This window comes from Aythya marila (assembly GCF_965140915.1).
Source record: "Aythya marila genome assembly, chromosome: 2".
Lineage (NCBI taxonomy): Eukaryota > Metazoa > Chordata > Aves > Anseriformes > Anatidae > Aythya > Aythya marila.
The window spans coordinates 65580978-65863512 of NC_139043.1; the positions used below are offsets into that span (position 1 = coordinate 65580978).

The 282535-nt window shown below is 40.3% G+C and overlaps 3 protein-coding genes across 8 annotated transcripts; all 3 read left to right on the forward strand.

Annotated features, from left to right (window-relative positions):
* The first annotated feature begins 8735 nt into the window (after positions 1–8735).
* MYRIP (myosin VIIA and Rab interacting protein) lies at positions 8736–230358 on the forward strand. 6 transcript variants are annotated; one of them, XM_082754950.1, is made up of 17 exons: positions 8736–8882; positions 19367–19516; positions 110765–110986; positions 169699–169835; positions 171548–171628; positions 172249–172346; positions 172664–172744; positions 174242–174391; positions 186479–186656; positions 189781–190427; positions 198739–198978; positions 219033–219227; positions 223241–223402; positions 225113–225217; positions 225313–225373; positions 226197–226315; positions 226976–230358. In XM_082754950.1, the coding sequence occupies exons 2-17, from the start codon at positions 19407–19409 to the stop codon at positions 227006–227008; spliced, it is 2619 nt and encodes an 872-aa protein (XP_082611076.1). In that variant the 5' UTR covers positions 8736–8882; positions 19367–19406; the 3' UTR covers positions 227009–230358. The 6 variants fall into 6 exon arrangements, with proteins under 6 accessions (XP_082611076.1, XP_082611079.1, XP_082611080.1 ...); XM_082754951.1 differs by lacking the exon at positions 8736–8882 and adding an exon at positions 9183–9229; XM_082754952.1 differs by lacking the exon at positions 8736–8882 and adding an exon at positions 83565–83679 and having other exon boundaries at positions 19425–19516.
* Positions 230359–247860: 17502 nt separating this feature from the next.
* On the forward strand, positions 247861–254404 carry EIF1B (eukaryotic translation initiation factor 1B). Its single transcript, XM_082754974.1, has 4 exons — positions 247861–247994; positions 249714–249877; positions 250564–250665; positions 251262–254404. Exons 1-4 carry the CDS (start codon positions 247964–247966, stop codon positions 251304–251306), a joined length of 342 nt encoding a protein of 113 aa, XP_082611100.1. The 5' UTR covers positions 247861–247963; the 3' UTR covers positions 251307–254404.
* A 14965-nt stretch (positions 254405–269369) lies between these two features.
* CCR4 (C-C motif chemokine receptor 4) lies at positions 269370–279536 on the forward strand. The gene is made up of 2 exons (XM_082754973.1): positions 269370–269605; positions 270811–279536. Exon 2 carries the CDS (start codon positions 270828–270830, stop codon positions 271902–271904), a length of 1077 nt encoding a protein of 358 aa, XP_082611099.1. The 5' UTR covers positions 269370–269605; positions 270811–270827; the 3' UTR covers positions 271905–279536.
* The last annotated feature ends 2999 nt before the right edge of the window (positions 279537–282535 follow it).

A 282535-nucleotide genomic window follows, 5' to 3' on the forward strand; every position in this document is an offset into this window, starting at 1 on the left:
CATTTGCAACAGGCTGCCATTTATGGCCATACTACTGCCCATGTGTGTTTAAAGTAATCAGCACTGTTGTTTTTTGTTTGTTCATTTGTTTTGGGGTGGATTTTGTTTTTGTTTTTATTTTCTACACTGTCACGGTCCATGCTCTTTCTCCTAGGACAACCAGCTGTCAGTCCTGCTGTGCCCTGCTATGAGGAGTCACAGGCATCTTTCTGGTCCTTGAGTTGTCTCCTCAGCCAACAGCAAAGACATCTGAGTAATCCTTCATAAGGATGACCACAAGAAATCAGCTGAGGTCCTCCAAAGTAGAAGTCAGGAAAGAAAGGACGATTTTATCAGAAAGACCATTGGATTAAGACTTGGCTGCAGAGCCTTCTAGTCCTGACAGCATCACATGTGAAAAATGAGACAAACATTCTCCATTCTAGACCCTACCTCAGTACACATCATTTTGTATAATTTTTATTGAATTTATTAATACTGCACAGATATCTTATTTGTACTCTTTACTCAGTTTTCTTCATTACCCCATGGCATACAGTAGAGATGTCACTGAGGAGAACGGTGATTGGCACCCATAGGAAATTAAACTATTTGAGCTTTACAATTAGAGACCAGTCTCTCCCCTTAAATTCCTAATTAATTAATAGATGTGGGTATTTCAGATTTTAAAATCTCAGTGACTGTATTTGTATATATTCACCAGGAACTTGAACAAGGAAATGAAGTTCAGTATATAAATATTTGTCTAGAATGACACACCCTGTTAGCTTTAGAGCTGATCAGGGAAAGAGGGTATATTTGATTTGTTCCTGGGTGTACGGAAGTGTTCATATACTTGTTTCCAAACTGGAAAGGTGGTTCTTATATGAATTATAAAAAATGAGAAACTCTTGAAATCTGTTTTGCAGTAAGATACTGTTAATTTTGGCAAAGTTAAAGGAGGAACAAACCTCGCAGAGAGATTTGTAGCCTTGCACAAGGATGTATTTGTGCCATGTCTGTAGCCCTCAATAAGGACTTAGCTAAGATGAAAAAAACTGGCATTGTCTTGTCAGACGCAATAACTAAAACAAGATGGGAAAGCATAACAGCTAATGTGAGGTCCCAAGGCAGGCAGAAAAACAGAAGAACCTCCTGTGGATCTAGGACAGTCCCAGGATGATCTGATTTGCATAAAACCACACAGTCATTTCAGCAGCTTGCAACAAATATAATCCTGCTCCAGTATGTCCCATGCTATTCTGGGGTTAAGTTAAGTAAGAAGAATTTTTTTTGTGTGAGAAAACACCAAGGAACAAACTGATTATACATAATCCAGCGAGGGGTATTAGAGCATTCATGGGGTAAGCTCTTTGAAACAAAAACAATGTATTTTCTATGGGTTTGTAAAGAGCACAGCACAAAGCATACTGAGAGCATAATCGGGGTATATGAGCAGTTGTGCAAGGGTATGTCAAACAATAGGCTTCACCGATGGGCTGCACCGATGGGCTGAGGTCAACTGCATGAAGTTTAACAAGGCCAAGTGCCGGGTCCTGCACCTGGGGCGCAATAACCCCAAGCAGAGCTACAGGCTGGGAGAGGAATGGTTGGAAAGCTGCCAGGCAGAGAAGGACCTGGGAGTGATGGTTGATAGTCGGCTGAATATGAGCCAGCAGTGTGCTCAGGTGGCCAAGAAGGCCAACGGCATCCTGGCTTGTATCAGGAACAGCGTGACCAGCAGGGCTAGGGAGGTGATAGTCCCCCTGTACTCAGCTCTGGTGAGGCCGCACCTCGAGTACTGTGTTCAGTTTTGGGCCCCTCGGTACAAGAAGGACATCGAGGTGCTTGAGCGGGTGCAGAGAAGGGCGACGAAGCTGGTGAGGGGCCTGGAGAACAAGTCCTATGAGGAGCGGCTGAGGGAGCTGGGCTTGTTCAGCCTGGAGAAGAGGAGGCTCAGGGGTGACCTTATCGCTCTTTTTAGGTACCTCAAGGGAGGCTGTAGCGAGGTGGGGGTTGGTCTGTTCTCCCACATGCCTGGTGACAGGACGAGGGGGAATGGGCTTAAGTTGAGCCAGGGGAGTTTTAGGTTAGATGTTAGGAAGAACTTCTTCACTGAAAGGGTTGTGAGGCATTGGAACAGGCTGCCCAGGGAAGTGGTGGAGTCACCATCCCTGGAAGTCTTCAAAAGACGCTTAGATGTACAGCTTAGAGATATGGTTTAGTGGAGGGCTGTTAGCGTTAGGTTGGAGGTTGGACTCGATGACCTTGAGGTCTCTTCCAACCTAGAAAATTCTGTGATTCTGTGATTCTGTGACAATAATGTCATTACATTACATGTGCTAGCACGTGACACATTTACTTTCATAATACTTTGACTCAATTCTTTTCTGCAAAGGGATTATGGCATGCAACCATCTTTTAATTGACATAACTATTGCTGCTATGTATTTGTCTCTAAACTTTGGGTTTGGTGACAAAGAAGCTAACTAAATGTAAAAGTAATCACAGAAATCATTTTTTCTTGATCATTTTTGTTTTAATAACTCTCTCTGATAGATGCTCTGTGAAGACAAGTTTCTCCGTAGCTGTTGTTAGTACAGCTGGGTAAATCTTACCTCTCAGTGCATCTAATTAATATAGTCTGTGTTCCTAGCTCAGCAACGTTCATAAACTAGACTGTGTTGTTCGAAAAAAGCTTGCCCCACTGTCACCAGGCATTTTTACTGTTTACCAAATCCATTTTCACCAACTACGTGGTAATAATTCTGAAAAGATGAATATCACAGAACACATATATAAGATAGGTACATAAAAGTTTTATAATTGTATAAATACTTGTGTGCATGAAAATGTACCTAATTTCATACAATGGCCTAATGGGAAAGAAAAAAATGAGCAAGGTCACCTTTTCTCTGCATCTGAGAAGTAGTTACATTCTATATAGCCCAAATAAAAGGTTGGAAAACTCTGCTCAGCTGGTTTTATTGACTCTATTCCCACACAGAATTTACTGTCAGGATTAGGCTTTATTTCACACAAGAATTTCTGAAAATTACTCAGCATGTACTAAAATCTAATAAATTAATATATTTTAATTTTCACTAATCTTGCTTAACAGAATTCACTGGTTTTGTACTGTTTAGGATTTTAAGACTGTTGATATGGATTTGGTACATTGCTGCATTGATTTTGCTTGTTAAATATAAAGAGGGGATTATACAGTGTATAATCTTTGCATCTGTAGATAGATTGTATGGAGTTACTATATGGGGGAAGAAAATCCTCTAACACCACCACCTACATTTAGCAGCTTTAGCCAAAGGCTGTTGGGATCATGACAGCTTCTAGAATTTCAAATAATTTCAAATAATGAAAAAGCTCCACTTATTTGAATATGAAGAGCATTTAGTATGTCTTTCTATGAAAAATAACCTACTTGACTGTAGTCTGGCTTTGGGCATCAAAGGTGGAAAAAAAAATCTACACTTAAATCAAATGAGCAGTTTGACACTGCTAGAGAATTGAACCAGTAGTCTAGGCAGTCAGGCAAAGAGTTTTTAAATGTTTTTGTTTTGACCCAAAATGTTACAGCCACCTGTTGATTCTGCTACAAAGAAACAAAACAAAATGAAACAAACAAACAAAAAAGGTAGAAAGAAAATACCTATAAGCACAGGAGGAACAATGAGGAGGAACTAATACTGGCTCCCATTTAGTTATTGTTTGACTCTGTGAAGTCAAAGCTGATTTAAGACTTAAGATAAATACAAATATTTTACAAATATTCTCCTGGCTAGCTGAAGACTTTTTTTTTTTTCCTTATTCTTCTCCTGGCCACCATGCAGCTTTTTCTCTCTCTCTTTTAAATTGTAAACAAAACAACGCTGAATTGTACAAAAGATTCTACCACACCCTCAGCGCCACTTTGCACAGGCTATAAATTAAGCTCCAAAGAAAAACTTCAGTGGCCCTCTTCCCCTGTGCTGCTGCTTGTCCCTGCATTGATGAGCAAGAGGGAGTTACTGCAGGAAAGGTGGGACTAACTGGAGATAAGGATGAGTATAACAAACCCCTGTGGATGTAGGACACTTGCCTTGTGTATTTCAGCCACCATCACAAAATGAAGTACATTCTTCAGGGAAATTAGAGAACCCAGCACAACTTTCTAAGAAATTTCTTTTTCAGTTGCAGAAATGTAAGAGCTGAATCTTGTCATCTCCCTTACGCTGGCAGACATAAGGGAAGAGCATTAATGGAGCCTTCATTTCACTGCATGCAACATGTTCCCTCAAGACACCTTCAAGATTTCATTTATACACTCCATATGAATGAGGAAATCTACTGTAACAGAGGTACCATCAGCATTCTGTTCTCTTCCAAAACCTTTTTTCCCATTCTGATTCTTCTTTCCTATAATCATGGGTAGCTCTTACCACCATTTTTGTTGCTCTGCCATCTCTCTTGCTAACTCCTATTCTTATTGTTAAGTCTTAGCTGACCACAGAGAAAAAACAAAATGACACCATCAAAACCACTCACCTCTTTACACCACTGCTGATCACAACAAATCATTTTGCTCTGTCAGTTACAGCTTGTCTCTTTCTGTTCTCATCCCAGTTTTGAGACTCTGGTATACTTGTTTCTTTTCAAAGTGTTACCTTGCCTAAGTTCTGCTGCTGGTTCAATAGGAAAACTTCTTCAAGCTGTCTTCTTTACTAAAATATATAATTTTAATTCTGTCTTCTCTCATCTTTTCTTTTTCTCTGTTCACACTCACACTGTGAGACTCATAGGGCAGGGAACATGACTGTGGGCATCTCTGAAGAAAAGCCATGGCAAAGTGCCCTATGAAAGTGTATGCTGTATGTATTATGTATTTTTAAAAATTTGTCTATTATTCTAAGCTCTTTCACTTTTTTCCCTATTTGCCCATGGCTTTACTTAAGCCCATGGAATTACTTAACTGGTTTAATTGAATTATCCTAGTACACTGTGTTGCATACTTTATAAAATTATTTGTATTTATGCAGTTCTTAGATACCATAAAGTAAAAGGTTACAATGGTATCCAAGTTATTACTATCAAATTATTGCTCACTATGTTTTACGGAAATACTTTGAGGTCTTAACAGACCTGTTGTAAGCAAGAGTGGCTTAATTACTTATTATTTTATTTATATTCTGCCCTGAGATAGCAATGGGCTATCAAAAATTCATAATTGGTCCCTGTGGCTGACACAGTGACTTGTCCCTGTCTAACAGGTACTGTCCCAATTCCAGTTTCCTTACCCTGTTTGCATAAGAAAGTCTACCTTTGTCACAAAGGCTGGGGACACTCAGAAAGCAAACTTTGCAAGTTTGGGACCCTTTTTCTTATTAGAGATATGAACAATGCCAGGAAGGCCAAAAACCTGGCCCCTGTCTCACTGAAATAAATGCAAATCAGAAAGTTCCTCTGAGGTCAGTGGTCACATGCTGGGCCACAGGTCAGGGCCAGATGCCAATACAGTTCCCTTTCAGTCCCTGAGTTTTTTCATACAGGGGACACACAGGAAGAAGACTTTGCTCTGCTCCCAGCTCTTCTCTTCGTGTGGGATGGGGCAAGCTCCTCTTCCTGAATCCAGGAACTGAAGTGCCTTTCCCCTCCAGTTTAGACACAGCCTTTTGGTTTTCAGAACTCTTTGTATGCAATTATTTTATTTTTTTTTTAATAATATTATTTTTTTTTTTCAGAAAAGATACCTTCCTACATGCCTGGAGTATTCTGTGATTGTCAACAAAGTCCTTTATATAATGCAGCGTGAATGCATTTGCTAACACCGTCTTTTTGCATCCCACTGTATATCCTCTGAGTGATACCAGTGCAAATTTTATTCCCCCCTAACCCCATTTATTTGCAGGTTTTGTTATAATCGTATGCTGTTCAACAAAAGATGGACAGCCTGTTGCTCAGGCAGTGCAGCTTGGGGATAGGCTCAGGAATAGTGTGTTGGTCACTGTGGCCCCATGTCCATGTGTAGCTTATGCCAACACCAAACATAGTTCAGAGCTTTCCAAGGAAAAAACAACAGTTTATTTCAATCTACATTTGGATTCCTTTTTTTTTTTCCTTATAAAAAAAGTGTCTGACAGGAGAAACTCACCACCAATAAAATACTTATTTTCTTGTGCTGCACCCCATTATTACTAGATAAACTATTTTTTACAAGATTTTTCCATGCTACAGCTTATACAGATAGCACTGTTGTACTACAACAGTGGTTGTTGTACTACAGATGCATACTGGGGGCTTTGACCACTTCTTCAGTCCTCTCCTTATGGAGGTTATTGCCACTCAAAAGATTGCATGACCTGCAACATAACTCAGTTGTGAAGGTAAGGAGAACTGGGAATTTCAGAGCTATAGAAAGTGATATAAACATACAGTGCATTCCCCTTTCCCTGATGACCACCTCATTGTTTCTGGTATCCCTTGTACCCTTCTATGCCCTGCTCCTCTTTACAGAATTCCCTCTCCTTATCTTCATGTTCCTTCAGTCAGTCATTCTGGGTGCAAAGGGGTGAAACACATTTTGCTCACAGGGCAAAATTCCCCTACTATCACTTGGACCTCATCTTTGGTTTCAGAGATTCTCTTCCTTAGAATTCTGTTTATTTTGTGTCCTTATTTAGATACATATTCTAATTAGTTAATGGCTGCATCTTATATGACTCTAGCAAAAGTCTGGTTTGCTCAGTTTCACTCATCAAACCCTTATAAATTTTTTGTATAAAGGTGAAAAGGTAATTTTATTCAGCAGGTGTTTTTCTTTTTTAACATGACTGACATCTATCAGAAAATACTTGCTACCAATGCAGAGAAGTTGCTTTCTTTTGAAGTGTGAGACATCAAAACCAGTTTATGAAGACAAACAGGACATCCAACAGGCAGACAAAGAGAGAGGTCCAGCATACCAACCTAAGACTATTACAGTATTCCTTCACTTATGCTTTGCTTTTCTCTTCCCCTTCTCTTAGCTGCATTCTGTCAGTTAACGACTGGTTAAGTGTGGTGTAAGTTAATAACTTCCCAATGGATTAATGTATGGAGTGCATAGAAAAAACCTACTGGTTACTATGCTAGTAGGGAATATATGATCCTCTATTCTAACACTTTGCCTCCAGTGCAGTAGAACATGAAATAGTACAAGTTATAAACTTGCATGTATCTAATTGTACAATACTGAGGCGAGGGTGAAACATTATTCTTGAACTCAACATTAATATTGGCTTACTAGCATGAGTGTGAGGAGTAGTCACAGAGTTTCTCCTGTTTGATCTAATGGTTATATAGTCATGGGCATTATATTTAATTGATGTTAATGGCTGTTTTTAAAACATAGCTATTTCAGTGATTCAGCTAGAAGTATAAGATTGTAGATGGATTTCTAACCAGATATTTTTTCAATTATTAAAAAATGCTTGGTGCATGTTATTGATTACTATTCTGAAAAAGGCAATGACTGACCTTTAGTTTTAGTCAGTTCCTGATTTGTTCCCATGTCATATTGCTCCTGAAAAATGTTATTGTTGAAGATGATTGTTTCCTTTTCTATCTTTTATTCAAAGAAGTAACATTTTTCGTTGTTGTTTTTCTGCTTGGGAAATACCCAAATATGTACTTATTACATTTATGTTTGTGAAATACAAAACACTATTTGATGCAGAACAATTCCTGACATATTTTTACAAGCACTTTTGAAAATGAACGTGGTGTCAGTCTCACAGAGTGGCACTCACTTTACTAACATAGAAGTGTAAGTTAACATAGAAATAAATGTTTGATAAAACAGTCTGTTTATAATACAATGAAATTAATATAAACAAAAATATTCTCCTAGAAAATATTTTCCTTGAAAAACTGCCAAGATTAATTGAATACGTCTTGACAAAGCACTTCAACTGAGATCAAATAAAAATGTACCTCGCAGTGAACAGCTGCAGCTATTTTAAAATGAAGTTAAGCAAGCATGAAGAACAGGGGTGAAAAATAACACCACAGGAAAAGCAATCAGCCCAATGCAGTGCAATCTGCAGTGATACCAGATGTGTAAAACGCACGGTCGCACTACAGCAGTGACGCACTGATCACTTGAATGGATGACGATGGCATGTCTTCATTAGGATTCTCCAGAGCACCGAATCCCTACGGCAGTGCCTCTGGTTTGTACCTCTGGCCTCATTTTCAGAAGATACCTCCACGCACGGCCTGCGTGCGGTACTCACAGAAAGGCTCAAACAAGAACCACCTGGCAGCATCTGCTTGCCTTCCCCTGCTTTATTTGGCGAAGGAGCTCTCTCGCTGCGGGCAAGCCGCCAAGATGACCCTCTGCGGTCATCTCGAACGCCTGTTTGTGGCAGGACAGGGCAAGGGTTGAGAGACCACGCTACGGCACGGCCAGGATCGCTGCTGATCCCTGGGCACACGCTGGAGCTAGAGGGAAGGAACCTTGAGCAACCTGGAAGGTGGGCGCGGTGCGCGGATCCCCCAGCGATGCGGCTCACCGACCCCAGCAGTGCTGCGGAACTTGCGGGGACCCTCCCTGCCCCTCACTCGCGGCCTCCATCCCTGAACCCGGCACCCAGCCCCTCCCTGCGGCGCCCGCTCCCCCCCCTTAGCCCGGTCCCCCCGCCTCCACCCCGCCTCCCGCCCGGCCCCCGCCCGGCCATTGGCGGCGGCGGCGGCCGGGCAGGTGTCGGTGAGCCGCGCGGCCGCACAGCAGCAGCGGCTGCGGCTTCTCCCCGGAGTGCCCGTGCCCGTGCCCGTGCCCGTGCCCGGCGATTCCCCATACCCCCCTACAGGGGTCCGCAGCCCCACCGACGTGGCACTGTGCCCGTGTTCCATCTTGCTGCAGCCCCCGGGTGAGTACCGCGGGGCCGGACGCCCCCCCAGGGGTCTTTGCCACCGCCCTCCCTTCCTGCGGGCACCGGCGCTCGGGGATGCGCGTACAGGGAAGGAGCCGGCTCGATTGCATCGCCAGCCGGCTGTCCGCGGCGCTCTGCCGGCGGAACGGCTGCTGGAGCGCGGCGTTGTTGTTTTTGTTAACGGGGGATTTTACTCTTCGTTAACTTCTCCGGGAGCACCGAGGGTGTGGGTGCGGCGCGGCGGGGGCGCTGTCCCTGCCTTCCCTCCCTGCCGGAGCATCGCGGGACTCCGCGCTGGTAATGTATGCCTCGGGGTGAAGAGCATGCGTTTTCCTAGTATCAAGGTCAGTTTATCGTAACTCCCGAGGAAAATACCATATGGCTTAGGCTGACTGTTTGTGGGGAATCTAATTAAGTAGGGCTACGTGGTATGCTGTGGTTTGTGTTGGGTTTCAGTTTAATGTAACCATGTTCGATCATAAAATGCCTTGGAATGCGCGTGCATCCCTCCTGAAGCATGTTCCCGGGAATGTTAGCCATGTCTGGCGATATATATGTTGACAGATGGTGGGTTTTAGCCTTATATGTACCGTTCCACTGTTTCCTGCTTTTCTGAAGATGTGGGTAGCTGTCATGCTCTGGAGCCTGGAGTTCTTTAGAATAGGCACAGCGAGGATTTGGGAATAAAGGGTTTTACTCATTCCTCTGATAACCCTTTTCTGGAAGGCTAGAGAGAGAAAGGAGGGAAAGATTGCTTGTTTCTTGTATTACCAGACGTTTCTCTGACTTTGAGGGAGCAGTCATCAGGCTAGACAGGTGTTTTGTTTTTTTCCACTCGCTTATTAATGGTGGTAGCGGTTCACTGTGAGTTGCATTGAAACCACTGACTCTGTCCCTGTGGCTAACTGTCAAACCATAGTGCTTGCTGGTCCCTTCTAGCTCTTCACGTAGCTCTGTTACAGCATCATCTGCTTGAGAAGGTTATCTTCTACCGGGTCTTTCAGCCTCCTGCTTTACCCATCATCACTCAGGTACCAGATTGAACACTCAGGCTTAAGGCATCAGTACATGTGTGCTGATACAAAAATGTATGCAGCAATTCCATAGCCTTCCTGTGGAATTTGTTAGATAGCTTGGCACAATGCATGCAGCAGACACAAACAGTAGAGTATCATTTTCAACAGCTGCAATACATGAATTGCCTGTGAGAACTCTCAGAAGTTGATTCCACCCCAGTTGCCCCCATGACGAGAGATGCTTCATGAAGAGCTCTGCCTCTGTTACAGGACTTGCATCTTGAAGCTGCTTCCGATTCATGTGACACAATACCACTCTAGAGCAAGACAAAAGCAAAACTAAAACTTCTATTTATTTTCCTGAGTTCGTTTCCTGCTTCCAGCCTAACCTGAAGAATATAGCTGAGTGTATTGACAGTTGATTACTCAACCAGGCTTTTTGGTTTTATAGGGTGTACCCAACTTTATGAGCATGGTAAGAATTCATCTTTCTGACTTCATAGTCGCAGTAAACAGAACACTTGAAGAACTTGTACTTAAACAAATAAAAAAGTCCCGAACAATGCTTGGCTGATGCTGAAGAAAGGCTGTATATACCAAAAGGGCTATTGTTCATAAACAGCACAACTGTATGACAATGTGACTCCTTTGTGTTGCTGCCAACATTAGCATGACCTATTGTTATCAGATTAGAAACTGCAATTTGGCAGTATAAACTGCCTTAACTTGCCCTCAGAGAGTTGGATAAGTAGAAAGAAACAAGTCAAGCAGAGATCCATTAAAACCATAGGGACAATTTTTCTCTTCAGGAAAACCCACTGATTGAGTGAACGAACTCAACTTCATGTAGAGTGCTGTATTTGCTTTTGTTTTGGGTCCACGTAGGTTAATTACTAAATAAATATGTAGAGATGATAAAGGCTTCCGGCTTACTACTGAACCGCTGAGACAGAAAATAAACCACCCTCAGCCTCAAGCTTTTTATATTTATAGATTTGGAACAGTGTACTTTCAGAAGAAGCTTATTGGACTTGAGGAGGATGGTAACTGCTGCATTGCAATGTGGAGGGAAGCACACTGCATTGTTGCTCAAATTATCAAGGAAATTTGACCTATATATAGTATAAACAGGAAATTTTGTAGAAGGGCTAAAGAAGATTTCAAGCCATGGTCTCATTTTATGCATATCTTTGTGAGATTGGGCAAAGATACATATCTCCAAACTTTATTGAGAGGAGACCTCAATTTGACACCTTGTATGTGACACCCACGCTATTAGGATCTGTCATTCATGTGGTGTAAACTGGTGATTATGACCTGTTTGCTAGTTAACTTTCAGTAGAAATTTGTGTTACCATGTTTCTTTGTTTTTTAAGAATGCTTAAAAAAAAAAAAAAAAAAAAAAAAAAAAAAAAAGACAGCATAGTATTTTTCTGTAACTTTATTTTCAGTAAATAAAGTTCTTCAAATTTCTATGTCCTGAAAACAAATGAATAAACACTGTAGTGGAAAGCAGCAATGAATCACCTAACAGCATTAGTGTAGTATTAGTAGAGTATAAGGACCATAATGTCTTGACTGGTCATAGCCTAACTTCAGCATTATTGTAAGCACAGGCTTTTAAATTCTTATAAATATTATTCTAGGAACACATTAATTTTCTGGGCCAATATGCATTACATTTCAACAGCAGGGCAATTCTGATTTCTTTATTTCTTATTTTTAAAATTTATTTCTGAAGAATGTTATGCTAACAAAAACCTTTGTTGTGCAAATTTGTACTGACCCACTAGCTCCTGAGCAAGTTCAAGGAAACAAGACTTCCTTTTACTTCCTATTACCTGTGTGCTTTTTTTTTTTTTTTTTAACCTATTGATGGTCATAAAAGAAAAACTAAAATTGATGTTTGGTGTTCAGATTATTGCAGTTATCTCCTGGTTGTTTTAAGATAAAATATTACTGCAAGAAATTAATTTTGGATTGTCCAATGCAAAGTACACCTTGAAATAAAATATTGCCTACTGAAGTGGATGAAAAAAACACTGTGGAGATTAATCTTTCAAATGAGATGTTTTCATTGGCGTTGTCTGAAGTTGACTCATGGTAATCAATTAAGTAGTCTTTTTGACTTCTGCTGATGTTGGCTGGCAGGCAGGGAGGCTCTAGCTTGCCCTACCTGCTGAAGACCCAAGCTCAAGTTGTGCTGCACAGAACTTTTAGAACAGCAGTTCCAAAAAAATCTTCTGTTGCAGGGTAGCATCCAGAAACAAATATTGCTTGTTGATGGAGACAAATAAGCAGGTAACTGACTCGATCCAGAAACTGGCTGCATTAAGTCTGTTCAAAGGGTGCTGAGGTAGTTTACTGTAGGAAATGAGACATGAGTCTCTTGTTGTTGCAGTCTGAAATGTAGAGCCTTGTGCAAAGGTTGTTGAAGTCCATTACGTTCCTACTGGTTTGAATAAGTCCTGAAGCCAGGAAAACACCTGAAATCGTTGTATGCTTTTCTTCTTTAATAACAAAACACTCCCTTACCAACACTGTCAGCCCTCTTGCATGCAGAATATGTAGATCTGCTGTTGTAATCTAACTTTCTGTTCCTGGAGAAGACAGGACATAATCTGTTGTTTTTCTTCTGGAAGGAAAAGAAAGCAAAACATGTTTACAGCTTGAGGAGTAAATTATCTGTTCTGCTCTTGCAATGAGGTGTTTTATCATCTCTGAAACTAATACAAGAAGAACTTCTTTGCTTATTAGGCATTACCTCTGATACAGAAGGTCACTTTAACACAATTTTCTTCTCTCCCTTTTTGGGCTGTGTGAACAGGATGCTGTGGCACAATGCAGTTCAAATAGAAAAGTGCTGGTGGGTTGTGCCATTATTGCTAATTGCTGTGGTATGGATGCTCAGCATATGATTTAAGTGCTGTTGACAGACATATAGGTAATACTGTCCTGGAATACCTCAAGTTGCACAGCATGTGTTCTTTTCTAACCATTGTAAATCTTGCAAGAGGTTTATTCCATGCCCCTCTGCCAAGAGAACCGATCCCTCCCCCCTTCACTGGTCATCCCCAAGACTGCTTAGCGTGCCATTCTTTCAACACTGACAACTAGCAGTCCTAAGTGCTTTGACATCTGTATGACAGACCACAAGTAGGCTTTAAGTTAAAAACTCTTGTGGATGAATTGGAACAACACCAGATTTTAAAAGCAATTGAAAGAGCTTTCAGGAGGATTCTAAAAGATATACTTTGGCTTCTACAATCTATTTCAGGTTTGATCTAAAAGTCAGTGCCAAAACTTGTCTGTATGTTGATTAACAAAAGAATAAAAGTAATAGATTGAGTCCCAAATCATGAAGAAACCAATTCAGCTCTAGAGGAAGGTCAGGCTGATTATCCTTCCACCTTCCCCTTTCTATTCTAACATTTAATGATGAGGCTTTAGATTCCTCTTCCAAGTTAGTAGTTAATATCACAGTTCAAAAAGAGGGCAATCAATGGAGGAAATACTGTGGGCTTGGATTTTATGTGTGATTAAGTGGTCTGCACCTCTTTTGTAGAAATATGCTATGTAGTTGTGGTAGCTGAAAAATACCTAAGAATATGCTTTCAATTGGAAAACTGGTGTCAATGTTTTATCAAGGTCCATAAGACCCATGAAGGATACTGGATAACCTAAAAATTTGGAGAAGCTAACATAGGGGACTAGAAACTGTAATTTTCTAGGTATTTGAAAAGCTGGTGCTCATGTAGAAGTATGCTTTTTCAGTGTACTGGTAATGCTGCTTACAATTTTGAGAGTAGACCTTGATAAAGGGAAAAATAAAAAAAAAAAAGGGAGGGGTGGGGGGAGTAAAAGAGAAAAAAAGCAATTTAATTGGGTATAGAGGTATCCCAGCTTGCCCCTAAAGGTGGTGGCTTAATAATGTGATTGTTAAGTTGACCAGATAATAGTCACTGTGACACCCAAGAAGGATGGAATAAAGGTGTCTATGTGCTGTCTGGTTGATTCTCTAAGCATGTAAGAGGATGAACACTTTTGGTTCCCTAATCTAAAGAAACAGCATGGCTACTCCAGTTTGGAGTCAAATATGAGTGAGCCAGAAGTCAAAACATGACTGTGAAGTTGGTCTTTGACTCCAGCAAATGCCTGACTGGGTCTTATACTTGAATGTAAATGTTCTTTGTTTGTATAAACTTGAGAAGTTCGGGCTTGTACTTTCTGGCCAGACAACAGGGTAATTCCACATTGTGCCATGTTAATGTGTAAGAGTAGCCAAGCTCACGTCCAAAGCCAATGTCTCTTCTACTCCACGCTGTGCTTAGGTCCCAGTGTCAAATCTGTGGTGACAAACTAAACCATTAATGCTCCCACCTGAAAGATTAACCCAGCCTCCAGTTCAGTTTTCAGAGGCTCTTTACAGCTCTGGTTTTATTTTACTCTTGTTTTATATCTCTTAACAAATGTTTATCTAAAAAATTCAAAGACAGCCTGCTTCTGAAAACCTTTTTTCCACGTGTGGTGCATAAGTTATGTGTCGACCAACTGCAGCTCATCACCAAGTCTCAGTGAACTGGGACATGTGGCTTTACAGATGTCACTCTTTGCTCTGCCATAACTCTTAGCATTCTTGTTTGCTCTAGCATAAATCAGGGCTAGAAGCACTTTGCAGGTGTCAGGGTGAATGCAGAAGGCACAGCCTTATGATGTGTTTTTTTGTTGTTGTTATTTTTTTACTTTGTTCATTTACTTGCTAATCTGTAAAATGCAGTAATTTGCAGTGGGTTTTCCTGTTAGTGGTTTGAATTAGTCATGATTTACTGTATTAAATTTGTTTTCACATCTGGCACTATTAGAAAACACCGTATTACTGTGGCAGCTGCTGCTGGAAGTATTTTCTTACCCCTGAAAACCCAAATTTCTGATTCCAGTCCTACAAAAAGATTCTCTCAGTCAAAGATCAGTTCTTGGTTAAAATTTAAGGATATTCAAATGAATGATATTTAGTAAGAGGGGTGTAAGGTGTCAGTTAAAATAACATATGGTGTGGGGGCAAAATCCATTTTATCATGTAGGATATTCATAGTATACCTGTGGTGTGTTTATTGGTTGGTCTAGATATTTTGGTAGTGAACAATACACTTAATTGTTTACTTTTGTAACTTATATAGGTTTCAAGTTATGATGAGATTCATAATTTATTATAATGATGTTCCTGTTTTATTAAAATGCAAAATTAAATTCCTATGCAGATATGAAATGTGTGGTGCTTCCAGAGCTGTTTGAGGTCTTACAAAAGCTTCACTTTTCCTTTCAGTGTTTCCTTCCCTAGATTAAAGTTATGAATAAATCAGATCAGAGATCTTACCACTGCCTTATATAGTAACGATGGTTTGGTATCTTGAACTTACAAGAATTGCCTTCATGGATCTATGCTTTCTTGGCTAGCTTATTGATTTTTTTTTCTGTAGGTTGCTCGTCTGTATCTGTTTTTTGAAATAGTGATTTCTGTGGTACTAGAGAAAGTGTTTAACTTTAAATTATGTTTTTCACGTGCCACTCTCCAGCTTATATGGTATTGGACCTTCTTTATCATTCAGTTTCCTTAGGCCTTCCAGAAGATGGGATGTTAGCATCTGAAACACGAATCTGCACGGGGATATTCTGACTTGTGTTCTCTCATATGCCTTTCTTCATGAATGAATTTTATATTACTTTTTGCAGAGTTAAAAGCATACAAGGTGGCAAATGCTTCTGTTTAACCTCTCAAGATTAGATATTTATTTCCCTCCCTGTGGAAGAGTATCTATTTGAACATTCCTTGGCTCAATGTGGCATTGAACCTGAGCCTTTTTCCACGTATTACTGTCACACAGATAAGGCAAATTCTCGCATCTTCTCTGTCTGTCTTTTAAAACAAGATACAAACTGCCATCAGTTCTCTGAAGGAACAAAGGAGGATCTACTCTTTCTTTCATCTCCCTGCGATCTCTGTAGCTCACTGCATGGCCATTGATTGTGTGATGCTGAGACTGACAGGTGTCATGGGAGGAGGTTGTGGCATGCATGGTGCAACCCAGGTGGGTAAGTGCATTTCTGCAGTCCTCACTCTAATGCTAATGCTCAGGAGAGAGACAGGAATGTAAATGAGCTGTTTGTTTAGTATTTTTCTCTTGTTAGGTCAAGCTTAGAAAGTGCAGTGTGAAGAGCTGTGTGCTGGTTGTGTTTGTGTGTGCGTGCCCTCATGTGGGTTTTGGTGGGAGGGTAGAAGAAAGGAAACAGCCCCGTTGAGCAGCCTGCTGTTCTCTGTGCAGGGAGCTTAGGGTCCCACTGTGTGGGTCAGGCACCCAGCAGGAAGCTCTTGCTGTCTCCTGCGTAGAGCTGTACAAACATCTAAATGTGTTGGGCTCTTTGAGACCAGTTGCATGCCCTACCTAACTCCGCATGCTGGCTTTCTCCCAGACCTGTGGTTATTCACCTGGGGCTTGTTGACAGTCCGTTAGGGTAATGAGCTGCATTCCATGCTTTGCATGGAAGGCATGAGGAAGAGAGGCCAATCATCTAAGGAACAATTGTGTCTCAGCGCATTACTGCTCCAATTTTGTCTTTCTTGCTAAGCTGTCTTCCTCGTTTTGGGAAAAGTAACAATCTGTCTCTCACAGTCAGAATGCTGACAGACTGATCATCAGTACTACACACTCTTTCATAAGACAGTTGCTGCTAACTAGAGAAAATAAGGCTGAATGTTGTTTGCCTAAATTTAACATAAACAGTGGAAGATGAGACTGAAGTGAAATGAGAGTATACAGGAACTAGAAAGCAAATGACAGTGAAATACATGCTAAAAATATATGCCAGGAGAGCTGTGTCTTTCTCAAGTGTAGGGCCACATCTTGGATCAGTCTCTCCTTTAGAAGTTGAAACAAGTTGCAAGTAGCTGGGTTGAATGAGTTTATGAGATTGGCTCCTCCAGTATCACATTTTATTAATGCATAGGAACAACATCTCAAATCAAAAAGGATACTGCATTGTCAAATTGCTTGAAATCTCAATGCAAATTTGCTCGTAAGTGGAATATGTAGGGCATTCTTGTCTGCAGTGCCAGGGTATTGGAGGGATGTCTTCCAGATGCACACTGTAAGCCCCCTTGAAACATCTCTTCTCCAGGCTGAACAGTCCTGGCACTCCAACCTCTCCTCTCATGTAGGGTGCTTCAGCCCTTCACCGTCTCTGCGGCTATGTGCTGAGTTTGTGCCAATAAGTCCCTATCTTGCTTGTGCTTGGAATCCCAGAAGTGAACACAGTGTCCAGCTGCAGCCTTGCTAGTGTGGATTTCTTCACTGCAGCATTAAAGTAAAATAGGTATCTCTGTTCTACAATAATCACTATGGCCATTTGTATAATTAACTTTGTAATTTGTCTCTCTGCCATACATAGGACCTGTTTAAAAAAAAAAAAGGGGGGGGGGGGGGGGGGGGAGGTGGTTTGTGGGTTTTTCCTCCCACCCTCATGTAATGCTAATCTTCTGCTGACTGCAACCCCAAGCAATTTAGCTCTCATATAAGTGACTAGGAAATGTGTTACTTGTCTTCATTTCTTGTGTTGATGCCCTTGTCTGTCTTAAAATGCAGAAATGTTATTTGCACTTCTTAAAAACATTTTATTTTTATTTTATTGTTTGTTTAGAAGGGGCTAATTTCAAGAAATGTTTTCAATGTGGAAGTTTTAATTAGATTTAAACCAGACTGTAAGTAGTATTGAGTTTAGAGTATAATACAAACAATACACAATCAAGTATTGTAAGCCTAGGCTTTTTTGTTACAATGTGTTAATTTGTTGAGAAGAAGTTTTCTAGGGAATTATATTATTCACTGTAATTTCTCTGAGTTTTGAACTTTTGAATTCAAACTGATATTTAGTAAAGAAGTACTAGTAATGAAGGCAAACATCTGAACAGCCTCATTCAAGTAATTTCAATTAAGACTAGAAGTTATTTTAGGCTGAGAAACTATTTGGTGGGACTTGTTTTCCTGGTAACTCTTTCTATAGAGAGTTTGCCATTGTATATTTCCATTGCATAATCTGGATCTACTGAAAAAGATATTTGAGCATTGTTTATAAATATTTATATACTCCTGTGATACTCCTAGATTAGAGGTGATTTGACAATGTGAAGAAAAATAATTTCCTGGAGGAAACAAAACAAAGCAAAAAACAAGTTCTTTAGAGGTTAATGGCATATTGGGATGCAGACTGAGTCTTCTATTTACATACTGATTTTCATGTGTTTTATTTATAGTATCTGATAATTCTAAATAGACTTGAGATCAAGTCCTCGCCAACCCATAGAAATCAGAGGTAGAGGGGCTGCACATGTATCGCAGAACTTAGGTGTAAATTTTCCCCATCTAATATATGTTGGCAGTCAGCAGTGACAGGTAAATCAAAGACTGCTAGTCTGTACCAGTAGACTATATTTTGTATATATCACTTTATTATTTGGAACACTTACTTGATGCTAAGTAATATTTACCTCTTTGGTACAGTATAAGAACTTTTATATTTAATTATTATATATATTATATTGTGAGGAACTCATAAAAGAACTATGAAAACTGTGCTGTTTCTGAAACTGTAACTTAATGTGGAGATGGATACCTTTATGATTACTCAAATAACTCTATAAATCAAATTGTAGAAATTAATTCTTAGAGCTGAATTTACTAATTTTCAACACAATTAGATCATGAGAAAATAAATTAGAACAAATTGATGATAATTCATTAATTCATAAATGGACTAAAGCTCTAATTAAAATTTCGTAATACCTTCTATTCACACATAACATTGACCACTATTTTATCCAGTTGCCTTTCACAGGAAGGGGAAATAATGATACTATGGTGCTAGGTACATCTAAATCTTTCCAGTAGCTCTGGGAAAAGTGTTTGAAATATCTACGCTTACTCTTTTTTTTTTTTTTTTTTTTTTTTTTATGGTGTTTTAAAATAATTCCTGATCCTTAGTTGGTAGTACAAAACACTTGTGATTGCTATAGAATAATTTGTTCTTGGTTCACGCGCAGCTTCAGGGGTTGCATTTTGCAAACAGTTTTGCAAACTGCTGACATAAAATCTTAAGAAATTTCTAAACCTAATTTCAGTTCAGTCATTTTAATGTATTTCTCATTGAGGGCAATATTACAGTCTTCTTTCAATATTTAATATCACAAATAATAGATCTCTTGCATTTCATTTTAAAGTTGAGGGTGATTACTTTCAACACATGGGATGTTAAAAAAAAAAAAAAAAAACAGTTCTGCAGTGAATCATTTTCTTCTCTAATATTTATGGCAGAAACTTTGTGTTGCACAAAGTCGTACCTGTGATTTTAACACACTCGGGAAAAATATCAGTACTTTCAATTTATGTTGTGTTTTGTTGCTGGTTTTGTTTTCAGATATTCCTCATAGTTGTTCACATCCAGTGCAGAGTATATAATGGGGAGAAAACTGGATCTTTCTGGCTTGACTGATGAAGAAGCTGAGCATGTGCTGCAGGTGGTTCAGCGAGATTTTAGCCTTCGTAAGAAAGAAGAAGAAAGGCTGAGGTAAGATTTAAAACATGGTTAGAATTATTAGTTGTTCTGGACCATTACAACCTGTTCTGTGGAGAAGCTGGAGAACATAGCTGTTTTGGCATGCTTTTCTTCTATTCAGATACTTTGTCTATATGCAAACATCTGAAGGTGAAGAAACTCAACCCATCTCTTTCCCCAGAAATAAACAGTAGGGTGCTATCCATTATACTGATAACTTAACTTTGCTTTCAGTAAACACAAAAGGATTGCAAGCAGAAACAACCCAAAAGAAAGTAAATGAAACTTATTGCAAGGTAGCTTTTTAGGCCCTGGAACTTCAGTGCGTGACAAAGGGGGCTACTGGCGGAGACAGGAATTGGATGCATTACTTTTCCTGTAGTTTCAACAATATATTCCTGAATTCTCTTTTTTGTTTAATACCTTCTTTGAACACATCGTGGTATTCTATATTTTAGTTAGCAAATACACATTCTCTAATACTACTAATCACAGATACCTGCTTCTTTATTATATACCACCATTCTGAAGTCAGCAGAGCAGGAAGATGACTGAAATTAATGTGAAACTAGGTGAATATGTTATGTGCAATGGTGAATTGAGGGAAATCCTCTCTTTGTCACGTATTTTCTATTATTTTCTGAAACTACTTGGTACATCAGTAACAAGAGAAGACTTGCATCATAGGCCTGATTAATTTTCAGTGTGCTGTAAGACTTCTTGCTTGGATTGGTAGTGCAAGCTTGCTGCTGGGAAGAAAGACTGGATGAAGAAGGCATTCAGAAGGGTTTTCTTGTCTGTTTTGTCATGGGTTGTACTTATTTATTTATTTATTTAAATTTTATTTATTTATTTTTTAGTCCTTCACAATAAAGCAGAGAGATATTATAGAGACAGGTTAAGGAGAGTGAGTACAGGGGCTTTCTCTTGCCTCATTTGTGTGACTTTTTTATCTTACCGGGAGCAAGCATACAGCAGCTAGCAAGCACTGGGCATCTTTCCTATTTTATACAACTAGATCCTCTAGTGAGAGAAGGACAGGGGAGGATGTAAGGCATGCCCACAGAAAGTTGATCAGAAAGCCTTGATAGATGGTCTTGCTTTGCTAGCAGGAGCTGAAGAGTCAAATAACATGCCACAGGAACTGAAGTTTATCTTTACTCCCAGCAGGTGCTTTTAAGGCAGCTGTTTCAGAGCTAGACACCAACGTCTTCTACAGCATTGCAATTGGTTACATGTTCATTTATTTTTATGTATTCTATAAACAAAATGATATAATGAATGTGTGGAGACAATTGCATATTTCTGTCTGAGTACTTTCATAGATGTGCTGCTAATCAAATTTGTGATCTTCCTAAAGCATAGGTAGTAGTTCAGAGCCTGGGGAAGTTTGACTTTATACATCTTTTGAGAAGAACTGAAGCAACACTGCAACTTCATGAGAGTTGAGTTTGAGGGGAGTCAAAGGCCTTTCTTGATTGTTTTTTTGTTTGTTTGTTTGTTTGTTTTGGTCTTGTTTTTATATTTTTATGAATAAAACCTGTGCACACTGAAGTTCTCCTCCCGGTAATACAGTAATATAAATTTTGTCATCCTTCACATGGGTGCTATGTAAATACTGAAATGAAATAGAACATGCAAGAAGACACACTCATCATTTGCATTTTCTGCTGCAAAGCTGAGTTGTCTCTACAGTGAGAAATTTTAGTAGTGGTTCTCTAATTTAAATATTTCTCCTCACTTTGTGTTGGTGTTACCAGACTGGCTCCTGTATATTTTGTGGAGTAAAAAAAGTAAAAATAGTAAGATAACAATAAGATAACTGCATATAGTTAGTGATTAGTGTGGTTGATTTGTTATGCCTTGCTGTTTTCTGTCAGTGCAAGGTGGTTTTTTTTTGTTTGTTTGTTTTTTCTTTTGTTTTGTTTGTTTTGTTTTGTTTTATCCCCTGTGGCTCTCAGCCTGATATCAGATCAATAATATTTACTATTCTTTGTTGCTTGTTCACCCATAATCTTTCTATTTCAATTGTGATGGTTCTGTTCTTTGGCAGTAGTGCTATGTTTTTATTTACTTCAGTGTTGGTGTAATCATCCACAGTCACTGAGGCTAAAATTATAACACAGTCTTGTAAATAGATGGTCCTGGTTTTCTGTGAATCAGAAATAGGCAAACCAGGCAGATCTGGCAAAATTAGGTGGGTGATCAGTTGGAGTTGCTTGGCATACATGCTCTTTACTGGGTTGTGGTAGTACAGCTTTGTGTACTTCACCTCTACCGTAGAAGCTCTACAGGCTACTACAGTTGGCTACTGGGATACTAATTATTATAATTTGCTTTTAGAGTAAATTTGCTGCACATGCTAGTGGTTTGTTTTCTCATGGACAATCTATTTTTAATCTTGTATTTCAGACTTCATGTATCTGAGTGAGCAAAGAGGAAGATTGGACTGTTATGAGGGTTGAACCTTTAATGTTTTGCTCTGTATGATTTCTGTGTCATGTCTGCAGTTTGCTTTTTGAAAAGAAACAGCACAGGAGAGCTTATTAGAGCTTAGAAAGCCAAATGTTTGTTTGTGAGATAGGCCTCTTTACACAAACAGTTGTGTAAATGAGATTGAATGCACTAGCAGTAAATGGAAACAAAAAGCAACAATCTTCCAGATCATCCAGGTGCACTATGGTCTCCTCCACTGTGGGCAAAATATATTCCCACATTGGTTTTGTTTTTACAGTACTGTTATATTTATCAATGTGCTAGCCCATTTGTTCCAGGTCAGGACTGCTGTGAAGTAAGAATGTTTTTAAAAGTAAAATAATAATTTACAAGAAAAAAGTGATGGATTTTCTTACTGCTTGGAGCAGTTCCTAACTTGTTATGTTTTGTCCATGTGGACAGATTGAAGGATAGGTGCTGCGCTGATACTGAATTTACTATTCAGAAGAACTGTAAAGGGGGAAAAAAGAAGGGTGGGAAAGCGGGCAGGGGTTGAAAGGGTTCAGTGAGGCAGGAAACTCAGTGCTGATACTCTACCTACTTTGCTTCAGAAGGCCATGGGCTAAGCCACATAAGCAGTATTTCTATAAACATTTAATGACAGAAGTTCCCATCCCCATATTGAATACTAAATCAGCTATGTGTGGGGTGGTATTTTCATGGTAAACTATGGAAACTTGCATGGGGCAGGGGTGGAAAATGTTTCTGTGGGGATGAGGGCATGGGTCTGCCTGGTTTAAACAACTGGTCTTAATCATCTGGGAAAACAGAATTACAAGGAAAAATTACTGACCTTCTGGTACCACATGGACATGTCGTCATAAGCATGTTAAGCAACTAGTACGTTACGTGGGGTCACCAGGACAGCATGAGAGGAGTGTTGTCAGTTGAATGTCACTCACAGGCAGAACACAGTGCCATGTTGTGCCTGATACTGTATGTCATAGCTAGCTGGTGAAAATCAGCTTTGCTGTTACAATGCAGTTACATTTTCAGCTGTGGTAAAGATGAATTTCACTAATCCATGATCAAATCTCCAGTATTGCTTTATTTGCAGAAAACATTACACATATGTGCTTACTGGAAGGCCTTCTATATTCTGGTTGTTCTGATCTCCTTTTACCCATAATTGGTAAGGGCCTAGAATAGAGCCTTGTGTGGAAGAAGATGAAACCTTTTAAATCAGGTGTTGCTTTTTTTTACATACTTTTTCCTCTCTGTCCCTTTCACACTGTAGCTCATTGGAGCATGAGTAGGACTGTGAAGAGGCTTCTTAGGGTACAGATTCTCATACCTGACAAAACTGAGAAACCAGTTCGATGCTTTTTCTTGTGAGACTACAGTAGGCTTCAGTGTATGCACAGTATGTGTCATGGGTCTTGTAGTGGATAAAATATTATACTCCTCCTAACCTCTGTTAATAGAAATATTGTCCATATGAGTCATATCAAACAGGCGAAATACCAAGTTTGACATTTGGGTAGCTATCTGTTGATTCGGCTTATCAGTTCTTGTTCCTTCTTCCTGTGGCAGATCATCAAATACCTGAATAAAAACAAAACAAAGCTATCCTTCTTCCCTCCTCCCCTCCAGTCCAAACAAAGCCATTTTAAAGCTGTTTTCCTGGGGAGAGGGGAGTAGGAGATTGGTCTCGTCTTCTCCACAGGCTTCAGAGTTCCAGCAAGTGGACTGCTGATCAATACCTGTTGTCAGAAGGGATTTTCTAAGGTCAGTCTGCCTGCCCTTTGCCCCAGTGAACAGCATGGGCAGACCACAAAAAGCATTCCTGTCCAGAATTCTGATATTTTGTAGCAGGTAGTCACAGTTCTGCTTCCTGTGCCTGCTCATTAACTCCTCAAGGGATCTGGTGAAGGAGGCTGTAACATACCACTTCATATCTGTTTCTTCCCATTAGCTCCAAGAGCAAGGCCCCATGCAGTGCTAAGGAAAATGGTTAGCACTTATTTGTGGGCTGTCCTGACAAATGTGTTCTCTACTTATGGTTAAAAAAAAAAAGCTTGGAACAATTTAGTCCTTTGAGGAAGGATGATGATCTTTGCTATTCTCAAGTTAACACAGCTGCACACTTCTCCAATGCAAGGCTGTACTGAGCTGTCACAAGCTTAGCACTCATCTATCTAAATTTATTTTTGAGCACAATGAATGATTCATCAGAATTGTAGCTGCAACTTAATATGTTATTTTGCTACTGCTTTGGCTTTTAAGACAAAATTAAATATATCTAGGGTAGTACCACTGTTTCATGGACGTAAAGGTTCAGTAACGAGATTAAGAGCAAGACATTTTTATTTATAGATTATCACTAAATTTGCTACATAATGTTCCAAAATGCAAAGAAACCTTTTTTCTGAGGTAATGCAGGTTGACAGAGTCATCATTGACTTCATCTGTTTACTAGATGCTATATACTGTTATTTTGTAGCCCTCTCTAAACAGTGATACTTCATGTTTTAACAGAAATCCCTTAACAGTATTCTTGGGTCAGGATAAGTTGCTTATCAAGAAATAGTTAATGACCTGGATGAATTCTGAATAAAAGACAGATAATGGATAATGGTTGCGTTGGCTGCAATGTCAGTAAGGACTTTAAAATGCATTTAGAAACTGGCACTTGTCATTAATTTCAAGAAACATTGATCCCATGTGCTGCTTGCAGTCAAATTATGCTGTATTTGGAATTACGCAAGGAAGTAGGTATCTCAGCAGTGATACAACATGGCTGTTAATGTGCAGTGCAGCGGTGTTGAGTTGGGATTCTGCAGCTCTTCTTTCTGTGGCTTGCTCTAACAAAGCTCTAGCAGCTCCCTGCTCTAACAGCTGATGGTCCTAGTTCAAAGAGCAGATTGGTTCCGCTGGCTCAGCAATGGTACCTGCTCCACCTACAATCAGAGAATGTGACTGCAGCTGACTGCAGGGTAGGATCTAGCCTGTGCTTTACTGAAGAGAAATCAGGGCTCTGGAAAGAGTCTAGAATTAGTAGCAAAGAGCTTTTAGTTGCTGAAGTTACAGATTTAGGCCCATATTTATGTAGCCTAATTAAGAATTAAATACCACTGTGTTTCTAAAAAGAGCAGCTTATGCATAAGTATCTCTAAAAGCAGCTTTGTACCACTCACTTGGACATGCTCACTTGTGCTCTCCATTGCTCTTGACTGTAGTGGTAGCCCACAATGTCTGTTGTTGTTATTTGAATGCCATTTGGTTGCTCTAGGGAATGTGTGGCCAGAACTGCTCAACAAGCTGGCAAATACAGGACCTCATTCCCCAAGCTGTCTTTCTTGAATTTTGTGCCAAGTGTTTTAATACAGACAATTCCAAATGGGAATTTTGTATTCTGTTTTAATTGTGTTTACAAATGCAACTTTGTCTGAGAGGAAATGCTAGTGAACAAAGGGTGAATAAATATGAGATGATCTTTATGAAATGGTGCAAAAAGGAAGAAGCCTAATTTTAGTGAATTTTAGAGATGCTTGTTCGATCTGTGCCAAATTTGAATGGTCTGTTGGCATGCATTTAATAAAAAGAGAGTTTTTGCCAAGAGTTTATAAAATTTATTGCAAGCTTTTTGTGGTAATTTGGTCATTGTCACAGGTGATGACTAGTCAAATTAACAGCCATAGTTTAGCTAAAAGGAGTGAGCATGCCTAGTGGTAATGAATGGCAATAATGTAAAACCAATATTTAATCTTCAGTATCTTCTGTATGAGGAGTCTAAGGTGTTAAATGTAACTTAACATTAGGATTAATCTCTCACCTGAGCAGCCCTGCACTGGCAGGCAGGGATGTTCTCTTGAGTATGGAGTATTGTCTATATAATTTCTATACAATCTAATCATGGTGAAAATAGTTGTTGAAAATATTATATATTGTCTTTTGCAGAGAAAGTGTTTCAGGTTTTTTTTCTTAAGAAACAAGATTATTAATCTTTTTTATATGCTACTCAGCTTTTATTTATTGGAAACTTATTTATTAGAGCTCATTGTTAGTTCATGGGATAAATGCACAAATGTTCATGAGATAGTATATGGAATCTGATGAGGGAAGAGGTTGTTGAAGAAGTCACATAATCAGTGTTAAAGGTTTTAAGGATGGGTTATTCAAGGCTCTATCTGAATACCATCAGTTTCTAGATCCCGCTTTGGGCATGAAGATGAACCTTCTGGACCTCTTGAGTTCTGTCTCCCATTGTCCCCTGAACTCCAACCTTTTGATCCCATGGAGGTCTTTAAAAGATGTTTAGATGTAGATCTTAGTGATATGTTTTAGTGGAAGACCGGTTAGTGTTAGGTCAGAGGTTGGACTCGGTGATCTGGGAGGTCTCTTCCAACCTAGATGATTTGGTGATTCTGTGATCCTTTAGAGGTTACCTGGATCTGGGCAAACATTGTGTTGAAAGTTGAGCTTGTCTGCTGTGGGTTTGTCATCTGTTTATCTCTATACTGGAACAAAATGCTAATATGTGAACCAAAAATTATAATTTTCTAGTCTCCACTCAGCACTGCTGGGTGGATAATTTTCCTAAGAGAGGGAAAAACCCATCTTCTAGCATGTAATCACTGGGAACATTCAGCCTTTTGGTAAAGGAAACTTGTTTTCTTAGTAGAAAGATGGAAAGGTTGTCTGACCTCATGGACACTAAATGAAGCAGACTGCTGGAGAATAATTCTTCCAGTGAGATGCCTAATTTTTTTTGAGCAACCAGGGAGGTTATTAGAGAGATGCACCAAATAGCTTGATTAGTGTATGTGTTGGGCTATCTAAAGTAGTAAATAAGGTTTTATGAAAGGGAAATAAGTCACTTATACAGAATCTGATGTTCCTGAAGATGAAAACTGAAAACGATAGTACTTGCAAAGATGACCTTCTGGGAAATCAGTTGTTACAGTGCTGGGGAGAATGTTGAAGAGCACATGTGTCAGGTCCCAGACAGCTGAATTTCAGGGCTTTTTTCCAGAGGAGGAAGTTCTGGACAAGGCATCTGCACTTTGGAAGGGTGATTAGATCCAAAGCTGGAAAAGCCAAATAAATACTGTGGAGTGGGGATCCAGCTACTGGATCCTCGTAACTTCATGGGCTTGTTTTTTATGATGTCTAATAACTGTTACTGTAGTGCATGAAATAAAATAGAGATTGCTGCTGCAATTACAGAAGTGATTAAAAGGCCTATATCTGGTGTAATGCATCAAGGTTCAGTGGATACATTGTATGAAACCTATGGTTTTTTTGAAGGAGTGTTTTTATCTAGTTCGGGGATAAAACCTGGATTTAAAAAAAAAAAAAAAAAGCTTTATGGGTCAAAGTCTTGTTCAACTTACAGTACTTATTTACACGGGACCTAAGTCTACTTTATTTCTTGGTTTCTCTATTCAGGTGTTACTATAGTAATAAAACTTTCAATATTTACTTAAGTTACAGTAAAATATAAATAAACATGAAAACAAGTGACACATATTGTAACTGATTACTTAATCTCCTTACTAGAATTCTTGATACATAAATGCTCAAAATCCATTTCCATGAAATGTTCACCAACTGGAAGCAGCAAGTACCAAGTTTAGTTGTGGAAGAAGTGGTATATTTAAAATGCATTTTTTTTGATGCTAGATGGGACTTTTTTTTTTTTTATGAGTTTCTATAGCAACATGTTGTAGACCTGTCCTGTGGCACATTAATCTGTTTATGGATCTGTCTGAAGCTGTATGGCTTCCTATCTTAAATATACTTGCCTTTGGTTTTCAAGAAAATCAGAAAGTGCTCATCATTATGAAGTTTGTCAATTTGAAATATTTATGAAACCATCATATCTGGAAAAGTAAAAGACTTCCCTCTACCTACAAAACAGTAACCATTCTTAAAAAGTACTTCCATATTTTAGAGATAATATATTTAAGGAAAGTAATATTGTCCTTAAAATGTATTCACTGATGTTTCAGTTCAGAGCAACTACTGTGGTGAATCAAGGGACAATCATTGCCTTTGTTAACTTTTATTTTTTGCAACAATTTGAACTTTTATTATTTTGTGATAAGACTCAAAGAATCTCCATTCTGTTGTTCATAGAAAAGCCCTGGTCTTTTCTTGTGGCCCATTCTTCTGCCTTTGGTTGACAGCAGAACCAAGAACACATGTAAGTAGTTGCCCAGGGAGATGTCAGAGTGGAAGAGACATGATGTTGAGTTGCTTTCATGCACTCAAATCAGAGTAGGGCTGTCTCCTCTTGACAGTGGTCTTAGCTGTGAAAAGATGAATTTTGAATATTTCTTAACATATCCTTTCCAAAGCCTATGAGTAACTGAAAGCCTGTCAGAATGTGCATGGCAAATAAATGAGTAGGGTGTAGAAGAAACACCTAAAGAAGGTAAAAACAGTGTATTAGAATGAGCGAAACAAGTGATTTATATCACTGTTCACTATGCTGAAGATTAGGGAGAGTGTGACAGGATCTTCCCCAAGGTATTGATCAGTGGAGGTGAAAGTGAATTTTAACAAATTTGACATGGTGACTTTGTTTTTGCCTAACACTTCATCCTTCAAGTTCTTTACAACTTTTAGTTGTCACATGCAGCTTCTTACTTAATGCTCTGTGTTAGAAATGAGCTTTGGAATGAATGGAACACCAGTTCTTAGAAACCTGTCCTGATTCTAGGAACCTATGTCATGAGAAGTTCATGGAAAGACAGCTGCTTTGGAAGTTAAAGTTTGAAAGAACTGATCGATTCTTCACCATTCTACCACATTTCAAAATGAACTGTTACAAGCTGTGATCTGCTTGCTTTCCAGAAATCTCACAACATTTAGTTATGGGGAAGCTCAATTTTTATTGTTTGTAAACATGTTCTGTGTTTATGTGAGTTTGAAGGACTGCTAGACAACTTTGGGAACAGTACAGAGCTGACCAGAGTAAGGGGTATATTAAAGGGAGATTATCTTTTTTTTTTTTTTTTTTTTTTTTTTTACAAATGGCAAAATTCTCAGCATTTTCTTTCTAAACAAAATTGGTGAATATTTTTGCCTAAATGAAAAATGTGGCATACATGTTTTGACATTTGTGATTTTCCCACACACTTCAACGCTTTCAAAATGTTGTTTCAGAAATGTCTTCAGAGATGCTTTGTTACTGTAGGTACATTTGTTGGTTGAACACATGAAATAAAATGTATTGGCTTTTGATACCTTTGTGAAAATTATTTTTTTTAAATAGCATAAACTAACACTTTGATCTACACACTTGTAGTATTTTAGACATGCAAACATCAGCTGTTGTATCAGCTGAGGATGGTATGAAAATTAATGTATCACAAAACATTGTTGTAATGGGTACTACCTGAGTATATGTTTCTACCCCATGATAAATGTAAGGTAATTGTAATTTACCCATGAGGGATAAGGTATGGAGCTTCATGTTTACTTTGGGGTAGGAGTATGCATATGGACAGTTACTATAGATTAATACTTCTCATTGTAATTGAACTTAGAGTAATTTGTTAATATACTATTAATCATATTTGCAGATGGTGTGGAACCACAGATGTGGTAACCTCTGTGTCTGAGGCTACAAAAAGTCTTCGAACTGCATATCAAATAAGATTGTGAAACGGCCTGTTCCTTTATATTTGACTGGAATTAATTATTACTGGTCAATATATTTGCTTATGTTTCTGTCTTTATTACTTTCATTCTTTGATTCTCCTGTTAGTTATGACTTATCTGCTTTCAGGAAAACTTTGTGAACTCAAATGGGCTTTATTTTTCTGTTTCCTTTATGGTACTTACTAAAATTTAAAATACTAAAATAATCTTACTATTTTTACTCTTGACTACTATCCAAATTCAATGAAGAAAAATACATAAATCTCTATACAAATAAAAGCAAAAAAATGTATAAAGTCAAAAAGAACATAGCAGAGAAGCTTGTTAGAGGTGGCAGAGATTTAAGCAAACTTTCTGCTGTTCAGAAACACTTTGAGTGAGATGAAACAACAATCTCTATCACTTGGCTTCTGTAACATTGTCAATGATGTTTGCTGATGACATGCCAATGGCATGTTCTCTTCTCCCCCTACACCCGTTATTTTTCATGAATGCATCAAGACTTTTGGGTTTTGCTCTGAGCATAACACTAGAAAGTATGGAACCATTGCATATCAATAGAATGCCTGTTCATTAACAGGAGGGTGGTTCTGTACTATTGCCACTATCATAGTTTTTACGGTTTTGAATCTGCACGAAGTGATGAGTTTCTGATCTCCCTCTTTTTTTCTTACTTCTCTTTATAACTATAATTAAAAAAAAAAAAAGTGTGCTTTGAGAAGGAATTTTGAAAATATGTTTAATTTTAAGGTCTTTGTAACTGCATCTAGGCTGTAAAGCATCCTGGAAGGAAACCTGTGGCTATCTTTCTTGGTCACACAGAAGAATGAAACTGTCTTTGGAATTAATGTTGCTTCATTTGATGGGAAGATGTTAACTGTGATTATACATCTTGAAAACTTCATTTTAATGGGTTATGAACTAATAGGAAAACAGACAAATACTTCTATGACAGACGCATAGTATCTCATTAGATAGGAGGCTGTAATCTAAATGATACTGTCACTAGTGAAGAAATCTATTTCAAGCTGTAAGATATCATTTGAAGTTTCTATATGCCTCATAAATATTTAATGTTGCTTTTTGACTATTCTGCTATTACAGGTAGAGGCACTTAGTCGGAGTAGAATGTAAGTTTACATTTCAAGTATAGTTAATTAGACATCTAGATGAAGACAAATTTCATTTTACCATTAATTAAAATTACTGTGAATTTATCATAGTTTCCCCTTTCATATTTTACCCATTCCTGCTCTTGAAAACATTTCTTTAATGATAACATAAAACCTAGTTACCCAGTGAACAGCTTTGTTCTGTGATAGACAGTTAAGTCTGTGTGAAAGCAAGAGTGGATTTAAGTTCAAAACAGAACTCTTAAGCAGTTTATATATCAGTCTAGAGCTAGTGGATTGTCTGTGCTTTACCAGGCACAGTACAGTAGCCTAATGGTTGGTTTTCCTTCTGCTATCTGGACTTTCATTTCTTTTGCCATTTAAAATTTCATTGCTAGTTTTATATCTAACTTTGTATAATCAGCACAACAACACTGTCAAAGTGCCTTCACAACAACACTGTCAGCTAGGGCCTTCAGAGTGCTACAACAGGTAAGAAAATGGAAGAGGACAGACAGCCTTGGGAATAAGAGATTTATAGCAAGTCAAACGTGCACCTTGTTTTGTGTAAACATAGGCTTGACTTTGCATCTTTGGAGAGCTAAAACTTGAAATTTGAAAAACTACTTCAGAGTCTCTCAAGCAGCTCACTTTCAGACAGACATTTAGATTGAGTTAATGTTAGTACACTTAGAATAGTGTAAAATAGTCTTTTGGATGGCACATCGGTGAGCCAGCTATAACAGGTTTTCCTGGCTTAGAGTAATCTAGTAGTCTGTAAGTAACTTCTGGAAAATGTACTTCTAATGTTTTGTATTGGGTTTAAGCAGGAACAATCTTTAAATTCTTCACATTTTCAGTACACTTAATTCAGTTGCAGACTGTTAGTTTTATTTTGTTGTGTTCAGAATATAAATAAGTATGGAAAAGGTGAAAATTGGGTGAGAATTAAGGGCTGGGCTGGAATGGGGGACACTGTTGGGGGGGTGTATTACGGGTCACCAGATCAGGAGGAGGAGGTCGATGAGGCCTTCTACAAGCAGCTGGTAGTAGCCTCACGATCACGAGCACTGGTTCTCACGAGGGACTTCAATTTTCCAGATGTTTGTTGGGTTAGCAACTTGGCCAGGCATGCGCAGTCCAAACAGTTCCTACAATTCATTGAAGATGATTTTCTGACACAGGTGGTGGAGGAGCCAACGAGGCAGGGCGTGCTCCTGGACCTTGTCCTTACTAACAGGGATGGGCTTGTTAGGGATGTGAAGGTTGGGGGCAGCTTGGGATGCAGCAACCATGAGATGGTGGAGTTCAAGATAGAACTTGGTGGAAGAAGTAAGGCTAAAAGCAGGATTGCAACCCTGGACTTTTGGAGAGCCAACTTTGACCTCTTCCAGAACCTGCTTGGGAGTTGCAGGTTCTGGAAGGTTCTTGGGAGAACCTGCATGGGTTAGGTTGCTAGAAAGCAAGGGTGCATGTGAGAGCTGGGCTACATTTAAGCAGCACTTCTTCCAAGCCCAGGATAGGTGCATCCCTAAGAGTAGGAAGTTGGGGAAGGGGGGCAGGAAACCTGCATGGATGAGCAAGGAGCTCATTGATAAGATCAAAAGAAGAGGAAGGTCTATGAAATGTGGAAAAAGGGACTGTCCTCTTGGGAGGAGTATAGAAATGTTGTCAGGGCCTGCAGGGACACGACAAGGAAAGCTAAAGAGCCCACCTAGAGATGTGGCTTGCAAAAGAGATAAAAGATGATAAGAAGGTTTTTTTAAAGTATGTAAACAGTAAAAGGAAGACTAGGGATAATGTGGGTCCCTTGCTGAACGAGGTGGGTGTCCTGGTAATGGGAGATGCTGAGAAGGCGGAAATGCTGAATGCTTTCTTTGCTTCAGTCTTTGGTTCAAGGACTTCCCCCCGGGACTTCTCGACCCTGGAGGGAGGAGAAAGACTCTGGGAAGTGGAGATATCCCCCCTTGTTGACAAGGGAGTGGTTTGGGAGCATCTGAGTGGGCACAATGCACACAAATGGGTCCCGATGGGATGCATCCACGTGTGCTAAGGGAGTTGGCAGAGGTGATCACTCAACCGCTCTCTATCATCTTTGAAAGGTCCTGGAGAACAGGAGAGGTGCCTGAAGATTGGAGGAGAGCCAAGATTGAAGATTGGAGGAGAGCCAAAAAGTCTTCAAGAAGGGCAAGAAGGAGGATCCGAGAAACTACAGAACAGTCAGTCTCACCTCTGTCCCTGGAAAGGTATTGGAACAGCTTGTTCTGGATGCCATCTCCAAGCAATTGGAAGAGAAGAAGGTTATGAGGAGTAGTCAGCATGGATTTACCAAGGGGAAGTCGTGCTCAACCAACCTCGTTGCCTTCTATGATGGCATCTCCAGCTGTGTAGATGGGGGGAGAGTGGTAGATGTCATCTACCTTGACTTTAGCAAGGCTTTTGATACTGTCTCCCATGACATCCTGCTAGCAAAGCTGAGAAAGTGTGGGATAGACAAGTGGACAGCAAGGTGGGTTGAGAACTGGCTGACTAGCCGAGCTCAGAGGGTGGTGATCAGCGGCTCAGAGTCCGGCTGGAGACTTGTGACTAGCGGTATTCCCCAGGGGTTGGTGCTGGGTCCAGTCTTGTTCAACATCTTCATCGACGACCTTGATGAGGGAATAGTGTCTGCCCTCAGCAAGTATACGCCGACGACACAAAACTGGGAGGAGTGGCTGACATGCCAGAAGGCTGTGCTGCCATTCAGCGAGACCTGGACCGGCTGGAGAGATGGGCAGGAAGAAACCAAATGAGATTTAATATGAGCAAGTATAGAGTCCTGCATCTGGGAAGGAACAACCACATGTATCAGTACAGGCTGGGGGACGACCTGCTGGAGAGGAGCTCTGCGGAGAAGGACCTGGGGGTCCTGGTGGACAACAGGTTGACCATGAGCCAGCAGTGTGCCCTGGTGGCCAAGAGGGCTAATGGGATCCTGGCGTGCATTAGGAGGAGTGTGGCCAGCAGGTCAAGGGAAGTGATCCTCCCCCTCTACTCTGCCCTGGTCAGGCCTCACCTGGAGTACTGTGTCCAATTCTGGGCTCCCTGGTACAAGAAAGACTGGCTTCTCCTGGAAAGAGTCCAGCGGAGGGCCACAAAGATGATATGGGGCCTCGAGCATCTTTCTTATGAGGAAATGCTGAGAGACCTGGATCTGTTCAGCCTGGAGAAAAGAAGACTGAGATGGGATCTCAACGTGTATAAATACCTGAGGTGTGGGAGACAGAGGGATTTGGCCAACCTCTTTTCAGTGGTTTGTGGGGACAGGACAAGGAGTAATGGCTGCAAGATAGAGCACAGGAAGTTCTGCACCAACATGCGAAAGAACTTCTTCATGGTGAGGGTGATGGAGCACTGGAACAGGCTGCCCAGGGAGGTTGTGGAGTCTCCTTCTCTGGATATATTCAAGGCCCATCTGGATGCCTAGCTGGGTAGCCTGCTCTAAGGAACCTGCTTTGGCAGGGGGGTTGGACCCAGTGATTTTTTGAGGTCCCTTCCAACCTCTTCAGTGCTGTGATTTTGTGAAAATACATATTTTTTTTCTTTCAAAAAAAACAAACAAACAAAAAACCCCCACACTATTCTAGTTCTTAGCACAGTCCATGAGGCTCTAAGAGCGTTCACCTGGTCAGCAATTCTCTCAAATTTCATTTGTCTTTAATCAGTTGAGGAAGCAGCTCAAGCACTCTAAAGACTTTCTGCCCTTTGGTTATGTAAAAACATGCAGAAGCTTATTTAATCAATTTAGGACTCAGTTTGAAGAAGAAGACAGCAACTGTATCATCATCTGATAAGAGAAATTCACTTTGTTTACTTTTTTTGTAGTGCTTTATTTTGATCTACTTGTCCCTGATTAAGTTGATAGCATTGGCACATTGTATGACATGTATGTTGCTTGAAAATTCCCCCCACTCCCAGGCATGATGTATCTGTGTTAAGTAAGGTGTGCCTCAGAGGCAGTACTGACCTCTACTGGGAATGACAATTGAAGCTGTTGGGGTTCAGCAGTTGTGTTGTCTTGCAGTAGACCACTTAACAACAACAGCCCAACACCACCTTTGAATAAATCAGCAGAGAGGGCAGTGTTGCAGGAGGAGAATGTGACTGTCTGGTATCATCCCTTTCAGCAGAAATGATGATCTTTGTATGATCAGAAATGATATCTCAGTATTGCAGAGATTGATGTTTTAGCATCAGTAATTAACATGAGCATTAAGTACTACTAGCATGTTGAGCAATGCATAATTGTAGCATGTGTGAACAGGGAGGTATTTTGGAAAAAGCTATGATGCTTTTTTGATTCAGAGGGGGGAAAAAGTCTAATCCCAGTATTTACCAAATGCCGCAGAAGAGTAACTTCAGAAATTTGGCAGAACATTTCAGTGTGTCTTTGTCTCCATATTTAACACTGTCAATACGGTAGTGTTTACCCTTGATTTGTAAAATTCTGAAGCAAACAACACTTTCTAATGGTAATTGAGATTATCTGAAACAACGAAGATTAGGAAAAGAGAGGGAATCCTGCAGTAAGAAAGAATGTCACAGAAGCTACTGTTATCCAGTGAAATCAGAGGCTGATGTGCATTTTTTCTTATGTTTTCATGATTTTGCTGCTTCTAGTATGACTTATGAATCTAGCTCAGTTAGCCTTGCATGGATAAAACTTCTCTTCAGTATTATAAATTTTTTCTTCACTTATAAGCAAACACCTTCAACTTTAGGTAGCAGCGGATAGCACAGAGGACTTAAAGTCAAGGCTTAGCCTCTGTCTTCTGAATAGTAAAAACTAAATAATGAAGCCCTAAGTCTTCCGCATTTTGGGAACCTGGTCATATTTCCCATCCTACATTGTACATGTGTCATGTAGTAAACCAGATTGACACAGTTTGTTGTTGAGATGCTAATGGATATTAGCTTTTGTGAAGCTGTCAGAAATCATGTGACAGAAATCGCAAGCACTGTTTTTTTTTTTATTATTTTTTATTTTTTGGTATGCTTCCAATCTTGGAAAAACAAACAGGTTCTCCACAGATAATCTGCAGCTAGAAAATGTGTCACAGATTACCAGCAGTTAAATTTGAATGGTGCCATGTTCTGAGTAAAACATCACCAGATATCTTATGTTTGAATATGTTAAAACCATTTATGATTATGGCTTTTGGGGGGATTCGGGAAGTCAGAAGAAAAGCTTGAGGATACAAAGAGCTTCACAGGCCTCTCTTTTTCTATTTGAGTGATTTTTCTTAGGGGACAGATAAATTCTTGACCTTTATTGTTAGTGAGGGGTCTGGTCTTCCCTGAAAACGTGAAATTTAATAAAGGGTTGAGTAAATAATACCTTTGTTCCTTTACATCTCTTAATAGTTGCCAGTAGAGCTCCTTGGCTATAGATCAAAAACTATGAAACCTATTTCAGAAGGACCCACGTTACTTGCACATTTTCTAATGAGTTGTACTGACTTCAGAGGTAACTGTCTGGTAACAGTGGAGCACAGACTTTTTCTGTGTTAATAATAAGCCTGTGACTACATAATAAATTTTACTGGTTCATTTGAACCATTACTTCCATTTAAAATACTCTCTGTAGCAGAGAGAGGAACCTAAATTAGAAAGCTGAGTTAAAAATAAATAAGCATGAAACAGGGAATCATAATGGGATGATTTGCCTATCCTCTCTCATTGTATAGAGTCATGTAGATCTCAAAATCAAGGTACAGTGGTACATGTCATAAATGTCTTGGAAGATTTTGACTTTAGGGATCTTAGTTCTCTATAGAAGATTTCAGAGGAAGCCTTATCTATTCAAGTGTTGAATAGATGTATGTCCTGATACGTACATGGGTATACATACTGTAACAATTCTCTCTTTTTCAACTCCTTTTGTTTTAAAGTATTTCACTGCTTTGCAAAGCTTTAAACTGTGGTAACATTTTCTTACCTGGCTTGTGAGCTGTTATTGACTAATTTGTATTCATCGCACATAATAGCCTTCCTGGAAAAATATTTAAGGTTTGCTTTAATGGGTAAGCAAATATTTAGAAGATTGTACATACTGTTACAATTTTAGAGCTGGAGACAGTAAATAATCTATTTCTATGGCCATAATAAACCACAGCATTGTTCATTACAGAACATTTGAGTTATATAATTACTGTCTCTGTTATTGATCTCAGAAAAGGCAATGTAAATACATTTTTAAACAAAGCTCACACTTGGCACTGATAGTATGTTAATAAAAGCTGATTGGATTCCTGGCGGGAATCATTTGGTGGAGTGTCTATTTGTTCTCATGATTTTGTGAAAAAAACGCCCTGGAATGGGAACCTGGCACAGTGCACTCCACGAGGAAACAACAACAACAAACACAAAAAACAGAATTCCTGTGTTGGCACCAGCCTCTGAGCCTCTGAGCCACATGTTTATCAAGTGGGTTTTCTGGGTCCTCTCTGTACCTCTCCCTGTACCTCTCCCTGCCACTGTATGCATGGACGAAAATACCACCTGTACTCCCATTCCATCTACTATTCATCCCAGTCCCCTGAAGTCCCGTTTGATAGCCTCCAGGCTTCTCTCTTCAATATCATCTCTGCCAGCCTGGACTATCAAAAGAGGACAGTAGTCAGAGGAGCAAACCAGGTTGAGAAGCTTTCTGGCAATGTCCCTAACCCTGGCCCCAGGGAGGCAGCAGACTTCCCTACGGGTAGGGTCAGGCCCTCTGTTCCCCAGAGAAGGGAGTTCCCACAATGATCACCCTTCGTTCTTTCTTAGTGGAGGCAGTCTTGAGCCATGGAGTTGACTTCCTTGCCCCAGGCATCCTCCTGGGTAGACTTTTCACTTCATCCCTACCCACCAGTCTCTCAAGCTCCAGGTCCTCAAACCTGTTGTGTCAGGGCACCTGAGAAGGCAGGGCTGGTAGGGAGGTGGGTTGCCTGCAATGCCACCTGCTTCCATTCCTTATTTCCTAGGTCCCCTCCCTTTGCTTGACAGGGCAGGGGGTCCACCCCTGTTTGGGGTGTCTCACCCCAGTGTCCTTCCTTCAGGCCTTGCAGGGAATTTCTCCACCAGTCTGTTGCCTACTCACATTCCCTGACGGCCCTCAATCTCTCCACCTCCTCGAGCTCTGCCACCAGGCTGAGCAGGTCATCCACCTGCTCACACCTCACACACGCGGTGCCTCTGCCGTCCTCAGATGGCAGCAACAGGCTCAGACACTCCGTGCATCCAGAGATCTGAACTGCCACATTTTTGAGCTAGAACTCCATCTGGGTCACCACAGACTTTCTAGAAAGAGCTCTCCGCCTAGTGGAGACCGTGGCAGTTTACCTATAGGTAGACAGCCAGTAGATGAGTTGTTCATGTGAGCAGGGTGGAATGCTCTGCCCTGCCTGAGCAAACTGCCCTGCCATGCCCTGACTGATCCACCATGCCCTGTTTGCCCGCCCTTGTCGCTGCGCTCCACAGGGGCTGCCTTTGTACGTCAGGGAAAGGGGCACTGCTGGCTCTGCCCACACCTCTTCAGCCTCCCTTGCGAGGGCTGCTGGGCCCTGGTGGCTCCCTCGGCTGCCTCGAGTGGCCTCAGTGCCGCAAAAAAGCACTGCCCATGTCGATCACCCACTCTGCTACAGTACACGTCTGCCCCGGAGCCGACTGCCTCAGTAAAATATTTGTTTGCACACTGTGTAATAAATTGCAGTAGAGAAAGTTACAAATGGTGACTTATAGCAGCCTTCTAGTACCTAAAGGGGACCTACAGGAGTGTAACGATTGGACAAGGGATAATGGCTTTAAACTAAAAATGGCTGGTTTAAATTAGATATGAGGGAGAAATTCTTCACTGTGCAGGCAATGAGGCGCTGGAACAGGTTGCCAAGAGAAACTGTGGATGCCCCATCCCTGGAGGTGTTCAAGGCCTGGCTGGATGGGGCTTTGAGCAACGTGGTCTGGTGGGACGTATCCCTGCCTGTGGCAGGGGGGTTGGAATTATACGATCTTTAAGGTCCCATCTAGCCCAAACCATTCTACAATTCTATGACTTGTGGTTGAAAGTGTCTCAATTTATTTACTGTATGAATTTCTCATTTGATCATATATTTTACTTTATCATTAAATTTAGGCTATAAAATAATTCATTTTCCCTTATTTAAGGTTAAGTAGTAAGAGATGGAGGAAGTGCCATGTTTTCATCTTTTTCCTGTTTTTGTAGACCAAAAGAGAATGTTCTTCCTCCTTCCTTTTTCTTCCCACTCCCTTTCTGATATGGAAGGATGGTAGTATTACCTTCCCACTGTTTGCAGTTGAAGGCTTCCTATATTCATGCTTTGGATAAATGTAATGTTTATGTCTCCAGAGTAAACCTCTGACTATTCCAGGAAAAACAAAACAAAACAAAACAAAACAAAAACAAAACAAAACAAACAAAAAAAAAACTTATTTACCCATAGCAATGCATTATAGTTACTGTGTCAGCATCTGGCAGTAAGGCCATGGTTCAACATTCTGTGTAGCTGTTGTCCCCTGTAAATAGATGTCAGTGTACTTACCTGTCTAGGGGATAATATTGTCAAAGCTATATTGCTCATCTATAGAGAGAGAATGTGAAGGAAACTTTAGGAGGCTGAAGTCTTTGTCCTTAACCACAAATAATGTTTGAAGAAGTTTATCTTCTTATATAAAGAAATGGTTCATAACTCAGTACATGGTAGCTAATGTCTCCTTACTGCTCTGGCAGTGCACAAGCATCCACCTGAGTGTTCTTGAAGCATTGCCAGGGCCAATTTTCCATCCTAACAGAAACAGGAGATGGACCAACCTCCTACCCCAAGACACTGTTCCAGAGAGAAATCACAGACCCATCTACTCAAACACATCTTCCTGTAGTTCAAGCCAGTTGATCTGGCATTGGTTCATTAAACCTGAACTCTAAAGAGAACAAAAAATCATAAACAATTTGGGAAAGTAATTCCTAGTAACGAAGATATGGGAGAGTCTGCTTATCTCCTACCTGTCTCTTCCTAGTGACAGCAAGTTGAGAACACTTGCAAAAGAGAGGTTTGCATTAGTTGCCAGATGCTCAGATGTCCCTCCAAGGCTTTTGTTTTTCCTTACAGATCAATACAGATCATCGTCGCTCTGTTGCAGCTGCCTCTCCCTTCGGTGCTTGTAACCTGCTTACATAGAACCTGACCATGGTATCAACCAGGCAGAAAACCGTGGCCTCCGCATCTCGTGCGGCATCTCCAGCCACGGTCGCCAGTGTGGCTACTCAGACGGAGGGCTCGGGGAAACACGCAGCTGTCCAGGTCCTGGGCTGCAGAGTGTGCCCCAGCCTTCTGTCGGTTTCCGACAGCAGTGGTGGGTGTGCCTGTGGGAGGTGTGCCCAGGTTGAAGAACTGCTCAGCCAGGTAGCGGAGCTCCGGGAGGAGGTGAACAGGCTCAGGAGCATCAGGGAATCAGAGAGGGAAATTGACTGGTGGAGGTGCGCTCTACCCTCTCTGAGGCAGGCTCACGAGACTGCCACGGCACAGGCGTCTCCTGTTACGCAGAAGACGGAGGTTCCCTCCTCCTGCCAGGCAGCGGGAGGAGACCTAGATCAAGGGGGGGAATGGAGGCAGGTGCCTATTCGGGGTGGTAGGCGAGCCCTCTCTCTGCCCACCTCACCTTCTCATCTACCCTTAAATAATCGATATGAAGGACTAGAGCAAGACAATCTAAATGACAAAGTAGACAAAAACCCGTCCCAGTTGGAGGGGGCGCCTAAGACAATGCGACCTACACGTCGCATTGCCACATCATCCTTCAAAAAAGAAAGAAGGGCTATTGTTATGGGGGGCTCCCTCCTGAAAGGGACAGAGGGACCGATATGCCGACCGGACCCAACCCGCAGAGAAGTCTGTTGCCTCCCTGGGGCTCGGGTGAGAGACTTTGCCAAGAAAGTCAAGCGCCTGGTACGGCCCACTGACTACTACCCACTACTGGTCTTTCAGGCTGGTAGCGATGAAGTAGCAATGAGAAGTCCGAAGGCGATCAAAAGAGACTTTAGGGATTTGGGGCGACTACTTAGAGGATCAGGGGCGCAGGTGGTGTTTGCCTCTGTCCTTCCGATAGGGGGGATCGAAGCTGAAAGGCGTGCTGTTCACATAAACTCGTGGCTTCGAGACTGGTGTGACCGGCAGAATTTCGGTTTCTTTGATCACGGGAAGGTCTACGCTACACCGGGCCTGATGGCACCGGATGGGATGCGCCTCTCTCGGAGAGGGGTAAGGATCTGTGGTCAGGAGTTGGCAGGGCTGATAGATAGGGCTTTAAACTAGAGTCGAAGGGGGAAGGGGCTAAAACCAGGCACGCCGGTGAAGACCTAAGGGATGGTATGTTAGAATCAGAGGGGCTGTGTGCCAGTGAGGTCCTTCGGTCAGATCCACAAGGTGCTGAGTGTAAGGAGACGCACTTGAAATGCTTTTACACAAACGCACGCAGTATGAGGAATAAAATAGATGAGCTAGAAGTCCTGGCCCAGTCCCGCAACTACGATATCATCGGCATAAGCGAAACCTGGTGGGATGAGTCCTGTGACTGGGGTGTTGCGATAGATGGTTACAGGCTCTTCAGGAGGGACAGGCAGGGTAGGCGAGGTGGTGGGGTGGCGATGTATGTGAAGCAGGGGCTGGACTGTGTGGAACTTCAGGTCGGCGATGGCAAAGTTGAGAGCCTCTGGGTAAGGATCAAGGGACGAACGAATAAAGGGGATGTCGTTGTGGGAGTCTATTACAGACCGCCTGGCCAGGACGATAGCGCCGATAAATTATTCTTTACAGAACTAAGAGAGGCCTCGAGATTAACTCCCCTTGTCCTTATGGGGGACTTCAACTTGCCGGACGTTAACTGGGAGTGCCACACGGCTGACACGAGCAGGTCCAGGAGGTTCATGAAGCACCTAGATGATAACTTCTTGGTGCAGGTGCTAACGGAGCCAACTAGGAAAGGTGTCCTCCTAGACCTGTTGCTAGAAAACAGAGAGGGTCTGGTGGGAGATGTGGTGATTGGTGGCCGCCTCGGTCATAGCGACCATGAAGTGGTTGAGTTCAAAATTTATGGTGACAGAAGGAAAAGTGCCACCAAAACCTCATCCCTAGATATGGGGAAAGCGGACTTCAGGCTGCTCAGGGAACTAGTCAGCAAGGTCCCCTGGGAAACTGCTCTTGAAGGCCTCGATGTCCACCAGTGCTGGTCACTCTTTAAGCGATGCCTCCTAGAAGCACAAGATAAGGCAATTCCAAAATATCGCAAGTCAGGCAGGCGGGGCAGAAGGCCGGCGTGGCTGACCAGGAACGTTCTAATGGAGATTAGGCGGAAACAGAGAGTGTTTCGCTACTGGAAGGAGGGCCAGGCGTCATGGAAAGAATACAGGGATGCTGTTCGTGTTTGTAGGGAGAAAGTTCGTGTGGCCAAAGCACAGCTAGAGTTGAAGCTGGCTGTGTCTGTGAGAGAAAATAAAAAGGGTTTTTTTAGATATGTAAATGGAAAAAGGAGAACTAAAGTATACATAGGGCCGCTCCTTGATAGGGAAGGTCTCCTCACAGACGATGACATAGGCAAAGCAGAGACGCTTAACGCCTTCTTTGCCTCTGTCTTCAATGCCGATGATGGGCTACTGTGTGCAGTTCTGGGCACCACAGTATAAAAAGGACATGAAACTGTTGGAAAGTGTCCAGAGGAGGGCTACGAAGATGGTGAAAGGCCTTGAGGGGAAGACATACGAGGAACGGCTGAGGTCACTGGGCCTGTTCAGCCTGGAGAAGAGGAGGCTGAGGGGAGACCTCATCACAGTCTACAACTTCCTCGTAAGGGGGTGTCGAGAGGCAGGAGACCTTTTCTCCATTAACACTAGTGACAGGACCCACGGGAACGGGGTTAAGCTGAGGCAGGGGAAATTTAGGCTGGACGTCAGGAGGGGGTTCTTCACAGAGAGGGTGGTTGCACACTGGAACAGGCTCCCCAGGGAAGTGGTCACTGCACCGAGCCTGTCTGAATTTAAGAAGAGATTGGACTGTGCACTTAGGCACATGGTCTGAACTTTTGGGTAGACCTGTGCGGTGTCAAGAGTTGGACTTGATGATCCTTAAGGGTCCCTTCCAACTCAGGATATTCTATGATCCTATGATTCTAATTAATAGTTGCACTGAGTGGAAGATGTGGGTGGTATTAGCTCAGCTAGGCAGCATACTTTGTTGCTCTTGTTTGGGGGAATTCCTCCTCTGGGCACTGAAGCTAGCTGAGCCATGCTGTCAGTAAGGCTGTGCAGTAGTACCAGGCCCTACTGAGTGACATATAGACTCAAGGATGAAAGGAGTATATCTGTCCTCATGGGGCAGTACAAATGTGACTCTATTGATTCTGGAGGTGAGCAGATCTGTTGTTGTATTTTACTGTGCTCCAGAATAGATGCAGTCCTGTCAAGAGCATGTGGAAAGAACTTTAAGAAAGGGGCTTGCAGCTGAGAACCAAACACTTCTGTGTAAATGATGCTTCCCTATAGCTGTTTGGAAGGGAGAAATTCAATCACACATTATTGTCAGCCCAGGTTTTAGAAATATAGCCTGCCCTTCAGTGAATAATTTTTCAAATGCTTCTGGTTAAAATGATAAATACAAACTTCATTTTATTTGTTTTCTGGAAGGCAAGAGTTATTAATCTTTTTCTTTAATTCATATGGTAGCATTCTCTACCCTGTATGTAAAAACCGTGTTACTTGTCCCTTGGACTATTTGGAGCTGTACTTATTGGACATGTCTTTAGGCAAGTCGGCCTGCTTCTTAGGAGTCTTTCTTTCATCTTTAATCTTCATATAAAGCAAGTTTTCCGTCTTGTTATTTGTATTATCTTGTTCTTATGTAAGTAGAAATGTGTCACAATTTTAAGTAACCTAGTCCTGACTTAATCAAAGTGGACATGGGTTTTCTGAATATAAATGGTAAAACATAGCTGATGGTTTTTCAAAATGTTTATCGTTGCAAGCAGTGTATACAAAATTCTGTTGATTAATATAACTAACTCTGACAGCTGTACTCATCTTCTACTCATTCACCTGGAGGGACAAACCTCTGCATTGTATCAGGAAAGTCTTTTAATTTGGTGGACTATGGTTTTACCCCAAGATAATGCAGTGATAAATGGGGTCTAGTGTGTTATAGTAGCCTTTTTTTGTTTGGTTTTGGTTTTTGTTTTTGTTTTGTTTTCAAATGTGCATCACATGTACCTGGCAGGGATAAATTTTTCAGGGTTACATAAGATCTGTAAAATCCCCTGTAATGGGTTTAATACTACTTGAGGGACCACAGGGTACAGAGGCACTAATCTGACAGAATTAAAAAAGGTTACTTTGTTTGGGGGCAATAAGCGTAATCAGAGTTGTGTGATATTTGTTTTCCCCATTCCCCACAACTGATTTTTAAATCAGATTTCTGACAGCATCCCTTCCTATAAAAATCATTCTGGGAGAGTTTTGTACTTGCTGCGGTATAGTATTTCACAAAAAAACGCAACCTGCACACTTTAAAGATGTCAGCATAATTGCTTTTATTTCCATGGAACATTTCTGATTGTTACTACAGCACTACCACTTTGTCTTTATGTCTTTGGATGCTCAGAAGTTCTTCAGAAAAATCATATTTGATTCATATGTCTCACTGTTAGCTGTTTCTGATTAATCTGTGTGTGCTGTTGGTCCATGCCCCCCTCCTGCTTGCTTTGGGTTTGCAGCTTTTCTTTCTGGTGCTTTTTGGCGTGAGTCAAGGAGCAGAAAGAAAGAGGGCTGAACATGTATCCATGAGCAAGGTGTCCCTTTCTTACTGTAGTGCAAGAGCAGCTCTAATACAGTCTAAAGGGAGTGTTGCACTTCAGTGTGAAGTTGGCTGTTCTGTTAGTTTTCATGTTTTTTGCACCAGTCCAGCATGGTTTGTTTTTGAGGGTCTTTGGTCACGCTCTGATAGTGGCAACTCTGTCTGGCTCTGAACTATGCCGTTCCTTGGAGGTTGCCCATCCAGTTACCTACCCTTCATACAGGAATTTGAAGGTGGACAAGTTTGCAGTAGATTGTGGAGAAGCTGAGAGCCAATTTAAGCACCCTGGGAAATAAAGCTGATCCTTTTCTAATAGACTTGCAAACTTAGCCGAGTGCATACTTGATCTGAGGAAAGCACTGTGATTCGTTCTGTGGGTACAAAGACCGTAGAGGGCAAAGACCTCTGCTTAGAAAGGATTAGCTGTGTACAGTGACCTGATCTCCAGCCTCAGCCTTCCTGAGAGTGTTTCTTTAGCTTCATGGATTTGAGTTGGAATACTGGCATTTCTTGAAATAATCTTGTGTATCTGCTTTAACAAAGGTTTGTTCTTCCATTTGCTGTTTGTAGTATTAATAAAAGCCAGAAGTTTAAGACATGCATTCTCTGGAACCATGTACCCATGGAGATTTGTCAGCTTTAATCCTATATGGACCCCCTCAGCAGAGCACAAGAAGGCTAGTATTGCTGCCTTGGCTCATGCTGTTTTCATGTTACAACAGTGGGCCTAATGCTTTTAAACTTCGTGTTTCTCTTTTATGTGTTAAAGAAATATATGTCAATGAGCTATCAGCTCTATTTTTATTTTAATGAAGTAATATATAAAAAAGTATTTTCTGTGTTCATTGCCAACTTGGATATGCAGCTTAAAAAATAATAAAATCAGAATGGAGGTTACTGGTAGGAAGGGAGAACTTGTCAAGCCAGAACAGTTTCTCTGGGATAATGAGCACAGAAGGACAAATAAGTTTGGCTGTGTTAAGCTATGCAAGGAAAAAACAAGGCAGATCAGGTTAGTGTTGCATACAAATTTATCCCTCAGGAACATCCTGTGTGTCTAGCTTTGACATAGTACTGGTGCTAACAGCTAGAATTTGGGTCAAAAAGTGGGGGTAATACACATAAAGAGGTGTGAAAGTTTTGTGTGTGTGTTTTTTTGTTTTTTTGTTTTTTTTTTTTCTTTCAGTGTGGTAGTGGTGCTGAGACCAACTATGAACTGAAAGTCATTTTTTGTCTCTTTTGCTACCCTCTTCAGTTCCATCCTATTTTGCTATTGTGATGACTTCTTATATAATATCTTATTGAAAACCATGTATTTATTTTTTTTATTTTTTTTTCAGTTTAAACATTTACTGCATCAACATGCTTTCCTGTTTTCAAAATCATAAAGACAGTAAATGGAGCTGGTCTTGCATCATTTCCATTGCGTTATAAAGAAGTCTAAAATCCTAAGATGTCATATTTTGGGGGGTACTGTTCTTGTGTATGTGTACTTCTGATCTCAGTGAGGATTTTATCAGATTTGTCATAGCTCAAGTTGGTCACTGCATTGAACTTGCCGTTTTCCATCTGTCAATTGTGGTATCCTTTTCAAAAAGCAAGGCGTGTGTGTACGTAAATAAAATACATTTGAAGTTCATGTTATCTGTGCTCTGTTTAATGTGGTGTTACATTTTCCATATTGTTTCTAAGGTTTGAAGTTGGTTGCTGACACATACATACCTACAAGTTCACTCCCAACTGGGTTCTATTATTGTTTGCTCAGAAGCATTGATAAAATCTTCCAGAGCTGCCTTATCTTCTGTGTTTGACAGACTCCACCCTCAACTAATGGCTTTCAAGTACAGTGTTCTCTGGGCTTGACATGTAGTGTTTCACTGATCCCTATGAACCTGAATCGTCCAGTCCCTGCTTTCAGAACAGATATATTATGAGTGACAGGCTGCCTATAAGTGTATATGTTGTTCCTTTTAAAATCTGCTTGGGACAGGTTCTATGCCTTGGTACAAGTACCTCTGTAAAAGGTAATTACAATTCAGAGCTAAATTAGAAGCTATTGCTGACCAACAGATGGAGGACATGAGTTCTGAGTTTGCTTCATAGCTCTTCCACTAAATTTTGAACCTTTTATTTTTACCATAATGTTTGAAACATGTTTTAAAGGATAGCAAAGACTGTCAGAATAATTTGTAGTCTTTCTAGTAAACTGAAGTGACTGCTGCAGTAATTCAAAGCAGGCAGAGGTACAGTAATTTATTTGATGGGAATTTAACCTTCATATACTTCCAGTAGAACATTTATCCGGTCAGTTTGTTAAGCCCTGAGTTGAAAATGCAACCACAGCTCAGTCGGAGGTATAAATAGTTCCCAAGGTAGCTGCTTGGGCAGTAGCTGCCAACCACCTTTTCACTGAGTGGGTTTCATTCCACATTTGTTTCAAGTCTTGCGTTTCTTGTCTTCTTGGTTGTGTCTAGAGCTATTTTTACAGCTTAAGTTAAGGCTAGTTGTTTGTGTGTTCCTACGGTTCTCTCTGACTTGATTCACAGCATCCCTGACCTGTTGCTTCTGTGGTGTAGTAAGACCCAGGTGAAGGCCTGTTTGGGTACAGTGCTGCAGAAACCCTCCTGCCTTGTGCTTTTGAAGGAGTAGCTCTGGCAGCAGAAGCATATCACAGTGGCTTGTGCTGCTTCTTGGCAGTGTTGGCTCAACAAGAGTAGGTGATCTTTCTGGGGTAATTTTTAAATATATGAGCAAATGGCTATCTTTCTGACTGAAAGTATCAGGAAGCAGATCTGAGTACGGATGTGCCTTTTTTCCCTCCTAGAAGTCATTTTTTAGTGAGTAACTGTTCTTTTGTTCTGTCTGAAGCTGGCATGTATTATTCAATAAGGCTAGATTGGTTTTATTAAAGACAATTCTCATCAGATAACAGAAAAAAAAAAAATCTCACTTATTAGGTGCATGTTCCTGGGGCACTGGTCATAAACAATAACTCTGTTATTGCAGGTTTTCTCTTTGTGTTGTGCTAAATGTTTTGTTTTGTTTTGTTCTTTTCTTTTATTTTTTTTTTAAACAAAAGCCTTTCCATCTTAAAAAACGTCTTTAGTCCTTCCACCTCCCAGATGCTGGGAAACACTCAAAGTTAAATGAAGGCAGCATGAGGTGGTTAGCCAGCTTGAGAGTTCCATTTTTTTTTTCTCAGGTCCTTGGAGGAGATCTTTAGTTCAGGCTCAAACTCTTCTCTTAAACTAATGAGTGTTGGGAACACTTCTGTTGTAAGCAAAACTGATAACTTAGTGGATATATGTATATATTACTAGGCTATGTAGTGGAATTTAGTCAAGACTTCTGATAGCAATAACTCCTGACAATAGCATGAAAAGTAAGGAAAACTTCATGCTAGAAGTATCTGCTTCAGGATTCAAAAATACCCTGAAGATAAGGACTCTGTATATCTGTGGGAGAACTTAAGAGTATGTTGAAGCCACAGCATGAGATAATGTAATAAAAAGCTGTCTCCTGATACAGTATTTACGACACGTTCTGTATGAATTCATTAGTTTCCTGACACTTGTTTAGCTGTGTAAGCATGACGTGCAAGCAATGCTGCTTTATTTTTTTATTTTTATTTTTTTTTCAATGAAATTCTCAGTCGTTTTGACTCGTGGAAAGCTGACTTCACAATCAGTATGATTGTAAAGTTAGGTATGTTTATTCAGTGCTGGGCAGCACGGGGGGCAGTCCCACCAAAGTTGTGCGCACCTAACGTGGCAACTTGCCATGGTTATATGCAGAAAAGAGTTACATATGCATGAAGTTTCCCAATACACCTATACATATGCATAACCTGTCCCCGCTTAGTATTAAAATTAGCTACAACAAGTCATTTCCATAAATTCCTCTTGTCTGCGCTTGCTCAGTGCCTTGCGATGGTGGGCGCTGAGGGTCGTGGGGATGAAGTAAGATTTCTTCATCAGGGCTGAACTTTTCGCTTCATCTCTTTGCACATGCTCTCTGAGGCGTTGTTCACAATCTGGGCCTTAAGGCTGTTTTGATCTGGTTCTTGGGGTCTGAGGGGCTCCTGTTATCTGGAGGCCTAAGCGCAGCACAGGCGCAGTACATCGCAAATATAGCACATATTCATTCTTAATCAATCACTCTCTAATTTTTAATCCCAATGATTCAGTTTTTAATTGGAAGTAAAAATAAATTTCATTGTCAGAAACAGTTTTCTCATCATCATCTTTTCCATGCATTATGCTCAATAAATGAAGCCAGGGATGCTACCTAGTGTTGAGAGTTGAAAACACACAGTGCCCGAACAACAGATCTGGTGTATGATACTAGCTCAGTGAAGAGAGAGATCCTGTAATTAAAAAAAACCATAAGTGTTGCATACAATCTGAGGCTTCAGAAATATTTCTAACTCTTTTTTTCCTAAAAAATCTTGGGCATTGTAATCAGAGAGCACTTGTAGAATAGTGTATCACATACAAATTGAGATAGATACTAAAGGGTTTGACTGTAAACATGTTTTGGGTGGTCAAACCAAATTTCTCATTAATTTCACATGAAGCCATCCACTAGACATGTTGTGGGGCTGCTCCAAAAGCTTTGATTGAATGCCTCAGAGCATCAGGGAAGATGCTTTGGTACACTTATTTTCAGATTTTTTCCCATAAAAGGTTAATAATTGATGACTTTAAATCAATCTGGAAAGAGCCTGGCTCTGCCTTCTTTGCACCCTCCTTTCAGGTATTTATAGACATTGATGATGTTATATATGGAGTGGTAATTTGTGTCAAGAAGATGGTTGATATTAATAAAGAAGGGGGAGATGTGGGAATGTGGCCATGGGGGTTGGCAAGCCCCGTGGTTAATGACAACATTAGACTCTTAACGATGAGGCCATGAGGAATGTAAAAGAGTTTAGAGGGAATGAAGGGTGATTCAGGAGACTCCATGCAGTCTTGGTTTCTTGTTCTCCAGCCATTAAGGCATGGAAGTTTCTGGGTGTTTGCTGTTGCTGTTATATGCAAAGTTGTTTGACCAATGAGAAATTGTTTTTGAAAAGGACTGCTGTGGAGAGAAGGGTATGAGAGGGGAGCCTGCCCTCAAGATGAAAAAAAAAAAAGACAACACGATGTGATGAAGTTATATCATCAGTAAAGAAGCAGAAAGAAGGAATGAAAAGGAACAAAGGATTTTTGGGAAAGGAACAAAGGATTTTTGCTGTTTCAAAAATCCCTCAACAATTCCCCCTTTTTCTTTTTGAGCAAACCAAGCCCAATGCAACAGTTTTGCAAGTAACCCTTTAACCACATTTATTACAATACAACACGCAATGATGATTAACACCACAACAAACAGAATCCTTAATCCCTCTTTGATTAATCCCAGTAACCATCTATGCATTGTTTCAAACAAATCAGTGAGCCATTGATTGAAAGGATTGATATCATATTGAATCTTTCTCATGTGCTCTTTCAGGAAAGTAATGGATTTGTGAATTGACTCATTATGATCAGAAAGGTTCAAACAGCACATTCCCTCAAAGTCCTCACACCCATGCCCTTGAGCCAAGAGCAAGAAGTCAATAGCAGCTCAAGTCTGTAAAAGCACATGTAGCAGACTATTTTGATCTGGTAACATCTCCTCAAATATCTCTGTTGTGGCATGGGCTTGCTTCTTGGCCCAGCATACCAATTTTTGTAAGTTGTTAAGTGCGGCCGCAGATGCCACTCCTGGCACGAAAATTGCCAATGCCACTCTAGCTGCAACACCAAGCAATTCAACATTATCATTGCAATCCGATGCGAGCAATGCCCATTTCTTTCTGGTGATCACATGCAACTGTGACAAGCTAGGAGCAAATATAGTGAGTTTATCTAAGTAACATGGACCTCCAATAGCATTTGCAGGGATACCTTGCCAGGCCCTATCCCCACAAATCAGAAAAACATCAGGAGGTAAGGCCATAGCTGTATGATTGTTCCAAATGCTATAGTTGTTACCCCTTGTCTCCGTGCCATAAGCCCCTAAACTGTGCCTAGCAGTGTCATTGTAATCACAGGTGTTAATTGTATTTCTGTACCCATATGGCCCTTTCCAAGTTCCTGTAGCAGGATCTCAGTAATTCATTCTTATTTGTGGTAACACATTTGGTGCTGCTATATTTATTGTTTGAAAATGAATACTTGCAGGAGGGTCTTCTCGGTCCCTAGTAAAACATAAGTGATTCAAGACAACCAATGCCTCGGACAATCGCTCATCAATGTTCTTGTTCTCTTTTAATCTCACTAATAGTTCCTTTAAAACATGATGTGATCGTTCAACCATCACTTGGCCCGTGGAGAATATGGAACACTCGTTTTTGGCTGAATCTGTAGGAAAATCCATTCCAGAACTCGAAAATGCTGCCCTATCATTCCACCCTTGCCATCACCTGTGTCACTTATACTACTCCTATTACCCGTGCTGTTAGTGTCAGTGCATCCTCCTGATACTGTTTCTTTGTCGCCCCTTACTCTCCCCCTTTTCTTTTTGCCACTGACCAATCACCACAAATGGATGAGACACATGATCACTAATTAGGAAAGAGAATGCAACGTCTGCTATACGTCTGCAAGCAGTGCCAGCTGCAACCTTAGAACCTATTTGTGAAAGAGCCTGGCGTTGGTCATTTGTTAGTGTAATCTGCAGCTCTGCACTCCTGCACCACAATAAAGGTAGTAATATAGCTAAGTTGTCATTAGTAATCTGTACAATGTGGCAACCCCACTGAATATTATCCAGGAACATTCATACATTTATCAATTTATGTAATACCATAGTTATATCACCTGTCTGGGGATGAATAGCAGAGTCTGATATTTTCCATCCCAAGTATAACCATGGCTGTTTCTGTTGAACCTTCTCTGGGGCTATCTTCAACCCTTTTGCTTCCAAAGTATCCCAAATAAACTTTAAATCTGAAACCTGGAAGCATTCTGGCCTACCAAACCAAATGTTATCCATATAACGGTAAATAATTATGTCACACCATGTGTCCAAATTGGTTGTAGTGCCCAGGCCATATATAACTGACATAATGTCGGGGGACTCCTCATCCCCTGTAGAAGCACTAGCCGTTCATAGCGCTTTGCCAGGGCTTGTTTGTTAATGGAGGGTACCGTAAAAGCAAATCTTTGACAGTTCTGTTCCACCACATCTGGTTGCCTGGACTGATCGATAAATTTAGCATATGGTTCCCCAGGGGCCTGTTCTACAGATGTGAATGGGGGTGCTTTCTTTTCCCCTGGGAGACTAAGAAGAGCCCTCAGTGCGAGCAGCACAGCTGTTTGGTGAATAATTGCAGGGAACTGCAACTGAATCTGGGTATTGAGATAAGGACCCGTTCCCTTTTACATCTCTGCAGTAATCCCATACAGGGGGTCCCCCAGCTGATGCAGTTGACCCACTTCCCCCTGTGGTAACTGCAACCATTCCCTTTCAAACAATAACAATGGGGAAGGAGTTAACAATAAGTGCGCCAAGTTTTGATAGTCAAGTGGACACATTGGTTTTGCCTGAAAAATCCATTGAATTATCTGTTGAGCTGCCTGGGATTGTAATCCATAGTCCAAAAGCATTTTTCGAGCTTGTTGTAGAAGTTTGCAATCATGTGGCTGCCACAACCCAGTGCCTTGCACAGGGTCGATAATAGTAGGGCAGGCCAAGGATGTAGCATGCCTATGCCCCTCTATGAAAGCATCACATATGACATCGGAGCACCTGTCCCTCCTTGGACAGATGGAACCTGCTGTAACAGCCGACGTTGACATGGCCAGGGGTGGCCCAGCAGTCTGGAGGGTGCCCTCAAGCATGCTCATTATTTCTCCTGAGGAAGTGGAATCCAGGTGGTGGGAATGGAACCTGGCACTCAGATCATCAGAGGAGCCGGCTCCGTCCAAAGACATTTGTTGCAAGGTGCTCACAGTGCAATGGTTTCCCTCTAGTGAAGACTGGAAAGTCAAAGCCTCAAGGATTTTTGTGGGCTCAGCTGGAGGGTCCAGAGACACAGGATCAGAGCACCCTAACCTGTGTTCAGAGCTTATGGTTGAAAATATGTCTTTCTCTGCAGAGAGATTCCAGCTTGATGGGTCAGACATGAGCTTCAGTGTGTTCTGAGAAAGCAGAGATTTGTCCTCTCCATCCTCAGTGAAGGTTTCATTGGCAAGGACGATGCTTGTTGTAGAGAAGACATGTTTGGTAGGTCTTGTTTGACATAGCTGCCTGAAACCAGGTGCAAGAAGCATAGATTTCTGGTCTATCTTCTCAGGTAAAGAAGCCTGTGGTGCTCTGGACTTCAGACACAGCTCCAAAGAGATTTAAAGGGAGAAATGCTGGTCATACCTTGCAATGTATCCTGAAGGGCTTCAATTTGCTCCGTCAGCCTCTGATTACAGTTTTTCAGGTGGTAGTTTTCTAGCTCAAGCTCTCTCAGCTTAAATGTTACCCACATTTGGCAGCTTTCTCTTGAACAATTTTGACTTCCTCAGTCCTCACCTGTTTCTGTTTTGCTAGCTGAGTCTGCAGTCTGTTAATCAGGTCTTCTTTTCCTTGCACTGTACCCATCAGCTCCTTCAGTGAAGGTTGATTTTCACAAGCTGCTGCTGCACCTCTCATTGGCGAAGCATCCTGAGTGGATTTATTGCTGCCTGGCAGCGGCACAGATGCTGGCAGCACAGCTTTATCAAGATTTTCCAGAGCGGGGGGTGGGGAGGACAGCCCCCACTTGCCATTAGCACTCTGCTCTGATAGTCCCTCACTTATTTCCGCCACTGATTGATTTATTGGAGAGGTCATACCCCGAACCGGGGTGTGTGCAGCAACCGACGATAAAAATTGTGCCAGCCGCGTTCCTGAGGTCTCAGGTTTCGTACTCAGCGGTCTGTCAGTCCCCGACGGTACTGAGAAAGCTTGCGTCGCTGCCATAGCCAACTGCCGTTTGGTTTTTATACCGCACAGCGTGTTAAGCACCACACGCCAGGTCATACATAGATCTTTATCAAACTTTCCACTTGTGATGGTTGTATCCCTTAAATGATCTTCTACGAGCCGCCACTCATCTGGGCTAAAAATTAGAAGGATTTCCTTTAGCAAACCCTCCTTCTGGGCCCAGTGTACCAAGGATTTGATCTTTTTTACATTGCAAGATACGCCTCTGTTGTCGACGGGAGGAAGACACAGACGCTCAATATGAGCGAACAGTGAACTTTAACTTTAATGGATAGCTCAGTCGCCTTTTATCTAGTTCGAACATAATCAACTCATACATATTGCAAAAACTAAGCTCAGCATTGGCTAACATTTCCGGCTCTTTTCAGTTTGTTCCTCCTTCTTTTAGCCACCATCCCGCCTTAGGGACTTTCCCCATCGCCCAAGGGCATCGTGTCCTTGAGCCTGATTGGCTCTCAGCCAGCTGCGTACGTGCCAGACTCCTGTGAGTTGAGTACGGTACTTCACTAGCCCATTGCCTTTTAACTGCCCAACATCCACATGTCCTATTTCACTTAACCATTCCTCCACACGCCTCTCTTAGAGAGAATGCTAGAGAGAAGCTGCACAGCCGCTTCCTCCTCTATGGTTACATCAGACGGGCTGCAGGGTCGTGATCTCCACCCCTCTGCTATATGCCAACTCGCCACACAGTGAGGGTTGTCTGCTGTTGTTCACTGACGCCTCTGGTCTCCCATAGCAACTCGATCCCAGATGCCCCGCGTCTCACCGCGATTATGTCACTTTCCCGCATCTCACCACGATTCCTTTGTTCCCGTGTCTCACCGCGATCCGTATCAATTAGTCAATCTCCACGTCTCACCGCAATCTCTATCAGTCAATCTCTGCGTCTTACTGCAATTCCTTTGTTCCCACATCTCACTGCGATCTCTATCAATCAATCTCCGCGTTTTACCGTGATTCTGTCTGCGTCTCACCACGATTTCTCTCCGCGTCTCACCGCAATTATCTGTGTCTGGGTCGGTGCTTGGAGTTTCTCAGTGTCTCTTAGGTCTTTCAGCTTCTGTCAGGTCTCTCCATGTCTCTCAGGGCTCTCCATGTCTCTGAAGTCTCTCAGGTCTCTCAGCGTCTCTCAGGTCTCTCAGTGTCTCTCAGCCTCTGCGGGTCTCAGCCTGTTCGGGCACCATATGTTGCAGGAAGAACAGCCAAAAACACAACAGACACTAGTATGGTCAGATCATGCTCTTCTTCATTATTACCCAAATAGTCTGACTTTTATAGCAAACTTAACAGGGGCGGATAGTGTCTCACCCAAGATTATTGGTCAAAAGCACTCAGACAAACAACTGCAAGAAAACAACCTCACCTGCAAGAAAACAACCCCCTTGTGATTAGCAGTCATGTAGAACTTGTCCTTGAAGCCAGCTGCTGGCAACAATATATTTCTAAATTCCTCATTTGGGCGATGTGGGAACACTGTCATGGGAACTTCTCATAGTTGTCCTGGTAGCTTGGTTTGCTCAGCTGCAGCAAGCCAAGGGATCTTTGCTGTTTCAAAAATTCCTCAACAGGTGTCATAAGAATGACCAGAGCTGTGAATTTCTGAAAAGCAAGTCACAGTGATGCAGCTCCTCAGTGAGGACACTAACTTTTCAGGATGATATGGGTAGACAGTCCTTGAGGAATGTTGCTGAGAGGAATTTTTCCTTGAGGAAAAATGTCTGAGAAAATGGAAAAGCTTCCAGACCTCAATTAGCTCCTTTTCTTCTTTTATTAAGGACTTCATTTTAAAGAAAAATGTACCAAGAAGCGAGGGGGGGTGGGGGGGAGGAGAGCTTGGGACAGGGCAGACAGGCCTCAGGACACTGCAACATTTCTCCATTCTCCTAAAGTTTTTATATTTTAAGTTTAAGGGTATTAGACAAAAAACAAAAACAACAAAACAAAACAAAAAAGGCAGTCTTTCTGAAACAGCTTCTAGTAATAAACTTGCTAATAAAAACTATTTAGTCCTTTAAGTTAGGACCTTCCTGTTTGAGCAGTTTCTTGGAGAATAGTTCTGTTTTAGGCAGGGATGTTCTAGTGTGCTAAGGAGAGAAGTGTAAGAGGTATTGCACTGGCTCAATGTGCTCTGATATATGATGCACTGTTACAGGAGGATTAAATCAAGGGACCTCTTCGTAAGCACAGCACAAAAAGTCACAGTGAGCTGATGGCAAATATATAGTTCAGTAAATCTGTCTTTCTTTACTAGAAGGAGCTTTTCAGTAGTTGTATATCCTTTGGATTTGTTTTGTTATGCACTTTTTACATTTTTTAATTTAAAAAAATATATTTTCTAGAAAAGATTCCTGTTGCTGCATTCTGGAAAGTGAATGAAAAATATGCTCTTGTCTTTCCCATGAAAGCAGGATCAATGTTTCTTATAAAACCATCCACTCCTGATCGTGTCCAGCATGACATCATAATCCTCTGCATATGACGCTACAATTCTCTTCACAGCAGCTGGCTGTGAAAAATGTTCACATGATACAAAGCATTAATCTAAGTCGCTTTTAGGCCTAATTAATTCAGTGTTAGCAATTATATTTTTATTTATATGGAACAGAATTTTAAGATGTTAGACATCTTAAAATCTGGCAGCAGATCACCCTGAAATATGAATGCACAGTATGAGAAAGACATATTGCAAAAGCTATTATCTACAGAAAGTGAAAATAAGGAAAATGTAGTCCTTGAGTTTGGGTTGGATAGAGTTGTTTATTGTTCACTTTATTATTTCTTGGTCACTAAAAGCAGTTGGGTTCTACTGAGAGTGTCAGAGGAGCTGTCCTTTGGGAGCTATGTCTCCTATGATTTAACAGAACTATTTGTGCCGAACAAGTATTGGGAAGTTTATGGGGCAAGGCTGAGCCCTAGAGATCATAGAAGTAGTAGCAGTAAGAAGGGTGAATAAGCTGGAAGACTTGATGCAAATATGGAATTCAAAATGGTAAATTAAAGAGACACTGATATGTACATGGTCCCAAACCTTTAATAAATAAGTACAAATTTAGTGTGTAGAAAATGGTCCTCCTGTGTTTTACCTAATGAAGCAAAACACTACCAAGCCTACCTATGTTTGGCTTGCTTACTTGTTTGTTTTTTCTACACAATGACTTACAGTTAGCAATATTTTTTTTTTTCAGGCTTTTCAAGGGATTTATTACCAAATTTAGCTACAGAGAAATATACATAATATACTTTTGAAAAGAAAATTGATGCTTGAAACTACCTGTATAATCTTTCTCATTTAGTTCTTAATTTCTTAGTTACATCGACAACTTAAGTGTCTCTGATTTTTACTACTTATTTTTTCCTAGATATCGTGCATCTTTTGCCAGAGACTGAATAATGATAGCTGCTGAACAGAAAGACCTCTTCTTGTTTGCAAAGCAATTTCAACAGAAGAGGTGGTGGCACTGTTGTATCTCTCTTTTGTTGTTTTTGTCTTGTTTTTTGTTTGTTTGTTTGTTTTTGTCTTGTATTCTAGTGTTTTGAAAGACAATAATTATTTTATGGTACAAAACAGCTAAAAGTGAAGACCCTTGGAGGCAGGATGAAAGCTATAGCTATATAAGTAAATATGTCCCATCAAGTAAAGGAAAGTCTGAAAAGACCAAAAAATTATTTAAAAAAAAGGGGGGGGGAAGGGGAAGGGCAGAATGAAAGGCATCCTTCAAAAACTGACAGCCACATCCACTGAAGAAAATAAAAAGGAACTTTGCCATTATAAATATAGAAACACAACGATGAAAGCCAAACCAGATTTTTCAAGGCCAACTTTAAAAGTGCATAACAGGTAATACTAAAAACAAACAAACAAACAAAAATATATTCATTTATTTTAATCCATAATAAGCAAGAAGCACTACTGGAGGGCAATGTGATTGCAGCACAGCCATTTTGCCTGTAATATATTTCCATGTAACCTTATTTTTTACAAACTTATCTTCTAAGTCTTCCTTACATTGAACTGATAAGCTCTTCTTCCAGATAGGAAACTTAGTTATTGATGAAGTTTGCATGTTATTAGTATGAATAGCTGTAAAAGTTGTACAATTTCATATAGCTTGTACCAGATTCAGATCTGTATTTATGGCAAATTGTAATCTGGAAAAAGCAAAGATGCCTTCTGGTTATTTAGCATATTTTCTCTGAAAAGAGCTACAGTCAAGTCTGAAGTCTAGACTGTCTCCATTTGATATTGTTTTGGTTTCCGCATAGCATTACTTCATTTTTAAGTGTTCATTTTAGTTTCAAGTATCTTGGTTGATATTTACTGGAATGTTGTTAGATTGTAGTTGCTAAACTGGGGAGCTAAAGAGGAGAAGGAAATGGAAAGAAAGCCTAGTTGAGATGCCCATTTGAAAATACCAGAAGACTATTTTGGATGAGAATTAAAGGAGACATAGTAGTAAGTAGGGTTGTGTCCGAGCCTTTCTACTAGACATAAACTCTTAGTGCATTGAACAGCAGAAGGTTCATCATTGTACTGAATATATCCCTTTGTCCTAGTGTTTTGATGCCCTGTCAAATTTCACTTCGTTCTTGTATTTTTTCTTGGGTCTGTTCTAATCGATTCTGATTTATTTATTTATTTATTTATTTATTTATGACCTTCTAGGCTGTTAATGTTTTCAGTTTTTCCCTTTAATGTTTTCAACTTTTTGACCTGTAGTTGTGTGTGGCTTTCCTTGTTTTGAATTGTACTGTTCTTGTGCTTTACGAGAACTGCTTCTGACTTCTGAAATGTTGTGCCTAAGCATTTCCTTCCTTTAATTGTTTCTTACCTCACTGAGAAGTAAAGAAAACTTCAACTAGAAAGTTATTCAACCCTTTTACTCAATCACAGATCATCATGGTTTAGTAATCAATATTAGGTTGGAATATGACAGCAGCAGTAATTCTTTGTTTACAAAATCATTACGAAGATTTGTCCATCCAGATTGAAACGTGAGTTATAAGCAGTTGGCAACAGTGTTTTGTTTTGTTTTTTTAATGCACTGAATCTTAAATAAACATTCTTATAATCTGAGATAATAAATTTGTGAATTTAACCTTTCTAGTGTAACTTCCCTCCTTGTAACATTGACTTCCTCTGTTCTGGTCTGCTTGCACCTTGAACTCTGCATGGACTGTGTTTTGGAGCAGGGGCTGGTTGAGTGGCAGTTATCACTGCAGGTAGAGACAGAGATCCAACAGCCATTCAGGAGGGTGATTCATGAGAATACAACAAATAACATGCACTGCATCAGGTCAGAAAAGCAAGGAGCAGAACAGGGAGTGTTTGAAGAACTGTTTGGGCATGCAGGCACAATGTTGAGAGCAGGTAGTTGGTTATCTAGTGGTGTGAAATCCATCTTTACAACTAATTCAGGTGGGCATAATTACTTAAAGGGAATTTAGTGTCATCCATTACTGATTAGAAAGAAGAATGAACCCCTCTGTGAGATGGGTACTGTCAGCCAGGATATGCACAACTACCAAGAAGACATGCAGTGTTGCCAGCATTCTCCTTTTCTTTGTGCACTGTGTATAGCCTCACTTTGGTGTTCAGTTACAAACATGTTTTGATTTAATGGCAGCCATAATGTGCTATTAGGGTGATAGGAAGTCAGTTGCCTTTTTTCATGCCCAACATTCAGATGAGCTCCTGTTTCTTGATCTCAGGATGTGGATGGCCTCTTTAGAGATGACTGTTTGAATATGAAGATGCTTTAACTAAGGCCAAAAGGGATTCAAGCGGTATCATTGAAGCAATGACCACATTAGAAAAGGCAGGCTTATTTCAGCTGATGCTGTCAACTGAAATATGGGATACTCTAGTGTTTTGTTTAGTTTTCTTGTTACTTGCTTTCATTTCATCTGATTCTCACTTGGAGAGCAGACTGAGTGAAGAGCGAGGCTAAAAATCCTTCATGATTGCTGTGGCTTTGAATAGAGTGGGTTCAGGGTGTGACTTATGCTTGCAAAAGTGTTAGTTGGGGGCTTTCTCTCCTGCCTCTGCCACTGGTGTGGTTATTTCTTTCAGTATTTAGTACATTGAGAAGGTCAGATTATGCGTGTTGCACATCAAACAGCATGGATCTCATTGTAGTCACTTCTTACTCCATTGAACCCATGGGGAAAATGGTGAGTCTGTAATGTGTGAAGCATGAGAATAAGTGAGGAAGTTTCCTTAGCAAGGCACTGAAAGGATCAGTGAACAGCTAGAAATGGTAATGATGGGGGAAAATGTGTGTCTGTGCTCAGAGAGGGCATGGCAGGAGTGCCAGAATCATGTGCAGTGTCTTCAGAAAGCTAAGCCTGGTTGCTCCTTTCCCAAGAGGAGCAGGTGCCCAGTCCCTTCAGATCTGGGAGTGATCTGGGAAACCCACAGAGAGGTCTGAGGAGTTGAGCCCTGATCAGGAGCTAGAGACAACATCAGAGCAGTCCTGCCCAGCACAAAACTTGACTCTGTGGTCTTTCGTATTTTTCCCCTGTTGTTGCTGCAGTATCCCAAATACAAGGGCTCTGGAGACAACATTTCCTTCAAAATGCTTCAAATTTTTCTTCAAACTGTCTTCTGGGAAATAGGGAACCATCTCTGTTGCTCTCAAAAAGTTGGGGTGTACAGCTGAGTGGAAATACTGGTCCCCAAGAAGATTGGAGATAAAAATACTAAGGCTAAGTGAGTCAGTGGGGAAAGAAGCAGCTAGCATCAGTTGACTACGGTCATATTATGGCCTCTCCCTGGTTATCTTTTCTCCTCCTGCCCCACTCTGTGTGCTTCCTGGGGGCTTCCTTTTTGCTCTCCAGTGCTGTACCCTACTTGGAGACCACTGGACACAAACTGGGTCTGGGAGTCCTAGCAGTCAGCATCACTGTGCAAAGGTTGTGAGGCGCTTGTTTCTAGTTTTATAGATACTATTGAATTGTTTGGGTTTTTTTTGTTTTGTTTTGTTTTTTAAATAAACTTTCAGATGTTACCGTATGATATTGAAAAACACAAGAAGTAACCAGAACACTATATTTAGTTTTAAACATTGGAATTATAAATAGACACAGTGGATGTGTTTAAATGATTGATTAAATATAAATAATGGAGTGGCTTTATTTTTTTCTAAAGGAGAAGAAACAAAGTGCACTAATGCTTGACTCAAATTTTAATTTGAAAAGACACTGTCAGTATGAGAACAACATATTCTACTCTTTATTATGCTACACCGTTATTTCAGGATCAGGATAATTTGTCTAGACTTGACTGGTGAATTCTGTTGGTCTTTAGCTGAATGTCCATAATGCTTCAAAATGTGAGTTATTTCAAAATGCTTTAGAGGTTGGCATGGCTCTGAATGTGGGGCAGCATTCTCCACCTCCCTGCCTCCAGAGACAGTAACCTTTCTGGCATCTTTTCCTGTCTTTTCTGTCTTTAGCAATCTGACCATCAGAGTACTGTCAATCTGAGATTTTTTCAGTCAACTGGAGTACAGCCCGCCAGATGTACCACCCCTCCACGCATACACACACACACACACACACATACACCCTTCTGTGGATAATTTAAAGTTTCTCATTCTAATTTTACACTGTTGTACTGGTTATAGTGATGTAGTTCTGTATATTAGAAAGCACTGTTGTTGAGCAGTGCAAGGCAAAAAGTTTTAATGGTTTTCCAGTAAATTCATTCAGTGCCCATTCTCAAAGACTTCACCTTTGGGACTAGGTGGCATGATGTTGCACTGAATCCAAATGGAATGAATGGGATCCAAACAGGAAACCTTTCCTGTTAACAGTATTTCGTAGCTCTGCAAGATTTGTTAAATAAGATTCTGAGTACTGAGTCCCTACTCGATCACAAAGTAGCCAGGTGCTGACTGGGGAAAGAAGAAATCCGTGTAAGTGTTTTGTGTAAGAATACAGTTAATTACAGATTTTTTTTTGTTTGTGATAATGACATCTAGTTACTTCTGTATCATGTAAATAAAATGTCTGGGTTAAAATATTACAGGCACACTAACCAATGCTTAAGAAGAAAGAAGAAAAAAATCAGTCACTACGGGGCTAATGGGATGGGGTGGGCAACCACTGTTTTTGGAGCACCAACTTGCTCCCTTAAAAGCCTCACAAGAGGAACACGAGGAAAAGAAGGACAAAGGTAGGAAATGCTCCCATTTCTGCAGCTAATGAGCTAAAGGCAGATGCATGGCATGAGCTCTCTGTGGCCTCTGCCAAGACTTGGAAAGCTTATGTCAAGCTTACCCTGTGAGGAGAGAAAATTTCGGTGGCATTCCTCTGAGGTGTTACCAATAGACACTGTCTCATAACGTCAGGGTTTTTCTCAAGATCATTGGGGTAGGCAATGAATTTAGCTCTGGTAATCAGCGTTTTCCAAGCAAATACTTCTTGCATTCTGTCACAACTCTCATAAATATATGTGTATTTCCAGTAAAACAACTGTGAATCAGCTGTTTTAACTGTGATGTGCTGGTTTATGTACCTGCCTACACTAAACTGGTTTTCCATTATTCTTCCGGCCCAGCAATCAGTGCGTGATCTTCCTGTCATAGTGCTATTTGGAGGTTTAAGTGGTGCAGGCATAGCTGGGATAGCAGCTTATTTTTGGCACTCGGCAGATGGCATAAATTAGGGCATCTGAAATTATGGATATGAATGGAAATTGTGGAGAGGGAATAAGCGGAATGAATTATGTATTCTTGGAATTTATTTTAACCACATCTGTGTCATACATGATATGAAATAGCTAGGAGTATTTTCATGGAAAAAATACAGGCATGAATAGTAGAACACACAATGAAAAGCCCTTTTGGATAAGAGTATCTTCTCTTAAATCTCTTAAATTAATTTAGTACTGCAACATGCAAAATGATGTTTACAAAAAAAAAAAAAAAACTCTTTCTACAGTAATAGTGGGAATTTGTTAGTGTCAGTTTTGAAGAGTGGTTTTAGGATTTGCTTGGCAAATTCTGTGCTGGTTTCCATTTGTTTTGGAGTTAACAGGGAACACTTCTCCAAGGTTTTCAGTAACATATTCATTAATATTTTCATATTTAATGGATGCAAATTACATGTTTTCTGCAAAGTCCTGATATTTTCCATGGTTCTTACAAAAATCAAAGTTTCTGGTTTTGTTTCTTATTACTTACCTAGTTGAATCACACTGCCTTTGAACTTTTGCTGACTCAAAATAATTTTTTTTTGTATGTTTGTTTGCTTTTACTATGCAGTGTGCAGTGTAATGAATTATGTTATTTTTTCAAGGCTGCAGTTTTCACTGTGTTTAGGGTTAAGTGAGGTTACGCATTGAGGTTCATTCCTCAGTGCTTGAATCCAAAACACCGACCATGTGTCTCCTGTAGTGGAGTGAGTATGTGTGTGACTTGACATGACAGTCTGCAGCTTATAGAGGGTTGCTAACACTAACTAGTTTTTTATTTAATCTTATTTTGAGATTTGTAAACTTGCTTTTTTCCTTGGGATGAATGCTTCTTCAAGGGGAACAGTGTGTGGAGTTAGGAAATGGTAAGGAAACTCACAAAAAATGAGTTACTTTGTCTTGTGAATGCATGCATGGGGAAAATGATGCTTAGCTGAGGTGTTTGGTGCCTGGCTGTTTACTAGAGTATTTTAGACCATTGAGCTAGGAAAGGGAACATGTGCACATGTGTACACTGCGATGTATAATACATAGCGTATTATGCTGCTCTTAGCAGCAATAACCACTCTCTGCTTTGTGGCTGGGACCAGCATGGCGTTGGGAGAGCAGAACAGCAGCAATGCCTACTGCAGTGGAAGGCTATGGTGAATGTACTTTGGGGCAGACTGCCCCATGGATACATCCTCTTACTCCAGTTCATTCAATATTAATTTGGATATGCAGCTAAAAATAGCATCAAAACAACTTCCCCTAGAATGACAAAGGAGTGTACAGAAAGTACTCTGTGAACAGAGGCAGCCTGTCCTCCATCCTGGTAAGTGCAGGTCCCTGCCAGTCTGCCTGTAGCCTGCGCTAGCATGTGCTTACTGCCTGGCCCGCCAATGTTATCAACCAGCTGCAGAATAGGCAAGCTGCAGAATAGGCAAGCTTTCCCTTTTAGCTGAAGAAAACTAATGCTCTCTCAGTGGGAGTCTAACTTTTTTCATCCCCAAACTGCAGCCTAACTCAATGCAATCTCATGATTTTTGCCAAGTCCTTACACTATCTTGAAATGGGCTAAAGCCACATTAAAAATATTGCAGTCTGTGAAAACTGTTTTGTACTGATCTAATAATCGCAGACAGATCCACGTTGTTTCTTATTAATAAGAGAATTCAAATAATCCCAAGACTGGGTGTGTCAAGAGTATGCTGTCTCTCTTGGGAACATTTGTGGATATTGATGCTTCATATCCCATAGCACATTGTTGCTTCTATTGGCAGAAGCTTAGTGGTCTCTTTGTTCTGATTTTACAAAGATAGTTTCTGAATTTTAAAATTAAGTAGGAACAAAGGCTAATTTTAGTATTCCATGCATATAGAAGAAATTTAATATGTATAGGTATAATTTATAGTTTGTGTCACTTGTTTTTGAACTGGAAGCAGTGACAGTGTATTCTTAGTTAATCATTGGACACATCTGTCGTGGTTTAACCCGGCTGGCAGCTAAACACCACGCAGCCGTTTGCTCACCCTCCCCCCTCCCTCTCTGGGACGGGGGAGAGAAATGGAAAGTGAAGCCCGTGAGTTGAGATAAAGACAGTTTAATAAGACAGGAAAATAATAATAATAATAATAATAATGATGATACAATGGTGATAATACGAAAGTAATAATAGTATGTACAAACAAGTGATGCACAATGCAATTGCTCACCACCCGCTGACCGATGCCCAGCCTAACCCCGAGCAGTCCGGCCCCCTCCCCCCGGCTAGCCACCCCTATATATTGTTTAGCATGACGTCAGATGGTATGGAATACCCCTTTGGCTAGTTTGGGTCACCTGTCCTGGGTCTGTCCCCTCCCAGCTCTTACTGCACCCCCCAGCCTGCCCGTTGGCAGGACAGAGCAAAGGCTGAGATGTCCTTGGCTTAGTATAAGCACTGCTCTGCAACAATTAAAGCATCGGGGTGTTATCAGCACTCTTCTCATTCTAAGCCAAAACACAGCATTCCACCAGCTACTAGGAAGAAAATTAATTCTGTGCTAACTGAAACCAGGACAACATCAGACAACGTAATTTTTCTGTTTATCTGGGTGTAAGTGTGTAATGTTATGTTGCAAAGTAATAGATCATTAGCACAGAATCACAGAATTGTCTAGGTTGGAAGAGACCTCAAGATCATCGAGTCCAACCTCTGACCTAACACTAACCAGTCCTCCACTAAACCATATCACTAAGTTCAACATCTAAATATCTTCTAAAGACTTCCAGGGATGGTGACTCCACCACTTCCCTGGGCAGCCCATTCCAATGCCTAGCAACCCTTTCGATAAAGAAGTTCTTCCTAAGATCCAACCTAAAACACCCCTGGCCCAACTTTAGCCCATTCCCCCTTGTCCTGTCACCAGGCACGTGGGAGAATAGACCAACCCCCACCTCGCTACAGCCTCCTTTAATGTACCTATAGAGAGCAATAAGGTCACCCCTGAGCCTCCTCTTCTCCAGGCTGAACAATTCCAGTTCCCTCAGCCACTCCTCATAGGACTTTTTCTCCAGATCCCTCACCAGCTTCGTTGCCCTTCTCTGGACTTGCTTGAGCACCTCGATGTCCTTTTTGTAGTGAGGGGCCCAAAACTGAACACAGTACTTGAGGTGCGGCCTCACCAGAGCTGAGTACAGGGGGACAATCACTTCCCTAGACCTACTGGCCACACTGCTTCTTATACAAGCCAGGATGCCGTTGGCCTTCTTGGCCACCTGAGCACACTGCTGGCTCATATTCAGCTGACTGTCAACCAATATTCCCAGGTCCTTCTCCACCTGGCAGCTTTCCAAGCACTCATTTCCCACTGATGACCGTTCCATAAAGCATCCTGATGTTTTGATAGAAAAGAAAATTAATTAAGCATGGTGTTATATCATGGTGTTTATTCTTCAGTTCTGTTCAGCTGACAGGCTATTTATTTTTTTGTCAGAAGTAACTTGTATTAAATTCCTATGCATGGTCAAGATGACTCTGTAAGACTTCAAAATAATAGGCTCCATGTTTTTTAGAATTGCTGAACGGCTGATGTTGGAAGGGGCCACTAGAGATTGTTTTGTCCATCCCCCTTGTTCAAGCAGAGCCACCTACAGCTGGTGGCTCAAGACCACATCCAGGTGGCTTTTGAAGATCCCCAAGGAGGGAGAGCCCACCACGTCTTTGGGCAACCTGTGTCAGTGCTCCATCATCTACACAGTGAAGTAGTATTATCCTGTAATTGTGGTGTCTGTGGTAGTACCTAAAGGCAGCAGTGTCTTGCAAGGTAATTAGTAAGACTAGTAGACTAGTAAGTAAGTAATGATGCATCATAAGAAAAATATGCAACCCAGTGGAATTTTTTGAGGACCACTGTAGTAGAGGTCAAGCAGCAGCGTTAAATATCTATCTACATGATGTTACACTCTAGATAAGTATCATGGGAAAGTACAAAATTAAAGGGTAGCATCCTATTTTGTAATGCTGTTGCATGTACCATGGTAGAATAAAAGACAGTAATTATACAGGGGGCTACATATGTACTTATGTTCCTTCATTCTGAGAACTGAGTTACATAAAACACGTAATTAAGAACACTGCTTATTAAAATTAATTGCAAAATATAGAAGTTTAGAATAATATAATTTTTCACTCTTTAAGAATGAAACTATTGACAAAACTAAATTGCCATTAATAAAGATATACAATGTTAAAAACAAAACAAAACAAAAACAAAAACACACAGCAATTAAGCAGGATTATACTCCATGATAATAAGTAAAATGAGACATATGTTCTCCTGTCTTGCAAGCCAAAAAAGATAGGTTGTGAACATCACCTGTATTACCCTAAGATGAGAGCAGTGGGTATCACAAGAATATTAACAACAGAGAAGCTGAATAGCTGAAAGGTACAACGTAGTGTGTTAGAAATGTCATGGCAAAGACTTCAGACTCCTTCCTCCATTTTTTTCCTCTGCCTATGTGATTTGCATTAGTGTTCCTGTGTTTAAAAAGCTAAATGATTTTAGGGCATTGCCAGGATATGAAGCTTTTTACCTTGAGATCACAAGTTCAAATTCAGATATAAAAGGCAATGACAAAGTAGTTGCTCTGTGCTCATGCAGTGACTTGCTGGTCTTAGCCTAGAGCCCTGTGGAAATGTGCCCATGTAGCAAATGGCATGGGAGTGATCAAGCTTGCCAGAGGATAAGAACTGAATGGGCATCTGGGCACTTAATTATTCTACAACTCCTACAGAGTATATTTGTTTTTGCAAATATGCAGTCAGAGAGTAGTCAAACCAAAATGGATTGCCTCTGAGCATTTTCTTTGCCCTGAGTTTTTCTGAAGCTGAGACATGATATGAACACAAGCTTAGATATCTGTGTGTGGTTGTTTATGTAATGTATATAGGGATTTATTAAGTTATAGTTTGGGAGGATTAATTTTTCATATGGATTACTTGAACAGAGCTTCTCCAGTGATGTCAACCATTAAGTTGGCCTGTCTCTTACTGTTCATAAATAAAATGTTCTGTTAATTAATATTCATAAATTAAAAACAAACAAACAAACAAACAACACACAGAAACAAATGGTTTCTTGGATTGGAAATAAGCTTTTCTTTTTCATTTGTAAGAATTAATGAAGAGGTTTTTTGCTTTGGTCAACCCATTCCTGTAACTATTAGTTTGACTGAAATGCATTGCTGTAAATGTCCCTTATACCCCTTTTAATCTGATAAAAAATATTATTTAGCATGATTGAGATCCACAAGAAAAAAATAAATCAGTTTTAAAATGGCCTTTTAGTGCTACAATTAAATCTTTAAAAAGTGTGAGGGGGGGAGGGGAAGGAACAGAAGCATTATAGTGTTACCATTTTTGTGCCACCTTTTGCCTGCATTTCAAACTCTTTATTTGAAGAACAGAAGGTAGAAAGGTTCAAAGGTGTGGGTTCTAGTACGTGCAGGATTAATTGCTTTTTCTTTTTATTATTATAAGCAACACTGTTGCTATATAGTCATTACCTGTATTCTAGGGTTCCATTTTTTCTTGTGCATCCCAGAAGATCTGTTCCTGGATCTTTGATCTGATATGTCTTATTGGAGGATGGCTGTCTTTCTACTGGTAGTGAGTTGATTCATCCTACCCTAGATTTATCTCCTTCTTGGTACAAACTCAACCTCTAGCCTATCTCTCTCTCCCTTTCTCAAGCAAGGGGGATGGAGTTTGGGGGGGTGGTGGTGAAAAACATGGGACTCTTACTACCTATTTGTAGCTAAACTATTTCTCCTAAGCTTTGCTTACCTGGCTTTTTCCACTACCTTTTTCATTGCAGAGGATTAATTCATCATCCTGCCTGTCACTTTGACCCTGCAAGCCAAGTGTCATCCTTGACACCTACCTTTAGGGCCCAGTGACTGGGCTGTAACAAAAGATACAGGCACGTGATGCCACCTGATTGATTTGCCACACTGAATCTTTTTTGTCTATCTGCCTTCAGAACTGTAGTCCTTGCCTTGGTCATTGCATACAGTTTGATTTCAGTCTGTCTAATCTCAATACCTGAATCCTTGCATGCTTCAACCTTTAAGCTGCTCACTTGGCTTGTCACTTCCTTCATCAGTTTGATCTTCTGCAGTCACCTAAGTCAGATTCCTCGTCCTCCATTTTTCAAAGTTTCTAGTAATAGTGCCCCTTACTTACAGCTAACTAGGATTGATTCCTGTTGTAATGCTGCCAATTATGCCAGACTTCATTTCTTAAACTTTTTCTGTTCTGTAAAAAATGTGCTTCACATATCTTCCAAAAGCAGTCTGTCCTGCTGCTCTGAATCAAAGGTGTTGGATATTGCTTTTGCTTCTAAAAGGGTTTGAAATTCTCACACTTTGTTTGCTGATTGCGTTTCATGTCTATTGTATTAACCCCCTTCTTTTGGTCATCTCCAGGTCCGTTCCTGTTTTCTTTGTCTTGTCTTGTTTGGTTTTCCTCCCAGTGCTCTGTAGGATGTCTGGGGAGTGTGGGTAGCAGCTGGAAGGTTACGCATCCTCTGAGGGTGAAGGGGCACAGCTACACCATGTCCAGTTCGGGAGTATGCTGGTAGCCAGTCCTCATGTCAGGAGTGAATGCTTTCCTCTGTCTTCACTGGATTATTGTGAATTTATCACTTTTCTGTCCGCAGACCGGGTATGCTGCCAGTGTTGGATAGGAATCTGTTGCGCTAAATTTCCTGTAGTATATTTCCTTATAGTATGAATCCTTGATATGGATAATTTCTGCATTCTTTGACCTACTCATTCTGCCTTTTATGCTTCCTGATAAGGTCTAGAGGGTAGGTGCTTTTGTTACATGTAGCTTGTCATTCATGTTTTGTTGTGTTTTTGACTTAAGCTAAATGTCTGTTTCATGGCTGCTTATAATTTGATGATTTTTTACATTTACAACCCATTACAATATCTGTCACTGCAATACTGTTAATACTTTTTCTAAAATCTTATCATCAACTTATTTTAAAAAATTAAGATTTCCAATGATCAGATCCTTTCTTATAAACTGTAAACTTTATGTTCTGTTCACAAAAGCAAATTTAAAAGTCCTATGTTTCAGGACAAAGTCCCACCCACCTACCTCCTCACCCCGTTTTGTTGCTTTTCTCTTTAGGCAGCAGTTTCCAGTATATTCTTGTCTTGCATTGCAGACAAGTATGCAGGTACTGGAGAGAAGTGTCGTTCCAACCCCTTGAAATCAGTGTAGATATCAGTGTTCTTGTCTACTATAAATATTGATTTCAAAAGCCCCAGTAGATTGCACTACTCTTTTGTTTCAGATGGATGGATGCTTTTTTTTCTTTTTCTTTTTTTTGGTTATTAAATTTCTGGCAGTTGGAACTGGAGAAGAGAGGTCAGGACTGAAAATTAGCAGAAATTAAAAGTATCAAAGTTAGTTTTGCTTATACCATCAAGCCTCTAAGACACTGACAGCAATGGATAGAAGTTGGGTGTGTAGGGGATTACTTTATTAAGGGGAAGTTATGCTGGAATAAAGAAGTTCAAATGAAATAGCTTATTCAGTGGAGAAACTGATTATTGTGCACAAAAGCCAGAGCTACATAATGGATGTGCTTTAGTCCCTGTTATTTTCAAGGGAGATTTTCAGCATTGCTCATTAGAGAATAGTGCAAGAAAGATGAAATAGCAGAGACTTGTTATTGTATTGTGCTGAATTTTAATTTGATTTGTCAGGGCTGAGCCTAGACTGTTTTTATCTTAGAAGAGAGAAACATTATAAGTTTGCTGCTGGGTCTCAGTTGAATCATCTAATGAAATATGGTTATTTCATTACACTAACCAGGTTTATTTTTGATGGTAGTTAAACTTTGCAGATTTCAAAGACAAAAATACAACTGCATATACAAAATGCACCAAAATACAAATTTTCCAATACCATTATTCCAATGAAAATTAAAGACTAGTCTGACAATTTGATTTCACCTTTTATCTCACTTTTCAGTTATTATACTGAAATAGTTTGTTTTTCTCACAACTGTAACTCACACTAGGAGTAAATTATGCTTCATTTATGAAGTTGGGATAGCTTTTATTATCGCAAAGAGAAGAGTGACCAAGATGAAAGAAAATATTTCTAAACAGACAGGTTTCTGCAAACACATGATTATGTTAACTGCAGTAAACATTATTACAGCCATTTATACATTAGTGTGAAAGAATCTTAAGTGATGAGTCCAAGTCATGCTCGATGTCTTCCATATTTTGAAATCTGGAGGGGGTTCAGAATATAACCTTTAAAATAACTCTATATTATACCATCCTGGAATGTTATTTGAAATTGGTCAACCATATCTTCTGCCACTTCAGCATATTGACAACAAAGCCTCTGAAATGCAAGCAAAATACATTGAAATTATATACTGTGCCATCTGAAAAGCAGGGAAAATCATATGCCCAGTGTAAAGAAGACTGTGCTGCTATTACTTTGCGATGTGTCTGAATTATTAGTAGTGTGAAATGTAAGTAATAAACTTCTTATGTTGCCATTTCAAAAAAGTGGTTGCTTTTCAAATGTAAAAAAAAATTTCATTGTTTTACTGTATTCGGTTTTTGTGAAGAACACCCAATGGTTGGTATTGCTGTTTAAAGGCAGCGAATTGAACAAAATTTACCAACCATTTCTGTTTATCTCAGTGTGAGACATTGCCTGTAGTAGTAAGATGATTTCTTTCCTATCTGCTCAATGTTTGTCGCTACTATGTAGTCACAATCCTAATGCTTGTTTGCGCAACTGTTTATTTTTGAAGTGAGATGAAGGCTTTACTTAGGTGCTTATTTTTGAATAGAGAAGAAAACCACTCAGGTGAAGAGGTCAGTGTATGACTGATGTGCTGTGAGGGGCAGAACCCTTCAGATACCTTAAATCTGTGTATTGCTTGGTTCCTACCTTGCCTATAAAAAGATGAGGGAGCAGCTATATTTTTTTTCCACAATTCCATTTCTTTCACCTTAAAAATGATATACTTTCAGGATGTATGTGCTGAAGAAAAAAAACAAAACAAAACAAAACAAAAAACATAGAAATGTTTGGATGTATAATGTTAATTCTGAAGAGCAGTGCTTTCAAAAGCAACAGACCTGTTCAATGAACCTGTTCAATGTTTGTTTCACAATAATGAAAGTTCTTACACTTTTTAAATACTTCTCAGCACACAGAGAAAGTATTATAGAAGTTCATCAGTAGGCCAGGGAATGAATGACAAAAATAAATAGCCTATTTGTGTTTGTCTTTTGTTTTTTGTTTGTTTGTTTGTTTTGTTTTTTTGTTTGTTTGTTTTTCCTACAGGTGACAGTACAGTCTTAAAATTAATAAACATATACACTTTTTTTAATTTTATTTTTATTTTTATTTTTTAATAAAGATGCCTAAACTATTATGGATTGAAGTTTCTTGAAAGAAATATCTGACTTGAGTGTAGTTTAAAATGAAAGCATCCCTTGCAGCGATAAGCAGATATTTCCCATTCACTTTATATTTAGTCAAGAGACATAAATTACAATGACTTAATCATGGAGTCAACTCAGAGCCAGCTAGTATGTAAGTTATTATAGATTGTCCAGATTTTAAAGCAGCAGTTAGTAATGTCAAGAAATATATGGAAGTCTTGGGTCCTTACTTGTTATTTTTGTAATCTTCTCCTAGGCAGCTGAATCTGCTTTTAGGAGGCTAATGAAATATGCATGATATATTTTGATATATACAGCAGAGAAGTTATCCTTTCAGCAGTACAAAACTGACCTGAAGCCAATGCATTTGTGCACTTAAGCATTCAGGCAAAGCCTGTAAAATCTCAGAGCACTTGTTGGACTCCTCTGGTTCATCAGATACCAAAAACTTTTAAGACTTGTTTCTTTTTTTTTTTTTGTATCTCCAATTTTGCTGTAGTTACTCCCTGAATTTCATTCAGAGGGTCTCTAAAGGCATGTCGGGGGGCGTGGAGGCTGCTCATCATCTTGTTATAAACGAAGTCTCAACTCAATCTGAATTTAGTAATATTTATAAAAGACAAGTAAACAGCACTGGGTGTGCGGGGAGTCTATGCTCTACCAACACACACACACAAACATCGAACATTCTAAATATATAGAACATTGCTTTTACATACTAAACCCAAGTATGCCTATACATATGTACAATCAGAAAAGGCAACAAACAATCCTTTAAGTCTATTACTATCAATGTCCATGACTGGGAGCATAGTTGGCCTGTTTGAAGTGCTCCCATGTGTTCCATGAGTTATAACAGTCTCCATTTTCCATTCATTTTCCTGATCACAAACACCGGAGAATTCCAGGGCTAGTTGTGGGAACAATTGTCTTGCTCTAAGTTGTTAAGCAACTTGGGCCTTATATATGCTAATCTTCCCAGACCGAAGACAAACATATCCATCTCCCTTTCAAGGCCAATAGGGCCTGGGTCAAAAGGCATGTCCAGGTCAGCAGGGGACAGAACAGCAAAGGCCGCCAATGCAGCAGAGGGGCCAATGGCGTAGCAGTCAGATCAGTAAACAAGCTCGCAGCTCCCTCACTATCTGGCAAACCAGACATTTCTGACTGTGGTCCCACATGGCTCTTTAAGGCCTCAGAGATTGCTTGCCAGGTGCCGAGCAATCCCACTGCAACCTTGTCGTTTTTAGTTGCAGAGTCCCACACCTTGACCTCAGTTAGGTCCCATATTTCAGGCTCATAAACTGTCCGATTGTTAATAAGGAGAATAAGCTGTAAGGTTACCGGGACAGTCTTTGTTCCTAAGGATGTATGATTCCCCATAATGCGCAACTGCTGATCAGTGAGGGGCAGTTGTGTGCGCGGGTCCACTTCTCTCAGCTTGACCTTCTTCCCAGCTCCGGTGTGCCTATTTCCAGTGACATTCTGTATGAGCTTCTCTGAGCAGTTTGCTGATTCTGGCCGAACCTATCTTCATGAGGCGATCAAAGTGCCTGTTCCCGTCCTGGTCTCTGTTCTTCTAGCCTGTCCCTATTCATTCCTTCTTTCTACTTCTTTATTGATGATATAACTTCATGATATTGTGTTGCCTTTTTCATCTTGAGGACAGGCTCTGCTCTTATACCCTTCTCCCCACAGCAGTCCTTTTTAAAAACAACTTTTCATTGGTCAAACAACTTTGCATGTAACAGCAACAGCTAACACCCAGAAACTTCCAAGCCTTAATGGCTGGAGAACAAGAAACCCAAGACTGCATGGCGTCTCCTGAATCACTGTTCTTCATTCCCTCTAAACTCTTTTACATTCCTCATGGCCTCATCATTAAGAGTCTGATGTTCTCATCAACCACGGGGTTTGCCGACCCCCATGGCCACATTCCCACATCTCCCCCTTCTTTATTAATATCAATCATCTTCTTGATACTAATTATTACTCCATACATCACAATCTCATGTAGTAATTGAAACAGGATTCTCTTAGTACTGATTTCAAGCTTGAGAGATGGAATGCTTCTTGCTATAGAATTAATACTGTCTGTGTTTTAGTAACTGCTCCTTTCCTTAAAGGAGCAGAATCCCCTGTAACTCACCATGCTCATTATACATTGCATTTTCTACCAAGTGATTGCAGCTCTTTTGACTTTGGAGCTAGATTCAAGACCTTCAGTACATTGAATGGTGTTGCCTAGCTGGGTATTCCTCTCTGTTTCAGAGCAAGTGACTTCCATATCCTTAAATCTAGGAGCATCCTCTGGGCTGATCAATGCATTAGAAGAATGAATCGCCTTTTGGTAGCTAGTAGATTGCTAGCAGCCTCATTCCAAGTTTGCATAATTTATAAAAGTCTGGAGTTTCTGTACATGTTGCCTGCAGCTGCAAGGAGGTGAACAGTCGATTTGTTCACCCTTTGCTCTTGCATCCTTCACTATAGCTTGGCCAAAATCCAAGCCTGGGGATCTTGCTTGAAAAATAACTCTTGTTATTTTTAATAACCCTGTACTTCCAGTGAGGCAATGGAGGTTGAAGGTGGTGCTTGAAGGGTTAAGAAGCCTTATTCCAACTGTTTCTTAGAAGGGTCATTGTGACCTCTGCAATTTATAAGAAGCCAGTGTAGCATTAAACATGCTACACTGTGCTGCTGTGCGCTGCAACGTTTAACTGCATGTCCAGAAACTGTGCAGCAATCAAATGCTGTGCAAAATATAATAACCATCTAACAAAGCTGGATGCTAAAGCCAAGTCAGATAATACCACTTTCAGGATTATCCAGACTGTTATCAGTTTCCCAGGTGGAATTCATTTTTGGAGCTGGGCTAGCCTTTTGGAGACCCTGGTAGTTTGTTGGTTAGGAGACCTCATTGGCGTGTATATATGCTGCTGCTAGCTCAGCTGATAGGAAAGAAGTTAATGTGAAAACATTCCCATTTAAAATAGGGAAAGGTTATTGACAGGTGACAGTCTCCATGAATCAAGAGCCTCCTTAATTTCCCTCATCTGCTTTGGTGGTTGGTTGTTGTGCTGCCCTCTCTCTGCAATCTACTTATTCAATGTTTATTCCCGTGTCTGCCTATCACTTTCAGCCTTTTAAAACGATCCCAAATGCAAATCGTGAGCTGTTCATTTAAAATAATAAGTGAACTCATAAAATGAACTAAATGGAACTACTTTAATGGTGCTTTAAGTAAACAATAGCTAAGGGTTCATTTCTGAGAGTTATAGTCTTTGACCAGATGCTATTGATTCTCTGCTAATTTGCATGGAAATTACAGCCTCTGCTGTTTGTCAGCCCCAAATAGTCAGACAACCAGGGTTAGAGTGTATTTTTATTTAAAGAAGACACTTTTAATGCAAGTACAGATTTTCAGAAAAAAATCTGTGTATGCTTGTGAGATATTTGATAAAGGAACACTGTAAAACTGTATCTGGGAGATTATTTATGCAAGCCCTAAGGCTTATTTTTTATTTGTTAAAAGTAAAATATCCTATTTCTTGAAAGTACATTCTCTTATTTTGGTGATGGTAGTGTTGTGGTTTAACCCGGCTGGCAGCTAAACACCATACCTCCACCCTCCCTCTCTGGGATGGGGGAGAGAAATGGGAAAGTGAAGCATGTGAGTTGAGATAAAGACAGTTTATTAAGACAGGAAAAAATAATAATAATAACAACGATAATTATGATAATAGTACTACTACTAATAATGTGTATGAAACAAGTGATGCACAATGCAATTGCTCACCACCCTCTGAAAAATGCCCAGCCTAACCCTGAGCAGCTGCCCCCCCCACCCCGGCTAGCGACTCCTATATATTGTTCAGCATGACGTCAGGTGGCCCCTTTGGCCAGTTTGGGTCAGCTATCCTGGGTCTGTCCCCTCCCAGCTCCTGCTGCACCCCCAGCCTGCCCGCGGGCAGGATGGAGTGAGGAGCTGAAAAGTCATTGGCTTGGTGTAAACACTGTTCTGCAACAATTAAAACATCAGCATGTTATCAGCACTCTTCTCATCCTAATCCAAAACATAGCACCCTACCAGCTACTAGGAGGAAAATTAACTGTGTCCTAACTGAATCCAGTTAGGGCAGGTAGGAAGTCTATCCATGAAGTGCTTGTTGGTAGCAAAACAAGACTTGTTTTGCCCAAGCAATTTGAAAAGCAAGAAGTCAGAAGCTCACCAGAAACGCTTCATCTAAACAAATTTGAGAGATTTGTTCATTTCTTTATGACAAAACTGGTCTAGAGCTTCAACCTGGAGCTCCATGAGTCCTGAGTGCCTAGGGAAATAATGGATATGGGAAATAATACTGGATTCTCCAAAAGCAAAACAAACCAAACCTAAAGTCTTAAAGTTCCAAACTCTGCTGTTATTTAAGCAGTAATATTTTTACGCCGCTTCTAAGATGTGGTATTCTATTATATCATAATTAATTTTCCATATTTTGGGGGACTAGAAATCCATACAGCAGAAAAAAATGCAGTTAATTATATTACTGTTTTATCTGCTTCTTTTGACAGAGCAATATGACATTGTATCACATGTCCTTTACATACAAGGTAGAACTATATATATTGTGTAGTCCTGTTCATTTTTCACTGTGGAACAGGTGATGGCTGAATGAATCTTGATTTTTTTTTTATCCCACTTTATTCACTGGCAGTCAATATCATAAGACTCTCTTCATGTAGCTGGGCCAAAATGTTGAAAATAATGAACCATAAAATTCTGAAGTCAAATAAAACTTTGAGTATTTTTGTAACTTGCATAAAGGAGCTTATCAATTTAGTTTTCTGTTCAGATTTGTTTGACCCTCAAACTTTTCTAAGTATTCAGGTTTGTTAGAATTTTATGTGTACTGTTGTGTGCTTATGAATGCACTATGCGAATGTATGCTACTTACATGCTTTATTTTTGGATGAAGGTAGAAGAAATCAGTATCTTGAAATCAACCAGTCAGATTCTTTTCAATATAGTATTTAAATAAATCTGTGGCTTTCAAGTATATCCCTTTCATATATTATTTTTTGTTTCTTTGTTCTTTACTTCCAAAAGGTCTGAATTTCATATAGACATTTTCTTCTGTTATAGAAATGAATTCCACTGTATTGTAAAACTAGAAAATGATGAACATTTGTTAAAAATAGCTAGCAATCCTACTCTCACTTGTATATACAGATAAAATATTGAGAATTTTGCTTGAATTAAAAATGAAGATAAACAGAATGGGAAAAATAATAATTTCTTTGCAGATTTTCAACATTCTTGGCTTACTTTTGAACTAGAACTTGATGAAATATTTTGAGTGGGTTCCAACTAGAATGCAAATGTATGCAAAAATTCAATCAATTTAGGTTAACATGTCTTATTTTCATTCTTAATTATTACTTTCAGGTTCTTTAAATCCCCAAGGAGATCTTAGTTTATCCTGCTGAGTATTTTTTAAATTAATTAGGCCTTTATGATTTGACCTTATCTGTTGAAATTCACTTAACTGAAGCTGTCATGAGTAATTACATACCTAAGAAATGAAGGAAGAACACTTCATTTTTGAGAATTTATAGCCAGATGCTTTAGCTCAATTAAAAACAAAATATATTTTTGACTTATATTGTGTACGACAACAATTTACATGTAGGTAGCATTAAGACCATTAAGGCAAGTTTTATTCAAGCTCAGAAGACCAAGAGAGAATACAGGAAAACATGAATTACAAAGAATAAAAGATAAGTTTACTTCATACATCCAAGTGTTAAAGCCTAATTGCGTGTGGTGCAATACAAAACATCATGCTCCAGTTTCATCTGAAGCCATATTCAGGGCAGAAAAAATGGTCCCTCCACTAAAGGGATTTTGAGACTTCTCTTGAATGTAGTAACCTAATGTGGACACATCTTCATATTTTATTTTAATTAGTTAGGATATTACAGCTTTTCCTGAAAACTCTGATTACTTTGAATGAATAGGAATTAGCAGTTTTAGAGAGATCTTTAGCTACTATTTGTGATTATTTAAGACTGTTGATAGTTGTGAGGACTCCATTGCTCTAAGATGGATTTTACATCACTAACTTAAATTGTAACGATTTTGGTTATATCCATTTTCCTGACATTCTCTTCTGCATCAGATTTCAATAACTTGTGGTTGTTTTTACCCATTTTGTTAACCCTAAACTATTTTCTACTTAGATGAAAGCTTTCACATGTACCTGCTCTTTTACACTGAGTTTCTGCAACCTATCCTCTTACACAGCTGTGTTTTTTTTTCTTTCAGTTTGGATGAAATTGTTTCAGAATAATCCAATTTGTGTGATCTACTCAGGAAATGTTTTCATTCTGTGCTCAGAGGCTGATCAAATAAGTGAGTCAGGGGGGTGCATAATACAAAATGGAAAGCAATACCCTCAGAGTACATAAAAACAGGACAAAGGCTAATTTCATGGTTGTGTAGTAGAATAGTAGAAGTAATGAAGTCTAGTTTTAGAAAGATTTATTGGATTTCAAATAATTTAAGTATTTCTTAATAGTGTAGAAGTATTACATGAATTTGTAGTAGACCATCTCATTTCTTTCTTAAAAAAAGATTAGCCTTGTTAATCTGGGGTTTGTATGTGTATAATATATCATAGAATCATAGAATCATAGAATATCCTGAGTTGGAAGGGACCCTTAAGGATCATCAAGTCCAACTCTTGACACCGCACAGGTCTACCCAAAAGTTCAGACCATGTGCCTAAGTTCACAGTCCAATCTCTTCTTAAATTCAGACAGGCTCGGTGCAGTGACCACTTCCCTGGGGAGCCTGTTCCAGTGTGCAACCACCCTCTCTGTGAAGAACCCCCTCCTGACGTCCAGCCTAAATTTCCCCTGCCTCAGCTTAACCCCGTTCCCGCGGGTCCTGTCACTAGTGTTAATGGAGAAAAGGTCTCCTGCCTCTCGACACCCCCTTACGAGGAAGTTGTAGACTGTGATGAGGTCTCCCCTCAGCCTCCTCTTCTCCAGGCTGAACAGGCCCAGTGACCTCAGCCGTTCCTCGTACGTCTTCCCCTCAAGGCCTTTCACCATCTTCGTAGCCCTCCTCTGGACACTTTCCAACAGTTTCATGTCCTTTTTATACTGTGGTGCCCAGAACTGCACACAGTACTCGAGGTGAGGCCGCACCAGCGCAGAGTAGAGCGGGACAATCACCTCCCTTGACCTACTAGCGATGCCGTTCTTGATGCACCCCAGGATACGATTGGCCCTCCTGGCTGCCAGGGCACACTGCTGGCTCATATTCAACTTGCTGTCTACCACAGCCCCCAGATCCCTCTCTTCTAGGCTGCTCTCCAGCGTCTCATCGCCCAGTCTGTACATGCAGCCAGGGTTTCCCCGTCCCAGGTGCAGGACCCGGCACTTGCTCTTATTGAACTTCATGCGGTTGGTGATCGCCCAGCTCTCCAACCTGTCCAGATCCCTCTGCAAGGCCTTTACGCCCTCATTTGAGTCCACAACTCCTCCAAGTTTGGTGTCATCAGCAAACTTGCTCAAAATACCCTCTATTCCTACATCCAGATCGTTTATAAAAATATTGAAAAGTACCGGCCCTAAAATGGAGCCTTGAGGGACCCCACTGGTGACCGCCCGTCAGCCTGACGCAGCTCCATTTACCATAACCCTTTGGGCCCTGCCTGTTAGCCAATTGCTCACCCATCGTATGATGTTTTTATTTAGCTGTATGGTGGACATTTTGTCCAGTAGGATCCTATGGGAAACCGTGTCAAAAGCCTTGCTGAAGTCCAAAAAAATCACATCAGCTGGTTTCCCTTGGTCCACCATACGAGTGATCTTATCATAAAAGGAAATCAGGTTAGTTAGGCAGGACCTACCCTTCACAAACCCATGCTGGCTGGGACCAATGACTGCTTTGTCCCCCACATGCGCCTCAATAAGTCCGAGAACCAACTTCTCCATGATTTTACCAGGCACTGACATGAGACTGACAGGCCTGTAATTGCTAGGGTCTTCTTTCTGACCCTTCTTGAAAATCGGCACAACATTTGCCAGCTTCCAGTCTACCGGGACCTCTCCAAATTCCCAGGATCGTTGAAAAATAATTGATAGAGGTTCCGCGATGACATCCGCCAGCTCTTTCAGCACCCTGGGATGAATCCCATCCGGACCCATGGACTTGTAGGGATCCAGGTGGAGTAGCAAATCCCGCACACGTTCAGGGTCAGTTGGGAGTTTGTCATCCCCACCGTCCCGGTCCTCCAGCTCAGGGCACCCTGGGTCCCGAAGCCCATCATCGGCATTGAAGACAGAGGCAAAGAAGGCGTTAAGCGTCTCTGCTTTGCCTACGTCATCGTCTGTGAGGAGACCTTCCCTATCAAGGAGCGGCCCTATGTATTCTTTAGTTCTCCTTTTTCCATTTACATATCTAAAAAAAACCTTTTTATTTTCTCTCACAGACACAGCCAGCTTCAACTCTAGCTGTGCTTTGGCCACTCGAACTTTCTCCCTACAAACACGAACAGCATCCCTGTATTCTTTCCATGACGCCTGGCCCTCCTTCCAGTAGCGAAACACTCTCTGTTTCCGCCTAATCTCCATTAGAACATTCCTGGTTAGCCACGCCGGCCTCCTGCCCCGCCTGCCTGACTTGCGATATTTTGGAATTGCCTTATCTTGTGCTTCTAGGAGGCATCGCTTAAAGAGTGACCAGCACTGGTGGACATCGAGGCCTTCAAGAGCAGTTTCCCAGGGGACCTTACTGACTAGTTCCCTGAATATATGCTTGAGTCAAAAAGGTTAAATTGTCCTAATACCAACTACTAAATTGTCCTAATACCAACCACATTAAAATATTTATCATGTACTACTAGCCTTTGTATGGAAAATAAGTGGACTCATATTACTGTGTGTTTACCTTTCCACTGCAGACTTCAATAAGTGGGAGAAAGCCAGGGTGGCATGTTGTAAAGGGTGCATGCATTTTGGATCTAATTATAATTCTAACAGAAATATGGAAAGCACTTATAGTGTGTTAAGCTGGCCTGGGAAACTATCTTGTAAGACATATAAGCTGCTCCTTGCATGTGTCTATTTATTTATTTATTTTATTTATTTATTTTCAGTAGGTAAAAACTTGTTTTAGTTGGTACTTAGAATAAGTGTGAAAGGCTTGAACTTCTCAGAAAAGGATGAATGATCCATAACAGTCACATGAGAAACAGGTGGACTAATGAATGAAGGTCAAAGTCTGTTAAAATAGAAAACAAAGGTGTGTGTGGTCTTCCCATGTCCTCGTATGTGCTCCCCATTTGAAGATCTCTGATGTACTTTGAAAGGTGAGGAAGCTGTCATTCAATAAACATACAGCTCCTCTAGCTGTTATCCTAATCAGCTTATTGACCTGCATTGACAGAGAAACCTGAATTAGGTGAAATAAATATTGCATGCACTAAATTCTGGATTGAGTCTGGAACAGTTTGTAGATATTATACTTCAGAGTTTGGATAGACTAAATTGTACCATATACACTTAAAAAAATAAAAAGGTTTGTGTAAAAAGACAGGGGCTAAACTACTGGATATGAATTAATGGCTTTAAAATGGAGCAAGTGTAAATGTTGTAGAGCCCTTAAACCCTGAGGTAAGTGAGGCCCTGCAATGTTTACTCACAAAGACTGAAGGATCTCCATTTAAGAAAATGTTTTAAGAATAAGGAAGTATTTGCCAGAAGATATATAGATGTATGTCATTTTGCCTTGGGTGTGAAGTATGGTCTAAGTGATCTCATGTGGACCCTTCCCTGCCCAGTTTACCTTGGGTCATCATGTATTACCTAGGTTGTCTGGTCACCTCCATGAAACACATCCTAAAAATTAGAATTTTCTGTCACATGGAGCACTAAGAGAAATATCTCAGGTGTCCAGTTTTCTGCTTTAGTTGCCTGAAACACGTTTTAGTCACCTGGTCTCTTACTGGAACAAAAGACAAGAAGTAGGGCACTGAAGATTACTGAGAAAATTAGTATTAAAAAGTTGTTTTAAATTCTGTGCTTTGAATCTTGAATAAAATGTTTCTTCTAGTTAAAAATAATATATAAATAAATAAAAGTGGGTGAATACAAGGTGCTCAGCTACTGTTTGGCCATATTATCAAAGAAAAAACAATACCCCATTTTCACAACAACTACTTATTCTCTGTTTTTTGTTTTTTTTTTTTTGTTTTTTTTTTTTTTTTTTTCTGTCAGCCACAAAGGTTTGGAGTTTAGTTTAATGAAATATGAAGAACTATGAACAAATTAGGAAACATTTAATTTAGTCTGTTTTGTTTCAAATTATCTTTTCATTCTTTGTGCAGCTGCAGCAGCCAAGGTTGCAGGAAATTGCAGCTAAGGCTTCAGTAATAAAATGTCTTGATATTGTAAATTAGCCAGGTGATACTTTGGGGTATCCAGCATGACATGAGTAACAATGTTTTCTCACCTAACCTGTGTTAGAAACAGAAGTATGTCCTGATATTTTCATAATGTTTGTTTAATCTGGGAAGTACAAGCAGTGTTTGCCTGTATTCTGAAACAAAATGATAGGATGTAAATCATGTTTGTTTCATGACAGAACTTCATAGTATCAGTGACTATTGGCCATTTATGTTAATAATCTGTGGACTGGCCTTTCCCAGGCAGTTGGTCTGTCTAGTCAAAGCAAAGAGCTCACAAAAGTTGTTGTCAACTGACTCTTTATAGGTGCTTTCAACTGTGTTTACATATACCCACTGAGTATCTTCACTGACTCACATTACTGAAAGCTCTTTTTTTCCCCCCAGATAAGCAACATTTTGAAAGTTAGAATTGTTCTGATGTTTAAAATATCATCTATTTTATATTAGTTCATATATGTATGTGTATATTAGACTATTTGGAAAAATTCTTATCATCTCATATTTTCCATTTTCTGTTTTCATGCAGAGTTGATACTGTATAAAATCATATTCTGAATCTGCTTGCAGTTTCATGCAAGATGTTATATGTTACAATTCCTCTTGGTCTTTGTGTGTGTGTGTGTGTGTGTGTGTTCTCTGCATTTAAGGATTGTAACTGAGGCCCTGTGCCAAATCCTATATATTTACAAATATTTGATCAGAGCAATTGCATGACTGAGAGCAAAGAAAAGGCATGTGTAAGCACCAAGTCACAACTTCACTGACAACATTTAACTGCAGGAGTTAATGGACACTTCAGTCTGTCCAGAGACTTGTGCTTTGTCCATTTGAATCACCTGTATCTTTCATGTTTGAAGTGAAAGGGAAAAAAGGATCAAGATACTGGTTGGAAATGGCATTAGTTTTTCTTCTCAGACACTGTTCTCTATGAGTTGGCTTTAGTATTTGTTGATGGGTGGTTACAATAATGTCTATCAATTTGTAATCCTGATGTCTGTTAAACACTGTTCTCTGCTGTTGGGAGGGAGATAGAAGAACAGCAACATAAGATACAAGGCCTTTGACAACTTGCATATTATGAGAGAGCATTTTTTTCTAATTCTGCTAGCCCTAGTTGCTCCACCTAAATAAGCAGTCAGTCCTGCCATGCTAGAACATGCCTGCCAACCCAAAGGAATACAGGGTTGAAAAGGTTCGAGCATAACCATAGAATCATGAAGAAGATGGAAGCAGTTTGACTTTTCCCTTCTCTTTAAAAGCTGCTCATCGCGCATCATCTGTTCATTTCCCCCCCTTGGTAAAAGTTGCACTGTATTCATTTGTGTTACATTGCAGGTTCACTCTGAAGGATGTGCGAAGGCTGAGTCTTCATGGGGATTCTGCTCTCTGGGGCTAGAGAAGAGCCTGAGGGCCATCACCTGTATAAACCTGCTTGAGATCTGCAAATGTAGTGAGCAAAATATGAGTGTTTCATTTCATTTCAACCAAGGCAGATGGGATTTCAAGTTAAGAGGGCAAAGAGTCCAGAGTGTTGCTTGTTAACAGTAATTCCTATTAGTCTAAAGTAGATCTTGGTTTCACTGGATGTTTTTCTACTAGCAGGAACCAAAGTGAGTTAGTAATGATTGGTCATCGTTCTCTTCATGCGAACATACTTGAGTTATAAGTGGACTGTGTGGAAAGTTTATCCTACTCAATTTTTCTGTATAATTGGAGTTGCTCTGAGGGTGTGCTTTTATTTAAACTCATAACACTGCAGAAGATTATAAATAATATGGAAGAAGTGCAGGGAAAACTAACTCTTTCAATGAGTCACTCAGCTGAATTTTTAACTCAAACACACTACTGGCTCAAATTTCCATCTTGTGTGTGTATCAAAGCAGTGAATTTAATTTTCTTACTGCTTTCTAAAATATCCTCATAATATTTCTGAGGATTTGGGAAAAAAAGAGAGGAGTTGTGTTTTTCTGAATCAGGAATGATTCTCTTGTTGGGGAAACCTTGAAATTCACCCTGATGCTCCAGCGGACCTAACCTGAACATTTGATTAACCTGTACTCTGGCCCTTCTTAGGATGCATATCTAGATGCAGCCAGAGTGGTCTTCCCATGCTCAGGTGTTTTTCTTTTTTCTTTTTTTTTTTTTTTCCTTTAATTCTATATTTTATGTTGAATGTAGACTGTTAAATTGACACAAATGCATTGTTTAAAAAATGTTGAAGACAAAGACGTGACTTTGATTCTTAGCTGTGAACTTTTTTCTCTCCCTGGAAATTAATAAACTCAGGATTTTTAGGTATTAGGACATGGAGCCCTGGAGGCTTGGCACTGCTACAGCTACTGTTACTTTTTTCAGCACAATAACTTTCACTGTGTCTTCATAATAAAGATGCCAATAACAAAGTGAATTGTTTTATACACGTGTGTGTCCTTTCCCCCACATTTTTCTTATATTTTTCCATTTTTGAGAATGTTAGAAATATTCAGTTAATCATATTACAATATATGAGAATAAAAGCCCTTCATAGGTGTAAACACTAAATCTGTTTCAGACAGATAGCTTGTTCTTTGTCATAAAATTATATTAAAATCTCTCATAGAACACTAACTTGAATTCATTGTGAAGGCACCTTTACTGAACTGCTTTATTGTACTGAGTAAAAGAGGGTATTACAGAAAATAGAGGAAATAATGTGATTTTAAGGATACTGTGTGAGTCAGACAGTTTCACTGACTTTTAGACACCTGGTGTTTTCTAGGATATTACAGGATTTTGTGGTTTACACCTGTTAAGAAATAAAGGATTTACCTGGCTCATCCATAAGAAAACAAATGTATTCAAATCAAGAGACAAGCAAAGCATGACTACTATTTTGTTTGAATTAATAACTTTCATTACAGTGATGCTAAAACTTGGATTTCATTTATCACACAGTTCAAAAGGCTGTAAGGGAGATTGACTAAACTTACTTGCTGGACATTGGTACAGTGTGCTGCCAGGTCTTGAGTGTTTTCTGATCCTCCTTTTCTAAAGGAGGACAGTTCATTTACTTAATCTACAGTAGTAGAGGCCATAGTTTAGATTCACAGCACATATTAAGGAAACTTAATCACATGTGCAGTGACTTGGAGATTTCCTGTGTAAGTATCAAACCATATCAGTGCAAATGTACAAATCCTGCTCTGCTTTTCCAAGAGCTGTTATTAAATTGCCTCTCTTTTATCTGAATTTGTTGAACTTTAGTCTTGCAGTGGTCAATGACATAAATATCAAGAGGCATATGTGAATAAATAACCGTAGCTTTTCTGTCTCGTTGGATGTGGAAAACAAAACAAGATAAAGCAGAAACGCCACACCTTCATTGCAGTTATATCATCTTAGGTGGTTCCTGAATTTAGAGCTAATTCAGGTACACCTGTTTGCAAGGTAGCAGAAACTACATGAAATTTACTCTTGGTGCACCAAAGCACTTACTGGTCTAGCTTCATGGGGGGCTTGAAGTCCTCTTGGTAGGTATTTTGTTGAATGCAAAACAAGTTGTGCAGCCTCCAGCTACCAGCACATTCAATGCTTTTGTGTCCCAGCTCTCTTCACAGGGGGTAAATAATGGCAGGTAAGGGATGTGCTGACATGGCAAGGTATAACATAAAGTGGGACAGTCCTTGTGGAAGTCTGAGGTGAAACTAGGCTTCATCCAGCCATGATTTTTGCTGCTGAGGAATGGTAAAAGTTGTAATATCTTTGAAATGGACACATTGCTCTGGGCTATCCTAGTAATTAAAGAAAAAAAATCCTTTGATACCAGGTATTTAATATAAATTCCTCCTTATAGAAGAAGTTTTTATACTTATTTTATACTGTTATATACTATATTTATGAAAAATGATAATCTGTATCTTGCAAATTTCTGTTTTTGAAAGCCCCTCTGGGCAGCTGTATGCTGCCAGTAGCCTCACATATCTGTCTGGCTAGTAGCCCTTGCAGAAGTTAAGAAGGTGCTGCTTTTCTCTAGAAGGGTTAGGTTATACTGTTAGTTTACACATCCTCCTGTGTATATTAGAATATACTTCTACTGAGTGCGTGCTCCACAGTTACTCAGCCAAAGCTTGTAGTGCCATCTACTTGATACAGTAACAGATCCTAAATTTTGGAGTTAAAAGCAGAGTCTAGTCAGAGTGAGCCAGAAGTATCACTAGGATGAGGATCTTAGCAGATTCATTGCAGGTTTGCATTGTTAGCCATAAGCCTTGCATTCAAATTTGTCAGGTGACATTTACAAAAGCACTGGAAATCATGGTAAAGCAGTGTGACTAATGTTCTAACTTGAACGTTCAGGGGAAGACAGCAGGACTGTTTGAAAGAGAAGCCATATGCTGCTACGGTGACTTCTGCTCTGCACACCTCTCTTCTTTAACATCATCACTTTGGTGTAGCCCAGAGAAATCAAATGAAGTTGGGTTGTTCTCAAATTCCTAGCACAACTCTTCCTACTAAAATAGGTGTTTTATGATCAGTTCCTGACAGTTGGCTGTCAAATGATCTAAAGTTTCTCTCAGCAAAGTTAACTTCAATGTAATTTATTTGAATCATCCTAGTTTTATATGGTTAAAAAAATCAACAAAACAAAACCAACAAACTGTCCAAACATTTTTATTTTCTGCATTTTTCTATCTTTAGTATGCAGTAATTGCAAAGAGATGGTGTTACTTACAAATCCAGGGTCATCATCCCACCCTAGGGTGATGGAGGTAAATGCTGCCAGTACACTGCCACAGAGCAGTCTCAAGATGATTACCAAGTAATCAGCCAGACAAGCTGTGCTCTTCTTTTTTTTTCTTGAACTTGTTAGCTCTGTTTCTTTTCTAAGATGCTAAAAGTCTGCTTCTTAGAGTAGAAGTTACAGGTGGTCTGTACTTGCAGAATTTGGATCATACGACTTCTGTCTGTCCTATAGAGGATATAAGTAGCATCTGGGTTAATTTTCTATATATTAAGTTACTGGTTATTTAATTTAACTTATTTATTTAAACACTGTTAAACAAACTGTTACTTTTGCTTACATGGAGAACCTGTAGACATATGAGGAGCAGCTGAGGTCACTGGGCCTGTTCAGCCTGGAGAAGAGGAGGCTGAGGAGGGACCTCATCATAGTCTACAGCTTCCTCATGAGGGGGAGTGGAGAGGCAGGTGACCTATTCTCTGTAAACACCAGTGATAGGACCCGTGGGAGCGATGTTAAGCTGAGGCAGGGGAAATTTAGGCTGGACATCAGGAAGAGGTTCTTCACCGAGAGGGTGGTTGCACACTGGAACAGGCCCCCGAGGGATGTAGTCACTGCACCAAGCCTGTCTGAATTTAAAAAGCAATTGGACTATGCACTTAGTCACATGGTCTAAATGTTTGGGTAAACCTGTGTGGTGCCAGGAGTTGGACTTGATCCTTATGATTACAATATCCCTTCCAACTCGGGATACTCTATGATTCTATGATTCTATGAACCTTTGAGGACTCTTACGAGTTACAAACCATAGTCTGGGGGCACAGTCTCAAAGATTATTTGTTATGTTTTAATGTGTACCACATACTGTAGGATTTGAATGTTTTTCTGATTCTTGAAAGAAAAGTGCATAATCTTTCCTTCTTTACCATTTCTAAGACTTACAGAATGGTTGAGGTTGGAAGGGACTTCTGGAAATCATGTTGTCCAACCTCCCTATTTATAACTGACTGAGTGAAACTCTCCTTGTAAACTATGGTTTGGTGTGAGTAAAAGTCTGACCAGTGCACCAAAAAAGCTGAGCTACACTGAGAGTGTAGGAACTGATGAATTTTTCGCTTTGTTGTGATAGGGTTTGGTACAGTGTTGTTTCTTATGTCATTCAGAAGATATGAGCTCAAGCTGCCTGTCTTTTCCTTTTTCTAGATACTCGCTATTGCACTCAAGAAGCTTACATGTTCAAAATTCAGGAAAAAAAATCTGCAACAGATTGTGTTAAGCTTTGATTTGGCCTAGGTAATGCTTTTCAGTGTTTTTCAGTTATATATATATTTTTTTTCTTAATGGGAGAAAGATGGTGGCAGGAAGACACTGCTATTCTTGCAAGACGTCAAGAAAGGGGGACCTGCTGAGGAATGGCTCTCCTTTTTCTTTTGAGAGCTGTGTCAGGAGTGGAATGGGAGGGTCTGCTTCTCAGTGGGTTCCTTATGCTTTTTCTGGCTGGACCTTCATCTGCGCAGAGGAGATCTGAAGAACTTCAAAGTGAGAAATTTCATGACTGCCTTTTCTCATTTTTGCTCTGATATTAAGGTTTTTCAGATGTAGCTCTTCGTTACAAAGGGACAGGTTAAAAGGTGGATTGTGAGAGGTCTCTTATAGTTCCTGCAGCCTGGGAAACAAAGATTTGGGAAATGTTTTTCTTGTTTCTGGGACAGTAGGTGGAGCTGTTTATTACACACTCAAAAACTCCTTGAAAAATGAAAAATTCAAAAATGTGTCTGAGAACCAGTTTTCATGTTCACTGAATGAGTGCAATGTCCTAGCATCTCCAATATGCTAATTCTCTAAATGTGAGTCTGTTTAGAAATGAGTTGTCAACTGGTTTTGTAAAAATAAATTAATAATAATTTAAAAACTGCAGCCTTGTCCAACCCTTTTACTGGTATTCGTGTAATTTTCCATACTTCTGAAACGAAGCAGTTCTGTCCTGGTGTGCCACATATGACTTCTCAGTTTTTCTGCCTTCTTTTTGTGAGCTTACACAGACCTTTACAATTCAAACTTCTGTATTTCTAATTTGATTCACTTTGTCATCATATAAGAATTTTATGTCAGGTATGTCACAAGGGGATATCCTGCTATGGAGGATGGTCTGAGAGCTTTTATGTAGAACTCACATTGCTTGCAAAGACCTCCAACTTCCCTGTTTGACGAGCTGTTGTGTACACTGGGCACATACTGTACAAGGCTGCTGGAGCTCTGTAACTGCTCTGCTTGTAAATCTGTTCTAGCAACAATTTCTCAATCCCTCCAGGTGGTGAAGTTTCCTGTAGCATTATAGGAAATCAGTCCAAAATGTACCAGACTGGATTAATGGAAATTGATATTGTAACTGCATTTAAGCCCAAAACTTTAACAAATAAATTAAAAATAATTATGTTGCATGCTTGCAAGCTCAAAAAGCAGAGCAAATATTACTGAATTAAGTCATAGGATACTTAGTAATAATATATACACTTGCTGTTTTATTTTGCTAATTAAAGTCAATAAAACAGTAATTGCAGTATCTTTTGTCAAACTGTGCTTAATTATAACCTTTGATGTAAATAAACTTCTTTCATATAACAGCTTTCCAGTGTTGGCAGGTGAGAAAATTCATTTAGTAAGCACATAATTTAATTTTCTACAGTGGGTAATGTAGCAGAACATTACGGTACACAATCAAGAACACAAGCAAACTGTTGCTTGCAGTCTGTTTTCTTGGTGTTGTACAGGACCTCAGCTAATAAGGTTTATTGGTGAAATGATCAGGTTTAGAGGTGAAATAATAAAGAGCATTACATCATTTGCAGAACCACTGGGTTCTTGCTTAGTTAATTGTATACTCAGTAAAACTATTCTTGGAAACCAGAGGGATCTGTTTTTGCAGAATTGCATAACTACAGGCTGAAGTCAGGAGTCAAAGGCTTACAAAACAGTAGCAGCAGCTCAGCATCTCATTTTAAATAATCTGAAATTGTCTAATGACTTCTAAAGTGAATTACTTTGTAATGAAAAAATAGCAGTGCAATGTTCAATATTGCTATTATTCATCAGTTCTGGAAGACTTTGGGATGTTTCATGAATACATGGTTGTATTTTATTCCAGTCATTTGACAGCTCCTGAGTAGATGTCGTTCTGTAAATTAGCGATAGTAGATTCCTTCTTTCTGAAGTACTTTGGGCATTTTATTAGGACGTGAGTATTTTTGTATAAAAATTTCCTGCAGGTATGTCTCCTTCTGATTTTGAAAATCTGAGCAAAACATTTGGATGCTAGTTTAGTAGTTCATACTATCATGGGGAAAAAAAAAATCTGACTGCATAATGGAAAAAGCTTTGGAAATCATGATTAGAACCTAACCAATTCAGTCATGTTTGCCTGAATTTGCAAAAAACAAAAGCTGAAATTATATTTTGGAGGTGTAAACTATTCCATTAATATCAATTCAGATGGCAGTGATGATATTATTAGTGTTAATGGTTTCTTTGATGAAGGGAATGTGCAGGGAAGAAGAGGAAGTAGCCTATTCTTAAGACTTTAAAAGAACGGGAAGCTTCATTGCAGAATGACTAGTAATCACATTTTGATCATTAGTTTTCTGTTACGTAAGTGACATAACTTGCCAGTGAATTAGGAGATCTAAAGCACATCATAAGAGTAGGGGCAAATAATTTAAAAAAGCAAGTAAAAATTTGTGCAAAGATATCAGAAGGAGGAAGCTTAATGGAGAGTCTTTGTTGGAGTCCTTTGTCTAAAGAGGATGATGGAAAATGAGCAATCCAGGAAGATGAAGTCTGTTAATGAATACAAAATAAATCTTTTGCATTGGCTCTTTTTGGAAGAGTTTAGGAGAGTTTCCTCATCAGTTTCTCACACTGTGAGGGCCTGCCTTAATTGGAAGTGTCAAGAATAAATTCTAGACTAAGTGAATAAAAGGAACAGAGATGAGTCTCTAAAACCAGAAAGCAATTACTCACAGGTTCCAAAGGAACTCAAAAATGATGTCTTTGAATTGTGATATGAAAACAGCCTCCTAAATTGTTCCTGGTACCAGGAGAATGGATGAATTTACTACGGTTTCTGGTTTCTGTAAAGGGGATGCAGTAACAGGGGAACTGCAGACTAGAAGGTTTGGTTTCTGCGACTGAATGAGTGTCAAAGACAATAAACAAAATAATTCTCACACCGGGAATGCTGGAGAGGAATCAATGTGATATTGGAGAGCTAAGGCACTCTTTACAAATGTGGTGGACAGCTATAACGGAGCCAAGAACCACGTGAATTAAGGCGATCAAGCTGCTGTACTGCACATGAGATTTAAAAGTCTCTCGACTTCCCTCACTGAAAGCTCAAGGATACAAACCTGTTGAGCACCAAGAGAATATATTTAATGGATTTATCACAGATTTAAAAAAAAAGGACATAGAAAAAAAAATAGAACAAAATGATTGCTTTCATTAGTGTGAGTTTATTAGTGGATTTCCCATAAAAAAACTATTACTACTATCCTGGCAGAAGAATAAGTAACAAAACAATTAAGTTTGAGTAAGTTGCAAAGAGGCTCCATATCCTTAGTGACAAGGCAGCACATGAGAATAAATATTGATAAGATTAGTTTTTTATACACACATGCACATATATATGCATAGAAATGCACACATATATATTTGCATATAAATGCAAACATGCCAATGTTAATATGTGTAACATATGCAAAAATAAAAATGCAGCAGTAGGGTCTCTTGAGAAAAGAGACCTTAAACATCCTGAGAGATATATTTTTATGAAGATAAACTCAGTATTTGGTGGTGATTAAAATACAAGTTGAACATTTTAGTATTAGTGTGAAAGGATTGAGAAATAAGACTGCTGTGTTGCTTTAAGTTTATAGTGTCCCAGCATTTTGGATGGTGTGGGCAGTCCTGAGCAGCTATCTGGAAAAGAATGGTAGAACTGAGAAGGCACAAAGAAGGGTGGTGAATGTGATCAGCGATGCAGAATGGCTTTTGGCAGGGAGATAGAAACAGCACTTTTCAAACCATTTGCTGCGATTTGTAAAGGAGTAATAGAACAGTTTAAAGGTGTTGTGACACTTTATGCTGGCCTGAGAACAGTAAGCAGCGTGCCTTCTAGCAGTGAAGAGGAATCTTTACAGCTAGGCATGGAAATGCTTTCTCCTTTTCCACAGTGTCAGAAAACTCTCATGCTAGGAAGGCCCATCATCACACTGTTTGGATTAAATGCCTGGAAGTTTCCTGAACTGAAGAAGAAATGGGTCTGTGACAGGAGTCAGAAAATTTCCACTGTCTCAAGAGTGCTCATTCAGCTGTGTTAGTTAAACTAGCTGACCTGAAAGTGTCCTGATCTTTTTGTTAGGTTTAAACTGTCTTTTTTAGAAGTATCTGCAAGTCATTGACCTATATGGTGTAGTCATCTGAATTCTGCTTCACAGAGGAATTTCAGCATTTTGTGCTGTAATTTGGCAAAGTGCAGTAAATGTTCACCAGCAAGTCCCGCCTAATATTAGTCCAGTGCTCCATTATGCAGAATTCATAACTCCTTATTTGTGCCTGATGATGCTGATGTCCATCAGCCCTGGTTAGGCAACATGATTGAGCCAGGGATGGTTGATAATTTTAACCTCCATTTAACTGTGAAAAAAGGTTTATCTTACTCTCTATCATTTTGACATCTAATTAAACATGAAGGTAATGAAACTGTTCTGGCTTATACTGGTTGGAAAAGCACTTCAAATTACGTGTTACCCTGGTTATTAATACATGGTTTGGTTACTGCACCTTTACTACACTTCTAGTTTGCACTAAACAGACCTGGCCAGGGATTTTGGAGCATGCAGTCTGTATTAACAAAAGTAATTTTTCAGAGTCCTGATCTCCTGAAGTACCGTCTTCCCCAATCCCTGTTCCTGCTCTTCTCTCTAGGCTTTAGTTCCATGATGAATGGTAACCACACTCAACTGTGTTATAAATGAAGTCTCATCTCAATCTGAATTTAGTAATATTTATAAAAGGTATAAAAGGTATAAAAGGCAAGTAAACAGCGCTGGGTGTGCAAGGAGTCTATGCTCCACCAACACGCACACATGAACATCAAACATCCTAAATATATATGTGAGAAACACTCCGTAGCCAATAACTTAGGCTCAGGCGAGGATCTCAGTGAAGTAGTAATTTATTCGCGATTGCAATGGCGGGTGCCCCACAAGCAGGAGAGAGTGCATCTACTAGTTCCAAAACACAGTTTATATACCTTTTGATGGCAGGACCCTCCCCTGTTTCCCCACTGAGTGGGTAATCCAGATTCACAATCTATCTGATGCTTCACAAACAATGCATGGCCTTCAGTCGCCAGCCTGTTAAATTTCAAATTTCTCTTGACATTTTTACTGCTTGAAGTGGTAATGTTTCTTCACTTATCTGACTTGACTTGACACTGTGATTTTCACCTAATTGTCCTAAGGAGTCTGATTGTCTGCATTTTACAAGGTCACCTGCTAAACTTTCTTATCACTGTAAGTATATCTCAGTACCACATTCCCTCCTTCTAAACAATGTAACTCTGCAAAAACAACATTTCTATTCCCACAATTCCCCCCTTTTCTTTTTTTTTATAAACTGTTGATTTTTGCAAAAACTCTTTTTATTTTTATTTATTTATTTATTTGTTTATTTTAAGTGTAATTTGGTAAATATCTTCCTCTTCTTCACTTTCTTTGCTCTCCATTTCCTCTAATATAATCATTTTATCTGAGTAGGGTGGTGGATCTATGGTCATTTGTTTCAATAATGCGGTTTCAATTAACCGCTGGACAAGTCCCCTTACACAGGGGATAATGCAACAGCCAATAGCCGTCAAAACTCCTGCTACTACAATCAAGGATGTAAATATGGACATTACCATCCCTTTCCATTTACCAAACCAAGATTTCAACCATCCTGTGATGGAAGTGTCTGCTCCCGAATTTTCTGCCAATTCATTGGCAAGGGTGGTAAACCCTTGCAATGCTCTAGTTACTGTGCCATCCGGGGCAGTATTGTTAGGGATAAAAGTACAACAATGGTTGCCCAGCATCACGCATACACCACCCTTCTCCATGAACATCATATCTAATGCTATCCTGTTTTCCCAAGACATTTTGCTGATGATATCTAGTTGTTCAGCGATTCCTCTCATCGCATCCTTGGTATAATTGATGAATCTCTGCTGATTATAATAGAAATAATTAATCCAATCCACATTTTTATTGATTGTTACCCACCAGAACAGTGACTCAAACCCTGCAGCAATTTAATTTCTGGCTTTATGTTCATCCGGAACTCCTCTAAGTACCCCAATAGAATCTATGTATACTCTATCATCAAATGATATTCCTAAGCCTCTTTTACTTCTTCTGGGTATTTGTGATGTTTCTCTTTCAAATGCCAGGGTGAAGGGTATAGCTAATTGAACAAGTGCACAAGTGCCTTCCCAATTAGATGGTAGGGAGGACCGTAAGATCTTCCCTCCACCGTACCACCAGAGATCTGCCCTGGGGATCTCTAGTCTTGAGCAGTTTCCCATCAAGTCCTTGGTAGCACAAGGCAAATTCTCCCAGATGCCAGGTAGCACTCACACCCTGCCGTGAGAGGCAAGCTGTATGGTTACCTATAGCTGTAGAGAATACAGGGGGAACCGCGATATTGCTATCATGCAAGGAACGGCAAAGAGAGACTTACAGGCCTCATTTCCCCAGGCAGTCTTTTCTTGGTACAATGCAATCATACATCGCATCCCTTGGGAGTCTTCGGTTCACCCCCATGGGAAGGGCACTATCTGGGCAATCGGTCATCCCGAGGCACAAGCATAGCAGTAGCTACGGTTGAGACTCTGGACAGTATATTTGACCCATTCTATCCAGGCATTCACATCCCCATACCCTGTTTGAATCTCAAATGTTTGAACTGCCACATTTCAGAGGGCCTCCTGATTTCTCTCCTGTTTTCTCCTTGAGTTTCTCCCTTTCTCTGATGGCAATAGAGGATTGTTTCCATACAGCTATTCTCAATCTGGCTGTTGGGTCTCTCCCAGTTATTTGTTCTCTTTGCTCAGTTGTCATTGGGCATTTAAATCTCCACAAGCTAACACCTCACAAGCATCAAACGTGGTGGCTTGTGGTACATAACCCTCTGTCACAGTCACCCATATTTTGATGGGGTATCCCGTTTTTGCTGTTATCTGGTCATGCCTTTTCCAAGTTACCAATTGACCGAGGCCTTCTCCGAGGCCTAGAATCACTAAAAACAAAATTAGTAATCGATTTTTCCCTGTCATTATTTTTAAACCTTAGGTTTCCAAATAATTATCGATACAAAAAAATAAGATGTACACTACTACTATAACAACCCCCCCTTGGGAGCACTGCAATTCGCTATAGGTCTGTCCTTTCTCTCAATCACAAGTCACACTCGTTAGTTACCCGTGAAAATAAAAGGTTAGTTTACAATTGTAAGCTCTTATCCTGCTCAGAGTCCACTATGAGATTTCTCTCTTCAATTTCAACTTCCAACAAGTCTTTTGTAGGAACAGCTTCCCAGGTACTAGGGTCAACGGATGCCTTCACTCGAGTATAGTGAGTCTAACCTTTTTCCACAGTTCTTACGGCTGTTTCAGTGGTCAGTAATTGTCCTTCCCATTCAGGCCGGAGTTGACTCTTTCCAGGTCCGAATCAGGACCCAGTTTCCTGGGTGATGGTGGTGAATGGGGAATTCCAAAGGTGGGGTTTGAGCCAACAACCCACAGGTCCTGAGAGATGACAAAGAAGAGGACAACCCCAGAATACAGTTCTTAAGAAAACTCTCTTGTTTTGAATTGTGGTATGTCATCCCTTCTGCCCAGATAGGGCAATCTGAACAGCATCTCATATGGTGAAATTCCTATATCCTTTCTTGGTGCTGTTTAAACCTGTAGGAGTAAGCATTTTACCCAAGGAAGTTGGGTTTCTAACACTAGTTTAGTTAATTGCTTCTTTAATGTCTGATTCATTCGCTCTACCTTCCCAGCAGAGGAAGGGTGCCAGGGGCTGTGAAAATCCCACTCAATCTCTAAGGCCTGCTTTAACCCTTGCAGTAAAGCTTACACCCATCTAGTCACATGGTCAATTAGGACAAACAAGTAACTCAGTAAAGTTTACCTGTATACTTTGGAAAGGTCAAACCCCTGGCTTATGTCCCCCTCTAGATGGGTTACAGAAGACCTTTTTATTTACCTTTTGACATAGGGTACATCCTCTACATATGTGCTTCCCTAAAGTGTATATTCCTACACAGACATACTTTCTTAGCACAATATCACACATTGCTTGCACCTCCCAATGACTCTTTTGATGTAAAACAGTTAATATTTGCCTCATTATCACTTTATTCAGCATTTCTCTCCCATCAGGGAGTATCCGTTTTCCTTCAGACTTCATGGCTCCTGATTCCTTAAAAAAATCTTTCTTTTAAAACTTTTTAGTTCTTTCTTAATTTTCAATAATTCCCTGAACTCTCTCTGGATTTGTTCTTCATTTTCCCTCAGACATTAGATGCCTTAAATACCTGACTTCTCTTTCTCGATATTGTAATTTTTTATTTATTTGTTTTCAATACTCCCAAGCCCTGCTTTCCCAGAAAGTTGAATAGCTTGTTAGTAGCTTTCTTCACAACTCTTTTCTCCTGTCCTGACAATAGAAAATGATCCACATATTTGTAACATTAATACCTCCTTGGGAGGTTGGAATTGCTCCAAAATATTTTTTAAAACTTACCCAAATAGATAGGTGTCCCTGTAAACCCCTGAGGTAAAATTGTCCACCTATATTGTTGCTTCCACCCCCATTTCAGGGTCTTTCCAGTCAGAGGTGAATATACATGTATGTTTGCTCTCAGGGCCAGAGAGCACTCCATTAATAACACTGTTATTCCAGTCTAACAGTTTACTAGTTGAATGCCCAATTTCATCATCAAATCCCTTCCCAACAAATTAGTCCTTGCCTTGGGTACATACAATAATTACCCAGTGATCATTTTATCCCCTAGTCTCAGCTTGGTATCCCCCCCAAAGTGGCACTGTTATCCCAGCCCCTTCTACCCCCATCACTTTTTAGGGTTTCATTAGTTAATTTAATCCCTGATACTTTACAGGTCAGTAATGACCCAGCTGTTCCCCAGTGTATTGGGTTTGTTGGCAAGGTTCGGGGGCTGTGAGTAGGGGGGTGGGAAACTGCAGTGGCAGCCCCCGTGAGAAAAACCCAGAAGCCTCCCCGTGGCAGATAAGGGACAATTTCATCTGGCCCCAAAGGGGCCCACTGCTGCCCAGAGCCAAGCCATGAGCAACACAGTCCGTGCCTCTGTGAGAGCACATCCACGAAAACAAACAAACAAAGAAACAAACAAAAACCTGCTGCTCAACAGCAGTTGGGAGAGCGAGAAACCCCCCCCCCCCCCCCCCCCGCAGACACCAAAGTCAGTGCAGAAGGAGGGGGAGGAGGCGCTCCAGGCGCTGGAGCCGAAGCGCCCCTGCGGCCGCTGGAGAGGCCCCTGGTGGAGCAGGCTGTTCCCCCCCACCGTCCCCCTCCCCGATGCTTGGGAAACTGACCAAACACCACAGCAAATATGCAAATATACCAAAACTTCTAGACTGTTACTTAGATAATGCCTACATCACCTTTCCCTGCTCATTCAACTTCAGACAGCTCTGTTAAATATTACATGCCACACCTTTAACACCTTCAGCAACCCTTTTAACACTTCCTTCATCTTTCTCCAGACTGTACTTTTCTAATACCAGCACCAAAGGCTCAGTCAGGGTCCAACTTAATTCCATACCTTTTCCCTCCAAGATACTGAAACAACATATCAATATAGCATATTTCATCCCATTTTCCTTCTTTCCTCCTTCTTCCACTCCAGATATTCCTATTCGAAGTGGCCAGCCTGGCCACACTTAAAACATCTTATCAAAGCCTGTCTCTGCTAGGACTCGGGCCACAACACAGGCAGCCTTCTTTGCCTGCCATTCCTTCATCTCTCTTCCTCTCCTTTCCATCCTGGCCCTGACTCCCCCTGAAGATTTTCTTCATCTTTCTCCAACCCTCTGCCTCACTACCCGCTGCACTGTCAATACCATTAGTTTCGCTCTCTGCTTTTCCTTCTCATCTCCCCTCCGGACACACACCTCCAGGGTGTCCCGCAGGAGGGTCCCCCAGTGACTGTTCACTACATCCCCCCACCTTCTGAAGCATTTTCTGCATATTTTGCCAGGCTTTAATCACACAATGAACTTTCAAGAGCCCTTGGGATACTGGGTCCTCAGGTCTCATCCCCAAGTACTTTCTCATTCTGACCCCAAGTCTCTCATATGATTTCTGTGTTGCACACTATTATTATTCCAGCCAGGACTGGCAAGTGGGTATTTCTGCCCTGCTGGTATTACCCCTGGTCCTGGAGGATGAGCTCTTTCCCATTCTTGTATAACAGCTCTCCTCCTGATCATTCACATTTCTTTCCCTGTAAACAACATACTTATAGACATAATTCCCTCCCCCAAGAGTATAAATCAGGTTGTAGGAACTGGTCTAATTGTTCAACTAGGCTGTTGGGGTCCTCGAATAAAGACTTCCTCTTCTTCTTAAAAGTCCTAACCTCTCTGCTGGTAAGGAGGAGGGGGTAGTTCACCTAAGAGGATACACAGTTAGTGTTAGTACTGTTAGTATCAGGGAAGGCAAAATTCTCAATATATCTTCTACCTTGTTCTAATTCTTGCCAGAGCCTAGAGTACGATCCTTCTTTAGGGACAGTGTTAATTCCAGTCCCTGTCTCCCTTCCTGGAGTGACTGCTGCTGCCACCAGTTCAATATTAAGATTATAGGGAGCATAACTTGGCTCCTTCTCTGAAAAAGGAATCTTATTGTTTACACATAAATTTAAAGCCTGAATTTTCATCAGACCCATATTTTGGCCAAAATACTGCTGTTTCCTTAATTGTTTTTTTTTTTTTTTTGTCCAGACTGATACACAATTTTTAATCCTTTTTTTTTTTTTTTTTAATTACTTTTCTTTTACAATCCCTCTAATTTTGGGATTATGTTTCCAATTTCTTATCATTCTTCAGGAAGAACTATTAGTAGGCACTCCCCCAGGGATATCCCTGTCCCCTGGAACTCATATTTTCCCATTTTTCCTAACCCTCGCCAGTATGTGCTACAGAAATTTCCCTTCTGCAGTGTACCACACACCAACATACTGAAAGATGGGGGTGTACCGCCAAGCACTTCCCCGTGCCAGCGTTACTGCACACCTGAGTTTACCAGATTCCCTGGTGTACTTCCAAGCACTTCCCCGTGCAAGGATTACCGTACATCAGATTCCCCTGGTGTAGTGCCAGCACTTCCCCGTGCAAGGGCTTACCACACACCAGATCACCCGACCCCCAAGGCAATACTTAATATTTCTTACCTTGGTCTGTGCACAGAGTTACCGGATCGATTCTTAAAAAAAAAACGGAGTGCCTACCTTCTTCCTTTCCCCACCACTTCACGGATCCTGCCTCTTTAACCAGTCTCGGGCCCTCTGTCAGCTTTCCGCAGAACCGCCACCGTCGATGCACAGGACTGCTGAAATCAGCGGGGCATGCCTTCCTGCTGCTGCGGCGGTGGGGCTCCCCAGTAGGTGACTGGATCCCGGACGAGCCCCCAAATTGTGAGAAACACTCCGTAGCCAATAACTTAGGCTCAGGCGAGGATCTCAGTGAAGTAGTAATTTATTCGCGATTGCAATGGCGGGCGCCCCACAAGCAGGAGAGAGTGCATCTACTAGTTCCAAAACATAGTTTATATACCTTTTGATGGCAGGACCCTCCCCTGTTTCCCCACTGAGTGGGTAATCCAGATTCACAATTATCTGATGCTTCACAAACAATGCGTGGCCTTCAGTCGCCGGCCTGTTAAATTTCAAATTTCTTTTGACATTTTTACTGCTTGAAGTGGTAATGTTTCTTCACTTATCTGACTTGACTTGACACCGTGATTTTCACCTAATTGTCCTAAGGAGTCTGATTGTCTGCATTTTACAAGGTCACCTGCTAAACTTTCTTATCACTGTAAGTATATCTCAGTACCACATTCCCTCCTTCTAAACAATGTAACTCTGCAAAAACAACATTTCTATTCCCACATATAGAACATTGCTTTTACATACTAAACGCGAGTATGCCTGTACATACGTACAATCAGAAAAGGTAACAAACAATCCTTTAAGTTATACAATCAGAAAAGGTAACAAACAATCCTTTAAGTTCCATGACTTAACAGTTTCCATTTTCCTGATTACAAACAACAGTCTTCATTTTCCGTAATTCCATGGCTAGTAGTGTGAACAATATGTCTCGCTTTAATTTGTCAAGCAACTCGGTCTTCAGGCCTTATGTATCCCATTCTTCCTGGATCGAAGAAAAGCATATCCATCTCCTTTTCAAGGCCAATGAGGCCTGGGTCAAAAGGCACGTTCAGGTCAACAGAGGGCAGAACAGCAAAAGCCTTTGATGGCTGTAGCAGCAGAGGGGCCCATGGCATAGCAGTCGGATCAGTAAAGGAGCCCGCAACTCCCTCACTATCTGGCAAACCACACATTTCTGACTGTGGTCCCACATGGCTCTTTAAGGCCTCAGAGATTGCTTGCCAGGTGCCGAGCAATCCCACTGCAACCTTGTTGTTTTTAGTTGCAGAGTACCACACCTTGACCTCAATTTGGTCCCATATTTCAGGATCATAAACTGTCTGATTGTTAATAAGGAGAATAAGCTGTATGGTTACCAGGACAGTCTGTTTCTGTTACCAGGACGGGAACAGGCACATTGATTGCCTCATGAAGATAGGTTTGGCCAGACTCAGCAAACTGCTCAGAGAAGCTCGTACACAAAGTCGCTGGAAATAGGTGCACCGGAGCTGGAAAGTAGCTCAAGCTGAGAGAAGCGGACCTGTGCACACAACTGCCTCTGCCTGGTAAGCAGCTGTGCATTATGGGGAATCATACGTCCTTAGGAACGAAGACTGTCCCAGTACAAAGAGCCATGTGGGACCACAATCAGAAATGTCTGGTTTGCCAGATAGTGAGGGAGCTGCAGGCTCGTCCACCGATCCTTCTGCTACGCCATGGGCCCCTCTGCTGCTACAGCCATCAAAGGCTTTTGCTGTTCCACCCCCTGTTGACCTGGACGTGCCTTTTGACCCAGGCCCTATTGGCCTTGAAAAGGAGATGGAAATGTTTCCCTTCAATCCATGAAGAATAGGATACATAAGGCCTGAAGGCCGAGTTGCTTAACAACTTAAAGCAAGACAATTGTCCCCATGACTCGTCCTGGAATTTTCTGCTGTTTGTAATCAAGAAAATGAATGGAAAATTGAGACTGTATATTATCTGAGAAAAATTAATGTAGTCATTTAGGATATGGGAGCACTTCAATCAGGATTACCAACTCCAACTATGCTCCCCCAGTAATGGACATTAATAGTATTAGACTTAAAGGATTGTTTGTTAAACACTTGCCAGAATTTGGAAAACTTTGCCATGTTTATGTTTCAATTGATATGTTACAATTGATACTTTTTCTGATTGTACATATGTATATGCATGCTTGGGTTTAGTATGTAAAAGCAGTGTTCTGTATATTTAGAAAGTTTGATGTTCATGGGTGTGTGTTGGTAGAGCATAGACTCCCCACGCTCCCAGCGCTGTTTACTTGCCTTTTATAAATATTACTAAATTCAGATTGAGTTGTATCTTCATTTATAACAGGTTGAATGAAGATTAGGTCTTTTGGGTAAATACTGCTGTTGCTATAGCAATACCTATGTTTTTTAAAGAACTACCTTAAATGCGTGTTTGAATGGTGAGGTGGGGGTGCTGTAGATATTTTCCTGCTCCTCTGCAGAGATTTGTTTGTTTTGTTGTAAAGGACACACTATTACTTCTATAAGGTGTTAATACTGCTACTGTAAAACACTCTGGGGTAATTTATGTTAAACGTAACTTGTTTTCTGTGAGAACAGATTCTTTTGTCTGCCAAAGTACTGTCTTGTGTACAATAGAGGTATATGGTAAATTTAAACTTGCAAGTCTTGGTCTTTAAAACAAATAAAACCCCACATGGCTGTTGCAGGCAATTCCTATACTCAATAAAATCATTATTTATAGGATTAAATTTACTAAAAAATATATATTTAAATTGCAGATCCTATGTAGAATATCTTGCTTTGAGGCTTTTCTTTCTTTTTCTTCTTTCTTTGTCACCTTACTTAGTATGAGCCTGGTGTGCTTCCTAGGACTGCATAGGAGTTTCACCTAAAGGAAATGCCTGCTGTCTGAATGGCCTAGAGCATTTAGTAACACCTGCTTTCTTCTTGTTGCATAGTACAGCTTCTGTGGCTCTTGCAGGAAGTGGAAAAATACTCTGTGGAGTTTTCTGTGGGTAAAACTGCATGGATTTGCCTGTGTTGCATTATGTGCTTCCCAGTGCTGGCAGAGAAAATGTCTCTTCCGGCTCCCATCCCACTAGGTTTCTGGAGTGGCCAGTGGTGCTCTCGGGAGAAGGCAGCAGTCATGATGGGCAGATTTGATCACCAGCTTCTTGAGGCAGAAGACTCCCACATATGAAGTATTACTCATCTCATCTGCATGTGATGTGGTCTTTGTGTTGTTTTCTAACACCACACACACAGCCCTCTGATGTTATCATTTCTCACACTGTAAAGCCTGCTTCTGTAGCAAGCTCTGCTGCTTATTCTGCTACATAGCCTTGTTTATTCTGCTGCACATTCCTTGGGAAGGGTCAAGGAGAACTCCCTTCATTTTCTGATGCAAAGAGCAGTAAATAATATTAACTCAGCAACAACACTGGTTCTAGCACAAATGTTAGTAGGTCTGTGTTGTTTGAAATCCCACCAGGAAAAAGGAATGAAGACTCACGGTGAATACTCTGAGTTTTTCAGAGATGTATGAATTACTGTCCCACTGTACACTAGCCAGGCTATGAATCAGATTTTGTAAGGTTGAACTGGATTACACTGTGAAAGGAGCACTGGAAGAAGAACTGTTTAATGTAGTAGGGGCCTTTCTGTTCTTAAAGAAAATGGTACAAGTTGATACAGGCTTAAATATGGATGCATATCAAAGGTAGACTCACAGATGCCGTTAGAAATGCAGAGAAGGTATCATGTTTGTGATGGAAAAGTGTGTAAATTTTAATATTTTCATTAATTTTTCTTTGTTCTGTTTACACTGAACAATATTCCAGTCCTAAGAATGCTAGTCTGTATTTATTGTTCAGGTACAACCAAATGGGATACATGAAAGCCATTAACCTCAAATGACTTTCTACTGCAAGTCAGGAGCTGACAGGACAAACATGAAATTTCCTAGTGAGAGAGACAGGCAAGAGGCACAGAGTGACAAATGGCAGGGAGGAGTGTAGATAAATGCTACCACTGTAAAGTATTTGTTTTAATATTTACTTTCTTTTAGTGGTCATGAATACACAATGAAATACTTGAAGAAGGAGGAAGTTGGTCAACATGGTCAGAAATTCAGTTTTTATCCCTTTAAAATTAGATGCACCCAGGAATTAACTCTATTAAACTTTTTTTTTTTTTTCCCCACTCAATTGCAACAAGGAGAAAAAAGTCAGTATTAGATATTTGACAAAATGCACTATCCTGACCTTTGAAATGGTAAATAGAGGCAGTGACTGATGTAGAAATAATGTATTTGAGAGGCTTTTAGACATTTGGTCTGCTTAATATGTAGGTTAACCCTTAATGGATGGTAGAGAAGGGATAGCTGCTAGACTGTGGAGTTTAGCAGGACAAATCAATAACTGCTTCCCAAAAGTAGTTTCTGCTGTTGATTGAGTGCAATTCCATAGACTTCTTGATATTTATGTATATGTTTTGCATTTCTAAAATTCTGCCATAATTACCTAAGATATGCAAGAAACATTGACATTCTAGTTATAGAAAGACACCACGTAGGCAGTGAGAAATACACTTTTAGGGAGAGCAAAATGACATTTATTGAGAGGAAATGAGATAGATGGGAATGTAGTAAATGCTTGTATAAATATGAATCACTATATAAGATGTTGGAACTATAAAAAAGAGTAGGAATTTGAGAAAGGTGGTAAAACTAATACAGTTTTGCTAGGTTGTTGACATTTTTCATGGGGTAGTACAATGTAGTGTTACATGTTTGTAATCTAACAGAAAGGTATCGCAAAATAATAAAATATTAATCAAAGCGTAAAGATTGGTAGTCAGATTGGGGAGAATATTATATACAAAGCAGAAATTACGAAATAGATAGATGAAAACTGGCTGGATGAGTAAGCTCAGATAGTAGTGGTCAGTGCCTAACTGGTTACAAGCATTACTTCTTGGGGACTGATAGTGGGATTAATTTGGTTTAATGCCTCCATTAATGTTCTGGGCTTTGAGATGCAGTCCACTTTCTTTAGGTGCACAGATGACACAGAGTTGGTTGGAAGGGTTGACATACTGGTAGATGGGGCTACTCCAGCTTTTCAAGGTCAATCTCGAGAGAAATGGGTTGCTGGGAACTTCCTGAAAAAGCAATACCAATCTAGCATTTTGCAGTAGAATGGGCTTGGGCCTGACTGTCCAGCGATCAGCTCTGCTGAAGGGAACCTTTTGATTCCTGATGGACAGTGAATTTAAAGCAGTCAGTCCTTGTAGCAGTGGTCAGTGGGTTGAGGCAAGTGATCATTCATTTAGTACTTTTGAGTCTGTATCTGGAGTAGTGTGTACAGCGTTAGGTGTCCCAGTACAAGTAAGGCATTGCCAAACTGGAGCATAAGCCTCACCACTATAACCACAGAGATGGTTAGGAACTGGAGCATATGACATGCACCAAAAGGCTGAGGGAGCTGTGTTTCTTCAATGTTATGAAGACTGAGGGAGAATCTACCGGCAGTCTAAAACTGCCTAATGGGTAATTAAGAGAAGATAAAGCCAAAGGGTAATAGACAACCAAACATAGTACTGCTTCTCTGAATACTCTAGGAATCTGCATACCAGGATTTTTCTAATCCAGAGAAGGTATCTCTGTATATATTAACTCAGGACACATTTTTCTTCTATTATTTTTTTCCAGTTGCTCTTTGGATCTGTGTTAACTTTTAACATTCACACTGCCCAGTGGTAAACATTGGTATGGATATAATATAAACCCAGGATTTAACCTGCAGAAGAAGTGCTTGTCCCAAATACTAATGAATCATTTCACCTCAGAACACCCCACCTGCCAGCAAAGCAGTCTCTTAACTGAGCTAGAAGGGCAGAATAGAAAGAAAAGTGAGAAAAAAGTGTTGAAACAGATTTATTTCCATGTGTTCCATGTGGCAGTATTAGAACAGGAGGACAAAGCAGTCTGTACTCACAGCACTGCTTCTTGGAAAAGATAATTTCAACTTTCACACGGAGATATCTGATGTCATCAGAGCTCCCCAGAATATCTGCTCTGAAATTTCAGACCTGCTTCTCCCTCTCTGCTCCCCTTGCACACAGATTTCAAAGTCTAACAGTTAGATGAAGTACAGTCTGTGCTCCTGTGATATCCAATGTTACAAAAGAAAATGGGGTTAAATACAGTCTCTTGACAATTTACAGGTTTACAGGGTGAGAAAAATTTTTAAAAATACCAGTGTATTTATTTCATTTAACTACACTCTGATATGTCAAGTAATTTCCCATTGATGATAGACACTGATTGACAGCAACAGAAAAGGAAATCTTCCTTAAGAGCCCCTAGTACCGCATCTATAGAATAATAGAGGACAAATCCTTCATGTCCTGAGGTAAGAAAATTATTAACAGATTAGGATAGAGCCTGATACATGAAGCAAGGTATCAGTCCATGGCAAGTGAGCTACATCTGAACTTGGTGCTGATTGACTCTGTTCTCTATGTAGCAAGTTCATTGTCTGATACGTTTTTAAGACAAGGCTAAGTGTCAAGCATGTTGGCATTTTTCTGGTTCTATCAGCAGTGGAATTTGTTCAACTGTGACTAGTATTCAGTTTTCTCAGCTTGTTATTCACCACATTTATTTTATGGTATTTAATAAGAGATACAAAGGTGTTAAAGCAACTCTTTTCCCACTATCAGAACTGTTTGCAAATGTAAAACAAAACAAAACAAAAACAAAAAACAAAGACATTATCACCACAGTTGTGGATTTCTTTCTTTTTAGAAAGAAATTATCATCAGAATCCATGATACTTTTTCGTATAGGTAACCGATTATTTTTCACAATGCTATCCCAGACTGTAGAAGGATAACTTTATTCGTTAAAGGTGAAATATACATCTTTCTTTCAGTGAGAATTTGTTCAGCATCAGTCTAGGCAGGTGTGTATGTTGCTAGGGTAATACAGGATCCATTTAGACTCTACATGCTTGTTGCAAAGCCTTGTTCAAAATAATAATAGTAATGAAGTACTGAAATAGGTTTTTATTTGTGTACCTCACTTAGCCTTACCTATTTATAAAAATAAGTTATCCTAAACTCCTAATACATCGTTATCTGATCAGACTGCTGATGGTAGTTGCATGCTACTCGGTTCACTTTACATGTGTCTAATTCTGATGCTATTTTCTTGGTGGTGTTCGTACTGACGGTGGCCACATGGTGAGTGCTTCAGATGTAGTGGCTTTCATAGCAGGCTTGCTGTCAGTCAATATTAAAAATTGTTATTGATTTTAGGCAGAACATTGCTACATCAGTTCTGGATGCTTTTTAAAAATCTTATCTGTACGGCCCAATTCCCTCATCTCCCTATGTGTGCATGGATGCTGTTTCTACTTTTTCTAGTGTGCACATCACCCCTGCTATATCCATTCCTGCTTTATAACCATTTAAATAAGAGAAAAGTCAACACTGTTCCTTTTCAGTTTGAATGCACAGTAGTCACTGAATCTTTAACATTGATTTTTGAAGGCAACACTGTCATTGTAGGCCTTTTGAAATAAGTGGCAAAGGCAAGGTTTGGACAACAATTTAAAACAATTTAATGGGACAATATCATCAGTTAATACATAGGCAGCACCATCTAGCTCTTAGTTTTGAAAAGAGAGGCCAAGAAAAACTACAAAGGAAGATCTGAGGCTATTTTTGTAGAAATGAGTAACTCAAGGGAAAAAAAAAAAAGAACCTGAAAAATGCTCGTGAGATAGTACATAGAATACAACTACAGCTGCAGTAATTGGACTGTGAAATATTTGTCTTAATTTTTGATACAAGAAGTAGTTTACTCATAACAGTTTATGAGTCTCTTACTACTTGAATGCTGAGGTGTTTCCCCCAGCCTGCCAAAGCTTTGTGCTTTTCTGGTTTTGAGGGATTTTTAATGTTACTTTTTTTTCTTCTTCTTTTTTTCCTCTGATAGACTCCCTGCTGTCTAATTCTCCCTGAAACTCAGCTACTGCTGGTGGATCTATATCCCTGTGCAGATTGAAGGTGTTCTTCAAAGGGTCCCCAACTGCAAGCAGTATGTTTGCACATGTACTAACATGTTTTTGATGTTGTTGGTTTTTTTTTGTTTTGTTTTGTTTTTAACAGCACTAATAATGTGTAGAATACTAATAGACATACTGAGTGTTAAATATACCACAAGGTACAATTGTGACTCATGTTGATAGGAGCCTAGAAAAAAGACACTTTCTAAGATTATGGTGTAACTTGGCATTTGCTCCAAAGGTACCCAGTACAATCCTGTGCTCCACTTTTTGAAAGAGAGGCAAATAGAGTTTCCTCAGGGACTATTTAGCAAAGATGTAAGGAGAAACGAAATGTCTGTAGCAATGGTGTAGCACTGCCTCTAACAAGGGATTTGTGTTAGATGCCCATCCTGATGGAGAAGAATAAACTACCTGAGAAGGAGGCAGCTAAAATAAATTAGTGCTGAATCCATAGAGGGAGGCATATGCCCGCTGGAAGAATTTGGTTCTTACTGTATATAGCAGGGGGAAAAATATATGACCCTGGCAGTATATAGCTTTACCTGTGTGTGCACAATACACTTCATGGTATAGAGACTATGGAACTGATGAAATGCTGAGGAGTTCTCCTTGGCATCTCAGTCTATTTAACTCCAGAGCAGATGTTGGTGAGTGGTGAGGGGCTATAAAACTTACAGTTAGTGTTTTCCCTAAATTTAGTGGCATTGCACTCACCTGGTTGTGCACTTCTAGGCAGGAAAAAAAAAAAAAAAAAAAAAAAAAGTGAGAAAGCAAAAGCAGAGGTGGGGACCCCCTTTCAGTAATAACAATCTGGGACCTTGAACATCAAGTTCAAAAGGTGTGAATGGAAGAAAAGTTTCAGCAATCAGCCTGTGACTTCTCATGGTAGCCAAGGAGTAAGGGACCGTCAGGTTCTGCACAGATTAAAGGAGCATCTGATACACAGCTGGCAGGTCTACAATTATATTTGTCCATCACCTGAGGAAGTTACATGGAGTATGGCAACCTTACCAGCTGGACTTGGCCTTTTGTAGTGTGCCAGTTTGAAATATAGGCTGGTGTGAGGTGAGTGTCAGCTGGCTGCATCCCATCAGCTGAAGATGCTCCCCCAGAGAGGAGCAGAGGAACAGGTTTGGGGGAAACTGGCAGCAAAATTGTGCCAGGACTCTGTCCTGGAGCTTAACATCCCACATTGTAGTTGATACGTTTCATCTTTTTTAAAGGACTGCTACCAGGTTTCTGCTGGTAATTTTTTCCCTTGTTATACGGAAAGCAGATGGGTTTTTGTAGTTTTATATTTTAATAAAGCTGACTGGGGCCTTCAGCATTGCTGTTTCATGAACTCCTTCCAGAGCAGCTCCCAATGTAGAGGCCTGGAGTTGAATCATCCTAGACTTTTTTTTGTTTTGTTTTGTTTTAACCTGTTTCTCAATCATGTCCTAGTCTTCCCTCTACCTTGTTTTAAACTTCGCAATATGTATGGCGAGTTGCCAATGTGCATTGCTCTTAACTTTGCATTTAGCAGTTACAGCTCCACCTGCCCCCAACCCTTGAGTGTGTAATCACAGCATTACCTCTCGAGGAGAAGCAAGAAAAGTTTTACAGCTTTTTAGAAGGTTTTACAATCTGAACAGAAGTCATAAAGATTATTTACTTGAAACTCTGAAGAATATTTATTCAAGTTCAAGCAGGTGGGCCAAACCTTTATACTGGGGACAAACAACAGAAAAATACATCATTCTAAAGTTTTAAATTTATAATACCAGTATCTGGAATATGGTTAAATATGGCATACATGCAAGTTCAGAAATTACATGCTTTAGATCACTACTGTAATAGCCTTTTAGACTTGAGGTTTAGAATTGACTTGTCAGATTTTAATAAACAGGCTGTTTTTATTTCAAATTGTTCATCTGAGACAGAAATGGCAAATTAGAAGATGTGTAGCCTAGTAAAGTGAGTCTTTTTAACATTCCAGGATTGGCTCATAGCAATGCTTATAGGTTATCTTGGTTGAGTTTCTGAATAAGTATGCAACAAGAATATTCTTTTTTTTTTTCTTTTTTTTCCTGCACCAAGATATTTAAGCATAAATTTAAATGCAAGTCACCGTGTCACGACTGTCTTCCTGCAGCTTAATCCACCTCTTATGGTACCTCTAGATTTTGTTGTTTTTTTTTTTTTTTATACTTTTCTGTTACTCTAGTCTTATAAGTGGTTCTAATCAGTGCTTAGAAATAATAAGTTAGCTACTACTAACTCAGAAAAACAGAAGAAAATGGATATATTTATAGTTACACTGTTGTTCTAGGCTTTTGCTAACATGTTTTTCATGAATGCTGTTTTCTTTTAATGCAGATACTAGTTGTAAATGCCAGAAACTATCCACTCACACAACTGTTCATTCTGACTTCTTCACTTTTTCATTACTCATATCATGTAATATATTGCTTAATTTGGAAAATATCAAAAGCGCTATAAAATGGGAGATAGCAAATTAATAAATACCATACATAAAATTGTTTTTTTTTTTCTTTTTTTTCTCTTTCTCTCTCTCTCTTTTTTTTTTTTTTTAAATAAATGAACTCTTTTGCTGAAATACAGAAAACTCTAGAGGTCTGCAATAGAGGTCTGCAAACCTTGTCACAGGCAGTTGGCAGTTGGCTCAGTATTGGTCCTGGTTTAGTTTTTTGTTTGTTTGTTTGTTTAAACTCTGGAAAGAAATGTTCTATTAGCTTCCTTGACTGAGCTCTTATGCATAATATGACTCCATGAATTAGAACTCAGAAAACGTAGCACTTTTGTTTTCAAAACTATTGAACAGAGGTTTTTTTTTTTATTACTGTACACCAAGTCTTTTGACTTTCATAGCCTGGTTTTTGATTTGCGAAGTGCTCTGAAAGCGAATTGTGAGATGTCACAAGGGAGTGACAGCTGGAGTAGGTAAAGAAGTAGTCTGGTGTTGCAGAGTGTTACTGGAGCTGTGTGAACCGAAATTGTTTGCTCTGACTCACAGCAGAGTTTACATGGACCAGTCACATGTGACTCCAGAGAATATAGGAGCTTTAGCTTCCCAATTCTGGATTTAGAATGTGCATTTCTGACATTTGTTTTACACCTGCAGAAGTTATTTAAATAGTATCACGTGAGCATATTGAAAGAGGAAAAAGGCAAAGAGATTTATATTTGTTCTTTTGTTTTTTGTTCCAGTGAAATGAAGCAGAAGTTGGATGAAGAGGGTAACAAATGCAACATCCTTTCCAAGCAGCAGAAGTTCAATGAGCACTGCTGTATTCGCTGCTGTTCCCCTTTCACCTTTCTTATCAACAGCAAGCGACAGTGCCAAGATTGCAAGTACAACATCTGCAAGAGCTGCAGCTCTTACCAGAAGAAGGAGAAGGCTTGGATTTGCAGTGTCTGCCAGCAAACAAGGTAGGGACCTATTGTTCAACAGCCTGTATAAAGCAGCTGTGGCCTGACCTATGCTTTTTGTCGGTAGGGGACACAAAGTATCTGTTCATGATGAGGTTGATTTGTTCCTGAGACGTGATGTACCTGTTTTTCTAGGGATTAATTTGTTCTAAGAATGTTTGGTTACCTGTTGCATTTCCCAGGTTTGTTTAGTTGATCTGATGAATCAGCAAGCACTAATTGGACTTAGCTTGTACATGTCTGTGATCTTGAATGTGAATGTCTAGGTAACTAACCTAACCTGAGTGTAGTTAGTAATTTTCCAGCAAATCCCGTTGATGGGTGGGGCATGGAAAGAAGAATATTGGTGACTAGACCATCCATCTGTGAATGTGTTTTGGAGTGCTTTTCCAAATGCTGGAATTCTTTGGGCTTACTTTTGCAAATAACTGTACAAAACAGCAGTGCAACCTGTTATAATTCTTAACATTTGTTAAGAATATGCTGTCAGGCCTCTGTTTACAGATGGTATCAGTGGTTTACTTGTTTCACTCTTTTGAGGATAATATAGCCAACACTTTTAAAGACAGCACCAGAAAACCAAAGCTACTCTAAGCAAACATAACAGTGGGAAAGGGAACACTCCTTGGAGGATGACTCTGATAGTCTTTCTTATCCGCATTGTAGGCCAGGTACCAAAAGCAGCTTCAGCTGCAGTATCATAGTATCATCTCTGACTTCTTTACTTGGATGAGAAGCATAGATGAATTTGATCAATTCCTCATAGTTTAATTTTGAACATTGGTAAGTAAAACAGCTGAGCAAATATGACTGAGATGGCTGGAGCATCAAGGCAAGAGCTGTGTCCTTTTCCAATGTTGTACAATATTTCTGTGCTTACCAGCCACTCCTTCCTGCTTGCTTCTGATCAACACCCACTTGAATCTTAAGTTTTCACATCATATCTGTGAATGAAGTGTGTGCCCTTTTGCATAGGGCTTAAGATCATAGGGATCCCAGGTGAATGACTCTGTTTCCAAATGCCAGCCTTTGAGCTGAAAGGAGAATGTATTCCCCAGGAGCATCTGATCCTCCTCTGACATTTCCGTAGGGAAACCTACTCCAAGCAACCCCTGCCGAGGCAAGAGAAGAATGGCAGGAGTCTCTTTTCCAGCAGCACAGAGCGCTGCAGAGACAGTGTTCAATTCTGCTTTATTTATTTAACCATTTCATGACACCTCTTTCCTCCACTTCTCTCAATTGTAAAGTGTTTACAAACATTTTCCTCATTTATGAAACATGGGACTCAGTTTGAGTTATTTTTCAGTAAATAAATTAACTAACACTGATGCTAATAATTTTATGCCCTGGTTTACTGGACCATGTGACTTACACGTACCTGCAGGGGAAGCTGGGGCGAGAATTCCCTGGAAGCTGCTGAGGTGGTTTGGCTTGTTTTTTTTGTGTGTTTGGTTTATGTGAGGGGGTATTGTTTTGAACTACCACTCAGTATTTCTCCCAGGGAAAAACTTGGGGGGAAATGCCACACTTTGTTGTCAGTTCCAGTCCCTTTCTCAGTGACACAGAAGGAGGGAGCATGGACTATGCCCTCCTATTCCTCCAGATGTCCTCTTTTTCTTATGTCTTTTATTTTTTCCTATAATAAGATAACACTAGTAGTAAACATAGCTCTTTGTTTAGCTGCTACTTCTCTGAATGTCTTACTACACTATTAGATACTGAGCTAGAAACATCTCAGAGGACTGTGCTTTCAGGTTGTTCACTCTCCCCCCTCCTCCCCCCCCCCATATTTCTTTAATTATGTAAGAATTAATCTCGTAATTCTCTGCTATGTAGAAAGGGCTTAGTTGAACTGGGAAAGTATGAACACTTTCAGTTCAGATTTTCCTTAATGACCTGCTTGTGCTCTTCTCTTCCACTCTAGAGCAGTGCTGGAATACCCTGAGTTTCACCTCTAGCTTTTATTTGGAATATGTCATACAATTCTCTTATGTTGGAAGCAGTTTCTTACTGTACAAAAGGCTATAAATCATTCCTAGAAGTAATTGTTTTTTTAAAGATGGTTAACCTCATACATTAGAGCTTGAAACTCTAATTAGGTGAATTGAAAGCTGCTTTGTGTCTATATATACATGCAAAAAAAAATCTTTAAAATTCCTTTATGATTTGGGAGCCAGGACCAAAGACTTGGGGATGTTTTTTGTTAGTTTTGTTTTATTTTGGAGAGTAATGCATTGCCTAAGAGTCACTTGGGTTTGAATTTAAAACACTTCTGAGAGCTGTGTCCTTACCTTTAGATCATCATTTTCTCTATAAGCTTCCTCTAAAAGAGTCGCATCAACTTCTGCAGGCTGTAAATACTTTACTGGTAGATTTCTACACAGGGGTGGTCTTGACACTGAAGAAAATCTGGTATGTTTAGTTAATCTCTCAAGGCATGACCCTACTGGAGCTACATGTTCGGTGGAAATTGGTATTCATCTTCCAAAATGGAGATCTACATTAAACATTTAGCAGAGAGCAAATAATGCAGGTCAGGATTTGAAACATAAAACATTTGTAGAAAATGGGGCCAGTCTTCGCTTCTTCTAAAGGCAGTAAGCTCATCTGTAAGCCAATGGGGGGTGAAAAAAAAAAAAAAAAAAAAAAGTGTTTGTACTCTTTAAAGCGTATCTCTTCTTTTGATGCATCTTTTAGGTATTACAAAATTCGTCTCGGCATAGAATCTGAATACTTGGAAACGGCTTTCTAGCAATGTTGCTGTGAGGAACTGCAGAACCTTTCTTCATTTTCCCAGTTTTTCAGTTCTGCAACACTTTCTGCTAATACATTCTGGTTTAGATTTATCTCTGAAGGCCTTTATTAACATTCTAGTGTTTTGTTTTTTGTTTGTTTATTTGTTTTGCTCATGTGTATCTTTCTAATTTCTAAGTATGTTATGATAAAATTGTATACTATCGGTGTCAAGTTTTCAATTTGTGTGTAGTGCATTTCTGGTTCTTCAGAAGCTTTGTACAATGTCTTCTAGTTAGACACACATACAATGATGTGTTTGGGCAGCAGTCTGTACATACATGTATTATTAAGTGTTTGTGGCTAAGTAGATTCCAGACACAGTTGCTCTGCCCTCTGGATTAATACTTGGTGCCAGACAGTGGGGTTCTTTGCTCATTTATCAGTAATAGGACATTATTTCCATTTGTGTAGTTTCTATACTCATGGAGATTTATCCTGTTAACTATGAACAGCTAACCAATTATGTGTGGGTGCACTTAGAGCATTATAAATGCTGTGGTTTGCACAAGTTTTCTTTTCCTGGTGATAAAATTGGAAATTCTCCAGATTAGTAGCCACTGGGTCTGAGTGGCAATAATAAATGTGTCTTTTCCGTAGCTAGTGTGCTTTGCTATTAGGAACAGTATCTTAAAAGGTTCTTCTGTTACCAAAGAAGTTAACATGAAAATTTAATTTGTCATTTTTTAAAAGCTCAACGACACCGATAAGTAAATCCCTTATATGCTGTTATTCTTCAGACACACCTCTCACTTGAAATAGATACTCAAGCACATACCACTTATTATCTTCAATATGAATCTGTGAGACTAAGAAATTATGCATTTTGTAAGGCAGTAATTTATCCTGCTTCTGTGACCTAGGTGTAAAGAAAGGTGGAAAATGCAATTGCCATGTCTTTCTGCCAAAGACAAGGAGTGGTTACTAAACTTGTATGCAAAATTAAGTATATGGCTTTTTGTACTTTTTTTGTAGTAGCATATCTTTTCTGCAGTCAGGTGTTTCTAAGGTCTTTCTCCAGATACTGGGACAAGTGTATGGCTATTGGAGTTAATTATGTCTCTTGCATCTTCCACCCTATCTGCTTTCAAAATATGACCCTACAGTTGTTGTAGATGGTGAAATAAGTGGTTATGCCTGTCAAAAGTACCTGTATTGTAAACACGTTTCCTACTTTTTCCTGTTGCACGTAACATCTGCATCTTGTGCTACAGCTATTCAGGCAAACATCATTTTAGCTTAGCAATTAGTAGGCAACCCTTGTGTTTATTTTGGATCCACAAATAAAATAATTTTAATGTAGGGGGAAAACAATCTGTGACCTAAAGCTGTTCTTGAGTTTGCATCTGCCTTTATTTCAGGTCGTTGTATCTTTTTTTGCAGAAACTGCTTTAGAGATGAAGATCGGATATTGACAGAGTGCCTAAATAAAAGTTTTCTAAAAACAAGATACTTTTAAATCCGCTGTTTGATCATAGCAAAAGAAAGCTTCCTGTTCATTTCCATTTTACAGTGTGCTTAAGAACTTCCTTGATGAAATGCTTTCATCAGAAAACTTGTTAGTGAAAAATGGAAGTTCTTCACAGATGGCACACTTGTTTATCTGGAAAATTATGAGGTCCAACATGGAAATTTTACAAACAAACAGTCCCCTGAAACATGGGAGCTGAGATTAAAAGCTTTTCTCAGAATCAGGTGGATCAGTTAGTTTCCCAGTATTTAATAGTTTATTTTAAAATATGTCTTTTATTCTCCCCATAGTCCCCCAAAATATTTTAAACTGGTAACTTTCAGGGAATTAATGTGATATGGTTTTATGGTTTGACTTTTGTCTCTGGATTGTTGAATGCCAACAGCAAACTGCTGGCACATTTCTGGAGCTGTTTTAATTGTCCTGTTGTCTAGGGGATGTTCTGTGACCAAGAGATCTTGCTTATTTTGGGGAGGTAAACTTTGTAAGGTAATGAGATGGCCTTTGCTGCTCTGGTTGTAGTAGTGATTGCCCTTATCAATTTGATTTCAAATTTACTATGCAGCAAAGCTTGTTGGAATTTAGTGAGTGATGTCCTTTGGCAACAGCTACAAGCCAGATGTCCTCACTGATTCTTTTAGGTCTCATCTCTGCTTTTGCCCATTGATGTGCAGACTAACAGATACTTTCCAGGCCTCAGCTTGAGAGACACTTCCTTCTCTTTTCATTAGGCTTCCAGGAGATAATTAGCAGTGAATGAAAGAGTTAGTTCATTTAGTAAAGAAATATTCTGTTCCATCGTCTGCTGTAGTCTGAGGTTATACAGGTTAACAGGATAATGAAGACAGCATAGTTCACGCTGCCTTCAATTTGCTGATGACAAAATTGCTTTGTATTTGGTGTTTTGTTGTTGTTGTTGTTTTGTTTGTTTGTCTTAAACTCCATGAACTTTGTCAAAATGCCTGTTTGTGTTTTGCCTCTAGGATCAGAGGGCTTTTGGAAGTAATGGAATTTGAGGTTAATAATTTAGAATTTGTTGGCATTACCTTTGCTCCATGAACTAGTTTCTCAGAGTATAGAAACTAGACCTCTCACATGGAAAAGATACTTAACAAATGAGTTTGTTTCTCCTAAACATAGTGTGTGGCAATACATTTTCTTGTTTCTCATCAATAAAATTATTATTAGAGATTGAAAATTCTCAGGAAACACCAGGTTTCCAAACAGTCTTACGAAGATTTTGAGTAGTGAAGGCTGTTTTTCAGACCTGCAAAAGCATAGATCTCTTGTGTCTGTCCTGTGTAGTACATTTAAGTGCCATATTTTCCACTTTTGATGTTTTTTACTTGTTAACAAAAAGTGAAAAGTGAAAGGAGATTGATAGGATAAGTATGAGGAGGAGGTTGAGGGGAATAGTACAATTATAGTTTGAAAAATTAGTCATGTGATGTGTTGTCGTAATTCCCAACTTGCAATTAAACAGCACAAATCTCCATAAAAGATCAGTAACTCTGGAGAGCAATGTTCAGGATCCTGAACAACACTTCCAGTATATAATTTGCAAATTGTTTGACAGATACCTGCCTCACATGTGCTGTACACTAACATACTCCAATACTTACTATAAATACTTCCAGCAAAACCAGAACTCCAGTTGCATAGCTAGCTGGCTGTGATGATGCAATATGCTAGCTTCATGAATAGCTTAAAATAAAAATAAAAATTGGCGGATGGGGTGTAGCTAGCAGCTATCCAATCAGTATTTCCAATGTTTTCATGTGTTCTCTGCCTCTTGCCTATCCCTGGTCACCTCTGAGGAGAACTTGGTGCTGCCTTCTCCAAGCCCTCTTCTGAGGTTGTTGTGGGCAGCAGTTTGACACCCCAAGCCTTTGATACCCCAAGAGGCCACACAAACGCCTCTCCCCCAGCCTCTCTGAGGCATGATGCTGACTTGTGCTCAATTTGTTGTCCACCAGCATCCCCAAGCCCTTCAGTGCCCAGCCACATCAGTGCCCAACTTGTGCTGTTGCCTGGGTTGTTCCTCCTGAGATGCAAACCCTTGCTCCTGCTCTTCTTGAACAATATGATCTTCCAGTCAGTGCATTTCTCCAGCATGTCCAGGTCCCTCTGAATAGCAAGCCCTGCCATCCCACGTATTTACTGGTTTAGGTTTTGCCTGCAAACTGGCAGAGTGCACATCATCCCATCATTCAAATAAATAAAGACATTTAACATGGTTGGCCTAAATATGAGTCCATGGTAACTGGCTGCCATTTGGACCTTGTACTGCTGCTCACAATTCTTTGAACCCAGGGTTCTACTTGTGAAGTCAACTCACCAGTTTAGATACAGGGAGACTATGCGACGTGACTGGAGCCATATTCTTGGTCTGTCTGAGCTGGTAGCCTATGTCCTGTAGAAGACTGAAAGATGACCACAAACTCTGTGGTATTTAGTTAACTGTAAATGTCTGAAAGCTGGATACTCAAAAGTTATTTCATGCTTTTCTTTGCAAATGAGGATCTTAGGAAAAATGCAGAGATAAACCTGAAGCCATGCACTTTGCTGAGCTCACTGTAGTCATAGTATCACAGAATCACAGAATTTCTAGGTTGGAAGAGACCTCAAGATCATCGAGTCCAACCTCTGACCTAACGCTAACAATCCCCACTAAACCATATCCCTAAGCTCTAGATCTAAACGTCTTTTAAAGACTTCCAGGGATTGTGACTCCACCACTTCCCTGGGCAGCCTGTTCCAGTGTCTAACAACCCTTTCGGTAAAGAAGTTCTTCCTAACATCTAACCTAAAACTCCCCTGGCGCAACTTTAGCCCATTCCCCCTCGTCCTGTCACCAGGCACGTGGGAGAACAGGCCAACCTCCACCTCACTACAGCCTCCTTTAAGGTATCTGTAGAGAGCAATAAGGTCGCCCCTGAGCCTCCTCTTCTCCAGGCTGAACAAGCCCAGCTCCCTCAGCTGTTCCTCGTAGGACTTGTTCTCCAGGCCCCTCACCAGCTTCGTCGCCCTTCTCTGGACCCACTCAAGCACCTCGATGTCCTTCTTGTAGCGAGGGGTCCAAATCTGAACACAGTACTCGAGGTGCGGCCTCATCAGAGCCGAGTACAGGGGCACAATCACCTCCCTAGCCCTGCTGGTCACACTGTTTCTGATACAAGCCAGGATGCCGTTGGCCTTCTTGGCCACCTGAGCACACTGATGGCTCATATTCAGCCGACTATCCACCATCACTCCCAGGTCCTTCTCTGCCTGGCAGCTCTCCAACCACTCATCTCCCAGCCTGTAGCTCTGCTTGGGGTTATTGCGCCCCAGGTGCAGGACCCAGCACTTGGGCTTGTTAAACTTCATGCAGTTGACCTCAGCCCATCGGTGCAGCCTATCCAGATCCTCCTGCAGAGCCTTCCTACCCTCGAGCAGATCAACACACGCACCTAGCTTGGTGTCATCTGCAAACTTACTGAGGGTGCACTCAATGCCCTCGTCCAGATCATCGATGAAGATATTAAAGAGGACCAGCCCCAGCACCGAGCCCTGGGGAACGCCACTAGTGACTGGCCTCCAACTGGACTTGACTCCATTTACCACGACTCTTTGGGCCCGGCTATCCAGCCGGTTTCTAACCCAATGAAGCGTGCGGCAGTCCAAGCCAAGAGCAGCCAGTATCACTTTTGTGATACTTGCTGTTAGTGATAGCTCACTTTTGATAGTGGAATTAATGGATACCAAGTGAACTTCTCAAGTGATCAGCCTGGACTAAGCTACAGTAGTAGGATTTCAGGATAGAAATCCTCTTTTATCTGAGGTAGCCAGGACTCTAGCCCTCCAGGCTCTTTGGGGGCTTTATTTAAATCTGCTGACTTCTAAAAGGGATACAGAGCATTATGTTAAATGAGCATATATGTAAATGTTAAATGAGCACATATGTAAACTTTTCAAGGCTTGTTCCAGGTTTGGCAGTGTTTGACATTTCAATTGCTCAGATGCACTTGATGATGCTAAGGAGTCAAATGATGTAATTACCACTTTGAAATTCTGCAAGCCCAGACTTAGCTCCCAGTTTTCCTTCAGACCATCTCTGTCTAAAGGCAGCTGTGTTAAACTTTGTATGCCCTAATTCTTTATTGGGGAAATATAATAGATAATGGTGGCAAATTCATTTATGTTTTAGTATAGAGATTCTCAGGGAAGAACCGCCTCTGAATCCTGCCCAAATCTTGGGTACAGATGATGACTGCTACTAGAATCCAAGCAGAAATCAGCACCATTTCTGAACTCTAGCTTCTTACAACTGTGTGCCTTTCAATACGTAGTTTAGCCTTTGCAAAACCTTAGTTAATTCTTGTCACACAAAGATTATGCTTTTTTCAGTTCAAATGTACTTTTCCATTTTTAAAAGGACATAGATACACCATGCACACTTCTACCCTTTCTGTATCACAAAGAAAGTTGCTGTCCCAGCATTACTGAGGCTGAAAAGTGTTAGTTCTCAGAATTACTTTTTTTAAAATAGAAAGTGAATTTATGTAATCTTGATTGACAAAGCTTCAGGACTGTGCTGAATCTCGTGAGCTGTCTGATATTTGCACACTTTTCATGTAGGTTATAAAGGCATCATTGTGGCTTCCACAATTATTTGGACACTTCCATTTTGCTGGATAATTGCTGATGCTGATTCTGTGCATTTCAAATGTCTTTAAATAGTTTATGAAGGGCAGAAGAACTTCAAATTCAAAACACAGCTTTAGTGTATATATAAAGGTAGAAAATGAATTCAACAATTTTGCCACAGAGGAAAAGAGTGTTTCTTTCATGTCTTTCCATGTCTTATATAAAAGTCATATAGAAAGGCTTGCAGATTGTTGTTTGGGTTTTTTCTTTGTTTTTGTACAGTGTATAGAGGATTTTTTTTCTTCCTCTCTAGGTGCCTGAATTCATTAGGTGAAGAAGCAGGCAGTGGAACGAGAGCCTGCTTCCTACACATACCTTACTTGCTGCCTGGTGACCAGGCCAACCTGCCTTTGCCTTTTTGGCTTTATTTAGAGAGAGTAATCCCTACCTTGATACAATGTGTATAACCTTCGTATAACTATTGTTCAACTTGAGATTGTACAGACCCGGAGTGTCCAATTAAAACCATTCATGTGAGGGAACCGTATGGGAAACGGAGGTTCTGGAAGGATCTGATAATTTTATGGTGTGTTAGTAAGGAACCGCAGCTATGCCATCCAGACAACCAGGTGAGACTTTTCAAAATTTCTCCTTCTGAGCCCTCAGCAAGAATCAGTTCAGAGTCTCATCTATCAGAATGTAACAGTAAACTTTTCTTTGTTAGCTTTACTGTTTTCATGCTTGCTCTGCAGCCTGTGCAAGAATATGAATTTGAAGAAGGACTTTTCAGGTTAGAAGAGTGTAAGTTACTCAGTTTTGCTGGAGAACTGTGTAATCCCCCAGGTTCATACTGAATCAAAAAGGTAACAAAACGGTTAGAATTTGCTCCCATGTCTGCTGTAACAAGGGGAATCAGATCTGAGGTTTCTGCCATCAGATCCAAACTGGATTTTTACTACTTTTAATTACTGCTGTTACTGCAGTGGTGTTTTTTTCTATGGTCAAGGCAATGCAATTGAACACCAGAGTTCTGTAGGAAAAGCGGCATTTCCTGTCCAAATGATTTTCAAGTGAAATGTGAGGAGAGCTTGCTGGCAAATTCCCTTAGTTGCTAACACAACAGATGGAAAATGGGGTCTTGATCAGAAAGAAATAAAAATGAGCCTTGCATTTAGTGAAGAGGAACACTTCCTCCATACTGTCTTTAGATTCTAGATTTCACGGTTTTATTTTTTTATTTATTTTTAATAGTGAGAAAGAATCTAAACACAGTACTTCTCCTAGTTACCATGTAGACCAGAATTGACATTCATCCCAATTAACAGGCTGGTTAAGATCGGCATCTGATGCTAGCTGATTGGGTTGAAAATGGGCAGCTGATATATAAACTATAAGTATTTTCTTCTAATGAGATTTTCCATGATTAACCTTGTCCATAGAGATGTGATTTCTTAAATCACAGCAAATCCTGTTCATGGAATCAGCTGTGGGCATCCTAATACAAATAGCAGCATCTCCTCACCCTTCTCTGGGTCCAGCTGGAGAGTTTTTCAAGGATGATGATGCATCTGGGGGCAGGAGTAAGAACTTAGTATAAATGAGAACTGGGATTCTGAAAGTCCTTTACATTTAGTAGGAATTGTAGAAAAAAACTGCATGTTACAATTTTCACTGCTAGAAACCACGGAAGATAAAGTCAGTATGTAGCAAAATGAATGATGCCCTTCATTTGTAAGATCTGGATCATTCTGCAACAGTGCTCTGGCAATTGCTAGTTAAGCAGTATAGGCAGCACCTCCCACATTCAGTTATTTATTTATGGCAGAAAAGAAACAATATCTGGTGGGGAAAAAATCAGCTTCTTATGGGAATGCTCTTAACTGTGACTCTCTCCTTAGTAGTAAGAAGTTTCTGTGATGCCAGGCTGGAAAGCTGAACTGTCCTGCCATAGTTCTGTGAAGCTAAAAATGTCTTCTTCCTGCAGTAGCATACTGCAGCAAAACCAAAGAGGGTTGAGGTGGGGAACCAAATGCTAAATAGCATTATTACTGCCCCGTGATTTCTCCTAATCCCTGTAATTTATATGACAGGCAGAAAATCTTCACCTTTCTTCATTTAAAACAAGTAGTTTTGCTAGTGCACTGCCTTCTTAGAAGGAGTCAAATGCTCTGTGGAACCAATTCCAATATACCAAATCTTTAATGCCTCAGGTTGCAAGGCCCTGGCAGACCATCGTTTCCAGAGAGATTTCCCCTCAGATGCGAATCTCATAGGTCTGTTCTGCTTTTAATTCTTGCTAAATAATTGTCTCCAGATGCTTCGACAGATTTATCTCCAGTCTGAACACTGCTCTCAGAATAAATGTAGCAGTTACTGCCTCTGAGTGTCTTCAGAAAGCAAAATGATCTTGATGTTATCAAGTAAAATGATTTTGCCATTATCCCTACTGTTGGGATTTATTGAGAGTGCTGCTTTTATAACTAATAATAAAAAAAAAAATAAAAAAAAAATAATATAAAAAAAAAGAGCCTGCAGTTTCATGGAATGTTGTGCTGTTTGTGTGGTTTTGCAAAGGAAAAATTCTTTTTTTTTTCAAAGTGATAACAAACTCTTTGAACTCTTCCAGTGAGGGTGTGTTGCCTGGCTTTCTGCTGTTATGCCTTTATTACAATTTCTGAAATTTCTGGTTGTTTTGTCTCAACTTATTCTTGTTCTCATAAGTTTACACTGAAAGTTGGATTATACAATGCTTCCAGTCTTTTACATAGTTCAAAGTCTCTGGGAGAAGTCCTTGCAGGTTCTGCATTTCCTTTGATGCCATGAGTTCAATTGTGTGTAAAAGCTCCACGTGTAAATGGCTTTTCTGTGTGTTTACAGACTGTTCGGCCTTGGTACAAAAAGTACACAAGAGATGCTAAATTGGAGTGTTTAAAAATCCACAGTGGTGCTGTCAGAGTCATGGAAAAACACTGAAACCAAATCTGACTTCTACAGTCACTATGCAGATATCTGGTGTTATCATGTGGCCCTGTTTTAGTTTATGTAAATAAATATTCACTAACATCATCTGTGAAATGTTACTTGATGTTATTATGCCAGTGCTGTTTGTGCTTCCATAATTAATATTAAAATTAATTTAATATTTGAAGCAGAGCATCGTAAGAGGGATACTTCACAAGAAGGACACTTCATATTACTCCTAGGACTAACAAATATATTTAGGGATTGAAGTAAATATTCTGAATATTTTATGAGTATCTTGATTAATTTTAATTTAATCTAATTTCTAAATCATTTCTGTCCATAATATAAAGTAATAGCAGAACAAGGTAGGCTGTTTATACTTCCTATTACACTAAATCACTGAAACCATTTGCAGCTGAGTATATTTGGAGAATATACTCTTCAGTCATCATTTTTCCACCATTCTCTATATCTGAAAGCTGCTTTCTCAACAGGGAATGAAAACATAATCTTTCAGTGTCACAAACTGTTTAAATTCCTTCCCTCTCTCAAGGTGACTTCCACTACTCTTCTGTTCAGCAGGACAGATGTCTTTTAAAAGGCATGTTACTGATCTCTTACAGGGGCTAAATCTTAGCCCTTTGTTGTGAAGACGGTGACCTTGCATTTAAACAATCCCTGAAGTGTGTAGTACAGACATGTTCATGTTGCATTCCCAAATGAACCATAACTTTTGCTGTGTCATAGTACAGTCTGAGTAGAAATGAAAAATGTTCTTTAAAAGTATTTAAAATCTAACCTGGAATTTGTGAACCTTGTGCATTCACCAGAGGTGTACACTTAGCACATGCAATGGTTATAGATTTTAATTGCTTGAGTAATCCTGCTTTGCAGTTGTGTAACTGCATCTATTAGAGATGGAAGTTAATGTCAGTTTTTCTTGTGATAGTTGGCACAAATTTGATTTTTTTGATTTTGTTATGATTTTTTTAGCATGAGTTTACTGCTACAGACTCTCAAATGCAATGTGAGACTAAGGCTGAAGAACTGTAACTATGTATTTAAATTATATCGGGGGGAAAAAAAAAAAAAAAAAAAAAAAAAAAAAAAAAACACTTCATTTATGGAGATGATTAGTCCTTACACTTGATACCTGCTATTTTAAACTTGAGCCATTTTTCTAGAGCCCTTTGGTGTCAAACATTTCCATGATAACATCACTTTTCTGCTTTCCTGTTTTCTACCTTTACCTTGAAATAAAAGAGGTGGCAATTGTTGAGAAAATATACACTTCAGATAGATTGTAGTGGTCTTGGATATTTTTACTGGTGTTGTATTTTATCAGCTAATACAGTAGTTTTATTCTTTGCATTAAAGGTGAATTGGTTCTTCTTAGCTTTTCAGTTCTTTAAATATTTCTAACATTCTGTAAAAGCTTGAAGGCTACCAAAATAAAATAACTGGGATTATTTAAAGACAATCTGATGGTATAGTTACCACAGTGACACACACAGATATTTAAAGTGCATTTAAGTTGCAATGGTAAGCACATAAAAGTTTTGTGATGCAGTGATTAAAGAGACTGTGAAGTGATGGCTCAGACATGACCATTATACATTTCTTCAGTTTGTGATTTCTTACCAGTTTATCCACAGCACATCTGCCTTACTGTGGGAGTAAAAAAGAACTATCTAGTGGATGAAAATTAAACACTTGCTTCATTTGCCTCAGAAGCTGGCAGTAATGTGGTCAATAAGCTGGAGACACAGTTTACGTTCCTGCATGGGATTCCAACTCCAAGCTTCTGTACTCTTTCTGTCAATAAATAAACGAACAAACAAATAAATAAATAAAGTCTTCCCCATGTGCCATTGGACTGAGAGCTATGTGCATCTTTAGCAAGGCCAGCATCTTTCAGCAAATGCTGCATGTCTTTGGCACTCAAGGCAAGAGGAGTAGCAGGCTGTTATCCTTTGGAAGACTACGCGAGAGGGAAATGGGATGCTTTGTCAGTCTGTTTCACAGAGATCTATCAACAGCAAATGACTCAGGCTCCACTCCTGTCTTTGCTTTAGTGAGCATTTAATAAACATGTTTTTTAATTGAAAGTGTGTTCACAAATTGCCTGATTTTTCACTGGTGTAGTATATTCACACATGTAGGTGTGGAGGAGCATGGGGTATCTGAGGGCAGCTAAGTCACACAGCTCTGCTAAGTCTCCTGTAAACTTAACTATGATTTCACAAAATGACATACTTTTGCCAAATTTTGTGAATTTTCATGGTGAAGCACAGAATTCGTTGTGTCCATTTAAGATGTTATCCTCCACTGCATTCAAGTGCCAACCATCTCAAAGATCACAAGATTAATTTTTTCAGATATGTGGAAGGCATGTGATGCTGTTCTTTAGCCTCATTCTTAGAAACTGCAGAATTATTATGATTTTATTTTTTTCAAAATATTTAAACTAAGACAAGTCCATAGCACATGTAATTCAAAGGAGCTCAAGTTTATCCAACTAATGAGCAACAGATGGAGATGTGTCAGGTAATCATAACTGGAACAGCAAATGACAAGCCAGATTATGCTATACTTCAGATCTTGCCTGCCCACCTCCTGACAGTCATGTAATTAGCTAACTTAATAGGAATACACTTGCTATCACTGATTAGTACTTCCAGTTATTTCTGTAGCTGATATTAATAAATCTTCTTCTGATCATTGTGCCTCTTTTGGGTTTAGAATATAATTGCCGTACAGGGCATGCTCCTCTTCCCCTACATTTTAGCAGATTGTTTCAGCAAGTGAGACTCCATACAACTGTGTCTTACAGCCTTGCAGCCCTATCACTTTCTTTTGTAACTGTACCAGTTTTTGCAACACAGTTTCATCTGCTGAAAAGCATTAAGAAACTAGCAGATACTGGGAAACAGGAAGAAGCAAGAGTGTTACTTTAGTTCTGAGCTCTTTTTTTCCTTGTGTCCATTAATGTAGTGGAGATCATGGACCTGTTCCTATTGCACAGTTCCAGAGGAATAAGATGTACTCTACAAAAGCACTCATGTCTCTAATCTGTAAAGGAGTTGATCAGTGTGTGTATATATATTTATATAGATTTATATAGATATATTGAGTTTATGTGTGGATGTAATGTATAATCTCATCCCTGTAGTGCTGCTCTGTGTGGCAGGAAGACCTGCTGATTTTGCTAAAGCAAAGACTGCTCAGAAGTCTGGAGCATGTCACTGCCGTGCAGCCATTCATGTGCTCCATGTAAGAGCTATCCTTCAGTAGTTCAGCAAGCTTAACTTGTATCTCCTGGATTGTTCCCCATGCTGACAGACTGCTGGCTTTTCTGTGCAGAGGTATTTCCTCCTGCTGCTTTTTATTGTGGGGCATGGTAGGGTCCTAACACTGACAGACCTGCTACAGAAGTCCTATAGGAGATGTGGCAGAAAACTGTGTTGCTGGTTTCCCTCATCTTTCTGGGGGAGTTTTCTTCCTCCCCACCCAGCCCCCAGTGGAATCTTTCTTCAGAGCCTGAAAAGCAAATTAAAGCCTTAATTAACACAGATCTGAGGATTATTTGACGGTGTGAACATGCTGTGGTTTTTCTTGCCATTGCAATCCAGGCTGAACTTAGAATTATTTTACTGCTCCTGATGATCAATTAAGAATTAATCATGCAAAGGAAAATTTAGTAGGGGGGAAGATTGTCTTTCTGACTTGAAAGGTGACATTGCGAACAGTGGACTATATTGAAGTTTTAATTAAAAGTACTGCTAACTTCTCTTTAAATTTTAGTGTCTATATGCTGCAATCATCTTTTTCTAAGGAAGTTTAATCAAAGAGCACAAGATCAATACTACCCTAAAGTAAAATATATTGAGTTTTTTGTTTGTTTGTTTGTTTGTTTGTTTGTTATTTTTACAGAGAATTGCACTACATACGCTTCCTGAGTTTGAGGATTTTTTTTTACTCTACTCTGACAACATTGTATTCTGAAATGTTGTTGTGCTGTGAGGAGTACAACAGGAAGCTGGTGTTGCCATAGCCACTGGTTTTAGAAGCTGACTATTGAACCAGTTTCTGTGCCAAAGTTCAGGGATGAATCTTAGCATATGGCTTGTAGATGTCAGTCTTAAATAGGTAATATCCAAACAAGAAATGAGAACTTATAACTGTTTGCATTGCCACGTTAATTGAAAGTCTCGCCCTTCTCCAGTCTATCTTAGTTTTCAAGCCCCATAGAGTTCTCTTTTAGAACTGTATTTCAAAACTACAGAGATTTAAAGTAGTTTTATAAGTACTGCTTTTTTGTCAGTAAGCTTAATTTCTCTAAAACCACACTAAGTCCTTTGTATACATTTAGGAATTTTAATGTCTTTAATTTTAAAAAGTAAAGTCAAGTATTGCTCCAGAATTTGTATTAAACATTAAGAATGCAGTGCGTAGCTACAAATATAGGAAATTTATTTTTTCCAATGCAGCAAGTCTTTAAACCTCTTTCTGATTTAAATTAGAAGAGAATTCTCATGAAAGAAGTTGCATCCAGAGATACTTATTCTACTATTGTTTTCTAAAAGCACCCATGAACTAAATAGTGTTATCCAAATATATGGAAAGACAGTTCTTCCTCAAAATACAGAAAAGCCTATGCACAGAGTTCTGTAAAACCTTTATCTGTAGCTTATTTTATTTGAGAAATTATAATAAATTCTATGCATAAGTATTTTGTATAATTGAATTTCTGACATCATTCTGTTTCTTCTTACATTATTGAAAAGAACTATATCCCAAGATACCTTTGGAAATGTGGTTATGTGTTGTGGTTTTTTTTTGTTTGTTTTGTTTTGTTTTGTTTTTTTCTGCCTTCTACCTTCAAAGATGTTTTATATTTAGTTATATCAGAAGTAGATTGAAATCCATGTTACAGACATCTGGAACTGCTAGTTTCTAAATTAAGTCATTCTAAGAATAATGAAAATTTTAATACATCAAAAAAGCAGATTTCCTATGCTTTTTTTTTTTTTTCCCAAGAGAAGAAAAATTGCAAAGGATCCATATTTAATTATGTGTTGAAATTTGTCTGCTTATTGCTTAAGAACATTACAATGTTTCTAACATTGCTAAACAAAATATTTGTTATCTTCTTACCTTTACTTAAAGTATGGTGTTCTGACACATATCAGCATGTAAAACTCAGTCTTTCTGCTATTTATAGTAGACTGCAATTTCTTTTAAAATTGGTTTGTTTCATTCTCATTTTATTTTTTTATTCTGTCCAATGTGATTGTTAAAATAGTATCCTCTGTTTGTTATAATGAAGTCACGGTTGTGTACTTGCCTTCAATTTGAGTTCATTTCTACATTTTAACTGTCAGTGGTAATGAGGCAATTGAAGGTAGTTCATATGCCAAAAGATTGGAAGTGCTGGAATATGCACAGCAGTTGTATGAACGGTACAAGATATAATGGTGAATTACCATTGCTTATTAAGGAGTGAATTTAAGTCTTAAAAGTAGCATTAAATCCTTTAATTTGATGCGATCTGCTGCTAGCAGAAGGGGAAAAAAACACACCAAGAAGAGATGTTTCCATATTCTTACAGTCATTGTAGTTTGATCATTGCAAGCTAACTACTTTGTTTGTGTACTGACTGAAGCTTTGGCAAATCATGGAATCATTCAGATAGGAAGGAACCTCTTGAGATCATCTTGTCCAATGCCCCTGCTCATGCAGCTTCAACTACAGCAGGTTGCCCAGGACAGTGTCCAGTCAAGTTATGAGTATTCCCAGGGATGAAGACTCCACAACCTCTATAGACAGCCTGTGCTGGGGTTTGACCATTCTCAAAATGAAAAAAAAAAAAAAAAAAAAAGTGTTTTTTTAGATCAGATGGAGTTCCACATGTTTTAATTTGTGCCCACTGCCTCTTGTCCTGTCACTGGGCATTACTGAGAAGAGTATGGCTCCACTGGGCATTACTGAGAAGAGTACGGCTCCCTATTTTTCATTTCTTCTCATCAGATATTTATACATACTGGTAAGATCTCCCATAAGCTTTCCATATCCAGGCTGAACAGCCCTCTCAGCTTCTCCTCATATGAAAGATGCTCTAGTGCTTTCATCTTGTTGACCAACTTACAGTTCCCTGTGTCCACCTCCTTGCCATTGTTGAAGAATGGAGTGACATTTGTCGACTTCCAGTTTGGAGGACTAAGGTCGTGCACAAAAGAAGCTGTGTGTTTAAAAAGATGCTTGGAAGAGTTCTCTGTGGTTTTGTTACAAAATGAGTGGGGTAAAATGTTGATGTACTCAGAATGAATTGTGCTTGTGATGAAACACAGGTTAAGTGATTTTTTCCTTCTGTTTCTCCTGCAGAGGCCTGCAAGCATTATGTTACATATTAGGGTTTTTTGAAAAACTGCTTTGGTTACACACTGGTAGAAGTCCTGTTTTGCATCTGTAATGCCTGAAGTAACACTGGTACAGCCTTTATAAACATAGGTGTTAGTCTTATGGAAATCTTTGCCATGTTCTATGTTCCAAAAGTGCCATTTAAAGGATATGAAAACCTTGCAGTTGGGAGTGGTGTACAGAAGACACCAGGATCTTGATCAGTCACCTGCAATAGTCCAGGTTTGGCAGCACCAAGTTCTGCTCAGGAGCATTTACCTTGCCGGTTTGAGAGACACTTTAAAACATGCTTAAAATCCTAAATCCTTCCTGTTCTTTTAACCCTTCTGCAAGGCCAGATGCTTTCTAGGTTCCTAATGGTGTAGTGGGTTTATATGGCAAGGTTTTGGTAGCAGGGGGCCATAGGGGGGTGGCTTCTGTGAGAAGGATCTAGAAACTGCCCCATGTTAGGTAAGGGCCCCACTGCTGACCAGAGCTGAGTCAATAAGTGATGTTGATTTGCGCCTCTGTGAGAGCATATTTAAGACAGGGAAAAAAAAGCGCTGCGCCACACAGCAGCTGGGAGAATGAGAGGAGTGAGGAACAGCCTTGCAGGCACCAAGGTAGTGAACAAGGAGGGGGAGAGGTGCTCCAGGTGCTGCCTGGAGCACCACCCTGCAGCCTGTGGTGAGGACCATCGTGAAGCAGGCTGTCCCCCTGCAGCCCATGGAGTACGACGGTGGAGCAGGTGGACCTGCACCGATGGAAGCTGCAGCCTGTGGAAGACCCCTGCCGGAGCAGATTCCAGGCCGGACCTGTAGCCCATGGAAAGGAGACCACACAGGAGCTGCTGCCCATGGGGGACCCAGGTTGGAGCAGTTTGCTCCTGAGAAATGGACCCCATGGTACGGACCCATATCTGGAGCAGTTCTTGAAGAGCTTATGCCTGTGGGAAGCCCACACCAGATCAGTTCAGCAAGGACTGCATCCCGTGGGAGGGACCCCACAGCACAGGGGACAAGAGTGACCAAGAAGGAGCGACAGAGAAGAAGCACTATAGACTGACCATAACCCACATTCCCTCATTCCTCTGCACCACCTGGGGGGAGGAGGTAGAAGAGGGTGGATGGGGGGAAGGTACTTTTGGTTTCTTTCCTTTGTTTCTCGCTTCTCCAGCTTGTTAGTAATAGGTAATAAATCTTACTATCTCCATATTCTGAGTCTGTTTTGCCCGTCATGATAATTACGGCGTGATCTCTCTGTCCTTATCTCGACCCTTGAGCCCTTTATCATCATATTTTCTCCCCGTTCGTCTTTGAGGAGGGGAGTGAGAAAGCAATTGTGGTGGAGCTCGGCCACCAATCTGAGTAAAACCACCACAAATGGCATCTGCCCTTAGCTGCATTCATCAGCTGGACTTCTTGCCCAGGGTTTGCACTGGAAAAGTTATTGATGCCAAAAGCCTTCAAAACTGAAATTGCCCTTATACTTAACGGCAGAGGAGTAGTTGGTAATCAGGACATGTTTTCTAGACCCAGTGTCCAAGGGCCTTGCTTTCTTCTCTTAGCAAAAGTTCCTGGTGTTTTTGTTTTTAAATGTGCCTATGTGGCCTTGATTACAGCAACTCAGTACAGAGATGTTACCATCGTGATTTATTTTTTAAAATTACAGCAGTAAAATAGAAATACAAATTTAATGTCACATCCACCATAGGAGATTCAGTCTAGTGGAGAGGACAGTGGGATGACAATCAAGGGGTCAGCATCTATTTTTGGTTCACTCACTGGCTGGCTGACAGGCCTTGGGCAAATTGCTTTCACCTCTCTGTGCTTCTGCTCCCCCTCCAACTCTCTGTCTGTCATTTTCATTTAGATGATTAGCTCCCCTAGGCAAGGAATGCATCTTGTTTGTACAGTTCCCTGGGTTTCATCTGAAGCCTCAGGGTCTCCCATAATATAACAATAGTGATTCACATGAGTACTAAGACTTGTCTCTGATATAAAGATCCAAGGAACCTAATCTTCACAAAGAGATGGAAGTTCCTGGCCATTGTATTACTAATGTACAACAGGGAAATAGCTAAAACCTCCAGGCTCTTCTGTTTTTGATGTGCCAGACCCATTCTGTCCCCAGTGCTTTTACTAGAACTCATACAGGTGTTGTTCCTGCTCTGTAACACTGTTGTCACACATGCAGGAGTGTGGCATGACCTGTGCTTGTGTGGGTGGCCAAAGGGTAAGACGTGATCAGATAGCACATCAGCCAGTCAGCTGGCTCTGCCAGCCAGTCAGCCCTGCATATCTGCCGGATAAGCTCATGCAACAGCTTTCAACCACACAGAAAATTTCAAGGTACCTGTAGCCCTGGCTGGTGTGTCTGCATTGCCATGTGAAGTCTGGAAAAGCAAAAAGAGATTATATTTTGTCTGAGATCAAGATCTGCATGAGGTGAGAGAGAGAATATACAGTGTTGTCTTCTCTTTGCACTGGTTGGAGCTATGTCTTGGGTTTGCATGTAAAAGCAAACCAGGGTGCACATCATTAACTAGCTATTGGAGAGGTAAGTGATACAAAGTAATGATTTTTCATTTCCTGGCTTGTTAGAGGGCCTCTGCAGTCAGCCTTGAGGGAATGCTCTTGTTTTGAAAGTCTTTCAGTAACTGCATTTGCCTTTTTGACATGGTACTCACCAGAGCAGACACTTCCAGTGCAATACATAGGGCACTGCCACTTGGACTGACATTTGTGCCTCCCTCCCCGGCCAAGTACAAGCCACTTCCCCTTTCCCCTCCAGAAGTGTCACAACTGTACTCTGTTCACTAACACAACACTCACAATCTAGCTTGTGTTACTTGCTGTTCCTTCCTACTAAGTTGTCAATAGTTTGAGCTTAGTGACAACTTCATGTTAAGGGATTTCATCTTTGCATACTACACGAGGTTGCTGACAATCATCATTTTATTATGGATCTTGTCGTGATTTCCCTTAAAGCTTCAGTTTACACAGTGGTGGAAATCTGAGGTCTCCCTTTTAAAAATAGTTGCAATGCTCAGCTTTTTAGAGCAGAAAATATGAATCTTAAAGGAATATGGGTATCTTATCATATTGAAATGATAAGTAAAAACACATCTGTTTATTCTGCTTCTTAAACTCTGAGTTTTTGAAAGGCTGGGATTGACAGTACTGATTACGTAATGTAGGAAAGAAATGATAACCTGCTGCCACCCACTGTCCATACCATTTTAGTAAACACCCACCCCCCAGAGTGGAGGATAGGGATCTGTCATGAGAGCATATCTCATTTCTCATCCTAGCAACTATGTGTGCTGCTCCCAGACAGGCTGGGACATGCTCTTTTCCCAAAGCGTTATATGAGTGTGATGATTTCACCAAATCCATGTACAATGTAGGCAAGTATTATAATAGGATGTGTCAGTGGGTTTTTAATCTGCGTAGGAATTATCATATATAAACCACATTGGGATGAAAATTCTCCTTGAGAGTAACTTCTCTGAGCTATTATTACTAGATTACAAAGTGTAGTCATTACTATATCATTGTGAATACTATTAGCAAACCAATGATTTTAAAAAATAATCATAAATAATGTTGGTTTTTTAAACAACATGGGTTGTGGGTGAGGGAGAACTGAGTTCATATTGCTTAGAGCTGATAATTAAAGTAAGCAAGGACAAGAGAGGCTGTAGTAATTTGAATTAGTTCCTTAAAAACAAACAAATAAACAAACAAATAAATAAACAAAACCCTTCTATCTCTAAGCAATATGTATATGAGACTTTCAGTTCCTGTGGTTTAATGCAAAAGGTGCCATTTGCAGAGCACTGGGGCTAACTGTGAGATTAGGTGTAGGGAACACCTAGGATTTGGCCCCAGAAAAGTGCCTCCTGGGGCCGGAGGTAAGCCGCAGTAGGGAACACCAGATGAATACCCCTGTTCCACAAAGAGGCTCAGCAGGTGTCTCATACCCCAGTTGCATGATGATTGGATGAGCCTTGCATGGATCTGATAAAAAACTGTTTTTCTCTTTGTTTTTAGAATGTGTGCTGTGTAGATTTGTTGGTGGCTTGTACATACAAAATAGTTTTTTATCTCTATGGTCACCTCAGTTACCATCCAGCAATGGGCTGCAAACAGATCTAAGTGCCTTTGAGGTTTAATGTCTAAGTTGTTTATTCAGCATCAGAGAGAAAATACAGTGGGGAAAATGATATCTGTAAATTCAAACAAGAAAAACAGTGACAAATGAGTCTTGGGGAGGGGTACCAGAGCACAACTGATTCTACAACTAGATTTCAGGCCAAAGATATTATCTCACAATATTGCTGTTTGTCTTAAAATGTACATCACATTACAAGAGCTACAACAGGGAGGTGTTGATGTTGCTATTGGAAACCTACTATTTTGCATTTCCTAACCTTGGTTATTTTAGCTAGCTGTCTGCGTTAGATCTCACATAGTGTATCTCAGAGCCTTGAAATCTTTTGTGTGCCTATCCTCAGAAGACCCCAGGGACATGCAGCATGCCTGAGCTGTGAAGGGAGAAGCTGCTTCTTGAGCATTTTCTTTCCTTGCTTTCCCTCACACCCCCCTCCCTTGCTTACACTTGAGAAATTCTCTTATTATTCTACTGCAGGCTGTTCCACTGCGAGTGAGCTGCATTTGCTGTGGAGAGAAGTGCTGCTGAGAGGAGCTGCATGCACTGCGCCTTCTCTTCAGCAGAATATTCCCGTCCACCTGCATCACGAGAGTTATTTTCAAGGGCTGGGAATGGAGGGATTTTTCTTCTCCCTCCCTCTGCCTTCCATCTAAAAACATTGCAGTTCTTCACTTAATGATGAGGAACACACATGTCATGAATAAAATATTAGTACAAAGCAGGAAATATACTTTAGGGGTGATTATCCTGAAAGGAGTATGAAACAGAGCAGAACTAGAACACAGTAACTACTCCAGGTAAATCTGCTTATTGCTTTATTTCTTATCATTTGTACTGATGATACACGTATCTTTGTCTTGCATGATATTAAAATGAGATGACTTCTTTCGTTGTGTTGTGCATCACTGTCTTTGCAATTCAATTATTTCAGTTCATAGCATTAATGCTTGATTTAATCACAGGTCTGAGAGTATCTTTCAATTTTGGAGACTGAGATGCAGAAAAATTTTAAAGTTTCAGTGTCTTGAACTTGTGACAAATGCATCTCTGCACAGCATTTACTGAATTAGCTAGGGGGAGCTTTGTTTTTCCTAAAGAGGTTTTGATTTATCATTACATTTGTAATGACTTTAAAAGATGTTTTGAAATAGCTTTGTCCCAAAATGCAGACTTAAAAAAAAAAAAAAAAAAGGAAACAGAGAGGTATATGTGAATAAAATAATTTTACTTTTCAAATTAGTGAGTAAATACAAATATATACTCAGTGTCTACTGGCACTGCTGAAATCCCAAGCAGTGCAGTGTTGTGAGGTTTGCACAGGGAAGTGGACACAATCACAGCAGTAGTTTTCTTGGCCAGATAGATATGCTGAGAGCTCTTAGATGCAAACAGCTGATGGATTTAATCATCCACTTTGATGATCAATGATATTCTTTGTAACAGAGATAGGACAGGTTTCCTTCAGCATTGCTTTTTTTTTTTTTTTCTTTTTGTCTTGACAGTGTTTTGACAAAGATTCTTTAGCACTTCTGGAGATGTTCTCTCTTAATGCCTTTTAAATGTATTCCAGAAAAGCAGCATTAACACTAAACACTGTTTTATGCTGCTGCAGTCATAACATGGGGTTTACAGGCATCAATGTGAAATCTTCCCAGATGCACCACAGCATCTGTGTTGTGATGATGGAGCAATGATATGTTATCCCACTAGCTTAGAGGGAATCATAACTTCTAAAGTGAGCAGAAGCTGAAGCATCGTTACACTGCATATACTTAAGTATAGGTATTGGGAGGATAGTTCTCCCTTCTGTGTTTTGCCTTGGCAGCCACAGCAGCTTCAAAATCTTGAATATTTATTTTTGTTATAGGATGGATAGGAAAAAAAAAGAAGTTAGTCATGCTCAAATAATCATCTCATTTGGGTCACTGTGAAGCATATTCCTGCTTGTCTATAAACACTTTCATAGTGGTGGCAGCTTTAAAGGATGCAATTGTCTCTCTTGCAAGTATAATCAAATAAAACTGATACAGAGCAATTACAAACTGTACTTTGAGCTCATTGCTGCAGAGTTGTTCCCATATTTGCTCTCTGTGTTTAGGAGATGATCTACTACTATCAGTCTTTCTCTATGCTGTTCATAGAAAATACAGCTGTATGAATAATTGGTCATTGTAATTCTAGAGGCAATTGAAAGCATAGCTGTGGCTGTCAGTAGGAGAATTAGTTGCAAAGATCTGATGATATTAAGGAGACCCTAGCCCTGAGATCCCATCTTTTTTAATAATAATGCTTGTGTGGAGCTCCATCCTTTGATCCAGTTTAGGGTTGTTTTCTGTCCTAAATTTCTCCTTTGCTAGGAGACTGGTGGGAATTTTCTCCAATCCCTGCTAATACTTCTGCAGTTAGAAGAGAAAGTCCTTACGATGGAAAAATACATATAAGCTGCTAAAGAGAGCACAGGAAGAATGCTAAGGGAGAGCCATAGAAACCAGACAAGTCTTTGTAGCTCCTGAAAGCCTGTAGTGCAGACAAGATCAAGGCAGGGCATGAGCCAGGTGCCTGTGTTAGCCACAGAGGGACTGCCCAACAGGGTGGGACAGCCACTTGCTTGTCCGTATGAAGCTTAGGTTGCTGGGTGGGAGCTGCAGGCAAGGTATGGCGGTTTGGAGCAACCTGCTCACCCTCTGGGCCAAGTTGTTGGTGAAGTAACACTTAGCACACCCGCCAGAGTATTGTTCTGATTTTGTAGCTCACACAGTTGGGTTTTCAGTCTCTTAAACAAGAAACTAAATATGATGATGTAGCAGAAGGCACGACTAAAATGTTGCCTTTGTCACACTTTTACAAGCAGTTCTGCAGGTGCAGGGTAACATGCGCCAGATTTCAGTTGTTTTAATTACATGCACTGACATACTTTCTGAATGTCTGAGTTGTCAGGTGAATGTTTGATGCAGGAAAGAACAAAAAGGGAGGCACAGTGGTACAGGGAGGAGGCTGCTAGACAAAGTTAAAGCAGCATATGGAAAACTAAGGTGTCAGATTCAGTTGCTGATGAGCTACAAACATTTATCCTGGAAATGTCTTGGGAGTTCCCTGCAGTGCAGGGTGTGGGCAGATGTCTTTGGGTTCAGGTCTGCCACTTCACACACTCTCACCTCTTCCCCTTTTAGTGTCTGTGTGGCTGTTCAGTGATTTTTAGGAATCTCTCCTTAGCGTTTGGTTACATGCAAGGCACAAGCACCCGTGGTTCAGCTCACTGTTAACATGCCATTCCCCACTGTCTTCTAAGGAGCAGCTGGACCTTGCCCCCTTCTGCTCTATAAAGTTCTCCTTGCTGAGCCTTTGCTCTTGGGCTCTCTGCAGATCTCTTCACACTTCTGGGTATAACTTTGGGATTTTTTCTAGAGAAGTCTAGTGAGAAGAGGGAAAGACTACACAGCTTTCACTTGGAAATGCTGACAATTCCACATTGAGGTGGATCTGGTCTTCTGACCTTGGTTCTGCCCTAGCTGTAAGAGCAGGAGGTGGAAGTCCACAATTAGGTAACCCATTGCTCCAAGAAATTACTCATATAGATTAGTTTTCCTAATTAAAAAATATACATATATATTATTCAGTGAGCATAATATTATCAATGAATTATTATTACTATTATTATTATTATTAAAAATAATAAAGGTGGATTTGTGGCTTAAACATCATCAGGAAAAAAATATTTGAAACCAAAGAAAGAAGATCTGCTGGGAAATCTTAAAATTGATACAAAGTTACCCCAGCCTGGCATTGTATTTAAAGGACAATTACTGATACAAATAGTCCTTAACTACTAGTAAAATAGCAAGTGATGGGGATGCTTTAAAAATAAATAAATAAAAATGTTTGTACACTTTTCTGCTATCTACAAAGAAATATCAGAAATATTTCAGGCTTTCCTCATGCTCTCCCATTTAGGAAAGCACTGAACAACCAGAAATCTCTCTGGATAAAATCACAGAACACCATACCATAGTGTTTGCTTTTGTACACTGGTGGATTCTTGTCCAGAACAAAATGGTTACCTGATGGCATTTTAAAGTTTCTATTCTACTTTAGAGGGAGTTCCAGTATGTCTCCAACTGATAAAATAGTCTTTTCACTATGTACAAACAAATTAAAAAAAATGCAAAAAGGATTATTTAATATATTAGATGATGCTTATTGTCTGCTGATACAACCAGCAGACTATTTGTTTGTGTTCATACAACAAAATACAAATCCTACCACCATGTACCTCTTTGTTTATTTGTATGTGAAAAAAGACATAAAAAGCAGTCGTTCTAATGGTGCAAGTGGTAGGAGAAAGACTCATCCAGCTGGCTACGTACAAATTCTTATTTCATACATAATAGCCATTTCCCAATAGTTGACAAGATGAAAACCTGTTAATTAATTTCATTTGTAAGAGCTGGATAATAAATGTGAAGAAATGGAGAATAAGCAATCACTGAAGAACGATGCCAAGAATACAATTAGCTTTGTTGTACTGCTCCCGTTAAGTTCATGAATGATACGGAACACAAAGGTGCCTTCTGCACTGAGGTTAGGTGAGATATAACTCAATGATTAGTCACAAAGCCATTTTGATAGTGCCTTAATGTATTGCAATAGACAGTTTCACAGTGCAAGAAGAGTTAATCATAAATGAACGATCAAAAGCATTTCTATCATTTTATAAGTTACTGTTATGATGTGGCTGATGACAGACAGAAGTGCGCCATTGTATATGACATTCTCATTAATGGCCTCATTTTACAATGTTAAACTCCATTGCAAAATTCCTACCACCTTCTGAAGTGCAAGTGTTTACTGTTTGCACCGCAAAGGGCTTGTTGAGGGCTGTATTCCAGCTGCAGCATGTGACTAGGTAGATGAAAAGGTAAAAATACATGCAAGAATAACATGTAAATAGATTTTCATTCTGCAATTTCAATGTCCCTACTGGCATTTCCTTCACTTTGGCAGAATAACTAGGCTGAATATTTTTAGACACTATGGTTCTAGTCACTCCAATCCCTCTAAAATGCTTTCCTTTGGTGAATAGGGGGATTTTTTATTTTTATTTTTTTTCCAGAAAGATTAGGGGTGAGCAGAAAATAACAATGAGTTGCTAATTTCCTTTAGACAATGAACAAATGAATTTTATAAGAATTAATGTCTTCTTTCACAAGCTTAGCTCGGAAGTATTTGTTGCTACACAAGGCTCCTGTAATGGTAACATCTACCATATAATTGCATGGCCTCGATGTCCACTATATTAAGAAAATAATAATCACTTGCAACAAAAATGAAAAATCCATTCAATCTCCAAGGGAGAGTATAAAGTATCTGGGCAAAATATGACACCAATTATCATCATTCTTCAATGTTTCCTACATTCTCTGACCATAAAATATATGTAAAACTGTAGCAGTTAGAGAAAAATTCTCCATATATCTAATTAAAACAATTTGAGGATATTTGATTTTAGGGTTTGTTTGTTTGTGTTTTTTTAAAGAATTCAGCAAGATTAAAATTGTAGTTAAAATAAAATACAGAACGTTTTAGGAAGCAACTTGATAATGCTGATAAAAGGCTGTTAAGTGGTGTCTGTAATATTGCAGCTGTAAATCTTGCCTGGATCCACGTAGCCCCCTATGTCCTGGTTCCCCTTTCTAAAAACAGTTCATAGTATTTCCCCACTGCTGCAATGCAGGTTGAGCTTTCCTAGAAGAAATAATTGTTTAGAATTAGAGATAACATTGCTTTTTTTGTGTCTGATGCTGCCTATATGTAACTCAGGCTACTTTCCTTACACAAGCTTCATTAAACTCCTTAAATTGAACCTGATTTGTTCCCATTGAGATTCTGGTTGGTAATATCCGAAGTGGCAACTATTATTGCTTCATCCTACTTTTGAATGCAGCCTATGTTGTCCTGCCCCTTCCCTCCACCTTCAGTTTATCAACACAGAAAATTAAAATTTTATGAATTGTTTTTAACAAGAATTTAAAAAAAAAAAAAAAAAAGTTACCTGTGTTTGTTAGATTTGTCTATTTAATTGGAATTAATTAGAATTTAATTAGAATATCAATTTAATTAGAAGAGCTACATACATCTAATTACAATTATTGAATACTCCAGCCTCCTCTTTGGCCTGCAAAATCTTAAACAAACCAACAGTAAGTGTATTATCTCTAAAAAGAATAAGTAACCCTGAAGTTTGTCTTTTTTTTTTTTTTTTGTAATTGTTTAGAATTTATGTAAATGAAAAATCTCCTTTTGAGACATGCAGAGCTGAAAATATTACAGTGCTCAGATTTGGTCATTGTGCCTACTCTGCAAGGAAAACAAACAAACAAGCAAACAAAACCAACAAACTTTGGGGTTTTGCTTGTTTGTTTTTAAAGCAGACCAAATTCTGCAGTTGCCATTGGGCTGAGTGACCCAGGACAGCACATACATGTTGGGAGCAACCTAACCTCTGCAGTAGGTCAGTGTTTTTATGCTTTTTAGTTTAAGCTCTCATTCCTTTACCATGTTTGAAATGTAAGAGCCACAGCTCATGCCTTGACAAGAGGTTGCTGTTTTTTGGCAGAGCACCTTGACTCTTTCCTCAGTGGCTTTCAGCTTTTCCCCAGCAGAGCATAGTGCTGTAGCCCATCACAACTGCCGAGCCCTGCTGGCCTTCTCGGGGTCTCCTTCTCACAGCCTGTTAGAAAGGCCCGAAAGGAAGGGACTGAGCACCACCTTGTCAACAAACTCAACAAACAACACAGTTTCCAGTAAGTGGTGTAGAAGCACTTAGTTGGGTTTTGAGGATTTGGGGAAGTAATGCTTTGCTAGAAGTTAATTCAAGACTTGCATTACTAACAGCTCCCAGTTTTTCTGGATGCTTACAGAGGCCAGTGAACTCTACAGCATAATTCAAGGAAGGAAGAGTTTGTGACCAACAAAAGTGACTTATGTTCTGTGAAACAATTTATGAGTACATTGGCTTTCTGGTGAGAATAGATTAATAACATTTAAATATGCCTTGGAGTAAATCTTTCTAAAGAGATACAGAAATGATTAAAGATGAGGAATGAAGGAAGCATGGAGTGTAGCAATTGGAGCTTAAAGCTCCAATTATCAGGAATATTGCTTCAAATGCACTCAAGTTGCATGAAGCAGATCTGTATGGTATTTTGCAGTGCTGATAATAAGTTGTTTGGGTAATTCAGAAGAAATCCTGGCTTGCTTTATAGCGCTTCTTCTGTTGGTGAGTTAAGAGACCTGCCTGTAACTCCAGAACAGATCCAGTGTGGAAAACCTGTAACATAATGATTGAATTTAAAATGTGCATGGGAACTGGTGAGATATTTCTGTCCACTTTCCTGCCCAGCTTTCAGAAGTTGTCATTCTTCAAAAATTGTGGAGTTAATTATCTTACTTAATCCATGGAATTACAGTAGCTCAGTAACTTGACCATGCTGTAAGCATTACAAGAGCAAACAAGTGTTTTTAGGGAGAAGGCTGAAGCTGATTTTTTTGTGCTACTAATCACATCAGCTCCAAAGCCACATCACAAGAAGACTTGAATGGAAGTGGGAATACTGATTTTGTTTCAGATATTAGTATGGCCTCCTTGTATTTCATACCTCTTATGTAATTAGTGTAAGAGAAAAGAAGTATTCCTGTGTTGTTGTTTTAATTAAACCCAGATAAAAGAGGAAGAAGGGTCTAGGATCTCTATCTGCTGAGTCAGTCTATAAGCCTGTGGGTATTCAGATGGAGGGAGGAGTGTTGTTTTTAATATCACATGAGGGATGGACAAAAAAGATTTGCAGTTTCTAAGCAAATACAATTCTTCCATTAGACCAGAGAAAGTTTGTAACTTTCTTACATTTCTTAATGTTTGTAATGAGCTTGGCATACTTGTTGCCTTTTCAGTATCATTCAAGCTGCTGCTTTTGTCCTACTTCGGCTATCATCATATTTAATGAAAAGAAAAATCTCATCTCTGTGGGGGAAAAGTGGCTTTAGAAAAATGGTATGTCCTCTGTTTAGACACGTGAAATAACAAATTAATCACAAATCTCTTATGAAAAAGAGTCTCTATCAAAATCCATGAAGTCAAATGAGAAGAACATTTTAGTAAGTAGTCCATCAGATCTTATGTGTCATTTCTCTGATCTAGGTTACAATGATGAGATAAAAAGTCTCTCAGTTAGAGAATGCCTCTCAGTTAGAGGAGGTGTTCAGGTAGACAAAATAGAGTTCATAAAGTAAGTTTTCAGCAGTAACACAAGGTTTAACACTCCCATAAAGTGCCAAGAGATCCTTAATAGCTAGAAGTGGTGACGAACATTATCCAGAAAGTTGCCTTTTGGGGGAAAGATTAAGGCATTCATTTAGTATTATTTCATACTAGAAAGTTCTAAATCTACCGTTATTTTACCAGTGTAACACATAGTTCATTGGAAATTTTGTGTAATTCTTTCTGCAGTTGTCCCATGGAGGAGTTCACACAAAGTAAGCCAGGACAATGTGTGTGCTTAACCCTCTCTTCCTTCCTGACTTCCTGAGGGACAATCAAGCTAAGTGAAAGTAGCACCAATGGTTTCTGAAGAGGCTTCCATCCAGAGACAAAGTAGGTGCCCCAGATTTTATGTATGTCAGGGAAGCAAGCTGCTTCTGCTTCACAGGCCTTGTTCTGTTCCATGTTGGAAGATGGTGAGATTGCCTCTGCTCACCTACATAATCTTTTTTTCAATCTGAACTATTTATCATTTGTTCCTTATCTCTTGTAACTCAGTATGGTTTTCATATGACTACCATTAAAGCACTGCATTGTGTGCTTACCACTCTTGTATCCCATCTATAAAATGCAGATAAGATTTGGGATACTTGCTCATCAGGCTTCCAGATCTGCAGATAAAGAAGTGCCACAAAAGACATGAGTATAGTCAATTTTCCTGGTTTAGACCCTGGATGATGTGCTGGGATGTCAAACAGACCTTTAATTCTTGTGTTCTGTGTAATTACCTTGAGGTCTGTGGAAAGTACTAGCCTGGGTTTCAGTTGCTGGTCATGCCAGACCATGTCTGGCTGATAGAGAAAGGTGCTCCATGGTGGCAGGTGAAAGATACTTAGCTTTGAGAAGCTAGGCTTCCAGACAGCCTTTCAGTCACGCAGAAAACTTCTCCAGTTCTCCAGACAAATAAGCAGTGCGACTGAAGAATGAGCTCTGTTTGATAAGCTTTTAGCAATCCATTTTGTTTTCATGACTCTGGGGAGAAAAGTGCAAAAAACCTCAGCTTAGTCTGTTTCTCTTTCTTCCCCAGCTACCTCATGTCACTTTTTATCTATGGTTCAGACTTTCTCTGAAAACATCCTCTAAATTGTTTTGCAGAGTGCAAGATAGAAATCGTACATTGTCAATAGTCCTCAGTTCATTTGCTTCTTGCGTCACTGGGAAACGCAAGTCATATGAATGACTTCATCCAACAGTGTGTACTTTCATAAGCCCTATTATTCACTTGTTATTCTGAGTCATTTGATAACGACTCTGTCTGAGTCATTTTTAGTGGATTTGCTTGTGTGCCCCCTCCTTCTCCTGTTATGTCAGCAATATTACAGAGCTGGTGAATGACTTGGCTGGGCTCCTGCAAAGACAACACTGTGTGAGCCCATCTATGCAGGCACAATCTTCTCTACTTCTTCCCTTCTGTTAGCATCTGCCAGGCTACATTTTTTAGCAAATGTCAGATGATCAGGTAATAAATAGATGGAGTAAGGGGTCAAAGGAACCTGGGTTTCCTTCTTTCTGAGTGACCTGCTGTGTCACTATGGCTGGGGACGCGTTGTCCTGTTTGGTGCAGATGTGTGGATATGAGTGTTGACTCCACATCCCTTTCTGCTTTGCAACCACACTGTTACAAACCTATTAGGTCAGCAGTGTTAGAACAAATATATTTGTGCATGTCAGTGCAAGAAACTAAGATGAGATTAGCCATGCCAGGGCAGACTTCCCAGCTGTGCTGGTGTTTTCAATCTCGTAGAAAACCATGATCTGCTCTGAGTATCAATAGAATTATGGAAGAAGTGGGGTTCAGTTCATGGAAATCTGTCCCCTTTTGTGCATCATTGTTTGAGGACACTGATGAATACAAACCCAAACACTTACACTTTTCAACATCTCTGTCCTTTATATATTTCTGTAGGATTTCAGTGTGGTTCCTGAATGACACTGGCCATCTGGTCATGTTGATGCTGCTGAAGCATTATGCATGTCTTGGAAACTAAAAAAAGCTTGCAATTGATTTATGTGCTGCTTTACCTGGAAATCATGTGGTGTACCCGAGCTGTACTCCACGGTGCTCAGTGCAGCAGCATTTTTAACCCAGAATCTGTGTATGAATCTATGGGAACACTGAGTACCTGAGTGGTGATCCTGACTTCCACATGTCGTGCATCACCTATGCTTACTGGGTGAATTTTCCTGAAGTCAGAGATGCCCTTTTATTTCTGCAGGCCTTAGGGTAGGTTGCTTCTTGCCTGGAGAAGTCCCATTATCCATGGAGCAGCTCTCTGTGCAGCCTCACTGTGGCATGGAGGTTGTGCACACAGGCTGGCCCCTAACTGTGGCCAACAAGGTTCCTGAGAGGAGCTCAGATCTAGCGGCTGTAAAAAAAAAAAAAAAAAAAAAAAAAAAAGAGAGAGAGAGAGAAGAACAGAGAACAGGCAAGCCTAAGAGCCTGAGGCTAAAAAGGAGAAGTGGTGTTCCTGAGCCTCTGAGAACAAGCGTCATTCTGGTAGAAAGGCAGATTCATTTGAAACAGCAATGTTATCTTCAAATGCTCCAACAGTCATGTCACTTAGCTTGTTCATAAATTGAAAATTAGTGTTAGTGTTAGTGTAGACTTTTAAATGGATGTTTCTGATAGAAAAAAAGAAGGTGGTGTGCTAAATGATAAAGAATTCATTAGGCCTTGTACTGAAAGCTAAGAATGCCCTTTACCCTTATTTCTGAGTTTACTGAGGTTACTGTAAACAGTAATAATAGTCATGTACCTCCAATGCAGATCTAAGTGCCTTTCTGAGTAGTTGCTGCCACCCCAGTGCAGATTTTAACATGTTTTCTGGAGAAAGTACCTCTCTCCAGAATTGCACTACTGGCAGCCTTTGGAATTTGTGGTGGTCACTTTTCCTTTTTGCACAACAGCTTTGGGTGTGTTATTACTTATCGAAGGCTCCAGTAAAAGTCTGAGAAGTGAATTTTACAGCTACAGCAGCATCTTCTTACAGCTGTCAATGCAGAGGAATGTTGTGCAGTTCTAGGAATCCAGTCGTAAGCATAACAACACCAAGAAAGATTTGAAATAGTGTCAGTGCTAACAAAGATGCTAATGTAAAGAGGGTAAACTGGCACATAACTTTTTTACCGGAGCATTTCTTCATCCAAATATTTTGTGTTACTTTCTAATGGGGAAAAATACCTGCTCATTTTGGGTATAAAACCTCAGGATTCTAGAAACTATTTCCAAAAATAAAGCTGACCCATCTACTTCAACTAGCCATATTTTGTGAATAGCAAAGGATGAACAAATTGACAGTACAATAATAAGCAGTTTGACATTAAAAGTACCTTTTAATCAGAAGAGTTTAGAGATGTGATTCTTCTACAGAAATCTTGTAGGTTCTTTTTGGAATGCCTTTACTCTGATGCAGCAGAGATTTACACCTTTTGGAAGAAGTATCTACAGAACAAATGCTTGGAATTTTTTCTTCAGTAGTGCAGTCATCCTACTTTAAGTTCAATATTTCATTTTTGCCTGTATAAGTTCTGTAAACTGTCAAACTTAAATTCTGATTGCACTGAAAATCTAATAAGTGGAGTACAGAAAGATTAGTTAACATTAAGTTTTTTATTATACACCTCATAACATTTAGGTTAGTCCTCCGTATTTTTTTTCCTGAAGTTGATACTGAATTAATCTGAATAAGCATTCTAGGGCTAATTCAAATATGTGAGATGTAGGTGGGTGCAATCTTGTGATCACACTTCCTAATCCTAAGATACATGTTAAGAATAAAGCCCTTTAATATTATCTGTTACATGTGTTGTCTTGGTATCTTGGTATATGTCTTGGTGTCTGGGTCAGAGGGCCGTCTGTAACACAGAACATCCTTATTCTTCTGTGCTGTATATTTATGACTCATTAACCTTCCTTGGACCTGCATATGAGCAAGAATCTTTACTTTTATCTTAAAGCCCAGCCAATGTAGCTTAGGTTTATCTGCTAATGATTAGTGAAACCACAAATGCCTGACAAATTATCCAAATGGTTCAGCGGAGAATTTAGGAATTAATTTCAGAAGCTGCTGCTACAAACCACTTCCTATCAAATATCATGAAATAATAATGGTCCTAATGCTATACTGAACTGCCTGACTGAACTTTGACATAAAGCACAGAAATGACATTTAACATATTGGGGCAATCAATGACCTCTCTGACCTCTCATTGAACTGAACTGAAATGCATACTTTCTCACAATAGTTCTCTTCCTGCAAGTATTCTGAGATATGTCTTTATAAAGTGCTCCTCAAAGATGCTAATTCTATGTAGTTTCTCTCAAACCTTCTGAAACACCTTAATCCACATAAATCTGCAGGTTGTTTTTAACATTCTGTACTTGACAGAATCACTTCTGTAGCAAGTGCAGTCAATCCACCTTTCTCTAAAAAAATGAGGAAAAAATTGTTGCTGTCTTTTACTTTTACAGTTTTTCTGACCATTTTAACTTGGAACACCGTTGGACTACACTTACATAAAATCTATTTTGTTCTTTGTTACCTGCATTAGATGGTTGATAGTTTTTATTTGTTTTCTTCTGTGTTTCTGAAGGACACTACCAACATGCTGATACTGGAAGGCAATCTGGTCCAGCCAGCATATTAGGAGGTCTCACTTGAACAATAAGCAGCTGGTTTACTTGGTCACCCCTGGCTAATTCTCATGCCAGCATCCTAAGTGTGAACAAGAAGCTGCTGTCCAAGATCCTAAGTGGAAAAATTTAAGTAGGTCCTTAAGTGGAGAAACTATTTGGAAACAGATGATCTTCACATTTTTCTTTTTGCTTTGAAATTTAGTAGGTAAGGAGAGTATATGTAAACATAAAGCTAGAGCCAAGCAAACAGAGAAGATTCATGTGCTGAAGCCAAGGTGGGAGGCAGCATTTAATTATATGAGGTTTTGCTAAGCTTAAGGTGTTGGTGGGATAAAGTGTTGATGTGAAATTGGCATAGTGTGAGTTATGTAAAAAAATAAGACTTCATATAGGGATTTTGTTTTGAGGAAGAATTTGGGATTTTTGCATACCCCTCTCTGAGCTAGACTGCAAAAGAGTTGGACCAATGATGATGAGAGTATGAAGGAAGAAGTGCAGGTAACCCAGACCACCTCAGCCCTCAGACACTTCTCCAGATAAAGCATTATACTTTTACATCAATAACTTGCCATCAGTGTGGCCAAGTGAGTCTGTGTCAGGGCTAGAGCTAGGCTGAGGTGGAAGCATTAAACATTATGACTTTGTCATGTAAGGAAATCCCCAAAATTGCAGAAAATAATGCAGGTCTTTCAGAGTTTTTTTGTTTGTTTGTTTGTTTTTTGTTTGTTTTTTTTTTTTCATCCTTTGAGTCAGACTGTTAGGTCTCATCTCTTTTATGTAGTAAACGCATATTCTTTGCTATCTCCCTAGTGAAGCTAAGGTATTCACATATTAACAGAGCTTTTAAAACAGACACATACAGGCATGCAAATTTTTGCAAGTCTTACGTGATTGTTAGTGACACTCACTGTGTTTTCTCCTCAAGGAAAGGGATTTTTTTTTTGTATGGTTTGTAGTATTCTCATCTTTTGTAATAGTTCTAGTACATTGCTGTAGCTTGTGGTGACACTGGCAAACTGTAAAAATGTACAGTCTTGGTTTGCCCTAAATTTTTCAGAGCAAAGATGCACAACAAGCAAAAGCAAGCTAGCTTGGTTTGGATCTGTCACTCTTCCTTGCATTTCTACCTCCAGTACTGCCTTATGCCCCCTGTCTTGTCCCCACCACAGGAACAAGCTCTTGCTGGATTTATAACCTCTGGCTAGCAGGCTCAGGAAGAGCAGTCACACGCTCTGGCTAACCTAGACTTGATGGCTAAAATGGGCAGCCTATCCATTTAGATAGACCATCTAATGGATGCTTGGTTGCTGTACACCAGCCAACCAGTGCCTGTCACTTGCTGGGCATGCCAGAGATCTGTGAGCTAGCCCAGTAGGTAAAACCAGCAGATACACTAGACAGTGACTGTCTGGAGTACAAACATGCAACTCTTGACCTAACACGATTATTAGAAGAGGGTGAAGGGAAAGGTTAGGAGAAAAGAGAGGAACCCCTGCACACTATATTCATGTAGTGTCTTTAGTTGCTCTAGATTTGTGAGTGTTCTGTATCTAGTCCTACTGTCATCATGGAAATTTGAACATTTCAATACAAATATCATACACCTTGGGAACGCTTTCTTCTTGAAAGAGATACTAATGGCTTAGCAGCCAAATATTCATGCCTCACTGTCCTGAGTTACAGTTTCCAAATCAAATGTCATCTTTCACTAGGAACATACACTTTCAAAATACAGTCTTGATCAGTTACTATAAAGAGTATCATTAAACTTTGTATTACTTGTGCATTCTCTATGTTTTTAACATGCTAGTTAGTGCTGTGGGCGAATGCTCATGGCTGTTACTGACATTTTAATGGCAGTTCTTGCCAAAGCCATTGCAAGTCTTCAGCTCGCTCCTTCTCCATTTCTTTTGAAGGCAGCTGCTTAAGATATACTTGCTTTTGCTGAGAAAGAAATAATGAAAGCTTGCTCCAGCAGGGATGAGTATCTTGTAGCCTCCTGTGCCACTCAAGTGCTCTGTACTCAGCCAGCAATAAAAGCTGTGATAGCAGCTGTCTTTACCAAAACCTAAGTTTTGAGAAAAGAGGAAAGGCAATGGTGGAAGTAGGGAAAGTTGTTCTATTTATATTTTTGCACGTGTAAGAGTAGACACTGCATTAAACAGGAAAGATGGTGGGAGGAAGGGCTGAAGGACATTGGCAAAGGTATAGATGTCAGTGCTGACCATAGTGAAGATAATCTCTTATGACTGATGTTGAAACCAAAGTGTTTTACCCATCTTTCTTTTGTGCATGGATTGCCACCCCACATCCCCATCATCTGCAAAGGGAAGAGTTTACAAAATGCCCTTCAAAAATATCTGAAAGAATTCCTTTTGCATTATCTCAAATGAGACGTTATCTGTGATACCTACAGGAGAGGAGAGTCTGCTTTCCTGGATACTGTTGCTTTGTAGCCTGAGCTCACCAAGCAAAGTGTTACCCAGATCTTCTACCTGAAGGCTCGAAGAGAGATGGGAGCATCCGTTGAGCTGTGAGAGATCGTGGAACTGTCTGCTACTCCCACAGCGAAACACTGCCTGATCTCAGAAGTCAGGCTTTGGAGAAAGCCCCAGGGGAAACATGTAGTCATAAGCCAAAAGTTCAATATATGAGAAGTAAAGGCCAGCTGAGGACTTTACATGTTTTTGGCTGTTTCTTCCCAGTCAGGCAAAACAAGCCATTTGCAGGCAGTATGAGTCCCTGCATCCAGCTTTATTGCTGAAGAGATGTGATGAACTATCAATTCTTTATCTGCAAGAAAAATTAATCTCTCCAGGTAGGATAAATTGGGCAAAAGGGACCAAAAGATGCATTTGCAAAGGAAAGGTTTAAAGATGGTATATAGGAAGCATCAGAAAAGATTACATCTGCCACTGTATTTTTTTGTCTAAGGATCTCTGAAAGGTGCCTGGGTGTGAGGGGAAGAAATAAAATATATGCACATCTTGCCTTTTCTTTGCAGTAATCATCACAGTCTTCTCTTTTGCCTTTTATTTTTTTAAACCTCGAAAAATTGATCTGTCAATATCTGCGGGTTCTTAGGGATTTTTGGTGGAAATGCTTTGGTGGTTCATGTCAGAGAATATATCACACAAACAGGGTGGTTCCTATGAGAGAACATAGTGACTGTGCAGATATATTGGGGGGTTTACGGTTATTTGGTGTGTTGACACCACCAGTTTGTTACACTTATTACTAGAGAAAAAGCTGAAAATGTTCTTGTAAGTTTTTTAAGAGGACCAGATAACCTGCAACATGGTGAACTTGGATTTGATCTGTGTTTTAAGCCATGTTGAATAGCAAAACACCCAGGTCATTGCTATCAAGTTGAAACATAGAGCATAAGGGATATGAAGAAAAAACAACAACAACAACAAACAAACATGTATTTGTTGACATCTGCTTTTATCTGCTAGGCTGCATGTTGGAGTCCCCCCAAGAAATCACAAAGGATGCTTACACAGAAAGGAGAGCAAGCGTTTACTCAGCTGGTGTCAGATGTAATAGGGGCCACTTGTATGCATGATTGCTTATGAAGAAACAGCTGGATGTGACCATTGTTCAATGACAGTTAGAAAAATAATAATGAAAGAGTGTGTGTCCTGCTGTAGTAACTGGCACTGTGCTCTCAATTTTTTATTTTTCTTTTCTTCTTACTCTATTCTCAAATTGCTAATTAGAATCAACAAATTGTCTGTAGAATACAACAAGACATCCTGCAGTCTGCCAAAAGGAGTGGCTGGCATCCTTACAAATTGGGTTATGATGTGTTTGAAGACTTAATGTTGAAAAAAGCTTTCAATATTCTCCTCATCCTCCCTGTCCTTCTACTGAAATGACTCAATCCCAAAGGCAGCAATATACTACTCCATTGGTATCAGAGGTTTGGCTAACAGAAATGAGCTTCCCCATGAAGAAACATGTCCCTCTACAAATTAAGTTTCATCATTGTGCTAAGTAACCAGTAAATGCAGCCCCAGAGTGATAGGTAATTTGGACATAACCCAACTGAAACAGGTAATAATCACTGCAGTATCTTGGCTTGGCAGAGCTGTCTGGAATGCAAGACTTCTGTACCTCCAAAGCAGCCTCCATAGATCTATTGCAGTCCTAAGGTGCTGCATAAAATATGCCCTGTGACTGTATTGTCCCTCATTATGCCATATTACAGAATCACAGAATTGAAGCGGTTGGAAGGGACCTCAAGATCATCTGGTCCAACCCCCTTGCCAAAACAGGTTCCCTAGAGCAGGTTGCTCAGGTAGGCATCCAGATGGGCCTTGAATATCTCCAGAGAAGGAGTCTCAACAGCCTCCCTGGGCAGCCTGTTCCAGTGCTCCGTCACCCTCACCATGAAGAAGTTCTTTCGCATGTCAGTGCGGAACTTCCTGTGACCCATTTTGTGGCCATTGCCCCTTGTCCTGTCCCCACAAACCACTGAAAAGAGGTTGACCAAATCCCTCAGTCCCCCACACCTCAGGTATTTATACACAGTGATGAGATCCCCTCTCAGTCTCCCTTTCTCAAGGCTGAACAGAGCCAGGTTTCTCAGCCTTTCCTCATAGGGAAGATGTTCCAGGCCCCGTATCATCTTTGTGGCCCTCCGCTGGACTCTTTCCAGGAGGTCCCTGTCTTTTTTGTACTGGGGAGCCCAGAACTGGACACAGTACTCCAGGTGAGGCCTGACCTGGGCAGAGTAGAGGGGGAGGATCACCTCCCTTGACCTGCTGGCCACGTGTAGTGGGTTTACGTGGCAAGGTTTTGGTAGCAGGGAGCCATAGGGGTGGTTTCTGTGAGAAAGATCTAGAAGCTGCCCCATGTTTGGGAAGGGCCCCATTGTTTTCCAGATCCGAGCCAATAAGCGATGTTGTTTTGCGCCTCTGTGAGAGCATATTTAAGACAGGGAAAAAACGCTGCGCCACACAGCAGCCGGGAGAGTCAAGGGAGTGGGAGAACAGCCTTGCACCAAGGTCAGTGTAGAAGGAGGGGGAGAGGTGCTCCAGGCGCCGGAGCAGAAGTCCCCTGCGGCCTGTGGTGAGGACCATGGTGAAGCAGGATGTCCCCCTGCAGCCCATGGAGTACCACGGTGGAGCAGGTGGACCTGCACCGATGGAAGCTGCAGCCTGTGGAAGACCCCTGCCGGAGCAGATTCCAGGCCGGACCTGTAGCCCATGGAAAGGAGACCACACAGGAGCTGCTGCCCGTAGGGGAGCCAGGTTGGAGCAGTTTTCTCCTGAGGGATGGACCCCGTGGTATGGACCCATATCTGGAGCAGTTTTGGAAGAGCTGCTGCCTGTGGGAAGCCCACGCCGGATCAGTTCATCAAGGACTGCATCCCGTGGGTGGGACCCCACAGCACAGGGGACGAGAGTGACCGAGAAGGAGCGGCAGAGAAGAAGTGTTGTAGACTGACCATAACCCCCATTCCCCGTTCCCCTGCGCCGCTCGGGGGGAGGAGGTGGAAAAGGGTGGATGGGGGGGGAAGGTGCTTTTGTTTTTTTTTTTTTTCCTTTGTTTTCTCACTTCTCTCGCTTGTTAGTTGTAGGCAATAAATCTTACTATCTCCTTATGCCGAGTCTGTTTTGCCCATTACAATAATTATTGCGTGATTTTCTCGTCCTTATCTCAATCCTTGAGCCCTTTTCACATATTTTCTCCCCATTCCTCTTTGAGGAGGGGGAGTGAGAGAGCGGCTGTGGTGGAGCTCGGCTGCCCACTCGAGCGGAACCACGACACCACGCTCCTTTTAATGCACGCCAGGATCCCATTAGCCCTCTTGGCCACCAGGACACACTGCTGGCTCATAGTCAACCTGTTGTCCACCAGGACCCCCAGGTCCTTCTCCGCAGAGCTCCTCTCCAGCAGGTCATCCCCCAGCCTGTACTGATACATGTGGTTGTTCCTTCCCAGGTACAGGACTCTACACTTGCTCGTATTAAATCTCATTTGGTTTCTTCCTGCCCATCTCTCCAGTCGGTCCAGGTCTTGCTGAATGGTAGCACAGCCTTCTGGTGTGTCAGCCACTCCTCCCAGCTTTGTATCATTGGCGTACTTACTGAGGGTGGACACTATTCCCTCATCAAGGTCGTCGATGAAGATATCAAACAAGACTGGACCCAGCACCAACCCCTGGGGAACACCGCTAGTCACAGGCCTCCAGCCAGACTCTGCGCCACCGATCACCACCCTCTGAGCTTGGCCAGTCAGCCAGTTCTCAACCCACCTTGCTGTCCACTCGTCTATCCCACACTTTCTCAGCTTTGCTAGCAGGATGTCCTGGGAGACAGTATCAAAAGCCTTGCTAAAGTCAAGGTAGATGACATCCACTACTCTCCCCCCCGTCTACCCAGCTGGAGATGCCATCATAGAAGGCAATGAAGTTGGTCAATCACAATTTTCCCTTGGTGAATCTATGCTGACTACTCCTCATAATCTTCTTCTCTTCCAATTGCTTAGAGATGGCATCCAGAACAAGCTGTTCCAACACCTTTCCAGGGACAGAGGTGAGACTGACTAGCCTGTAGTTTCCCAGATCCTCCTCCTTGCCCTTTTTGAAGACCAGAGTGACATTGGCTCTCCTCCAATCTTCAGGCAACTCTCCTCTTCTCCAAGACCTTTCAAAGATGATAGAGGTTCGTCAATCACCTCTATTAACTCCCTCAGCACATGCGAATGCATCCCATCGGGACCCATGGATTTGTGTGCACTGATCCCACTGAGACGCTCCTGAACCACTCCCTCATCAACAAGGGGGGAGATCTGCACTTCCTCTCTTCTCTCCTCTCCTCTCCTCTTCTTCTCCACTCTTTCTCCTCCAGTCCCGGGAGGGAAGGAAGGGGGGAGGATTCTTTGAAGCAAAGACCAAAGCAAAGAATGCATTCAGTATCTCTGCCTTCCCAGCGTCTCCCATTACCAGGACACCGGTAATGGATATGGGTGCATAGATATATAGCCATGGTATTATATAGCATGGGTTTGGGTGACAGAAAAATTTGGATTGACTAGAATGGAGGTTGATATTTGAAAGTGTCCTTGTTTTCAGTTAGGACAGAGTTAATTTTCTTCCTAGTAGCTGGTAGAATGTTATGTTTTGGCTTAGGATGAGAAGAGTGCTGATAACACCCCGATGTTTTAATTGTTGCAGAGCAGTGCTTACGCCAAGCCAAGGACATCTCAGCTTCTTGCTCTGTCCTGACAACAGGCAGGCTGGGGGTACAGCAAGAGCTGGGAGGGGACAGACCCAGGACAGGTGACCCAAACTAGCCAAAGGGGTATTCCATACCATCTGACATCATGCTAAACAATATATAGGGGTGGCTAGCCGGGGCAGGGAGGCCGGACTGTTCGGGGTTAGGCTGGGCATTGGTCAGCGGGTGGTGAGCAATTGCATTGTGCATCACTTGTTTGTACACATTATTATTAGTAGTACTATTATCATCATTGTTATTACTATTGTTGTTGTTGTTGTTATTATTTTATTATTATTATTATTATTTTTCCTGGCTTAATAAAATGTCTTTATCTCAACTCACAGGCTTCACTTTCCCATTTCTCTCCCCCATCCCAGAGAGGGAGGGGGAAGGGTGAGCGAACAGCTGTGTGATGTTTAGCTGCCGGCCAGGTTAAACCATGACAGAAAGTTGTTCTGTACCGCTCTGCCTGGTACGACAGCATCTGTACCATCATTTGACTATACCTGGTGGTCCTGCTGTCCTCATGTCCTCATATCCCCATGTATAGACCACTGACTTACACTGACTGATTTGCACTGAATCTGCATTTGTGAACTTTAAATCAAAGTCCTGATGTTAATTTTCAAGGAAGGCTTTTTACTGGTATAGTGGAAGGTGCATTTGGCTTTCAAGGCTATTTGTACATTTGTGTTCTTATAGGAATAATACAAGACTGCTTTTTACCCAAACTAACATGCTACAGGTGAATTCAGAGGAGACATTGGATCTGAGGATGATGTCAGGTGAAGAAACAATTCCCTTTTCTCCTGCAATCTCCTACTTTGTGGAGCTTTCAGTTAGACTAGATTTCAATTGCTTTCAGTAAACCCAAACATAGAGAGATGATTTTTATTATAAAGGGAATAAAACTAAAAGCATTCAATTAAGTGGACCTGACTCCTGCTGCTGTGATGTCTCTGTGAATGCGGAGTATTTTTTATCACCTTGGCCAAAAATATTTTTACAAGTGTTGCCCTGTTGATAATTGGGCTCTTGAGCAATTACAGTCTTTTCTGAATGAGGAAGCATGAGAAACTGTGAAGAAGCCTGTAGGTGTGGTCATGTAGGTTTCTGTGCCATCCAAATTCCTCCAAGAATAAAGCCAGACAGTGTTTGGGCCACAGGGAGTGCAGAGTTGCACAAAGGAACCTGTACAGCAGGAGCTGGCTGAGATACATGATATATATTTGTGGATCCTTGCCTATAAAGTGTGAATGTGTTATTTCTTTGATAAGTTTCTGAGTAAAGAAATGTAGCTGTTGTAATAAAAATAGTGCTAAATAAGCTTAATGCACATGATCACTTTTCAAGTTTGTATCTGTCATTACATATACAGCCATTTATAGTTCTTGTCATATATCTTCACAAAACAATCTGCAAAATCCTTGGCTAAAGGCTGTTTCCAAATTCAGATATGCTAATTGTCTACTGGATTTGGAAGATGATTGCATGCGTTGTCACGCTGACTTACTCAACCCTTTGATCTTGTTCAGAGTTACTTAAGCCTAAAGATTTTGAGAGTGTTGGTTTCCTTTTCTCTTTGACACAAATATTTCATATAAAATATTTAATCCAAACAAATTGCAGATAAAAAAAGCAGAGCTTTTACACAAATTTTTACACCTCAGAGGGGAGATGGGTCAGCTTGAGTCAAAAACACCAGCTTTAGAGTCAGGTTATCTGAATTCCTTTCTAAACGTGCTAGATTTCCAAAGTAACTAGAAGCAAGTCTTTCAGTGCCTCTTTTTTTTTTTTTTTACCTATAAACTGGCTTTAAAGGATATTTAGTCATTTCTTTTATTTACTTGCTGAGACTTAGTGGGTTTCCTTTCAAATATTTTAATTGCTCTCAGGTAGTTTCACTAATGTCCATGAGTAAATATGTTTTAGTAACTGTGATATATGGTATGTAGTGGATTATTGTAGAGAGTAATAAAATTCTAAATAAAAATGAAGCATGAAGCAGGATATATATCAAATATTTTTATTAGTTTCTTCACCAACTGTAGAATTGTGACACTTAGTTTCTTAAAAAATTATTTGTCCAAAGATTAGGAATTGGATCACAGAATTTAGTAGTTGGTTCTGATCCAAAAAATACGTTTGTTACTAGTAATTTAAGAAGTTCTTGTTTTTAATTCTCTTTCTGGACTTTTTTTTTTTTCTGAAAAATCTTTTATGTTCCCTACATGTGGTCCTATTTTAGGTATACTCAGTAAATATTCCCATTGTTGCAACTAGTGGAGTATTTAATATTATCTCAGATTGTCTTATGTCACTAATATTGTAGATGGATTAGACATATAAAATCCAAATATTTTTTAACAGTAGTACTAAGCTGTCATCACTCATGGTATGATTCATTCTAGGAGTCAAGTGTCCGTGAATGTAGATCTTTCTATTATTTTCCTCAATATGCTGAAAGTAAATAGATTTTCCGACTGCTTTATATTGGTACAACCTCTTACTTTGGGGGGGGAGGAGAAAAGAAAGTTTTATATTTTTCATCTTGAAACTCAAGTCAGGATTGTTGTTTTGTTTTTTTCCTGATTTTTTTTTCTCATTTCCCACTGTTTCTACCCCTGTGGTCTCTACCTATTTTGGAAGAGAACTTCTGAAAAAAATAATGTGTTGTTGTTTTTTGTTGGTTGGTTGGTTGGTTTGGTTTGGTGTATGTGTGAAAGTTCATCATAAAAGATGAAGAAAGAAAACTCAGTGAGGGCAAACAACCTTGAGCAGACAATATATACATCTTTTGCTTCATAACTAGAAGAATCATTTTTGACACTCCGCTTTTCATTACACATATAGACTAATCTGTCATCTTGGATAATAATCTGTTCTGTATTTCACTTATATGACTCTTTTAATGTTTTTCTAGGTCCAAAGTAATTTTAAACTTATTTTGAGGAATAGAAGTTGTGTTAGTGAAAACATTTGTAGTATTTAAAGGTAGAAAGAGGTAGAGGTATTAGAGGTAGAAAGTCTACCCACAAGGATGCCTAGGGCGAGGAAGTCGACTCCATGCCTAAGGACTGCCTCCACCAAGACAGAAAGAAGGGTGATTGTTGTGGGCGACTCCCTTCTCAGGGGAACAGAGGAACCTGTTTGTCAGCCTGACCCTACCCGTAGGGAAGTCTGCTGCCTCCCTGGGGCCAGGGTCAGGGACACTGCCAGGAAGTTTCCCAACCTGGTTTGCCCCTCTGACTATCATCCTCTTTTAATAGTCCAGGCTGGCAGTGATGACACTGAAGAGAGAAGCCTGAAGACCATCAAAGGGGACTTTAGGGGACTGGGACCGTTAGTGGATGGAGCAGGAGTACAGGTGGTATTTTCGTCCATCCCTACAGTGGCAGGGAGGGGTACAGAGCGGACATGGAAAGCCCACCTGATAAACACATGGCTCAGAGGCTAGTGCCAACACAGAAATTTTTTTTTTTTTGACCATGGGGTGCTTTACTTGGCACCCGGCCTGATGACCACAGACGGGTCCCTATCTCTAAGGGGAAAATGGATCCTAGGCCAGGAGCTGGCGAGGCTCATTGAGAGGGCTTTAAACTAGGTAAGAAGGGGGACGGCACTGAAACAAGGCTTGTTAGAGCTGTGCCAGGGGTAACAATGGCAAGGCTGGGAGAGAAAGCAATAGCCCAACTGAAGTGCATCTACACTAATGCATGCAGCATGGGTAACAAACAGAAGGAGCTGGAAGCCACCGGGCAGCAGGCAGGTTACGACATGGTTGCCATCATGGAAACATGGTGAGACCATTCTCATGACTGGAGTGCTGCAACGTCTGGCTACAAGCTCTTCAGAAGGGACAGGCAGCATGGAAGGGGTGGTGGGGTGGCTCTCTATATCAGAAAGAGTTTTGATGTTGTGGAACTCGAGACTGGGAATGATAAGATTGATTCCCTACGGGTTAGGATCAGCGGGAAGGCCAACAAGGGAAGCATCCTGGTGGGGGTCTGTTATAGACCGCCGAACCAGGATGAGGAGACTGATGAGGAATTCTACAGGCAGCTGACAAAAGTTGGAAAATCGTCAGCACTTTTTCTTGGGGGGACTTCAACTTCCCAGATATAACCTGGAAGCACAACACAGCCCAGAGAAAGCAGTCTAGGAGGTTTCTGGAGAGTGTGGAAGATAGCTTCCTGACTCAGCTGGTTAGTGAGCCTACCAGGGGAGGTGCCCCACTAGACCTTCTGTTCACAAACAGGGAAGGACTGGTGGGAGATGTGGTGGTTGGAAACTGTCTTGGGCAGAGTGACCATGAAATGGTAGCGTTCTCCATTCTTGGAGAAGCCAGGAAGGGGACCAGTAAAACTGATGTATTGGACTTCTGGGGGTCCGACTTTGAGCTGTTCAGGACCCTGGTTGGTAGAGTCCCTTGGGGAGTGGTTCTGAAGGGTAGAGGAGTCCAGGAAGGCTGGGCACTCTTCAATTTTTCAGCCTGGAGAAAAGGAGGCTCAAAGGTGACCTTATCGCTCTTTATAAGTACATTAAAGGAGGCTGTAGCGAGGTGGGGGTTGGTCTGTTCTCCCACGTGCCTGGTGACAGGACAAGGGGGAACAGGCTAAAGTTGCACCACGGGTGTTTTAGGTTGGAAGAACTTCTTTTCTGAAAGGGTTGTGAGGCAGTGGAACGGGCTGCCCAGGGAAGTGGTTGAGTCACTATCCCTGGAAGTCTTTAAAAGACGTTTAGATGTTGAACTTAGCGATATGATTTAGTGGAGGACTTGTTAGTGTTAGGTCAGAGGTTGGTCTCGATGATCTTGAGGTCTCTTCCAAGCTAGACTATTCTGTGATTCTGTGATTTCTAAAACATGCCTGGGGAGGCATTGGTTGAAGTTTCTGGCCTTGGATAGCACAGCTCTGTATTTCTGATTCTTCTGATTTCTACTCTCCATTTATTGTGTCCTGATGTCGTGGTTTAACCCGGCTGGCAGCTAAACACCACGCAGCCGTTCGCTCACCCTCCCCCTCCCTCTCTGGGACGGGGGAGAGAAATGGAAAGTGAAGCCCGTGAGTTGAGATAAAGACAGTTTAATAAGACAGGAAAATAATAATAACAAAGTAATAATAACAATAATAATAATAATAATACAATGGTGATAATAGGAAAATAATAATAATATATATAAACAAGTGATGCACAATGCAATTGCTCACCACCCGCTGACCGATGCCCAGCCTAACCGAGCAGTCCGGCCCCCTCCCCCTGGCTAGCCACCCCTATATATTGTTTAGCATGACGTCAGATGGTATGGAATACCCCTTTGGCTAGTTTGGGTCACCTGTCCTGGGTCTGTCCCCTCCCAGCTCTTACTGCACCCCCAGCCTGCCTGTTGGCAGGACAGAGCAAAAGGCTGAGATGTCCTTGGCTTGGTATAAGCACTGCTCTGCAACAATTAAAACATCGGGCTGTTATCAGCACTCTTCTCATCCTAAGCCAAAACACAGCATTCCACCAGCTGCTAGGAAGAAAATTAATTCTGTTCTATCTGAAACTTCTGTTCTAACTGAAACCAGGACACCTGAGCAAGTAGTCATTTGTTTTTCATCATTTTAAAGGCAGGCTGTCTTTTGCCTTGGTTGAAAACAAATCACAATAGTCTATCTTTCTCAACTGTTCTGTTTCATGTCAAATAATTCTGTATCATGTAAGACTGGTATTCTCCAGCTTTTTCAGACCTGTTCTGCCTAGTATACCGAAAGCTGCAGGTGCTGTGGCTCCTGTCTCAATGCAATCCCACAAGTGTACATGCAAGTCCTTCCTGCACCATGAACCTTAGGCAGGATGCAAATAGGTAATCTACCAAGGTTGCAATGCTACCCCACAAATCTTTGTCCCTCTGCATCGTGTGACCAGCTTTCTGCCTGTCCCAGGATCCTATGTGCATGCATCTACCTCAAATCTTGTCTTTGTTGTGTGACCTGGCTAGCGCTCTCTTGTAAGGTGGGACAGAGGGAAGTTGAGAGGTCTCTCTACAAAGCTGTGCATCATTTGGATGAAAACATGCTTGCACTGTCCATAGCGCTATCCTTAAAAATTTGTCATTAAATGATTTTCCCATGGGTATGTATGTAATAGAATGCACTTCAGCATCTGCCCTGTCTTTCTAATAGGGCAAGTAAAGAATGACATCAATCATGTGATAATATTTTCACACTTTATATAATAGGCTTTTTCCTGTCCCTGGATGTGTTGCATAACGGCTGGTGATTTCTCTTATTCTCACCTCCTAAAATAAGGTCGGTACACTAATGGAGCAGCAGGTACACTGAAGATACCCCTAATGCACCACCTTGTACTGACTGACTGCCCCAGTACTCCCCAAATTTATCTTCAGCAATGCAAGTGAATCATTTGTCCCACCTTCATGTTTTCCTAAGGGAAAAAAAAAAAAAAAAAAAAAAAAAAAAAGAATGGAGAAAGAATTACAAGAAACTTCGTCTGAGAGCTTGAGAGTTACTCGACAGCCTTTTGACGGAAGAACTGTGCATGTGCAGAGAGAAATGATAGTTTAATTTATTCCTGTAAGGCTCCCGCCTTAGATGCACAGAAGGAGAGTCACACACACACCCCTCAGTGTCTGACCTTCTTGGGTTCGGCAGCCATTTGGCAGGCTGCACCACGAGCCACACCAGCAGGCAGCAGTTCCCAGTGCAATCAGATTGCTCAGCTGGAAATCCTAGTAGCAGGGATTGCTTCCCCAAAATGTGGTCAAGTTTCTTTTTTTTATGGGATGAGTTCAGCTTGAGAAGAGACCTATATTCTCTCCCCTTCGATGGGAGATGAGGGTAAGACAGGTAGCTTCTTTTGGCTCTGTCTCTTCCTGTGGCCACCACACACAGGATTCCTCCTTTTACTGCACTGAGACTTTCTCTGCTACTATCAGGTGAAACAACAGTGTCTTAATGCAAAAATGTATACTGTATGCAGCCTTGTATACAATGGATTGACAGTAAGTCCCTTTGTTTGTTTAGGCCATAAGCAGCATAGTTGGGGAAAAAAATGCCACAAAAATTGCCTCATTGGCCTTTCCTTAGCAAAACATGAAAACCTCTTTTAATGAAACTAAAGCAAATAAGGCAAGAAGAGAAAGAAGAGAGATCTTGGTCAAATAACAGCCACTTTGGATGCATTTCCATCTCAGTGTTATGGGAACTCAACAATCCTTGGTGTGCTTTTTGAGCAAAATCCTTGTTGTAATTGCTCTTCTTGAATGAACACCATGGATCTAGCTGAGAAGGGCTGTGATTTTTGCGATCTACTCGCTGCCAGCAGTTGCAAGCCAGCACTATGGGACTTGACAATCCATTGCACATAGTCATCTTTGCTGCATGACTAGGTGGCTTTGCAGCCTCTACCTGCTTTAACCTCTCCTGTTCATATCCTTTCTTCTAGTTTCTTACATTTTTCTTGATGGCTCTTGATTAAACTTAAAACAAACATGCTGATATCACATACGCATTTCTGCATCTTATCAAAACTGGCTGGCCCTGTGAGGATACCGCCAGCCCTTGTGCAGAACAGCATAAGCTGGCCCTGTAGAAGACAGGAGGATTGTTTGGCCTTGAAGCTTTTTGATGGTTAAAAAAGCAAATTCTGCTCCAGAGAGCAGTTCAATATTACCCAAGAGCTCTGAGTGGGGCTGTTTTACAGAAACAGCTTTATTACTCTGACAGCATGGCTAATCTGTACTTATAGGACTGTTTTCTTTTGATCATTGTGATACAACTATTTAAAAAAATAGAGTTGTTTTTTTTTTTTTTCTTTTTCTATTTTTCATTATTCAAATAGCAGAAAATCCATATGAAAAGTATATTTGTATGTGTGCCCAGATGTTAGTGAGGCCAGCTGGGATTAAAGTCTCATTTGTATAATTTGTAAAGGCTTTGGAATTTTTCCTACAGTTTTCAGCTGTAAGATGGAATTTAGCTTTGTCAGACTGCTGGACAGCTTGCATAATAAAGCTTCCAACTAAAAATATTTTCTGTGCAACAGGGTAAAACACACAAGGGAAAAATGTTCATTTTAAATGTGGTGACTTGAGTTGGTTTGAAAAAAGAAATTATATTTAAAAAAAAAAAAAATTGTCCTGTGTTTTTACATCTTAATCACAGAGCTCTACTCACAAGTAGCACAAAACAGAGAAAGCTAAAGGCAAAGAATGGTAAAAAGCTCAGTAGGCACACACTTTATGTTCAGGACGCTCACTGGCATGTGGAAGCAGACAGCACCATTGCACAGCATCTGATACCCTCACCTCAGTCTTGCCCAAGTCATGCTCTTGGTCCATGCTGGGAAGAGCTGCTGAGGTGCAGTTGGTGGCTGAGCTGTTCTTTCTAGGACTAGCCAGCTAATCCCATCTAGCCCGTTTCCCACTGTAATTCAAGAAAATCTTTTTGCTTGAACTGTGCAGGATAACTATCCAAACTGTGTCTGGGTGCTTTGCTTTCTGGGGAGTGCAGCATCACTCCATCTCATTTTTCCTCCTTGCCATGGCTGGGTGGGTGGCAAGGAAATGCTTTCTTTATATCCCCCAGCTCAGGAGCTTGTGAGACTTGGATTTGAATGTGTTATGCTCCTGCTGTGAATATAATACATTATATATACTGATACATACATATATATATATATATATATATAAATGTATATATGTAAGAAAGCAGTGCCTCCAGTTGAACAGCATGTTTCTTAGCTGTAGTGTGGCTTGTGGAGTTGAAAAGCTACAAATACATGTAATCTCAGGGAGCAGGTGGTGGAGTCACTGTGCACTTAATTCCCAGAAGAAGGCTGTACAGCCTAGCTTAGCACAAGTTGGGCTTGCAGGGAGAGAGTACCATTACAAAAGATGAGAAATTGCATCTCTTCACTACCCATCAAAGTTTTAGGGTTTTTGGCTTATTTTATTTTTAAAATTTCTTTCTTTAAATAATCTTGAAATGAGCTCTGTTTTCTCTTTGAATTTACATGGTGATGTTTTTTCTCTTCTTTGCTGACATTTCACAGCAGCTTGTTCACAGCTTTCTCCCAACACAAGAGCAGAAACAGACCTTAAAGCAGAGGATTGTTGTCTTTTTGGTGTTCTTTAGATCTGTATTAAAAGCCCTGGGTATTTTTCTAATCAGGATTACAGAATTAATTTGCATGGTTTATCCTCTGGTATTTTTTTCTGATGGAGTGGAGTTTGTATCTTTTTTGTGAAGATTTTTATGCTGCATCGACCTCGCTTATTTTTTGTTCAGCTGTTTTTCAAGAATCTGTGGATTAAAAATGAAGTTTGCAGAAAGAAAATCCTTCACTTAGGTAATTTAGATAACTAATCAAAATTGCTTAGTGTTCTATAGTTTCATTTGGTATCTGTTATGTTTTAGTTGTTATATTTGGACTAAAAATAATTTCATTTCATTAGTATTAATGCAAAGTTCAATGACCAGATTTTCCTGAGAGTGTTTTGATGTTGCTCTCTGCATTCTGAAGTTTATTTATGATTTTTTTTTGTTTGAAATTTGCCTTACTTCAATGGATAGATACAAAGAATAAATTTGTAATGCTTGCTTTAGCATGTTGCATGCATATGAGTGTAATAAATTTGCTAATTATGCATATTGATTAATTCTTGTTATTTGCCTTAAAAATATCCAGTACAGGGGTGACCAGGATACAGAATTTCTCCCCTTTGAAAAAATGTTGAGATACTGAAGTGTATTTTACAGCAAAGTAAGATAAGGGAAAAACAAAAATACAGAATTTCACCTGAAATGAAATTTCTAGGGGAAAATGCATTCCGATAAAGTGAAATCTGTCCTTTTGTTTATGGGGGAAGGTTTGTTTCAGTAGCAACATTTTTATTTGTGTATTTGTGATTTCCACATCATAAAATAAATCCTGTAGATTATACACAAATAGAATGAATGTACCCTGTAATTTAAGATACCCTCATAAAAAGCTTTTTGAAGCTAAAAAGTCAAATGTTCCATCTTGGGAATATGAGCTTTCCAGCTTTAGGCAAGCATTGGATTTGAACTTCTTTCAATTTGGTTTCAAATATCCAGTGGCATCTTACTTAATTTTCATCAGGGCTGACTGGTAATATTAATCAGCTGTGTAAAGAGAAGCACTTTCTAATGAAAAGAAAGGGAAAACAGAAATAGGGCAATAGGTTTTCAATGTTAAGTTTGGGAAGGAAGTATCATAAAGAGTTAACAGCAGCATTTTGGGCTTCGTGTTTAGCAGGTGTCGTTCTTGAGGTGTGAACAAGCTGCCTTTCACAGACAGGGTATGTGCAAATATAAGATCCATCTTTGGAATGACAGGAGCTTGGCCTCAATGTGATGTCTAGAAGTTCATGTTCAGGACCTTGGGGGCTGAATTTTCTCAATTTATGTTTTTAAGTCTGATTTTCGGGGAACTAAGCATTGGCAGGATACTCATATGTGCTGTGCTTGTGTACTACAGTAATGGTCCATCCTGAAGGAAAAGAAAATGAAGTTGTATTCTTTACCCTGGCAGTATATTTGATTTTTAACCTAGAATTAAGTTTGATTTCACTGAAACTGAAAGAAACTGAAACACTTTAGTTCCAGTACATTATAAGCCCTAAAATATCAGCGCAAGGAAAAAAAAGTAAAAAGAAAGAAATATTGCTGTTGGCACAGAAAGAATACTACAGGATGCTGAGTTTGAAGCAAGTTTATTCTAAAACCGGTTAAATAAGAAGTGACAGGCTAAATCTTAATTGTTTCTCTGGGCCTCAGGCTGAGACCATGTAGTGCCTGGGAAATGGAAATGAGGATCTTGAGCTTCATTTCCTGAGTGAGGACAGTAGAAGGACAGAGTCGGTGTATGAGGTTCTGTGATTGCCATTTTAACTTTGATTGTTTTTTTTTGATTTGACATGGTTGCATTGCTATTGGAATTTCCCACAGAGCAGCAGTTCTGGTCTCTGGATAGTCCTGTTCTGTATTTCAAAGCTGGATTTGTTCGTGTTTGTTGGATTTTTTTATGGTTTGTTTCATTTTGTTTCAGTTTTGCCTTTTTTTATTTTTATTTTTTAGTTTTTATTACTTAATGTAAAAAAAATAAAATACCATATCCACAAAAATGAAAATGTGCAAGACTTGTAAAGCAACTCCCTTCCTGACTGAATCCAGACCATTGCTAAACACAAGTCAGGAGAGATCTGACATTGTATATACTACATGGAGACCTCTGCTGTAAGTGGACACAGCACAAGAAGCACAGAGTAACAATTTTTAAAATCCTTCCCCCCAGGTAGAAGTTATTTGAAGTTATTTTCAGCAGCTGTTTTATTTGGCTTCTTGTGAGCTTGATTTGGTGTGAGTTGATCATCAGCTGCCTGAGAAATTGCTGCGGTGTGTCTGTGTTTCTGGGCTGACCAGTGCCATATCTTCTATATGGCTGATATCACTTCCGTAGGTCTGCTGTTGGGTCCTTTTCATTATTTCTTTATTATTTTATGAAGTAAGAACCACAGGGAAAATTTCATCACAATGTTATAAGCCCTTGAAAATGGAGTTAATAATGAAAATCACAACAGTGCCCCCTAAATCTGTTACTAGTAAATGCAGTGCTGGACTAGTAAGGGGAGGGGAAGACTGAGCTAAACAAGAAGAAATTATTTGAAGGAACAATTTTTCCTGTCAAAAAGAGACAAGTTCTTCTGAATTACTTTGAGAGAAAACTTCTCACAAAGTTCATGGAAAAATGTCATTAAAAACTGCTTCCTTGTAGTTTATCTTGCATTATAAGTAGAGATTAAGGTCGTGAACATTACATTGGTACTACCTTTTAGAGAAAATCTACTGCAGAAGCTTCCTACAGCCTTCAGACCAGATAAAACCTCACATTTTAGAAGAAAAAAATAAAGTGGTAAATAAGTTGCTAAACAATATCGTCTGAATTGATTAGTGAATGCTTGTAATCACAAGTGGAGTCTTTCACATGATTTTCCTGTGATCACCACTAATAAGGACAGATATGGTTCATGTCTTCACTCCGCAGCACAGCTGGTGTACTCTTTTCCTCAGGAGAAGCCTAAAGAGTGGTTGAGAGCTGGAGGTGAGAAATGTATTGAAAACTTCATGGAATATTCCTGCTTATAAAAATTTTGCATGAGCTTATCTGTTACTCGTGTGGTGCTACTTGATTAAAGCAAACAAATTGCTACACTAAAAAAAAGGCTGGGGCTTTTAATACTCGTTCAAGTTTTTCTGTTATTAGAGCACAAGTGTCTGTTTAGCTTTCACACTTTCTAGTAAAGCAGAATTTTAAAATCACAGTATTCCCCACTGCGAAAAGTACGTCAAAATGTAACTCAGCTCTATGGTAATATTATATAACACAAAGACTGTCCTTAGCATTTCAGGGTATTTAAAAATAAAGACATAGCAGTCTTTGTGGCACAGAAATAAAGAGAAATAGCTTCAACTATTCCTGCTTCTTTAAAATGCATACAATTAATATCCTTTCTGTGTGAATTTGATTTTGTGGAGAGAACTTGCACACATTCTATTAGTGGTCATAAGGGAAGCGTTAAATTTTTACAATTTAATGCTAGTAGTGGCATAGTCTTTCATTACTCTGGCCTCATGGAACAGCCTTTGCTGTTCTTTTGCATTACGTTAAAATAGAGGTCAATATTAAAGGATTTTGAAACAAGGGTAAAACGCTCTTATTTTTCTTTTGAGTGGGCCCTTTATTTTAGTATCTATAACAAGAACTGCTCTGTTCTACAAATCCTTTCTCCCCAGGAAGAGTCAGCAGGCACATTGTGACTTACTTGAAAGTTAAGAGGCTGAAAAGCTTTAGAAGAGACCTTATAATCTCCTGTAAAATGTATGCAGGACAGAATCATAGATTTGGAGCTGTTGGTAGCTCTCCAACACATAAGAGAGAAGCATGAGATAATTAGATTACTCACAAAGTGTTAATCCTGCAGAAATGAGGAAGTTTAAAAAAATTCCCAACCCTGTTGTTTATACCAGATTAGCTAGTACAAAGAAGCAAGCATGTCTTCTTTCATTGTTTCTTTGAGATGTGTAATCTCTTATCAATTTTACTCTCCCAACGTTCATGTATGGAAAATGTTATTATTACAAATACAGAGCCTACCTTTAAATTGTGTTAGCTGCAAAGCACCATATCATCCTTTTAAGAAAACAGTGCTATTAGCTTTCTGTTCTTACAAAAACAGCATTGACAAGACCCAGGAAAACTTGGTAACATGGGGAAAAAATATGGGGCAGAAGAGCATTTTTCCTGGCTAATACCTCTTGCTAAGCCTCTTCCAGCCCAGTTATCCAAATTTAGTTATATCTATCGTAATGATTGTGACTCCATGATATTGACTGATATATTATGCTCCTAGCACATGCAGAAACTGAGTGGACAAAATGGAATTAAGTGGAATCAAATTCAGCAAGCAGAAGACAGTGTTTGTTCCTTTCTGGTACAGTTTACATGAAAGCACACAGTTCTTGCCAACAAAGGAGTTAGGCTCTCAAAACACCAAAGAACTGCAGAGCAACTTGCCTCCATTCATGGATTCATCGATGTCCCAGCTGCCAAGCCCTGCTCTGGACCTGATTCCTGATCATAACTGGTTCCTTGGTAGCAGAGTTGCAGGAATTCAGAAATCTTCTGCTTCACAGACAGACCTATGCATAGAATCATAGAATCATTTAGGTTGGAAAAGCCCTGTAAGATCATCATCAAACCATCACATAACAATACCAAGTCCACCACTAGACCATGTTCCTAAGCACCACAGGCACACATTTCTTATCACTGCTGTTGTTTGCTACTAAACACTTTCCAGTGGTGACAGAGGAATGGACTAGATCATGATGTTCTGCTTTACATGAAGCAGATATTCCTGTTTAACTATACTGACAATCAAAAAATCCAGAGATTGACTGGAAGCACTTACCTGAAACCTCTGCTCTGCATACTTGGTCTCTATTGAGCATCTCTTAAAGTTTAGTGCTGAGTAAGAACTACACTGTTAGTTTCACAAAAGGTGAGACTTTATTTCCTTGTGAAATGGCATATGTTAAACAAAAACTGTGGATTTTTATATGCTTTTCATTTTATAAAGAAAAGTCCGGAGTCCCTGAAGAAAAATCTAAAGGTTAGACTGGGTTTTGTGTTTTGCTTTTTTACCCAAGGCCCCAGATTTAATAAATGGAGTTAAATCATTGAATTTCTTCAAGTATGGAAGTGATGAGAGTCCAGCACTACTGACAGTAACATAATTTCTGTGGGGGTTAGCATATTGACACTGGTCACTAACCTTAGCATTTTGATTTCTAAGTTCTTCTGCGTCATTTCTGCTTAATTACATAACAAGCTCATGGGCTTTCTAGGTTTAAGACCTCTATTTTAGTAATTAGTACAAGGGGGGAATTGCCTTCATAGCTGTTGTGGTTTAACCCATCTGGCAGCTAAGCACCACATAGCCATTCACTCACCCTCCCCCCTCCCTCTCTGGGATGGGGGAGAGAAATGGGAAAGTGAGACCCAGGGGCTGAGATAGAGACAGTTTATTAAAGCAGGAAAATAATAATAACAATAATAATAACAATAATAATAATAAATAATAATAATAATAATGTGTACGAAACAAGTGATGCACAATGCAGTTGCTCACCACCCGCTGACCAATGCCCAGCCTAACCCCAAGCAGCCGGCCCCCCCACCCTGGCTAGCCACCCCTATATATTGTTTAGCATGAGGTCACATGGTATGGAATACCCCTTTGGCCAGTTTGGGTCAGCTGTCCTGGGTCTGTCCTGTCCCAGCTCCAGCTGCACCCCTAGCCTGCCTGTTGGCAGGACAGAGCGAGAAGCTGAAAAGTCCTTGGCTTAGTGCAAGCACTGCTCTGCAACAATTAAAACATCAGCATGTTATCAGCACTCTTCTCATCCTAATCCAAAACATAGCACCCTACCAGCTACTAGGAGGAAAATTAACTCTATCCTAACTGAAACCAGGACAGTAGCCTGTACTGTTTTCATGTCATATCAAAATATCTTGGTTCCTGCACTTGTAAGTGCAGTAAATTAACTAAAAATAAACAACTGTGGCAGTATGCAGAGGAACAAATGGGCTCAGACAGGAAAGAGAATGCACAGAATTAACTCATATTTGCTGGCTCAAGCTTATTTCTCCTTCCTGCAGGCATCTGGGTAAATCAGCTTTAATTTACAGGTAGGACCTTAGAGCTTAGATGCTTAGGATCCATTGTCACCTTCTATAGGAAACAAATGGGTGTACTGTGGATTTCCCTGCAGTAACCTGTGGTTATGTTTCCTGGGCATATGGCATATGCTCCACCACCAACCACTGAAGAGGTGAAGTGAGTGCCCTCTGCCAGGTAGAAAAGAATACGGAGCTGAACAGTATCTCATGGCTTTCTAAAAGTGTGTGAGCTCTGGGGACAGATCTAGTAGGTTAGGTTATTAACATCAGTGATGCTTATTGCTGGATGTAACAGACCAAACCACAGTTGTGAGAACAACCTCCCAAAAGTTGTCTGCCTGCTTCTCTTTCTCATTCTGCTTTGAGGTCCTCAATGTAGTGTTTTCAATAAATAAAAGCAGTGATATACTTTTAGGAAAAAAATATTTTTGAGTGTACTAGTGGGCTAATGTTCTTGCATTATGTCTTAATCTGTGGAAATAAAGGCTATTTTTAAAACCTTCCTGTGCAGTTCCAAAGCTTGTTTATGCTTTTCAAAAGGCTGTAGTGTTGGAATTGTAATGTAACAGGGGAGACCAACTGTTTTGATAATAGTCAAAACAAAACAAAACTTTGAGTAATGCCAAGCAGATATTTGCTCAGTAATTGCCTTTACTTTTTGTTCTAGTACCAGACACATAAAAGATACAAACTCTGAAGAACTATTCAGAAGTTAGTATTTTTATGCTCTAACACTGTAAGGATCTCTTTTGATATAAATGGATAGTAAACAGTTAGGTTTCTTTATTGTAGAATCATTCCAAATATGTTGTTTATTTTTCGTTTTAGGCTCCTGAGGACCCAGTCTCTGGATTGGTACTATAATAATGTGAAGAGCCGCTTTAAGTGTTTTGGAAGTGCCAAAGTCCTGAAGAACTTATACAAGAAGCATAGACTGGAAAGCGGAGTTTGTCCTGATGTAATAGGTAAGAACAGCTGTGTTCATGTCTTATTAGTTTACCTACTTTAACACACGAGCTAAACCAATGAAAATTCTGAGATTATTTCAAAAAATAATAACTTAAATGTTATATTTTTTTCAGAAATATCATAGTAGAGAGAGAAAAAGAGGTGAAGTGCCTTAGAGAGTTGTTTTAATAATTCAAAGAATATTTAATTTTAATTATTCCACTGATAATTATGCCACTCCTTCTAACAGCAGAATTGTGATCTTCAGTCCATAAAGTAAATTGCAGTTTGCATTCTAGTCCATGTCCCAGAATTTATCGTAGTTCTGAGTAGGCAATTGATAAGAAAATAATATTGCATTCAACATTTGGCTTAAGAACATATTTCATGGCATTTGAAGCAAAATTTTGTTAACATTGGATACATTCTATATATGCAAGTTGACCAAAACGTAGATTGTCCTCACTTAAGGCTTTGCTTTCTTAAAGATTTCAAACAGGCCACATTTTATTTTAATTATGTTTGTAAATGGTTAAATGATGCTGTGTTGGTGACACCCTTTTAAATGAAGAGACACAATCCTTCCTGAACTATTGTGTTAAAAACCCTGTAATAGTAATTGAAGATGTAAAATAGATTAGAAGAAATGGTATTTTGTGTCAGAGTGGTAATTTTAGTGAATTAATCAAATCACAACTGGCTGAATGTTTGAGATTTCACTGGCTTTATTAGACCAGATACTTTTCTAATGTAATTCCTTCAAAATTTCTACAGCAACTGCAATTTTTATGTAGTATTTAATTTGTCTTTTTCTGAAGTTATATGATGGCAAGTGGACTCTCTAATCCTGAGTGAAAATTCTAGGTGTTTCTTATGAATATTGGCATAAAAACTTCTAGGAAGAAATGAGCAATGCATTAAATTCTGATATATTAGTCTTTCTGCTGTCTCTGCAATCAATTCATTTTTCTAGAGAAGATTCTTTAACAGCCAATACACAAATATGTGTAAAGGCAAGAATGCTCATACCAGTCAGAATGGAAATAGGACAGTGGACTTAAAAATTGTGGGGATGGATCCTTCAGAACTTTACTATAATGTGTTGTCTTCCCTCAAGCCATATTGTAAATGAATTTGTCTCTGAGTGGAACTGTGAACTGTGCAATGGCGAGTTGGAGTGGCATGTGCTTGATCTATGAGACTTTTATGAGGAAGGCCTTTGAGTCTAAATGTCATTGATAACTTTCTTCTACTCTTCGTGTGACTGTTAGGTAAATCTTTTGTTCCATTTGAAGATATATGCCAGTATACATGTCTAGGTTTTAGCTTATTTATACAGTGTTGCCCTTTAAAATATATAATCAATTTCCACCCCAAATGCCATATTAAAAGCAAATTCCGCAAACTTAACTTTCACCATGTAAGTTTTATGTTCTAGTAGCTGCTTCTTCTCTCGTTTAAAGTACAATTAATTTTCTAGGGCTTTCACATAAAAGCAGTGTGGTGGGTTTTTTTTGGCAAAAATGGCTGCAATCATGCTTTATACAAAAAGGTAGGAGGAAATATCTGGTTATTCCTCTTTGTGTGTGGTGCCACTGTACCTTAAGAGAATATTCTAATCTAATAATATCTTTGCTGTGAATGGATATTTCTTATACTAACCATGAGTTAGTATATTTCTTATACTAACTCATGGTTAGTATAAGAAATTTATTTTTTTTTTGAGCAGAAGGAGGTTTTCTTGAAGGGAGCTTTGAAAATGAAGGAAGCATTTGTGGCAGTGACTCTACATTCTACAGACAGACAGAAGGTACACTCCTAAAAACTCATTCAATTAAAACTCAGTCCTTACACTTTGACTTACTGGACAAATAGCCTAGAGTGTTGATAAGTCCTGTTTACAGATCCAGCAGTCTTTTAGCTAAAATGTTTAGCAAGATACTAAAAATCCTCTGTGTTCACATGAACCTTGCTCGGATTTCTTGCTTTTACTAGCCCAAATATTACACGCTTATTCTAACATGATTGTCTTAATGTTCATTATTTGCTACTTCTCTCTTCCTTTCCTATGATCATATTTTTTTCATTCTTTTTCTGATATCCTCTTGGTGTTTATAGGAAGCTTATGGATTTTTCTCCTATGACTTCCTCCTAACTATTTTTCTGGATTCTAAGATAAACAGCTTAGAAATACTGTGTTTTATCATGTTTAATATGTAAATTTAACAAGTTAAATAGAAATTGAGATATATTGCTCTCTCTTAAGGTGTTTATTTTGCTATGCGTGATTATGGATTGAGGAAATAAATTTAGCCATGAACAAACTGAGATTTGAAAATATGTCCAGAATATTGGTCTGAATTTTGCAGTTTTTTATGCAAAATATATGTATATAATGAACAAAGTGATTTCAATTTTTTCCTCACCTAGGACACAGCATGATGGATACCCTTGCTGTGGCCTTACGTGTTGCAGAGGAAGCAGTGGAAGAAGCTATTTCTAAGGCAGAGACCTACAGTGACAGTCTGGTAACATTTTCTAACACATTTTGTTAATTTAAACAGAGCAATCATGTTTTTAATTCTGGTAGTAGTATGAAAACAGGTAGATACAAAAGAGAAAAAGAAAAGTGACGATGTGTGCATCACCTGCAGAGTTAGGTATGAGTTTTACGAATTTGCATTCAAGATGTATGCTGTGTTTCAGGTGATGCATGATGTAAGTACCTGCAATTTCTTCCCACAGTGCCAATACAGCATATTACCCAATTTCTGATCTATACAAGTTCTGTGGAAAGGCCATTTTTATGTGATCTTAGCATCTACAGATAACTGTCTTCATGCAGGACAAGCAGAACGAGGCTTGCTACTTGCAAGAACACAAGGAGGACCTCATAGAAGAGCTGGCCACAACCATTGTGCAGAAGGTATGGCAGGCATTTTTTCCATAGCTTGTTCAGTAGCCAAAACATAGTTCTTTAGTCTGGTGAGCTGTGGTTCTGCTAACAGAGAAGATGATGACACCATTGTAGTAAGTACACAGTAAATGACAAGTTGCAACTTGAACAATCTAGGCTTAATCAACTGTATCTGACAGAGAGATTAATCTATAAATAAGCTTAATCCAGTGCCTAAATTGATGGCCTACACCCTCAGAGCTGAGAGGTAAGACTCCTTCAGGTCTGTGATATGCTTGCTGGGAAAAGGAGGACACTCCTTACTAGGATTTTATGTATATACTTCAGTTCCCAAAAGGCACAAAGTTTTTCCACTATAAAGGAGCAGGCATTTGACTGTACCAACTCTACTGAACTCTGCATCTAGAAAACATAAGAAGAAAACATTAATCATTAAAGTACAATTCTGTTAAGGATTCTATGAGAGAGATGCAAAATACACAGAACCCTGATTTGTGTGGCATTTTTTGGGAAGCTTGGTCTTCTGACTGTAAAGCTGCAGTTGGCTCAGATGCAGGGCCAAAATGGAGTGCTAGTGGGAACAAATACCCCTTGAGTTTGTCTGGACAGGCTGGAGCAAGGCAAGACCAAACATGAACAGAGTGATTCTGAGTTTTAGGGATCAGTGAAGCAACCACTCTGCTTATTCAGTCTGGCTACATGTGAACTAAGCTCATTACCACATCCGTATATGCTCAGTGGGAAATGATCTGTCTTCTTTTTTAACAGGGATATTAGAAGATCCATTCTCCTTATCAGGAGATAGTCCAAATGTCCAAAGTCTATATCAGCTAAACTTGAATTGCTAACACTTTTATCAAAAGTTGCCTAACAAGATCTTTTATGCTGTAGAACAATATCCTGTATATGTTTTAAACAGGAGCCAGGAAAGTTGTGGAAATCAAATGTAGCAGGAAATAATCTGTCAGTGTAGGGTGGTAGGTAATTTATATGTCTCTCTCAAAACAGTGTAGATTTGCAAAAACAAAAATAGTGTCTAGACACCTAAAACCTCTTTGTTTTCAGTAGAAATATGTCTAGATGTCATGGGAGCCTTTGAAATTCCCCTCATATATTGTATTTTATGTTTCTTTGCAAGCATTCTTTATCTGAGAAAATACTTGACATTAGATGCTGCTAATGTTTAAAGTGTTACAGTAGCAACATTTTTCCATGCTTATTTAATTCACCTCTAATATTCCTACAGGCACTGATTATGATTTATTGTATTGTTGCTTATGTGCTTGCAAGCAGTGTGACATTAGATGAGAAACCTGCAAGCAGCTTGTCAGAATCATCCCTGCATGAACTGTGAAAAAAGCAAAGGGAAACTCCAGTGTTCTTTCTAGGTAGTTTACCTTGACACAGAGTTAATATGATGTTCTAAAAATAAAAAAAAAAAAAGTACTTTTTTTTCCCTCTCTCTCCGTCTCCTGTGCTCCCACCCCACCTACCCCAACCTTACAGATTATAAAGAAGCAGAAAAACAAAACCGAGCAGGCTGAAGCTGACTTTGAATGGCCACCATCCAGGAGCAGTGGCCTGGCATCCATTGCTGTTTCAGATCAGAGTATGCTGACTTTTCCAGGGAGTCGCAGGGGATCCTACACATTATGGGTGAGTGACTAAATACAAATATTGATGCTTTCTGATGCACAAAACTGGAATATTGAAATCCTGGATTACTATACTTACTGCCTCCTAGAAAGGGTACATATAGATCTGCAGAGAACAGCAAAACATATTGCTCAGTTGCATGATTTCCATAGCACATCATGGGCTATGGAAGTACATCAGAGACATTGTCTTGCATTGGTGAGTGTGTTAGGGAGAACTAAGATCATAATACAAGGGAGAACTAAGATCATAATACAAGCAGTCTTGCTGCTTGATTTGAAAGCTAACAGGATGCCATGTCTCAGTGTTTATTCCCTAAAAGTTTTTATGCTTACTTAGATTTAATTTAGATTTTTGCTGAATGTTATGTCTTCTTTTGTACAGTTATAGATTTCTGTAAATCATATTTTGTACCTTAGCCATCTTAAAGAAAACAGTCAGTACCACAATAACAAAGAACTAAAAACTTTAGAGCACCATTTATGCCTTTCACTGAAGAGTGTTTCTTCCTCCTCTCACTTATTTCTCAGTACAGTGCCTTTAGTTCCTGCTTATAAAGCTGAAGAAAATCTGACAAGCTGCACTAGTAACATTTTAAGAAGAGCAGCAAGGGAAAAGAAGTGAAAATAAGCCATAGGCTTGGATAGGCTGTTTCACAATAGTAGAGCAAAGACAGTGACAGATGAGTTCCAGTGAATTTTGATACACTGGTTTAAGCTGCTGCTCCCAGACATCCTGCTATTGCGCTCATGTGTGCTTCCCCCCCCAGCAAAGCCATCAGAATTGAATGTGCGTTGTGCCTTAGCTCCAGTTTAGTATGCTAGCTTATGCTGACAGTGAAAATAGATTTACACCAGAATCTAAGACTGTGAGCCAGAACTACTGAGATATGTAAGGGAGTATCTTTCCCCATCTATTTCTAAACTGGAGGAGTAATGCCTTTAAGCTACTGAGCTATCACAAGTCAGAGTAAGCATGTTTAAATGCTTTGCTCCTAGGCAACTTGCTTGTAGTACATAGGAGCCAGGAGAGGGAGAGTTGATTTTCTCTCTGACACAACCAAGCTTTCTTTCTGGAGTTTAAGGACTAGGGGAACTCACTTTTCATATCCTCAGTTATTACATCAGAAGTCTGTTGCTGTTTTGAGTTTGGAGAGTTAAACTTGAACCCAACACGTTTTGAAATTCTGTTCTGAAATAACAAGTTTGAGTCCCAAATTTTCACCAGAGGGAGATTCTCCTTTCATTTGAGAAACTGTAAACTTTGTGGAGGTAGACATCCACAGGTAGACCTGTGGAAAATTTTCATGCTAAGGTGAGAACAGCTGCAAAGAACAGCTTCAAAACTTCTGCAGCTATCAGTCAATATGAGAGATTCAGGTGTGCTAAGTGGTTTATAAAAACTGTACCTCTGAAAAGTTTCTTTTTCCAGATTTGTCACATTTTGGTTTGTCTTCCATTAAGCCAAGTGCTCCAGATTCTGTAAACCCTTCCATAAATGCAGTTTCTACATTTTGCTTTGCTAGTGTTGCTTTATTGTTTGTTTTTGTCCTTTGAAGTATGCATGTGCTTATTTTTGCTTTGTTTTGAATAGAGAGGAATTAGTATAACTAGACATCCTCGGAAAACTAGAATAAGCCCAGTAGCTGATGTTGATGCAGTTATGTTAGCCTGCTAGGAAAGTGTACTGAAAGACAACTTGTACAGAGCAAGTGTAAAGCAGTTACTGCCTGTTTGATGTTCAGCAGCAGCAATGGAACAATCCAAATTCCTTTTTCTAAGCTTGCTTTCATTTCAACTTTGCCTTCATACAGCTATGAATGGTAAGCATGCATCTGTCAGATTTGGAGGACTGAATTGCATAAATTTCTCTTCTGTTTATCATTTGAGAAAGTTACCTTTTCTGTCAAAATTATTGCAATACTTTTCCTTTCCAAAACAAAAACTATTCTAGAGAAGCAGTTATAACTATGCCCAGATGCACTTCCCAGGAAAAGCTTCTTACAGCCTTGTAGGAGGATTTTGGAGCTCTTGAGTCCAAATGTGTGACAGAAAATCTTCATGGGCTCCACTACAACAAGTGAAGTTTTCACATTTCCTAACTGATGACACCAAATAATGCAAACCCTCAATTTTCATGTACACATCCTACCATTGAGCTGTATGTGTTTGTTGCCGTAGTTGAGCAGAGGTCAGCCACAACAACCCTAAGGGAAGAAAAATAAAAGTTTCTTTTTTCTTTCAAATCTATCCAAGTTTGCTGTTACAGAGGCTGGAGTTATTTACATTAACCTGTTTCCCCATAAGGATTATTTAAGTAGAGCTCTGTCTGTGTGAGGCTTTTTTTTGTAACTTGGCAAACAACTTATTACTTGAAGCAAGCAAAAGCAGTATAGATTAAACATAAGGGAAGAATAAATGAATAATAAAACAGAAAGACAGAAAGGCATGGGAAAGTGCCTTATTGCATTGCATTGTATTATCAGACACTTGCTAACAGTGTGGGGGGATCTGTAGTAATCCCAGATGACTAACAGTGTGGTTACAGCTGCCAAATAATTTTCTTCTAATCACAGCTATTTATATGCAGCTCATCCACATCAGCCAGAAAATTCCAGTGAGCTCTGGAAGCCCTGCATTACCTCTCTGCTCATTCAAAATCACTTGCTTTGAAATGGCCATTAGATAAGTTATTCTACCTCTTTGTAGTATGAAGTAGATACTGTATGCAGAAAACTTGAGCTTTGGAAGCTAGGAACATCACAGCACCAGCAGACCAACTGTGTGAGACTTGCTTAATTAGAACAAAATCTATTGATCTTTGCATTAATGAGCTCACCCCCCCTTGTATCTCCCTGAAATGTATTATTGATTGATTAACTGCAGTACTGAAGTTGTCTTTTCCTTTTTTTATCTTTTCAATTTCTTTAAGATCCCTTCCCCATGCTAAAAAAAAAAAAAACTTTTTTTTTTTTTTTTTTTTTTTAACACGGCTGAATGTTTTATAAGCAAAGGCTGTATAGTGTTGGGATAGGAGGAGCTTAATGCAATGAACAGATGATTCTGTGCTTTCTCACTCCATTTCTTCTCATACGTCACTGTCAGTGAGAGCAGATGAGCAGCTGGTGTATTGTATCCCGTTTAAACACTGATAGAGTGCAGGTATCCTGGTGTGCTTTAAGTTCTGTATTAGCAGTCTTTATTTTACAGCTAAAAGATTGCATAGATAAATAATATAATAGATAGATAAATTGCATAGATAAATAATATTATAATAGCTCATCCATAATTTATAGTATTTAAAACAGCTAGGGATATAGGGAAAAGGAGGATTTCATTAAATACACATTATGATGCCCCTCAAGGGAAGCAGAAATTTACTGGTTAACCTGATTATATATTTTCTCTGCACAGCCTATCACATAACGAGAAAGAACAATAAACTTTGAGATGGAAAAGCTCTTGGTACTTTAGAAATAATGGGTCTTTTTTTTATTCTTACTTATTTTGAGGCGATCCAGCTTTCTCTAAGTACTTTGCACTTTGCATGCTACAAAATATGCTGGTTTTGCAGGTGTAACACTATAGTCTCACTGGAAAAATGATCTGGAGTTACCTTACTATATGACACATCATGCATTTCAGATCAAGACAGTGTTGGCCATAGCAATCTTGTTAATTTCCCACCTTCCACTGTAGCAGAAGGGTAGGCTACAACAATCAAAGGATAGGCCTTAGCAATCCTCACTCGGCAGTTATTATCAGTATTTAAGGTTTCAAGTGGCTAAACATACACTGCAAGTCTCAACAGCATTGTTCTTTTAAAGTAGTATTTGTAGAATTATTTTAAAGTAGAATTTGTTTGAGATGCAGCTTTTGCAGAAGATTACTCATTCTCAGTTGTATAGTACTATTCATGCACTTGACAAACATCCAAAAAAGACAGTTTTGGATGCTAGATATATGTTCAAGCCCATGCAGGCCTAAATGCATTATATTTACTGCCAGCAAGCCAAGATGGGTTTTAAGGCATGAAAGGGAATAGGAGAGGGACAGAGAAACATGGTCATTCTACAGAGTTATTTTCTGAAGAATATAGATTATATATGGTTCCTTTGTTTATTTTTTTTTTAAAGATGCTATCCTAACACACTGTTGGGTATCACAAAGCTTTAATGTCTTATTTAAAACTTGTGATGCTCAGAGAGAGGCTGTCTGGCAAATCTTACTATATTTTTAGATGAAAACAGGATGTATATTGTCACAGAGAGAAGCAAATAAACATGGAACACTTAGGGTTTTCTCTGTCAAGGAGTTGTTTGACTAGGACATGCATTGATCCTCTGTGATGGGTGAGTGCTTTTTTGATCACAACTTTGTAAATGAGGGTCAGAAAGGGACATGAAAGGTTGAGCAACCTAGAAATTAAAGAAAAAAAGATTAATTGTGTTCAGTAAAGTGTATTCCCTTGAAGAAAATGTGAGTTTATGTGTGAGGCTGCAACTAGACTTGAGATGAAAATGCCGTTTCACCTATGCTTTTATACACATCCACTTTTACAGTGGAGTAGACTAGTACCAACTTATAATTATATTGCCCTACACCAGAACAGGTATCTGTCCTTTTCAGTTTCTCTACTTTCTCATCTGTAAATAATACAATGATACTGTCATCACAGGATGCTAACTAAGCTCTCAAGTGTCTTCAAATGAAGGGTATTATGTCACCAGGAAGTATCTGCACTGCTGGTTTTTTGTTTGTTTTCTTAAAGAGACATAATAGAACATTAAAAGTTCAGGAGTGAGCCACTGAAGAATCGGTGACAAGTAATAACAACTGACCTAAAAAAGGTACCTGCAAAGGTACTGTTTAGATTACAGTTGCATTGTTACATCTCTCTATTCCTATCAGAGCTTGTAGTAATTGATTTACCAGAAACTTCTACAGACTTGCTCACATACATCCATAACATTGATTGAACTATGCTATTTTAAGCAACCTACCACTTTCCCAAATTGTTAATTCCATAAGTACAAAAAAGAATGTCTATACTCATCTTATGGTACCAATATTTAAATATTCCTTACTACTAGCTTACAAATCCTTTGCACTAAAAGCAATAGAGTTTTCTTATTTGGAAAAAAAAAATCCATCAAACACCGGATTATACTTCTGTGTAATAATGTCTAGAGCTGCTTGCATACCCTGCATCAATGGGATTGTTGGGGAATAATTTCCTGTCTCTCTCCTTTATAATCTCCAGGTCCTCAAGGTCAGCTAATCTACGCTGAACCAAAATAAATGCACACCCGAATGTGGCTCTACATGTTCTTAAGCAGCTGTGCAATTTGTTTTGCTGATGGACCTATCCCTGATTAACTGAGCATTACTTTTGAACTCCTGTTATAGGAATGTTAAAGGGAGTATCTGTCTAAGCAGACAGTGAAAGGATGGAAAACCTACCTAACACGTAGCCAAGCTATGTCTCCTCTGTCATTAGCAAACAAGTCATCTTGGGCAGACCCTGGAGGGATGGATGCTCTGAGGCTTTTACAGGAGAGAGAGCAGTTTTGCTTTCTCCCAGTCTGTTATTCAAGGATTTGCCCTGATGGCTCAGGCACAAAGCTACTTCTTGAGGTGGCATTTCAGGATAGTATGATACCCTAAGCAGGGTTTGGAGCAAAGTATGAAGGGAGTTTTCTTTCAATTGAGTATGAAAATCTCCCCTTTGTCTGTCTGTTCTTGCCCCTTTTCAGAAGCCATAGAGTTGTTAGCAGGCACTTTGCCACATACAAGATTAACTAAGGAACAGATGCTTGAAACCCTTGGTATTTCACTCCCACTGCTAAATGTCTGGACTGCATACATTTGAGCAGAGATAAATATGCTGTGGCAGAGTGTCACAGGCTCATCCTGTCTTCCTGGTGTGGGAGTTTACTTACCAAAGGATGCATTAGCTGTTGATGTTTAAGGATTGCTACAGTATTTGCTCAGGTGGGTGGGACCTGCTGGTTCTGTCTATGCACTGACTGTATTTATAGAGCACAGATGAGAAGTGGGTGATAGTTTTTTGCTGCACCACTAACAGGTGTAGCTGTAAAATTTGCAGGTGAGGAGAGGGGATGGTTATATTTGTACCTAAGTCACCTGTGTTTGTGCTGTCAATTTTAGGCTTCACTGCTGAATAAAAACAGGAATTTCCAAAGCCCAACTTAACAGCTTCCCCACAGGCTGGAGCTTGCACAGCACACAGGGCTCTGCTGCTCAAATCCACGGGTGCCTTCACTGCTCTCAACCCCTGTGTTGATGCTTGCAAGGGCTCCTGTCACAGTGGCTCTGCAGCTGCCTTGTGGCACCAGTGGTTTAAAACAGTCCTTTATCTACTGTAAATAAGTGCAGAATAAATTTAGGTTTTGCTAATTACACAAGACCAAAGAAATAGGGGGAAATGGGAGAGAAGTGAGGAGAAAAACATGCATGATCCAGAATATTCTTCGTAGAATTCAACCAATTGCTTTGGGGATCTATATTGTATTACTACTTTGGCTTCTGTTTAGAAGCAAAAGGAATTACCCACTGATGATACTTTTTCATCTTTTGGGGAAGAATGTAGAACAAAATAAGTATAAGTATATTATCTCAAAATAAGTATATTATAGTTTATTGTAAGAGTTGTTCAAGGTAAATAATCAATAGATTTCCATATTCACAAATGTATTTTATAAATAGTTGTTCTTCCCTTAGGTTACTTGTTCTGGTTTTATCAATCCAGTGGCCAGAAGCTTGTAAATTGTTCAGAAAATGAAATATTTATATTTGTTAAATAACAGAAGACTTCATATCTGGTTACTTTTTATCCAATCCTTCTCTGATCTTCAGGAATTACATAGGACAGCAGTGAAATGAGATTGTACATGCAAAAATTATTCCTTTTAGTGCTACCCCAATACAAAATGAAGGCTGAGTTCTCTCCATCAAGATGTTAAAACTACGCAGCAGAAATTGCCTGAAGAGGTAGGGTAGAAAAATAATGTGTTTGGAATTTCTTTTTTAAAAATAAACAAAATATCTCACGGTAGATGCCATTAGGCAGGATTCAGTGGGCAACTCATCTAACTAAAGTGTTGGAAAACGCCTATCAATACTGTAACTGTATTTTGCAAACTTTGCTGTACTGCACAGCAATCTGGTATGCAGCATGCATCTCCAAGAAGGAAACACATGCCAGGAGTATAGCAAACAACCTGTTTGGTTGCAGTGCCATCTCCTGATATACTAATTTATTGCAGGTACTAACAGTTGGACTTTAGTGTCTGACTGCAAACATAGAGGGCAGGGCAGCTTTGTAATTCATCACAAACAAATACAACTAAAATACCATTTGGCTGACAAGTGTATGATTGTTTGTTTTTGGTTTTGTTTTTCTCTCTGAGGAACCAAAACTTCTGGTTAGAAAAAGTATCAGTGTTTTCAACTAGGAGGGAAGGGTCTGGACTTCATGTGTTTTTATAAATCAGGACCAGAGCTCCTACATTTTTGTCTCCTTTTGAAAATTGTATTTAGGTTACTGTATTATTTGTATGCTTCAGGCAAAAGCACTAGATTGGTTTGTCTGCTTGAGATCTTGTTTCTGTCCAAGTTTGTAGGTAATTGATAAAGATTCTAGGCTACGATTCCTCCATTCACTCAGTAAATGCCCTTTTTCCAATGCCAGCTGATCCAAGAGCCTATCAGTGTAGCTGGCATTACCTCTATCTCCTTTCTGCCTCCACATGCAGCTACATGAAGCACCAGGTAGGGTTCTCAGTCCTGTTCCCTCAAGTTTAATGCTTCCTATATGAAAAGCATCATATGTGGATCTACAGATGGGCTGTTATCTCCAGGAAGAAGGCAGGCACAAAGGCAACATCGTAAAATATACTTGTGCTGTCTGCCAGGAGTAAGCATAGCAGTGCAGTCAGCAGGCATCTACATGGGCCCACACAGAAGGCCATGCAATTATTGCTGTATGGCTGCTGAGTTAGCAGTGCCAACTGAGCTGAAGGTGATGCAGATGTGCCAACCAAGATTAGAGCTTTTCCTGTGTAACCTCAACCCAGATGACTAAATTTCTATTTTGTCTCTGCTCTTAATTATGAAAAAAACAAAAGGAGGTCTTGAGTCATTTGTTCTTCAAATACAGTCACCTGTCAGGCCAGTAATTCATTAGAGGTGAACTTCTAGACATTTTCTTTTGTGCTTTGAAAATAAATAAATAAATGAATGAATGAATAAATAAATCAATAAATAAAATGGCCATGTCTATGCCACTGTAGACCAATTTTTTCTCATGCCAAGACATGTTTCTGTCATATTCCTGCCCCAGTCTTGGGTATTGACTGTCCTTTTTTGTATAGTTATCAGGGTTACCTGTGGTTGTACCAGTCATTTGAACTGCTATCAGGAGTTAATATTTACACTTCCTCTCCACCCATATTTGTCTGAGTAAAACAATTCTATTATTTGTCCTTCCATCCTTACCTAAAACTGACTTTCAGAACAAGAGATAGCCCAGCCCTCTTTTATTTACAACTCGATTGCAGCTTATTAGCAATTACAATTTCTGATCTTTTTAATCTCTCCAGATAAAACAACTACATGGAACTGCAAAAGTAGCAGTGAAAAGTGTTAGTTCAACAGCTTCCTCAGTAGCATCTTTTTACTCTTTTTCAGAATCTGAATGCTGGGATGCAGTCAGCTGTCATAACATGGCATTACTCTTCTTTCCTCAAGCCTTCTGTGACATTGAACCATCTTCAGTGAGAAGAGGTTGTACTTCTAGCAGAGCAATCCAAGACACATTTTATCAAAGATTCAGATAAGGCATAGAAAAGGATGAGGCAGGCTTCAAGGCAAATCTTAGAGGCACCTTTTTTGCCCTTCTTGCATTTGGAGGAATTTTCCTGGGAATTAGCAATAGTTTGGCATATTGTTTCTGTGCTGTCCACAGTAAGTTCATAGAAACTGTGGACAACAGTTTCCCTCTGACCTGACCTGAAGGTTTCAGCACACAACTCAAAAGAATCAATTGGTCTTCTATAAGCATCCAGTGTATTTGAGGTCCTAGGCTCCATCACCACATGGGACAGTGTCTTTGCTGTGCTTCTGTCATTCAGTGCTTTTTGTCCATCAGGTCCCTCGTGATAGCCTTCTCCCTTTTAAAATCCTTCATGCTATTGTGTATTTTCTAATCCATCTGAAAGATGGATCTACCCCACAGTGCAGATGCCTCCAAGCTAGCTTTAAGTTGCTCAGGTTCCTTCTTTCAGTGATGCTGCAGAAGCAGAGGTCTTAGGGCAGGATTTGCTGAGTTCCTTCCATGGTATTTGCAGCCCATGCCAAGTTCTGCATTATCATAGTTAAGCTGTTAGCAGATCTCAAGATATCTGAGGGCTAAGTGCAAACAGTGCCATTGCCATGATGCAACCTTTACTGTGATGTTTATGAAATGTTGAGTAGGCAGGCGAGAAGCTGCCATTTAAACAAAACACCAGAAAAGTTATCAAACCTACAGATTTTACATAAATAAGAAAAAACATGTTGCTTTCATTATCTAAGCCCAGGTTATCATTACACAGACTACTTAAGGTTTTCATGACTTTTTTTCTCCTCCTTTTGATTCAGTTCTTTAAGTAATAAGGAAAAGAGATAATAGTGATTAAACTATTACTGTAGGGTATTCCTTCTGGGTTCTTCAGCAGTTCTTGTCCGTTCGTGTTTGCCACATAGGTGGCGAAAATATTCACTTAAGGGAATGTTCTTCATCCTGTGCAGATAGAGACAGACACAACCACTAGCTGCTCTCAGTACGTGACAACTTAAACACAAAAATATCAGAGTATATGACAGGCTTGAAGTGGACCTAATTGATTGTAAGAATGTGAAGTTTGGTAGTCCTTTTTTATAACTAAGTGAAGTCAGTCACAGCAAAGTTAAGCTTTATCATAGTTTAGGCAGCTACTTTGTGGAAGAATTATTTATATTGTCCATATATCCTGCTTTTCACCAAGCTGTATAACAGGACGAAAACAAAGTAAAAGGAGCAAATTCTATAGTGATATAGTTTATTTACCTGTCTATATTGTTACATTATTAACCCTTTTACAGGGTTAGAGAGGTTTTAGGTGATCTTGATTACTTATTTGGTTGGAGGTTTGTAACAGCCTGAATATATACCTGACTATAGGTGAAGTTTATGAAAGTAAAAGTGATTCACCTGAAAGACTCCACAATATAAAATTATACAGGACTGTGAGGTGATTCTTATTTGTTCATGTCACCAAATTTGAAAGCAAACATTCCTATGCATCACATTAGGAGCTGTCTTTGCACTGACAGGTTTCACCAAGATGTGTGGTCATTGTGTTTGTAAAATATTTGATTCTAGGACAATAATTCTGGCTTTTCCTTCAGAGTTCAGAAGCCCGACTAAACCCTAGTGCATGGCTATGTTTCATTTTACTGAATCTGTTATGAAATCATGCTGCTGAGCCAAAGATAACGGAAGATTTGCAGTTAATTAAATCTTCTGGCATGATGCATAGGTTCCATATAGGAGCATTTCAGATGGGAGGAGTTACAGCCAGAAGAGCGGTGTGTAAGTGTTGCTCTCAAGCCAGCAGGACTTGCAGCAATGCTTATGCTGACATGGGAGTAGAAAGGACTTGAAAATATCTCAAAGTCAAGCTATCCTTCTCCTCATCAGCAACAGTGCAGAGCAGAGCTCTGATGCAGGCAAAAACTGGCCCTTCTGAGAATAACAGTTTTAGTTAATTATTTGTAATTTGAACATGAGTTAAAATGTATGAAGTTTTGAGAGTGCCAACGTGGCCTGTGTAAAGAAGCTGAGCTACTTGAAAGCATACTTCTTAATGAAACTCTAGTGTATACAGGCAATTTCAAATGACCTTGCAAGGAAGTCCTAGAAAGAGTTTTTGAGTGGTAAGAAGTTAAGGGGGGAAAGGCTAATTGACATTTCAAAAAGTGATCTCTTTTGCCTTACAAGATGCCTAAACATATAGTCATCAAAAGCAAAATTATTAATTAAAAATAAATAAATTGTGCTACAGCAAAATAGTACAGCAAAATACACAGATAATAAAACTTGAGTCAATCTGCTGTAGCCATGTCTCTAAAATTACATAGATGATATGACATGTAAGAGTGAATTCTCCTGAAATCAGTAGGGCACTGCCAGCTTTCACCATTTTTTAAAAACTGGCCAAATTTAAATATGACTTCTGTAACTGATCCCAAATCAAAAAAAAAAAATAATTAAAAAAAAAAAAAAAAAGAAAATTGATCCCTAAATCAAAACTAAAATATCTGATGTATCTATGTGGATCCAAAGGGAAACCCTTTATAGGGCCCTTTAATAGGGCTCATTAACCAATCACAACAGTATTTTACTTCATTTTTGCTTGAAATGTGACCTTACTGGAAATAGATGTGCAATTGTAGGCTATGTTGAATGCATTAGCAAGATTTTATAAAACTGTCCAGCATATTGTGTGATATGCATATCCTAGCAAACAAAATAATTTAGCTTTAAAATTAGTTGAGTTGAAATTTTATTTCTGGGGAACAGGCTGTTTGTTTGCTTTTTCTTCTTAATTTTTAACTTCTGAAAACTGTTACAACAGATGGCCTGTTGAGCCAACAATAGATCATCATGTCTCACCACAATGGGATCTCTTTCTGGATAGCTTGAATTGGGAACTGTTAGATATCAGCCCTCATCAAGCACATTCAGAACAGCTACACTTTAATTACTTCTTTCCATCTGGTCCCTTGTAGTACAAACAAGTTCCTGCCTCCTTGCATAACATCAGAAATGCACATAAGCATGCAATCTAGCACTGAAACTGTCATAGAAACATAAAATGGCTCAGGTTGGAAGGGACCTTAAAGATTATCAAGTTTCATTAAGTTCCACTTAAATTCCATTTCTGGATGCTAGCAGTCCCCACACTTCCATGCTCATAGTAATTGAAGAGTTAACTAAATATTTCTATCTTAAAATTATGCTCATTGATTTTTATTCCCACAGAGGTCTCAGTCTGCATTTTCCCTGGCTAGTGAAGATACGACCAGTAAAGGACTAGACCCTGCATCGTCTGTGTCTGAGGCTCTTTGGAGGCAGCAGAAAGGACAATTCAGGAAACAGAAGGAACGCAAGCTCTCTGCATTACCCAGCTGGAAAAGCGTGGACAGGCTAAATGAAACAAGTAAATATTTCTAGTACCTAGTACGAGTGAGAACCTAATGAACCTAGTACGAGTGAGAACCTTTTTTTGGTTCTCACACCCATATGGAGTAAGTAAGACTTAAAGCAAGAACTTTGCTCACAAAATTTCTGTTGACATCTGTGATTGCAGGTGTCACATATAAAAATGTCTGAGAATTTGGCGATGCTGTGTGTCATGGTGCATTGGGCCTATCCTACCATTGCATTTTTCCAAGGAAATTGTCAAAAATTGGGCATTTGGGAAGTTGATTTGGGAATTTTAGGAAACATTAGGTATCTAACTTGGATGTGTTTCAGAGCTTCTAAGACACAAGAGCTTAAGGGGCCTGCTTTTTTTTTTTTTTTTTTTTTTTTTTGCCTAGTTACTTGTCCTCGGTTGAAGGAGTCTGCATATGCCCACAGTCTCCCTTCTGTTGCACAAGTTAATTGTTTTTGAGGTTACGTAGTGAACCAAACAGTGAAATAATTCAAGTTTGATTCCCCTTCACACCTTTATTTTCAGTCCTGATGAATTCACCAGCGCAGTGTGCTTTGCAGCCTTGAAAACAGCTGTTTCTGCACACGTTCAGGAAGCTGTACGGGTAGGAACTTCACAGACCGTCAGCTTCCCTAGACCAATGTCCTCTCTCTTTGTGTGCATTAGATACATATGTGAATGTGGACAATGTATAGAGTAACATAATAAGTCAGCTCCGTTACTCAGCCAGCACCCTGGATTAGAATGCAGTTCCCTGCTTACTTCAAAATGCTGTTAAGTACAGGCTGTCATTGAGAAAGCTAGTTCTTGCTCTTGGGGGGTCCAATTTCTTCTGCTTTTCCTGTTCTGGCTTTACTGTTCATGAAGCCATATTAGGCAACTGCTGCACAAAAGAGCTGGTTAGCTGTCATCCTCACAGGTGTGCTAATGATCATGTTGACACAATGGGAAACAATGAACTGCTCATTTTAGCAGCAGCCCCTGGCTCCAAGTGATGGGGAACAGCAGAGCTGACCTACCTCTTGTTATTGTTCTCCCATGACACAGGGTTGCTCATTCCTGTGCCCTTTCTTGTAGCAGCTGTAGAGACCATCTGATCCCTGCAATCCCTGACAAGGCTACCCATCAATTTGATTCATGTTGCTCTAATGTCAGTTGAGAGGTATTGCAGAACTTGGGAGGCTGGAAATTAGACAGCGTGAATAGTCTTCTCCCCCTGAAAATGAAGTGATAGTAAAGTAGTATTAAAATCTGACTAAACTAAGTATGCTTTACTTTGTGAACTCTTCATTCAACCTCCTGTCAGAAATGTTGTTCTGGGCATTTTAGCTGAAGACCTATTTTCACTAAACCAGGGTGCTTAAATTTAAGAACCCACTTAAATCCCATTGAATTCAACTGTTCAGCAATTTAGTACTTCACAGTTGCTTAATTATAGCAGAAAGGCAAATTGACCCAGTTTCAGGTGCTCTACTCAGAGGATTTGCTCTGCTTCTTTCTTACATTAAATAGCTGAGTGTGCTAATATGTGTAAATAAGATCTCTCCTATGCAGTAGTAAATAGCTCTGCATTAGGCTGCAGAAAATGCAAGAAGTCTCCACCAAGTGTGTGGAGTGGTAACGTTAGTGGCCATTTTTAGTCATGTAGCCTGTTCACAATTCGTTTTGATTACAATTTGCACTGGTTTAAATGATGACTCAAGAGCCAAATCCTGAATTGTGCTTTTTTTCTCCTTTAACAATAGTTTCACAATGAGACTTATTAAAATCTATTTTAATTTTCACATGTATAAATTGTAATGTATACCCAAAGAGCTGTGTACAAAATCCATTCTTTCAAATAAGTGACTTTGTTTTGAAAAATCAGGAAGGAACCTTTTGACATTAGTTGAAGTTGGGATAAAACTGAACCAGGTATTTTCAAACAAATTCTCAGCAGCTTGCTTTTCTGTCCTGCTTACGTTCTAAGATGTAATCAAGTCTTATCCTGTCCTTTCTTCAGTTAACTGACGATGTTAGACTGATTCTTATATGTAGCTGCTAAGCAAAATAAGGGGATGTGTTTTGGGAGAGAAAAAAAACATAACAGTATGGCCCTCCACTGCATGATGTTTGTGTAATGTACTGTAGCTGAATTCAATTTTTGTTGGAGATTTGTATCTTCCAAAGCTGGTTGCTTTGTTTGAAAGGAGAGATGTTTTTAAGGAAAGAAGGTCTTCTTTCTCTCAAGAGAATCCTTTACTGAGATTAGTGAGCATAGCTAGAAAACACAAGAAAGCTTCTCATGCAGGGGAAAGATTCTCATGCTTGATAGCAAGTCCTCTTTCTTCTTTTCTCTCCTATATCAGTTATTACAATAAAGAGTATGCCTCAGCTGGAACTGTTTTGATGTATTTAGTGACCTTCAGTGGATTCTTCCTGCATGTCCATAGCCATCTCCTTTTTATTGCAGATTAATTACCAGTATCTATAACACCCTTGGCAAGAAGCTCCACGCGTCTGGTACTCATTGCATCCCTCTTTTTGTTTCTTTTTTTTTTTCTTTTTTTTCTTTTTTTTTCCCTTTTTTTCTTGTGTTTGTTTTGATCCTAGATTTCACTAGTTTTACTTGATGGTTGTTCGATCGAAGGAGATTCCCCCATCTTTTCTAGCAAGAATCTTGGTCTTCTCTCCTCCAGATTTAATCATTCCTTAAAAGGAAGCTATTTCAGAACCTGGCTCACACTTTGTTGCTATTCTCAGATCCTTTTCTACCTTTCCTTTTCAAGATGGGGCACCAAAACTGCACACAGAATCAAAGACATATGCGAAGCATGGGATTTATGTGTATTGATGTTTCTTCATTCTTTCCTAAAAATTCTTTCAGAAAAAAAAGCCTTGTTCCAAACATTCTCACATTTGAAGTTGTCATCACCATGACTTTGAATGGTGACTTCTGAGTAAACATAGTAGCATAGCTCAGAGAATGAGAGAATTCATAGTAGCAACAGTGCATTCATGTGTTCATTAGTTTTGCCAACCTTCCAATTTGCAGCCAATTGATTGCAAATTGGCGAGCAGAATGAGCTTTACACACTGTGATAACATAGTGGTAATTAAAGAGTTTGTTATTCTTTCATTTTCTTAGATCCTTCTCCTGTTTTACAAAGCACTGATGGAAACTGGGTGGCTTTGCAAAATGTTACTTTGCCTCGTCCTCGAATGCTCGCCAAACCAAAGAGTCAAGTATTTGAGGCTTTGGAGAATGAATCCAGTGTTGTGTCCGCATATGATGAGATGGGCTCAGACAGCGAGGATGACTATGACTGGAATGTGGCCTTGAACAAGCTGCGTCGAAGACCTCGGCAATTACCAGATGATTTCTATTATACCCATTCCCAGTATGATTCTGAGTGGGTTTATGGTAATGATCAGTACCAGGCAGTAACCTCACCTTCCTCTGGGTTATATACCAATACTGAGACACTGTTCTCTGATTCTGAAACATCTTCAGTAAACTCTTCCCAGGAAGCTAAAGGACCTAGCAAACTTCTCTGGTTACAAAGCAGAACTCAGAGTGATGTGCCCAGAACAGAAAAAAAGCATTTCCATGGAGAACTGGATGTAAATTTCAATCCACAGGCAACCAGCTTGGAATATTCGGATACCAGCGAGACTGAAGAAGACCACTATGATTTAGAAAAGAAATCAAGAAGGTGGAGGAAGAACAAAATATCTGAAGAGAAACGGGAAGCAAAAAAACGCACAAAAGCCAACATGAAGAATTTAAGTCAGGTAATTGTGTTTGATCTTTCTGAATGCAATCTCAAAAATAGCAGGGCAAAACTAATCAAGCCATGCTGGCAATAGCATGTGAGTTGTGAGTGGAAGGTGCAGTGTTCTTGCAAGCTTTGTCCTCCTCATGCCTCATAACCAAGAAGAACCAAAGGTAAAGTGTATCGTGAACAGGCTTTGTTTCTTTCTTAGATATGCCACTTCCATCTGATCAATGACATTGTTAATACTGTAAAATACAGTGTTTTTTAAAAAAAGTAAAAAGGCAGGATTTGCAAACAGCTAGCAAATATTGAGTAATTACCTGTTGACTTTTTCGTTTATTCTAACACCTTTGTTGTTGGAATAAGAAGTAATTCATATACCTGGGGATCTCTGGTAAGCTGTTGTCATAGTATGGGATAAAGATAATGAGCAGCAGAAATTCAGAAAGGAATGTTTTTGAAATATGGTCCAAATGATGTCTGCTTTTAATTGATCACTTGATTGTTTCAATTCTAAAGTGCTTTAGTGAGTGTTTACAAACTACTTTGATTTAAATAATTAGACAATTTATTTAAAAAAAAAAAAAAAAAAGTGCTCAAATTTGGAAAAACTGACCATAGATGTTTAAGATAGCAAAGCAGTCCCCAAACATTTCTTTTAAACAACAATTATGAGATAACCAGAAAGTACATCTTCTTTACAAGGATTTTTCCAGGCAATGGACTGATAGTATGTAAGGGATCCAGTTGTCCCCCAGAATTTTTCAGCAGTGCAAACACACTTCTAACTCTGGGAGAACACTAAATACTTGTTCAATTCCATTTCCCGTATCTTACTCCTCTTACATCCTGTAGCTGGACCACTGCTGTAGTACAAAAACGTTGAACCTGAAGCAAGGAGCTAAATGTTGTCTTCTCCCTATGCCTCTGACTACAAGCAACCCGATCCAATCTTTAAAGTTGTCTAAGCAATTGTAGAATATCTGGAATTGTTACTCTTTGCTTGTGCTACTAGCCTATATCTCCCATTGAAAAACATCAGCACAGTTGATCATAAGTCAAGGTTAGGGTTACAGGATTCAAGCAGGTTTTTAATGCTGGGTAAACTATAGTTAATTCTGTATCTATTCCTTCTGCTTTTAGGAGACAGGTGTGGGTGTTCTATACTGACTCATTTATAGTCATGTCCTCATACATTTATGATCTACTGCTGTTGAGGGGGACTTAGATATGATACTGTGCTCCAACAACAAATCAGTGGCCATTAAAGACTTCTTAGAACATCAGACAGAGTAACAGAACTTTTCTGGGATTGTACAAAGACCATGTTTTGTACACAGAAATGTATTTCCATTTCTGGCTTTGTATATTTATGTATGTTCTGTATGTGTGTGCTTATATTCATATTGCAGCTTTCTACATACTACTGCTCTGCAGAGTACAGATGAGCATTGCTCACAGGTGTGGTGGTTTCACCCTGTTGGGCAGCTGAACTCCACCACAATTCCTCTCTCACTCCCCCTCTTCAGAGAAAGAGGGGGAAAAAATACAATGGAAAGGGCTCAGGGGTTGAGATAAAGACAGGGAGATTGCTCAACAATTATTGTCATGGGCAAAGCAGACTCAACATAGGGAGATTAGTGTAATTCATTGCCTATCACTAACCGACTAGAGCAGTGAGAACTAGAAGCAAACTTCTAGCAAAATAACTAAAATAAAATAAAATAAAATAAAATAAAATAAAATAAAATAAAATAAAATAAAATAAAATAAAATAAAATAAAATAAAAAAATGGGGGGGAAAAAAGCCACAGGGGAACTTCTGCTCTGTGCCTAGAGCACCTCCTGCCTTCCTTCTGCACTAACCTTGGGGTCTGTTGAATTGTTTCGCTCATGTTTTCTCACTCCTCTCTCCTAGATACTATTGTGCAGCAGTTTTTTTCCCCTTTCTTAAGTTTGCTCTCCCAGAGGCCCAACGAACATCACTTCCTGGCTCAGCTCTGGCCAGCGGTGGGTTGCTTTCAGAGCCAGCTGGAGCTGGCTCTGATCTGACATGGGGAAGCTGCTGGGCTCTGCTCACAGAGAGCATCCCTGCAGGCCCCCGGAACCAAACCCCTTTCCACATAAGCCTACAACAGGTTAGGTCCCCTCCAGGAGAGAATAGAGAGGCAGGGTGCTTCCAGGCTGTGCCTGCACCCTTTAGCAGATCAGTGTATATTTCAAAGAGCAAGCTGGTGCAGAAAGTGATAGTTCTTTCCAACTCTCTTGTGAGTTACTTTGTATCTTCAGTGCTGCTCAGACCTCTCTGTTGTGCTCAAAATGCAAGGCTTGGGATTCTGAGCCATTCTCCTTTTTACCTTAGTCAAAAAGATACTGTTCCTGCTCTCCTGCTCCCTCAGCCACAGTGGAGCAGGCGGTGTCACTCTGGTTCCATGTTTTCAGAGCAATTAAATTCTCATTAGGAAGTTTATGTATAATAATATGGGTGGGTGTGCATGCATTTCATTTGTGTTTAGACGCACACACAGACCCCGGTGGCTGATGTGACACTTGGTGCCTGCCAGCAGCCATCTGTTCCTCCAGCCCCTGGTAGGGAAAGCACTGGTCGAAGCAGGAATGGACTGGTCAGTACAATTTATAGCAAGGATATTGCTAGGTGAGAAATTCTAGGAAGCAATTAAAATGATTAAGACCATAAGGAATGTGATTTGAGGTATGATTCTAAATTAACCAGGCATAATTTGTATTGCTTAGAAAAAACGAGATTAAAGAGATGTCAGGATCTTGTGTAGTCCCCAAAGTAATGTATTAATCTAGGTAAAATGTAGACTGAAGCAGAGAGAGCCCTACATGTGAACAGTTTGCACAAAGTGATATCATACATGTGGTAAACTGCAGACTGTAAATTTAAGGAAGCTTCATTGTGTGACGTTAAGCCCATTGTAGATTTTCACATGCTGAGATTAGTAAGAATTTACTGAAACCACACAAAATGCTCTCCTAAACCATGTTGCATCAAGACATCAGACAATGAACAGCTGATCATATGTAAATGACAGTGAAGAAACTTATTTTTTCCTTACTTTACTGCATTATAATAATAACGGGATAACTTCTTAACCACTATGTTTTCATCAGCATTGTAGATTTCAGTTTAGCCATCTAAACATTGGGTTTTCTTTTATATTTTTTCAAATAGTGAAGATTGATTTTGTGATTGTGGCTCCCTGAGACACGCTAAAATGAAAGTGGGCCCTTTCCTCTCTCCCTGCTCCAAATCTGGAGAGATGTTAGCAGTAACATTCTGGAACAATCACAATCATTTCATAGCTCATAACTGAATTTCTATTAAAATGTATGTATATATATAGATAGATAGATTTAATCTAGATTTAGTACCTAGATTAGAAAAATGCTGTGGCATGTCTTAAGATGTGTTTCAGACTCAAAACAAGAATGTTGACTTTATGTATGACAGAAAATTTATAGTCTGAAGTCTGCAGTGTCTTAAAAAGGAAAACCTGAAAACAGATATCAAGATGTGCTGAGTTAGGGGAGACGATTTGCCGCTTTTTGATAGGTAAAAGAGCAACCTGATTTAGAGGGTTTTCTGTAGATAGGCTGTAAACACCATCATGAAGCAGGTAGAGCAGGACATTAAAAATGTCCTAATAAAAACAAAATCCTACAGTAGCAAGTTTCTGATTGCTTATGTAGCACAGGAAACAAATTCCTGGGGAACATAAATTGAGATGTGCAACCTTAAGACTACCTTCTCTGATTTTAATGATAATTATTTTCCAAATTGTCATTTTTTACAAGAAATAGCCACTCAAACCATCAATCTCTGTCTGCTTTCATCATTACTATTGTTGTTTTATTGGCTTTCATTATATTTTCGAAAGCAGGATATGCTGCTTATTGTAGCTGTAATTTTTATATATCTGATGGAAAGTGGAGTCACTTAATTGCTTCCAGTGAAAGTGTCCTCGTTATGAGTTAGCTTCTTTTATCAGAAGACTCTACTTGTTAATTACAGCTGTCTTGCCCCTGCTGCCCTGCAGCCAGGTAAGGGGTGAGCGCTGCTGGACTGCCAGTCCCCACGGGATGGCGCTTTGTATTTATTTATTGAAAATAGCTGTCCTGAAATTACACTGACTCACTGAGAAACTGCCTGCAAACCTCACAATTTGTGTCATCTTCTAAAAACTGAAGTTTCTAATCTCTGTTTCCTGTTTCAGTTTGGAGCTTTCTGTCCATGATGTAGCAGAGACTTGTGTCTAGAGTAAACTAGCCAGTACTTTGCTTGCTTGGCTATTTTGAGGCTTTGAGTTCACTAAGATTACATTGAGTTATCAGCCATTTGTACACAAGGATTTGTCCAGTGTGCATTAGAAAAGGTGTATTTCATATCTCATTGCCTCCTGAAGGATTTAGGCTTGCATTAGAAACATTTGATTTACTTTTAGTGACTTTTGTGGCTGTGTCAGTCTGCCATGTCCTCACTGAAGCTCTTTCCAGATAAACTAGTGTCCCTTTATTCTTGTTTTCAGGTGTTAGTGTTATTTGCTTCTGATAGATGCAAATGGGAATTTACACAATGATTTCTACAAACACAAGGATGTTGTTAATCTTAAATAGAGCAAAAGTGTGACCGGTAAAGAAACAGGAAGTTTAAGATAGCATCTATTAAATAAATAAAAATTAATTTCAATGTATTTATTATTTTTATTTATTGTCACAGCTTTTAATGCATTTTTTTAATCTGTTAATTCATCTCATCACAAACAGTTCATTGCCACCACCTGAAAATCTCAACACACAAGCCAAGCAGCCTACCCATAACTAAAACAGCAAAGTATAGCATTATAGGATATCATTACCTCTGCATGTAAGCAGGAACTAATAATCCTTGCAAATGTAACTACTACAAGCAGAAAGATGAATAATAAGACATATCTGAATCCAGCTGTAATAAAATAAATACCTTCAAGGTAAGTTCATCTCCCCCCCCTCCTTTCCCACTTCCCTCCCCCAAGAAAAGATGTGTATTCAGTAACACACATTTAGCTAACACAGAACAAACCCAGGGATGACAAGGTAGCTCGTGACTTTCACTTGTGAAAATGTAGCAAAAATGTATCGTGAAAATATATCATCATAAAAATGTAGAGAAAAAAAAAAAAAAAAAAAAGTAGCAAAAAGCTATTTCCCTTCTAATGAATTAGGAACATTCCTTTACATATGTTAAAACACAAGCTAGAACTGGAACGTATCAGTGACAGTGTCACCTGTTGATGCCCAAAGAAGAATCCCTGCTTTCCTGTCTGCCTTCCTGTCTTCCTTCCCCCTGTCTCCAGTATGGTCCAGTCTCTCTCCTACATCATCTGTAGCACACAGAGCCTTTTGCCCAGCCTTCATGACTTGTTACAACAGGGTGAAGGACAATTCTTTCAGCAGCATATGAGCTCCCCTTGCCTAGGAAATTATGTTTTTGATTTTACATCCTGCTGAAGCCTCACAGCTTAGCAATATTGTCCCATCAGGCCTTCACCCCATCAGGCCAGCTGGTAGACTCCAAGTGATTTTGCTGAACTTTGGGTAGAGGCAGTAACGATCGACCTAACAGGTGCTGCCATGTGTGATCTGGGAGACAAGCATTTTTTTCAGGCCCCTAGAGGAACTGTGCACTTCTTGCATGGTACAGCAATGAGGTAGAAATATAAGAAAACCTACATCTCTAGACTGACAGCCTTCCTCACTGCTCTGCTAGTACCCAGCTTATTTAAACAAGATTATTAAACTTTTGTTTTTGCAAGTTTGATCTGCTCAAATGTCTGCATTGAATGATGGTGTTTGTTTGTTTAGTTTTGTTTTCTCTCCCTTGCAGACTCAGCCCCAAGGTGAACTCTTTCTGTCTAGACATTGCTAGAGGAAGCCCACATTCATGGTGCTGAGCTGTTAGAACTCACTAGCAAATCTCATAATCCTAAACCACATGACTTGGTAGATGGGAGAGTAGGTCTTTGGAGGTACCTATTAAATAAATGCAAGTACCTCATTTAAATAAAAGGGGATTCTAGTAATAAGCTGAGACCAGATAACTAATAATACATATCTCAACTTTAATACAATATATCTCCACTAAACTGTATTCTCTCCTAAAATACAAGTGCACCATTTAGCTGTGCTTTCTATCCTGTAAAGTCTCTAAGTTATGATTGTTTTTCTCCAAATTGATGGATATATGGATTCAGCAACAACTTTCAGATATTATTGTAATTTAGAAACATGTATGTTTCATTACCAAATTGTTGGAGGGGAGTGTAATGAATTGTTGTGTGAAATGCAAGATATATCTGAAAAAAAAAATATATTGATCCTATTTTTTTTTTACTAAAATGTTGAAAATATACCAGTCACGTAGTAGAAGTATATCATAACATATTATAAAACCAAAGTGGAAACTCACTGATTTGAAATCTTGTTCTTGATCTTACTCAAAGCAGTTTGGAAGTTCATTTGAAAGAAAAGGCCTTTTACTCAGCAAAAGCTGATTGTACAGGAAAAAAATAAATGATGACATGAGCCTGTGGTTCCCCTTTTAAAATGGCTTGCCATGTATTTTCAAATCCTGATTTTCTAAAAGGGCCTTCCACATTTTGAAAGTGAGCTATAAAGCTATAATCTAGTTGTGTAATTGATTTACAGATAACTGCAGAAAAAAATAGTCCAGAAATCTGTGAAAGTTCTAAACAATACAGGATAGTTTACTGTGTGAGAGATGAATGCTGACACTACAAACATGACGTGTCGATCCATTAAGAACACTTGAGCAGGTAGAGTTTCTGAGGAAGTTGTCAGTTAACATTTCCTGTGAGAATTGGAGGTAATTGTACTGTCCATAACTATGACTGCTGAGCCTGCAGAGAGAGTAGCTGTGCAAAGCAGATCTCCTGTTTATGTGTTTCCGAATGAATGATAAAGAAAACATAGCTTTTAGTCTCTCCAGACAAATCTGGTCCTGTCACAGTAGGAGAGCGTAAGACAAATAGGAATAATTTCCTGGCAAATAGGAATAATTTCTTATGCTAGAATTGCTTCAAATCACCATCTTAGACCTGCTGCAATGTGCCTGCCACTTCTGGGTCCTAGGCTGCATTCTTTACAGCCTCCTCCTGGGTGTTTTTGTCATGATTGCACTCTGTGTCAAAGAATTTGTCACTTCTGAAACCCATCCCATTCCACCTTACTTTATGCACTTGGTTGAAGCACTGAACAAAGTGTCCAGTTATTCTGAGCTCTCTCTTAGCAGTCAGCAGAGGAAGAATAGCATTTCCAGAAAGCAGTTAATGTTATAGGCTATGTAGTTCTGGGAGATGCTCTCTCCCTCCATGAACTGTAGTGGGAAACTGTGTCCTAATCAGACAGCACAGATCCAGAAAATTAGTTGGTACATATCCAGACATTAGTTTTTGATATAGTCATCAGGCACTTTTAGATTTCCTGCAAGGAAAAAAAAAAAAAAAAAAACTTTTCCACATCATTAAATATTGGGCAGGCAACAGGCCAGACAGACTTGTAAAAGGATTTTGTTTTTCTTCTATTCGGCCTGCAAAGTAAAGGACTCGTCATGGTCAAATCTGTAGCACCAACCATATTTAACCAAGCATCTGAGTACTTCCCACCTTTAAGGATCCAAAAGTAAGAAAAGAAGGTGTTCCTGGAGATTGAACTTGTTCTAAGGAGGCTGGTGTTTGGAGAATAATTGTAGCTGTAGTGGATCCACCTATGTAAATGTTCACTGGGAAAGCTGAAAATCTGTCACTTAAAAAAGGAAAGATTTTTTAAAAACTTGTTTCTAGTAATCATAAGAAAATAAGGATAATGCTCAAGACCAGCTGGCAGGGAATTTAAGCACAGCTTTCAGCTGGAAAGTGGACACAACTGTCAGGTTGTCATGGATAAGTGATTTCATTCCCACACTTCAGTTTCTTTATATGCACCATAACTGAGAGTGATGGAAATGCAGTACTGAGAACAAGAATCGCCATTTATGCTTTTGTTTTATTAGCTGCACACAGATACGTAATGATTTCGATAGTTCCTTTCTATATAATATAAAAGTAGCCAGGAATGATAAATATTATCCAACAGGTGTGGGTTTACTGGCCTTCTTCTATAAAGATGTGGTAACTTCTTATCAGCACACTTTGCTTTCTTTCCAGCTTCTCTTCAGTGATCTTATCTACCCTTTTCTAGGAAGCTGCTTGCTTTCCTGCTGTACCTATACAGTAATTATTACTGTTCTTCCAATTTCTTTGTAGGATTTAGATGATTTATCAGAAACAGATATAAGCAGTGAGGATCAGCATTGTAGTATCAAGCCTGACCTTATGGACGAGGAGCTTAAAACCAGGTTATTTCAGCTTGAAGCTAAAATGAGTGACAAGGAAACATCTTCTGGTGAAGAACAAGAGTCTGAACCTAGAACAGATCCCGAAAACCAAAAGGAGAGTTTGTCCTCAGAAGAAAATGACAAAAGTATCCAGGAAGAGTTAAAGAAGGTAAGTGGTCATTATAGGGGAGTGAGCTCAATACTGTAAAAGTCAGAATCCAGAAATAGTTGCTTGTGGTTAGAGAATAAAACATAGCTGATTAAAACAAAGTAGGTCCTTTAAACTGGGTCTGAGCCTGCAATACTTGTGCAAGTAAAACTTCAATTAAGGTGTGGGCTTCTTCCTTTGAGCCTACAGCATTAACTCTAAAGCAGTGAACTTAGTTTCTGTAATAAACATGTTAACTGATTGATACTAAAGAAACTATGTCTGTTTATACTAACTGTGAATGTACTTGTATATTTTTATTTAAAGGCATGTTCAGATCTCCTTTTTTTCTCCTTACTAATCAGCAAGCAAGGTTTAAGATTTTTGTTTTTGTTTTTATTATTGTTTTTTATTTGCTCCCCTGTTTTTAGTATTTTTAGGTCATTCTGATGCTGTTTTCGTCCATCCGTACAGTGGCAGGGAGGGGTACCGAGAGGACACGAAGAGCCCACCTGATAAACATGTGTCTCAGAGGCTGGTGCCAACACAGAAATTTTGTTTTTTTTTGACCATGAGGCACTTTACTCGGCACCTGGCCTGATGGCTGCAGACGGGTCCCACCTATCTCTAAGGGGAAAATGGATCCTGCCCAGGAGCTGGCAGGGCTCATTGAGAGGGCTTTAAACTAGGTAAGAAGGGGGACAGGGCTGAAATAAGGCTTGTTGGAGGTGTGCCAGGGAGAACAATGGCAAGGCTGGGAGAGAAGGCAATGGTCCAGCTGAATGCACTAATGCACGCAGCATGGGTAACAAACAAGAGGAGCTGGAAGCCATCGTGCAGCAGGCAGGCTATGACTTGGTTGCCATCATGGAAACATGGTGGGACCACTCCCATGACTGCAGTGCTGCAATGTCTGGCTATAGGCTCTTCAGAAGGGACAGGCAGCATGGAAGGGGTGGTGGTGTGGCTCTCTATATTAGAGTGTTTTGATGTTGTGGAACTCGAGACTGGGAATGATAAGGTTGATTCCCTACGGGTTAGGATCAGCGGGAAGGCTGACAAAGCAAGCATCCTGGTTGGGGGTCTGTAATACACCGCCAAACCAGGATGAGGAGACTGATGAGGAATTCTACAGGCAGCTGGCACAATTCGTGAAATCATCAGCACTTGTTCTCGAGGGGGACTTCAACTTCCCAGATATATCCTGGAAGCACAACACAGCCCAGAGAAAACAGTATAGGAGGTTTCTGGAAAGCATGGAAGATAAATTCCTGACTCAGCTAGTTAGTGAGCCTACCAGGGGAGATGCCCTGCTAGACCTTCTGTTCACAAACAGGGAAGGACTGGTGGGAGATGTGGTGGTCGGGAGCTGTCTTGGACAGAGTGACCACAAAATTGTAGAGTTCTCCATTCTTGGCAAAGTCAAGAAGGGGACCAGTAAAACTGCTGTCTTGGACTTCCGGAGGGCTGGCTTTGAGTTGTTCAGGACACTGGTTGATAGAGTCGCTTGGGAGGTGGTTCTGAAGGGCAGAGGAGTCCAGGAAGACTGGGCACTCTTCAAGAAGGAAATCTTAATGGCTCAGGAGCTGTCTGTCCTGACGTGCCTAAAGATGAGCCAGCACAGAATAAGACCAGCCTGGCTGAACAGAGAGTTGTGGCTTGAGCTTAGGAGAAAAAAAGAGGGTTTATAATCTTTGGAAAAGAGGATGGGCCACTCAGGAAGACTATAAGGATGTTGCGAGGCTGTGCAGGGACAAAATTAGAAAGGCCAAAGCTAATCTGGAGCTCAAACTGGCTACTGCTGTTAAAGATAACAGAAAATGTTTTTATAAATACATCAACACAAAAAAGAGGACTAAGGAGAATCTCCATCCTTTACTGGATGCAGAGGGAAACTTGGTGCCGAGAGATGAAGAAAAGGCGGAGGTGCTTAATGCCTTCTTTGCCTCAGTCTTTAGCAGCAAGAGTAGTTGTTCTGTGGTTACCCAGCACCCCAAGCTGGTAGAAGGGTATGGGGAGCAGAATGTAGTGGCCCTCATAACCCACTAGGAAATGGTTGGCGACCTGCTACAGCACTTGGATGTACAAAAGTCGATGAGGCTGGATGGGATCCACCCAAGGATACTAAGAGAACTGGCGGAGGAGCTAGCCAAGCCGCTTTCCATCATTTTATCAGCAGACCTGGCTATCAGGGGAGGTCCCGGTTTACTGGCAGATAGCAAACTTGATGCCCATCTACAAGAAGGGCTGGAGGGTAGACCCAGGGAAGCTCATGGAGCAGATATCTTGAGTGTCATCACGCAGCACTTGCAGGACAACCAGGCAATCAGGCCCAGACAGCATGGGTTTATGAAAGGCAGGTCCTGCTTGACGAACCTGATCTCCTTCTATGACAAAGTGACATGCTGGGTGAATGAGGGAAACGCTGAGGATGTGGTCTACCTTGACTTCAGTAAGGCCTTTGACACTGTTCCCCACAACATTCTCCTCAAGAAAGTGGCTGCTCTTGGCTTGGACTGGCATATGCTTCGTTGGGCTAAAAACTGGCTGTATAGCTGGGCCCAAAGAGTTGTGGTGAATGGAGTCAAATCCAGCTGGAGGCCGGTCACTAGTGGCGTCCCCCAGGGCTCAGTACTGGGGCCAGTCCTCCTTAATATCTTTCTTGATGATCTGGATGCGGAGATCGAGTGCACCCTCAGTAAGTTTGCAGATGATACCAAGTTAGGTGCGTGTGTTGATCTGCTCGAGGGTAGGAAGGCTCTGCAGGACGATCTGGATAGGCTGGACTGATGGGCTCAGGCCAACTGTATGAAGTTCAACAAGGCCAAGTGCCAGGTCCTGCACCTGGGGCACAACAACCCCAAGCAGAACTACAGGCTGGGAGAGGAATGGTTGGAAAGCTGCCAGGCGGAGAAGGACCTGGGAGTATTGGTTGATAGTCGGCTGAATGTGAGCCAGCAGTTTGCTCAGGTGGCCAAGAAGGCCAACAGCATCCTGGCTTGTATAAGAAACAGTGTGACCAGCAGGGCTAGGGAAGTGATTGTCCCCTTGTACTCAGCTCTGGTAAGGCCGCACCTCGAGTACTGTGTTCAGATTTGGACCCCTCACTACAAGAAGGACATGGAGGTGCTCGAGCGAGTCCAGAGAAGGGCGACGAAGCTGGTGAGGGGTCTGGAGAACAAGCCTTACGAGGAACGGTTGAGGGAACTGGAATTGTTCAGACTGGAAAAGAGAAGGCTCAGCGGCGACCTTATCGCTCTCCATAGGTACCTTAAAGGAGGCTGTAGCAAGGTGGGGATTGGTCTATTCTCCCACGTGCCTGGTGACAGGATGAGGGAGAATGGGCTAAAGTTGTGCCAGGGGAGTTTTAGGTTGGATGTTAGGAAGAAATTCTTTACTGAAAGGGTTGTGAGGCATTGGAATGGGCTGCCCAGGGAAGTGGTGGAGTCACCATCCCTGGAGGTCTTTAAAAGACGTTTAGATGTAGCACTTAGTGATATGGTTTAGTGGAGGACTTGTTAGTGTTAGGTCAGAGTTTGGACTCTATGATCTTGAGGTCTCTTCCAACCTAGATGATTTTGTGATTCTGTGATATCATAGATTCTTCTTTTGCTTCTCTGTTGGAATATTTTGTGCTTCCCTAAAACTTTATGGCCCTGTTACATTGTCAGCTAATAGGTTTCTGCCAGTAGTAATGTATTCTGATGAAACAGTAATCCAGTGTCAGTTGTGATAATGAATGAGATCTTCCATTCACACCATTTCACCCTACAGTAAGATGTCTGACTTAAAGTGTCACTCCACCTAACACTTGCTCTCTTCCTTTACTGCTTCTGAATTTCTCTTCATATCATATAGTGTACTGGAATGTGGTATTCAGCCATTTTTTTCATTTCACCATAGAGGAGAATTTCAGAAAGTCCTATTAAGTCTTTAGTTCTAGACTTTAATTGTATCATGTCATACTTAGCTAGCCTATGTATTTCTGAATAATTTGATATTGCTGGTCTGTCTTTGTAAACCAAAGATGAGCTAAATTTAATGTGTTTTATATAGAAGGAAATGATCTCTTCACCTGGTCTGTTGGATGCTGGTGGCCTTCTTTTCTACAGGGGCACATTCAACCTGGTGTCCACCAGGAACCCTGTTTCTTTTTCTGCCAAGCTGTTTCCCAGCCAGATAGTCTCTGGCATGTACTGGGATAATTCCTCCCCATGTGCAGAACTTTGCATTTCTTTTTGTTGAACTTTATGAGATTCCTATCAGCCCATTTCTCTAGCCTGTCGAGGTCCCTCTGCATGGGAACAAAACCATCTCAGGTATGAACCACTATTCTCAGTTTAGGATATACTCTGTCTCATTGCTTCCAAAAATGATGATGTTAAATAGTACTAGCTGCTGGGATACATCACTAGTGACTGATCTCCAACTGGACTTCAAGCCTCTGATAACACTTTCAGACCACCAGTTCAGGAAATTTTAACCCACCTCACTGTCTACATATTCAGTCCCTACTTGCTCAATTCATCTATGCAGATGTTATGGAAGACAGCTTTGAAAGACTCATTAAAGACAAAATAAACAACATTCAGTGCTCTCCCCATGTCCAGTGAAGTAGTCATTTCATTATAGAAAGCTATCAGGTTGACTAGGCATGATGTCCCTTTCATAAGTCACCTTCTCATCTTTCTTATGTTTGGAAATGGCTTCAAGGAGTATTTGCTCCTAAATCAGCTCTCAGGAACCATCCCCAGATTGCCACAATCTTTAAAATCTTAAGTTAAAAAAAGTGGTCTCACTTAAACAGGGACCAGTTTCCACAGCTCTTGAGAGTGCATCCCTATCAGGTCCCAAGGACATGCACATGTCCCATTCATTAAAATGTTTGCTAGCCTGTTCTTCCTCTACTGAGGGTTAGTTTTAATTGCCCCAGACTTTCTCATGGGTTTCAGTGGCCTGGAATTCCTGAGAGCAAATCTTACGTATAAACTGAGATGAAGGTGACACTGAATAGCATAGTCTTTTCCTTGTCCTGCTTCACCAGGTCTCTGCAGTAATGGGTCAATTTTCCCTTATCTGCCTTTTGCTGGTGGTTTATCTGCAGAAGCCATTCTTCTTGCCCTTTGTGTTCCTCACCAGATTCAACTACAGGTGGCTTTTGACTTTTTTGGCACCATTCTTACCATTCTTACATGCTTGGACAGTGTCTCTGTAATACATCTGGGCCAGCTGATCCTGCTTCCACATCCTGGTGTATTAGTTCTTTATATCATTTGAATAAAATACTTTACCTTTCAAATGAATAGATTTCCTTTAGAAAGCTGTCCAACTCTTGTTCAAAGCTGAGCTTTGCAGTTGAGACCCCAAGAGTTGAGTGGTGTACACACAGCAGACAAGAACAAGCCTAAGTAGATCTGAGGCATAAGAGTGCTTGACTAGCAAGAGGCAGCACCGGGCTTCTTGTGTGGACATGTTGACCATCTCTGAATGAAATAAAAGCCCCTTTTGGGAGCAAGGTTTGAAACACAAATGACTTTCTTGCCCAAGGTTAATGTCCCATTTTCAGTAGGAAGGATGGAGAGTGCCTTCACCTAAGACAGTCTGTGGATGTGGCTTCAAGCCCTTTGCTCCTATGGACTGCCTCAAACCTATGCTTGTGTATATTCTTACCTACCATACACTCAAGGTAGCTGCTGTTCCATCTTCATTGTTTGGCCTAAAGTCTTCAGCTGTGTTTTCCATTTCTCTGAATGCAAGCAGTAGATTTTTGCCTTAAAACAACATGATGAAGTTCCCCAGTTATGTAATCGTCAGGAACAAAAGAAATGGCTAAACTGAGTAAATTGGCACTCGCTCTGCAGGTCTTTGGAAACTTTTGCCTCTGGTGACAGTATTAGGGATAAGCACTTATGTTACACAGATGAGATTTTCACATCCTATAGCCAGACCTCCAGGTATTTGTTAAGAAAAATACCAAGAAAAAGGTGTCAGGAGGGGATTGGCTGAAGTCCACTCAGATTCATGATCTAAAATGAATTGAGCAAGACATGCAAAATCTAAATTTATTCCTTGTCCATTGTCTGTGTTTTGTGGTGTATTTATTCATCCGCATGCATCTACAAAGTAATATTAGTTGCTTTTCCTCCTCTAATTTTATATAAATTCAACATTTGAAATAATGCAAAGCTTAATATATTTTTTCTTAATATAGTTTCCTTAAGTTTAAAAAAGAAAAGGCACACTATGTTCAGCAAAAAAAGTGAATGCCTGGAGTTTTTAATTCTTTATTGGTTTTGGTTGGAAAAGAAAAAAAAAAGTCTTAGTCATTCCTAATTGCAGTATATATTCTTCTTGTCTATAATGAAGAAACCAAAATATCCCAGTACTATTCATGGCTTTAGAGGAATTGATAGCAGAAATTGCTTTGGATGTAGAGAAACAAACAGCCTGCTTTTGTTCTTAGCCCTGACAGTTGTCTTTAAAGGTGATTTAAATCTTCTGATGTGTGCCTTCTCTTTGGGAAGGTGGCTGTCCAGCATCTTACAATAAAATACTGAAGAAGGTGATGGTGTATAATACCAGGTGTGGCTATGGTAACCTAAGATATGAAGACATACCTAAATTCATTAGGATAGAGTAGAGTAGAGTAGAACAGAACAGAACAGAATAGAGAACAGAAGAACAGAACAGAATAGAATCAAATCGAATCAAATCAAATTGAATCGGTCAGTTGGAAGGAACCTTCAAATATCATCTGGTACATTTGCCTGACCACTTCAGAACTAACCAAAAGTAAAATCATATATAAACATGCAATACCTTTAAAATGAGTGTATGACATATCTCAATGGAGACAAGCATAGAAAACTTCAGGGAACCAGTAATTTTAGATGCCTCAAAAAGCCAAATGTCCCAGTATGCTGTCTATTTAAAAAGCCCAATTTCTGAAGAATACATGTGTAGGGAATTGATCTTTCAGACTGGCATTTAACATTCTCAGACAGAGACACAGACTTCTGATAGGGGCATTGAGTTTCAAATTAAGTTTACAGAAGCTCTAATTCTGAACAATTATAAGGAGAGCTCATTTGCCCACAGTCTGCTTTGAGCTCCTGAACACAGATTAAATACTGTATTTTAGCTATCCTGCTTGTATTTTAGCCATCCTGCTTATATTTTAGCAGTGCTGATTGTCTTTGTTAGCTGTTAGTTTTCTATTCTCTGGCTTTATACTGGAACACATTAGCAACCTTAAATCACAAAGAATTTTTTCATAGAATCATAGAATCATAGAATATCCTGAGTTGGAAGGGACCCTTAAGGATCATCAAGTCCAACTCTTGACACCGCACAGGTCTACCCAAAAGTTCAGACTATGTGCCTAAGTTCACAGTCCAATCTTTTCTTAAATTCAGACAGGCTCGGTGCAGTGACCACTTCCCTGGGGAGCCTGTTCCAGTGTGCAACCACCCTCTCTGTGAAGAACCCCCTCCTGACGTCCAGCCTAAATTTCCCCTGCCTCAGCTTAACCCCGTTCCCGCGCATCCTGTCACTAGTGTTAATGGAGAAAAGGTCTCCTGCCTCTTGACAACCCCTTGCGAGGAAGTTGTAGACTGTGATGAGGTGCCCCCTCAGCCTCCTCTTCTCCAGGCTGAACAGGCCCAGTGACCTCAGCCGTTCCTCGTACGTCTTCCCCTCAAGGCCTTTCACCATCTTCGTAGCCCTCCTCTGGACACTCTCCAACAGTTACAATATATTGTTACAATATACCTGACCACAGAATAAAAAAGAATAAAAAAAAAAAAAAACTCTTCCATTGAATCACTGAAAATAGGATACCTGTTGGTCATGAAGATCTGACTTCTACATGTCTGCACCTTTAAAAATCTATATTTGTGGTTTTCGGTGGAAAGTGGGCATCTCATGTAGTTGCACTGAGCTGATGCTTCTATAGGCTATATATTACATTAAGACTTTTATCAATGGGAAGAATTGGCATAGCTTGAGTCTTCAGTGGGGAGTTAGCTGAAATTGGGTTTTCAGTGTGAAGTTATGGGTTCTCAGTTCTCCCCTTAAGCCGAGTTTTTGAACTGTATAACTAAAAACTTGTTTGAGATAGAAGGTTGAAAATGTTTCCTTTGAGATATTTGTTTAGGTCATGTGGGATATTTGAGGATTTAGGCGGGTATTAACACCGATTAGTATTATGCTTTAGATGTAAACCCTTCTAGACCTTCAGCACAACCGTCTTCAACATTTCTAAGCCTATGGTTGCCTAAAATGTTGTTCTGGAGATTCACAGCTCTCTAAACCAAATATAAGCCTACAGCAGGCTTGCTTTACAAATAATGTTTTGTGCTTATTATGCTACAGAAGCAATTTGTGGTCTCTGAGGAGGTTGCAGATTCCTGAAAAGCCCACTTTTTCCAGCTGTGTAATGAAAGGCTATGGTGTCCTGAATGCTCAGGCTGGAGCAGGCTGGAGTTAGCTTGCAGCCTCTCTAGATTTCAGGCGTGAACAAACCATGTTCATGTTGTGCAACTATTCTATTAGTGAAGCAACTTGGACTAGCACAGTGATTTACATATTTTTTGTGCCTTGCTTTTTTTTTTCTTTTGTTTTTTTTTTCTCGTTAAAACACTAACCAAACACTTAAGGAAAAAAGAAAAATCTGAATCCTCTCAGCAGTATCTTAATGATACTAATCCTGAGAATGCCAAGCATAATAAATGGGGTATATTTAGCTCTTGCTCTCTCCTCTTTCCTTCTATTTTTTTAATGAAGATGAACAAGCCAGGTCTGTATTTCATGGTACACCACAGAATTACATTCTAGAAAACAATTTTAGCAGAGCCTACATAAATGTGGCATTTTGAATGCAGTCTATCACTGTGACTACTTTATTGGATACTAAGCCATAGATATTGCAGAAAGCATGGCCGAAAGCACGACAGACATCAGTAGAGTCAGATCATGCTCCATCTTATTGCCCAAATAGCCTAACTTTTATAGTGAACTTAACAGGGGCGGATAGTGTCTCACACAAGATTATTGGCCAAAACCACTCAGACAAACAACTACAAGAAAACAACCCCACCTGCACGAAAACAACCCCCTGGTGATTAGCAGTCACGTAGACCTTGTCCTTGAAGCCAGCTACTGGTAACAATATTTTTCTGAATTCCTCAATTGGGCGATGTGGGAACACTGTCATGGGAACTTCTCATAGTTGCCCTGGTAGCTTGGTTTGCTCAGCTACAGCAAGCCATGGGATTTTTGCTGTTTCAAAACATCCCTCAACACATAGAGATACTGTTTAAAAAACAGACTCGCTCTTGCAAATTTTACAAATTGTCCCATGTAGCATAAACACTGAAATAGTTGTTAAAACCTCACTTGGGCTTCTGGCTTTGGTTGCTTTCATTTTGTACTTCTTTCTTAAGGTACAAAAATTAGAAAGTTAAATTTTGGTACTAATGTTCAGTTTCTGTCCTTGTTGCACTAATTTGCTGCTCGCAACTTGCTGTGTGCTTGAGGAATTTCCTTTAATCTATTTCTGCACTTACTTCTGCTCATAAAATCTTACAACCAAGGCTTAGGAACTTTTTGTTTAAATCCTGTGTTCTGTTGACATTATTACGTGACTAGGCACACAACTATTCTTTTCTCAACAGCAACCTGTGAGTAAGTTGGTTACATAGCAGTGAGATCCTGCTCCCCAAGTGCTCCTTCAAGTGATCCTGCTCCTTCAAGTTCGTTGATCATATGAATAACAGCATAAATATTCTTCCCATACAATATTTATGCCTTCACTTTCTGGAAACATTTTGCTCATCTTAGGTTTTATAAAGCTTTATTTTTGATAAAGTATGAGCTACAAGCACCATCTTCATGTGTATTTGTGCCAGAGTCCCATGTTCTTTGTTTTGAGAGAGTACATATTACATTTCTTCCCAGGCGAATTAGCACTTCTCAACTACCGGTATGATGAGATTGACATTTTCTAGAAAACCTGCCTGTCACCTCTCTCCAGCGTGAGGAATAGCTGGTAGCTGTGGATGTGAGTGCATGTTTCCACAGCAGAAAAGACAGCCAACTCCCTGAGGTGTGTGCTGGTGGCTATGCCTGGAATGCCCAGGGCTCACTGAGGGAGATTCAGTGAAAGAGAACTTATGGGACTTGGTTGCTGGAGAATATGCTCATGGTCTTGATGTAGCTGCAAAAGTGCTGTTTTTTTCCAAAGAATTGCAGGCTGTGGCAGGAGGAAACATTTGTTCTTGCAAGTGTGAGAGGTTTCACTCAACTGCAGTCTCATTTTCTATCTTTCAGGCAGGTTGCCTGTTAGGTAGAGGTCTGAAGCTGCTTGTTGGCTTTGGAAGTGCACCACATGGTGAATCCCTCCTGTGTACCACAGAGCTGTTGCAGCATAACAGTACAAGTGGCTGCAATGTTATAACAGTGGTGCTATAACAACGAGAGAGAGACTGCACCTTTTCTGGCTGGGTTTCCATGAATAGTTTACTCCAGTGCCTACACCATCCTCATAGAAGATAATGTAGTAGTTTTTGTGGTGGTTATCTTGCAGCTCTCTGAACTGAAAGCTTTCTGACAAACTGCTAGATGTCTTGGTTGGTTGGTTTGTCTGGGCAGGTTAACTGCCATCCAGCTTTGTATGCCTGAAAGCTTTGGAAATGATTGAGTAAAAATTCCCAAAGAAACAGAACTCTGTGGCTCACCTGATCAAGAAATTTAATAGCATAAGTATATTAGCTTTACTACATTGCTATTACTATGCTAATAAACCTGAGCAGTATAATGCAAGGCCATTGTCCTGGGCTGACAGAAGATGCTTGTGTATCTTCTCAGTATCTCAGTAGATATTTGCTGTTTCACATATTTACATGCAAGATTCTCAAAATAAATCATGTATGTTGGTGGATGATGGCTTTTATTATGATGTTAATTATCTGGGCAGTATTCCAAAGTCTGGAATTGAAAACTGAAAACAGGCAGCATTGTAAAATATGATGGTTAAAGTTTATGAACTGCAACCAACCTACAAACATGATTTTGAATGACAGTAAAGATCTTTTTGCAAAACAATGTGAAACAGCGTTTTGGTGTGTTTTTTGTTTTTTTCTTCTAAAAGAGGCATGAGACGTCAATCTTCATATTAGTTTATGGATCTAAAGTTTTAAATTCTCAGTTCAACGAAGCAGTCAAAGATATGTTCTGTTTTGAGCTGGGGATTTGCTGACACAAATCCCATTCAAGAGATTTCTCCCAGATACTTGCTATTACTTATTGATCTTTACTATGGAAAATTAAATTGATCCTGAGTTTGTTTTGTCAGAATATGAGTCTGGTTTCAAGCAACATAGTTGCTTCAAGAGCATTTTTAATGGCTTTTATTTTAAAAGTTTTAAATCGTTGTTGGTGATGTTTGCATTCCTCCAACTCTGACACCTTCTGAGCTCAATGCAATTGTGCCACCTGAGATGTCCTAGTATATCCTACAGGGTGATAAGCTAGTAGTTCAGAGGAAACATTATCTTCTATGTACTGTACGTGTATCACATCCATCAGCTTTGTTTGAAAGTCCTCAGGTACTTTACGTTGTTTCAAATTGTACCTTGTCTGCCTGTGTTTAAGAATCTACCTGTAGGAGTGAAGAATATGTAAGATTTCAGTTGGCTTCACACAGGGATTGCAGCACTTTTGTAAACAGGATTCCCATAGTTTCAAATTTGATACTTATCTATGTGCATGCTTGCCCAAGCCAGCTTTGTCCAATATGCATGAAATGGGGATCTCATTCAGATGTCTGACTACCAAAGTCTTATTTACTTACCAAGAAAATCTAAAAGCCATTTTACAGGTACAGCCAGAAAATCAATGAAGATTATAAGCAGCCAAGAGACGTGGCAGTGACAGATGAGCTCTATCAGATATAGCTGGAAGACACTCAAGAAAATGCTACTATTCACTTAGGTGATACCTGTCACAGCACAGCCTATAATGCAACTGTAGTTGTGTCATTGCTTCGAGGCAAAACCACATGAGTTTAAATAGACTTAAGTTAGAGGGAGGTTAAGGTAAACCTACTGACTTGACACTGAAGAGTGGTAGTGTGAAGGATTTTGTTTGTTCATCTTGGGACAGTGAACTCCAGGTGAAGGACAGTAGCAAGCAATAGGAAGTGATTTGGCACAAGATATCTCAGTTCACCCAGGTGCTTCAGATGTAAGTATCTGGCACTAGTGAGGTACACACCATTTTGTAACTGGAAACACATGCAGCATCCAAAAATTGAAGGGATGGCTAGCTTTTCATTTTCTTAACACCACTGTAAAAGTTTCCTTCTGTTGCTAGTGCTGCTTTGTTTTGTCATGGTGGAAATCAGTTTTTCCCATCTGCTTCATTTTATGAAAAACAATGTATCATTCGCAAAACCTGCCTTAATGAGATTGGTTATTTTGAATCCTACAAACAAAACTATAATAGGTATTGCTTTGTTTTAAATACCTTGGTAATAAAGCTAATATCTAAACTTTATGGTATTTTATATTTGATAGTTTCTTTATCCTTGCTGTTCATCCCAAACTTCTAAGTCTGAACCTATATAGCTATTAACCTCTGTAGATGTTAACATAACTTTTCTGCCTTTTTGTTTAACTGCTTTTCCACTCTCGAGGAAAAACAAAAGACTTTTGATCTTCATTTAAAGCTGCAGTTTTTATCCACTGTATTGCAGCAGGTGAGAGCATTTTATTTTGTCTGTGTCTTTTGACATCTCTAACATAGTAAGAGATCTTGTAAATTGATGTTGATGGTTTCCACATTTCCCAAGCAAAATTCTCAAACTCAAATTATTTTCCTAGCAATGTCAGGCCTGAAAAACCAAACCTCATGGCCAGATTCAATAAGCATTACAGAAAATGATTTTCTCATCAAGGCCAGACCTTAATGCCAGACTTTATGCCAGAGCATAAAGTGGAGCAGACTGGTTCTCTTATTTGGATTCGTTATGATAATTTGTATTGATCAATTAAGAAGAACAGAAGATAAATATATGGTATATGGTCTTCATATTCTGATGTACTGACCTATATTAAGAGATTTGGAAGGAAAAAAAATATTTCAGCAATATGTCTTTAGCAGTTTCTGACCATGGTGGTCTCCAAAGCTCTTTGTTAACTCCCGATTTAAAAAATGAACAAAACCCTTGAACAAAACAAAACCCTTAATTCATTGTAGAGGTTTTTGACAGTGCATAGGTACTTTCTCACATTGCTGATAGTGTCTATTGCTTATCATTCTTCTTGGTGGGATGAGGTTTCATATTCTGTGCTATTTGAGTCTTAGCTTATTGGAATCCGGTTTTTAGAACAGGTTTTCATTTTATTTACTGAGCAAATATATGCTTACCTTGTATTTTAAAATGCATGCTATTTTAGTATCTCTTATGTAGTACTAAGCAAATTAATTTTGTAGCATTCTCTCAGCCATAAAAAAAGGAATCACTTTTTTTGTGTCCAAGGTTGATGCTTAATTCAGCAAAACGCATAACCCCCTCAGTTTTTTCTTTTTTCCATAATCTTAGAGTCAAGTTCTGTCCTGTAAGTTTTAATTGCCTTTTAGATCTTTTATTTTTTTTCTTTAGTAAAAATATCAAAGATGATTTTAAAGAAAAAATATTTTTCCGTTTGTGCAACATCATCATCCTGTAGATACTCTTACAGAATCCTGTGCAGATTTTAAGAATTGAATATTTCCATTTCCAACTTGGACCATAATATTATAACCACTGGAAAATAATTTTCTTCCTCACAAGTATGGGAACCTTGGTTTTATAAACAAGACATTGCAAATTATTAAAATTAGCATCTGTAACTATATTAACACAGTGGACTGAATTCATTAGTTAAAATGTAGTATTGAGAATTACCTGCCACAACCAAAAAGACAGAATAATACCTGATAAGGTAATTTGGCTGTGAGGTAATTTAACTTTCATTTTCTAAATGAGGACACATAAATGAAGTTATTGACGTTAAAGTCAAGGCAAGAAAACTTACGCCTGTGAGTCATTTTGTAATAGCATGTCTTTTCATAGTACACTTTTCTTCAATCAATTATCAAAGGAAATTTTAGCTTTCTTTCCCAGTCTTTGTGGTATTGATTAGCTAGGACATACTTTTAGGCCAAATGATCTTTAGAAGTTCAGGCTTGATGACTGCAGTTGATGGTCGAGAATTGATGGCTTTGTTCGTCCCATGCTGTGACTTGACCAGTGTCCCATATCTTGCTTGCCTGTACAGAAGATGGACTTACGGTGGGCTTTTCAGGGCCTTCTCAAGGCTGTACTGTGAACTCCCACGGGTGCTGGGAGAAGGGGAAAGGCGGGGTTGTGTTTTGGTTCTGGTTTTTTGTCAATTCTGGACTCAGTCCAGTTACTCTGAAAAGATGAATCAACCAAAGGCAAAGCAGAGCTTCTCCCCAGTCCCTCTCAATTCCTCATGCAAGGATGAGGGCTATTGACTGAGAAACAGGCACACAACTGAGAGCATGACAGAGCAGTTTGAGACTGGAGCTGAAAATGACTGCACTAGAGGTCACCAAGGACATGGTCGATACTGCCAGGGCTGTTAGTGATGGAAAGCTTCCCTTGCTCAGTTTCTGGAACTAACTGTTGATATCAGCTGTTCTCTATTGAACAGTAAAGTAAATAATCTTCATGCAAAAGAAATGATGTGGAGATGTCATAAGCTTCTGAGTTACATACACGTACTTAATGTTCACCTACTCTTGGCAGTTTGGACACTTATGTTGCTTCAGGATTATAAATCTGCTTTACTTCCATTGCTCATCATCCTTTGCACAATAATGCAAATACTGTTGTAAAAAAAACACTTTCCAGTGTAGCATCCCTAATTAAAAAACAAATACGTTCTGGCAGCATAATCAGGGAAAAGAGAGACAGCATCAGAGAGGGAAAGTGGCTAAAGGTCAGTGATAGGTAGTTTAGAACACTGAAACATTCTCTTAAGCAAAACAGGAATCCTTTCCATCTGTCCAACCACACATAGAAATGACAGTAAAGATGTTTTATAAGATGCTGTTTGTTGTATTCAATGTATACAGGCACACATGTATGTATATGTGTTTGCACACACACATACTTTTTTAGTATTTCCTCGTTTTTAAAACTGTTCCAACAAGAACTCAGGAACCTGAATTTCTCATTTTGATCGTGTCTAATGTATTTGTAAGTCTGGTTAGGAATTATCATTAGATATACATATATATGTTTTCTTCATTCCATTAAACTCTTTATCTCAAATTCAGTAGAAAATAAATTCTCATAATCAGTATATACATTCAATTTTGGATCAACTGCATCAATTTAATTTGAGCAGCATGGTAGCACAGATGAAATCAGGATGCATCCCAGTGTTTCAAGAACAATGGCTGTGCTTTTTCTGTGATAGCTATTTGTAACAGAGATTGCTTTCTGTGTCCCCCATTCATATTAGTTCGTTGCTTGACGAGATGGATGGGAGAGACTTAATCATGGCATGTCAGCTGTCTCTTTGAATCCCTTATAGGTGTTAAGAGTGACCTTTCTTGCAAAGGCAAAATCAAATTATACAACCAAAGGTCTTTATAGCAATTTGAAATGTCCACCTACCAGCATGATATTGTGTGCGCGTTTGTGAATTTTAGGTTGTTTTCACAAAACCTTCTAACTTCTTAGTTTGACGTGGGTGTCTGGGGAGGGGAGAGGATTGTGAAAGACTAAAACTCCAGGATAACACTTTTTTTTCTCTTTCTCTATTTCTCTTTACATATCTCAAATAATTATCTCTAGATTACCCCACTAGGTTTGCAAAGTGGCCATTTTGGAATATAAGCAGTTTGAGCAGCTTTTGACATTTGCTGAAGAGATAGAAATGTATGAGACAAAAACATTAATCGAGTAGCTTTTTTGTTTGTGTGTTTTTTCATTTTGAAAACCCCTGAACTCTTTGTCTCCCTCAGGCAGTCCTTAATCTCATTTCACTTCTATAAGTATGCAGCCCAAAGTAAAACTGATTTCCAAATATCTTTTAGTAGAAAACTTTCACAAAGTTTGAATTTAAATAATTCCAAGATACTTCTTGTACTCTTCAGTTTTGTGAGATGTACTCTTCAGATGTACTCTAAGGAAAATCACTTCTTCTGGCCATTTATTTTCTTTTTTACAGTGGTTAGTGCCATATCTTTCTTATGCTATAAAAGCAGATGTTTCACAAGCGTAAAAAAAAGCTTTAACTCTTTGACTCCTGTGTCTAGATACCTGCAGACTAGAATCAAGGTGTTTTCACAGAGACAAACATTTTATGAGCGTTTATATAGCTGCCGTGCACAACATCTGATGTGAAGCAAATCTTAATATTCAGTTTTAAAAACCAAGCAGCATCTGCCACTAAGAACTTAGTAGAAATCTAGAAAAGCTAAAAATAACATTTCTTACTTGCTGAACTTTTGTTTCTCTGTCCATTACGTACTAAGAAGGAAGGGTATTTTACTCAAAATCTTGATTTAATAAAACTTCCTGTCGCAGAAAAGGAAACATTGTTTTTGTTATTGTTATTGTTATTGTAATGAAAACATTGTTATTGTTTTCTTTACCAGGAAAACAATAACTGTGTTCAGCAGTAATTGGTCTCTAAAACTAGGTAGGAAGGGGGATGAGGATGAAATAAGTCTCATTAGAGGTGTGCCGGGGGAACAATGTCAGGGTTGCGGGAGACGGCAATGGCCCAGCTGAAGTGCACCTACACTAATGCACTCACCATGGGCAACAAACAGGAGGAGCTGGAAGCCATCGTGCAGCAGGCAGGCTATGACTTGGTTGCTGTCATGGAAACATGGTGGGACCACTCCCATGACTGGAGTGCTGCAATGTCTGGCTACAGGCTCTTCAGAAGGGACAGGCAGCATGGAAGGTGTGGCAGTGTGGCTCTCTATATTAGAGTGTTTTAATGTTGTGGAACTCAAAACTGAGACTGGGAATGATAAGGTTGATTCCCTACGGGTTAGGATCAGCAGCAAGGCCGACAAGGCAAGCACTCTGGTGGGGGTCTATTATAGACCGCCAAACCAAGATTAGGAGACGGATGAGGAATTCTATAGGTAGCTGGCAAAAGTTGCAAAATTGTCAGCTCTTGTCCTCGTGGAAGACTTCAACTTCACAGACATATCCTGGAAATGCAATACTGCTCGGAAGAAGCAGGCTAGGAGGTTTCTGGAGAGAGTGGAAGTTTCCTGACTCAGCTAGTTAGCAAGCCTACCAGGGGAGGTGCCCCACTAGACCTGTTCACAAACAGGGAAGGGCTGGTGGGAGATGTGGTGGTCAGGAGCTGTCTTGGGCAGAGTGACCATGAAATGGTAGAGTTCTCTACTCTTGGCGAAGTCAGGAGGGGGACCAGTAGAACTGCTGTCTTGGACTTCCGGAGGGCAGACTTTGAGCTGTTCAGGACTCTGGTTGGTAGAGTCCCTTGGGAGGCAGTTCTGAAGGGCAGAAAAGTCCAGGAAGGCTGGCCACTCTTTTGGGCCCCTCGCTACAAGAAGAATATAGAGGTGTTTGAGCGAGTCCAGAGAAAGGCAACAAAGCTGGAGAGGGGTCTGGAGAACAAGTCTTGTGAGGAACGGCTGAGAAAGCTGGAATTGTTCAGACTGGAAAAGAGGAGGCTCAGGGGCAACCTTATCGCACTCTATAGATTCCTTAAAGAAGGCTGTAGCGAGGTGGGGGTTGGTCTGTTCTCCTACATGCCTGGTGACAGGACAAGGGAGAATGGGCTAAAGTTGGGCCAGGGGAGGTTTAGGTTGGATATTAGGAAGAACTTTTTTTACTGAAAGGGTTGTGAGGCATTGGAATAGGCTGCCCAGGGAAGTGGTGGAGTCACCATCCCTGGAGGTCTTTAAAAGACGTTTAGATGTAGCACTTAGTGATATGGTTTAGTGGAGGACTTGTTAGTGTTAGGTCAGAGAGTGGACTCGGTGATCTTGGAGGTCTCTTCCAACCTAGATGAATCTGTGATTCTGTAATAAATGCCAGTATGGATTCTTATGGTCTGCTGTAAGAAAAACTTTTTCTAATTTAATTTAATCTTCCTTGGAAATCCATCATTAGCTACAAAAAATAATAATAATAAAGTTAAATGTAATAAACACTGAACTGGGGCTGCAGTTCTTGAAATGGAGAACATACATCAACAAAAATAATGAAGGAAATGTACATGATGAAAATGTAGTGTCTGGCCTTTATCCTTTTTTTGTTTACTACTGATAGAATAGAATAAGAATTAGGCACTTGTAAAAGCAAATAATAAAACAAAGTAACATTGATTTCCTCCTCCATCCTATAAAATTATTGATCTGTTTTTAACCTAATTGGCACTTGTGAAAATAAATGGAAAAAACAGTAGTCTATTTGTGGGATTCAAGTATTTGTTCTCCTTAAGAGAGCCCTAGGCTTCCTTGTTCAGATCTGTGTCAGCTGTCCTAACAAGCTAAATATCTGTATGCAGTAGCATACTGTATTTGCTTTGTTCTCATTCTCTTTAATCTCATGTATCTAATTATGTCTTGTAATACAGAGAAATAACAGTGCTAAAGATGCCTTAATGTACTGATATACAACAATTGAGCACACACTGCTAAAGAAGTAGTTTTTCAGTAAAAGTCTTATCTAACATTAAAATGAACAGAAAACTAAAGGAAATACATAATACAAGAGGTTTTCCAGTTAAATCCAGTAGAGTCAGTATGAAGGAATGGAATGTTATTTCTCCTATATCCTGCTAGGAAAGCCAGCTGGGATATTGATAAATATATTTATGTGATGTGCATTTGTAGTTAAAGACATATTTCACCAGTTACACTTTTCCATACTGTATGATTTACTGTGTAGAATACAAACACTGTTTCCTCATTTTTGATTCTACAGATATTTTGTTTTGGGGAAAATATACAGATGGGTGGATCCCTCAGTCACATGCATAAGTATTTGCATGTTTGAGGAATTAATTAAATTTTGGTCTGAACTTCCCACACTTTCTTTTAGGGAAAGCAACATTGAAAGTGTTGCACATAAATTCTGTAAGTGTTTGTTTTGACTTCAACAGGCTCTGGCTTGATCTCAAAGCTGTATAGTTCAGATGTTGAAATTGATGCTTGAGGGAACATCAGGTAAAATTTTACTGCCCTCAAAGGGGTTGTCCTGAAAGCTAAAGCTCTGTAAGAATCATCAGAATTCGGATAGATAGTAACAAATCGCAGTTTGATTAAAAATTGCACATTGATTAAAAAAACAGAAGTCTTACAGTTGTGTTGTTGGGGTATTTTGTGTGTTGTTTTTTTGTTGTTGTTGTTGTTTGTTTGGTTTTTTAACATGGATAAAACTGCATGCTCTTTCTTGGTACTTGATGTAAGTTATTTCATAAATACTTTTAAATACTGGTTAATTGATTTTTTTAAAAAATGGGATGCAAATGTGTACATGCCTATATCTCAACCTTTCGTTTTTGAGGCCATCATATAATTCCTCAAAATCTTCTATGTAAACTGCTGTCCTCACGGGGCTTCTAAAAGTCTGAAGATTTATCTGCCTTGTACACAGCTGCAATGTGATAGCTCCTGTATGAAGACAGGTGATTTCACATGTTTGGCAGGACCCCAAAAAGATTAATGTGGTGAAAAAAACTGTCTAAAAGCTATTGCAAAGATACCTGTATCTAGCTCACTTGGGTTTTAAAGCTGGATATGTGTAGGTTCCTTTGACATAAGTTTTGGACCAGCCCTCTAGTAGAACTAACTAGTGTTGTGGAATAATTGTGTGTGTATGTTATTTTGTATGCTGTATCAGTGTGCATGTGTTGAAAAGGGAGGGAGAAAAAGTAGATTCCTCAGCAACTAGCCAACTGTAATACGTTAGCACTTTTAAAGCTACAGCTTTAAGCTAAGCCATGTTGCATAATACCTCTCTGTGCTAATTTAATGTTGTTTTCTCTGCTCTTGTAACAAAACAGAAGTACTCTGCTGTCTCGCTCTGCAACATATCTACAGAGGTCCTGAAAGTCATCAACGCCACGGAGGAACTGATTGCAGAATCCACCAGTCCCTGTGATTTCCCAGATGATTCTCAGGACAAGGGAAGAGGGACATTCCTACTGGGGACAGACCCCATCAGGCTTGATGAGCAGCTCACTACACTGGAAGAAAACGTAAGAATGTGAATCCATGTGTGTCTGCGTGTGTGTGTGTGTGTGTGAAACAATTGAAAAGAGAGAGTGCTCAGGTAGGTATCATCAGTGTGTGCTGAGAATGGATCCCATGTTATTAATTCAATACACAGAGAGAACAAAAGATCTTATTTCAAAGAGGTGCTCAGCTGCTTGATATTTTGCTGTGGTTTTGTTTTTTTGTTTTAATGTGTACTTTAAAATATTTGAAGGAGGAGAAGAGTTGTATGTGCTGAATTTTAGAACTTATTTCAGAACCCCTACCTTAAAAATTAATTTAAGCCCTCTGAATCCATGTGGCTGTGCTGGTGTGCCATGCCTTGCTGAAACCACGTCTCCAAGTCCTAGCACAGCCTGATTATTTTAAGGGTAGGTAGGGAAAGCATTTTCCAAATCACCTGGAGAAGAAATGGAGGACCTCTTCCTCCACCCATGATTTCCCAGTATAATGAGACGAGTACCCAGGGAGCCAGAGCTTCCCACTGTGCTATTAAAAACAGCAGGCTAGAGAAGCTAGGTTAAACATTTCTGTTCAGCCACATCTGAGTCTTCTGTCCTTTTTCATGAGTACCTGTCATCTGCAGGGAAAAGTGTAATGCTGAATCAGAGAGGGAAGCCACTACTCATTGTAAATTTTCATGCATCCACTTAATGGAGTTGGTACACTTGTAACTTCTGATTTTCTTCTCTTCCCACATTGAACTGATTACATTTCTGTGATTTTTCTCTTTGTTAGGAACTTTTAAAAATCTACAAGAATCCAGGCTGTCCTATTATAACATCCTGATCAATTCAAGAAAATAGATCATGTTTGTCTTTAGTCCCTAGAAAATTTTCAAAGACAGAATCTTCTCTTAGGGGATAAAACCAGTTTCCTTCACAAAAACCCACTCCCACAACAGCCTGGATTCCTCAGAAAGAAAGCAATTTGCAGAGAGGTTCTACCACATTTTATTTTTTTCTGTGGAGAACTGTGTTGCAAATTATCTGATGTGCGTTTTTTCCGCACTTAAGCTCCAGCAATCCTTTGTGTCTTTGTGACTATTTGACGTCTATGGTGCTGTGACCCCTAGTTGTTCATTTGGGCCAAGCATTCCTCACTGGACACTGATGCAGAGCATTTCTTTCTGTGGTGTTTCCCTGCTTGCAGCATATAGCTGATTTATCTTCTCTCAGTGGCCTGCATAATTCATAAGGCATCCAGTTGGATCAGCCTTGTTGTGTCCCCACACTATATCTTTCTCCACACAAATCCACACAGGATTTGAAGTACATGACAAAACTGCATGGTTTCATGATTTCATCACCACAGTCAATGTGTAAATTTAAAAAGCCTTTAGAAATCCAGGAATCCATATTTTTTCCCAATGCAGATTGGGGCATACCTGCATGCAGTGCATCTTCTTTGCAGCAACTTGTGAAAGAGAATCTGGGTGCACATGTAGACAGACACCTTACTGCGTTCATTCTTGTTCTCAGTGTTTTGTTGATTGTACATGCATCAGTGGGGAGAATGTAGGGGCCACCTGTCCCAGCACTAGGTCTGGTGGGTGTTAGTAGAAGCTATGCATACCTAAATGTTGGTAAAATAAGTCTCCTGAATCTGATTGTTAATGGGTGTAATTCAAAAGGGTGTAATTTCGTGGAGACCTGCAAGTACACCATTGCTGCTTGAACTGCAATGATTGTTCAGGTAAAGAGAATCTTAAGAAAAACCTTCTGTTTAAATCTAGATGGAAAATGTTCAGTTAAACCAAAATGTAACAAATATGGGGGTTCTTAAGTTACAAAAATATTGTTCACCTCTTGCCACATTTTTTATTGTTCTGTTTTATTTATTTATTTATTTTTGCTTGTGAAATATCCAAATTATTGTGAAGAGAATTTTGGCATAGCATTTAAATGCATCTTTCGTTCAACTTCCTAGAGGTTTCTGATCATAATGCTCTTCTTTCTTCTTTCTCTGACATTTAGATATGATAGAGAAATCAAAAAAGAACCTTCACTGATGTGAATGGAAAGAATAATTTAAACCCACAAAGTAGGAACGTTTCTATTTAAATCAGAATGTTAACTACCTGTGTCTCCAAGTACTTCAGCAAAGATGTTAAACCAAATGATTTATTTGTCCTAGGTACACTTTTCAAGAATTTCATGCTTGAAGTTATGTTGTCATCTAACAAGATGCAGTTCATACAAGACATAGTGAATTTGCTTCTTAGCAAAGTCATGTACAGGAACAAAATGTATATACCTTGTATATATATATATGCCCTGAAACCAGTAATACAAATAAGAAAAACAAAAAACACACAAAACCAACCAAACAAAAAACCTATTGCAAGCAATTAAACATCAATAAAGCAATAAAAATAATAGTAATTCTCTACCACTTTTGATCCATGAAGTTACAGCATGGCCAGAAATTATTTGAACACTTGTTACCAGTGGATTGCAGGGGCTAGGAATTATGGGCAGATATGATGACTTGAGTGGAAAACATATGAAGTGAAGGTATGTGCTCAAGGATCTAGTTCAGATCCTGTTTTCTTGCCCCTTGACCCATAAAGTCTGCCACAGAGTATTCATGGTAGTTTTGTAGCACTGCAGCCTTTATTGGTATTGGAGTAAGTGATGCTGCCAGTGGGGAAAATCAGAATGTAGATTTATTTCTACTGTCCTGTTACCAGCTTCATGGAAACAGTCTCTTGACAATCTTGTAAACAGGCAGAAGGTGCAGTATTTTCACATAAGTAGCAAAATTTTAAACACAGTTATCAAAAGATAATATTTGAAATTGGGCCCCTCACAAGAAGGACATTGAGGTGCTCGAGCATGTCCAGAGAAGGGCAGTGAAGCTGGTGAGAGGTCTGGAGAACAAGTCTTATGAGGAGTGGCTGAAGGATCTGGGGTTGTTCAGCCTGGAGAAGAGGAGGCTCAGTGGTGTTCAGCCTGGAGAAGAGGAGGCTCAGGGGCGACCTTATTGCTCTCTACAGGTACCTTAAAGAAGGCTGTAATGAAGTGGGGTTTGGTCTTTTCTCCCACATGCCTGGTAATAGGACAAGGGGGAATGGGCTAAAGTTGCACCAGGGGAGGTTTAGGTTGGATATTAGGAAGAACTTCTTTACTGAAAGGGTTGTTAGGCATTGGAATAGGCTGCCCAGGGAAGTGGTGGAGTCACCATCCCTGGAGGTCTTTAAAAGACGTTTAGATGTAGCACTTAGTGATATTGTTCAGTGGAGGACTTGTTAGTGTTAGGTCAGAGTGGACTCAGTGATCTTGGAGGTCTCTTCCAACCTAGATGATTCTGTGATTCTGTGTGAAAATTAGCATTTTCTATAAACTAGGGACCTTCATCCAGCTGTGTCTTAGATTTCTTTGTGAAATAAAAGAAACACATAAAACACAATTTATCATGAATTATTGCTGAGTAGCTGAATGTGAAATGAAACCTTCACCCACAGTGATCAGAGGTATTGCAGATGGGTTGAGATATTCTTTAATTTCAGAGAAGATCTCTAAATTATACAGTCTGTTATTCTTATGCGGCCCAAATAAGCCTATTGACCCTCCACAGATTCACTCCAAAGGGCCAGGAGATGTAAAGGATTTTGGCTGCTGTAGAATTGGGTGAGTGCAGGATGCGATGGAAAACTCCATTGTGCATACAATAAGCACAGGTATAGTGTAAGAAGTTTGTATCAATATGCTGATGAGCAGTTATTCTCACAGATTTTTTGATTGACCGGAGGCCTTGAGTGTGCTTGCACATAGTGTGACAGTCTTTAATTGCAGTATTTATGTTATGAAATTGAATACCAAAAAAAAAAGAAAAAAAAAGGTAACTTTTCAGCATTCTTTTTTTTTTTTTAATTTTCTGGTGTATATGGAATAATTCTGTTTTGTGGTGAGGTGACATGGACAATGCAGTCTGCTCAAACCTCCATGCTCACAAAACAGAAATCACTGACAGCTCTCCCTCCTGGGCCCTGCAGGTGTATCTGACAGCTGTCACGGTGTATGGGCTGGAGGGGCAGCTGACCAGCCTGGAGGACGCGGCACGCAAGATCAACAGCATTACAGCAGAGTCAGAGCTGGCCGAGCTGGAGGATCAGGTGGCCACAGCAGCTGCCCAGGTTCATCACGCAGAGCTTCAGGTGAGGACGGCAGCTCCTCCCCACCTGCAGTTTCACACTGACTTCCCTTGTGCTTACCTTTTGTCTGTGCATGCTTAGTTGTAATATTCTTTTGTATCTCAGCAAACTCATGATCCAAGGATACACAGCTGCATCACAGGAGCTGAGCAAAGCATAACTGAGATGTGTCACTCAGTACAGCCAGATGTACTGCAATTGTTTCTTCCCCCAGCTAGTTTTCAGACAACAGCATGTTACTGTAGTACTAATACTGTACCTGTTCCTTGTTCCCAGGCAGCTTGCATGGTGTGCTCTGTTGTGTGCATGCCTGTTGTCTGACTGCAGATATGGTCTTAGGTAGTTCTTCTACTCAGCAGACTGTAGAGGCAAAAGAAGCCAGTGTCAGTACCAATCTACCAAAAAAAGACCAAAGGCAGAACCCAGAACTTGCAAGTCTGCCTTGGGATTTAGCTGCTGAGCAGTACACATCCCAGCCAAAAGGCAGTTGCTCGTGTGTGCTGTGGTCTAGTTTCTCCCTAGTAGGCTCCAGAAAGTCTGGGGCTCTGAACAGAACTTCATGACCTGGTGCAGGAAGCTGAATGAGGTAAGGCTGTCAGACTGCAAGGGAATAATGACCTCCACATATGGCTAGCAGCAGTGGCTTACTGACCAGTCTGTACCACATGATGCACTCTGACATGCCTGTGCCAGGCATTAACAGGGATGTACCTGTTTATTTTTTTCAGTGACAGCATATTCAAACTAGGATTGAGCAAAGATCTGAAAGTCTGACACCTTCCTGATGTCAGAAGTGCATTGATGAAATAGATGGCAACCTGGCAGCAGCATCTTGTTGGCCTTGGTCACTAATTTACATTACATATATTAATGGAGATGAGAAATGAGGAGGGGAGAGACCTGACCTATGAGAGTAGGGTGACAAAGAAGGTAACATGCAACTGATACATCTGCAGCGTGACCAGCTTCAGGTGTCGTCGTGAATCAGGAGTCTGATTATATGTGCAGCTGAAGTCTGACTTCTCTGACACTTCTTTCCCTTTTGGTGACACTTCTATCTGCTAGTCTCTGCCTCAGTATAGCTTCTCCCCAGCTGTTTGTTTCCTTGGCCTTTTGTTTTTTCTAGCAACTTGTTTTTCTTTGAGTGTTTTTACACAGTGTGTACTTGCATGTCTGTGTTTGTTTGACGTACATGTACATTCAAATTATAACAAATATTCAAGATCAAACATTTGGATTTTGAGACAGAGGATGTACCTTGTTTGTGCATGAAATTAATTTTGAATTAGGAAATGTGTTCCACAAAGTAATTGCTTAAATGTAGCCTTTGAAAAACACATGCTTGAATGAACATCGAATTACATAGCTAGTAGTTACTGGGAGATGGCAGGCAGGGGGTTCTCTGCTTTCTTTGTTTCCTCACAAGGAACAAAATGCCTCTTCATTGGAGTCATATGGTAGGTTGGAATGTTCTTGTACTTCATCTTTACTAACGAATTAACCCCTCTTTGACATTAGGACTAAAGAATAGAGAGCAAAGGAGAGCAAAGTGTCAGAATTGATGAAGGAATCAGCTATCTGTTTATGTTTTTTTAATTAAAGAAGATTTGAGTGGGGGGAAGGATATGTTTTAGTAGTGGCATCCATAGTAATTTTAAAACTTCTTTTTCCCCCTCCCCATCTGTCTGTCTCTGTCTCTTATTTTCTTTGAAGATTTCAGATATTGAGAGCAGAATATCAGCTCTCACTGTTGCAGGCTTGAATGTGGCTCCATGTGTTCGCCTGACAAGGAAACGGGATCAAAAGCAAACAAACCAGGTGCCAGAACATTATGTAGTATTCAAAAATACATTGGGGAAATCTTGCCTCTTTTTCTGTAATGGAGTTGAGTAATGCATATGTGTTGTTTACAGATGCATACAATAGACACATCAAGACAGCAGAGGAGGAAACTTCCGGCTCCACCAATAAAAGGTGCACTTGTTACATATGATAAATTTATAGTCTCTCTTCATAAGTTTCAATGCAATGTACAGTTCAACAGAGTAGGGGAATGATGAAGTTATAAAATGAACAGATGTGTCTAGCTTCCTCATTTCCCATTGCATTTGCAAAAACAAAACATACATTTGGCACGTAAAACATCACCACTTCCTATTTTAGTGGAAAATGTGACAGTGGCAAATTAACAGAAACAGAACAGAAGGTTGGGAAAAGCAAATGAGGATTGCTAAATGCTTGTCCTGTAAAAGTTAGGCCACTGCTGAGGTGTGGCCAGGTTTAGGCTGCAAGGGCCAAGCAGTCACAGTGCTAACTATGACTAGGCACTTGCCACTCTCCACAGCCCACAGCTGCTTTCTTAAAGACTATGCCTACTGAATTCAGTCCATGTTATCTGGCTCAGTAATGTTGCTGGTATGTTAGGGTATGGCATGAGTTGTGAGTTGTTTGTGTGTGTGTGTGTTTTGTTTTTTTTTAAATACAGTTTTCCTTTTCCTTTTCATTTTCTTTTTCTTTTTCTTTTTTCTTTTCTAAACCTTCAGTGCATTATCTGTGACAATTCTGGGGCCTGCTTCACCTTGTTTTACTCTTGTGTAATTCTAAAGATTGACACGACCTCAAACTTTAGTAAACTTCAAGGTGCACAGCCTGCTGTTTTTCATTTAACTTAAAATGAGCTTGTCTTACATGTCTGAGGGGAAGTTTTTTCTCTCCAGAAGCTGTGACTTTTCAAGAATATTATTACATTCGCTTCAATCTGTTAGGTGAAAAATCTCGTTTTTTGTATTTTTTGCAGGTGAAAAAAAAGATGGTTCTCCAATTACCACTGTCAGAACATTTAATAGAAACTTCATGCTTCAAGGATCTCTAACGCAAAGGACTAAAGAGAGGAAAAGCACTGCCAAGGACTTAATGGTAAAATCATAATAAATGTTTTCAAAAATGCTGTTAAAAGCAGTAAGTAGAAATATAGAGGTACCAGCGTATGCAGATATGTTTCAGCATCTTCACAAAATTTCTCTTAGTAGGTGGAGGAAAAAGAATAGAGACTGTTGAGGTAACTTTGAACAAATGTATCCAGTGTCCTGGCAGCTGTCTGACTATAGCAGCATGTAGCAGCTGTGTGTTCCAGAATGTTAGCCTGTAGTAATGTATCACAGCTGCCAGGTCTACAGGCATGTGCTATCCTTATTTAAAACTAAGAAATAAATGAGTGGACCTGCAGTTCAGACCCTCCCAGTACCAATTTCACAGCATAATTCTGCAGGTGAGATTCACCTCGAATCTTAGTGATTGTTGAGAAAAGTTTAAAGCTAGCATAAATGAAATTTAAGGAGGAGACAGGCTACAGGTTGACCCAGAAGGATTTGAACAAGTAGGTTTCACTGTACAGCTGTCAATCACTTCTTCTAGAGCAGATGTAGACGCATAAGAAGAAAAGATGACTAAGTGGTGTACCACTAGATATGTGTAAAACATGCAGGGAGGTGAGAAAGGGAAGGATCTGGCTCCCTTCAGCAACCTTGTTTTGTGTTTGACTCATGTTTCTTTCTTTCCTGTCCCTCTCTGTTTTAGGAACCTGCTATAGGATCTGCTGTGATGTACTAAACTTACACTTCTCTACTGCCAATAACACACTGCCTAAGGCTGTACACTAGAGTGCCTTTACTTAACAGCCATTGTGTAAGTCCAGCTGAAAATGGATCCTCAAGAACCCACAATGCCTCAGTTATAGGGCTTCGTTCGGATACCTCACTGAGAAAGCTGTCCAAGTCTTCAGCATTGTGGTCTGCTAAAGGAAACTCTGCCTTAAAGTTCTCACAAGACTCTAGAAAGGATGCTGAGTTTCAAAAGCAAGGCTCCACATTTTAAGATGCACTTTTTCTCCCCATTGATTGTACTAAAGTATGTCGTCTTTAAATTACAGTATGTTTTTGTACTCTCAATCATAATTATAGGCCAATATTTCATTCAAAAAGAATGAACAAAGCAGACCTGTGATCCACATTTTCTGGCCTCTTGATGTTCATGTAGGCATCTGTCTTGTCGAGCAATAAGAACAACTCTGTGCAGTGTGTGCTGCTTTTCAGCTACTTGGTGGGAATGGAGAATCTGTGTACCTAGCTCTACTCTCCAGGAGCCGGTGGAAGTTTTGACAAGGTTGGTAGGAGGAGATGTGATATGCAAAGACTTCTCTGTTCCCTAAAAATAATTTGGCAGAGTTAATGTTCTAGCTCCAGAGCTAGGTATTTTACAGTTGGTGGCAGGGGGGAATGTGGATGTCATGCTGAGCCATGAATTGTTTGTAAGCAGCACATGTGGACCAGATGTCTGTTGAGTTACAATCCCAGCATCTGGATGCATCTGAACACTGTTGTGACACCTTTGTCTCATTCTTCTTGGTATCATTGTCCCCTTGATGGCATCTAACCATGTTGTAGTTGAGAATAAATTCTGACCAAATCTTTAAGATTGGGAAAAGAAAGTAAAAGCATTGTGGATGAGATCTCTGCTGACTGGCTGATGGCTGCAGGGTGGCTGCAAACTATAAGAGATTCCCTTTGGCTGCTTCCTTTTCTGAGGAGGGGACAAATGTAGCCTAGAAGTCTTTTCCTTTACTAGTCTGTAGCCATCGTAGAGTAGCTGGGGCTTGTCACTGGTGCCATGTGCACCCCACTACCACTGGACCACTCTGAATCAGATTGTGAACAGTGAAATTTCTTCTTTCATTTCCGGAGACCCTCAAAAGGGGAGCCAAACCCTGGAAGGCCCTTGATCAAATGCCCAGGAGCGAAGATGCCATTTACAGAGTGTTCCTCTGACCCTTTTGGGGGAGGGCCTTGCCAATTTGTGGTACCTTTTGCTCTGGGGAATACAAAGGAGGTAGTTTGAGGAGGTGATTTTGATATTCTACATCAAACGCAGTGCGAGTACCCAAATACATTCTGGACTGATGTGAAATCATGCTGTGAAGGAGGGCACGAGCTGGTAAGTTCCCTGTCAGCACTAAGGAGTCTTGGGCCAGAGAACAACTCCCTTCTGTGAGATGTTTTATCTTTTGCTGGTACTAGATAGGGGGCTCTGAGATTGCACCTGGCTGACTTCATGGCTTTTTTTTTTTTTTTTTAATTGCTGTTAAAGCATACAGAGAGCTCAAGACAGGAAACACTGGAAAAAAAAAATGAGACAGGTCTCAGTTTGTTCCATTTTTCAGTCCACTCAGAAGACAGTAATCTGATTTTCAGAGCTGGCAATGAGCTTTCTCAAGAGCAGCGGGTACCAGGAGAGGAGGAGAGCTGCTTCTTTCCCCAGGTTCGCAGCTAGCAGAGCACCCACGTTACTTGCCAACAGGCAGGAACATGGTCCCCTGGGACCCTGGGACATGACATGCTAGTGCTTGGGCAAGTATGAGCAAAACTCGGCAAATCTCCTGACTACACTGGGGCTTGGGGGTCAGGTGGGGTTGGTAAAGGATAGCAGGATGGTATGGTTGGGAAAACAGTTCCAGTTACAAATCCGTCACCTATATTTGAAGCCAAGTTTGTCAGTATGCTGATGTCCAGCTGTATGTAAGGAACTGTCAGAAAATATACAGCCATCTTCTCACCTAGAAGACACAAGTCTCACTCTATCTCTTTGATGAATTTCCATCTGCCGAAGGTCTGACTCGATATGTTCTGGGTGAAATTATGCCTTCTCTTACTCTCACACAATACTACTTCTCTGGAACTGGTTTGCACAGATGTGAGGGCAGAATTTGGCCCGCTCTGTTTAATATATAAATATATATATATATATATAAGATAGATTTTATTTATTTATACAATCCAGTAAAGGAGATTAAACAGAGTAGGATGCTTAGGAATTTTCTTTTATTCAGTCTCCTCCTCCTCCCTTGACTGTTCTTGTGTATGTACACAATACATTCCCAGGTTCTGGTTTATGCAGGTATGCGTGTTATGAAATGTCATTAATGGTGGTTGGTCTACATATTCATCTAATAATAATAACTAATGTTGTGTATGTAATATCAATGCAGAAATTACTAATTTTAATAGAATAACTCTTTGGCTTTTGTTCTGTTAGTGTGATTTAAATAAGCCAACAAAGTTTGGAATAGGTTGTTTTCCTTAAGAGGCATGAAAAGCAACTATTATCATGTTACAATGTTAAAATATTCAGTCTTCTTTGACAGAAAAATGTGTACTGTGTAGGCATTGCAAAAAGAAAACAGAAAAAAGAAAAAAAATCCTACCTGCTATAAGGCATTTGAATTTTTACAAACATTTATTGTGCCAAATATGTGCAAAGATATAATTTACTGTTTAAAAAATCATAAAAACATATAGCACACAAAGAATTATTTTGTCATCAAGTGATTTCAATCTTTAGTGTTAATATTTATATTTAGATTAATTTTTATAAATGAAAATATTTTAATGGGTAAAATGAAGACTATATGATCTATTTGATTAAGTCTGAGTGAATATTAAGTTTGCCTTGTTGTTGTTATCAGCATACTCACCAAGAATTATTGTTAAGAAAATTATAAAAGAGTAAAAGCAATTTATGAAAAGAATGCCTTTTTCAAGGACTTAATTCATAAAGAAAACACAGACGTTCTCCTCTGTGGTGTGGATTTATGTGCCCTTTTGGTCAAGAAACATGCTGACTATGCTGCTGCACACAGCTCTTCAGGTAGTGCCACATCACAAACCACCCATTCTCTGTTAAACATGGGAGATGGGCAACTCCAGAGGCACCTGGTTCAGTTGAGAGGAGGAATATGCATTAACACACTTGGTTCAGGTTGTTTTTGACTGGGTTGGGGCAAGAGGGATCCTGCTAAGAATATTTGATGGTGTCTTCTCCAAACCGTCATGCCTGTGGGGTGAAATACAATCTCAAGCAAGCAGAAATTCTGTAACTCACTGGGATTGCTACCAAAGGATAAACTGAGCAACAGCCCTGCCAATAATCTTAGTCTGGTATTTTCAGAGCCTCATAAGACAAGTGATAATGTATATATTTTTATCAGCTTAATTTCTACGCCATGAGGGTGTTCATTTAAACTAATGTTTTTTAAGTAAGTAACACTTTGGGTAAGCAGATATATTGTATTATAAATAGTAATAACTACCTTATTATATAAAAATCCACTCCTTGTTGACAGACCACTCACAAACAGAAAAAAAAAGGGGTTGAATTATCTGTTATAATTAATTCAACCACTAGCAAATTTTAGTAGTAGTTGTAGCAAAGCACAACTAGAAATGCAAGTTCATTCTAATTTGCATTATGATTCATGGCCTGGATTTAACCATCATTCATTAGCTAAATTGTAAGCTATCTTTTTGGATATAAGCCATAGATTAAACTGCATTTGAATATTCTTGCTGGTAGTAGTAATCAATCAAGACTAAACATATTGCAAATAACACTTCTTATAAAATGAGTATAACAAAGTTAATTACTGTGGCAAATACGACAGTTAAGCCACAACCCAAGGCTTATTGATGTGGACTAATGTGGTAGTTTGTACATTGCTTGTGATCCTCAATGAGTGGCTTCAGCTTGATCAGATAGTGTACTTAAAAACAGCAACGTTGTTTTAAAGGGCATCAGATAGTTTAGGCCCTTAACCATTTTGGATAATGATACACAATTACATGCAGTAAGCACAAAATGACTCTGAAGAGTTTAATTAGCCAATTTTTTTCCTCATTTTCTGACATTCAGCAGGGCGAAAATACTTATCTCTGACAGAAGCTCCTTTTTATTCATTAACGTATCTCTCCAGAAGCATGGGAAGAATCATAAAAGGCCAATGGGTTGCTTAGGGCTGCATTCCTGGAAGTGGATGTTAACAATCTCTATAACATCTACATACAGAGCACCAGCTTTTCATGCCATTAATGAAGGTACATTAAAAATTAGTGAGAGTCTTTTTTCTTTCTTCCAACTATTGTTTTTTATTTTTACATACCAATAGCCATTGACTGTGAAATGTGACAGGAAGGTTTCATGATATGTTTAACGCTGCAGAGTTTAAATCCCAACACAGAAGCTGTTTGTTTTTTGGTTAAACCTAATGTTACAGTGCTTAGCATCATTACAGCTCAGGAAAGGGACTGGTGAGGATGTAAGAGGGAAGAAGCCCTTTTAAAAGCTATGTTTGCATTCAGTGCTAGTGTCAACACATTGTCTTTTACCTGCACCCCAAATGTGTTTCTTTTTGAAGGAATTTGCACAAGAAGCAGAAAGAGGAAAAGCATGGGATTGCTAGACAAAAGCAGAACTAGAGGTCTGATGTGCAGGGGAGGGGCAATTCAGAGAGCAGAAGTTAGGCCACCACCTCAGGACACGGACATCACCAGTCACTGTCCTCTGCATCCAACACTTTTTGTTCCCACAAGGTGTTCAAGATGAAATCCAGGTGCCTGTTCATGGGCCTCAAGCTGCCACGGCTGCTTCTCAGCTGCCTCTTCCCAAACCGACCGATGGGGCGAACACCACGACCCACATACCAAAAAGGATCAATCTGGGGACCTGGAATTCAAAGCACTGGGGTGAAGCATCTACTACTGTATGTAAAGGCAGCACTTCCTGAACACCTCAAGGGTGTTAAACAGTTTATTAGTAGCCCAGGAGAAAAGCCAAGGGGAAAGGCTGCAGCCAGACACAACTTTCTGGTGCCTGTGAGGGTCACTTGCCAAATGTTGAACCTCAAGAAAGAGCATTCAGATGCAAAAATAATTTTCATCTGTCTGGTCTGCATGACCTGCAATTCTGGAAGAGGTTACAAAGCAGCCTACATCCAGGAACACCAGAGCAGTTCCCTGGTCTGCCACTTTTAAACTGTCCCCTCTAAGGTGCCCAAAATCCTGAAGGTCCTACTTTGCAGCATCCATTTCTGCTCTATGTACCATCTCTAAAGACTAACAACTCCATTGGATTGCAAGGAGGGTTCCTGTGCTAGAGGTACACATACAAACCTAATTCTCCTTCAATTGTTTTCATGGATGACTTTTTTTCCTTTTAATGCATATGAAATATACTCATACTTGGTTTATTTTACAGCCTGGTGTAATTCTACAGCAGGTGTGGAAAGGGTATAGCTGTATTAGAAGACTAAGATATAGTGGCAGGAAAAATATGCAAAGGTGAAGCTTCCCCAAGGAAAGCCAAATCATTCCAAAGCCAATGGGATGTCAGGAATAGGAAATAGATCTCAATTTAAGTGCATCATACAGTATCCAAGTCACACGAAAGTCTCAAGCAAGGCAGCAGTATTTTCACCTGGGCATATCCCTGCTTTAACACGGAAAACAAAACAAAACAAAAAATCCACTTCAGTTGTAAATTTCTCCATACACCCTGTAAACGTTTCAGCACAGTGTTTAACATCCCACTGCCCACCAAAACCTAAGCCATTTCATATTTTTCACTCAAGTACCTAAACCAAGGCTCCCCACATCTCTAATTGTCTTTGAAAGGGGAAAGATGTGCCACTGAGAACCCACGTGCCTTACTCCCCACACCCAACTCTCTCCCACTCCATGTTCAATCATCACCCATTGCTCCTTGGAGGGAAGGTGAGATATCATGATCCAGATTCTCTCAAAAATACTTTGTATTGTGTGTTAACATTTCCTTAGGACATACAAAATTATCCTCCATCTGGGCAAGTGCCGTTCTTCACAGTATATCTCAATGAGTACTTGTATTTTGACTTTCAGACAACTTGTAATTCCAGACAGACATGAAGATCCCTGTAAAGCAAATTTAAGCTAATGGCACATGCTGCTTTGTTACTTCTTAGAAGTAGCCATGACCTGCCACAGATCTGCAGAACATAGCTGAAAATTAGATGCTTAAATAGTCTTAAATAGTCTTAAATGTGTACTGCTTTGCATTTTCTTTGTCAGTCTTTTGTAAATTGGTGTCTCCTACGGTATTTATAAAAAATTGCAGTATTTTCCTTGGCAAATTAAGTGTCATGAGGTGGAGATTAAGTTAATGTAAATTGAAGAACAGGATTCCACACCACCCTTTATCCATCCATCATCATGGAAACACCCATGTGGATTTGCTGCTGATCTTTGCCTGACAGTGTGACCCTGATCCCTTGATGCAACAGAGGCCACGAGGTCATCATATAGGGGTCCATCACATTACGTCAGGTGAGACTCATACTTACTTCTGTTGTCTATCTGATGTTTAAATGGCCTGCTGTGTCCTGAAGCAAAGCTGAGAGATACCAAGAGCACCAGCATGTAGACAGCGACCAACTTTAAGTGCTTTGGTGACCACTGGGTGCGTGGTGTCCACGAGATCAGATGCCACATGGTGGAGTGGTGGTAGGAAGGCTGTGAAGAGAAAAATGGGCATAGGGAACACAAATGAGTTAAAGCCCTCAAGGTGAAGGAAGGTGTTAATTGTAACAGTGTGTTCCTATCAGAGCCATTTCATGACTTAAGTCCTCTGAAACCCAGACACTGGGAATGTCCTGGGTATTTCTGTTTAAAGGCAAAGACCGTACAGTGAAACATCTATTGAGGTAAGTTTTGCAACTTGAGCTTTTCCCCCATCATCCATAAAAACCTACGGCACAGCTTTACATGACACTTGAATCCTGGCCCTAAGGTTGCTGTTTGCTGACTTTCTGTGTGCCCCTCTGTACAGCCATGGGCATTGGCCATCAGAGTGTGTTTTAGCCATTATCTCTATCATCCTTTCCACAGTTGGAAATACATTTAACATTTGCAATTTACACAATCTCTTTAAAACTAAGTGCATTAGAAAGAAAGATTTACTGAAAATGAATGTTTCTCTCCTGTCAGCTCATCCTTTCACAGACAGCATGCAAAAGTATGATTTCCCGTTATGATTTCCACTGTTAGATGTCCCAGTCCTGTTAATGCATCCAGATACAACCAGATGAGAAATCCCCAAGAGAGGACTGTGTCTAGTCAAGCAAACAGCATCCAGGAAGTAAAGGATCCTGGGCTCTGGTTATCACCACATCCTGTCTATGTGACATTTTGGGCAAGCTACATCCCAGCTGTAATGCTAGGAGTCTACCTTGTAATGTAGAAAATCTGGCCATATTTTACAGTCTGGAGCCTCTGCATACAGAAGTCAGTAGAAGCCCTGCTTGCTTAAGTATTAGCTTAAGAGTAGATATACAGGCAAAGAGCTACAGGAAGTACTTTTGACTATACCCACACAGAAGCTGCACCCTGTGTAAGATCGGGATTTTTCCCCCGTTGTTGCCTGACCATTGTAATGCTAAAATTTTAGCTCTCTTTCAGTGTGGGCATAGCAGGAATGAGAATCTTTCGATGGAAGATGCTCCCAAGAACACAGCAATAGCAACTAAAGAGCACATGAAAAATCTGTCTATATCTTTCATTAAAATGCAGTCTAAAAGCTCTTTAAGCCCTAGTATTCAGTGAAGGTGGGTTTTTTTTTGGTTGGTTGATTGGTTGTGTTGTTTTTTTTTCCTTCCCCACACTGGCAGTTACTTAGTAGGCAGCTAGGTGGAAAGTGATTTCAACTAGTAATTTTAACTGAACTGTAAATTATTTTTTTTTTTATTTAATATCTCAAAGCAATCGGTACTAAATGGTCTTAGCGTGTAAAACCACATGGGATGCATTCTGGCTTCAGTTTCAGTTTTCTCTTTTTGCTCCATGTTTAGCAATGCTTTAAACTCAGTGAGACAAAATTAAGATTTTTGAGGAATTTCACCTGTGTCCTTAGATGGCTGTAGACAGGATTTCCAGATTACTTGCTGTATGGTTTTGTCTAGCTTTTCTGGGAACTGAGTGATTGAATGGAAGACCTGATGTTGAGCTCACTGGTAATAAAAGACAAAAATTTCCTAAGCAATGCTGTGTCTCAGTCTCCGTCAGGGGGTCCTGTGCCTAAATCAGTCATTCAGGCCACTTACTAGAGTGCTGTTGTTTATCAAACTTTTTGTTCAGCTCCTTGACCTGGCTGGGGTTTCAGTGAAGCACATAGTGCTCACTGCTCTTCACTAAGTAACGTGTCATGCCATAATCAGGGGACTCGGTACCTCTTATCCTCCGTATTTTTCCTCTTCCTAATTGTTCTACCCCTGCTTGTATGGGGAGAAACATAGGCACAGATGCTGCCACAAACTTGACCCCAAATGATGCTGAGCATCTCCAACTCCAGCTCCACCCTGTCAGTAGGCATGAAGGAGAAGTACAAAACTCTGGTTACCTGTTCACAGGCCTTTGCATTGCCCCTGAGAAGCAACAGGGCTGGGAGATGGTCTCTGATCTCCTCAGATCCAGACCTGCCTGAGCCCACAGCTCACCAGCTTTCGTCTAAAGGGAAAATTGGAAAACTAAGACCTTGTGTAGTCTTTTTGCCTGTTCTCCCTTTCCAACCATTAAATAACCACCAAAAAAAGTTTTAAAAATTTACCAGTTTCAACAAAACTTGACACAATGAAAAGGTTAAGGAACAATTTTGTTCATGGAGTGCAGCATGAAGTTAGCACCACTGCCAACTCAGTCAGCTTGCTGGTTCTGCTTGGTCCCTGTTCAGAAAGAGCCTTTAAACTTTGGCTGAGCAATAACTGTGACAGCAGTCCAGTAACTTCAATCAACATCAGAGAAAGTTACAGCTTGTTTAAGTAACCAGCAAAGTTACAGTGAAACAACTCATTTGTATTTCCAGCTAAGCCATTAAGGAAGTCATTGCATCTAGGTCCTGTTTGTCAGCTCTGACCATGCTATTCCCAGCTGAAGATATCAAAGAAATGTTGCTTTCCAGCAGCCTTGGAGTACAGCAAGTATCTCCAGCACCTCTGGCCCTGTCAGCATCATAACTTGCTGTGGATATGCCCCACACAGGCAGTGGGAGGCAGCCTGGCCCTCCCTCTGAGCACACTGGCTCAAAGCACGCTGAACTTGAGTTGTACTACAGGTCCATCTGGTCTAAACCTACAGTGGATATCCTCAGAAGACAAGGTGCTATTAACTCTGTAAACCCTAAAATAGCATCTTACTCAAGACCAGCAACTGTGTTACACTTTTCCTGTGCAAAGCCAACTGGTCTTCAGGTTTGAAAGCAGTGTTGGAAACCTCCACAAGAGCTCAAACCTAGGGTGACTCCAGGCCTGGGATCAGGCTCACATCACCACTGTGCTGCAGGCTCCAGCCTGTGCTCTCCCTGCAGAGGCACAAAATTGCCCACAGGTTTCCTCGGCACTGCCTCCTTCACTGCCAAAACTGGGGAAAAGTGCATGGGACTGAGCACAGAGCACAGCTATGTACATTAATGTAGAGAAGCAAAAGCAAAAAATAAAAATTAAAACAAGGAAATCCAGCAGGAAAGAGCTAGGACAAGTGCCAAAGCAGCTAGCTGTCACTCACCTGTTTGCACCAAGGCAGTTCCTCAGGTAGCCGCTGCTCTGAGCAGAAGCAGGGTGGCTGCTGGGGGCTCATGGCTTTTATAGTGCAGAGAAGTGGGCTTGAAGGCGGGGGGAGTCAAGAGGTGGGCCAGGAGGACGTCAGCAGTGCTAGTGAGAAAAAATTAAATTCACAAAGGGAGGGGAAGAGAAGTGAGGCTCCCTTAGAAAGCTATTGATCAGGGCAGGGAGCAAGAGCTGAGGGCGGCACCACAGGGAGGCGGGGGCCTGGAAGGACACCTCGCTGAGGCCCCCCAGCACACCAAGATGAGAGCGGAGGGCAGGGGGCCACAGGCAGGCTGGGGCAGTGCTGGCTGCCACACTCAGCACAGGGCAGAACCTGTCTCCCTGCCCATGCTTCTCTGGCTGCTGTCCCACCTCCCCTTTTTGTGTGAGTCCTCTGCTCTCATCCTGACCCGCAGCTGGGGCCAGCTCACCCCTGTGCACATGTGAGGCCCTTCAGCAACAAAGCACCCAAGCAACTGATCCACCCAAGCAACTGATCAAACACCATCAGGCTCAGCTTTGTGTCCAAGCACATGCTTACAAGAGTTGTGGCAAAGTTTCAACGGCATGAGGCTAATATCGCAAGCCATACTGCATTTCTACTCTTAGTTCTCGCTGTTACAGATCCCGCAGCTTTAACAGCTATGACTGACTGTATTTACTGTGAGGTTTTGTAGAAGAGCAGCATTCACCCTGGCAGGTATTTCACTCCTCTGTTGCAACTCTGTGGAGAGGCTAAAATGTGAACGGCCATGGGGCTGTCTGGAGACCGCGGGCTCTGTTGCAGATTCAGGGTCATGCTCAGCTCCTAATGAGAATGAACACCTGAAGAAACAGTTTGTAAAGCTGTGCTTAAAAGACTTGGCCCTGAGACATGACTCAGTCCATAAACTGAGACCAAGTAGGAGATGCTGCAATGCCAACAGAACAAAGTGGGAGTTCAATAGCAGATCTGTCATTTAGTTTTCCTACAAAGACACCTCCAGCTGAGGAAACCTCAAAGTATAAATGACACTTTTTAACTGCAACCACCTCCCAAAAGAAATGAGTGATTTTTTATTTTTTATTCATTTGTGGGGCAAGGAGAATGTAATCTGTGAGCTACTTGTACAAGGAAGCATGACTGAAATTCTGTTTTGCCCTGATCTTACTCAGTATCAAGGCATCAAGGTGACCCCACCACCACCATCCAGGGGAGGGGGTGATCACTAATATAGGAGTTAAAATAAATTTCTCCCTTACGTGTAGTAGTTTTCTCTACAGCCCTGTGTATGAATACACACAGTAAAGAAGCTTAAGAAATACTCTTTTCTCCAAATTCTACTTAGTAACAGCTAAAAGAAGTGTCTCCCTTATCCAAGTTTTCAAGAGTTTACTCAGACTACTTAGGATCACAATAGCAACATATGAAGAGCACTTCAAGTCCATGACAGCACAAGAGGTCTTTCTACAGCTAACACAATCAATATACATTCTTTCTTCAGCAACCTCCTTTTAGCATGTTCCCTTTGAACCTTGCAAACACTCGCTACTTAAAAAAATCAATCTGCATCCAAGAACCAGTCCATAGCCATGCCTCCATTGTGCTAATTTTGTGTGCATGCATGGAGGAGCTATATTCTTAAGTAAAAACCTTCATTGTTTTGCATCGTAGCTCTTTTCCCTTATGACTCTACATGTTTATTTGGACCAGAAAATGTAGGTATCCTTTCTTGATCTCTCGTGGGCAATTGCTGGAGTGAGTTTTTTCTCTTCAGGATGTGTAGCATCTGTTCTTGTTTTGCTAAGTGATTATATCATCTTAAAACAGAAGTAAAAGGCAAACTCATCCCTTTTACTCTTTCTAGTCTTGCTACCATTGTGACATGAGACTTTCAATAGCACTAATAATCTTTACTGATTGATGCCTACATGACCATGTAAAATAAAATCTTCATGTAAATAAGATATGCTTATTGGTAAATGATGCCTGAAAAATAATATGCCATACAAAGAAAAATCATTATTAGAAGAGCCAGCATTTAAAATGCTCTAATATGCCCAGCTGCTTTCACTCAGGCCCAAGGTTCATCTGCTGCAGTATCTGGCTTTTGATGGTGGCCCACAGAGAACATCTAGGGAAGACTCTGCAAACAAGGCAGTATATTTTGATGTTCCCCACAAGAACACGCTCCCAGGCCACAGAGATTTGTGATTCAGAGACTTCCTAAACCTAATATGTTTTTGTAGCAGGTAGCCCTTAATGGATTACTTTATCTTTCAGAGTTGCCTCTTGAAGCCATGTTAATTCTCAGTATCCACATCATGTGCCAGGGATTTCACAGCTCTCTCCCTGCTACAAGAAGGATCAAATCCATGCATCTATTCTGGATGCACCGCTTGCCAGTTTCAAGCATTTATTTTTCATTTTTGCTTTTGGTCATTCTGCCTTCGTGAAAGGTTACTGTATGTTCTGGGCAATGAAGATCCACTGTCCCCAGCTATGAGACAGTCTATTTAAATGAGATTCATCAGGCATTTCTCTTACCAAAGTACTATTTTACTCCGTCTTCATTGACTGTAAGTTGTCATCTCTTTCCAGCAGGCCACAACCAAACTATCTTAGTGCTATGTATGGCACTGAGAAGCTTCAAATAAATCATCCTGACTTCTCAGAGTCTTTTCAGGAAGTTGTGTTCTTATTTTATTTAGATATGCTGTTCATAGCAAGACGTATGCTTTGGCTCAGGAAAGCAAGACAGCACAGAAATGCAAAAGACATTCATAATTAGGAGGAACTGGGAAAGAATGATCAAGGGAAAGGAGGTGATGAAAGCATGAACTGGGAAGATCATCTAGAGGACAGTGAAGGGGCATGCAGTGAAGGGGCAGAGTTGTTACTACCTCCTTCTTTCTTCTGTGTTTACTGAGAAGTTGGGCACATGCACACAAACTAAACGTGAAAACCACCACAGCAAAGGTATTTAATGCAGTTGGATAAAGAAACACAAACTTTTTTTTTTTTTCAGCCCACCACTCTCATTGTTTCACATACCAGCACGAGAATAGTTCAAAAATACCACAATGTTGAACTTCTACATGAATCTGCCCAGCCTTCATACTGAGGTAGAAAATTACTTCTGTGTTTGGAATGAAGTGATAAAATATGGCCATTCTGATCTTGCTTATATTTGAATGAGAGGGAGAGATTTGAGACTTGTGCTGTCTGGAGCTGGGAATTCTTACCTGACTAACCAGGAAATATTTTATCAGTGATTGCACTAATTGAGTTTGGAGGATTCATGGAAAGTTGTATTCAGTCTATTCTGAAAACCATGTCAAGTCAAACAACAAGGAGTGACCATTAATTATGTCTGGATTTACACTGAAGCTCTTCTCTTCTAACATTATTCAGGATTAGAGAAAAGCCAAGACTGGCTTTATTTTGGAGCAATTTTTTTCTTTGAGAAACAGGACCATCTACTGGTTAAGACAGAAATTAGCCTTTTGCTCATCACAGAGCAAGAAATGAACCTCCACTAGGTTCATACAAAAGCATGTGTATCTCAAGATCATATAAGCCAGCTCTCTAACAAGTTGGAGTGCATATCCAAGTGTTTACCACCACCACAGTGCCAGCTTTGCACAGTTCTCCCAGCTATCACAGGCTTACTGGAACAACTGTCAGCAGCTGGGCAGCTCAGGCATGGGCTACAGATCAGGGCATCGATCAAGCTCCCTAAGCCCTTCCTTAGCACACTGTGGAGGCTTTGTATCAGTTTTAGAGTGCAGATGGAAAAATTCAAGCCAGATTTGGCATGGTTACAGCCACTTTCAAAACCACATTGCTGACAGTGTAGATAGAGGGAAGATTTCTTCTGAAACTTTTTCTATTCTTCCTCTCTGCTAGAAGCATTACACAGCCTTCAGCATAGCACTTAGATATGCATGACTTACAAATGTGGCTGGCTATAGTAGGTAGACCCATGTAGCAGGAGCAAGGAAGAGTACAGTTCAAGAAATAAAGGATGGAAGTAATTTGGCCTGTCTTGAGGGATCCAGCACTGTATTCCAGCATTTGGTCATTATTTTCAGATTATCAACATTAGGCCAGAACAGGCATACTTCTGGTACTGGAGTAGAGCTGAATTTATGTATAAAGTAGTTGCATTGATGGAATACAGGATAAGTGCTGCTATCTGCTATTTGCACATTCCATGCACAATTGCTTTGTCAGGCAACTTAAACTGATGTTTGAACACTGCATACTTCAAGCAATAATTGTCTGGGTTTCCAGGCTGTAGCAAAAGGACAGTCAGCACAGGGTCTGCTATGGCCTGGTAAGGCAGAACACAGGACCATGTCCAGGGGATCTGCCTACATGAGCAATCCCTGGTTAAATTAACAGACCTTTTGGCTTTGTAAAGGCTCCTAAGGAATAAAAAAATCAGTATTAGGGTGCTGCACATGAAAGTGTGTATATATATATATGTGTGTGCACATATATACACAAACAAACAAAAACCCGAGTGTTGTTCATTCCACTTATTACAGAGATGATTGAAGGGAGCTTAAGGTAAGGGCATCCTTATGTGTACACATGCCATGACAGATATCATTCAGAATCGTACTTAAAGCAAGGCTTTAGCCCTTACCACTTGGTTTACTTCTTTCCTGACACATAGCTCTTGTGCTATTTCAGGCTCAAATTTCCAACACAACAATTCTCTGGAAGAATTATATTTCTCCCAACTGTCTGGGTTACTTGTTACTCCTGAAGGGCAGCTGAAGTACTTCTGGGGGTACTCAGTAAAGGTGGGGTTTTGAATTACCATGGCATTGTGTGCAAAAGTGTAGTTGATGGCTCCATTGTGTCGTATTTTTCACCTGCATGCCAGTGAGCCCCTGGATTTCATCCTTGCAGCTGATCCAGTCATAAATAACCTTCAGTGATTCACATACCATTTGACAGATGAACTGCAATACTGTCAAAGGAAAGCTCTAATTGCTATTAATAACCACGTCTTGCAACCATTACACTTAAATAGCTTGAAGCCATGATCAGGATAATTAGAAAAGATGTTCTTCTTTTTCTGCAGAATAGTTACCAAGTTCTATATTAGTCATGGAATAGCAAGAGTATTGGTCCAAGACCATTGCTTAAGCACTGATATCAAATAGATATTAGTGAACGGGATTAACTCCAGTCTTGTATCTAGAAAAATTAGCTGCAATCTGAAGTTTAACCCTAAGCAACAATGCCTCCACAGCCAGATGCAGCTGGAAGCCTTCACTACCAAGATTTTCACAGCCACAGCAGTGGCTGCTCAAGGCCATGGAGAGGACTCAGTGAAGGCAAGGGACCTCAGGACAGCTGCCAAGGGGGCAAAAGCAGCACAAGCAGCACATCTCCAGCAGGATGTCACCTGTCTCTACCCACAGTGACCAAAACCTGGTGCAAGGTGGTGGCAAAGACAATGTTTGTGTCAGATCTAAGTGATGGATATGACATAGAGACCTGCAGCTCCCTCTAAGGAAGGCAGCTGAGAGAGAGCTCTTTGCATTGGCACAACCTTGCAGAGACCGCACACCAAAGCACATGGATGCTAAGGCTGGCTGCCAAGGGAACAATAAGAATGCCTGACATGGCCCTTGTTTTAATTGTCACCCACTGCATGCCAAGATGCAATCAGGATTTGTTTCCGTTCCCTCTGTAGCTGTCAAGGTTTGCACTTAAGAACTGGTCTGATTTTGTCAGGACAACGAAGTCACACCTTCTTGGCTTATAAAGCAGCTTTTTTGTTTCCCAGACACCAAATCTCTCATTTGTAAACTGTACAATAAATCTCACAGATGCACCATGAGCCCATGGGCCTGGGTTAACCCTACTAAGAACTACAAGTACAAAACTATTTAAAATGTATAAAGGTTCAAAGTACAAGGACTTCTGCAGTGAGCAAAGAACTCACCTAAGCCTGCACACTTAGGCTTTCGTTTTGTGTCCGAAGATCCACTGTCCTCTCATCCATAGCCTGTCCCAGCCTCCGTCCTCTTTGGTTGTCCCAGCAGAACTGCTGCAGTATTATGCAAGTGAAGTGGAGTTGACGTTCTAAACTTTGAGTTTGTTTTTATAACCCCAATCAGTTTGCTGATCTATTTCATCATGATGCCTTACAGAGACGGTGGTAGTTGTCCAGACAAGGTAAAGAAACTATGGGCTGGAAGAAAAAGGGAAAAAAGGAAAAAAAGGAAGAGCAAAACAGGATGCCTGCTTTGCTGCTGGGAAAAAGTTTCATCATGTTATGTTTCATCATGTTATGATGAAAAAGTTTTCATCATGTATGAAGTGGTAATTCATGTCGAGAAGATGGTTGATATTAATAAAGAAGGGGGAGATTTGGGAGCGTGGCCAGAGTTGCTTGACAACTTAACATTGCTTTTACATACTAAACCCGAGTATGCCTATATATACGTACAATCAGGAAAGGTAACAAACAATCCTTTAAGTTACATGACTTAACAGTCTCCAATTTCCATTCCAATTCTTGATTACAAAAAACAGTCTCCATTTTCCAATCCTTTTGAACAATATGTCTTGCTTTAAGTTGTCAAGCAACTCAGTCTTCAGGCCTTATGTACCCCTTTCTTCCCGGATCGAAGAAAAGCATATCCATCTCCTTTTCAAGGCCAATAGGGCCTAGGACAAAAGGCACGTCCAGGTCACCAGGGGGCAGAACAGCAAAGGCCTTCGATGGCTGTAGCAGCAGAGGGGCCCATGGCATAGCAGTCGGATCAGTAAAGGAGCCCGCAGCTCCCTCACTGTCTGGTAAACCACACGTTTCTGACTGTGGTCCCACATGGCTCTTTAAGGCCTCAGAGATTGCTCGCCAGGTGCCGAGCAATCCCACTGCAACCTTGTCATTTCTAGTTGCAGAGTCCCACACCTTGACCTCAATTTGGTCCCATATTTCAGGATCATAAACTGTCCAATTGTTAATAAGGAGAATAATGTGTAAGGTTACCAGGACAGTCTTAGTTTCTAAGGACGTATGATTCTCCATAATGCGCAACTGCTTACCAGCGAGGGGCAGTTGTGTGCACAGGTCCGCTTCTCTCAGCTCGAGCTTCTTCCCAGCTCCAGTACGCCTATTTCCAGCGACTTTCTGTACAAGCTTTTCTGAGCAGTTTGCTGATTTTGGCCGAACCTATCTTCATGAGGCAATCAATGTGCCTGTTCCCGTCCTGGTCTCCATCCTGCTAGCCTGTTCCTCTTCACTCCTTTTTTCCTGCTTCTTTATTGTTGACATAACTTCATCATGTTGCCTTTTTTTTTTTATCTTGAGGGCAGGCTCCCCTCTTAAACCCTTTACCCCACAGCAGTCCTTTTCAAAAACAACTTTTCATTGGTCAAACAACTTTGCATATAACAACAGCAAACACCCAAAAACTTCCATGCCTTAAGGCCTGGAGAACAAGAAACCCAAGACTGCATGGAGTCTCCTGAATCACCCTTCTTTGTTCCCTCTAAACTCTTTTACATTCCTGATGGCCTCATCGTTAAGAGTCTGATGTTCTCATCAACCACAGGGCTTTCCGACCCCCATGGACATGCTCCCAAATCTCCCCCTTCTTTCTTAATATCAACCATCTTCTCGACACGAATTACCACTCCATATATAACAGGTGTCTTGAGCTTGGTCAATCTGCCCAGAAGGTCTCTCTGTGACTAGTTTGGCATCCTCAATCCACATACACTGTTCAAATTTGTAGCACACCTCTGTGACTGAAGCAGGCACCACAAGCCTTGTAATTAGCATCTCCCCATCCTCCCATTGCTGTCCCCATAATGCCCTTTGCAGCCACCTGGGTAAGACTTAGACAACCCTTCTCTGCAAGCCATATTGCAGTGAAAGGCTTCACTGATGGCAGCACAAGGTAGGTAGAGGGTTTGATCCGTGACAAATCATCCTGCTTCCCCCAGGGGAAAGAGGAAAACGTCCCTACAAAATGCAGGGAGGGAGGGAGAGATGGAGGGAGGGAGGAAGGGAGAAATATCCTGGCAGACATGCCAATGGAACTAGGTTATTGTACATCTGCAAAGCCATTAATCACCTCCTGAAGACTGGCAAGCTTTGTAATGCAAGCAATTTTTTTTCAAGGCAGAGGTTTAAATGCAAGCTTTTACCACTGCAGTCCCAACAAGGGAAGAAGCACGTGAGGAGACACTGGTGCTTTGTGTGGTGCTGACTGTCTCCCCCAACACACCCCTGGCATTGAACATATCACAGAATCACAGAATTTCTAGGTTGGAAGAGACCTCAAGATCATCAAGTCCAACCTCTGACCTAATGCTAACAGTCCCCACTAAATCATATCCCTAAGCTCTAGATCTAAACGTCTTTTAAAGACTTCCAGGGATGGTGACTCCACCACTTCCCTGGGCAGCCTGTTCCAATGTCTAACAACCCTTTTGGTAAAGAAGTTTTTCCTAAGATCTAACCTAAAACTCCCCTGGCGCAACTTAAGCCCATTCCCCCTCGTCCTGTCACCAGGCACGTGGGAAAACAGACCAACCCCCACCTCTCTACAGCCTCCTTTAAGGTACCTGTAGAGAGCAATAAGGTCGCCCCTGAGCCTCCTTTTCTCCAGGCTAAACAAGCCCAGCTCCCTCAGCCGTTCCTCGTAGGACTTGTTCTCCAGGCCCCTCACCAGCTTTGTCGCCCTTCTCTGGACCCGCTCAAGCACCTCGATGTCCTCCTTGTAGCGAGGGGCCCAAAACAGAACACAGTACTCAAGGTGCGGCCTCACCAGAGCCGAGTACAGGGGGACGATCACCTCCCTAGCCCTGCTGGTCACACTGTTTCTTATGCAAGCCAGGATGCTGTTGGCTTTCTTGGCCACCTGAGCATACTGCTGGCTCATATTCAGCCGACTATCAACCATCACTCCCAGGTCCTTCTCTGCCTGGCAGCTCTCCGACCACTCATCTCCCAGCCTGTAGCTCTGCTTGGGGTTATTGCATCGCAGGTGCAGGACCCGGCACTTGGGCTTGTTAAACTTCATGCAGTTGGCCTCAGCCCATCGGTGCAGCCTATCCAGATCCTCCTGCAGAGCCTTCCTACCCTCAAGCAGATCAACACACGCACCTAGCTTGGTGTCATCTGCAAACTTACTGAGGGTGCACTCAATGCCCTCGTCCAGATCATCGATGAAAATATTAAAGAGGACCGGCCCCAGCACCGAGCCCTGGGGAACGCCACTAGTGACCGGCCTCCAACTGGACTTGACTCCATTTACCACGACTCTTTGGGCCCGGCTATCCAGCCAGTTTTTAACCCAACGAAGCGTGCGGCACTCCAAGCCAAGAGCAGCCAGTTTCTTGAGGAGAATGCTGTGGGAGACAGTGTCAAAAGCCTTGCTGAAGTCAAGGTAGACCACATCCACAGCCTTTCCCTCATCCACTAAGCGCGTCACTTTGTCATAGAAGGAGATCAGGTTCGTCAAGCAGGACCTGCCTTTCATAAACCCATGCTGACTGGGCCTGATCGCCTGCTTGCCCTGCAAGTGCTGTGTGATGACTCTCAAGAGAATCTGCTCCATGAGCTTCCCTGGCACTGAGGTCAAACTGACAGGCCTGTAGTTTCCCGGGTCTGCCCTCCGGCCCTTCTTGTAGATGGGCGTCACGTTTGCTAGCCGCCAGTCAACTGGGACCTCCCCCGATAGCCAGGACTGCTGATAAATGATGGATAGTGGCTTGGCCAGCTCCTCTGCCAGTTCTCTCAGTACCCTTGGGTGGATCCCATCCGGCCCCATCGACTTGTGCACATCCAAGTGCCGTACCAGGTCACCAACCAGTTCTTCGTGGATAGTGAGGGCCACATCCTGCTCCCCATCCCCTTCCACCAGCTCAGGGTACTGGGTATCCAGAGAACAACCGGTATTGCTGCTAAAGACTGAGGCAAAGAAGGCATTAAGCACCTCCGCCTTTTCTTCATCTCTCGTCACCAAGTTTCCCCCCGCATCCAGTAAAGGATGGAGATTCTCCTTAGTCCTCCTTTTTGTGTTGACATATTTATAAAAATGTTTTTTGTTATCTTTAACAGCAGTAGCCAGATTGAGCTCCAGATGAGCTTTGGCCTTTCTAATTTTGTCCCTGCACAGCCTCGCAACAGCCTTATAGTCCTCCTGAGTGTCCCACCCTCTTTTCCAAAGATCGTAAACCCTCTTTTTTCTCCTACGCTTAAGCCACAACTCTCTGTTGAGCCAGGCTGTTCTTCTTCCCCGCCAGCTCGTCTTTGGGCACGTGGGGACAGACCGTTCCTGTGCCATTAAGATTTCCCTCTTGAAGAGCGCCCAGCCTTCCTGGACTCCTCTGCCCTTCAGAACCGCCTCCCAAGGGACTCCACCAACCAGTGTCCTGAGCAGCTCAAAGTCAGCCCTCCAGAAGTCCAATACAGCGGTTTTACTGGTCCCCTTCCTGGCCTTGCCAAGAATAGAGAACTCCACCATTTCGTGGTCACTGTGCCCAAGACAGCTCCCGACAATCACATCCTCCACCAGTCCACATCTTTTTGTCCAGGAAGATATACCTGAAGAAGAGGTTTTATTCCCAAATTGTCTGAATGGGGAGTGGTAAGGTGAAAGAAAAAACACCCCGATTCGAGGACAGCTTGGAAGGTCAGCCCAGCTTGGAAACACAGAAACAGCAGCACCCAAACCAGAGGCAACCCGACAGCAAAGGGAACCCCATGGGGGCACCCCAAAAGTTAGCCTCAATAATGAGAAGCTTCTGTGACCAGGGGCTTATACTGTGGGGAAGTGAGTGTCCAGGCAAGTTATTTCCAGGTGCCCGTGGTCTCAGGAGGAGACGCGGCGGCTGCTGCCCCTTGACCATGCTGTGGGGCGGTGTGCTATGGGCAGGCGGCTCTCACCACTCCTCTCCTCCTAGCTCTCGCATTTAGTCCTCCCCCCCCTTCGCCTCCCTCACAGATGCGTTACCCCTCCCTTTCCTCTCGCTGCTCCTCCCCTCCTCGCTCCTCACCTCCGGCGGCGCTGCGGAGCTGGAGCCGTGACGGGAACGGAGTCAGCCGCGGCCTTTTCCACGCTGCGCCAGCCTCCCGTCGCAGAATCGCATGTCCTCTATCCAGAACCTCCAGTCCTTCGGTAAGGGGAGCCTACGCCGCCCCGCTCCTGTTCCCCGGCCCGTCGCTTGCCTGGGTGTGTGGGAGCACCCCGAGCAGGACTCGCTGATGGCTGCAGCCCCCAAGGTCTTAACGTCTAGGTGGGCAGAGGGAGGCCGGGTATGGTGTCAGGGAAGGGGATTTTCTGCTTACTGCCTCCGCTCCAATTAAAAAAGCGCCTTGCTTTACTGCAAGACTGCCTTTTCCTTGCTAATGCCCCAAAACCTGATATGCCCTACCTATGATACTATTTGCACAGATTGAGCTGTATGGGTGGTAGGTTATTTCTCTTGTATTAGTATGGAAGTTTACCTTACTGGGCTGTGGTTCTCCAACTTCCTCATCTATAGATAACAAAAGCAAGCAAAAAAATACTTTGTAAGATAATGTTGTCAAGCTTTTAGTGTTTTAACTCTGTCTTTGTGCACATAGGAGACATATTAGGAGGTTATGTAAATCATCATTTGGGAGTTTAGCCCACAGGATTTCTTTTAAGTTATCCAGTGTAAACACCTACAGTGTTGGCTCATCTCCAACCTAAGCTTAGACTCTGCCAAGCCACCTTTGTGTCAAGGCTCCCTTTTTCTTCTACCTTTTCTTTGAAATATTAATTCCGTTCCTTTTTTTGCTGAAGTTGTATTCTTTTGGTATGTTTGTTTTAAGTGGATGGCAAAACTTGATTGGTGTTTTTAGATTTGTGTTTTGGATGGAAGTTTAGGAAGTCATAACTTGCACAAATGTTGAACCTATGTTTCCTGTAATGAGGCTCTTCAATATGGTTCTGACTAGTATCCAAAAGTTATTGGGTATGTTAATACCAAGTTAAACAAAACAAAAATCCAACAACTTAAAGCAGTTCTTTCTTCAAGGTTTATTTGGAGGACCTACAGATTAGGAAACTTCTAGGTAGAATAGCATCAGTATTAAATAAGCTTTTGCGGAGAACAAGAAGCATAACCTGGAAACCTTTCTTTTTCAATGCCTTCGAGTTTTAAGTGTTAGGTATATTTAAGCTTGGAAGCATTTGAGAACAGACCTTTCTGTAGTTGAAGTATAAGTGAACTGTGTTACACTTATGGCCTAAAACTACTGACTGACTGAACAGTGCTGGTTTAGAAACAGCTGTAGTCATCTATTAATGTCTGTTGCTGTGTTTTGTTTAGGTTATGAGTTTAAGCTGGTAGTGTGGTAGCTGTCAAGAGTGTAAGATTCCTGAACTTGATTCCTGAACTGAGTGTGTTTGCAAGAGCTCTTTTATTTTTCTAAACCAATTATCTGATAAAAGATATGACCTCTCCCTGCGAACTGTATTTTACTTAAAAGTATATGGCTGTCTAAAACATTATGTGCACTTAACGTTCTTTAAAAACCATTTTTCAGGTGTAGAGCTTCATGATTCATGGCTTACAAGAAATAGTGCAGTCAATCAATACTGTAGCTGGCAATTGTCCATATTCAGGAAGGTATTAAAGAAGTTAGATGCATGAGAGCACTGTGGTGAGTTAGTAGGCTAGGTAAGGGATAATACAGATGTAGAAGAAAGTAGAATGTATTTTAAAATGGGAGAAAATGGCAAAGTTACCCCCTAAAGACCAACCTTTGGGAGGTGAGGAACTTGAACTTGTCTGATAGTTTTTGAGCTTGAGTTTATCTTGCATGGGAATTTAAAAAAAAAAAAAAAAAAAACTTTTTCTTTTTGCAGACCCCTTTGCTGATGCAACAAAGGGTGACGACTTACTCCCAGCAGGGACTGAGGATTACATTCATATAAGGATCCAACAGCGAAACGGAAGAAAGACACTGACAACTGTTCAGGGAATTGCAGATGACTATGACAAGAAGAAACTTGTGAAAGCCTTCAAAAAGGTGAAGTTCTTGATTTGATTTTAAGAATAAAGGTACTATATAAAGGAGAATGATAGTTATTAATGCTAAATAACAGAACAGTTGTTTTATCTCATTCTTGCCAGCGCACATCACTTCCATATTCAGCTTAATCCCTTTCTCTGTCTTTCTCAAAACTCCTCTTGGTGTCCAGTGACATTGCTTCATGCTAAAACGCTAAAGATTTCTATCCTATAAAGAATTAAGTAAAAAATATTCTGGGCGTTGATGTGAGGTATAAGATCAGTTCAAAGTAGAACTATTTTTGCATTCCTGCTTCTTTCATTGTTGGGTTACTGCTGAAGTAGAGATCATTCTTGTAGTAGTATGAAAATATTTTAAAGTAATGCAGAGTTGAAAGACTGTATCTTAAGCCTTTGTTTTTCATTCTTGTAATGAGCATTGGCTAGTTCCTCCTTCATGGTGGCTAATCCCATCTTTACTTGAATTTACCATCAGCAGCTTGGTTAGTCTCTGTAAGCATTACCAAACATACTCCATTTACTCTCAAAACTAGTGTAGACCAGATCATGCCTTTGCCTTGCTTGACATCAGTATTTAGCAAGCAGCTTCTGTGACAAGATTCAGAAAAAGAAAAGCAGAAAAGACTTTCTAAGCAAAATCATAATGTACATTCAGTGTCTTAAAACATGAATGTCTCTTTCTAGAAATTTGCTTGTAATGGTACTGTGATTGAACATCCTGAATACGGTGAAGTTATCCAGCTTCAAGGTGACCAGAGGAAGAACATTTGCCAATTCCTTTTGGAGGTGAGAGAGTAAAGATAATCATTTTGCAATATTCTGAACCTGTGTGGAAGCAATGGTGTAACAGCTGACAAAAGATGTTAATTAAGCAGATGTCCACTCTTCCTTTATGCTTGCAGCCAAAAAGTAAATTGACACTTGAATCACTTATTGGAGGTTTACTCTCATCCTACAAGAATCAAAGTGCCTTAGAGTGCATTTACCGCACTACAACATACAACTTGTTTTCTCGAAGTACAATTCAGGTTCTTTATTTGTAAAATGAAGTGTTTGCAAACAGTAATTTTGAGACTGAAACTACTACAGAGGAAAGAGGCAATCGCCACTCGCTTACTGGTGTAAACCATGGTGGAGAGTTTCTAAACTGCCAAAGAGTAATTGCTAGGACTACAGAACAAATGCAGTATCTAAGAAAATTTTATTTTTTGAATAGTAAATTCTTCTGTGTGACCCAGAAATGTTTTGGAAACAGAACGCTGCTTTCTTGAGGATATACTGTATTTCAATTTCTTTGATCAAAGTACAAGATTGTGGTAATTTGATATCACAACACTATAAACATGTAAGCTTTACTGAAATATGTTGCTTTTTTCCTTTAGATTGGCATTGTCAAGGAAGAACAACTGAAAGTTCATGGTTTCTAAAATACCTGTACTCCTGTGAAGAATCCTGCAATATTTGGTCTTACCTAGCGTGGCTTTTCTGTGAAAAATGAATCTTTGCAGTGAATGGACTTCCCTGTTACCTGAATGTTTAAAATCTGGTTCAGATTTGTATGACTGTGTGAAATGTGTGGTATGTAGACTAGAAACACATAAGAAAACTTCAGTAAGGTGGTAATGAAGACAATTGTGAACTTCAGCACATTTCCAATGGAAATGTTTTAGTGATGATTGTTCAGTTTTACTCTTCATCTGACTTACCTGCGTGGGTTGTCTTAAAATAGTATGTATTGCTTAAAAAATATAAGTTTATTCATATATTTTCTGGAATATCTTGAAATGCTTGAGCTTAAGGTTTAAACTAGTATAGTAGCCTTGCTACAGAATGTCTAAAACTGATTTGTGGCAAGTACATCTCACTGCTTATTGAATAAATTGGCAAATCTATGTGATGAAGTATAAGCTAATTAGTAGACTAGCTTGATGCGATCATATGCTGTAGCGGTAGGACTAGAGCTTTAAGTCTCTTGTGTAGGCATATCTAGGTAGCAGTGTAGTAAGACATTGTTTGCTGAGTAACTGAGTCTTCTTTCCAAAACTTACTACAGTGACTGTGTAGTAGTAGTGTTAAGTATAATAGGACTAACATAAGCTGAAATACTTACAGCTGCTGTTACTGAGAGCATGTTAAACATCTAGGTCTTAGATGCTACTGCCAAAAGATTTGAAGGAAGTACATAGAATTTTATATCTCTTCTGCTAGTGAGTGAAGGAGAAGAATCTTGAATTGGCTTCTGCAATGACTGAGCATTTAATGTTGGCAAGTACAATACTTTAATTAGCTGGTAGTGTTAGTTGCAGAAGTAAAGGAGGGAACAGGCTCTACACTAAAGTTTTTTCCAAGTTTGAAAAGCCTTACTGTGATTAATGGTTAACATGGAGATTTATTGCTGTGGGGTTTGGGTGTTATTACAGAAAGATGATTTGGGCTACTTTTCTAGCAAGTAATTAATTTGGTGTTATTTGAAGTTATAATACTTTTTAAACCAAGCTCCTCATCTAATTTTAGTTAGCTGTCAGTGTTTGGTATTCTGCTTGCAAGATAAGACTCTTAACAGAATGAAATGATTTTACCTGGTCAAACATGAGGCTCCTTTCTTCATTGTGAGGTAGACATGGAACTTTTCTCTGAAACAGCTGAAACAACACTGAGCTGGCAAACCGTAATAGTGGGGAGTTGTTGTTTTTTTTTTTTTTTTTTTAATTAAAAAAAAAAAAGCCTTGTAGTGTCATGTATTCCTTGTAAAGGAAGAAAGATTTCTTTACTACTGAAACTTATTAGCAGCTTATTCAGGAAAAATGTGACTACCTAAATAGTCAGGAAATGTGCAAAACATTAGTTTTTACTGCCTGTATCCATACTCTTTCAAGTTCAGAGACTTGCCTTTCTAGACAAATGCTAAATTTTAACTCATTTTAATTCATTTAGATTAATTTAGATATGAAATTTTATGTCGCTAACAACAATTAGGGAACCATTATAGAGCATTCATATGACAACTTTGTACTCTTGTCTAGGTAATTATACTTGTAAGAATCCAGTGTCCAGTCACTCCACAATCTTTTCCTGGTGTTACAGTTTGTACTGTTCCAGAAGTGGGGTGTTTGAGAAAACAGTAAACTCTTAAGGTATAATGTACTCAGGATGAGGAAGGAAAGCAAAACAAAATGTCAGCACACACAACTGAAATCCAAAGAATAAGTCTTATGCTAGTCTAACACATTAGTAGAATAAAGTCATTTTACCACAGGTTTGCCTAGTCCTGATTCATGAGTATTAAAATGATTAATCCTTTGGGGATACATAGCACTTAATGATCTCCACTTTATAAAATACCAGAAAGACACTTAAAGCTTGTTCTCCTGCCCAATAGGAAAAAAAAAAAAAAAAAGCAGTAGTCTGCTATTTCAGTGTTACTACATGAATACTTCTATTGGGTTTTTGAGCTGGAGATTAACGAATTATTAACGAGTCTCACATGTTACCAAGTCAGTCTTCATTTCAGATGATGTTCCATTAACTTTTACTGCTGAAGCTTGAGTCATTTCTCTGTACTCATTCTACTTGAAATAAGAAAAAAAAAAAAAAACTTCATTTGAAAGTCCTTTCTGATAGGAGGAATCTTGAGTTGATAGGGAGCTTGATTTTTGTGCTGTAGTAGTAGGGTTTTGTGTTTTGACTTTGAAGGTCAAAATTGAGAGAACAAGCAGTACATTTTGAGTTCAAATAGATGGGATTTGTGGCAGTGAACAAAACCTCATCTTTTAGAGGGGGAAAGAGAAACTTGTATGTTTTTAAAATAAGAATAGTGTCTTGAGATTGGGCTCAAGGTTAGCTATAAATCTCTGCATTTTACAGAGAAAAAGCCTCTACAGTTTCATATTCTATTGTGTAACACTAAAAATTCTTTCTCAGAGCTCAGCCTATTTGAAATACAGGCTGATGTTTCAAGAATGCTGAAAAACATGGGACTTCAGAAAAGAATTAATGCAATATGTGTTTCCACGGTGAAGGCGGTTTTCAAACTTTTCACATATTTCAAAATAAGTTAGAAAATAGTGTGTCACCCATAATATTTGAGACAGGAAAAGGGAGCTAGTAATGTGGTAAGGATTGAAAGTGTGCAAGCTTGGATGACAAATGGTTGTTTCTTTTTGTTGGCATATGTACTCCAAATCTCCAGCACTGCCTGAGTGATATTTAGGCTTAATCACCAGCTCTGGTTGTGTGAATGGACTGTTGTTTCAAATTCATAGCCTTGATTTACATAGGTATGTTAGGCTTTTGCAGCTGGCTTTCAGCTAATAAACTGGAGTAAGCTGTTGCATCAATTTGAATTGTCTTTTTAGAGCCTATTTAATGCAGCTGTGAGCAATGAGACAATGCTTCTCAAACTGGCAGCAGTCAGTACTTGTAGAAGATGAGATGTGGTGACTTAAGTATGTAAACTTTCTACTTGTGTAAATTATCAGAGACTTGACCTTCACCTGCAGTCTGCCAAATTGTACATGTTCTTTGAACAGCCTAAACAAAAAGCATTTTATTCTGGAGAACTCCTGGGGGCAGGGGCTGGGGGGAGGTGGGGGAGAAGACTGAAAAAACTCATTAGGACTTAAGTTTGTCTTAAATCACAGAATTTTCTAGGTTGGAAGAGACCTCAAGATCATCAAGTCCAACCTCTGACCTAACACTAGCAGTCCCCACTAAACCAAATCTCTAAGCTCTACATCTAAATGTCTTTTAAAGACTTCCAGGGATGGTGACTCCACCACTTCCCTGGGCAGCCTGTTCCAATGTCTAACAACCCTTTTGGTAAAGAAGTTTTTCCTAAGATCTAACCTAAAACTCCCCTGGCGCAACTTAAGCCCATTCCCCCTCGTCCTGTCACCAGGCACGTGGGAAAACAGACCAACCCCCACCTCTCTACAGCCTCCTTTAAGGTACCTGTAGAGAGCAATAAGGTCGCCCCTGAGCCTCCTTTTCTCCAGGCTAAACAAGCCCAGCTCCCTCAGCCGTTCCTCGTAGGACTTGTTCTCCAGGCCCCTCACCAGCTTTGTCGCCCTTCTCTGGACCCGCTCAAGCACCTCGATGTCCTCCTTGTAGCGAGGGGCCCAAAACAGAACACAGTACTCAAGGTGCGGCCTCACCAGAGCCGAGTACAGGGGGACGATCACCTCCCTAGCCCTGCTGGTCACACTGTTTCTTATGCAAGCCAGGATGCTGTTGGCTTTCTTGGCCACCTGAGCATACTGCTGGCTCATATTCAGCCGACTATCAACCATCACTCCCAGGTCCTTCTCTGCCTGGCAGCTCTCCGACCACTCATCTCCCAGCCTGTAGCTCCGCTTGGGGTTATTGCATCGCAGGTGCAGGACCCGGCACTTGGGCTTGTTAAACTTCATGCAGTTGGCCTCAGCCCATCGGTGCAGCCTATCCAGATCCTCCTGCAGAGCCTTCCTACCCTCAAGCAGATCAACACACGCACCTAGCTTGGTGTCATCTGCAAACTTACTGAGGGTGCACTCAATGCCCTCGTCCAGATCATCGATGAAAATATTAAAGAGGACCGGCCCCAGCACCGAGCCCTGGGGAACGCCACTAGTGACCGGCCTCCAACTGGACTTGACTCCATTTACCACGACTCTTTGGGCCCGGCTATCCAGCCAGTTTTTAACCCAACGAAGCGTGCGGCACTCCAAGCCAAGAGCAGCCAGTTTCTTGAGGAGAATGCTGTGGGAGACGGTGTCAAAAGCCTTGCTGAAGTCAAGGTAGACCACATCCACAGCCTTTCCCTCATCCACTAAGCGCGTCACTTTGTCATAGAAGGAGATCAGGTTTGTCAAGCAGGATCTGCCTTTCATAAACCCGTGCTGACTGGGCCTGATCACCTGCTTGCCCTGCAAGTGCTGTGTGATGACTCTCAAGAGAATCTGCTCCATGAGCTTCCCTGGCACTGAGGTCAAACTGACAGGCCTGTAGTTTCCGGGTCTGCCCTCCGGCCCTTCTTGTAGATGGGCGTCACGTTTGCTAGCCGCCAGTCAACTGGGACCTGCTTTATTAAACTGCTTTAATTTAAATTTAAACTTAAATTAAAATTAATTTATAATTAAAATTTAAAATTAAAATTTAATTTAATTTTAAATTAAAAATTAATTTAAATTAAACTACTAAATCTGCTTTATTAAGTTAGATTCTCCTGGACTGAATGACCACTAACATTGCCATTCCTGTTTGGGTATCTTTAAAAGCCGTAATTAAACTTCCTTGAGAGCTTGGTTCTAAATTTATCTAAGCCCATTATAAAACTTGAAATCATGAACCCTTGTTGAAGCTTAAGTTTTAAATATTAAACAAAAATCAGTTCTGCATTTATCCTATTCTGTCAACCTGATTATAATCAGTTTGCAGTTGCCCTAAAGATGCATAATGTACTCAGAAACTTTCCAGTAAGGAGAGATTATGTAGGCAGCGTACACTGCTGTAAAACCATACCCTGTTTATAGCCTGTGTAAGAGCTTACCTAATGTGCTGCAATGTTACAGACTGTACTATTCTAATCTTACAGTATAGGGCAGAAGAGATTATTTGAGTTTTAGTCAGCAATTCTTTCCCTTAATCCTCCTGGATGGCTTTAGTTTATAGGACTTGTGTGACACCCTTGGTTAAAGTGGCTCAGTGGCATTATGTGGAAGTGTGCATGAGATTGGTATTTAGCAAGTTAAAGAACATGACAGGCCTTTTATAGATTAATTTGGGGAACAGTTCGGACTACTGTTGCTTTTCATGTGTTTGGGGTTGATTTACAGGGTCACTCAATGTTGCTCTACTGTGCTGCTGTTGCTAGGAAAATGGAAATGTTCTTAGAGGGTAATGTGTATTATTGCAGTAAGGATCTGCCATCCTCCAAAGACTCCATACATCTTTATTTGGTGTAGTCAGGAGCATGTCCCAAATGCACAGCAACATAGAAGTTGACAGACCAAAAATTCTTAACAGGAATATTTTCTTGTTTACTTTCCAGATGCTCCATGCCTACTGTTTTCCAGTTGATACGAAAAAATATCAAACCAGGATTTATACTTTTTGGCATGCATTAATTTTTGTTACATGCCTGTGATAGATCTCTTTATGAACAAGTCTTGTGGGCATAGAAATGTTTTTGCAGAGTTACATTGTTTAGAAGGAGGGAATGTGGTACTGAGATATGCTTACAGTGATAAGAAAGTTTAGCAGGCGACCTTGTAAAATGCAGACAATCAGACTCCTTAGGACAATTAGGTGAAAATCATGGTGTCAAGTCAAGTCAGATAAGTGAAGAAACATTACCACTTCAAGCAGTAAAAATGGCAAAAGAAATTTGAAATTTAACAGGCCGGCGACTGAAGGCCATGCATTGTCTGTGAAGCATCAGATAGATTGTGAATCTGGATTATCCACTCAGTGGGGAAACGGGAGGGTCCTGCCATCAAAAGGTATATAAACTGTGTTTTGGAACTAGTAGATGCGCTCTCTCCTGCTTGTGGGGCGCCCGCCATTGCAATCGCGAATAAATTACTACTTCACTGAGATCCTCGCCTGAGCCTAAGTTATTGGCTACGGAGTGTTTCTCACAGTCTTAAACTGTATTGCTAGAGAGTTGATACAACAGTCTTTTGAAATAAAATATACCAACGTTGTTTTATGTATGTTTTTCTAAAGCAAATGTAATTTTATGCTAAGAAGTTCTGTGTTGTTTGTTTTTTTTTTGGTGGTAGTTAGAAGTGTAACTTAATGGTGATGTATGTGATCCTCTTGTAATTAACCATCTGATTACTTCAAGAGATATTATTTCTTCTTTTAAATTTCTGCCATAAGCCATGTTAACTGACTTAATAAATACTGTGACTTGTTTTGGGATGATCATGACTCTAAAACAAGATGACAGCTGTTGGCTTGAGGTCTAAAATTGTAGGTAGAAGAGGATCATGCATTTTCTTAAATAAGCAAAATGCACAATGTTTTAAAATGAAACCAGTAATGTGTGCTCAAATTTGGTCTGTTATTTTAGAATGCCTTTCATCTGTGAAATGTGACATCACAGTTCTGAAATTCATTCAGGGATTGATAAAAAAAATATTTTGGTTTATTTTAAACCATCATTGCTGTGATTATGCAGAACAAAACAAAAACAAACAAACAAAAAAAAAACAATCTAGGCTCAATTCTCCAAGCTTAGATTAGCTCAATTCTGCAGCTATGGTTGCAGGAAGACTGGCCATGCACCTCAAAGAGGGGATTTAGTTGTAGCTGTTTTTGTGGTCCCTCTCCCAGTCAGGGAAACATCACTGTTCGTACAGTATGGAAGGACAAGTCTTTGATATCGCAATGGAACATTGAACTCCATGAAAGAGGAGGCACTACACTTGTGTTGGTACCTGTCCACCATGTGAACTAGGAGGTTGTTCTTTTAGATGGACCCAGCAAATAACATTAATAGATTCTCTGATCTTTGCATCAATATTTAAGTAGCAAGAAAGGTTAAAAAATGGTCCATACCCAGGAATCCTGAAAAAATTGACTAGTGGACAACCCCTGTTCTAGAGGAGTTAGTCTCAGCCTCTCTCTGGAAGAGAGCTACTCAAGTGGTGGGGTTTATTCCAGATGAATGACAGGCTGCACTTCAATAAATACTGTAACACATCTGTATTTGGTAACACTGGTGAAAAAGATGGCCCTGCAAACTGATACTTGTTTGTCCTGCAACAACTACCAGTCAGAGCAGAGATCTGGATTAGAACTTGAAGCCAGAACAAAACCACTCTATGGGTTCCTTTAGCAACTAGTAGCCTGTAAATCAATTAATAAATTATTCAAGAGAATTTGAGAAGTAAGTATGAAAAAGGTCATGGAATACAGGGAAGAGTATTTTTTTCCTTAACTACTTTTTCTTTAGGTAAGAATTTGCAGTGTTATAGAAAAGCTTGTCTGCTAGTGGTTTTACTTAATAAAGAAATTCTGTCAACGGTGCTCTGTTTGAAAGTAGATGAGCACTGGATTCCTCACCCATCATTGCTTTACTTGAGTTGTTTGCTGAGCTACTTTTGAAAGACACATGGGCCACTAGGGGGAGGGATGTCTCTTGGGGTCTTCAAAATGTCTTCCTGTTAATAAAGTGAATTCCAGTGCTGGCTTAGAACAGTCAGGATGAAAACATTATTGTTGAGTAATGCTGTGGAAGATAGAGGGCATAATAAAAACAGCATGTGTTTCTGCAGACAGAGAAGGAAGGTGGTGCCTGTACCTTGTTTCCAAGCAAGGCAGTGCAGAGCCCTTCAGGTTGCCCCCAAACTGAATCCCACAGCATCTGCTGCCTTGTGTTCTGCACTGCATGGGAGCAGCCATGTGTTTTCCAGGCCTTAACTGCTTTTGTTAGTAGTCAGCCTGATATATGGCTGTCTCTGGCAATAACTCTAAAGTACCAGAGTACACTGGTGAGGGCATGTGATACCATCATGCAAAGTAGAACCGCTACTGCGTGTAAGTCACTGTAGTCCTTTAATTACTTGTTGTCTTCCTGATAAAGAGCATGTCCTAACTTCAGGACAATGCCCTCTGAACAGGGAAACTTCTCAATTGTCCACTGTGGAGATTTGTGGGGGATAAGGGGGAGAACTGCAAAACCAGAAATCAGCAAGGACAACATCCATAAACAGCAAACAAGAATCTCAGGACATAAATTTATATGCAAAAGCAGTCTGTTGCTAGCAGCTGCCTATTGCTGGATGAGGCTGCAGGCAGTGGAAATGCAAAGGAAATCTGCTTATCCAGTTAAAGTAGCAATACGACTTAGCTGTCTAAAGGCTCTACAGGCTATTAAGAGAAGGTGATGTGTTGCTTGGAAACTGTTGTGTCTAGACTGTATCCTTGGCTCCGTTTACTCAGTGGATTCCATCTCCCCGCTCATCTAAATTGCAGGAGATGATCTCTAATCTGTGATTAGTTTCCAGTATCTTACAAGCTTTATCTAAGTTGATTTTAGACTGCTAACACTCATTAAGGTATGTTTTCAGGAGGAAGGCACTAAGGATACTTTAAGGGAAGCTTAGGTGAAAAAATTGAATATAAAGAGGCAATGTGTGAATCCTCCCAGTGCATGATTTGTGGGGCTACATTTCTGCAAACCAGCTATAAGGGACATTTCCTGCTCAGAGAAGTACTTGTGTTTATTTCAGTGCCCTAGATCATCCCCTAAGCAGCACTTTCTTACAGGTCAAAATCACAGAATTGAAAGGGTTGGAAGAGACCTCGAAAGATCTTTGGGTCCAACCCCCCTGCCAAAGCAAGTTCCTTAGAGCAGGCTGCACAGGTAGGCGTCCAGATGGGCCTTGAATATCTCCAGAGAAGGAGACTCCACAACCTCCCTGGGCAGCCTGTTCCAGTGCTCCGTCACCCTCACCATGAAGAAGTTCTTTCGCATGTCAGTGCGGAACTTCCTGTGACCCATTTTATGGCCATTGCCCCTTGTCCTGTCCCCACAAACCACTGAAAAAAGGTTGGCCAAATCCCTCAGTCCCCCACACCTCAGGTATTTATACACATTGATGAGATCCCCTCTCAGTCTTCTTTTCTCAAGGCTGAACAGAGCCTGGTTTCTCAGCCTTTTCTTATAAGGAAGATGCTCCAGGCCCCGTACCATCTTTGTGGCCCTCCGCTGGACTCTTTCCAGGAGATCCCTGTCTTTTTTGTACTGGGGAGCCCAGAACTGGACACAGTACTCCAGGTGAGGCCTGACCTGGGCAGAGTAGAGGGGGAGGATTGCCTCCCTTGACCTGCTGGCCACACTCCTTTTAATGCACACCAGGATCCCATTGGCTGCCTTGGCCACCAGGGCACAGTGCTGGCTCATGGTCACCCTGTCACCCACCAGGACCCTCCAGGTCCTTCTCCTCAGAACTCTCCAGCAGGTCGTCCCCCAGCCTGTACTGATACATGTGGTTGTTCCTTCCCAGGTACAGGACTCTACTCCTGCTCTTATTAAACCTCATTTGGTTTCTTCCTGCCCATCTCTCCAGCCGGTCCAGGTCTCGCTGAATGGCAGCACAGCCTTCTGGCGTGTCAGCCACTCCTCCCAGCTTTGTGTCATTGGCATACTTGCTGAGGGCAGACACTATTCCCTCATCAAGGTCGTTGATGAAGATGTCAAACAAGACTGGACCCAGCACCAACCCCTGGGGAACACCGCTAGTCACATATTCCTTCCTCATCACCTGACCCTCCTTCCAGCAGCCATACACTTCCTTTTTCCATCTAAGCTCCAGTAGAAGATCCCTGGTCAGCCAGGACGGCCTTCTGCCCCACCTGCCTGACTTCCCGTATTTTGGAATCGCCCAATCTTGTGCTTTTAGGAGGCAGTGCTTAGAGACTGACCAGCACTGATGGATGCCAGTGCCTTCAAAAGCAGTTTCCCAGGGCACCTTGCTGACTAGTTCCCTGAGCAGCCTGAAGTCTGCTTTCCCCATATCCAGGGCTGAAGTTTTGGTGGCAGTTTTCCTTCTGTCACCATAAATTCTAAACTCAACCACTTCATGGTCACTATGACAGAGACGGACGCCAATTGCCACGTCTCCCACAAGACCCTCTCTGTTTTCCAGCAGCAGTTCTGGGAGGGCACTTTTCCTAGTTGGCTCCCTCAGTACCTGCACCAAGAAGTTATCATCTAGGTGCTTTATGAACCTCCTGGACTTGCTCGTGTTGGCCATGTGGTGATCCCAGTTGATGTCTGGCAAGCTGAAATCTCCCATAAGGACTGGGGGAGTTGATCTTGAGGCATCTCTTAGTTCTGCAAAGAATAATTCATCGGTGTTGTCATCCTGGCTGGGTGGTCTGTAATAGATTCCCACAACAACATCCCCTGTATTTGTTCGTCCCTTAATCCTTACCCAGAGGCTCTCAACTTTGCCATCCCCAACTTGAAGTTCCATGCAGTCCAGCCCATGCTTCACATACATCACCACCCCGCCACCTCGCCTACCCTGCCTGTCCCTCCTGAAGAGCCTGTAACCATCTATTGCAGCACACCAGCCACAGGACTCATCCCACCAGATTTTGCTTATGCCGATGATGTCGTAGCTGTGGGACTGGGCCAAGACTTCTAGCTTGTCCATGTTATTCCTCATACTGCGTGCGTTTGTGTAGAAGCACTTCAAATGCGCTTCCCTACACACAGCACCTTGTGGAGCCAACTGAAGGACCTCACTGGCACACAGTCCCTCTGATTCTAGCACACCATCCCTTAGCTCATCACCGGCATGCCTCGTCTTATCCCCTTCTCCTTTCGACTCTAGTTTAAAGCCCTGTCTATCAGCCCTGACAACTCCTGAGCAAAAATCCTTACCCCTCTCTGAGAGGCGCATCCCATCTGGTGCCAGCAGGCCCAGTGTCACGTAGACCTTCCCATGATCTTCTCCGCAGCAGGAGGCACCTGTGCTGCAGCAGGCTCCTGAGTCTGTCTCAGAGAGGGCAGAGTACACCTCCACCAGTCAATTTCCCTCTCTGACTCCCTGATGCTCCTGAGCCTGCTCACCCCCTCCTGAAGGTCCACAACCTAGCTGAGCAGCTCTTCGAGCTGGGCACACCTCCCACAGGCCTACCCCTTGCTGCTGCTGTCGGATACGGACAGGAGACTCAGGCACACCCTGCAACCCAAGACCTGGACGGTGCTGTGTTTCCCGGAGCCCTCCATCTGAGCAGCCACATTGGTGACTGTGGCTGGAGAGGCCGCAAGAGATACGGAGGCCATGGTTTTCTGCCTGGTTGATACCATGGCCAGGTTTCTCGCAAGCAGGCTACCAGTACCAGTACCGAAGGCAGAGACCGTTGCAGAGGAGCGGCGAGCAGACAGAGGAGTTGCCCTGTCTGCTCGCCCTACCTGCGCGAACCGCCGCGCCCCGCCCTGTTTGCATTCCCTGTTCGCCCCGCTCCCCAGGGGCAGCTTTTGAATGGCCGGGGAGGGGGCGCTGCTGGCTCCACCCGCACTTCATCAGCCTCCCTCGCGAGGGCTGCCGGGCCCTGGCGGCTCCCTCGGCTGCCTCGAGTGTCCTCGATGCCGAAAAAAAGCCTTGCCCGCTTCGATCTCCCGCTCCGCTGCAGCACGAGTCTGCCCGGAGCTGATCGCCTCGGCAAGTGGCCAAGAAGTTTGCTATTAGCCCATAAATGCTACGTTAAAATTAAACCAGGAGCACCGTAACACAAAGAAACGGTTTGAAATGGCCATGATTGGCAGGGAGGACAAGGACAAAGCTGATGAGAAGAACAGTAGATGGCGCCACAGCTCTGCTGATGAGAGTTTCCCCAAGAGTCAGGGATGTGCTGCTATTTCTATGTGCAGTTCCCTATGCTAGTGACTTTACAAGAACAATTCCTTGCATAAAAGAATTGCTTGAAGCCCTGAGATGCAGCTTCAGCTATTTTTCAGGGCTCCAATCAAGTAGGAACAAACCAGAAATAAATGGCACCTGGAGCAGATTGCTACTACACCTTTGTCCACATCCCTTTGCCATTCCTTTTTCCCAGGGCAATTTCTGAGCAAGGTAAACCTCGCCTGAGTGAAGATCACTTGGAAATTGGGAGCATTTCCCACTGGAAGGGCCTCAAGTGATGTTGCTGATGGCCTAAAACACTCTTGGATGGGGACTGGGGTAAGCGCATGCAGGAATTTAGGGGCATCTCACTGGACGACTTCACTAGGGACTTCATCCTCATGGATGAAGTACCTTCTCCAACACAATTTCTTTGCCCTAGTGGAAAGGCACTTGAGGAGGCTTAAAGCTGGGTTAGTATGTTATGCACCACAGAAGTATCAGAACTGACTAAAATTTGACAGGCACATGTCAACCAGCAGCTCCAGAGACCCTTTCCAGTAAGTCTTTGCTTTATTCTAGTCCTTCTTCCCCTTGGGATCCTTTGTTAGGAAATAGACAGCAGTCATATGATTTTTCTGAAGGGAGCCCTCATTTGAATCATTAAGGATCATCATTACTTGGTCTGTTTTTTGGTTCCTTATTGATCCCACTGACAGTCCCCACTTTCCAGAGCCTTGTGGTAGCTCACATATCAGGAGGCCACAATGCAAGAGAAGGACAAATTACAAGCTACAATAAAGACAACAATCAACACACAGGCTAGAGTTTACAGATCTAGACAGATTAAAAAAAAAAAAAAAAAAAAAAAGCAACTGGAAGCAGTGGCATACACTTTTTTTACACAAGGCTAAAGGAGTGAAGTATCTGCAGAGTCACCTTAAGTTCTCACTATCCCTGTATTCACCCTTGCTCTCCCTGTGGGAAGGACCCTCTGCCTTGAGCTTGCTCCACTATTTCTTCTGCCCATCTCTATCATCAATGCATTCTTTTAATTTCCACCACAGGTGGCATAATCAAACTCCATCAGACTTAAAAGCCATTCATGATCAATTAGGACACCACACTCTAGCAACTAGAGTCAGTGATGAACAAGTACAGAGCAGGAAAAATATATTTATGAAAAGTAAGGAAGTCACTAGGTCCTGCTGGTGGAAGAAATGTCAATTTTTCCATTTGTTTTTGTTTTATTTGTCTGTTCTTATTGAGAAAATAAGAACCTATGGATGTTAAATTAACTACAAATGTTTCACCAAGTTCATGAAAAGCATAGGAATATCTTGTTAATCACAAAGATGAGCGATAAGTTCCAGTGAAAACCAGTAACAGTTGTTCAGCCCTACTTTTTGTTCCTATCAGTTTTATTTCTGCACCCTGAGAGGTTTTGCCTGCTATTAAAAAGTGAACTGAATATTACTTAAGTTCTCTATACTGCTTGTCTTGAAGAGAACTAGCAGTGAAACAACTTTCACCTGGCAATGGCAGAGTGCCTGGGTCTTATAAACATAGAAAGGAGATTACTGTAGCAACTGTGCAAGTATTGCTTTAGTCCTGATCCTATGCAAGTACTTTGTATTTTGTAACTAGCTTCTGTTGTAAGTACTGCCCAAGGACATGGCAGGAAGGAGTGTGAAGGTATCTGTTGTGTAGATGTTTAGAGCAGTTTGTTAATAAGCTTTTGAAGACTACCAACAACTACAGTATTTGAGTCTTGGAGGCACTACCACACAGCAAACAGAAAACTGACTTTTTGCCAAAATGCCATAATTCCTTCGTATCTAAACTCATTATAATGAACATTAAAGAAACTGGCCTGGGGAAACCTCTGCTATTCATTGCTGCCTTGTCTTTAATTATGTGTTTATTTATTGGTGGGGAGCAGCCTTTAACTGAAACACCATGGCAATGTCTGGGAAAAAAATATATATATCTCAGGTATCAACTATTCCTCAGACTTGGAAACAGTGCAAATATGTCATCTTCCTGTAGAAATAGCTTGGGAACATTTCTTTGATCACTGAACAAGACAAAGAAAGATCCTTATGTTATCATTTCACTTTTAAAAATGCAACTCTTGCTTTGCCTTAGTGATTTTTATTTTAAGTAAAATTCAGCATACACAATGGTTGTTTCTGTAATGCTTAAGGTTTAAAATTTCAGTTTTTTTTTGTGAGGAGTTCTGAATATAGCAGCTTTGCTATCACAGAACAGGGAAAGAAAGCAAATTAGGTTGAAAGCAAATTTGTTGAAAACAAATTTGATTGTTTCCAAACACTGGATACAAACAGTGGAATAAATAGGACAAGACCACGGGGGGCGAATAAAGAATGTAGGGAAATGCAACTTACTACCATTACGCAAATAAAATAGTCATGACCATCTAAGACCTAAATCTTCTGTTTCCTAAAACTTCTTCAGCACAAGCAGCTGTCTTAGCCAAAGGGAATTCATCTGTTCAAAACATTTGAGATAAATTATGAACAAACCACCTGGGAAAAGAATATAGATGATGGATGTCTCTAGAACTAAGAAATTATTTCATTTTCTGCATCTAATTCTCTTATCAGATTGCTTCAGTTTTAATCAGGCACAGTAAGTTCAGAATAAACTGAAAATCACTAGGCAGATAACTGCACAATGAATAGGTGACACAAGCTTTTTGCTAACAAGAATGGATTGGCACTATAGATACGCAAACTGTGATTCAAATTCACCTGAATTGCAAGGGCATGGCCCAAGGCCTGACCAGGCAAGAAGGGGTTGGCCAGCTGATGGAGAGGACTGTTTGCTGAGAAAGGTACCTGCTTGTGCACTGTGGCAGCCTGGATCAAAAGACTGATCTATCTTTAGTTTATCTTTAGTCACAGTCATATGCCTCTTTCCTGAGACAACCTCTTCTCTAACACACACTTCTATGATTCATGTACCATGGCCAATACAGATAACATAGGGAATAGATGGTGCTTTGTTGTATCAGTGGTGAGTGCCTCACAGTAGCAGCATCTAGCTCACAGATTAGACTCACAGATCTATCTCCAGTCCTTCCATTGGCGAGACTTGTGTGCAACCTGCAAGATGGCAAGTTAAAAATAAGACTTTCCATAAAAGCAGGGAGTGGCTGAAATCATCTTTTGGCAAGAAGCAGGGTTTTTACTGTTTGGGTTGTTCTGCTTTTAGTTTTTATTAAGTTCCCCTCTTTTGGTTCTAATTTGTGCCCTTATAAAGGACTAGCCACCTCTTAGTCAGGCTAATCAGATTTGGTCCACATCTCTGTGCTCTTGTGATTTTTTTGGCCAGCGCCACATACCTGATACCACCTAGTAAAGAGGTAAGACCTCTTATTTCTTCTCCCCCTTTCCTTCCAACCTGTTGGTTTACAGCAACATCCTCTGCATCTCTGAGATCCCTTCCCCCTTTCCTCTTAAGCTCATGGTCTTCTGCCATCCCTTTTTTTTATTTTTTGCCAGGCTCTTCTGTGAAAAAAAAGACATCCTGCCAAATTGGCAGGGAACCTCAGAGCTCCCCATCTATGGATTAGTTATATTTAAGACTTTTCATGCTCCTCTCTCTCCAAGATGCTGAAGACCCTTCACTCAAAACACATTTCATTCATTTTCTGCATCATTTCATTTGATCAGAGATTTCTTCCCTTTTCTTCATATTTTCTACAGGTTTACTAGTAAGTTCTCAAAGGAACTTTTTTCATCAACAGAGCATCAGGTATTTCAGGGTACAATTTCATCCTTTTAATTTTCATGAACTGGCAGATGTTTTTTTTAGCTTCATTACCTAGAGTTCACAAATCCTAAGTAGACATAACCTCTCTTCTCTTTTTGTGGCTATGCGTTCCTTTTTCTGAAGTCACACTTTCTAAAAAATCTCCTTACAAAGACAGCCCTTCCCATTTGCTGAGGGAACATGAAGTGCACTGATATGGTATGCTTCTGCAACATTACTGATGCTTTCAAGACACTGCGATCCAGCCATACCTCCCCACCCCACCAGAGCAACAGAAGTGTGCTCTGACAAGGAGCCTTTGCTGCCCAGTGCCTCTGGTGGTGGTGTCCCAGCTTCCCATCCATGACAAATACAGAAAGATGCATTCAGCTGGTTCAGAAGCATTTGCTACTTGAAAGTCTTTCGGCCAAGGGAGGGCTGGGGTAAAAGTAGTATGCTAGATAGGTCCTTTCTTCTGTCCAGTGCTATATGAATTATGCTAAATTTGCACTGATAAGACTGCAGACTTGGTCTCTGCTAACATTACAATTGAAAGATCAGAAGCATATCTGATATGTGGCATGAACACTAAGGACAGGCAGACAGACCTCAGAAGGCTGCTAGTGATAGGAAATCATCCCATTCAGTTCTATTCACTGCTTCATCTGGACACAAGGAAAATCAGCACCGATGAAATTCAAAGGAGATGACCAGACTGTTGGAGTAGAAAATAATGACTAGGACAAGACAGGCATATAGACGAGTGGTGGTTATTGAGGCAAAAGCATTGCAGCTAAAACTAAGGAAGGGCGATACCTACAGAGCAATGAGGTGTTTTTTCCTGAAAAGCATATGCTTAAAAGGAGGTTTCATGTCACTGTTACTGCGGACAAATGGCTTAACTTATGCCCCTTGTGTAACAACATGTCAAAGAGATTAATGAGGCCCTGCAGGGACAAAAGAGCAGCAAGAGGAACAGCTTCTAGTTTCTGTGAACAGAGCTGATGAAACTGGTGTCATAGTGTTGCCTGCTCATCTGATGTCCACATCTTTAAAGAACTGTCAGCAAACTGAAGAGAAGACATACATGATCTGCAGAGCAATAACCTGGTGATCTCACAATGACCTATTTAAAACTCTCCACAAATGCATTCTTGAAAGATGACTGAGAAGCTACTTCCCATATGAGTTTTTTATTCTGGCGAACAAGAAACCAGTAGATCCCACAGTTCACATTGTCTTCACATCAAGCTTTTCTGGAGGAAACAATTCAGCCAAATACAAGCTAGTGGGCAGAGTAACAATGTCAGAGGCATATAGGATAGCAGCAAATAGCAAAACTGAGCATAAAGCTATATCTGTGTTCAGAATGACACAGGAGATTGATCTAGAAGATGTATCTTATCTCCTGTTTAGGATCTATTATTTTCCCTCCCTCCTACTCATCTCCTGTATTTTTCTTGTTTGTACTTCTCAAAGTGACTCTTCAGTTTCTCCTGCTAACAAGCAAGCAGCCTCCCCTGTCAAGAAATGGTTTTTACTTCTGCTTGGCCAGCCTCTTTTAGGACACAGGGGAGAGCAGCATTTGCCAGCTGCAAGCATAGCTGTTCTGCCAGAGGGATTCAAAACCATCCCATTTGACCAGCACGTCCTCTGTGATCATCCCCCTTCCCTGGTTCCCCAGAAAGAGAGACAGGTCTCAGCATCTTCTCAGGAGAAATTTGTAGAAACTGATAGGCTTCCTGCTGTGATAAAAACCATGAGGAAACCCCCAGCCCTTACACCACACACACCCTACATCTTACACATCCGACATCCTACATCTTATTTGATAGTTTTTGAGAGTTTAACCATTAGCACCATTTGCATCAGGTCTTTAGTAGTTTTGCCATATATAAAACCATATATAAAATGGGAGACATCAAGCAAAAAGGCATTGTGAATTTGCATGCCCTCATTTCTTTTCTTAGCAAGATAAGCAGGGGTTAGGAAAATCAAAAAATAAATAAAAGGAGAGTTCCCTACACTGAATCTATACAGCTCTTTATTACCACAGTTACATGGTATAACTGGCAAAATCAGTTATCCCACATAGAGGGACTAGAAACACACCTTCCACACACCCATCAAGTGCATCCCTCTTCCCTGCTCACTGCAGATGATCCTTTAATTATTTTTTCTGAGTTTGAGATGTGTTTTACAACCCATGAGAAAGAGCAGTTTCTGTTGAATGAGAGCTACTTATTGACATCTGCTTTTAACAATTTTGGGTAAGATGAAGGGGCTTTAACTCAGCAATCAGGCTCTCACTGGGAACTTTGTATTTCCTTACGCACCATAAGACACTTTTAATTTCTTTTCTACATTTAAAGGAACTTTTCTGGTGAGCACTAAGGAGAGAAACACTTGTGATACGATCTGTAAGGAAGTACACAGCTTCCGTTGACAGACACAGCTACCTTGTGACATCTGCTTTTTGCAGCTGCTGGGTATCGCAGTGTAGGCAGCATCTCACTGACGGAGTTACCTGGCCACAAGCAAGTGATTCCACTCCACTAGAACCAAGACTCTTCCTCACATCATTTGAGAAGAAAAGGAGAGAAAAGGTAACATTTATAAAATTTAGTTTTAGAAAGAGTTGTCTATGTTATATGCTCATCACGTATGTGACTGTAATGCTTTTTCATTTATCTTTTGCTGCCACTCAGGTCATTTTTACAGCAATTTTCAGAAATTCTGAATCAACAGGATTAATAATCAGGATTGAGTGTCTGTGCGTTATTTGAGTATTTGTTTTCAGTTTTAAATGCTCAAGTAGAATAGCCATGTGGAATGTAGATTAGATGCAGGTGCGACTAGGTGCTAGTGTTGCAGAGCTGTCATCTCTAGGACATTGGTGTTGAACAGTTCTGTCCGTGTGACTCGTAATTCAGATTAAATTCCTCTTTGTGTATAACAGAACAGAACTGTAGACAGGGAAGTTGTGACTGAGATTACACACAGTAGGGTTCAGGTTAACGATAGTCAATACTTGCTGCATTGTAGTAGCACTATAGTCTGAAGATAAATAGAGCAATGATACTCACTTTTCCTCTACTTCCCATTCATAAAAATAAAGACAAAGGGGAAAGACATAACAGAAGCTTGCAAAAATTCTAGTAAATTAGGCTTAGAAACGACACTTGCTGTGATGTGAAAAACATATAATACATCAACAGTGTATTTGTATTGCATCCATTATGTGATCTGGTCAACCTCAAAGTAACATCACTTAAAACTCTTTATCTATTAGAAAAGAACATACATATAATGACAAATTCATGTTATTCACTTTACCACTGAAGACAGCACTTACTGAAAATTGATGTCACCTTTCACTGTCTTCTTTCAGTGATGTTTGCCTGAGTGAAAAGATGGGTAAAATCCTGAACTCCTATGAACAGTGGCTTCACTTTTTACTTCACACCACACAGGATTATCCCTCTCTGATTTGAGATATATAGTCTGTTATCTTTCATCCCTATTTGCTTTCCTCTCTGCAGTTTGAATAGTGTTCAGTCTGACACATCTGATTTGCACCATGTTGGAAGGACTGAGCACATGCATGCCAAGGACAGTACTTTACAAGTGTGCATATAAGCACCCCATATTATTTGAATATTGTTTGATACTCTGTAATGAGAAGTGCATTGGAACTGCAAGTCAGTCTTTGTGTGTTGCAGTCTTTCCAACATGATTCAGGCTTGTGGAGTAACCACATGGTCATCATGAAGAGAAAGTCACTGACATTTTTATATTCTTTCATTCTCAGGAATCTGGGAAAAAAATATGAGTTCTTCAAGTACAGAGTCCTTTGAAGTTGACACCTCAACCTTATATGACTATTACGATAATTATAATGATGCCCCAAAACCATGCAGTAAGGAAAGTGTCAAGAGGTTTGCAGCCTCCTTCCTACCTGTTCTATATACCCTAGTATTCCTGGTTGGGCTAATGGGAAACATTCTGGTCATAGTGGTCCTCTTCAAATACAAGAGACTGAAGAGCATGACTGATGTGTACCTGCTAAATCTCGCCGTCTCAGATTTGCTCTTTGTTTTTTCCCTGCCGTTCTGGTCTTATTTTGCGATAGACCAATGGGTTTTTGGAACTCCCTGGTGTAAAATCATTTCATGGATCTATCTGGTTGGGTTTTACAGTGGGATATTTTTTATTATGCTTATGAGCATAGACAGATACCTGGCAATTGTTCGTGCAGTATTTTCCTTGAAAGCAAGAACTACTTTCCATGGCCTGATTACCAGTGTTATTGTGTGGCTGGTGGCTCTTTCAGCCTCAGTTCCAGAACTTGTATTTAGAGAATCTTTCCATGAGCAAAATTATACTACCTGCAAGCACAGATATCCAGGAAATTTTACAACATGGAAACTCTTTTCCACTTTGGAAATCAATGTTTTAGGGCTTCTAATCCCTTTCATAGTTATGGCATTTTGCTACTCCATGATCATCAAAACATTAGTCCACTGTAGAAATGAGAAAAAGAATAAGGCTGTGAGGATGATCTTTGCTGTCATGATCGTATTTTTCTTCTTCTGGACTCCTTACAATATTGTAATTTTCTTACAATTCCTGGAACTTATTGGAGTCATTAGAGACTGTCAAGCAAGCAGGAATCTAGACTATGCATTCCAGATAACGGAAATCTTCGGCCTTTTTCACTGTTGCCTCAACCCAGTCATCTATTTCCTCATGGGAGAAAAATTTAAGAAGTACCTGAAGATGCTCTTTAAGAACTGGTGGTTGCCTGGAGATATTTGCAAGTGGTGTGGACTTCACATCAGTTACCACACCGAGTCTACCAGTTCATTCCACACACAATCTACTGGGGATCAAGATGCGCTTTAATGCATTTCAGACCAACTGTTGAACTCACCAGAAAGTAAACTGACAAAAACAGGAACTTTGAAAAGCTAAGCAAATGCACAAGCATTTAATAAGCTAGTGCCTGATAATAAACTTACTTGAGCTTTGATTTCTGCCTCTTAGATTTTCTGAATATTATGACAGAAGCTGTCCTAGATATGAAACCTAGGAGATGGACATGCAAGTTTTACCTGATGCGATTATAAATCACTGCTCAGATTTCACAGCAGCCTCGGCTCAGTGCAAGTACTGTGCTCTGCTTCTTGCTTTTCACCAGCATCAAGACAGAGGTTGGCCTGCATGGAGGGGTGAAGGAGAGAATTCCTCATCATCAGGAAGCGCACTTGGAAAATATCTTTGAAGGATAAGGACAGTTATTACCATATTTTTTACTCTACCACTGATCTGTGTAGGACTTGTTTGGTCAGACTCTTAGTGGCCACTGTTATACATTTCATCCCAGGGAGAGGATACACCTTCTGTCATTTAAAAAAAAAAAAAAAAAGGACACAAAATGCACTATTTCTGTGCACAAAGAAAGGAAGCCAATGCATTACACTGTGCTATAAATATAGCTATGTTTTCTCTCAGGTATCCGAGTTCTATATATACCTACATTTAGCTGTATATATATAGGTATTTTGAATTACTTTATCACCATACTTCAGGATGGCAATTCTTATTTTTTTTATTAACATTAAAAATGTTCAGATTTTTTTTGAATAAAAGTGTGTTTTTTTTAATTTGTTTTTCAGCATGTGTGAGTATATTTGAAATATCTTGATTATAAGTATCTTTTTAAGTGAATGTTCTTCATTCCAAAAATACCTACCTCCAAGACACAATTTTCATTCACTGTGTATGTATCTGGCAAAACAAAATAAAGAGAGGCAGTGTAGGAAAAGTCTGCCATAATTTATGGTCTGTCAGGTTTCCCATAAAAACATCTGCCATAAAAAAAATAAATTATGTGAGGATATAATTTAACCACACAGAGAACTGTAGCATTTGGTAACAGAGCAGAAGGCAAAGAGTGCGATACACCAGTAGCCGCTCACAGATGTACATGATACTAATCAGATTGGTAACAGGAAGGAAACTCACACAGCATTTAGATTTTGGCACAAAATTTTATTTATTTAATTTTTTTTCAAAAGCAAAAATCAGTATTGTGGTAGTAGAAAAAGTAAGAGTTGAAAAACCTACACTGGAAAATATTTCTGATGCATCTTCTTTGCTAAGCAACAACTATTCAAAGACTTGTGTCTTGGTAAGGCCATCAATAACAACACACCCACCCAGCATTCAGATATGGCTACAAATAGCAGACAAAACATTAAAATACATGAGCAAAGAGCTGTAGAAGAAATGTAAAAATATTATAGTGCCTCTGTCCTGATCACCCTAAATTAGAAACATAAATGCAAGTTTACCTTCATGGGAACTCTCTCAGGATACAATAGACAGACTGAAAATAAAAACCAGCACTCTTAAATACTCCTGCACGCACATATCTTTCATAATTCATTTTGGGAATGAGATACCATCAGCAGCTCACTGATGCTGACAGCTCCAAGCAAGGACTCTCATTAATGCATATAATGCTGTGGAAGGCATTACAATACTAAAAAAAAAAAAGTATATTCCTTGCCACAAAAAAAAAATTTAATTCTTACTATTCAACACTTTACAAGTCACTGAGTAAATCACATATGAAAACTGCCTCAAGGGGTGGGTTAACCCCTCTATTACCTATTTTGGAAAGGAAGAGCAAGACAAATTGCAAGTATCAGGTGCTGGAAAGTCTCATAGATGTCACTGAACCCCACAACACATCACTTCCAAGCCAGCATGGCATATCAACCTCACAAACATGACACTGCTGGCACGGGTGTGGTGGTTTTACCGTGCTGGGCAGCTAAACCCCACAACCGCTCTCACCATGATTTGCTGAGCCAGTCATGAACCAAGTGCCTAGACTAAATTGGGAGCAAGAGAGTATATCATGTTTTCTTTTGTTGTTGTTGTTGATGTTGTTGTTTTTGTTTTCGTTTTTTTTTTCTTGGTCCTATTCTGTGACCCTTCTGGTCAATAAGATCAAAGAGACCTTCCAGGTTTATCTTGCAGATAAACCTGGAACTGGCAAGAGACTTGGCTTTCCAGACTAGGTGAATGGCTGCCTGTGCTGGTCCAACAAAAATGATGGTCAGGAAGCAAAAAGCAACCCATAGTAGGCTCTCGGAAAGCACAAGATAAGAAGGGTCTGGAGCTAAGACTGGCACTGAGGAATGGCAACCAGATGGCCAGCAGCTCGTAGGCTGGTCTGGCTCTGGGCACATACTCTGTGGTGGGGGAGGACGCTGTGTCCATTCATGTGTGGAATTAACAGGCCGCACCCAGCAGATGCACAGCATCACTTTAAATTGTGCTAGCGTAAAGCCCTTTTTCCGCATGAAACTCAAAAGCTACTCACTGCTGGGCTTTGTGCCCCACGCCCCATACACATGTGCTTGCTGCAGAGAGTGCCTAGTGCACGCAGAGCTTCTTCCTGGTGAACATTGCTCTCTCATTTCTCTGCCCATCGAACTTCTTCCAGTCCTCCCAGTAATACTCACAGCTATTTCACAGTTGTGTGAGAATAACCAAGCTGAAAGTTTTGCTTTGGGCAGTTTTCCTGAATCAGGTGCAAGGGGGACCTCACCATTAAGTGGTGGGCACAGGAATCCATAGGCTGGGACTGAGGCTCACCAAAACTGGGTAGTTGTCTCCTCTCCATCACCTGCAACAAACCTTCCTCCCTGCCAGGCACCAACCTGCTGTGGATAATGGCGCTCCTCTTTTGAAAGAGGGCATTGAAATCTGCCAGTGAGAAAGGATGAGATAATAGTATGAATACAGACAATAATAAAACAGGGATTTTCAAAATGTCATTTGACCTAAGGTGTCATATTAGCTGAACAAGAGTTTCCAAGTGATGAAAGATAGTACATACAGACCTATTGAACCATGAAAGAAAATGGATAGATATTTGAGTGAAGCAAAGCTGACTCATTCCTAAACCCACATCTTTACATCAGGGTTCCTCAGAAGGCTACTCAGAGCAACTGAATAGAGGACGTAAAGCTGCCACAAAAGTGCAGATGAGATAAAAAAAAGTCAGCTTCATGACATCAAATATAAATAACAATGAAAAGGTTAAAAAAAAATCTTGGTAGGTTTGTTTTCATACAACACATAGGTCAGTGCAGTCATTCCCTGAACTTACAACTGAATTACACTTACTAGCTTTTTCTCCTGAGCATGCTTTCATCCCTTTTGATTGTGCAGAACAGACATCATGGAAGGCTGCTCCTCTCGGTCTGAGAGTCATCCCTGGGAAGAAACTGAGAGATCACTACTGTCCTTCCTACGCTACTGCTGCTTGCCTCTGTTCTAGCAACAGTTCTGGACACCTGCTCTGAAGGACAGTGCAATTCAACAGGCACTACAATGCTCCCCTGCTACCAGGATGCTTCCAGTGATCTAGACTCACACATTTTCCTCCAGGAGCTCATAACGGTTTCCTGTTTTTATCTGGAATTTCTCTCTTAACGTGGCCTGAGACCAGCCTTATCAAGTCCCAGACCTTATGCAAATATTTCAATTTGACTTGATTTACAGTTAGAAATCAAGAGCCATTCAGTAACGTCAGTCAAAATGACCACTGAAATGTTTAAGGGCAATGCCTACAAAGAGCTCAACAGGAAAGTTGACTCCACTACTCCAGCCATGAAATAAGTTTTTAAGTGGAAGACTGGAAATGAATAGTCAATGTGATTGCAATGAGATTCCTTGCATTCATATATCTGATAAAAGCATCCAAAGGTGGTGTAGTACTGATCACATCTGCAGTAATCTTACTGTAACACAGCAATGATATATGCCAGTGTCACTGGCAATCATAGAGAATCACTCTGGATAGAGCAAGCACTATTAAGTGGGTACACACCAAGTTAGATGCTTCCAGGAAGATTTTCTTCTTCACAGCCGTTCAGAGGCAACATCCATCAGAAAAATAAAGTAAACAAAATCCAGTCTTACATGACAGTAATCAAGTCAAAGACAACTCTTGCAAAAACGAGGTTCAAAAGTGGAAAAGCCTTTTATCTGTTTCAGACTGGCAAAATCCAGCTCCTTTCCCAACTCCTTGACAGAGCACAGGCACAACTGCCAAATGTTGCTATACTCTTTCCCTTAGAGGAACATAACCCTCCACAGATCCTTCATACGCTCAGCTCAAAAGAATGCTGCTCACAAGCCATGCTCACTGTCCCAAATCAAAGGTTTTCTCTTCATTAGTTTCTGGTCCTCCTTTGAATTCTCAGAAATAGTAGCATGTGATATCTCCACTGAAAACCGTAATTCCTTCTCTTATACAACATCGGTCCACTAAAAAAAAAAAAAAAAAAAGCTGCCATCTTATAGCTAAGGGAACTATGGCACAGAGCAAGAGCTCAGCCATATGAACCCGATGCACATTTTTGACATAATCACAGGGCACACCCAGCTCTCCTTGGTGAGGATTTGCATTTCAGTTCAGTGAAGAAGACTCCAGATCAGAGCTGCCCACACTGTGCCCTTTCTGGTAGCCAAATCTGAGAGGCCCCAGTCAGGAAAGTTCAAGTCTGCTTCCAGGTTGTGTGAGGAGGCCTGTGGGTTAGTATGAAGGGTATCTGGAGGTAAATGGATGAAGATGACGAAGTAATGCTATCTTCCAATACATTATGTTCTTCAGTGGTGTAGAGGCTGTTGTCTGTCTTAAAACACCAGAGAGCAAGGATACTGTTTGAAGATGACTGAAAGAAAAAAAAATACACAGTCTGTGTAAACACAGACCAAGTACATAGTTGATCAATGTATCATACACCTTTAGTTTTTGTGTTGGTGTTTTTGTTTCCAGTCATCTTGGAATGGCTGAAGTTTCTCCATGTTTTAACGTTTCTAAGTAACAGCATGCATTCAGTATGTGCAGCTGCTGAGCTAAATGCTGCAAGCTTTTTATTCTGGGTGCTGCAAAATAAAAACTACTAGGGCACTAAGGATTTTTGGAAATTCCAGGAAGGTCTTTGTTTCCATGCTTTTGCTTTTAACAACTACAGCAAATAATCAAGAATCTGATATGTTTCCACAGATTCAAAACCCTCATAAAAGTCAGTCTCAGTGCTACTAGCATCCTGTAAGACAACAAAGACTGAATGAAGCCCTGCATTACTAGATCCACTCTTTTGCTCAAAAGAGGTCAGGGGAATTTGATCAGCATTTTACAAGAACCTCTGAACAGACAAGTTCAGGATGAGATTTATATACGTGGGATATCTCATTGGAAAGGCAGCTGCACCTCCCTGTAAGAAAAAAGCATATTTGTCTCTTTTGCACTAACTTTGCACTTTGTTAAATATCCCCAGAGAAGTATTATGGTTTGGGGCAGGTAAGAGAGGAGAAGGTTCCTCCCTGACTCTTACCCAGTCTCCATCAAGCACAAATAGGAAGAGCTTTACTAGCTAGTAGTAGCACAAAACCATCTTAATCAAAGCAAACAAAGACCACAACAGATCTCAATACTTGCTCATAACTGGTAAACTGAAATTTGACCACAAGTAAGACCATGACCGCAGACAGAATGACTTGCCTTTTCCGCTACTAAAGTATGTGGGAAAGGTGTAAAGAGCTTGCAGACAAGAAAGAGAGAGGATGGCTTTCCTTGTTTATGCACTTCAGCTCCTTGTTGCTCATTCGCAAGGACCAGGAATGAAAAGAAAACAAGGCTGGTTGACTGCAAGGAACAACGTTGCCTGCAGGTCCTGAAGACAAGCCCTGCTGGGAGTTTGCAGAGCACAGGTCTGCCCTAACTTTCAAAATTCCTGTTGGCATTTCTAGAAGAGTAAAACTCATCACATGAAGTGTTAGACAAAAGACTTGCCCTGCTACAGAGAAGGGGCTGAAGAGTTTACAAAACAAAAGAAAAGAAGAAGTTTAGATGTAGGCTGTTTGCTCCTCAGCTCTGCTTCACTGACCTACCCATACACATTTCAGGTCAGTACTCACTTCTTTTCATCAGAAATACTAGGGAATTGCCAACCTCCCCCCTGGGGAAGTTTGCTCCCACTCTTGCTTCTCACATGAACACGTGTGCCACAGCCCACCTCTCCCGCAGTCACACAGAGTTAAAAGTAAATCCATTCACTTCCTTGCCAACTAAAGCTCAAGTACTCCGCACAGAGTGATCACACAAGTAGGATATCTGGGTTGTGACTACACTAGCAGAACATTTTGCATTTGAAAAGGCAAGTTCACGAAAATCTGATCAATGGAGAATATGGATTTGTGATGGCATTGGTAAAAGAGCAACACCTAAACCAATGCTATTGCTTAGATTTTCTTTCAGCTTCAGAGTCAGACTATTTTAGAACAAGTGCAGCCTATTTTTATCATATTTGAATTTAAGAATTTCATTATTTCTACTCCAAATTCTTATAAAAATTTCCTTCTGATGGAGATAATTTCAACATTCCTCATGAAAATCATGTAAAAAACTACAGACCCTTACTGACTATCAAAATAGAAATATGTGAATAAAATTAAATTGATCAAACCTCAAATCAGCATTTTTAAAAATCAATTGTTAAATTTCAGTTATTTAACAATTTTGAGTCAGGGCCCAAGAAAGCAAGCTCAGCATTAGATATCCAAACTTCTGCAGAATTTTTCTTCAGGTGTTTGTTGTTGTTGTTGTTTTGTTTGTTTGTTTGTTGTTTGTTTTTTTTCTTGTAATACCAGGAATTGCTATGTACAGATTGAGGGCAACTACTAATTGGGTTAGAAGGAAAAAAATAAATCACCTTTTCTGTAAGGTAATTCATAATAAAATGCTGATTCATATATAACAGCACTGAAGATGTTCTCACAATAAAAAAAAAAAAAATCATAATATACGGAATGACTAAACGTGTCTTGGATTTTCAGGACACATGACCGTATCTATGCCCAACACATTAACTGTCATGCCAATAGAAAACATTGGTTATATATGGGCTCTCAGGTTCCTAGAGGGAAAAAAAGTAAAAAGAGTTCTCAAAATGTCAAGTATTTGTACATAATTATTTGTAGAAAAGCTGATAGTCCCTAATAATGGAATAAATAGGTAGCCTGTATCAATGTCTATTTTAACAAAGTCTCTGAGCAAAATCTGTCATGTTTTCTAGACCTGCAACCGTAAGATCCCACAAAGTCACTGCTTTAGCAAAAATAAAACAATTTTTTTTAAATGGTCTATGAGAACCTTTACAGCAGAAGCCATATCTCCCTAGTTGGTGCATGGGACAAGCTAGGTGTGTTTACTCCAACACAAGCAGCTGCTGAGGCTCTAGGAGGAGACCTGGCACAGACCCATCAGCTGGTCGTGTTGGACAGACACTGGTTGTGCTTAGGAAAAAAAGAAAAACAACAACGCATTACCTGCTGCTTACTAGACAGTGTTTCCACTCCTGTGTCATAACAAGGTACAGACTTAAACCTGGTATAAGTTGCCTAACCAGATCTGTTACTATCCGTCACAGAGCCAGTATGCCCAAAATAGCACCCTTAACCTATACTTCTCCCTGGAAAGGAAAGGAAAGGAAAGGAAAGGAAAGGAAAGGAAAGGAAAGGAAAGGAAAGGAAAGGAAAGGAAAGGAAAGGAAAGGAAAGGAAAGGAAAGGAAAGGAAAGGAAAGGAAAGGAAAGGAAAGGAAAGGAAAGGAAAGGAAAGGAAAGGAAAGGAAAGGAAAGGAAAGGAAAGGAAAGGAAAGGAAAGGAAAGGAAAGGAAAGGAAAGGAAAGGAAAGGAAAGGAAAGGAAAGGAAAGGAAAGGAAAGGAAAGGAGAGAAGAGAAGAGAAGAGAAGAGAAGAGAAGAGAAGAGAAGAGAAGAGAAGAGAAGAGAAGAGAAGAGAAGAGAAGAGAAGAGAAGAGAAGAGAAGAGAAGAGAAGAGAAGAGAAGAGAAGAGAAGAGAAGAGAAGAGAAGAGAAGAGAAGAGAAGAGAAGAGAAGAGAAGAGAAGAGAAGAGAAGAGAAGAGAAGAGAAGAGAAGAGAAGAGAAGAGAAGAGAGAAAAACAAACACAAACCATCGCCAACAACAAAGCAAGTTTTTAAGTTTGTTTTCAGCCTTGTCGGAGTTCTCAGTCAACTCAGCTATTACATCTGTAATATATAAATATATATATATTATATATATAAAATAAAGACTGTGCCCTCCTTTGTAAAACAAAGGTATTTTGCAGATTAAGAGTACTACCATGAAACTAAGTATTTGTTATTGTAGAGAAGAAAATCTGTGTTCATTATTAGATGTCTTGCCTTAAGAATTTCGTCTTTTTCCACTCTTCCACAGAAGATGAAAACAACTTCATAAGGGATGATTCTAAAACAAGCCTTTGTTTTTGAACAATTTCTTCCTTACGTTTCTCAGTCAATAGCCAATTGCTGCTTGAATCATGAAGGTCTGCATACAAAAACCTTACCCCTCTTAGATGTGCCTGCCTGATTTACTTCACATTTTGACATTTGTAGTCAGTAGGGGGTTTCAGCAATTTGCATGAACACACTAAAACAGGTAGCAGGAAAAAAATAAGCACTTCATAAGAATAGGAACGTTCTTTCCAAGTCAAACGATCATCAAATTTTCACATCAAAAGACATACACGCCAACAATGAGTAAGCCCAAAAATCAAATAAATGAAAGAGCACAGACCAAGGTGACAAAAAAAGTAGATGATGCTCTTAAATAATCCTGATTGCTATACACCAGCATGCACAGTGTAAATTTTAGAGTTTGGGGGATTTCTTGCAAACCAAGTCATGGCGACTGAGCAGCTTGCTGCTGAATCAGCAGTCAAAACTGAGTCTCTTCCACTGAAATGCCAGCTCAACTTAGTAAGAAAAAAAGACCGCACCTTAAAGTTTCAGGTACTGAAACTTAAAAAGAAATTACTGGCTATGCTCACCTTCAAAAGAGGGTACAAGGCTAGATGGACAATAGTCAAAACCAGTACCACTACACCTATATGAAAAAAAGCACGTTGCTATTAAATGAGAAAAAGAAAACAAAAAAAGAGCTGAGCTCTGTGTATTTTAGGATTAACTTAAGACTGAAGGCCTCAGCCTTGGAGACAAAATTGAGCAAAAATGAGCAAATTCTCATCTGCTGCACTGATGAGGCAGACCCTTGACAAACTCACAACACAGAGAGAGAAGAAATGGTGGAAATCCCTGAATGTTCTTGCATCCACTCTGCAGGACAAGTACAACAGTGTGGTTGCATTCCAAAGACACTTGCTCACTAGAAACTAGAGTAAAACCAAACCAGGCATCACCTAATCACCTAGCCTTATTATTTTGTGAATAACTGAAAATATGTGATGCATATTGAGAACCGACAGGAAAAAAAAAAAAAAAAGGCATGTTTTCTGCCTTTAATTCCAAGGGTAAAATGTAAAGCAAGATAGTGATAAGCACCTGGGCAGCAAGTACCATCAGAGCTGAGTGTTCACAACCTTAACAGTTGGGCAGGTTTTTTTTTTGTTAGGATTTGGATATTTTCCCCACCCTGCACATCCAAGCAGGGGGTTTGAATCTTCACCCCAGCTCATGTAAAATTTTCCACTTGTGGCTATGAAAACTACAGAGCTCAGCACCGTTCACCTTCTCCATTTCAGTGAAATGCAATGCCATAGCTTGTAGCTAGTTGGTGGTGGTTGGAGTCACTAAAGAGAAATTTTCTTTCCCCTCTCAGCTTGCTTGGGTTTGGGGAAGACAAAAAAAAAAAAAAGAAACCCTAAAAACCACTGCTGTTTTTCTAACAAACTATTGTGCTTTCCCCTCTGTCTTCACAAGGTTTCTTATTCAGATGATGTTTTGGAACCCTTAATATTCTTGTTTGCTTGCGTCTCTGTAATGCTAAAACATCCCCTCCAGCACTATGTGGTACTGTATGTAAAACAGAAACCAGGAACCAGCTGCATATAAATCAGGTACACTACTACAGTAATCTCAATTTATTATCTTTGTACAGACTCTATTCATCAGATTTTTTTTTTTAAAGTGTCATTTGGGTTATTTCAGCATACTAGCTTCCATACACGTGCATTTCAATTACTGCCACTTTCTATCCAAGTTTCTTTTATTTCCTAGGATGGGTAATCAAACTTAGGTGTTTTTTTTTGCTATCTTAACTTTTATTGAAAAAAGGGTGGTAGAGGAGTCCAAAATTTGGCTAATACTAAAGCACTGTCTGTTGGTGTCAGAGAGTTGGAATTAGAAAGGATCTGTAGAAGTAATACGTTTTCTTCAACACCTCTGAGTCAAGACAAATGGACCAGAGAGGCTAGATGTGGACAAGTGAAAAAAATAGCTGCTTCAGCAGATACCAACCAGCAGCACTTTATTTTTTATTTTTTAATTTCAACGTGCACTAGATGGACTCAATGCCTTAAAGCTATATCTTCAGGTGCTGTAGTGAAAAGACTTGCATTGTTTTAAGGTCAGCTTATGAGGCAGATATTTACACTGGATCAAAGAACCAAAAAAGCAACATAGGAATG

What these genes read in the sequence shown, in the direction of transcription:
- CCR4 (XM_082754973.1), top strand. Translation starts at nt 270,828, where the DNA reads ATGAGTTCTTCAAGTACAGAGTCCTTTGAAGTTGACACCTCAACCTTA.
- MYRIP (XM_082754950.1), top strand. Translation starts at nt 19,407, where the DNA reads ATGGGGAGAAAACTGGATCTTTCTGGCTTGACTGATGAAGAAGCTGAG. An exon ending in AAAGAAGAAGAAAGGCTGAG is followed by an intron (nt 19,517 to 110,764) that starts GTAAGATTTAAA and finishes TTTTTGTTCCAG; the next exon opens with TGAAATGAAGCAGAAGTTGG. An exon ending in GGGGATCCTACACATTATGG is followed by an intron (nt 174,392 to 186,478) that starts GTGAGTGACTAA and finishes TTATTCCCACAG; the next exon opens with AGGTCTCAGTCTGCATTTTC.
- EIF1B (XM_082754974.1), top strand. Translation starts at nt 247,964, where the DNA reads ATGTCCTCTATCCAGAACCTCCAGTCCTTCG. An exon ending in CCAGAACCTCCAGTCCTTCG is followed by an intron (nt 247,995 to 249,713) that starts GTAAGGGGAGCC and finishes TTCTTTTTGCAG; the next exon opens with ACCCCTTTGCTGATGCAACA. An exon ending in TTTGCCAATTCCTTTTGGAG is followed by an intron (nt 250,666 to 251,261) that starts GTGAGAGAGTAA and finishes TTTTTCCTTTAG; the next exon opens with ATTGGCATTGTCAAGGAAGA.